Consider the following 288,358-nt stretch of genomic DNA (forward strand, 5'->3'; position numbering starts at 1 on the left):
TCAGCCTAGACTACATACACACTGTGTTTCAGTCCAGCACGACTTAGAGGGCAAGACTCTGTGTGTGATGTTGGAGGGTCTTCTGTTTTGTGTTGATTTCATTGGTTAATAAAGAAATTGCCTTGGCCATTTGATAGGCCAGCACTTAGGTGGATGGTGTAGACAGAACAGAATGCTGAGAGGAAGAGGGAAGGGAGGCAATCGCCATGCCTCTTCCCTCTGGGCCAGATGCCATGGAACCAGACATCAGGACAGACACGCTGATTCTTTCCCGGTAAGCCACAACCTCGTGGTGCTAAACAGATTATTAGAAATGGGTTAATCAAGATGTGAGAATTAGCCAATAAGAAGATAGAACTAGAGAGCAGTGAGTGCCTGACTAGAGGGCAGGCCTCAAGGTCCCCGCCAGTGAGGACGGGCCCCTGCTGCTGGGGCTGCAGTGTCTGCTGTGTTCTCCTGGATCCGCTCTGCCTGCCTCCTACTTGCATTGGTCCCTGGCTCATTGGGGCTACCAGGAGTCGCTGTGTAGGTGCTGAGAAGTTCCATCTGAATGGGTAAGTGTGTGCTATCCTGGGGCAGACTGTCCCGGTAGAGAGCACAAACACCCCTCCCCCAGGTCCTGCTGTAGGGCTTTCTTTCCTTCACACACGCCCCCACCCCCACCCCCAAGCCTGCCTTGTCTGCAAGGTCCTTTGCTGTGGAACAGCTTCCTGCCCTTTCTCTAAGGCTACCAACCCAGAGCAGTGAGTGCCTGACAAGAGAGCAGGCCTCAAGGTCTCCGACAGGGAACGCGGGCCCCTGCTGCTGGGGCTGCTGGGTCTGCTGTGCTCTCCTGGACCCGCTCCTCCTGCCTCCTACTTCCCTTGTTCCCTGGCTCATTGGGGCTACCAGGAGTCCCTGTGTAGGTGCTGAGAAATTCCATCTGGTCGGGTGAGTGTGTGCTATCCTGGAGTACACTGTCCCAGTAGAGAGCACAAACCCCCCTTCACTAAGGCTACCCAACCAGAGCAGTGAGTGCCTGCCTAGTGGGCAGGCCTCAACAACCCCCGAAAGGGAGCGCAGGCACCTCCAGCTTGTACTGCAGTGTTGCCTGTGTTCTACTTGACCCTGCCCTAACCATGCATTCGCCCTTTTTTTCCGTGGGTCATTGGAATACAAGGTGTCCCTGTTTCGGTGTTGAGGAGTTCATCTGGAAGGGAACAGTTCCTGCCCCTACACTGAGAAGATACACCCAGAGAGTTAGTCACAGCAAAGACTGGTCCAAGACACCAGGCCTCTCCTGGCTCCATTTGAAGGAAAAGATGGGCAGGCGCCAATGCAAGAATTCCCCCAACAACTTGAAAGGCAACGTGACATCATCAGAATCCAGGAATCCCAAAATAAGAAGTGTACACCCTAATCCAGAAGAATTAGAAGAATTCGACTCAAAAGTGAATTATATGAAAATAATAGAGGACCTTAAACAGGAGAGGAAAAACTGCCATGATCAATTAGAGATTACAAACAAAAAGGTAGAGGAAATGAATAAATCCCTCAAAGATACCCAAGAAAACCAAAGGAACCAAGAAAAAGTAATCAAACAGGTAAGGGAAGCAGTTCAAGACTTGAAGAATAAAGTAGAAGTAATAAAGAAAACACAAACCGAGGGAAGGATGGAGATGGAAAATTTGAATAAATGAACAGGACCTACAGAGACAAGTACTACCAACAGATTACAAGAGATAGAAGAAAGAATCTCAGACACTGAGGATACCACAGAGAAAATAAATACTATATTCAAAGAAAAAAGCATAACAAACAAATTCTCATAACAAAACATTCAGGAAATCTGGGACACAATAAAAAGACCAAACCTAAGAATTATAGGGATAGAAGAAAGAGAAGAAGTACAGCTCAATGGTCCAGAAAATATACTTAATAAAATTATAAAAGAAAACTTTCCCAACCTTAAGAAAGATATTCCTTTGAAGGTCCAAGAAGCATACAGAACAACAAATCGACTGGATCAAAAAAAAATCTCCTCGTCATATAATAATCAAAACACAAATATACAGAATAAAGAAAGAATATGAAGAGCTGCAAAGGAAAAAGGTCAAGTTACCTATAAAGGTAAACCTATCAGACTAACACCTGACTTCTATATGGAAACCATAAAAGCCAGAAGGTCCTGGATAGATGTACTGCAGAAACTAAGAGACCATGGATTCAAGCCCAGACTACTATACCCAGCCAAGCTTTCGTTCACTATAAATGGAGAAAAAAAAATTTCCACGATAAAAACAAATTTAAACAATACGTAGCTACAAATACAGCGTTACAGAAAATAATAGAAGGAAAATCTCAATCCAAGGAGTCCAACAATGCCCACAATAACTCAGACATCTAATGACCCTTCACCAGTACAACTTGAAGAAGGGAAACACACAAACTCAACTGCCAAAGAAAGAAGGAAAGAAAGAAAGAGAGAGAGAGAGAGAGAGAGAGAGAGAGAGAGAGAGAGAGAGAGAGAGAGAGAAAGAAAGAAAGAAAGAAAGAAAGAAAGAAAGAAAGAAAGAAAGAAAGAAAGGAAAATTAACCGGAGTTAACAACCACTGGTCATTAATATCACTTAATATCAATGGACTCAACTCACCTATAAAGAGGCATAGGCTTAGAGATTGAATACAAAAACAGGATCCAACATTCTGCTGCTTACAAGAAACTCACCTCAACCACAAAGACAGACATCTAGTCAGAGGAACGGGATGGAAAAAGGATTATTAAGCAAATGGACCTAAGAAACAAGTCGGTGTGGCCATACTAATTTCTAAGAAAGTTGACTTCAAACTAAAATCAATCAAAAGAGATGGAGAGGGACATTTTTTACTCATAACAGGAACAATTCTTCAGGATGAGGTCTCAATCCTGAATATATATGCCCCTAATATAAAAGCACCCACTTATGTAAAAGAAACGTTACTAAAACTCAAGGCAGTCATCAAACCACACACTCTAATAGTAGGAGATTTCAACACTCCTCTCTCACCAATGGACAGGTCAATCAGACAGAAACCTAATAGAGAAATAAGAGGATTAAGGGAGGTAATGAATCAAATGGACTTAACAGACATCTATAGAACATTCCACTCAAATAGGAAAGAATATACGTTCTTCTCTCCAACACATGGAACCTTCTCAAAAATAGACCACATACTCAGTAACAAAGCAAACTTACACAGTTAAAAAAAAATATCGGTAACCACCTCTGTCTTCTCAGACCACCATGGATTAAAGTTAGATTTCAACAACAATGCTCTCCCCAGAAAGCCTATGAACTCATGGAAACTAGATAGTCAACGACTGAACCACACCTGGATCAAGGAAGAAATAAAGAAAGAAATTAAAGTCTTTCTTGAATTCAATGAAAACAAAGACTCAACATACTCAAACCTATGGGACACTATGAAAGCAGTGCTAAGAGGAAAGTTCATAGCATTAAGTGCCCACATAAAGAACATGGAGAAAGCACACATTGGAGACTTAATATCCCACCTGAAAGCTTTAGAAAAAAAAGAAGCAGACTCACCTAGGAGAAGTAGAAGACTGGAAATAATCAAATTGAGGGCTGAAATCAACAAAATAGAAACACAGAAAACAATCCAAAGAATCAATGAAACAAAAAGCTGGTTCTTGGAGAAAATCAATAAAATTGATAAACCCCTATCCAAACTAATCAAACGGCGGAGAGAGAATATGCAAATTAACAAAATCAGAAACGAAAAGGGAGACATAACCACAGACACAGACGAAATTCAGAGAATCATTAGATTTTACTACAAAAACCTGTATGCCACAAAATTGGAAAATGTGATAGAAATGGACACTTTTTTAGATAAGTACCATATACCAAATTTAAACCAGGATCAGGTGAACAATCTAAATAGACCTGTTAGTCGCAAAGAATTAGAAGTTGTTATAAAAAGCCTCCCCACCAAAAAAAAAACCCAGGTCCAGACGGCTTCAATGCAGAATTCTACCAGAACTTCCAATAAGACCTAATACCTATACCCCTTAATGTATTTCACAATATAAAAACAGAGAACTCATTGCCAAATTCATTTTATGAAGCTGCAGTTACTCTGATACCAAAACCACACAAAGACATAACCAAGAAAGAGAATTACAGGCCAATCTCACTCATGAACATCGACGCCAAAATACTCAAAAAAATACTCGCAAACCTAATCCAAGAACACATTAGAAAAATTATCCATTATGATCAAGTAGGCTTCATCCCAGAGATGCAGGGCTGGTTTAACATATGAAAATCTATCAATGTAATCCATCATATAAATAAACTGAAAGAAAAAACCCATATGATCATTTCATTAGAAGCTGAAAAAGCATTTTACAAAATTCAACATCCCTTTATGATAAAGGTCTTAGAGAGATTAGGGATACAGGGGTTATACCTAAGTATAATAAAAGCTAGTTATAAAAGCCGACAGCTAACGTCAAATTAAATGGAGAGAAACTCAAAGCTATTCCACTAAAATCAGGAACACGACAAGGTTGTCCACGCTCTCCATACCTCTTTAATATAGTGCTTGAAAATCTAGCAATAGCAATAAGACAACATAAAGGGATCAAAGGGATTCAAATTGGAAAGGAAGAAGTTAAACTTCCATTATTTGCAGACAATATGATAGGGTACATAAGCGACCCCAAAAACTCCACCAAAAAATTCCTTCAGCTTATAAACACCTTTAGTAGCGTTTTAGGATACAAGATCAATTCCAAAAATCAGGTGCCCTCCTATTCACACCTAACACTTAATACACCTGTCAGGGAATGAGAGCCAATTCTCATCTTTGATTGCAGATAGAATGTGTTCCCTTAGTATATTTCTGTGGGTGTGTAATTTTTAGGGTGGGTCACTCAAGGTATTATGTCAGTTTATTTGTTTTAATTTTCTGTGTCTATTAAACCAATTGAAATTTTTATATTGTATTTGCATTATTATTGCTGTTTATGGCCATCTTTGGTGCTTGGTGATTCCCTGGGGGTTTAACATATGACAGAGCAGCTGACCTGCCTGAAAGTTGTTTATGTGCAAGAAAAACACACAAACACAGAGACAGAGGCAGAGAAAGACACAGAAAAGAGAGAGACTCACCAGTGGCTGTGTGTTCGAGTGGGTAGAGGGCAGGGGAACAAGGCAATTAGCTGGGACCTTTAGTCTGTATTTAAAAAGAATAAATGTGTTTTTCTAGGTGCTTTTGATATATGAACTGTTAGAGCAGTGGAACTTTAGAATAACACACAAATGCATTCACTCTGTGGCACAATTTCTCTCCAAGATATATAGGTAGCTTTCTTTTTTCCTTCTTTTTCTTTCTTTCTTTCCTTCCTTCCTTTCCTTCTTCCCTCCCTTTTCTTTCCCTCTAGCCTTCGTTTCCTTTCCTCCCTTTCATCTTTCTTTTCCTTTGTCTCTTCAGTAGGGTCTACTCTCCCACCCAATTTGGCACTCAGCACACACCCGTGTTAGCTTCCAGCTCACAATTAACCTCCTGTCTCACTTCCATACTGGTATTGAGATCTGCCTACCTCTGCCTCCTGAGGGCTGGAACTAATGAATGTGCCACCAAACCTGGTTCCTGAGGATGCTTCACAAGGCCACGTGGCATCATATTTTTCATTTACCCAAAATTACACATAATACAAATGTGTGTATACAAACAAAGAAATAGTTTAAATGAGATTAAGCCACTTGGACTGACCATCTTCCCCTCAAGAGCTATAAACTACCTAATAAGGAACCCCAGTAACGAATACAAAAAGCCCCCTTTTGAGTGTTAGTTCGGGTAGTCCAAGAGACTGCTGAAGGAGTACAGGCTATGGTCATTGCCTTGGTTATCAGAAGGTGGGGCTCAGTTTCTATTGCTGTATATACTATGCACTTTTGACATTAGACTCAGAGCTGTATCTGCCCTGAAATTCTCCTCCCTGAGGAATAACTTTCATGGAACTGGAAGGTATTTTTCAAAATATGAGAGAATGAAGCAACCAATAGTCCTACGAAGTACAGCAAGCACCAGCATAGAAGATCTCTGTTAAGGTGCATTCTTGACACTCTATGTTTTGGTGGTAACCAGAAGTTGTCTACTGGGATTTAAAGCCCACTTTGGGGTGGGGTTTTGGGGAAAGCATGCCTGGTACTGAAACTTAGTCACCTATTGGGCTAGTGAGGTTATGGGTCATAGAGGAGTGTGTACTACTGCTACTTTATTAAACCAGTATAATTCCAAATGCCTTCTAAATACTTTATAAGTCACTCCCAACCTCACCAAAGAACTTCTCTTTCCAACAGACAGTAACCATTACAGAACACAAGTACCCTAAATATAGAGAACAACTGATCATGGGTGCCCAACCCCGGTGGATTCATCTACAACACAACTCCTGTACCCAAGACTCAGGGAACATTTCAGAAGAGAGCCTCAGAAAGATTTCAAAAGTCAGAGATGAGGAATTCTGCTATGAGTTTGTGTCTCCTAGAAGCCACAGGGAAACTAAACCTGTGATAATGCAACTGTATGGCTGCTTAAACAAGACCTGATTGAGGAAAACAACAATAGGCAAGCTAATGCAGAAGCGGGAAACAGGTGGTGCCCCAGCCCTGGAGAAGAACTACAAGCAATTAAGGAATGCTGAGAAAGAGAGAGAGGGAGAAGGAGTCTTTCCCATGGGAGCCTCCAAGTCAGTTCTCCAATACCAAATGGCCAGTCTTTTCTTATTTTTCTCCCCCCCTCCTTCTCTCTCTCTCTCTCTCTCTCTCTCTCTCTCTCTCTCTCTCTCTCTCTCTTAGTTTTTCAAAACAGGGTTTCTCTGTAGCTTGGGAGCCTGTCCTGGAACTAGCTCTTGTAGACCAGGCTGGCCTCGAACTCACAGAGATATGTCTGTCTCTACCTGCTGAGTGCTGGGATTAAAGATGTGTGCCACCATGGCCTGGCAACCAAGTGGCAGTCTTGAAATCATGTACATCAACACTGATAGTATTGCATCTCTATATTTATCTGTGTATACACACACATACACACACACACAAACACACACACACATTAGCGCACAATTAGAGAGGAGGAGGCCAGGAATTTAAAAGGTGTTAGTTGGGGTAGTGCATAGATGGAGGGAGGAAGGAAAGGGAAATAATGTGATTTTATTTTAATTAAAACAAACAGGTGTGGTGGTACATCCTTAAACCCAGAATTTGGAGGGCAGAGGCAGGTTGGTCTTTGTGAGTTCAGGGCCAACCTAATCTACCTAGAATGTTTCAGGTCAGCTAGGCCTACCTAATGAGACCCTGTCTCCAAACAAAACCAAAACCAAACTAACTGTTTGTGGTGGTGCTTGCTGGTAGTGTTTGGTTAAGAGGTGGAAGAAGTGTTGTCATAAAAACAGACACGTGGACCAATGGAATCAAATTGAAGATGCAGATGTAAAGCCATATATCAGCCCATCCCTCCTGGGCTCCCTGCAGACACTCTACTCCCCACAGACTACCTCTCTGTTCCTATCCCACCCAGCTTGAATCAAGAACCCTTCTTCCTTCTGCCCCCTTCCTTCTTTGGGCATATAACACCACCTAGCTCAGCCTGTCGGGGCACTGGGGGAGAATCCTCAGGACAAACAGGCGAGTAGGAGTTCCTTTGTTTCACTGGCCTGCCTGCACCAAGCAAGGTAGGCACATTGTTTACGAAATACCCAACTAGCACGGAGATCTGAGCTCAGTACCAGGAGAGCCATCATTGGGGTAAGTTTGTGACCAGCGGCAGCAGCCCCAGACAGGGAACTCAGAAGTCCCTCACCCACCACCCCTCCTGGGCTCCCTGCAGAGACTCTACTCCCTGCAGACTGCCTCTCTGTTCCTATCCCACCCAGCTTGCTCCAGAACCCTTCTTCCTTCTGCCCCCTTCCTTCTTTGGGCACATAACACCACCTAGCTCAGCATGTCTGGGCGCTGGGTCGAATCCTCAGGGAAAACAGGCAGGCAGGAGTTCCTTTGTTTCACTGGCCTGCCTGCACAAAGCAAGGTAGGTGCTTTGTTTATGAATACCCAACCAGCATGGAGATCTGAGCTTGGTACCAGGAGAGCCATCATTGGGGTGAGTTTCTGAACCATGGCAGCAGCACAAAGGTAGGCGCTTTGTTTATAAAATACCCAACCAGCACGGAGAGCTGATCTTGGCACCAGGAGAGCCATCGTTGGGCAAGGAGATCTGATATTGTCACCAGGAGAGACATCATTGGAGCACCAGGAGAATGATCACTGGGGAGTACTATCATTGGGAAGGTACAACAGTAGGCAAGGAGACCTGATCCTGTAAAAGAAGATCCATAGGAGAGCATTCAGAGGAAGAGATGGCCAATCACCAATGCAAGAATTCATCCAACATTCTGAAAAATAATATTAAACCACCAGGACCCAGCGACCTCACAACAGGAGAAGATGAACACCTTAATCATGAAGAAGTAGAAAAAATTGACTTTATGAAAGTGTTTGACACCCTTAAACAGCATGTAAAAAATGCCCTTATAGAAATGGATGAGAAGTATAACAGAAAGTTTGAAGAATTGAGTAAATCAGTGAATGATACCCTAAGAAACCAAGGAAACACAATCAAACAGATAATGGATACAGTTCAAGTTTTGAAAACTGAAATTGAGGCAAAGAAGAAAACACAAACAGAAGGCTGGCTGGACATGGAAAATCTAGGTAAATGAATAGAGACTACAGAAACAAGCATAACCAACAGAATACAAGAGATAGAAGAAAGAATCTCAGATTCTGAAGATACCATAGAGAAAAGAAACACGCTGATCAAAGAAAACAGCAATGCCAACAAACTCTCATCACAAAACATTCAGAAAATATGGGACAAAAGAAAAAGACCAAACCTAAGAATAATAGGAGTAGAAGAAGGGGAAGAAGCGCAGCTCAACGGTCAAGAAAATATATTTAATAAAATTATAGAAGAAAACTTTCCCAACCTAAAGAAAGATATACCTACGAAGGTTCAAGTAACATACAGAACACCGAATAGGCTGGATCAAAAAAAAAAAATCCCCTCGCCATATAATAATCAAAACACAAAGCACACAGAACAAAGAAATAAAATAAAGAGCTGCAAAGGAAAAAGGCCAAGTTACTTATAAATGTAAACCTATCAGAATTACACCTGACTTCTCTATGGAATCAATGAAAGCCAGAAGGTCCTGGATAGATGTACTGCAGAAACTAAGAGACCATGGATGCAAGCCCAGACTACTATACCCATCCAAGCTTTCATAGAATATAAAGGGAGAAAACAAAATTTTCCAGGATAAAAGCAAATTTAAACAATACATAGCCAAAAATCCAGCCTTACAGAAAGTAATTGAAGGAAAATCACAACCCAAGGAGTCCAACAATGCCCACAATAACTCAGATATCTAATGACCCTTCACCAGCACAACTCGAAGAAGGGTAAAAAAAGAGATAAAGAAAAAATGGCCAGAGTTAACAACCACTGGTCATTAATATCACTTAATATTAATGGCCTCAACTCACCTATAAAGAGACACAGGCTAAGACATTGGATATGAAAACAGGGTCCAACATTCCTCTGCTTACAAGAAACACACCTCAACCACAAAGACAGACATCTACTCAGGGTAAAGGGCTGGGAAAATATTTATCAAGAAAATTTACCTAGGAAACAATGAGGTGTGACTATACTAATTCCTAACAAAGTTGAATTCAAACTAAAATCAATCAGAAGAGATGGAGAGGTTCATTTTTTACTCATAACAGGAACAATTTATCAGGACAAAGTCTCAATCCTGAATATCTATGCCCCTAATATAAAAGCACCCACTCATGTAAAAGAAACATAACTAAATCTCAAGGCAGTCATCAAACCATACACACTAATGTAGGAGATTTTAACACTCCTCTCTCACCAATGGACAGGTCAATCAGACAGAAACCTAACAGGGAAATAAGAGGATTAAAGTAGGTAATGAAGCAAATGGACTTAATGGACATCTATAGAACATTGCATCCAAATAGGAAAGAATATACCTACTTCTCTGCAGCTCATGGAACCAAAAATTGACCACATACTCAGTAATAAAGCAAACATCCACAGTTACAAAAAAATATTAGCAACCACCTGTATCTTATAGATTACCTTGGATTAAAGTTAGAATTCAACAACAATGCTACCTCCAGAAAGACGACGAACTCATGGAAACTGGACAGTCAACTACTGAACAACTCCTGGATCAAGGAAGAAATAAAGAAATTAAAGTCCTTCTTGAATTCAATGAAAATGAAAACTCAACATACTCAAACCTATGGGACAGTATGAAAGCAGTGGTAAGAGGAAAGTTCATAGCACTAAGTTGACAGATGAGTTTATCCTTCCTATTCCCAGAGTGACTTACTTCTAAAGAGCACACAGAGGCTTATATTAATTATGAACTATTTGGCCAATTAGCTCACACTTATTAAAGGCTAACTGTTACATTTTATATTAACCCTTAATTCTTATCTATGTTTAGAAATATGGCTTATTACCTTTTCTCAATAAGTCATTCTCATTATTTTTTTTCTGCCTCTAGCTGATAAGTCACTCTGCCATTCCCTTCCCATATTTCACTTAGTGTAGTAGCCTCAACTGTATTACCTGCCTAGTTACAGGAAAGTCTGTACCTTTCCAGTGACTAATCTTTATAGTCTACAAGAATGTTATCCCACAGTAGTTCCCCTTTTTTCTTTAAAACAAAGAGCTCTGTTTTACTTCATTTGTTTAGCTTTAGTATATATATTGAGGTAGAAGTTGCAGTCTATAGGTGTGAATGGCCTTAGCCAATGAGAAGGCATATCATGTTAGTCACAAGGAAGTTGAATATTCATATTTAATGTGTTCCTTTATCTGGAGTTTGGCAGAGATTGGAGAGTTTGAGAGCTTGGCCAAACTTTCTGACATTAAAAGAAAAGCATCCTTTTTGTCTCGAAGTATAGAAGACCAAATTATGAATAGATGGGTTTTGAAATTTCAGTCATATATATACACTCTATGCATCAGCCTTGAGCCCTCGTCATGCTAACAGCTGTCCTGCACATATTGGTCATCTAAAAATTTTCTAGCAGAATATTTAGAGTCATTTGCTTAGACCTAGAATGACTCTGTATCAAGTAATTTGTTTCTATGGCTTCTGCTGACTCATGTATATAGTGAGGGAACTCCCAAGTTAGTTTACCTCTGTGCCTCTTATAGTTTGAAGGATTGCCCTGACCTTGTGGAAAAGCGTCTTGATACAGTGTAACTTAGTAGACCAGAATTCCAGGGTAAGGCTCCATATTACAAAAGTGGCCAGGTTTGAACTCAGTTATCTTGAAGTGTTGGGACATTTTGTTTACTACTGTGGAATAAAGATCTTATATCCTGTATATATTTCTTATTTGTGTTGGTTCAATAAAATGTTCATTGGCCAGAATCCAGGCAGGTAGTATAGGCAAGGTAAACAGATTAGGAGGATCCTGGGAAGAGGAAAATATTCATTCTGCAATCGCCATCCAGATGTATTGGAAACAAGATGTGAATGCTGCACTGAGTAAGCTACCAAACCACAAGGCTAATCTTATATAAGACTTATGGGTTAATTTAAGTTATAAGAGCTAGCTAGGCATATGTGTGAGCTACTGGACAAACAAGGTTGTAATTAATGTAGTTTCTGTGTGAAAACTTGGGTCTCCGTGACCAAGTAATGAAAGGGCTATCTGTATCTACAATTTGCTCTTCTTTCTGTATGTATTTCACGATTTCTTTCCATATACCTTTCACCATCTCTCTATCATCTCTATACTCCATCATTTATTTTTCTATACTATCATCTTTTCCTGTATTATCTCTAGTTCATCTCATTGTCTATCATCTCTCTATAATCTCTTTGTCATCTCTTTATCATCTCTATCATCACTCTGTCATCTCATTATCATCTCATTTTCTATCATCTCTATATTGTCTCTATGTCTATCCTCCAGCATTTATTTTTTTTGTCTCTCTTCCATCCCTTTCTCTATCCCATGTATCATCTCTTCTATTTCTCTATCATGGCTCAATCATCACTTCCTCTATCATCACTTTATCCTCCATGTCTTTGTCTATCATCACTACCTCTTTCATCTCTTTCTCTATCATCTCTTCCTCTATCATTGCATTTACTATCGTATCTTACTATGATAACATTTTCTTTATCATCTCTTTCTGTATTGTCTATTATCTATCATCAGTTTCTCTAATACCTCTGTCATCACTTACTCTATCATCTTGTTCTCGATCATCTTTTATTCATTTCTCAATTACCTCTATCTGCCATCATTTCATTCCCCAGTCTATCATCTCCTATTCTACCATCTCTCTATCTTCTCTTACTCTATTATTTCTCTGTCATCTTTCTCTATCTTCTATTTCTCTACTATGTCTTTTTCTATCATCTCTTCCTCTATCATATTTCCTTTATCATGATTTCCTCTAACACTTCTCTATCATCTGATTCTCTCTCATCTTTTCTTCTATCATCTCTTCCACTACCATCCCGTACTCTACCATCACATTTTTTAGCATGTCTTCTCTAGCATCTCTTTCTCTATCATATCTTCTTCTATCATCTTTTGCTCTATCATATCTTGCTCTTTAATCTCTATGTCATCTCTTTCTCTATGACCTCTTCATTATCATCTGTCTTTATCACTTATGTATCATCTCATTCTCTAAGATCTCTATCACGTATTTCTTTAGCATCTTTTCCTATTTCTCTTGATCTTATTAATGGTAGGCAGAAAATACCACTGATAAAATTGTATCTCTTGGTATGGTATTATTTTACTTAATTTATTTATTGAAAATTTCCACTTCCCTTCTTCAAATTTCACTCACACTCTGCCATCCCCCTCTCTGTCCCTCTTGAGTCCTCAGAGATAACAGAGTGCCCTACCCAGTGGGAAGTCCGAGGCCCTCCCCACTCCATCCATGTCTAGGAAGGTCTGAATCCAAACAGACTAGGCACGCAAAAATCAGTACATGCAGTAGAATCAAAACCCAGTACCATTATCATTGGCTTCTCAGTCAGTTTTCAGTGTCAGGCACATTCAGAGAATCTTGTTTGATCACATACTCATTCAGTACCAGTCCAGCTGGACTTGCTGAGCTTCCTTTAGATATGTCCCATAGTCTCTGTGGGTGGAAGCAATTCTTGAGGTCCTAACTCCCTTACTCATGTTCTCTCTCCTTATGATCTTCATCTGAACATTGGGATCTAAGTCCAGTGATCCAATGTGTGTCAGTGTCTCTATCTCCATACATTGCTAGATGAAGGTTCTAAGGTGATATGCATGATATTTATCAGTAGGGCTATGGAATAAGGCCAGTTCAGGGACACCATCATCTGCTGCCAGATGAAAGAGCTAGGGACATCTTCCAGGGCACCTGGGACCCCCTCTAGAGCCAAGTCTTTTGCCAACCCTAAAATGGTTCCCTTCCTTGTGATATCTTCTTTTCTGCTCCGATATCCATCCTTCCTCAATCTCATTCATCCCTATTCCCAATCCTCCAATTCTCCCTTCTCCCTCCCCCCTGCCACCCCCATGATCCCAACTTTCACCTGGCAATCTTGTCTACATCCAGTATCTAGGAGGATAAATATATGTTTTTCTTTGGGTTCTCCTTCTTGTTTTCTTCTGTAGGATCATGAATTATAGGCCCAATGTCCATGGCTTATGGCTTGAATCCACTTCTGATGGAGTTCATAACTTATTCATCTTTTTGTATCTAGGTTATCTCAGTAAAATGTTTTCTATTTCCATTCTTTGAATGCAAAATTCAAGATGTCATTGTTTTATTGCACTGAGTGCATCTCTAAAGTGAATATATGCCACACCTTCTTTATCCATTCTTCTATTGAGGGGCACCTAGGTTGTTTCCAGGTTCTGGCTATAACAAATAGTGCTGGTATGAACATAGTTGAACAAATGCTTTTGTAGTATGATTGGGTATCTCTGGATATATTCCCCAAAATTGAAATTACTGGATTCCAAGGTTGGTTGACTCGTCTATTATAATGTATCATACATCTCTACTTCTGATCAAGGTATCTATAAGCTGCTTCCAATATGAGGCTGTTGTCATCATTTGTTGCACATTTGTTCCAAGATTGTTTAATATTGTAATATGAAGTAATAGTCTTTACATTATATATTAAAGTAGTAACTATTATAGGTTAATATTCACCCATGTTTTCCATACTTATATTTACACTAATCAGGTTCTCATGATACATAGAGACTGTATTCTGTACAGATAGGTAATCATCAAACACTTAAAGGAACTGCAGAAACTGGGATTTAAATAACTTAGGGTTTTTTTGATGTGAGACACAATGGCTCTTTGTAGCACTGATCTATTCCTGAAAGAATGTTGAGCATCAAAGACACTGTACTTGGAGTTTGTACTATTCTTTGTAAAACTGGGCTTTGATGAATGAATTGCACTTGTTTGACTGATAAAATGCATGGTGTCTGTACTTGACAAGCAAGATACAAGAAAAATGACTGTCAAACCTTGCCAAAATAGGGTAAGATTGTTTTTAAAATCTTCCTGCCTCTATAAAAGGGATGTCAGTTACTCTAGGCCTTAGCCAAAGTGGTTTGCTTCAACATTGCAAATGAGACACTGGGTGATTTCCCAGGTAGACATATGTCTCTGTAATCTACTGTACATTTTGGAAACAGCTTTAATCCATTTATTGGCTACTCAAGTAATATTCTATCTCAATTCTCAGGCCTTGATGGAGGTTGAAGACTTGATAGTTGTAGATAACTTCCTCTTATAGTCTAGCCAACCCATTTCTAATACAAGACTAAGACTCCTGGGAATAAAATAATCATTGAAACTTTGAGCATATATTTCTTGCTCAATATTGCCTATACTGGCTATCAATCTAACTTTTATACTTGATATCTGTTCTTATTATATGTAGTCCTGTATTGGTTTTGAACATTCTTATTAGGTAAAAGGGGAGGTGATGTGGAAACTCTTTTGGCCAATGGCCTTTGAGAGGCTGGACCTTGTGTGGTGTGACTTTGTGGTACCAGAAACACTTAGGAGAGCCCATTCTGCCTCTTGTGCAAAGCAACAGACTCTCGTTAACCTGGGGAGCAACTGGGAGAAAAAGATTCCAAGAGTGTGGTAAACTTCCATGATTTTTTTCTTACTGAAGAGTTGCTGACAGGAGGAGTTACTGTGGGTAACTCTCCAGGTTTTCTCCCTTACTTATGAGCTAATGGTAGTAAGACTGGCAATTCTGTCTTAGGAAAGTATCTTTTAGGTCATATTTTTACTTGGGACAGCTGGCAAATGAAGCTATCATGAATTTGATGCTCTTACAGCCCTCCTGTTTCTTTTTAAGTTGTTGGCAACATACGTGGCCTTATGCCTAAGCCAAGAACTTTTTCCCGTTGAAGTGGCCATTGAGGACAGGTCCTCTAGGCCTTAGCTCTTATTGGGGAGCTATTAGCAATTGAAACTGCCATCAGATATGTTTTCCTGGCCTCATCAAACACTGAGTTCTTATTGGAGGAGTAGATGGAGGATGGGGAAGGGAGACGTTGGCAGGAGTGGAAGGACAGCGGATTGATTTAACTCTGGTATGTAAAATGAGATTGTCCTAAAAAGAAAAAAAAAAGAAAGAAAAAAAAACCACTACCAGAAGAGGCCCAGACATTTATTGGGGAGATACTGGCAGCTGAATCTGAAATCAAGGAAGTGCATTATTCCCTATCACTTTACTTATAGGCTACTGACAGTTGAGGCTGCCATGGAGGATGTGCTTTCCAGGCAATATCTTATATTGCCTAGGCCACCTTGCTTCTGGATGCACTAAGGTAACACCCACAGTGGTATAACTGTCATGTATAAATTAGCAGTAATTGTTAGCCCCATAGGCATTCACTTATTCCATTCAGATAGCCACGGTTCCATCTTTCCATATGACTCAAGGTTAATAGCTAGTTTAAAGGTAAAGCAAACTGTGATGAGCAGCAAGTGACTGAAACCCACTGGAAACACTAGGAGCCAAAAGTGATGATTCTTTGCTGGGGCATTGTGCATCCTGGCATATGAGGAAGAGGAAGGTGTCATATGCAAGCAAGGACTGAGAAGCCCCCAATTCTCATCTCTGCCATTCCTTCTTTATTGCCTGCATGATGGCTTATATGCCTGATCACTCCCTCTTAGATCAGATTTCAATAAATAACAGATATCACTTGTCATTTTAACTGCTGCTTATCTAATATTTAAGAAATCATTATCTGTGTTTACTTGTATTCATCAGGCACTTCAACCTCAAGTCCTGATTGATTATTTCTCCTTGCTATGCTCTGTTGGTCTTTAGATTGCTTTCATGATTCTGAAAAATTCCTTTCTCAAATTTCTTCTCCAGAATTCCCACAATGGTTAGTGTTCTTTCTCAAGACAAACAAATGACATTATTATTATTATTACTATTATTACTATTGTTATTGATGTTACTTTTATTATTGTTGTTGTTTTTCTGCTGTGATTTTATCCTGAAAACTTATCCACAGGGATTCACTGGGGTTCTCAATTGTACAAAGAGACATTTCTACAAATGACTACTTCAACTCCATGCTTTCTAATCATTTTATTATTTGTCTGATTGTGTTCATTGCAGCCAAATTATTGTTTTCCAACTGAGGCCTTAGTCTAAGACACTGTATGTGACCTGTCCCTATTCCATAGCACATTCCCACACTTTGTGTTCAGACTGTGACATGCTTATACAATCCATTCTCTCTTTGTTGAACAAACTCTGGCTGGTATTATTTCATGTCCTTGTTCCAAGTTCTGTTTGTACTTCCAATGGGTCCTTTTAAATATCCACGCTGTTTCTTCACAAGTGATGGTATCTTTGATCATCAGGATGAGCTGCAGTTGCTTCATTTCAAAGTTGTTTCTTCTGCATCAAGATGCTGACACTTTGCAAATAGCCATTTTCTTTGACTTCCAGTCAGCGGCAGAATCCATTAACGATTCTTACCTGAGCCAATTAAGGCATATATGGTGGCTGCCAGGTGGTGGGGTTCTAATTTCATGATTCCTTTGCATTTATGAGTTGGAATTGCCACCCCAAGGTCCCAGTTCTCTCCTCCACTGTTTTTTTAGTCCAAGCAGTTGGGATTCAGAAACATTTTCTTCCAAAGATTTAAAATGGCAGCTATTATTGTTTTCTGCAATGTTAAATTATCCCTGGTCGGCAACCAACAAGCCTTCATGCCATCTCATGTTTTCCTTTTGACATTTGTGTTGTTTGAGAACTTAGTTACTCCCTGGATGCATGAGATATTTTAGGCTCCTACCTTCTGCTTCCCTCTGCCTATCAATCCACCATTTCTCCATGGAGTGCTGTTATCTTCTTCTTCGGGGAATGATATCAGAAGTTAAACCCCAGCACTTGGAATGATGAATACTGAATGAGTCTGATGTTTGCATCTGTGGCCTTTAAGAGAACTAACATCAGGAAAAGCCTTTTATATAAACACACGTACACTCACTACTGTATACACGTGAACACCTATAGCTCAGCACATGAGTTTTCTCACTTGTTCTCCCTGATCTACTTCGTGCTTAGAGTTCCCCTTGCATCTCCTTTCCATTTTAAGACTCAATTTTCTAGTGGAAAAGCTGTTGCTCTCATTCCTCAGTATCCTGATATGGTTTTATTGCTAAATCACCTGCTAGACTGTGAAAGACACAATCTAAACAGGGCTCAGTGTGTGTGTATAGAGTAAATTTGAATCTTTATTCTGAGAACTTATAATCAATGTGTCAGGAAGTTACTTACAGCTACTGTTAGTAGTATTGTGCATTGGAGGCACATTACTCATTCTGCATATCAAAACTAGGCAACTGGAGGAATCTTCTCTGTCTTTTCCTGGGTCCTAGAAGCCATGAGACTTTCAATAATGTATTAATTATATTTCTTTTAATCTATTAATATCATCTCTCTTATGATTCATCTATCCATCCATCCTACCATCTATCCATTTATTCCTCATTTGTTTATCGAATATCTAACACCTGTCTCTCTGTCTCTCTGTCTATCTATCTTTCTATTTATCTTGTCTTAGTTATTGTTTCTACTGCTGTGAAGAGATAACATGACCACCATCAGACTTATAAAGGAAAGCATTTAATTGGGTTCTGTCCATTAACATCATGGCAGAATTATACCAGACTTCAGGGAGCACTAATGAAGAATAAGACACTGGACCTACGTCAAGCTTCAGACATCAAAGAGTATCTCTGGTGACACTCTTTCTCCAACAAGGCCACACCTCACAATAATGTCTGTTAACCAAGCCTCTGACAACACTGGTATTAAATTATTGACCTTAATTCTGCTTGACAAACTACTCTTAGTAGAAGGATTTAACATTTGCTGAACCTAGACTCAGATCTCACACAGTATGCCAAGCAGGTCCAACTGTGACGAGGTATTGAAAAATCTCCAGCTGCACCCATTGGGTAGTGTCTACACTATAGGCATTCCTGTGAAGGTAAGATGACAATGTTTAAGAGCACTGTAGCTCTGGAGACAAGGAGAGATCTTAGGGTAAATGTCACTGAGTTCTCTGTTTCCTTCTGCTTAAAAAGCCCAGATTCTGCATTCTTGAAAAAAGGGTCCCATATGCATTTGGAATAATTGTTATCCATGGTATTTGTCAGCTTCTTTGTTGCTTTCAAAGGACATACAATCTTCTTTCTACTTATCTTACCCAGCCATCTTCTGTGGTATCATTCAGTTGAACACTCATGGAAATACACTTCTGAAAGGCTGTCTGCCCATGTTAGTGTGAAGTCTAACCCTTCCTAGATCAGGAGATGAGGAGTTATTTCCCCCGACAGATGATTTCCGTGCATCTTAGGCAGTGGATAATAGTGCTGTGATGTTGATCATGGCAATTTCTTTTTCAATTTGCTGAGAGAAGGGAGTGATAGATATACATGGATGATGGTAAGGAGCAGAAATCTAAGCAACTGCAGGAAGAGAGGAAACATGGAAACAGTGACACTGAGAAACATACAACAGGGTTGTGAGTCAGGGACAGCCTTGATTTGCTATAGGACAATTATCCTTGCACTTGAAACTCAAGCTGGTAGAAATGTCAGTGTCTCTTTAACAGCTCCCCTAGGACATATAGGGATAATTGAGCTGGCTTCATTCTCGAGAGCCCATCATATCTCCTAGTCTCGCAGGAGACTTTTCAGTTCCAAGTGATAAAACACAATTCAAACTGGCTTTAGGGAAAGGCAAAGTTTAGTTAAAGCCGAAATTCATCTAGGCATCAAAAGACAGTGAGTAACCTTCAGATGGGACTGGAATGGTGATTAAAATATCTTGACCAGGATGCAGGTCTTGCTTTCTATTTTTTTTTTTACTGACATTATAATGGACACAATGTTAGGATATTTTAGCTGGCTGTTTTAAGGTCATTTGAGTTTTTACAAAGCCTAAAGTGGTCAGTTGAGGTAACTCTAACAAAAACATTATTCCATAAAATGACTGGTCTAGCTAAATGAGGAAGATAGAACATACAGTGTCCAACAGTTTGCCATGGCAAGGCAGGAAAAGCCACCAATGCCTGGATTTGGAGGAGACTTTCAGGGAGAACTAAAGGGAAGGGGCAGGAAGGTCCATGTGGCAGATGGGGTATACAAGTGCTTACTTACAATCAGTACTCTGTTTAACTTTGTGATATTGTTTTCTTAATTTGAACAGCATTGGAATTCTGTAGTCACTGTGCTGTGAATTCAAAAATGAGCAATCACTTTCTATATGAGTCTCAATTTAAGACTAACATACTGAAAAGAGATTTTCTTTGTCAGTGATAAAGAAGCTGTGTGTATACAGGCCTGAGTTCAGACTCCAGAGACCTTATTCAAAGCTCTCCAAGGTGGAGTGTGTGCTTGTAATGTCACTGCATGGGAGGCAGACACAGTGGATTCTGGTACTGACTGGCCCAACTGCATCTTCTATTCAGAAAATCCTAGGTCCCTGTAAGTGATACTGTCTTAATTAGCATGGTAGTTGATTTCTGAGGAATGACCACTGAAGTTGTCCTTTGGTCAAATCACACACACACACACACACACACACACACACACACAGAGAGAGAGAGAGAGAGAGAGAGAGAGAGAGAGAGAGAGAGAGAGAGAGAGGAAAGCCACCAAATAACCTTCCAAACCACATAACTGCAGATGCACAAATATTAATTGTTTAATACACTTGCCATCATTTTTGTGTCAAGTGGCAGTCATGTGTGCAAGATTAGATGGTTGAACAGTGCCCCTTCCAAGGGGAATAATGAGATTTTAGCTATTGGGTGGCTTAATTATCTTCATTGTGAGGCAGAACCCCACCCAACTTTCTGGAATCTTCCAGCTACCAGGGTCCCATCCCATTTTAAGAACTCCATCTATTAACATCTCCATAAGGTCTCAAAGAGTGTCACTGCTACTGGCTGTTAAATATATTGTAGCTGCTTTGGAGTGGTTGGGAAAAGAAGCCAGCTCATCAGGTGTGTGGTACATTAGTTGAAAAATTCACATTATCGTTATCAGACCTGGAAGTAAGAGGGAGAGCAGAATGAACTATATGAGAAATACAGCAGGTGAACATGACAGGAGCTGTAATGGGAAGAATTTGTTTCCTTTAAAGCATGGAGAAAGACTTGTGAAGACAGACAGCATAAATGGGTGTCAACCTGTAGAAAAAGAAAAATAGATCCATATTGTTCAGCATGCACAAAATGCAACTACAAATGGATTAAAGACCTCAATATTAATCTGACCACACTGAACTTGATAGATGAGAAGTTTAAATGAGTCTGCAATACATGCACCCAGGAGACCACTTCCAGTGTAGAACCTGAGTAGCATAGACCATGAGACCAAAAAGGAATAAATGTGACACCTCCTGAAAGTGAGAAGCTTCTGTAATGCAAAAGACATTGTCACTAAGACAAAAAGGCATCCTTTTGAATGTGAAAAATCTTCACCAGTCTGTAATCAAAATTCTGATCTCCAAATATGTAAAGAAATCCAGAAACTAGACATTAACACTCAAGTTACTGCAATTAAAAAGGGGTACTTAATTGAACACAGATTTCTCAACAGAAGACTTTCAAATGGGCAAAAGACAATGCCATGCTTAGCCTTTTTAACATTCAGGGAAATGCACATCAGAACATCTCTGCTATACCATGTTACAACTGTCAGAATGGCTAAAATCAAAAACACCAATGATAGACTATGCTGAAAAGGATGTAGAGTAGAGGAACACCCATCCCTTGTTTTCGGGAATGCAGACTAGTGCAACTACTTGGAAAATCAATGTGGCAGTTTTTCATGAAACTGGGAGTCATGCTACCTCAGAACTGAATAATTCCACTCTGTAAGAGCATTGTGCTCTTGAATATAGTTCCCTGCTTGTTTGAAGTAAAAGAGTGACTACTATTTTTAATAGAAATGATTAAATTTATTTTTATGAGTGTGAGTTTATCTGCACATTAGTGTGTTCACCATGTGCATTCAGTGCTTGTGTTGGCCAGGGTCAGATGTTCTATAACTGGAGTTACAGATGTTTGTATGGGTGGGAGGAATTGAAACCCGGTCCTCTGGAAGACAAGCAAGTGACCTTAAATGCTGAGCCATCTCTCTCATGCAAGAATGATAGTTCCCTTTCAGGGGAAGGCCTAATTACTAACAGGCCTAACCACCAAAACCTGTGGAGGATATTTTGTAGTCCTAACAGGAGTCCAGGTGGTGGGTGACTCACTCAGTCGCCCTCCCTCCCCTTCTCACTCTTGTCACCTGCTTGCTATCTTGTGCCCTTTTCTCTCTTGCTTAGGACACAGAACTCTTGAACAACACCATCCTCACTGGAAACATCATAGGGTTCAAGAAGAAAATTCTCTGTTGGATGTCTTGGAGTATCTGGAATGCTGGTGGCCTGATAAGGATTTTGTGAAGGTACCAGAGAAACACTCATGCTCTGGTGTTTCATTCTCTCTGTCTTTAAATCTCCAGAATGCTTTCTTTCTTTTTCTCTCCCTTCACCTTCACCATGTTCACACTTCTCACTCATGCATGTTGTTTCTGAATATCTGTCATTTGAATCAATGGAGATGACCTTAAAGCAGAGGAGATTATTGTCAACAAAGAAGCTTTTGTTTCCTTTGCTGGTTTTTGGTCTCAACAAATGATCTCTTCCCTTTTCCCTCTTCATCCTTCCTCTCTGTCTTTCTCATAAGAGGGCTGCTTCCTTTACTTTGGCAATCGATATATCATTGCAGGTTTTACCAACTGGCAATGCCTAGTTGAATTATTTACTGAGTAGTCTTTCATTATGTACCCTACTTTCCTGCAGCAGCTGACTGCATTATCTGGATTAAGTCTCATACCCATAAAGCCTCCTTTACTTTGGCTCAAAAACTAATTTGGGGTCAATGTAAGATAATAAAACACACAAGCTTGATGTGTTCAAATTTTATTAATATACATTAAAGTAAAAGCTATTAAAATAACAAAATAAATGGAGAAAACAAAATTTTCCAGGATAAAAACAAATTTAAACAATACATAGCCACAAATCTAGACCTTCAGAAAGTAATTGAAGGAAAATCACAAACCAAGGAGTCCAACAATGCCCACATTAACTCAGACATCTAATGACCCTTCACCAGCACAACTTGAAGAAGGGAAACACACAAACTCTACTACCAAAAGAAAGAAAGAAAGAAAGGAAAAATGACCGGAGTTAATAACCACTGGCCATTACTATCACTTAATATCAATGGGCTCAACTCACCTATAAAGAGGCACAGGCTAAGAGATTGGATACAAAAACAGGATCCATCATTCTGCTCCTTACAAGAAACACACCTCAACCACAAAGACAGACATCTACTCAGAGTAAAGGACTGGGAAAAGGTTTATCAAGCAAACGGACCAAAGAAACAAGCAGGTGTGGCCATACTAATTTCTAACCAAGTTGAATTCAAACTAAAATCAATCAAAAGATATGGAGAATGACATTTTTTACTCATAACAGGAACAATTCACCTGGATGAAGTCTCAATCCTGAATATATATGCCCCTAATATAAAAGCACCCAATTATGTAAAAGAAACGTTACTAAAACTCAAGGCAGTCATCAAACCACACACTCTAATAGTAGGAGATTTCAACACTCTTCTCTCACCAATGGACAGGTCAATCAGACAGAAACCTAACAGAGAAATATGAGGATTAAGGGAGGTAATGAAACAAATGGAATTAACAGACATCTATAGAACATTGCACTCAAATATGAAAGAATATACCTTCTTCTCTACAGCTCATGGAACCTTCTCAAAAATAGACCACATACTCGGTAACAAAGCAAACTTACACAGTTACAAAAAAATATCAGTAACCACCTGTGTCTTATCAGATCACCATGGATTAAAGTTAGAATTCAACAACAATGCTATCCCCAGAAAGCCTATGAACTCATGGAAACTGGACAGTCAACTACTGAACAACACCTGAATCAAGGAAGAAATAAAGAAATTAAAGTCTTTCTTGAATTCAATGAAAAAAAGACTCAACATACTCAAACCTATGGGACACTATGAAAGCAGTGCTAAGAGGAAAGTTCATAGCATTAAGTGCCCACTTAAAGAACACGGAGAAAGCACACATAGGAGACTTAATATCCCACCTGAAAGCTTTAGAAAAAAAAGAAGCAGACTCACCTAGGAGAAGTAGAAGACTGGAAATAATCAAATTGAGGGCTGAAATCAACAAAATAGAAACACAGAAAACAATCCAAAGAATCAATGAAACAAAAGCTGGTTCATGGAGAAAATCAATAAGATTGATAAACCCCTATCCAAACTAATCAAACGGCGGAGAGAGAATACGCAAATTAACAAAATCAGAAACGAAAAGGGAGACATAACCGCAGACTCAGAGGAAATTCAGAGAATCATTAGATCTTACTACAAAAACCTGTATGCCACAAAATTGGAAAATGTGATAGAAATGGACACTTTTTTAGATAAGTACCATATACCAAATTTAAACCAGGATCAGGTGAACAATCTAAATAGACCCGTTAGTCGCGAAGAATTAGAAGTTGTTATAAAAAACCTCCCGAACAAAAAAAGCCCAGGTCCAGACGGCTTCACTGCAGAATTCTACCAGAACTTCCAATAAGACCTAATACCTATACTCCTTAATGTATTTCACAATATTGAAACAGAGAAGTCATTGCCAAATTCCTTTTATGAAGCTGAAGTTACTCTGATACCAAAACCACACAACGACAAAACCAAGAAAGATAACTACAGGCCAATCTCACTCATGAACATCGATGCAAAAATACTAAATAAAATACTGGCAAACCTAATCCAAGAACACATTAGAAAAATTATCCATTATGATCAAGTAGGCTTCATCCCAGAGATAGGGATGGTTCAACAAACGAAAATCTATCGATGTAATCCATCATATAAATAAACTAAAAGTAAAAAACCATATGATCATTTCATTAGATGCTGAAAAAGCATTTGACAAAATTCAACATCCCTTTATGATAAAGGTCTTAGAGAGATTAAGAATACAAGGGTCGTTCCTAAGTATAATAAAAGCTATTTATAGCAAGCCATCTGCTAACATCAAATTAAATGGAGAGAAACTCAAAGCTATTCCACTAAAATCAGGAACACGACAAGGTTGTCCACTCTCTCCATACCTCTTTAATATAGTGCTTGAAATCCTAGCAATAGCAATAAGACAACATAAGGGGATCAAAGGGATTCAAATTGGAAAGGAAGAAGTTAAACTTTCATTATTTGCAGACGATATGATAGTGTACATAAGCGACCCCAAAAACTCCAGCAAAGAACTCCTTCAGCTGATAAACACCTTTAGTAGCATTGCAGGATACAAGATCAATTCCAAAAAATCAGTTGCCTTCCTATACACAAAGGATAAGGAAGCAGAGATGGAAATCAGAGAAGCATCACACTTCACGATAGCCACAAATAGAATAAAATATCTTGGGGTAACTCTAACCAAGGAAGTAAAGAATCTATTTGACAAGAACTTTAAGTCAATGAAGAAAGAAATTGAGGAGGATACCAGAAAATGGAAGGATCTCCCTTGCTCTTGGATTGGGAGGATCATCATAGTAAAAATGGCAATTCTACCAAGGGCAATTTATAGATTCAATGCAATCCCCATTAAAATCCCATCAAAATTCTTCACAGATCTTGAGAGGACAATAATCATCTTTATATAGAGAAACAAAATACCCAGGATAGCCAAAACAATCTTATATAATAAAGGATCGTCTGGAGGCATTACTATCCCTGACCTCAAACTCTATTACAGAGCCTCAGTATTGAAAACAGCTTGGTATTGGCATAAAAACAGAGAAGTCGATCAATGGAACCGAGTAGAAGACCCTGAATATAACCCACAAACTTATGAACACCTAATTTTTGATAAAGAGCTAAAATTATTCAATGGAAAAAAAGAGAGCATCTTCAACAAATGGTGCTGGCAGAACTGGTTGTCAACGTGTAGAAGAATGAAAATAGATCCATATCTATCACCATGCACAAAACTCAAGTCCAAATGGATTAAAGATTTCAATATTAGTCTGTACACACTGAACCTGATAGAAGAAAAAGTGGGAAGTACTCTAGAACATATGGGTACAGGAGATCACATCCTACGTTTATTCCCTGCAGCACAGACATTAAGGACAACATTGAATAAATGGGACCTCCTGAAACTGAGTAGCTTCTGTAAAGCAAAGGACACTGTCACTAAGAAAAAAAGGCAACCCACTGACTGGGAGAAGTTCTTCACCAACCCTGAAACAGACAAAGGTCTGATCTCCAAAATATATAAAGAACTCAAGAAACTAGACTTTAAAATGCTAATGAACCCAATAAAAAAATGCGGCACTGATCTGAACAGAGAATTCTCAACAGAAGAAATTCAAATGGCCAAAAGACACTTAAGGTCATGCTCAACCTCCTTAGCGATAAGGGAAATGCAAATTAAAACAACTTTGAGATACCATCTTACACCTGTCAGAATGGCTAAAATCAAAAACACCAATGATAGCCTTTGCTGGCGAGGTTGTGGAGAAAGAGGCACACTCATTCATTGTTGGTGGGAATGCAAACTTGTACAACCACTTTGGAAATCAGTGTGGCGATTTCTCAGGAAATTTGGGATCAACCTACCCCAAGATCCAGTAATACCACTATTGGGAATATACCCAAGAAATGCCACATCAAATGACAAAAGTATCTGTTCAACTATGTTCATAGCAGCATTGTTTGTAATAGCCAAAACCTGGAAACAACCTAGATGCCCTTCAATGGAGGAATGGATGAAGAAAATGTGGAATATATACATATTAGAGTACTACTCAGCAGTAAAAACAATGACTTCTCGAATTTTGTGTGCAAATGGATGGAAGTAGAAAACACTATCCTGAGTGAGGTATCCGAGAACCAAAAAGAGGAACATGGGATGTACTCACTTATAATAGTTTTCTAGCCATAAATAAAAGACATTAAGCATATAATTTGTGATCTTGAGAAGTAATATAAGAAAGTGAACCCAAAGAAAATCATATAGTCATCTGCATGGAGAGGGGAAGTAGACAAGATTGCAGGGCAAAAACTGGGAACTTGAGGGTGAGGTGGCATGGGGCAAAGGGGAAATGGGATGAGAAACATGAGAAGGGGAGGATGGGAGGAATTCGGGGGATTGGGATGTTTGGGATATAGGAAGGGAGGATACGGGAGCAGCGAAGTATATATCCTATCTAAGGGAGCCATCTTAGGGTTGGCAAGAGACTTGACTCTTGTGTGGTTCACAGGTGTCCAGGAATATGTCCCCAGCTGGTACCTTGGGCAACTAAGGAGAGGGAACCTGAAATGACCCTATCCTATACTGATAAATATCTTGCATATCACCTTAGAACCCTCATCTGTCGATGGATCGAGGTAGAGACAGAGTCTCAATTTGGAGCAACGGTCTGAGCTCTTAAGGTCCGAATGAGGAGCAGAAGGAGGGAGAACATGAGCAAGGAAATCAGGACCACGATGGATGCACCCAGCCACTGTGACAGTGGAACTGATTTATTGGGAGCCCACCAAGGCCAGCTGGTCTGGGACTGAATATGCATGGGTTGATTCTGGACTCTCTTAGCATGGCAGACAATGAAGACAGATGAGAAGCCAAGGACAATGGCACTAGGTTTTGATCCTAATACATGAACTGGCTTTGTGGGAGCTTATGCTGATTAGACGCTCAACTTCCTGGAGGTAGATAGAAGACCTTTGTCTTCCCGCAGGGCAGAGAATTTGGACTGCTCTTCAGTATCAAGAGGGAGGGGGAATGGTGTGGGGGGAGGAGATTAGGATTAGGGATAGGGGGAGGAGAGTTGGGGAGGGGGCAATATTTGGGAGGAGGGGAGGAAAATGGGAAACGGGGAGAAGGTGGAAATTTTAATTAAAAAGAATAAAAAATAAAAAAACTTTAACAGATGAATTGCAAAAAAAGAAAAAAAGAAAATTAAGGCGATGTAAGACATTTTCAGCTAAATGACAGCGGAGAGAATTTGCTGATAATGTTGCAGCACTATAAGAGATGCTAAATGAAAGTTTCAAGCCAAAGGAAAAATGCCATCGCATGGAAATTTAGGTCTTAAAGGCAAAGAAATGATGTGAAATTGAAAATGTTGTTCTACATTCTATAAAGCTAATTAGCTTGTTAAAGTAAAGCTGGTGATAGTATATTGGGATTTAAGTATATTTAGAAGTGAAATAAAGAGCAGTGGTGCCGAGGATGGTAAAATAAATAAATAAATAAATAAATAAATAAATAAATAGATAAAAACTAATTTGGGGTCAATGTAAGATAATAAAACACACAAGCTTGATGTGTTGAAATTTTACTAATATACATTAAAGTAAAAGCTATTAAAATAACAATAAAAAGCCTCATCATGCACATCCTGGCTTAATTTGAATACCAGCAAAGGAACACCCTGCTTGTAGTTGAGATATCTGGAAATGGGATACTTCTCCCGAATTCTCTTTATTAGTGATCGATGAATATTTTGGCTCCAAATTTTTTCGGAACCTTCTGGATGTTTCATTGTCCTTACTTTTTCTCAGAAAGATTTAAGATTAGTATTTATGTTGTCCCCACTATTTTTTGCATATTGGTTGCTCATTGCTCTTCTAACAGAATCCACAGAGAAAAAGGATTCTAAATTTGAATCAATCAGAGAGCTCCCAGTTCCAATTGGCTCAGATAGTGTAGGAAAATGAAATTCACCCAAAGATCCTGCTCTTCACATCTCATCTGCTTCTTTTGAGAGGTGAAAGGAGACCTGGTCTTAGGCTTTTCCAACTTACATTATGCATCTGTTTATGTAGAGGTCAGAAGACAGCTTTTTCTCTCCCTTCACCACCACCATGTTCACACTTTTCTCTCTTGCATGTTCTGTCTGAATGTCTGTCATTTGAAGGAATGGAAATGCCCTTACAGAAGAGGAGATTATTGTCAACAAAGAAGCTTTTGTTTCCTTTGCTGGTTTTTTGTCTCAACGGATGATCTGTTCCCTTTTCCCTCTTCTTCCTTCCTCTCTGTCTTTCTCTTAAGTGGGCTGCTTCCTTTATTTTGGCAATCGATACATCATTGCAGGATTTACCCACTGGTGATGCCTAGTTGAATAATTTACTGAGTAGTCTTTCTTTATGTACCCTACTTTCCTGCAGCAGCTGTCTGCATTATCTGGATGAAGTCTCATACCATTAAAGCCTCCTTTACTTTGGCTTAAAAACTATTTTGGGGTCAATGTAAGATAATAAAACACACGAGCTTGATGAGTTAAAATTTTATTAATATACATTAAAGTAAAAGACTATTAAAATAAAAAGTCTCATCATGCACATCCTGGCTTAATTTGAATACCAGCAAAGTACACCCTTATTGCATTTGAGATATCTGGACATGAGATACTTCTACCCGATTCTCTTCATTTGTGATCAATATTTTGACTCCAATTTCTTTCAGAAACTTCTGGAAGTTTCATTGTCCTTACTTTCTGTCAAAATTCTTTAAAATTAGTATTTATGTTGCCCCCCCTTTTCTTTGCATATTGGTTGCTCATTGCTCTTCTTACAGAAACTGCAGAGAAAAAAGGTTCTAAATTTGAATCAATCAGAGAGCTCCCAGTTCCAATTGGCTCAGATAGTGTAGGAAAATTAAATTCACCCAAAGATCCTGCTCTTCACATCTCATCTGCTTGTTGAGAGGTGAAATGAGACCTGGTCTTAGGCTTTTCCAACTTACATTATTCATCTGTTAATGTGGAGGTTACAAGACAGCTGTCTAGACTCATGTTCTTCCTTCCACTCTCTGGGTCTTTGTTTCCTGGGTCTGGGCTGGTTTAATACTTATAATATGACCTTGCCTTAGAACTCCTGGCAATCCTTGTGCTCGTTAGGTAAAACAAATTAAACAAAGCAAGGGCTTCCATATTAGGAGTCGAGAAAAACCTGAGTTTAGGAGATAGGTACATATGAGACAGACTGACAATGCATATCTTCACACATGGAAACACACATACAAACACACACACACACACACAGCCATATATTTGAGAAAGGTTACCTCATTGAACCAGATGGTTATTGATTTTTCCAGGACAGGTGGTCTAATTGGTGTATAAGTATGGATATGGTTGACTCTAGATCAAAGAGAGGTAGCTTAGTGCCAGACTTGGCCGAGAAGGGCCTAAGGATGTGTATGTGTGCCTTCATACATATGGAAGCTGTTTCATTCTTTGTGTGTGTGTATATATGTGTGTATTCATGAATGTGAGTGTAAGTGGGCATTGCCACAGTAAGCATGTGGGCTTGAGGAGAGGGGAGGACAACCCAGCATATCAGTAGTTGCCTTCCATTTTGCTTCATATGGTGTCTTTATTGTTTTTGTTGCTTATTCAAGGCTAGTTGACTAGCTAGCTTCTGAAGAGTCTCCTGTCTCCACCTCCCAATATGTCTTAAGAGAACTGGACTTGCAGATACTTGTACACATCCTGATTTTAAGTAGCTTCTGAGAATTCAGTCACAGTGCCTTTCACTTTCATGGCAAGTGTTTTGCCTACTGTGCCAACTTCCTGGCCCATGAGTTAATTTTACTATTATTTAATTCAGTAACATTTCTATTAGCCATAGTTTTCTAGAGTAACAGAACTTATAGAAAAAGTTTTAACACAATGGTTTATAGGTTGTGGCCTTGTTAATCCCACTATGATAGGAATGTCCAAAAGCAAAGTAGGTATTCAGTCCGAGACTCTGAATGTGTCAGCTAGTCTTTTGTACACACCAGAATTATAAAGAATTCTGTGTTAATGCTGGTGAGGGAATAGCCTTGCCTTTGAGAGCAAGCAGGCCGACAAAGAGATTCCTCCTTTCATCTCCTTTATAAAAGCTGCAAGCAGATGGTGTGGCCCAGACAAAAATGCCTCTTCCTACCTCAAAAGAGTCCTATCTCAAAGATCCAGATTAGGAGTGTGTCTTACCTCTTCAAATTTGAAATTAAGAAGAAATACCCCTCCATAAATATGCCCAGTCATTAAAATACTTATTAACTCTAGATGTAGTCAAGTTGACAACTAAGAATAGCCATCCCATCATTATGAATATATTGTCTATTCATATAGAAATCTGTATTTCTACCTCATAAAATTCTCCAAGGTTGTATGGCCACAGATCTACTTTACTTCCTATGAGACTTTTCTTAAGTCGGGCAGAGATGCCCCTTCATTGGAATGTCAATCCTGTTCACTGCAATCTACACCACCAGTTTAACTCCTTGTACGGGTGCAGGGATGTCACATTTACATGCTGATTTTCTGGTTTAGATTTGGCAGGAATATAGAAAGGTTATTATTCAGGGCCCCTCTTTTATAAAATAATGGGACACATACTACAGTTCATCCCATCACTCTGGTGGCAAAGTCTGTCTATGTAAAATCTGAAAGCGGCATTGGGAAGTGTGTGACTTAGCAATGATATGAAGGGATGGAGGATTCTGGAAATCCAATCACAGAAGGAAATATTGAGTAAGGTAGGTGGCCAACTGGCCAGTCACTCCAGAGGAATAAAATGTCATTGTATCAGCGGCCAAAATAATGCTCTTCACATCTGTCAAGGACCAATGTGGGGTAGATGCAGTGTGAATTTGCCTTTCAGCTCCTCAGAGTGTGGGTTCATTCTCAGTGGAAAGAAAAGTATGGTCATGCACTGAGTTCCTTGGTTAAGATTTTAGACTTTGGCAATGAATTCAGATCTTGATTCCATCCTTCCTTTCTGTTGGAACTTTGTTAGATTGTGTAACATGTCTAAGCCTAGCTTCCTTATGTCTTAGGAAGAGAGGAGACAGGATTCAAAAGGCCAAATGAGAGAGTGGACAGGGTTCTCATAGAAATATTTCTTCTAATGTCATTGTGTGAGGCAGGCAAAGTGATGGAGGAGGGCTGTATGTCTATAGGTTTATAAAGAAACTGCCTTGGCCCTTTGGATAGGACAGCAGGTTAGATAGGCAGAGTAAACAGAACAGAATGCTGGGAGAAAGAAGCCGAGTAAGACAGACGCCATGCCACTCCTCTCTGAGACAGAAGCAGCTTAAGAATCTCCCTGGTAAGCCAGCAGCTCATGGTACTATACAGATTATTTGAAATGGCTTAATCACGATGTGAGAATTACCTAATAAGAGGCTAGAAATAATGGGTCAAGCAGTATTTAAAAGAATACAGTTTCTGTAAAATTATTTCTGGAAAAGCTAGCCAGAGCTAGAGACGGGTGGCAGGATGCAGCCTGCCATTCCTATAACACCAAAGAGCAGTCAAAGTTAAGCTCAAAGCTCTGCCACTGAAATGTGTATAATATAAATTGGAAACACTGTTGTTTAAAAAGATGAGAGTAACATTTTATGGAAATGTGTATGCATGCATGCAGAGGCCAGAATTAACTGTGGGTGTCTTCCTTAGTTACTCTCTGTCATGTTTAAGATACATCATTTCTTTGAACCTGGAGCTGACCAATTCCCCTTGAAAAAAGAGTGAGACTCAGAGACCCAGGTGTGGCTGTCTCCTCAGAACTGAGTGATGGGTTTATATCTTTAATTCTGAGATTCTTGCACAAGTTAAAGGGATCAAATTTATGTTCTTCATTTGTATGGGAAGCACCTTACTGACTGAGCCATGGCTGAAGAACAAGACAGTTGGTTAAAAAGTATTGAGCTCTGAGTTAATATTCTGAATCAGAAAAGGGAATGGTATGACTTTAAAAAAAATGTTGGGGAGATTGAGATGAGAGACATTCAAACATGAATGCCTTTGCTTCCTCCCCTCAAGACTCCTGGTGGATGTGTCCAGAGGGCTACTGAATTATCACAGCATGGGGAAATGGCGAACTGTGAAGTCTGTTTGGGCTCAGGTCTTGATATCAAATTTAGGGTGTAAATATATAAAAGTGTACATCCAGAGTAGCATGCTATGGTTGGTCTATCCCAGTAGTATATTGCATTTCAAAGCAGATGTTAATTTCTATAGATGCTCATTGTGGAGGGGCATGACAGCAGATGCTCAAGGCAGAGGTGCATTGTTATAGATGCTTAAGGCAAAGAAATATTGCTCCAGATGCTCAAGGTAGAGATACATCATTTTAGATGCTTAAGGCAGAGATTCATTACATGGGATTGAAATGGCATTCCATCTTCTGAGCTTTGACTGCCAGGATTTGTGGCTCATTAACCTTTAAAAATGCTTTCATTATCTTCCTGGAATTGGGACATGGGGTTCTTCATTTTCAGTTACCACCTTTGTCTCATCACTGCCTACATTTCACATAGTCTCAGTTTTTCTACTTTCTGATTAGGAAAGCCATCTTTTGCAGTCTCAGCTTCTTCCAGAATGTAACTGAATATATTCTCTGGAACTCTGCAACTCCCCATGGTGTTACATGTCTTAGCTTTGGTATTACGTCCTCAGCTTCCATTGATGCTCAGATTTCTTCATCTGTTTCTTGTTGCTGCCAATGTGATTGTGGCCATGTATGTCATATCTCAAGCTGGATGCTCTATCTGTTTTTATTATTCCTGCAAGTGGTTCAATGCACTGTACCTGAGATAGAGACTCCTCTGGGGGAGAAGACGAGCAAAGAGGACATTTTGATGCCCTGGTATTACAACGCCAGATGAGATGCTTCCTCAAGCAGCAAGCATCCTGTTTATATGATCAGAAGAAAGGCAGATGTGACAGTGTAGACTGACATCATAACATCCTGGAAGATGCATTTTTTCCCAACTATGTTAGTTTTGAATCTTCCCCAACGGTCCTTCATAAGCTGTTTGTTATATCACTGAGACTTTTTGTTGAGACTCTAGGGAGATATGCCTCCTTCTGCCAATGGTGAGGATAACTCCAGGGGAAAAGGTCATCTGTGCCACACTCTAGCTGGCCCTCTCAGAGTAGAAACTTCGAATGCTTGGGCGAGCTGCTTGGAGATTTTGTGGCCTAGACAGGAGTAGTGACTATAGAAAATGCTGTGGCTGTTTCCTACTTAGCTCAGGTCTCCTCCTCCATTTTGAAATCCTACAGGGTAGTGCTCTCATACTCCCTCTCCTTTTCTTTTATCTCTCCTGTGTGAACCCATAATTTTACTTTCTTATCTGACTCTGACCCTTCCATCTCCACATATAAAGTTCTTTAATGCCAATATGTAGTTTTGGTTGATCGACTCTATCCTGCAGGAAAGCTACTTAGATAGGAAGTAAACAACTCAAATTAGCTATAGAGAGTTTGATAACCTGAGCAGATTCACAAGGCACATCCTCCAAACAGTATATTGGCAGTAAATATATAACCGAGCAATCATGCAGACAAATAGAGATGTTTAGATGAGGCTCAGATCAACTGAGCCAAAGATTAAAAAAAAACACTCTTTAGATCACTGATCTGCCTCAAGGCTGCACAGTGAATTTCAGGTTCTCAAGCTTACTGAACTATTAACCATGCTGGGGTGGGCTTTGTTGAACCAACTGCTATTGAGTCATTTCTACTTTATAGGTGAGTTGATATTAAGTGATAGTAATGACCACTGAGACACTGTGTCTGAGCTAATGGGAGCTCAACAAAACAGCTGTGATGGGACGGACCGAGCCTGGGATCAAAGTGGAAGCATTGAATGTGGCTGATAATTGGGGCAGAAGTAGAACCCAATGATAATGGCATTGGGATTTTACTGTACTGCACATAAAGGCTTTAATCGATCATATTATATGTAGATGCATACCTTCCTCAATCTGGATGGAGGGGGGGCAAGGGCTTCCCACATGTCAAGGTACCCTGCCCTCTATTAGGACTGGATTTGGAGTGGAGAGGATTCGTGGTTGCGTGAGTAGTTAGGGGGAGGAAGAAAGGTAGTGGACATTTGAAATTTATTATTTATGAAGGAAGAAAAAATCAATAGAAGATAACCAATGGAGAGATGATATCTAAGAAAAAAAACTTTCATGTGAGTTGTTGACTCAGGAACCAAAGACTTTTTCAGAAAAATAAGATACAGGGATTGAGTTGCTTGGGCAAGTGTGTGAATTGAGTAATTGGGAAGATGAGTGGGGGCTCATTTTGGGTCCCCTGGTGGCTGTATACAGCTTTTGAGGAGCTGAATGCTGGATGTTTCTGTGGGTAAATAGGGAAGTAACAAGCTTGTGAGGGGATTTCTGACATAAGTAGAGCCTTGGTGATGTCACAAAGCCTTGGTTTGTGGTAGCAACTCTGTTCCACTAAAATCACTAGTCTTCCATGAAGGTGGGTTTATTATCCTCACAGTGCCTGAGAAGGACAGTTCATCTCCTGGTCTCCACAACTGTTCAACAGGCTTTTTGTACCTGAACATTTCCAGAAGATGGAATCTGGAGAGGTAGGACATTTTCTTTTGGTAAATATGTTTCCAAAGCAACTAAGACCTCTGTAGTGCAAAAAAGTTTTCCTTCAAATGTCCTGTGGGTCCACCATTTATGTTGTTACCAGCTCCTATATTTGATAGCTGTGGGGATAGTGAATGCCAGCTATTCTTCCCACTTTATCTTTGCTAACAATAACAAATTCATCAATCCACTAAAATGGCAGACCTCCTCTTTGTCCATAGGTGTTTTAAAAGATACTAATTATTTCTCAATGGCTGCTGTTGCCCAGAATAATGAGTCTTTCAGGTTGGATTGGGTCTCACAGTACTCAATTCCACAATGAAGACACAGAATGGCTTTATGTAATAGACTTGGGTCTGGATCAGGAGACCCAATACAGATAGCCAGTGGATTGGAGTGCCATGACCTTGGGCAGGCTGTCTTGGATTGAGCCCCCTACCTATTAGCTTGATGTCGAAGGAGACGTGTGGATATCCTTCGAATTCTTTGTTATCTGTTCAGATTTTTCTTACTCATTTCGGGGATAGTCATACCTTCTCCTCTCATTGACTTAGTCATTCAGAAAGTAGGTTTCTCAGCAGAGGTCATTTGCCTTTGGGGAGCAGGAATGTGTCTCTGAGATTGATATACTGAGCTCTAGAGAAAAATATGCAAATTGTCCTATTCATATCTTTAGAGAAAATTACAGTTGGGTATGCAAACCTGTTGATCAATATCTTTGTCTCCTGCCTCAAAGTTCTTCCAGAAAAGAGCCTTGACCTCATAGCCTCCCTTTGTTATCCTTGCAGGCAATCATGGTTGAGGCCACGACTTTGTTTCTGAATTAAACAGAAGGAAAGTTCTTTCAACCTAGAGAGTGGGCAGCTATGAAGCCCAAGCACAGAAAGATAGCCAAGAAACAGCGGACCAGGAGGTCAGTGGCCTATCTCAGTAAGTCTACAGCCATGATGAAGATGCTTCTTAGTATGAGATGAATGCCACCTGTCCACCTAATTTTTGATAAAGGAGCTAAAAGTACTCAATGGAAAAAAGAGAGCATCTTCAACAAATGGTGCTGGCAGAACTGGTTGTCAACGTGTAGAAGAATGAAAATAGATCCATATCTATCACCATGCACAAAACTCAAGTCCAAATGGATTAAAGACCTCAATATTAGTCTGAACACACTGAACCTGATAGAAGAAAAGGTGGGAAGTACTCTACAACATATGGGTACAGGAGATCACTTCCTATGTTTATCCCCAGCAGCACAGACATTAAGGGCAACATTGAATAAATGGGACCTCCTGAAACTGAGTAGCTTCTGTAAAGCAAAGGACACTGTCACTAAGACAAAAGGCAACCCACTGACTGGGAGAAGATCTTCACCAACACTGCAACAGATAAAGGTCTGATCACCAAAATATATAAAGAACTCAAGAAACTAAACTTTAAAATGCTAATGAACCCAATAAAAAATGCGGCACTGATCTGAACAGAGAATTCTCAACAGAAGAAATTCAAATGGCCAAAAGACACCTAAGGTCATGCTCAACCTCCTTAGCGATAAGGGAAATGCAAATTAAAACAACTTCGAGATACTTACACCTGTCAGAATGGCTAAAATCAAGAACACCAATGATAGCCTTTGCTGGAGAGGTTGTGGAGAAATAGGCACACTCATTCATTGCTGGTGGGAATGCAAACTTGTGCAACCACTTTGGAAATCAGTGTGGCGATTTCTCAGGAAATTTGGGATCAACCTACCCCAAGATCCAGTAATACCACTATTGGGAATATACCCAAGAGATGCCACATCAAATGACAAAAGTATCTGTTCAACTATGTTCATAGCAGCATTGTTTGTAATAGCCAAAACCTGGAAACAACCTAGATGCCCTTCAATGGAGGAATGGATGAAGAAAGTGTGGAATATATACATATTAGAGTACTACTCAGCAGTAAAAAACAATGACTTCTCGAATTTTGTGTGCAAATGGATGGAAATAGAAAACACTATCCTGAGTGAGGTATCCCAGACTCAAAAAGAGGAACATGGGATGTACTCACTCATAATCGGTTTCTAACCATAAAATAAAAGACATTAAGCATATAATGTGTGATCCTATAGAAGCTAAATAAGAAAGTGAACCCAAAGAAAATCATATAGTCATCCGCATGGAGAGGGGGAAGTAGACAAGATTCCAGGGCAAAAACTGGGAACTTGCGGGTGAGGTGGCATGGGGCAAAGGGGAAATGGGAAATGGGATGAGAAATATGAGAAGGGGAGGATGGGAGGAGCTCGGAGGATTGGGATGGTTGGGATATAGGAAGGATGGATACGGGAGCAGCGAAGTATATATCCTATCTAATGGAGCCATCTTAGGGTTGGCAAGAGACTTGACTCTTGAGGGGTTCGCAGGTGTCCAGGAATATGTCCCCAGCTGGTACCTTGGGCAACTAAGGAGAGGGAACCTGAAATGACCCTATCCTATACTGATGAATATCTTGCATATCACCTTAGAACCTTCATCTGGCGATGGATCGAGGTAGAGACAGAGTCTCAATTTGGAGCAACGGTCTGAGCTCTTAAGGTCCAAATGAGGAGCAGAAGGAGGGAGAACATGAGCAAAAAATCAGGACCACGAGGGATGCACCCACCCACTGTGACAGTGGAACTGATTTATTGGGAGCCCACCAAGGCCAGCTGGTCTGGGACTGAATAAGCATGGGTTGATTCCGGACTCTTTGAGCATGGCGGTCAATGAAGACTGATGAGAAGCCAAGGACAATGGCACTAGGTTTCGATCCTAATACATGAACTGGCTTTGTGGGAGCTTAGCCTGTTTGGACGCTCACCTTTCTGGACGTAGATAGAAGGACCTTGGTCTTCCTGCAGGGCAGGGAATTTGGACTGCTCTTCAGTATCGAGAGGGAGGGGGAATGGAGTGGGGGGAGGAGAAGAGGAGTGGGGATGGGGGAGGGAAGTGGGGGGAGGGCAATATTTGGGAGGAGGGGAGGGAAATGGGAAACGGGGAGCAGGTGGAAATTTTAATTAAAAAAGAATAAAAATAAATAAAAAAGTAAAAAAAAAAAAAAAAAAAAACTGAGTAGGCCTTTTGAGGCCCTAGAGAATATTGTCGGCCGCAGAATTTCTCATGGCTGGAAGGAAGCCAATGATCCAGTCACCCAGTGGAAAGCCATCATTCTAGATCAACTGCCAACAAATCCCTCTCTCTATTTGTTGAAGTATGATGGGATAGATTGTGTCTATGGATTGGAGCTTCACAGTGATGAAAGGATTTTAAACCTTAAGTTCCTGCCTAACAAGGTACCATTTCCTCAGGAGACAGACACTCATCTCTCAAACACCATAGTTGGCAGAGCAGTGAAACATACATATGAAGGCACAAATGGCTCTAAGGATGACTGGAAGGGGATGGTCCTAGAGGAGGTGCCAATTATGAAGACCTGGTTCTATATTACCTACAAGAAAGATCCGGTCATGTACATTAAACACCTCCTGGTTGACTACATTGAAGGCAACCTCCAAATCATGCCAGGCTCTATGGAGGAGTGGACTGGGGTGGTCCAAGATGAGGTGCAGACCATGAAGACCTGTTTCTACATTACCTACGAGAAAGATCCAGTTGTGTACCTTTACCACCATCTGGATGACTACATTGAAAGCAACCTCCACATTATGCCAGGGTGTCCTGCAATAGGGGTGAATTTGGAATTAGGCAGGGATTCCTTGGCAGGCAAAAGCGTGCAGCACAACGAAAAAGATGGAACCCAAAGATAGGTAAAATTATTTACCAAGTTCCCACCAAACCTTCCGTGCATTTCATCAGTTTGATAATGACTTCCATATCTATGTCTATGATTTGATGAAGATTTGTTAAAGTGAAATTCACAAATTTTAGGGGTCAGACTTAAAACTGTGTTTGGGAAACTCTTTTTCAGAAATACCTCAGGTCTTCTATTAATCCTGGTATCATTCCCAATGGAAATAATTTTTGCTCTAAAAATAAAAAATTGTGAAGGTGTTATGTTGATTGGTCAATGATGGAGTTTCTGGTGGATGGGACATCACAGAAAGACAGGCCTCAAAACAAAAGAGGACTTATGGTCTTTACCCCTTGGAGATGGAATGACGAAAGGAGATGCAGTGTGTGGAAGAGGACAAGATGGCTGTTTAGGAAACAGAGAAGAGTGGCCCAAAAGATGTAGGATCTCAGAGAGGGATAATGCGTAAGGGAAAAGCATGTCATATGGAAAGATGTGACATCGAGGTGTTGGGACTTAAGAGGATAGAGAGTGATCATGAAGGGTCACAAATGTGTACTCAGAAGCAAAGAAAATTGGGTTTCATTTGATTAATGATTTAATTCATACCATCTGGAAGTCCCTGGGTATATTATCTCCACTGGAGCATGTTGAGTGACTGCCTACAGAAAAGTGTCTCCTCTCAGTGGCTCTTCTGCAATGGGGTGGACCTCAGGCTACCTACTTACTTTTGCCAGGCTTCTGTTTGCCACCTATTTTGTCATGCCTGGATTCTTTCTGTCTTGCACTCTCACAGGTCTTATGCATGCCATTCAACCCCTGTGAGTTCATTTAAACAATTGGCCTGCCTTAACTGTAAAACACTGTTCCCTTGACATTGATTGTTCTGTGGGATTTGGGCTATAAAATTCATGAACAGATTCACCCACACCCAGGGTAAACTAGTACACATTGAATCACATTGGTGTGTGACATGCACAGATATGATGAATGCACCAAACTCCGTAAAATCAGTTACTTAGGGAATCAGTGATGGTAGGTGAAGTGTGGCAAAGACCCCACAAACCCATCAGACCCGAGGATACCAGTATGATATTGATGCCTGACTCCCATCATGCAAGGATCCTGACTTCTCTAACAGGGCAGTTTTGGTTCCTTCATCTTCAAAAACTTGTTTAGTAAGGTTGTAGGTGTCAAACTGCCATTCAGGGCCTAGCTTGTATGTCAACTGTGCCAGGTCAGGTGATTTGGCTACAATGTGGGTGAAAACTTGTACCAGGGCATGCTGGTACCCTCGCCCCTTCTTCTCCTCAACATCATCATCACTCTCCTGGGTGGGTCTAGAGCACAAAGAAGGCAAAATGGACTAAGCTTCCTCCTTAGTGGATAACCTTATCTACCCTCAATTTGGACTGACTTTCAGAGGGCATGCAGCACATTTTATCCTATTAGCCATCTCTTTCATTGGATCACTCACTTATCCAATGAATGATTGAATTTATCCATTCCTCCATGTCTCTATCTTCTTCAATCCCTTCTTCCATTTCCACATGTCTTGTGTCTACAAGTTGCCAAGATAAATCTACTATGTCTCTTCTGTTCTAGAAACTTTCATTTGTAAAGAACTTGCACTCTCAGGGGTGAATTTTTCTGAGTTCTCTGTAGATGGAGACCATATGAGGAGGAAAAGAGGAGCAACCATGACAACACTTGCGCAGTAGAGTTAGGCAGATTACAGGTTGATGCCTGGCAAGCCTGTACAATGAGTCAGATTCCCATGAGCTCTGTCACTGTGATCTCACATAGATATCTCATTCAGTGTTCACGTCCAGGACATTGAGTTTTAATTTTTGTCCTAATCTGGTAAAGAAACCAAGATGAGGAGAATAGAGGAGCCTGATGTAAGGCCACAAAATGGGTCATTTGAAACAGTAAGACTCCATGCCTCCATGTGTGCTGCCACCCTTCTTAGGAAATCCATCTTTCCATAGATTAGCTATAGGCAACCCAAGTGTCCAGCACACTGCTAACCACAGGTTTGAACTTAACTGCCTTTGATTTCTGAAACAATTGCTGTCCCGTTAAGGTCTCATAACAACACAGCAAGGTATGTAAGAATGCCCCACCATCAGCTTAGAGCAATTTCAGGACCCCAAAAAGGCAGCAAGTTATCTTTATTGGAAATACAAATGTTTCTGGAGGGACAAAAGGATGTACATTAGAAAAAAAAAAAAAACGATTGGTGTACTCACTACGATTTTATGTGATATGGCCCACACAGGCTTCTGGTTCTGAATACTTGGTCCTCAGGAGGTTTTGTAGGTTGTGGAGACCCAGAACCTAGCGGGAGGAATTGCGGTCTGAAAGCTCAAGCCTTGATGTTTCAGGGCATCCTTTCACTGGTCCCCAATGTTTACTGATTTCCTTACAGAGAACGAGAGGCCTCCTACTCCTGCTGCCATGGCTTCTGCAACATGAACAATGAGAACCCCCTCCACACCCTGGTTGATCTCATCATATAGGAAGGTGTAAGTCACAAACAATCTCCCACACCAGTTTAGAATTATGATTCATAAAATGGTTATTTCTTTTAAGGGGCAAACCTTACAGATTGCCATGCCAGACAACAGCCCTCTGCAGAAAGAGGAGAGGATCCTAGTAGCAGGATGTGGAGGTGGATGCAAGAGAGCAAGCTGAAGGCAGTTGCTCCATTTTGAAAGAGAGAGACACCACACCCCAATGGCCTTTATCTCTGTTGCTATAGCCTGAAGGAGCAGAAAGAGCTCCTGCAACACACATATTTGGACATAGCAGCAAAATTTACCAGTATGTGACAAAAACCTATTTTAGTTTATTTTGTACATGCTTTTGGTACATGGCAGAGACAGGATCTGCTTCATGCATTTGTGTGACCAATGATTTCCCTTTAAGAAAAAACCCACAAACGCTCCCAACAACATCATCAGCATTCAACAACATGTCCATGATTTCTTTGCTTTGCCTTTGATTGAACGGTAAATCATGCTGCTAGTTAATCTGTGCAAGCAATGTGAATTTCTCTGTAAATATATAGACAGAATTGACAGGTATCTTAAACATGTCAGGGGGTCACACTGCAATGGAGTGGGTTAATCATCACCATGTGACAGTGACATATTTAAGATCTCTCCTTTGTCATTAAATCTCAGAATTGTCAAGATGTTATGTTTTTGTGCAGACTTCTCAGGGTTTTCTCCCATTCATGGTTTCCATGGATGTTTGCTAGTTACGCTTACATGTCTTTTGACAGATTCTGTCAGATTTTGCCATGCACTCTCAGCTCCACAACTTCTCCTGCCCTAAGATTCTAGTTCCAGGCATTTTAGACATCTTGTGACTGTTGCACAAGTGTCTCATGTTCCGCCTAAATGATTTGGAATGTTATTTAGCCTGAGTTTTAACTTCCATCCCTGAGTTCATTGACTTTCCTTGACCATCTTTCTTGGGCCACTGAGCTGAACTACTAGGGGTTTGCTCCAGTTACTTCTCCATGCTGAGACAGCCTACACTCTCAGTACTACTGTGATAGTGTTTATGTAGCAAGTATTCTTCTCAAGTTAAGAAGAAATTTATGTGGTCCTATTATATGTGGATGCATACCTTCCTCAATCTGGATGGAGTGGGGCATGGGCTTCCCACAAGTCAAGGTACCCTGCCCTCTATTAGGACTGGATTAGGAGTGGAGAGGATTGGTGGTTCCCAGAGTAGTGAGGAGGAGGAGGAAAGGAAGTGGAAATTTGTAATTTATTATTTATGAAGGAAGAAAAAATCAATCATAGATAACCAACGGAGAGATGCAGGTTAAGAAAAAAAAAACTTTCATATGAGTTGTTGACTCAGACACCAAAGACTTTTTCAGAAAAATAAGAGACAGGGATTGAGTTGCTTGGGCAAGAGTGTGACTTGAGTAATTGGGAAGATGAGTGGGGGCTTATATTTGGTCTCCTGGTGGCTGTATACAGCTTTTTAGGAGCTGAATGCTGGAGGTTTCTGTGGGTAAATAGGGAAGTAGCAGGCTTGTGTGGGGATTTCTGACATAAGTAGAGCCTTGGTGATGTCACAAAGCCTTGGTTCATGGTAGCAACTCTGTTACACTCAAAGCACTAGTCTTCCATGAAGGTGGGTTTATTATCCTCACAGTGCCTGAGGAGGACAGTTCAGCTCCTGGTCTCCACAACCGTTCAACAGGCTTTTTGCACCTGAACATTTCCGGAAGATGGAATCTGGAGATGTAGGACATTTTCTTTTGGTAAATATGTTTACAAAGCAACTAAGACCTCTGTAATACATAAGAGTTTTCCTTCAAATGTCCTTTGGGTCCATCATTTATGTTGTTTCCAGCTCCTATATTTGATAGTTGTGGGTTGGTGAATGCCAGCTATTCTTCCCACTTTATCTTTGCTAACAATATCACATTCATCAATCCACTAAAATGGCAAAGGCGCACTTTCTCCATAGGTGTTTTAAAAGATACTAATTATTTCTCAATGGCTGCTGTTGCCCAGAATAATGAGTCTTTCAGGTTGAAGTGGGTCTCACAGTACTCACTTCCACAATGAAGACACAGAATGGCTTTATATAATATACCTGGGTCTGGATCAGGAGACACAAATCTGAGAGCCAGTGGACTGGAGTGCCATGACCTTGGGCAGGCTGTCTTGGATTGAGCCCCCTACCTATTAGCTTGATGTCGAAGGAGACGTGTGGATGTCCTTTGAATTCTTTGTTATCTGTTCAGATTTTTCTTACTCATTTCGGGTTTAGGAATACCTTCTCCTCTCATTGACTTAGTCAATCAGAAAGTAGGTTTCTCAGCAGAGGTCATTTGCCTTTGGGCAGCAGGAATTTGTCTCTGAGACTGATATAGTGAGCTGTAGAGAAAAATTTGCCAATTGTCCTATTCATTTCTTAAGAGAATATTACAGTTAGGTATGCAAAACTGTTCAGCACTGTCTTTGTCTCCTGCCCCAAAGTTCTTCCAGAAAAGAGCCATGACCTCACAGCCTCCCGTTCTTATCCTTGCAGGCACTCATTATTGATGCCACGACTTTGTTTCTGAATTAAACAGAGGGAAAGTTCTTTCAACCTAGAGAGTGGGCAGCTATCAAGCCCAAGCACAGAAAGATAGCCAAGAAACAGCAGATCAGGAGGTGAGTGGCCTATCTCAGCAAGTCTTCAGCCATGATGAAGATGCCTCTTAGTATGAGATGCATGCCACCTGTGCAGAAGAGGAATGGGTCATCTCTCCAGAAGCAAAAATTAGTAGGCCTTTTGAGGCCCTGGAGAATATTGTCTGTCACAGAATTTCTCACGGCGGGAAGGAAGCCAATGAACCAGTCACCCAGTGGGAAGCCAACATTCTAGATCAACTGCCAACGAATCTCTCTATTTGTTGAAGTATGATGGGATAGCTTTGTCTATGGATTGGAACCTCACAGAGATGAAAGAATTTTAAACCCTTTGTTCCTGCCTAACGACGTACCATTTCCTCAGGAGACAGACACTCATCTCTCAAACACCATAGTTGGCAGAGCAGTGAAACAAACATTTGAGGGCCCAAAGGCTCTAAGGATGACTGGAAGGGGATGGTCCTAGAGGACGTGCCAATCATGACGACCTGGTGCTATATTACCTACAAAAAAGGTCCAGTCTTGTACATTTGCCACCTCCTGGTTGACTACCATGAAGGTAACCTCCACATCATGCCAGGCTCTATGGAAGTGTGGAGTGGGGTGGTCCCAGATGAGGTGTAGACCATGAAGAACTGTTTCTACATTACCTATGAGAAAGATCTAGTTGTGTATCTTTACCACCGTCTAGATTAGTACATTGAAAGCAACCTCCATATTAAGCCAGGATGTCCTCCAATAGGGGTGAATTTGGAATTAGGCAGGGATTCCTTGGCAGGCAAGAATGTGCAGCACAACCAAAAAGATGGAACCCAAAATATAGGTAAAATTATTTACCAAATTCCCACCAAACCTTCCGTGTATTTCATCAAGTTTTATAATGACTTCCATATCTATGTCTATGATTTGATGAAGATCTGTTAAAGTCAAATTCACAAATTTTAGGGGTCAGACTTAAAACTGTGTTTGGGGAACTCTTTTTTTCAGAAATACCTCAGGTCTTCTATTAATCCTGGTATCTTTCCCAATGGAATTTTATTTTTGCTCTAAAAAATAAAAATTTGTGAAGATGTTATGTTGTTTGGTCAATGATGGAGTTTCTGGTGGATGCGACATCACAGAAAGATATGCCTCAAAACAAAACCGAACTTATGGTCTTTTCCCCTTTCGAGGAAAGGAAGAAAGGAGATGCAGTGTGTGGAAGAGGACAAGTTGACTGTTTTGCAAACAGAGGAGAGTGGCCAAAAAGACGTAGGATCTCAGAGAGGGATAATCCATGAGGGAAAAGCGTGTCATATGGAAAGATGTGACATCGAGGTGTTGGGACTTAAGAGGATACAGAGTGTTCGTGAAGCATCACCAATGTATACTCAGAAGCAAAGAAAATTAGGTTTCATTTGATTAATGGTTTAATTCATACCATCTGGAAGTCCCTGGGTATATTATCTCCACTGGAGCATGTTGAGTGACCAGGATCCTCCTGCCTAAAGAAAAGTGTCTACTCTCAGTGGCTCTTCTGCAATGGGTTGGACCTTAGGCTACCTACTTACTTTTGCCAGGCTTCTGTCTGCCACCTATTTTGTCATGCCTGGATTCTTTCTGTCTTGCACTCTCACAGGTCTTATGCATGCCATTCAACGCTTGTGAGTTCATTTAATCAATTGGCCTGCAATAACTGTAAAACACTGTACCCTTTTCATGGATCATGTTCTGTGGGACTTCGCTATAAAAGTCGTGAACAGACTCACCTGCACCCAGGCTAAACATGTACACATTGATGTACATTGGTGTGTGACATGCACACATATGATGAATGCACTGAGCTCCCTAGAATCAGTTACCTAGGAAATCTGTGATGTTAGGAGGAGTGTGAAAAAGACCCCACAAACCCATCAGACCCGAAAATACCAGTAAGATATTGATACCTGACTCCCATCAAGGGGTTTTGGGGAGTGTGTGAATTAGGATTGAAGTGAGGGGATGGAGGATTCTGGAAATCAAATCACTGAAGGGAAGATTGAATAAGGTATGTGGCCAGTTGGCCCATTAAATACAAAGGAATAAGATGTCAATGTATCAGTGGTGAGGGTACCATCATAATGCTCGGCATATCTGTTAAGGGGCAATGTGATGTTAATGCAGTATGAACTTGCCTTTCACCTCCTCAGAGTGTGAGTTCATTCTCAGTTGAAAAAAAAGTATGGTCGTGCAGTGAGTTCCTTGGTTAAGATTTTAGACTTTGGTAATGAATTCAAATCTTGATTCCATCCTTCCTTTTTTAGACTGTGTAACATGTCTGAGACTAGCTTCCTTTTGTCTTTGGTAGAGAGGAGGGAGGATTCAAGAGGCCAAATGAGATAGTGGAGAGGGTTCTTACAAAAAGATTTCTTCTAATGTCATTGTATGAGGAAGGCCAAAGCAATGGACGAGGGTTAAATGTCTATAGGTTAATAAAGAAACTGCCATTGCCCTTTTGATAGGACAGCAGGTTAGATATGCAGAGTAAACAACAGAATGTTGGGAGAAAGAAGCCTAGTCAACAGACGCCATGCCCCTCTCCCCCCTGAGAAAGAAGCAGCTTATGATTCTCATAAGCTCATGGTGCTTCACAGATTATTTAAATGGGTTAATCAAGATGTGAGAATTAGCAACTAACAGGCTAGACCTAATGGGCAAAGTATTATTTAAAATAATACAGTTTCTATGTAATTATTTTGGGTAAAGCTAGCCAGTGCGGGAACCCGGTGGCAGAAAACATTCAGCTGTTCCTAGAACTCAAAAGAGCAGTCAAAATTAAGCTCAAAACTTCACCACAGAAATGTGTATATTTAGAAATTCAAAAGACAGTTGTTTAATATATGAGTGTAACTTTTTATGGAGATGTGTATACATGCATGCAAAGACCAGAATTAACCCTGGGTGTCTTCCTTATTTACTCTCTGTCATGATTAAGATACATCATCTCTTTGAACCTGGAGCTGACCAATTCCCCTTGACCAAACAGCGAGTCTTAGAGACCCAGGGGTTGCTGTCTCCTCAGCACTGAGTGATGAGTTGATATCTTTAATGCTGAGATTTTTGCACAAGTTTGAAGGGATCAAATTTATGGTCTCCATCTGTATGGAATGCACCTTACTGACTGTGCCGTGGCTGAAGAACAAGACAGTTGGTTAAAAAATATTGAGCTGTGAGCAAATATTCTGGGTCACAAAAGGGAATGGTATAACTTTAAAGAAGTGCTGTCGAGAGTGAGATGAGAGACATTCAAACATGAATGCCTTTGCTTCCTCCCCTCAAGTCTTTGGTGGATGTGTCCAGAGGCCTACTGAATTATCACAGCATGGGGAAACTGCGAACTGTGAAATCTGTTTGTGCTCAGATCTTGATATCAAATTTAGGGTGTAGTTATATAAAAGTGTACATCCAAAGGAAACATGCAATGGTAGGTCTATCCCAGTAGTATATCGCTTTTTAAAGCAGATGTTAATTTCTGTAGATAATCATATTAGAGGGGTATGACAGCAGATGCTCAAGGCCGAGGTGCATTGCTATAGATGCTTAAGGAAAAGAAATATTGCTCCAGATGCTCAAGACAGAAATGCATCATTGTAGATGCTCAAGGCAGAGATTCATTACATGGGATTGAGATGTAATTTCAGCTCCTGAGCTCTGACTGCCAAGATTTGTGGCTCAATAACTTTTAAAAATGATATCAGTATCATGTTGGGATAGGGACTTGGGGTTCTTCATTGCTCAGTGACCACCCTTGACTCCCTCACTGCCTCCTTTTTGCAGTCCCAATTTTTCTACTTTCTGATTATGAAAGCCATCTTTTGCAGTCTTAGCTTTTTCCAGAATGTAACTGAATTTACTCTCTGAAACTCTGAAACTACCCATGGTGTTACATGACTTAGCTTTGGTATTAGGTCCTCAACTTCCATTGATGCTCAGAATTCTTCATCTGTTTCCTTGTTGCTGCATATGTAATTGTGGCCATGTATGTTATACCTCATTCTGGATGCTCTACCTATTTTTCTGTTATTCCTGCAACTGGTTCATCCCAATGTACCTGAGAGAGAGACCATTCTGGGGTAGAAGACCAGCAAAGAGGACATTTTAATGCCCTGGTATTACAATCCCAGATGAGATGCTTCCCAAACCAGCGGGCATTCTGTTCATATGATCAGAAGAGAAGCAGATGTGCCTGTGTAGATTGACATCATCACACTAGAAGATGTATTATCTCCCAACTCTGTTAGTTATAATGCTTCTCCAAGTGTCCTTAATAAGCCTTTTTATTTTCATCTGTGAGATTGTTGTTGAGATTCTAGGGAGACATGCCTCCTTCTGTCCATGATGAGGATAACTCCATGGAAAATGGTCATATGTGGCATATTAACCAATAAAAACAAACATATACAGAAGGACTTCCCAAACCAACCCTTTGTCCAATGTATAAATTCTAAGAACTGGTATAAAAATTTATTATTAAACGAAGTACTTGAAAGAGGTTGATGTTTATTCTCATGATCTGGAATAAATGTGTTGGTGGAGAACTTACTTCCTCAAGATGGGCTAGGAATTTGGCTTTTGATATTCGTCATTTTGTATCACTTCTCTTAATGTCTTCATTATTTTATGAGCACACCACTGTTTTCCTGTGTGACTCTTTTGATATAGGGGTTTGCCATTGAATTTAAAGACAATCCTAACCAGAAATGACCAATTTTTGAGAATCTTAAGCTTCTATTTACCAAGTTCTTTTTTTTAAATAAAATCCCTCAGATGGCTACCTTAATTAAGATAAATGCTTCACTGCTCCCATATCCATCCTTACTTTATCCCAATCATCCCAATTCCCCAAGTTCCTCCCATCCTCTCCTTCTTACTTTTCTCCTCCAATCCCCTCTTATCCTATCCCACCCCACCCCCCAGATCCCAAATTTTTGCTTGACAATCTGGTCTACCTTTCATATCCAGGAGAATAACTATATGTTTTCCTTTGGGTTCACCTTCTTATATAGCTTCTCTGGGATCACAAATTATAGATGCAATGTTCTTTGTTTATAGCTAGAAACCAATTATGACTGAGTACATCCCATTTTCATCTTTTAGGGTCTGGGACACCTCACTCAGAAAAGTGTTTTCTATTTCCATGCATTTGCATGCAAAATTCAAGAAGTCATTGTTTTTTACCACTGAGTAGTGCACTACTGTGTATATTTTCCACACTTTGTTCATCCATTCTTACATGGAAGGGCATCTAGGTCGTGTCCAGATTCTGGCTATTACAAATAATGCTGCTATGAACATAGTTGAACAACTGATTTTGTAATATGATAGGGAATCTCTTGGGTATATTCCCCAGTGTGGTATTGCTTGGTCCTTGGTTAGGTTGATCCCAAATTTCCTGAGAAACCGCCACACTGATTTCCAATGTGGTTGGGCAAGTTTGCATTCTGACCAGCATTTGATGAGGGTACCCCTTCCTCCACAACCTCTCCAGCAAAGGCTATCATTAGTGTTTTTGATTTTAGCCATTTTGACAGGTGTAAGATGATATCTCAAAATTGTTTTGATTTGCATTTCCCTGATCGCTAATGAGGTTGAGCATGACCTTAAGTGTCTTTTGGCCAATTAAAGTTCTTCTGTTGAGAATTCCCTGTTAGTTCAGTGCCCCATGTTTTAATTGAGTTAATTAGTATTTTAAAGTCTAGTTTTTTTATTTCTTTATATATTTTGGAGATCAGACCTTTGTCTGTTGCAGGGTTGGTGAAGATCTTCTCCCAGTCAGTGGGTTGCCATTTTGTCTTAGTGACAGTGTCCTTTGTTTACAGAAGCTTATCAGTTTAAGTAGGTCCCAATTATTCAATGTTGCCTTTATCATCTGTGTTGCTGGGGTTATACATAGGAAGCAATCTCCTGTGCCCATATGTTGTAGGGTACTTCCCACTTTCTCTTCTCAGGTTCTGTGTTTTCAGATTGATATTGAGGTCTTTGATCCATTTGGACTTGAGTTTTGTGCATGGTGATAGATATGGGTTTATTTTCATTCTCTACAGGTTGACATCGAGTTCTGCCAGCACCATTTGTTGAAGATGCTTTCTTTCTTCCATTGTATACTTTTAGCCACTTTATAGAAAATGAGGTGTTCAGATGTTTGTGGGTTAAAATCGGTATCTTCTATATGATTCAATTGGTCTAATTCTAAGATTTTATGCCAATACCATGCTGTTTTTATTACTGTAGCTCTGTAATAGAGTTTGAAGTCAGGAATGGTAATGCCTCCAGACATTTTTTTATTGTATAAGATTATTTTGGCTATCCAGGATTTTTTGTTTTTCCATATAAATTTGATTAATGTCCTCTCAATATCTGTCAAGAATTTTGATGGGCCGGGCGATGGTGACGCACGCCTTTAATCCCAGCACTTGGGAGGCAGAGGCAGGCAGATCTCTGTGAGTTCGAGACCAACCTGGTCTACAGAGCTAGTTCCAGGACAGGCTCCAAAGCCACAGAGAAACCCTGTCTCGAAAAACCAAAAAAAATAAAATAAAATAAAAGAATTTTGATGGGATTTTGATGGGGATTGCATTGAATCTATAAATTGCCTTTTGTAGAATTGCCATTTTTACTATGTTGATGCTCCCAATCAAAGACCAAGGGAGATCCTTCCATTTTTGGTATCCTCTTCAATTTCTTCCTTCAATTACTTAAAGTTCTTGTCAAAGAGACCTTTTACTTTCTTTTGTTAGAGTTACCCCAAGATATTTTATGCTGTTTGTGGCTACGTGAAAGGTGATGCTCTTAGTGGGAACTAGGACTTGGGTATATCTCTTTTATGTCCTGGTTCCCTACTCTACTGTGTATTCACATGTTCTCATTACAAAGACTATTTTACTTGGCAAGAGGCACTACATTTTAGGTAACCCTGTGTGATTTGTTTTTCCTTTGTTAAATAGTATCTTCAATGCATTTGAGAGAAAGGAAATGAAATGCTATTTCAATATCTTAAATATGCCTTAATCCTTGGTCATCTTTCCTTCTGGGGGTTGGTTTTGTGTTAATTTCATGTGTGTACTTGCAAAATGTCATGGTTTCATTCCGTTTGCTGTGACAAAGCATCGTGACAAACAAGCAAGCAAAAAGCATCATGAGAAAAACAACTTAAGGGAGAGAAAAGGTTTAATTTGGTTTACCATTTCAGAGGGATTGGTTCAATAGCTTTGGGAATGGCATAGTAACAGGAGTGTGAGGCTGACTGGCCACATTGCCTCAACAGTTAGGAGGCAGAGAGAGAAGAGGAAGTTGGGTGATTCTATAGATTCTTAGAGCCTATCTTCAGTGGCATGCTTCCTCCAGCAATTCTATAACTCCTAAAGGTTTTGCAACCTCTTTAAAGAGCAGCACATGTTGCCAATAAAATGTTCAAATATGGGAGCTTATGGGGGACATTTCTCACTCAAACAGCAATAAGTTCTATGACAGTAGCTTCCAGAAATAACCTGTGAAAACTATTATCACCCATGATTGGCAGCTTCTCATACTCAGGGAGAGATAAATATTAACTCATGCACAACTTGGAGATGGCTCCTGTAACTTTAAGCTGTCATAATTACATGCACAACATATAGGCATCAGGTAGATTCATAAAAATGCAACCTTGAAAGTCTAATCAATATTAATACTTTAAAGTCTTTTAACCCCATGTAAGGATCCTTCTTGGAAGAAGCTGGTCTGTGGGAGAAGAAGAGGCGACAAATTGAATTACAGGGAAAAGGATAAAATGTTCTCTAGCTTGATCAGCTGTTTGAGGAGCTGGTCAGTGAAGCTCCATGGGAAATGAGCACAAGCCCAACAGTAGCAGCTTTATTGGATCAGTGTGTGCCAGCACAGTAGGCTGTTTGATCGAAATCTCCCTAAGTATTTGGGCTTTCAGAGTAGATTAAATGGAAGTCAAGTGTGTTCTGAGAGGGCTCCTCCGAGAGACACATGAGTTAACATCATCCCTCAAGCAGTGGGAACAGGCCAGTTGTAACAGACAGGGAGAGGGGGATTTGACAGGACGAATGAATTCTGGAATGAGTAACTATTATTTTCATTGTATTTTGACATCACAGAAACCCAAATAAACCTGCCTCTTTCAATTTGACTTGAAAGAACATAGAGAGAATTCTAAAAAATCAAAAAGACAAAGCCATTTCTTTTCCTCTTTTAATGTACAATGCTTCACACAAAAAAATACTATATAATAAAGCCCCACTCTTTGTCTATTTCTGGGCAAAAATTTCCTTCTTTTCCATCATTGCCAGGAGCCACACAGCTAAGAACAAGTTGTCAGGCAGTTTGGCTCTTGGTCCTTTTTGCTGGTACTTTGGAAATTTTTTGTTTCATTTCGTTTTGGAGATGTGTGATATATTGTTCAGGCATATACACTGTGTATTCTCAATCTTTTTGTTCTGAAACGTCATTACTGAAGGCGCAAGTCATAAACAATCCCACACCAGTTTGGAATTGTGATTAATAGGGTGGTATTTATTTAAAGGGGAATAAACTTACAGATCACCATCCCAGACAACAGCCCTCTGAGCGCGCAATTAGGAAGAAGTCTAGTCGCCAGAACCAGAGCAGGAAGTAAAGAGAGAGAGGAGGGAAGTAGCCACTTGTTTTTTTAAAGGGAAAGAGACCACGCCCCAATGGGCTGGTATCTCGGTGGCTATTGGCTGGAGAAGCAGAAGGACCTCCCACAACACCTCCCCCTTTTGTTTAAGTAAGAGAGTTCCAAACCTACTATGAAATTATATACAATAAGTACAAATATCCTATTCTAACTAGCTTAGGTCTTATATAATAAATAGCTGGGCTAAGTCATGAGTCGAAAGTAACAACATTTATAGTCTTCAACCCCATCGAAGATCTGTGAAGGGAAATAATGTTTCCTGAGTAATTAGAAAGTGCAATCAAACACCTTCCAAAACATGCAACAAATCACAGAGACAACTAGCTACTTGGGCAATCACCCAAGTTCACGTTTGCAGTGTTGAAGCAACCAACTTTGGCTAAGGCCTAGCATAACTGACACACCATTTTCAAAGTCAAGAAACTTGTCAAAACTATCTTACCCTGTCTTGGCCGGATATGACAGTCCTGTTTTTTCCATTCACAGATACTCTGTATTTCTGTCAGTGGTTGAGGTATGAGCATTTCTTTACCCATAGGCCAGTTCAGCCAAGAAGAAAGGCTCCAGGTGGAGTGTCTTTGGTGCTCAACATTCTCTCGGGAATAGAGCGGTGTTGCCAGGAGCAATTGTGTCTCACTACCACAAAACTCTGAGTTAGATTAAAAGACATTTTCTACACCTCTTTGAAGAGGTTGCAGATTATCTATCTATACTGAGTATAATCTCTATGTATCTAAAGAACCTGATTAGTCTAATTAGAAATGACAAACTTAGAATACTATTAATCTATATAATTCTCAATACCTATCTAACTTAAAGACTAAGACAATAAACAACTGTGAAACAAATGAGGATAATGACCTCCAAATATAAGCAATGTACAAATATACATTGCAGTATGGTAAATATATATCAATACACAAGCAAAATGTAAGTATCTTAATCAGAGGTAGAAATGTACACTGCAATATGGTAAATATATACAATATATATCAATACAATATATGTCAATACATAAAAAATGTTTTTAAACAGAAGTAGAAACATGCATGCATACAATAGTCAATATAATTTCACTTTGTATCAATATATAAGAATCGATACCAATACATTTGTCTTAAAACAATAACTCACAAGTACCAACAAGTACCAATCTATTATCCCTCTTTTTTTTCCCAAATGATCCCCGAGCTTATAAAATTTTTTCCCCAACCCTCAACCATATACCAATTTATAATCAACCCATAAATGATGTCCCTAAACCCAAAAACTTTACTCGGAGAGGGGACGTTGTCCTCTAGAGTTACTTCCAGCTGTCATGGGGGCAACGTTCTTTCTGGGGGATCCTGTGAAAGTAAAATGATGGTTAAATTTCAAGATCGATGTCTTTTAAAATTGCAAATAGTCTCTGATATATTGTGCAAGTCTGGCCAGAATGTTGTATAAGAGGTGCACCATTTCAGCTAACCAAGTTGGGATCATCTTGTGCAGCTGGTACCCAAAACAGGTCTTGTAGTAGCTCTATCAGTATCATGACGTCATATCAACCAGGTGTAGTCGTTGTTATGGGGCCCCATCTTCTTCCTGGAAACTTTAAATGTCACTTCAGGAAAAACTCATTGTTCATTGTGAAAAACTTAAACATTAATCATATAGACATACACACACACACACACACACACACACACACATATATATATATATTCAATGAAAGGAATGATAGATATATTAAATGAAAAGTATGATAGATATGTGGAAAAGCAAAGATATTTTCTAAACTCATATTTCTTTCTGTCCCCTATCATGGCTCTTGACAATAGACAGAAACTCCAGAAACTCTGGGTTTTTCTCTTACCAACAGGCTTGGAATTGGAGAGGGACTGAGCCAGAGTCCACCTTCAAAACCAGCTCTATAAATTTAGAAATATGGTTTAGTATATTTTACTTACACAACTTATTCAGTTTTCTTGATAGTTCCTATTGGGCAGGTATTTTTGCATCTGTCAGTATCCAAACATCCAGGATCCCTTGAAATTTTCAAAGATGAGTGTTTTCCTGTGGAGATAAGAACAGAACCCTGCCCCCATTCTATATGTTGTTCTTACCACCTGTAGGAATATCATCATTGTGGATGAGTTGTCATTTCTCCTTTCCAAGAGGTTTCTCCTCTTCAAATCGAACCTTTATTAATTTTGATGGTACCCACAATTTTTCTTCTCCTGTGGAAACAAGAGCAAAACCCCTTCTCCAACGTAGCACATCTCCTGGCTTCCATTGAGAGGTCAGCACATCTTTGAAATAAATTGGTTGATTTAGTTCAACAGACTTTTCCATTATCCAATGTCTTTCTGCTGCTGTCGTTCCTTTCTCATTAGCGTTAAGAAAATTCAAGGTCAATAAAGCATTATGTAATCTATTTCTGGGGGTATTTTTGGTCCCTTTCTGTTTGTTCAGCATATCCTTTATAGTACAATTTGATCTTTCTATAACTGCCTGACCTGTGGGATTATGTAGTATACCTGTAATGTGTTTTATATTATAATAAGCAAAAAAGCATTTCATTTTCTTAGATACATATGCTGGACCATTGTCTGTCTTTATTTGTACAGGTATTCCCATGATGGCCATAACTTCCAATAGATGTGTTATTACTGAATCAGCCTTTTCTGAGCTCAGGGCAGTAGCCCATTGAAAACCTGAATACGTGTATGGTGTGGTGTACATATTTTAATTTACCAAATTCCATAAAGTGGAACACATCCATCTGCCAGATTTCATTTCTCTTAGTACCCTTTGGGTTACTCCCTGCAGGCAACGGTGTTTGATTATAGAAAGAACAAGTAGGACATCTCTTTATAATGTCCTTAGCTTGTTGCCATGTAATGGAAAATTCTTTATTTAGGCCTTTACTATTGACATGATGCTTCTTATGAAATTCTGAGGCCTGCAACACGCTTCCAATCAATAATTGATCAATCTCAGCATTGCCTTGTGTTAGAGGAGCAGGCATACCTGTATGGGACCGGATGTGTGTTATGTAAATTGGACAAAGCCTGTTCCTGATTATGTCTTGTACCTGGATAAACAATGAAGTCAACTCTGTGTCATCTGGTATAAATTCAGTGGTTTCAATATGCAAGATAACTCTTTCTGCATATTGTGAATCTGTAACTATATTAAGAGGTTCTTTAAAATCCCTTAGCACCATAAGAATGGCATATAATTCTGCCTTCTGGACAGAATTATAAGGGCTTTGTCCCACCTTACTCAATTCATCTGACTTATAACCTGCTTTCCCTGATTTATTTGCATCAGTATAGAACGTACAGACTCCAGTTATTAGAGCATCACGTACAATTCTAGGAAGAATCCAAGAAGTTCTCTTTATGAGGTTAAGTCTACCACTTTTGGGATAGTTGCTATTAATTTCTCCCAAAAAATTAGCACAAGCTCTTTGCCATGGTTCATTGTCTTCCCATAACTTTTTTATTTCTTCAGTAGTAAAAGGCACTATAATTTCTGCTGGGTCTATACCTGCTAGTTGACAAAGTCTCAGTTTACCTTTTATAGTTAATTCAGAGACTTTTTCCACATATGTTTTTAATTTTATATGGTTTATTAGGTATAAATATCCACTCTAAAATAATATCTTCCCTCTGCATTAGAATCCCTGTAGGAGAAATTCTGGAAGGTAATATGACTAGGATGCAGCTAAGATTTGGGTTCACCCTATCCACATGTGCCTCCTGTAATTTTTCCTCAATCATTGTCAGTTCCTTTTCTGTTTCAGCTGTCAGTTTTCTTGGACTATTCAAATCTTTATCACCATCTAAGGTTTTGTTTAAATGAACTATTAGATCAGGTGTTATGCCAACAGCTGGTCATAGACTGAAAATGTCTCCTAACAATCTTTGGAAGTCATTAAGAGCCTTTAACCGGTCTCGCCTAATTTGTGCCTTTTGCATTTTAATTTTCTCTAACCTTATTCTGTATCCTAGGTAATTAATAGAATTTCTTCTTTGAATCTTTTCAGGGGCAATTTGTAATCCCCACCTAGGCAAGACTTTCTTTACTTCTTCAAACATCCTTTCTAAAGTATCTTTATTTGAATCAGATAACAAGATGTCATCCATGTAATGGTAAATTACGGACTTGGGGAATTGTTTACGAATTATTTCCAATGGCTTACTTACAAAATATTGGCACAATGTAGGACTATTGAGCATACCCTGTGGGAGGACAGTCCATTGATATCTCCTATTAGGCTGAGAATTTTTATAAGTAGGCACTGTGAAGGCAAATTTTTCTCTATCATTTTCTTGTAACGGTATGGTGAAAAAACAATCTTTCAAATCAATAACTATAAGAGGCCATCCTTTTGGTAATAGAGAAGGCAAAGAAATTCCAGATTGTAGTGGGCCCATAGGTTGAATTACCTAGTTGACAGCTCTTAAATCTGTCACCATTCTCCATTTACCGGATTTCTTTTTTACAACAAACACAGGAGAATTCCAAGGGCTGGTGGATTCTTCAATATGGTGAGCATCTAGTTGCTCTTGCACCAGCTGTTCCAATGCCTGTAATTTATCTTCAGCTAGAGGCCACTGTTTGATCCATATTGGCTTCTCAGTTAGCCATTTTAAAGGTAGGGCTGTTGGTACCTCTAAAGGTTTGGTATTTGCTGTATGTTCTTGTACAGCCTGAATGGCTGGTGACGTTTTCCCATAATATCTCATCATGTCCTTCCCAGAATTATGAGTTCCTGGAAATACAGGAATGTTAATCTGGGTATTCCATTGCTGTAGCAGGTCGCGGCCCCAGAAATTTATTGCGATATTGGCAATATATGGCCTTAGTCTTCCTATTTGCCCTTCAGGCCCTATGAATTCAACCCATCTTGTGCTTTGTTTTACACGAGATAGGGTTCCAATTCCCAGGAACTGAACATCTACCTCTTGAAGAGGCCAATTCGGATGCCAAGATTCTGGAGTAATGATACTTACATCCACACCTGTGTCTAATAAGCCTTCAATAAAAGTGCCATTTATACAGACTCTTAGCTTTGGTCTTTGATCATTAATAGAAGTCTGCCAAAATATGCGTTTACTCTGTCCTACTGGGTTTTTTGACTCATCCTCCATGCGTAATTCATCATTTAGACCAGTAATATTTTTTTACAGCAGAAATTGGAGCTTTTAATTTTCTTGGTGAGGCACGTTCTCTACTGTGACTGGGAATGACTGGGCCACTGTTGGCTTGGGGGCCTGCGAGAGGCCCGTCAAAGAGTTTCCCGACGGTATCGGGTTGCCTTGTCTGTCTGTTGTTGACCTGCATTCGCTGGACCAATGTCGGCCTTTACCGCATCTCCTACATATACCTGAAGGCCGAGGTCTCCTATTTTTGTCATTCCCAGAAGGGATATAATTCCTAGAAATCCTTTGCCTGCAATCCCTTTTCAGATGTCCTAATTTACCACAATTAAAACACCAGGCAGTTTGATGTCTCCTCATTGCTTGGGAAATCGCTTCTCCTACCCAAGTTTCATCATTATAGCTAAACGTCTCAACATTCATTGTATGCTGAATCCATTCATCCATAGGTGCTGATCTAAATTTTAAAGGCCCAATTATCTTTTTGCATTCTATGTTTGCATTCTCAAAAACTAGAGATTCAAGAAGTAGTCGTCTAGCTTCTGGCTCTATTAGCCCTATGTCCAGAGCCTTAATTAATCTTTGCAAAAAGTCAATAAAGGGTTCTCTCTGTCCCTGCCTAATTCTGGTATATGATTCAACCCTTTTTGCTGGATCTTGTAGCCTATTCCAAGCATTTAAAGCTGCTTGGTGACATAAACACAGTACTTCATCATCATAAAGAGCTTGTACCTGTGGATCAGCATATTGTCCTACACCAAGAATTTGATCTTGGGAAACCTCCACACGTTTTGCTCTTCCTTGCTGTTCCACATGTTTGGATTCTTCTCTGAAATAGATTCCAAACATCAAGGAAGGTCCATTACCTAAAACTGCAGACACTAACTGATGGAAATCGTGGGGGGTAGCTCTAGCATTAGAAGCCCAAGTCCTTATCATTTCCTTAACATATGCAGAGTGCAATCCAAAGGTAACAATAACTTGCTTAATTTCTTTTAGATCATTTATTGCTATTGGCATCCATCTAGCTTCTCTGACTCCCTTTGAGCCTTTATAGTTGATGCTTTGTCAGAATGAATTACAGGGTATGTCGCTAAAACCCTGGGTAAGCCAGATCTAATAGCTGGTGGTGGCATTGTATCCTGTCCTTGTGCCTTCTCACTCTGTTCACCAGCTCCAATAATTTCTTCAATCATTTCAAGTCTTCTTATCATTGTCTCTCTTAAATCCTGAATCTCCTGAGCTACATGTGTTTCTAGTGATTTCACTGAGGTATCAATTTTTTTGTCCGCATTCTGCACCTGTGATTTCAAAGCTTTTGAATCCTGAATCTCCTGACCTGTATTAGTTTCTGTTAAAGATTGTATGGTTCTTAGGACCATATGTTTCCTAAGTAATAGAATATTCAAAAGAATACTGAAACCTAGTAACCAGTAAATTAAGTTATCTCCATAGTGATATAAACCTTGCATGAAAAAACCCATTGTTTTGGTAGTCAAAACAGTAAAATTCATGTTGGAAACAAAAACTTTCATATTACCTATTATCCAGCAGGTGGCGCTGTTCCCAAGTCGCGACGAAAACAGGATCCTGTTTCAGTGTCTGCCTAGTATTTGTTAAAAACTGGGAAATGCCAGTTGCTCAACAAAGTAAATGTAATTAAATCAATTCCGTACACGGAACCATAAACCCAGAATCCAGGGGTAGAGAAGAGTAACCCGGAAGCCGTGTATGCCTCCATGTGACAGAGTTGTCCCAAGGGGTTGCAGCTTTCCGCAACCGGTAACCGCGTGCTCTGGTTCGTTCCGCTTAAGAGCTGCGCTTGCATGGGAGATTTGAAAGTGATTCAAAAAAGAGCAAACCACGTGGGCAGAGACTATGCGGGCCTGTCGAATTTAAATCCACGTAGCGAGGTAAACGATAAGCTGCGTCGAGACTTGAAGTCAATCTGAGGTGTCTAAAGGGAAAATATAAAAAACTGCAGCAAGAAAAGCCACTGTATGATGATTTATGTTAAACTGCTGGCTCCACGCACAAGGCACAGGCCACAAGGAACAGGCCGTGGCCGAACTGGCGGCGGGCAGCCGAGCGGGGGGTAAGGAGGGGTCCTAAAACCAAACGTTGGGTGCCAGATGAAGGCGCAAGTCATAAACAATCCCACACCAGTTTGGAATTGTGATTATTAGGGTGGTATTTATTTAAAGGGGAATAAACTTACAGATCACCATCCCAGACAACAGCCCTCTGTGCACGCAATTAGGAAGAAGTCTAGTCGCCGGAACCGGAGCAGAAAGTAAAGAGAGAGAGGAGGGAAGTAGCCACTTTGTTTTTAAAGGGAAAGAGACCATGCCCCAATGGGCTGGTATCTCGGTGTCTATTGGCTGGAGGAGCAGAAGGACCTCATGCAACACATTACACTTTCAATATCAATTAGAGCACATTTTAATTTTTGTCTAATTAAGAATAAGCATCCTGGCACTACTTCTACCTTTATCTAGGCAATCTTGGAATGAGCCATCTTGAACCTACATACTTCCAGCATCTCTCAGGAGTTGTGCAACTTCACGTCCTTCCCACCCATTACATGATTTGAATACCTGTTGCTCTCCTTCTCTAGACAGAGACCTGGGCAGATATGGTTGCTGGTACCTATGACTTCCATGGATACAATTATTGTCTGCTGTACATGTGCTCCCTGGGAATTAAGTGATTCAAATACATTTTGTTATTTGATGTAAGTGTAATTAGATAGTGGGTGGAACTATCAGCTTTATTGGAATTAATTGAAACAAACTGCCAAGTTCAACTTAGTCACACACATTTAATATTCAGTCCCAAGTAGGGGTGTATCTAGGGACAGAATATATGTGACAAGGCTAGTGACCACTTCTGCCATATGTTTCCTAAAAACTTTTCAGAGCAGTAATGGATGTCCATGAAAGGTAAATCTTTAAATGAATACCAGATAGGCTTTCTTTTATGTTATAGGTGTTTTTCCAATGCATTGATGTTATCAAAATTACTCACCATCAATATCACAGTTGGCTTTTTTTCAGTTTTTTTTATTAATTTATTTCTTTATTAAAGATTTCTGTCTCTTCCCCGGCACTGCCTCCCATAACTCTCCCCCTCCCCCAATCAAGTCTCCCTCTCTCATCAGTCCTAAGAGCAATCAGGGTTTCCTGCCCTGTGGGAAGTCCAAGGACATCCCACCTTCTTCCAGGTCTATTAAGGTGAACATCCAAACAGCCTAGGCTCCCACAAAGCCAGTATGTGCAGTAGGATCAACACCCAGTGCCATTGTTCTTGATTTCTCAGCAGTCCTCATTGTCTGCTATGTTTATTGAGTCCAGTACTATCCCATGTTTTTTGAGACCCAGTCCACCTGGCCATGGTGAGTTTCCAAAAGAACATCCCCTTTGTCTCAGTATGTGGGTGCACCCCTCGTAGTCCTGAGTTCCTTGTTCATGCGCTCTCTCCTTCTGTTCCTGGTTTGGGGTTGTAGTCTGGTGCTCCAATGTGGGACTCTGTCTCTGTCACCTTTCATCGCTGATGAAGGTTAAAATCCAGGAGGATGTCTATATGTTTTCCTTTGTGTTCACCATCTTATTTAGCTTTTCTAGGGTCATGAATTATAGAGTCAATGTCCTTTATTTATGGCTAGAAACCAAATATGAGTGAGTACATCCCATGTTCCTCTTTTTTTTTGGGTCTTGCTAACCTTACTAAGGATAGTATTTCTATTTCTGTCCATTTGCATGCAAAATTCAAGAAGTCATTGTATTTACTGCTGAGTAGTATTCTAATATGGATATATTCCATACTTTCTTCATCCATTCTTCCATTGAAAGGCATTTCGATTGTTTCAAGGTTCTGGCTATTACACACAATGCTGCTATGAAAATAGTTGAGCATATACTTTTGTTGTATGATAAGGCATCTCTTGGGTATATTCCCAAGAGTATTTTTGCTGGGTCAGGAGTATGTTGATCCCAAATTTCCTGAGAAAGTGCCACACTGCATTCCAAAGTGGTTGCACAAGTTTGCATTTCCAACAGCAATGAATGAGAATACCCCCTTTTCTATGACTTTTCCAGCAAAGGCTATCATTGGTGTTTTTGATTTTAGCCATTCTGACAGGTGTTAGATGACATCATAAAGTTGTCTTGATTTGGATTCTCCTTATCTCTAAGGAAGTTGAGCATGACCTTAAGTGTCTTTTGGCCATATGAACTTCTTCTGTTGAGAATTCTCTGTTCAGTTCATTGCCCCATTTTATAATTGGGTTGATTAGCCTTTTACGGTCTAATTTATTGAGTTCTTTATATATATTGAAGATCAAATCTTTGCCAATTGTGGGGTTGTTGAAGATCTTCTCCCAGTATGTGGGTTGCCTTTCAGTCTTAGTGACAGTGTCCTCTGCTTTACAGAAGCTTCTCAGTCTCAGGAGGTCCCATATTTGCAAAGAGGCCCTTAATAACTGTGCTGTTGGTGTTATACGTAGGAAGTGGTCTCCTGTGCCCATCTTTTGTAGAGTACTTCCCATTTTCTCTTCTATCAGGTTCAGTGTGTTCTGACTCTTATTGAGGTCTTTAATCCACTTGGACTTAAGTTTAGTGCATGGTGATAGACATGGATCTAATTTCATTCTTCTAAAGATTGACATCCAGTTTTGCCAGCATAATTTGTTGAAGATGATCTTTTTTATCCATTGTATACTTTTAGCTCCTTTATCGAAAATCAGGTGTTCATAGGTTTGTGGGTTAAAGTCCGGGTCTTCTTTACATTCCGTTGGTTGACTTCTCTGTTTTTATGTCAATACCAAGCCGTTTTCAATACTGTAGCTCTGTAATAGAGTTTGAAGTCAGGGATGGTAATGCCTCCAGACAATCCTTTATTGTATAAGATTGTTTTGGCTATCCTGAGTTTTTTTATTTTTCCATATAAAGTTGATTATTGTCTTCTCAAGGGCTGAGAAGAATTTTAATGGGATTTTGATGGGGATTGCATTGAATCTATATATTGCTTTTGGTAAAATTGCCATTTTTACTATGTTGATCCTTCTAATCCAAGAACAAGGGAGATCCTTCCATTTTCTGGTGTCCTCTTCAATTTCTTTCTTAAAAGAATGAAAGTTCTTGTCAAAGAGTTCTTTCACTTTCTTGACCAGAGTTACCCCAAGATATCTTAAGCTATTTGTGGCTATTGTGACAGATTTGTGGCTATTGTTACAGGTGATGCTACTCTGATTTCCCTCTCTTCTTCCTTATCCTTAGGGTATAGGAAGGCACCTCTTTCTTGGAGTTGATCTTGAATCCTGCCACATTACTAAAGGTGTTTATCTGCTATAGGAGTTCTTTGGTAGTGTTTTTGTGGTCGCTTATGTATACTATCATATCATCTGCAAATAACAAATTTTCACTTCTTCCTTTCCAAAATGAATCCTCTTGATCCCCTTATGTTGTCTTATTGCTATTGCTAGAACTTCAAGCACTATATTGAAGAGGTATGGAGAGAAAGGACAGCCTTGTCGTGTTCCTGATTTTAGTGTGATGGCTTTGAGTTTTTCTCACTTTAATTTAATGTTTGCTGTTGGCTTGCTGTAAATAGCTTTTATTATATTTAGGTATGACCCTTGTATCCCTAATCTCTCCAGGACCTTTATCATAAAGGGGTGTTGGATTTTGTCGAATGCTTTTTCAGCATCTAATGAAATGATCATATGGTTTTCTTCTTTCAGTTTATTTATATGATGGATTACATTGATAGATTTCCCTATGTTGAACGAGCCCTTTATCTCTGGAATGAAGCCTACTTGATCATAATGGATAATTTTTTTCATGTATTCTTGGATTTGGTTTGCCAGTATTTTATTGAGAATTTTAGCATCACTGTTTAGGAGTGAGATTGACCTGTAATTATCTTTCTTGGTTAAATCTTTGTGAGGTTTTGGTATCAGGGTGACTGTAGCTTCATAAAAGGAATTTGGCAATGACTCTTCTGTTTCTATATTGTGAAATACCTTCAGAAGTATAGGTATTAGGTCTTCTTAGAAGTTCTTGTAGAATTCCACATTGAAACCATCTGGTCCTGGGCTTTTTTGGAAGGGAGGTTTTTGATAACAGCTTCTAATTTTTTGCGACTAACAGATCTATTGAGATTGTTCGCCTGGTCTTGGTTTAGCTTTGGTATATGGTACTTATCTAAAAAAATGTCCATTTCTTTTGCATTTCCAGTTTTTTGGCATATAGGCTTTTGTAGTTAGATCTAATGATTCTCTGAATTTCCTCTGTGTCTGTGGTTATGTCCCCTTTTTCATTTTTGATCTTATTTATTTGAGTGTTCTCTCTCTGTCGTTTAGTTAGTTTGGATAAGGGTTTGTCGATCTTGTTAATTTTCTCCAAGAACCAACTTTTTGCTTCATTGATTCTTTGGATTGTTTTCTGTCTTTCTATTTTGGTGATTTCAGCCCTGAGTTTGATTATTTCCAGTCTTCTACTCCTTCTAGGTGAGTCTGCTTCTTTTTTTCCTAGAGCTTTCAGGTGGGCTGTTAAGTCTCCAATGTGTGCTTTCTCTGTTTTCTTTAACTGGGCAGTTACTGCTTGATTCTTAGGCCCGTTTGCTTGAAAAACTTTTTCCCAACCCTTTAATCTGAGTAGATGCCTGTCTTTGTGGTTGAGATGTGTTTCTTGTAAAACAGCAGAATGTTGGATCCTGTTTTCGTATCCAATCTCTCAGCCTGTGCCTTTTTATATGTGAATTGAGTCCATTAATAGTAAGTGATATTAATTACCAGTAGCTGTTTACTCCAGTTATACTTATTGTTTTTGTTAGTAGAGTTTCTATGTCTCCCTTCTTTGAGTGGGCTGGTGAAGGCTTGCTAGATGCCTGAGTCCTTGTAGGCAGTGTTGGCAATGTTGGATTCCTTGGGTTGTGATTTTCCTTCTATTAAACACTGTAAGGCTGGATTTGTGGATACATATTGTTTGAATTTGTTCTTATGCTGAAATGTTTGTTTTTTCCATTGATAGTGAACGATAGCTTGTCTGGGTATTGTAGCTTGGGCTTGCATTCACGGTCTCTTAGTTTCTGTAGTACCTCTATCCAGGACCTTCTTGCTTTCATGGTTTCCATAGAGAAGTCAGGTGTAAGTCTGATTGGTTTACCTTTATAAGTTACTTGCCCTTTTTCCTTTGCAGCTCTTACTATTATTTCTTTAATCTGTATGTTTTGTGTTTTGATTTTTATATGGTGAGGGGATTTTTTTTTGATCCAGACTGTTTGGTGTTCTGTATGCTTCTTGAGTATTCAAAAAAATATCTTTCTTTATGTTGTGAAAATTTTCTTCCATAAATTTGTTAAAAAATATGTTCTGTGCCTTTGAGCTGTGACTCTTCTCCTTATATACCTATTATTCTTAGGTTTGGTGTTTTTTTTTAAGTTAAAGATCTTTTATTTAATTAATTAATTAATTAATTAAATTATTAAAGATTTCTGCCTCTTCCCCGCCACCACCTCCCATTTCCCCCCACTCTTCCAATCAAGTCTTCCTCCCTCCTCAGCCCAAAGAACAATCAGGTTTCCCTGCCCTGTGGGAGGTCCAAGGACCACCCACCTCCATCCAGGTCTATTAAGGTGAGCATCCAAACTACCTAGGCTCCCACAAAGCCATTATTTGCAATAGGATTAAAAACCCATTGCCATTGTTCTTCAGTTCTCAGTAGTCCTCATTGTCTGCTATGTTCAGCGAGTCCAGTTTTGTCCCATGCTTTTTCAGACCCCGCCCAGCTGGCCTTGGTGTGTTTCCAATAGAACATTCCCATTGCCCTCGCAGTCCTGAGTTCCTTGCCCGTGCTCTCTCTCCTTCTGCTCCTCCTTTGGATCGTGAGACTTCAGTCCAGTGCTCCAGTGTTGGTCTCTGTCTCTGTCGTCTTTCATTGCCTGATGAAGGTTAATATTCAGGAGGATGCTTATATGTTTTCCTTTGGGTTCACCTTCTTATTTAGCTTCTCTAGAATCACAAATTATAGTCTCAATGTCCTTTATTTATGGCTAGAAACCAAATATGAGTGAGTACATCCCATGTTCCTCTTTCTGAGTCTGGCTTAACTCACTCAGGATAGTGTTTTCAATTTCCGTCCATTTGTATGCAAATTCAAGAAGTCATTGTTTTTTACTGCTGAGTAGTACTCTAATATGTATATATTCCATACTTCTTAATCCATTCTTCCATTGAAGGGCATCTAGGTTGTTTCCAGGTTCTGGCTATTACAAACAATGCTGCTATGAACATAGTTGAGCATATACTTTTGTTGTATGTTTGGGCATCTCTTGGGTATATTCCCAATAGTGGTATTGCTGGGTCGAGAGGTAGGTTGAACCCGACTTTCCTGAGAAACCGCCACACTGCTTTCCAAAGTGGTTGCACAAGTTTGCATTCCCACCAGCAATGGATGAGAGTGCCCCTTTCTTCACAACCTCTCCAGCAGAGGCTATCATTGGTGTTTTTGATTTTAGCCATTCTGACAGGTGTAAGATGGTATCTTAATGTTGTCTTGATTTGCATTTCCCTGATTGCTAAGGAAGTTGAGCACGATCTTAAGTGTCTTTTGGCCATTTGAACTTCTTCTGTTGAAAAGTCTCTGTTCAGCTTAGGGCCCCATTTTATAATTGGATTGATTAACCTTTTACGGTCTAATTTCTCGAGTTCTTTGTATATTTTGGATATCAGACCTTTGTCAGTTGCGGGGTTGGTGAAGATCTTCTCCCAGTCAGTGGGTTGCCTTTCTGTCTTAGTGACAGTGTACTTTGCTTTACAGAAGCTTCTCAGTCTCAGGAGGTCCCATTTATTCAATGATGTCCTTAGTGTTTGTGCTGTTGGGGTTATACGTAGGAAGTGTTCTCCTGTGCCCATGTGTTGTAGAGTACTTCCCACTTTCTCTTCTATCAGGTTCAGTGTGTTTGGACTGATATTGAGGTCTTTAATCCATTTGGACTTGAGTTATGTGCATGGTGATAGATATGGATCTATTTTCATTCTTCTACAGATTGACTTCCAGTTTTACCAGCACAATTTGTTGAAGATGCTCTCTTTTTTCCATTGTATACTTTTAGCACCTTTATCGAAAATCAGGTGTTCATAGGTTTTTGGGCTAAAGTCAGGGTCTTCTATTCTATTCCATTGGTCGACTTCTCTGTTTTTATGCCAGTACCAAGCCGTTTTCAGTACTGTAGCTCTGTAATAGAGTTTGAAGTCAGGGATGGTAATGCCTCCAGACGATCCTTTATTGTATAAGATTCTTTTGGCTATCCTGGGTTTTTTGTTTTTCCATATAAAGTTGATTATTGTCTTCTCCAGATCTTTGAAGAATTTTGATGGGATTTTGATGGGGATTGCGTTGAATCTATAGATTGCTTTTGGTAGAATTGCCATTTTTACTATGTTGATCCTCCCAATCCAAGAGCAAGGGAGGTCCTTCCATTTTCTGGTGTCCTCTTCAATTTCTTTCTTCAAAGACTTAAAGTTCTTGCCAAATAGATCTTTCACTTCCTTGGTCAGAGTTACCCCAAGGTATTTTATGCTATTTGTGGCTATCGTGAAAGGTGATGCTTCTCTGATTTCCCTCTCTGCTTCCTTATCCTTAGTGTATAGGAAGGCAACTGATTTTTTGGAGTTGATTTTGTATCCTGCCACATTACCAAAGGTGTTTATCGGCTGTAGGAGTTCTTTGGTAGAGTTTTTGTGGTCGCTTATGTATACTATCATATCATCTGCAAATAATGAAAGCTTAGCTTCTTCCTTTCCAATATGGATCCCCTTAATCCCCTTATGTTGTCTTATTGCTATTGCTAGAACTTCAAGCACTATATTGAAGAGGTATGGAGAGAGTGGACATCCTTGTCGTGTTCCTGATTTTAGTGGGATGGCTTTGAGTTTTTCTCCATTTAATTTAATGTTAGCTGTCAGCTTGCTGTAATTAGCTTTTATTATAGTTAGGCATGACCCTTTTATCCCTAATCTCTCCAAGACCTTTATCATAAAGGAGTGTTGAATTTTGTCGAATGCTTTTTCAGCATCTAATGAAATGATCATATGGTTTTTTCTTTCAGTTTATTTATATGGTTGATTACATTGATAGATTTTCGTATGTTGAACCAGCCCTGCATCTCTGGAATGAAGCCTACTTGATCATAATGGATAACTTTTCTAATGTGTTCTTGGATTCGGTTTGCCAGTATTTTATTGAGAATTTTTGCGTCGATGTTCATGAGTGAGATAGGCCTATAATTCTCTTTCTTGGTTGGGTCTTTGTGTGGTTTTGGTATCAGGGTAACTGTAGCTTCATAAAAGGAATTTGGCAATGACTTTTCTGTTTCTATATTGTGAAATACATTAAGAAGTATAGGTATTAGCTCTTCTTGGAAGTTCTGGTAGAATTCTTCATTGAAACCATCTGGCCCTGGGCTTTTTTTGGAAGGGAGATTTTTGATAACTGTTTCTAATTCTTCGCGACTAACAGGTCTATTTAGATCGTTCATCTGGTCTTGGTTTAGGTTTGGTATATGGTACTTATCTAAAAAAGTGTCCATTTCTTTTGCATTTTCCAGTTTTGTGCATACAGGCCTAGACAGGAGATTTTGTGGCCTAGACAGGAGTAGTGACTATGGAAAATGCTGTGGCTGTTTACTACTTGGCTCAGGTCTCCTCCTCCATTTTGAAATCCTACAGGGTAGTGCTCTCATACTCCCTCTCCTTTTCTTTTATCTCTCCTGTGTGAACCCATAATTTTACTTTCTTATCTGACTCTGACCCTTCCATCTCCACATATAAAGTTCTTTAATGCCAATATGTAGTTTTGGTTGATAGACTCTATCCTGCAGGAAATCTACTTAGATAGGAAGCAAACAACTCAAATTAGCTATAGAGAGTTTGATAACCTGAGCATATTCACAAGGCAACGTCCTCCAAACAGTATATTGGCAGTAAATATATAACCGAGCAATCATCACAGACAAATAGAGATGCTTAGATGAGGCTCAGATCAACTGAGCCAAAGATTAAAAAAAAAAACACTCTTCAGATCACTGATCTGCCTCAAGGCTGCACAGTGAATTTCAGGTTCTCAGCCTTACTGAACTATTAACCATGCTGGGGTGGGCTTTGTTGAACCAACTGCTATTGAGTCATTTCTACTGTACGTTCTCGCTCACCAATTTTCCTGTAAGTAACCCGAAAATTATTCATTGGTTCACCTAGTTAGACTTTGTCTATTGTTAGTTCCATATCTCTGGTGTGTAGCCAATTTATTCATACAACATAGGTTTTACCCAGACAAGCCATCTCAGGATAGTCAATGAATCTGCAATACCCTTTGTTGGTGGAGGCCACTCATTAGTTAGTTTCCTGACCACCTTGACTTGAAATAATCACATAAAACCTATATTATTCACAACACTGTTTGGCCAATAGCTTAAACGTATTTCTAGATTCCTCCCTTATTCTGAACAAACCTATTTGCATTTATCTGTATCACCAGTAGTTCATGTCTTACCAACAAATTTTTGGCAACTCCAGAGAAGGTGTTCTTCCATGGTGGTGTCTATTTGGCTTCTCACCGACCCTACCCTGTTTCTCCTATCATTGTTTACTTTTACCACCTAGGTCTATTCTGCTAAGCTACTGTCTGAAACAACATTATTCATTAACCAATAAAAGCAAACATAGACAGCAGGACTTCCCAAACCAACCCTTTGTCCAATGTATTAATTCCAAGAACTGGTATAAAATTTTCTAATAAAACAAATACTTGAAAGGGGTTGATGTTTATTCTCAGGATCTGGAATAAATGTGTTGGTGGGGACCCTACTTCATCAAGATGTGCTAGGAAAGTTGACTTTTGATATTCCTCAGTATGTATCAGTTCTCTTACTGTCTCCACTGTTTTGTGAGAACACAACTGTTTTCCTGTGTCTCTTTTGATACAGAGGTTTGCCATTGAATTTAAAGACCATCTTATCCTAAGATGACACATTTTTGTGAATCTTAATCTTCTATTTGCAAAGTAATATTTTTAAATTATGATCCCTCTCAGTGGGGCCTAAAACTTGGATATATCACTTTTATGGTGTGGTTTCCTGCTGTACTGTGTATTTACAAATTCTCAGGATTAAGACTGTGTTACTTGGCAGGAGTCTCTACATTTTAGGTGACCCTGTGTGATTGGTTTTTCCTTTGTTAAATAGAATCTTTAATGATCTTGAGAGAAAGGAAATGAAATGCTATTTCAATATGTTAAATATTCTTTATTTTTGGGCATCTGTCCTTCTGAGGGTTGTTTTTGTTTTAATCTCATGTATATACTTACAAAATGTAATGGTTTCATTCCATCTGCTATGCAAAACATTGTTGCAAATAAACAAGCAAGCAAAAAGCATCAACACAAAAACAACTTAAGGGAGAGAAAGTTTTATTTTGCCCAGCATTTCAGAGGGATTGTTTCAATAGCTATTGAAATGGCAGAGCAACAGGAGTCTGAGGCTCGCTGGCCACATTGCATTAACAATTAAGAAGCAGAGAGAGATCAGGAAGTCGGGTGAGTCTATAGATTCTTAGAGCCTATCTTCAGTGTCCACTTCCTCCAGCAATTCTCTGCCTCCTAAAGGTCGGCAACCACTTCAAAGAGCACCACCTGTTTGGGAAAAAATGTTCAAATATGGGAGCTTATGGGGGACATTTCTGACTCAAACCACAACATGTTCTATGCCAATAGATTCCAGAACTAACCAGTAAAAACTAGTATCACCCATGATGGGCAGCTTGTTATACTCAGGGGGAGATAAATATAAATGCATGCACAACTTGAAAATGGCTCCTGTAACTTTAGGCTGTCATAATTACATGCATAACCAATAGGTATCAGGTCAGTTCATAATAATGCAACCTTGAAAGTCTAATCAATCTTAATATTTTAAAGTCTATTTAATATTTTATTAAAATATAATATTTTAAAGTCTAACCACAGTCAATGATCCTGCTTCGGAAGAAGCTGGTTTGTGGGAGAGAAGAGGCCACGATGTGAATAACACAGAAAAGGAGAAAGTGTTCTCTAGCTTGATGAGCTGTTTGAGGAGCTGGTCATTGAAGCTCCATGGGAAATGAGAGCAAGACCCACAGTAACAGCTTTATTGTGTCAGTGTGTGCAACCACAGTAGGCTGTGTGATCAAAGTCAGCCTAAGTGTTGGGCTTCCAGAGTAGATTAAATGGAAGGCTAGTGTGTTCTGAGAGGGCTCCTCAGGGAGACACATGAGTTGACATCAGCCCTCAAGCAATGAAAACAGGCCAGGTGTAAGAGACAGGGAGAGGGCTATTTGAAAGAAAACGGATGAATTCTGGAATGAGCAACTATTGTTCTCATTATTGTTTCACATCACAGAAACCCAAATCCACCACCTGCCTCTTTCAATTTGACTTGAAAGAACATGGAGAGAGTATTTAAAAAATCAGAGGTTTAAAGCCATTTCTTTTCCTCTTGCAATGTACAATGCTTCACACAAAAAATATTCTATATAAAAAAGCCCCACTCTTTGTCTATCTTTGGGCACAAATTTCCTTCCTGCCCCATATTGCCAGGAGCCATACAGGTAAGAACAATTTGTCAGGCAATTTGGCTGTTGCTGTTCCTGAATTCTGTCCTTCTTTTTGCTGGTAATTTGGATGTTTATTGTTTCATTTTGTGTTGGAGATCTGTGATATATTGGTCAGGCATACACACTGCTGTATTCTCAATCTTTTGTTCTGTAAACTTCATTACAATTCCAATATCAATCCGAGCATTTGTTCCTTTTCATCTTTGACATTTCTAATTAAGAAATAAGAATCCTGGAACTACTTCTGCATATATCTGGGCAATCTTGGAGTGAGCCAGCTCAAAACTACATTCCTCTGGATTCTCCCAGGAGCTGTGCACCTGCACTTCCTTCCCAACCATTTTATGATTTGAACACCTGTTGCTCTCCTTCTCTTTACAGAGACGTGGGCAGATCTGGTTGCTGGTACCCATGACTTCCACAGATACATTATTGTCTCCTAGACATGTGCTCCCTGGGCATTCCATGATATCAAATGTTTTTTTTTATTTGACCTAAGTGTAATTTGATTGTAGGTGGAGATATCAGCTATATTGGTAAGAATTGAAACAAGCTGCCAAGTTCAACTAAGTCACACACATGTAAGATTCAGTCCCAAGTAGGAGTGTTTCTAGGGAGAGGTTATATGTGACAAGGATATATATGACACAAGAGGGTCAACCTCTGCCAGACGTGTCCTAACAAATTTTCAGAGCAGTAATGGATGTCCATGAAAGGTAAATATTTTAATGAAAATCGGATAGGCTTTTTTATATTATAGGTGTCTTACCAATATATTGATTTATCAAAATTATGCATCATCCCTATCACATTAGGCTTTAACTGCCAACCTGACCCAACTTAGAAGCAGATAAGAGTCTCAGTTGAGGAATTGCCTCATCAGGTGGGTCTGTAAGCATGACTGTTAGTCACGTGTTAATCAAGCCCAGTCCACTGTGGGTAGCATCATTCCCTTGGAAGTGGTCATGTACTGTGTATGAAACCTAGCTGAGTTTGAGGCTGCAAGCAAGTTAGCAAGTGGCATCTACTACACTTGTGCTGCAGGGACTGCCGAAATTTTAAGTTATAAATTAAACAACACACACAGCTTGGGTCTATATTGGAGTCAACAGTAGAGGGAGAGTCAAGTGTAAATGTAGGCTCTTTGGTATAGAAGAGAGACAGGTATTTGACTCTTCACTTTAGACCTGTCTTGCTGAAACTTTAGAATGTATCAGGGACATTAAAATGGAAATAACTGAAGTGCTTTTCCTTGGTAGTGTCTCTCTGCTGATGTTAACAGACTATTCTTAAATACAGAGAGTTTTGTCTGGTCTTGGAGTAAGCATATCTCTTCCTTCATCTGTCCTACATAAGAGGGAAGGGTCAGAAGTTTGTGCCAGACCCAAAAAGCGCCTAGTTGACAACTGGTATCAGAGGCCCCTGGAGGAGGGTATAATTCACCCAGTGATGAATTTTCTCCCCCTGTGGCTGACTTGGTGGACAGTATGTTCTTTAAGATTTTGTTGAAGGCAAAAACTTCAATATCATCTAAGAGTAAAACCCAAAGAGACATAGGAATGTTGCTGCTCTCCCTTAATTCACTTGCTTCTCTTGCAGATAAAGAACACTCCAGAATGTAGGTGGTATCTATAACGGTGTGTCTGTGTTAGCTAGGCATAACTCATTGGAGTTTTACAACTCTTGAGGCACCAGCTTACAAAAAATGCCTGCAGGATACTGTGGGGTTAGCACAGGACTCAAGGAAATTCTTAGGGAACTGGGTTTCCGGCCATCTCCAATGTCTACTTTCTTCCAGCACCCTCAATTAGGCAGGGGCTTTCGTATCAGCTACAGCTGAAATTTCTTCTGACTCTAAAAATTTCACAGTATCTAGGACAAACTTTTCCATCTGACATCTCTTTGGAATATAAGATGAGTTCCCTGAGGGCCATAGATATGTCTCAATTTTCACCTCCCAGTCCCAGAAGTTTCAATGGTACCTTACAAATTCAGGGCTCTCAGTAAGTGTTAAAGGGATGAATAAGGTTTTGGCATATCCAAAGAGAGCAGAAAGGTCCTGAGGGAATGAGGCATGGCCAGGTGTTTCCTTAGATCTGCTGTTTTTCTCCATGCTTTGCTCCTGAAAGTTCATGGAAGGAAATATGACTGTAAGTCTGTGTTTGATGTCAGGAAGGTGTGAAAGAATGCTGGCTTATTGAGCTGGAGAGCACTTTTCCCTTAGATGAAGGCTGTGTGATGAGGTGGGGATCATACTAACTATCTTCTCAGTTTATCTGGGTCACCTATCAACATGAGTGTCCTGTGCAAGTGTTCTATGGACAGATCCCAGTGTGGTCTGATGAGGAATGTTAAGGTACTGAAACATAATGTCATGGCCTGGGAAGACAGACATTCTTTGAAGTCCTTTGTAAGAGGTTTATAAAAGACCCCAATTACCATTTCCTGGGGTACTGTGGGATCAAACAGAGACTTAGGCACTCTTTGCCTTTTATTCATTTTGTGTGTGGTTTACTTACAGCGTATATGTGTGTATGCATGTTTCTTCATGTGTGTGGGTTCATATGCATGTATGTGTGAACAAAATTAAGTAGCACAGTGATCAATGTTGGGAGTCAAGCTCAGTAATTCTCTAACCTCAGTCATTCAAGCAGAACTTGATAAACAAATATATCCATGGACAGTGAGGCCAGACTCTTTAGCCAGAACACCAAGTGGGTTTCTGGGGGATCAGACCTTTGATGCTTACACTATACTAAGCAGCCATCACCACAACATCCTAGGCACCAACTTTACATGAGATAAGGAGTAGCATTTATTGTGCACCCAGATGCTTCATGCATATCAATTCCTGCAGTATTTCAAACCTCTTGGGGCTTGCCTCATAAACTCCACATCCTTCTGATGTGAAAACCATGTAGACCAACAAAGAGGTAGGACTCAGGCTGGGACTTGAGCCTTAGAGCTCTGATCACTATATTCAAAAGAGTGCCCTAATTTCTCAGTTAATGTAGCCCCTGCAAAGGCTTGTGACAGTGACTCCACTCTCTCCTTACCTCTTCAGTATAGTGCATGAAGTTCTAGCAATAGCAATAAGACAACATAAGGAGATCAAGTGGATTCAAATTGGAAAGGAAGAAGTTAAACTTTCATTATTTGCTGATGATATGATAGTATACATAAGTGACCCCAAAACTTTACCAAAGAACTTCAACAACTGATAAAGACCTTTAGTGATGTGGCAGGATACAAGATTAACTCAAAAAAAAAATCACTTGCCCTCCTATACACTACGATAAGTATGCAGAGATGGAATTCACAGAAGCATCACCCTTCATGATAGCCACAAATAGCATAAAATATCTTTGGGTAACTCTGACCAAGGAAGTCAAAGTTGTTTTTGAAAACATCTCTAAGACTTTTAAGAAGGAAATTCAAGAGGATACCAGAAAATGGAAGGATCTCCCTTGCTCTTGGTTTGGGGGGATCAACATAGTAAAAATGGCAATTCTCCCAAAAGAAATCTATAGATTCAGTGCAATCCCCATTAAAATCACATCAAAATTCTTCATATAACTTGAGAGGAAAGTAATCAACTTTATATGGAAAAACGAAAAACCCAGGAGAGCCAAAGCAATTTTTAAAATTTATTTATTTATTAAAGATTTCTGCCTCCTCCCCTCACCGCCTCCCATTTCCCTCACCTACCCCCCAAAAAGTCCACATCTCTCCTCAGCACTAAGATCAATCAGGGTTCCCTGCCCTTTGGGAAGTCCAAGGTTCACCAACCTCAATCCAGGTCTAGTAAGGTGAGCATCCAAATGGCCTAGACTCCCACAAAGCCAGTACGTGAAGTACGATCAAAAACCCTTTGCCATTGTTCTTGAGTTCTCAGTCATCCTCATTGTCCACTATTTTCAGGGAGTCCTGTTTTATCCCATGCTTTTACAGAACCATGATAGCTGGAGTTGCTGAGATTCTGACAGACCATCCCCATTGCATCAGGGTGTGGGTACACCCCTCGCGGTCCTGAGTTCCTTGCTCGTGCTCTTTTCTCTTTTGCTCCTGATTTGGACCTTGAAATTTCAGTCCAGTGCTCCAATGTGGGTTCTGTCTCTGTCTTATTTCATCGCCTAATGAAGGCTAATATTCAGGATGATGCCTATATGATTTTCTTTAGGTTCACCTGCTTATTTAGCTTCTCTAGGATCATGAATTATAGGATAAATGTCCTTTAATTATGACTAGAAACCAAATATGAGTGAGTACATCCCATGTTCCTCTTTTTGGGTCTGGCTTAACTCACTCAGGATAGTGTTTTATATTTCCATCCATTTGCATGCAAAATTCAAAAAGTCATTGTTTTATTTTTACTCCTAAGTAGTGCTCTAACATGTATATATTCCATACTTTCTTCATTCATTCTTCCATTGGTAGGCCTCTAGGTTGTTTCCAGGTGCTGGCTATAACAAACAATGCTGCCATGAACATAGTTGAGCATATACTTTTGTTTTATGATAGGGCATCTCTTGGGTATATTCTCAAGAGTGGTATTGCTGGAGCAAAGGATATGATGATCCAAAATTTCCTCAGAAACTGAAGCACTACTTTTCAAAATGGTTGCACATGTTGAATTCCCAACAGAAATGGATGAGTATACCCCTTTCTCCACAATTTTCCAGCAAAGGCTATCATTGGTGTTTTTCATTTTTGCCATTCTGACAGGTGTAAGATGATATCTCAAAGTTGTCTTGATTTGCATTTCCCTTTATTGTTAAAGAAGTTGAGCCTGACTTTAAGTGTCTTTTGTAAAATTGAACTTCTTCTGTTGAGAATTCTCTGTTCAGTTCTGTAACCCAATTTTTAATTGGGTTAATTAGTATTTTAACATCTTCACAAATTTTTATTTTTAGAGCAAAAAAAAATTCCATTAGGAAAGATAGCAGGATTAATAGAAGACCTGAGGTATTTCTGAAAAAAAGAGTTCCCCAAACACAGTTTTAAGTCTGACCCCCAAAATTTGTGAATTTCACTTTAACACATCTTCATTAAATCATAGACATAGATATGGAAGTCATTATAAAACTTGATGAAATACACGGAAGGTTTGGTGGGAACTTGGTAAATAATTTTACCTATTTTTGGGTTCCATCTTTGTCGTTGTGCTGCATGCTTCTGCCTGCCAAGGAATCCCTGCCTAATTCCAAATTCACCCCTATGGGATGACATCCTGGCATAATGTGGAGGTTGCTTTCAATGTAGTAATCTAGATGGTGGTAAAGGTACACAACTGGATCTTTCTCGTAGGTAATGTAGAAACAGGTCTTCATGGTCTGCACCTCAGCTTGGACCACCCCAGTCCACTCCTCCATAGAGCCTGGCATGATGTGGAGGTTGACTTCAGTTAGTCAACCAGGAGGTGTTAAATGTACAAGACCAGAACTTTCTTGTAGGTAATATAGAACCAGGTCTTCATGATTGGCACCTCCTCTAGGACCATCCCCTTCCAGTCATCCTTAGAGCCATTTGTGCCCTCAAATGTATGTTTCACTGCTCTGCCAACTCTGGTGTTTGAGAGATGAGTGTCTGTCTCCTGAGGAAATGGTACGTTGTTAGGCAGGAACTTAAGGTTTAAAATCCTTTCATCACTGTGAAGCTCCAATCCATAGACACAATCTATCCCATCATACTTCAACAAATAGAGAGAGGGATTTGTTGGCAGTTGATCTAGAATGATGGCTTTCCACTGGGTGACTGGTTCATTGGCTTCCTTCCAGCCGTGAGAAATTCTGCGGCCGACAATATTCTCCAGGGCCTCAAAAGGCCTCCTCAGTTTTTGCTTCTGGAGAGATGACCCATTCCTCTTCTGGACAGGTGGCATGCATCTCATACTAAGAGGCATCTTCATCATGGCTGTAGACTTACTGAGATAGGCCACTGACCTCCTGGTCTGCTGTTTTTTGTCTATCTTTCTGTGCTTGGGCTTCATAGCTGCCCACTCTCTAGGTTGAAAGAATCTTCCTTCTGTTTAATTCAGAAACAAAGTCTTGGCCTCAACCATGAGTGCCTGCAAGGATAAGAAGGGGAGGCTTTCAGGTCAAGGCTATTTTCTGGAAGAACTTTGGTGCAGGAGACAAAGATATTGATCAACAGGTTTGCATACCTAACTGTAATTTTCTCTTAAGAAATAAATAGGAAAATTAGCAAATTTTCCTTTAGAGCTCAGTATATCAATCTCAGAGACACATTCCTGCTGCCCAATGGCAATTGACCTCTGCTGAGAAACCTACTTTCTGACTGACTAAGTCAATGAGAGGAGAAGGTATGCCTATCCCCGAAATGAGTAAGAAAAATCTGAACAGATAACAAAGACTTCGAAGGATATCCACACGTCTCCTTCGACATCAAGCTAATAGGTAGGGGGCTCATTCCAAGACAGCCTGCCCAAGGTCATGGCACTCCAGTCCACTGGCTCTCTGTATTGGGTCTCCTGATCCAGACCTAGGTATATTACATAAAGCCATTCTGTGTCTTCATTGTGGAAGTGAGTACTGTGAGACCCACTTCAACCTGAAAGACTCATTATTCTGGGCAACAGCAGCCATTGAGAAATAATTAGTATTATTAATACACCTATGGACAAAGAGGAGCTTTGCCATTTTAGTGGATTGATGAATTTGATATTGTTAGCAAGGATAAAGTGGGAAGAATAGCTGGCATTCACCATCCCCACAGCTATCAAATATAGGAGCTGGTAACAACGTAAATGGTGGACCCGCAGGACATTTGAAGGAAAACGTTTTTGTACTACAGAGGTCTAGTTGCGTTGGAAACATATCTACCAAAAGAAAATGTCCTTCCTCTCCAGCTTCCATCTTCCGTAAATGTTCAGGTGCAAAACACCTGTTGAACAGTTGTGGAGACCAGGAGCTCAACTGTCCTCCTCAGGCACTGTGAGGATAATAAACCCATCTTCATGGAAGACTAGTGCTTTGAGTGGAACAGAGTTGCTACCACAAACCAAGGCTTTGTGACATCACCAAGGCTCTACTTATGTCAGAAATCCCCTCACAAGCTTGTTACTTCCCTATTTACCCACAGAAACATCCAGCATTCAGCTCCTCAAAAGCTGTATACAGCCACCAGGGAACGCTAAATAAGCCCCCACTCATCTTCCCAATTACTCAAGTCACACTCTTGCCCAAGCAACTCAGTCCCTGTATCTTATTTTTCTGAAAAAGTTTTTGGTGTCTGAGTCAACACCTCACATGAAAGTTTTTTTTCTTAGATCCCATCTCTCAATTGGTTATCTTCTATTGATTTTTTTCTTCCTTCATAAATAATAAATTTCAAATTTCCACTTCCTTTCCTCCTCCCCCTAACTACTCATGCAACCACCCATCCTCTCCACTCAAATCCAGTCCTAATACAGGGCAGGGTACCTTGACATGTGGGAATCACATGCCCCCCCTCCATCCAGATTGAGGAAGGTATGCATCTATATATAATGCTTCCACTTTGATCCCATGCTATGTCAGTCCCAGCACAGCTAGTTTTGTTGACCTCCCATTAGCTCAGACACAGTGTCTCAGTGGGTGGACCAAGCCCATGTATTCCTAAGTTCTTTGCTCTTATTCTCTCCCCTTCAGCTCTTCAACTGGAGCTTGGAAGCTCAGTCTAGTTTTCTGATGTTGGTCCCTGTCTTTATCTCCATCCTTTTCTGTACAACAGTTCTATGGTGATATTCAAGATAGTCATCAGTCTGATTATGGGACAATACACCCGTAGTGCCTAGGGACATGTCACAGTGCAGGCACCCACAGCTCACCTGCCCAAGTCCTCATTGGGGTCACCCCAAGGCTTTCTGGGAACCACTCTAGAGATCAGATCCTGTCTCCGGAAAGACTGAAAACAATAAACTAAAATAGGTTTTTGTCACATACTGGTAAATTTTGCTGCTATATCCAAATAGGTGTGTTGCAGGAGCCCCTTAAAAGAAATAACCATTTTATGAATCATAATTCTAAACTGGTGTGTTAGATTGCTTCTGACTTATACCTTCTTATGTGATGAAAACAACCCGGGTGTGGTGGAAGTTCTCACTGTTCATGTTGCAGAAGCCATGGCAGCAGGAGTTGGAGGCTTCTCGTTCTCTGTAAGGAAATCAGTAAACATTGGGGACCAATGAAAGATGCCCTGATACTTCAAGGCTAATCCTTTCAGACACCAATTCCTCCAGCAAGGTTCTGGTTCTCCACAACCTCAAAAACCTCCTGAGGAGCAAGTATTCAGAACCAAAATCCTGTGTGCGTCATATCACATACAATCGTAAGTGAGTACACCAATCTGTTTTTTAATGTACATCATTTTGTCCCTGCAGAAACATTTGTATTTCCTATAAAGATAACTTGCTGCCTCTTTGGGGTCCTGAAATTCCTCTAAGGGGGTGTGTGGGGCATTCTTACATACCTTGCTGTGTTGTTATGAGACATTGATGGGACAGCAATTGTTCCAGAAATCAAAAGCAGTTAGGTTTAAACTGTGGTTTGTAGTGTGCTGGACACTTGGGTTGTGTATAGCTAATATATGGAAGGATGGATTTGCTAATAAAGGTTGGAAGCACACGTGGAGGCAGGCAGTCTTACTTTTCAAATGATCCATTTTGAGGCCTTACATCAGGCTCCTCTATTCTCCTCATCTTTTTTCTTTATCAGATTAGGACAAAAATTAAAACTCAATGTCCTGGACGTGAGCACTGAATAGGTTATCTATGTGAGATCACAGTGACAGAGCTCATGGGAATCTGACTCATTGCAGGATATGAGATTTAGCCAGTAACGGCTAGAGCTAATGGACCAAGCAGTGTTTAAAAGAATACAGTGTGTGTGTCATTATTTTGGGGCATGATCTAGCCAGGCAGCCATGAGCCCGGCTGTGGGAAGAGGCCCGCAGCTCACCACTACAAAACACAAGTCCTCCCCCTGTCACTCTGCATCAATGGGTATTTACAGTTTGGATGAAGAGTTCTCCTGGGCATCCCCCCTCAGCTCCTCTGACTCAGTCTTCAACCACACCAGTTTCACTCAGCCTCAAGAGATCACCCATGAACAAGAAGGAGACAATTACCAAGAGGGAAAAAGTATACCACAAAGTACACTTCCCAGTGGATCAAAGTTGATGTTGTTCAAATACATCTCAGGCTAGAGTATTGCTCAGCACTGGACACTGGTGGCAAATGCTTGTAATCCTAGCACTTGAGAGACTGAGGGGAAAGGCTCCTGAGTCCCATGCCAGCCTGGGCTGCATATTAAGTTCAAATATAGACCTCAGAAAAACTTTAAGTTAAACAAATAATAAACATATAAAGTACTTTTCCGGAGGGGAAGCCCAAAGAGCATTAAGTACCTGAAGAAACTCTTATGAAATGGCAATTAGAAACAAAATAGAATTGAAAAGAAACTTCTGCTGGAAAACACCATACTGGATCTCAATGGCTGAGTCCGGTAGGAAACTCAGACAACCCCCTCATTTTCTCTGGCTTATCACTCCCAATACTAAATAGGCAAACTTGGCATACACCTGGTCCCTCAACAAGGGCAGTTTTCTGAAGAGACAGAGACAGAGAAAATGTGTGCAAAACATCCTTCCATACTCCAACTGCAAACATTCTCATGCCCCACTAAAAGAAAAAGGCCTTTTCTGTGGTTCTTCAGAATAAGGGAGGAAGTCTATTCCCTTATTCCAGTGAAAATATAAGAGGGCTCAAAAGGCAAAGGTTTTTGCCACCAAGGCGTGGCAACCTGAGTTTGATCCCTGTAACTTGCATAAAGTAGAAGAAAACCAACACCATAAAAATGTCTCCTGAGTCCTTCAGGGTTCCTGCTTCATGAAATGTTCCAGACATTCTGCAGGACACAGAAGAAAGTGACTGACAAACTGCCAATAGAGGCAAAACAGCCTTTCAAATTCACTGCTTCATGGAAAAGTCTGCCAGATACTATGGGCCTGTAGGCTGAAGAAAAATTTCCCAATGTTACAGAAGAACTTTGGGTTACAGTCCAGGCAGCAAGATATCTCTGTCAAGTTTTAGAAGCTACTTATAATGCTTATAATATATATTTCTTTTCTCTAGTAGTCTCTGAATCTGCTTTGCTGTTTCTTAATCATATAATATTGAACAATTTGTGTCCTAAAATGGTATTTTGATTAATGTGTTGGTTTGAAAGAGAATGGTCCCATAAAAGCTCCTATAGTTAAATGATTGATCCCTAGTTGGTGGAACCATTTTGAGAAAGATTAGATGTGACCTCGTTTGACAGGTCTTTCACAGGATGTGGACTTTGAGATTTCAGAAGCCTAAGACAGGTCCAGCCCCTCCCTCTACCACCTCTGCTACCAACTTGTAAATCAGGTTAAAACTCCCAGATACTCTCCAGTGTCATGCCTGTGTGCTGCCATGCCCCATGACGTGATGGTCATGGACTCACTCTCTGACCATGAGCAAGCCCCCAATTAAATGTTTTCTTTTATAAGCTGCCTTCATCATGGTGTCTCTTTACAATAGAAAAGTAACTATGATAACGTTGTTACATGGTATTGCTGTGACAGGACTGGTCAAGCTGCTTGTTAGAGGAATGTTGAGTTGGGAACTTTGCATGAGGGAAGTGGTTGAATGTTTTAAGTGGGGCTTAAAAATGCTACAAGAGCTTTGAAGACAGTAGTACTGAGAGCAATGTGGATTATAGAGGCCCAGTTCAAGAAGTTTCAGGGTGAAACAGTATTAGAAACTGGAATAAAGTGAATCCAAAGAAAAACATATAGATCCTCCTGGAAATGGAAGCAGACAAGAGCACTGGGCAAAAGTTGGGCACGTGGGGATGGGGTGGGATGAAGGGGAGTGGGGAGAGAGAAGGGAGAAGGGAAGAATTAGGGAGAGCTTGGGAGAGGGGGATGGTTGCGATGGAGGAAGGGTGGATATGAGAGCAGAGAAGACGATATCTTAATTAAGGGAGCCATTTTAGGGTTGGCAAGAAACTTGGCTCTAGAAGGATTCTCAGGTGTCCACGGGGATACCTCCAGCTAGGTCCTTGGGCAGTAGATGAGAGGGTGCCTGAACTGGCCGGGTCCCATACTCACACTGATGATTATCTTGAATATCACCATAGAACCTTCATCCAGCGATGCATGGAGATAGAGACAGAGACCCACAGCAGAGCATTAGACTGAGCTCCAAAGATCCAGTTGAAGAGCAGAAGGAGGGAGAAAATGAGTAAGGACATCAGGACCAGGCAGGGTTGGTCCACCCACTGAGACAGTGTGCCTGAGCTAAATCCAGCTGGAGGCATGGGGGCTGACTGAGAAGCCAATGATAATGGCACTGAGATTTGTCTCTACTGCATATACTGGCTTTTGGGGATCCTAGTCTGTTTGAATGCACACCTCCTAGGCCTGAATGGACGGGGGAGGGCCTTCCCAAAGGGCAGGGTACCCTGCACTCTTAGGATTGGCGGATAAGGGGCAGAGTGAGTGGGAGAGTAGCAGGGAAATGGGATGAGGGGAGGAAGTGCAAATTTTGAATGGTAGTATTTATAAAAAAAATTTAGAAAAATAACTGGAATAAAAACAATTCCTGTAATGTTTTAGCCAACAATGTGGCTGCTTTTGGCCCTTGTCCTAAGAACCTGCTTAGGGCGATACATTTAAGGGTTTTGGAACAATATTATTGGCAGAGATTTCATTCAAGACTGTATTGACTCATGGTTATTAGTAATCATTCTTAATGCAGCTCTAAAATGAAAAACTGCTAAGCAAGTGTTCTACCACTGAGCTAAAACCCCAACTACTGGCTCCAAAGCTACAAAGAAACACTGTTCCCCCCAAAAAAAGGAAGGAAAGAAGGAAGAAAGAAAGAAAGAAAAGTGCAAACAGTGCAAAGAGAAATACAAATGCACAATCTGAGGAGAAAAAGGAAGAACAGGAAATAAAATGCCTACACATAGGTTTGTGCTGAAAGAGGTACAGAGAAATGGAATGAAGGTAAAGATCCCACCTGGATAACCATGAAACATGTAAAAAGAAAATCCCTAGAGAATCTACTCCAAAAACAAAGTAAAGCTTATTGAACGAAGGAAAACACCAAGAGTTCAAAGTTTATACAAATGGAATCCAATGAGAGAGCCATATTCCATCAAAAATGTACAACAATACTTGCCTGATTTAGACCCAAAATACTGGAGTTAAGAGGTTGTGAAATCTTCCTCATTAGATCAGAGAAAAATGTTACAGCCCTGATGGCATGTGGCTTGCAGGCTCATAGAGGCAATCATATAAAGCTGAGAACAAGAAGCTTGGATTTGTACTAAAGATCCAAGATGTTGGAGACTCCAGAGTCACAGTGATGCACTAACCCTCTGAAACTGTAAAATGCTTTCTTTTATAAATTAGCTTGGTATCGTGCTATCTCTCTCTCTCTCTCTCTCTCTCTCTCTCTCTCTCTCTCTCTTTCTCTCCCCCCACCCTGTGTGTGGAAATAAATGTAAAAAACTCCTAGTTCTTTAATTTATTACCAACATAGTAAAGATTACAGTTTAACTTTTTGTAAAACAATGTACTCAAGGTGGGGCTGAGAAGATAGCTTTGCACTGAGTACTTGCTGCTCTTCTTGGAGACCTATGTTTGGATCACAGCAGCCCCTGAGTAAGTTCATGGACATGTAACCCCAGTTCCAGGATATCTGAAATCTTCTCACCATGCCAAAAGACACCAGCACACACTTGGTACATACTCAAGACACACATACAAATAAAATAAATCTTTTTTAAAATAATCTTTTTAAAAAATAATAAAGGCTATACTCCTGCAACTTGGGTTGGACTTTAAAACACAGCTTGCTCCAATACTGAGGGGACTTAAGAGGTGAGTGAACAGTCACATGGCAGGACGCCACACTCTCTAGGACCTCCCCAGTGGGACAAACTCCAGGCCCCTCCCCAACTCCCTCGGCTTTTCTAGCCAGCCAGCAGGGAGTTTCCTGTGGCTAGGATCCCCTCAAACCCAATCCCACCCATGGGACAACCCCCAAGGTACTAGCCACACGCTGCCTAAGAGCTGAAAGCTTGCTATAATACTGAGGGGACCAAGAGCTTGCTACAACACTGAGGGGATTAAGAGAGCACCAAGAGAACACAACAGGAAAGAAGACTGAGAGAGCAGGCGTATAGAGACCTCAGAAGCTTCTGAGACAGACAGTGACAGTAAAGCATATCAAGAAAAACTCCCCAACACTCAGAGAGCCACTTCAAGGACTGGACCAAGACACAAAAACACTGCAGGCCTCATTTGAAGGACTAGATGGGTAGGTGCCAAAGTAAGAATCCCTCCAACAACCTAAAAAGCAACATGGTAACACCAGAACCCAGGGGTCACACAACAGGAAGACTTGATAATCCTAACCCAAAAGAAGTAGAAGAAAACAACTTTAAACTCTTCAACTGGACTTTGGGAGCTCAGTCCAGTGCTCCAATGTGGATCTCTGCCTCTGTTGCCATTAGTTGCTGGATGAAGGTTCTATGGTGATATTTATGATAATCATGAGTCTGGTTAGAGTGCAAGTCAAGATCTGGCCGCCTCACCTCTATTGCTTATTGTCTTAGGCATGCCACCACTCCTTAACTCACTTAACCAACTGACTTCCCTTTCAAGTGATGCTGTGTGGAATAAACTTACAGAAAACAGAAATAACAAGTTGTGGCTATAGCACAGGTATACTGAAATAGAAACTATTGGGTAAAATCAGAGAAGTAGCCCTACAAATGGAAAATAAGTAAAGCTAAAAAACCACTTTTTAAAACAAACACAAAACCTGATGACCTCCCCTTGCAAAGTGATTAGCTGTAAACAAAACACTTATGTCAGCACACAGCCTGGATCTACACTGCATCATGTAGGAAAAAAGGTCTATTAAACACTTCTTGGTACTATTAGTAGTACAAAAATGAAAGCCAAGTCCTAATAATGTAGTGTTTGCTGATAATAGTTAAAAGAGATAAATACTTAAAATATCATAAATAACAGTCCCACCTAGTGAGACTCAAAAAGAACAAATAATATTACCAATCTAATTATGGAAACATCTCCAAATAGTACAAGTCATGAAAAGTAAGCAGCCCTACCTAGTGTGACTCAAAAGAACAAATAAAATTCTTAACCTAATTATAGAAATATCCCAAAGATATATAACCCCAGCAGCACAGACATTTAGGGCACACTGAATAAATGGGACCTCCTGAAACTGAGAAGCTTCTGTAAAGCAAAGGACACTGTCATTAAGACAAAAAGGCAGCCTACTGACTGGGAGAAGAACTTCACAAACCCCGCAACAGACAAAGGTCTGATCTCCAAAATATATAAAGAACTCAAGAAACTAGAAGTTAAAATGATAATTAACCCAAATAAAAAATGGGGCACTGAACTGAACAGAGAATTCTCAACAGAAGAAGTTCAAATGGCCAAAAGATACTTAAGGTCATGCTCAACCTCCTTAGCGATCAGAGAAATGCAAATCAAAACAACTTTGAGATATCATCTTACACCTGTCAGAATGGCTAAAATCAAAAACACCAAGGATAGCCTTTGCTGGAGAGATTGTGGAGAAAGGGGTACCCTCATCCATTGCTGGTGGGACTGCAAACTTTTGCAACCACGTTGGAAATCAGTGTGGCGGTTTCTCAGAAAAATTGGGATTAACATACCCTTGGACCCAGCAATACCATTCTTGGCAATATACCCAAAAGGTGCCGTATCATATGACAAAAACATTTGTTCAAGACAAAAGCATTTGTTCAACTATGTTCATAGCAGCATTATTTGTTTTTTTTTTTTATTATATATTTTTTTTTATTCTTTTTTAATTAAAATTTCCAACTGCTCCCCGTTTCCCATTTCCCTCCCCTCCTCCCACACATTGCCCCCTCCCCCCTCTCCCCTCCCCTATCCCCACTCCTCTTCTCCTCCCCCCAGTCCATTCCCCCTCCCTCTCGCTACTGAAGAGCAGTCCAAATTCCCTGCCCTACAGGAAGACCAAGGTCCTCCCACTTCCATCCAGGCCCAGGAAGGTGAGCATCAAAACAGGCTAAGCTCCCACAAAGCCAGTTCATGTATTAGGATCGAAACCTAGTGCCATTGTCCTTGGCTTCTCATCAGCCTTCATTGTCCGCCCTGTTCAGAGAGTCCAGTTTCAACCCATGCTTATTCAGTCCCAGTCCAGCTGGCCTTGGAGAGCTCCCAATAGATCAGTTCCACTGTCACTGTGGGTGGGTGCACGCCTCGTGGTCCTGATTTCCTTGCTCATGTTCTCCCTCCTTCTGCTCTTCATTTGGACCTTAAGAGCTCAGACGGTTGATCCAAATTGGGTCTCTGTCTCTCTCTCGATCCATCACCAGATGAAAGTTCCTGTGCCATTCTCCTTGGCCTCTCGTCAGCTCTCATTGTCCGCCACATTCCGAGAGTCCGGTTTTATCCCATGTTTTTTTCAGTAGCAGTCCAGCTGACCTTGGTGAGCTCCCAATACATCGGCCCCACTGTCTCAGTGGTTGGGTGCACCCCTCATGGTCCTGACTTCCTTGTTCATGTTCTCTCTCCTTCTGCTCCTCATTATAACCTTGGGAGCTCAGTCCGGTGCTCCAGTGTGGGTCTCTGGCTCTATCTCCATCCATCGCTAGATGAAGGTTCTATGGCGATATGCAAGATATTGATCAGTAAGATTATAGGATAGGTTCATTTCAGGTTCCCTATCCTCAGGTGCCCCAATGAACTAACTGGGGACATTGCCCTGGGCATCTGGTAGCTATTCCAAGTTCAAGTCTCTTGTCACCCCTTAGGTGGCTCCCTTACCTAAGGTATGAGTTTCCCTGCTCCCCTATCCAACCTTTCTTTATCCCCATTCACCCCGATTCCCCCAGTGCCCCTCATCCTCTCCTTCACACTTTTCTCTCCCCATCACCCCTCATCCCCATCCCACCCCACCCCCAAGATTCCAATTTTTTGCCCATCAGTCATGACTATTTCCCATAGCTGGGAGGATATCTATATGTTTTCCCTTGGGTTTACCCTCTTGTTTAGCTTCTTTAGGATCACAAATTATAGACTCAGTGGCCCCTATCCATGGCTAGAAACCAATTATGAGTGAGTACATCCCATGTTCTTCTTTTTGGGTCTGGGTTACCTCACTAAGGATCGTATTTTCTATTTCCATCCATTTGCATGCAAAATTCGAGAAGTCATTGTTTTTTACCGCAGAGTAGTACTCTAATGTGTATATATTCCACACTTTCTTCATCCATTCTTCCATTGAAGGGCATCTAGGTTGCTTCCAGGTTCTGGCTATTACAAATAATGCTGCTATGAACATAGTTGGCCAAATGCTTTTGTCATATGATAGGGCATCTCTTGGGTATATTCCCAAGAGTGGTAATGCTGGGTCCAGGGGTAGGTTGATCCCAATTTTTCTGAGAAACCGCCACACTGATTTCCAAAGTGGTTGCACAAGTTTGCAGTCCCACCAGCAATGGATGAGGGTACCCCTTTCTCCACAACCTCTCCAGCAAAGGCTATCCTTGGTGTTTTTGATTTTAGCCATTCTGACAGGTGTAAGATGATATCTCAAAGTTGTTTTGATTTGCATTTCTCTGATCGCTAAGGAGGTTGAGCATGACCTTAAGTATCTTTTGGCCATTTTAACTTCTTCTGTTGAGAATTCTCTGTTCAGTTCAGTGCCCCATTTTTTAATTGGGTTAATTATCCTTTTAAAGTCTAGTTTCTTGAGTTCTTTAAATATTTTGGAGATCAGACCTTTGTCTGTTGCGGGGTTGGTGAAGATCTTCTCCCAGTCAGTAGGCTGCCTTTTTGTCTTAATGACAGTGTCCTTTGCTTTACAGAAGCTTCTCAGTTTCAGGAGGTCCCATTTATTCAATGTTGTCCTTAATGTCTGTGCTGCTGGGGTTATACATAGGAAGCGATCTCCAGTGCCCATATGTTGTAGGGTACTTCCCATTTTCTCTTCTATCAGGTTCAGTGTGTTCAGATTGATATTGAGGTCTTTGATCCATTTGGACTTGAGTTTTGTGCATGGTGATAGATATGGGTCTATTTTCATTCTTCTACAGGTTGACATCCAATTGTGCCAGCACCATTTGTTGAAGATGCTTTCTTTCTTCCATTGTATACTTTTAGCTCCTTTATCAAAAATCAGTTGTTCATAGGTTTGTGGGTTAAAATCCGGGTCTTCTATACGATTCCATTGGTCGACTTCTCTGTTTTTATGCCAGTACCACGCTGTTTTCTTTACTGTAGCACTGTAATAGGATATGAAGTCAGGGATGGTAATGCCTCCAGAAGTTCCTTTATTGTATAAGATTGTTTTGGCTATCCTGGGTTTTTTGTTTCTCCATATAAAGTTGATTATTGTCCTTTCAAGATCTGTGAAGAATTTTGATGGGATTTTAATGGGGATTGCATTGAATCTATAAATTGCCCTTGGTAGAATTGCCATTTTTACTAAGTTGATTCTCCCAATCCAAGAGCAAGGGAGATCCTTACATTTTCTGGTATCCTCTTCAATTTCTTTCTTCAATGCCTTAAAGTTTTTGTCAAATAGATCTTTCACTTCCTTGGTTAGAGTTACCCCAAGATATTTTATGCTGTTTGTGGCTATCGTGAAAGGTGATGATTCTCTTATTTCTCTCTCTGCTTCCAGATCCTTTGTGTATAAGAGGGCGACTGATTTTTTGGAGTTGATCTTGTATCCTGCCACATTACTAAAGGCGTTTATCAGCTGTAGGAGTTCTTTGGAGGAGTTTTTGGGGTCGCTCATGTACACTATCATATCATCTGCAAATAATGCAAGTTTAACTTCTTCCTTTCCAATTTGAATCCCCTTTATCCCCTTATGTTGTCTTATTGCTATTGCTAAAACTTCGAGAACTATATTGAAGAGGTATGGAGAGAGTGGATAGCCTTGGCGTGTTCCTGATTTTAGTGGGATGGCTTTAAGTTTCTCTCCATTTAATTTGATATTAGCTGTCGGCTTGCTGTATATAGCTTTAATTATATTTAGGTATGACCCTTGTATCCCTAATCTCTCCAAGACTTTTATCATAAAGGGATGTTGAATTTTGTCAAATGCATTTCAGCATCGAATGAAACGATCATATGGTTTTTTTCTTTCAGTTTATTTATATGATGGATTACATTGATAGATTTGCGTATGTTAAACCAGCCCTGCATCTCTGGTATGAAGCCTACTTGATCATAATGGATAATTTTTCTAATGTGTTCTTGGATTCAGTTTGCCAGAATTTTGTTGAGGATTTTTGCGTCGATGTTCATGAGTGAGATTGGCCTGTAATTCTCTTTCTTGGTTGTGTCTTTGTGTGGTTTTGGTATCAGAGTTACTGTAGCTTCATAAAAGGAATTTGGCAATGACTCTTCTGTTTCTATATTGTGAAATACATTAAGGAGAATAGGTATTAGGTCTTCTTGGAAGTTCTGGTAGAATTCTGCATTGAAACCATCTGGTCCTGGACTTTTTTTGGAAGGGAGGTTTTTGATAACAGCTTCTAATTCTTCACGACTAAAAGGTCTATTTAGGTTGTTCACCTGGTCCTGGTTTAACTTTGGTAAATGGTATTTATCTAAAAAAGCGTCCATTTCTTTTACATTTTCCAGTTTTGTGGCATACAGGCCTTTGTAGTAAGATCTAATGATTCTCTGAATTTCCTCTGTGTCTGTGGTTATGTCTCCCTTTTCATTTCTGATCTTATTAATTTGCAAATTCTCTCTCTGCCGTTTGATTAGTTTGGATAGGGGTTTATCAATCTTGTTGATTTTCTCCAGGAACCAGCTTTTTGATTCATTGATTCTTTCAATTGTTTTCTGTGTCTCTATTTTGTTGATTTCAGCCCTCAGTTTGATTATTTCCAGTCTTCTACCCCTTCTAGGTGAGTCTGCTTCTTTTTTTTCTAGAGCTTTCAGGTGGGCTGTTAAGTCTCCAATGTGTGCTTTCTCTGTTTTCTTTAAGTGGGCAGTTAGTGCTATGAACTTTCCTCTCAGAACTGCTTTCATAGTGTCCCATAGGTTTGAGTATGTTGTTTCTTTATTTTCATTGTCTTCAAGGAAGAGTTTAATTTCTTTCTTTATTTCTTCCTTAATCCAGGAATGGTTCAGTAGTTGACTATTCAGTTTCCATTAGTTTGTAGGCTTTCTGGGGGTAGCATTGTTGCAGAATTCTAGCTTTAATCCATGGTGATCTGATAAGATACAGGTGGTTATTAATATTTTTTTGTAACTGTGGATGTTTGCTTTGTTACCGAGTATGTGGTCGATTTTTGAGAAGGTTCCATGAGCTGCAGAGAAGAAGGTATATTCTTTCCTATTTGGGTGGAATATTCTATAGATGTCTGTTAAGTCCATTTGATTCATTACCTCCATTAATTCTCTTATTTCTCTGTTAGGTTTCTGTCTACTTGACCTGTCCATTGGTGAGAGAGGAGTATTAAAGTCTCCTACTATTAATGCGTGCGGTTTGATGGCTGCCTTGAGTTTTAACAATGTTTCTTTTACGTACGTGGGTGCTTTTATATTAGGGGCATAGATATTCAGGATTGAGACTTCATCCTGATGAATTGTTCCTGTTATGAGTAGAAAATGTCCCTCTCCATCTCTCCTGATTGATTTAAGTTTGAAGTCAACTTTGTTAGAAATTAGTATGGCCACCCCTGCTTGTTTCTTAGGTCCATTTACTTGATAAGCCTTATCCCAACCCTTTATTCTGAGTAGGTGCCTGTCTTTGTGGTTGAGGTGTGTTTCTTGTAAACAGCAGAATGTTGGATCCTGTTTTCGTATCCAATCTCTTAGTCTGTGCCTTTTTATAGGAGAGTTGAGTCCATTGACATTAAGTGATATTAATGACCAGTGGTTGTTAATTCCGGTCATTTTTTAAGTTGGAAATTTTGTGTGTTCCCCTTCTTTGTGTTGCGCTGGTGAAGGGTCTCTAGTTGTCTGAGATATTGTGGTCATTGTTGGACTCCTTGGTTAGTGATTTTCCTTCTATTACTTTCTGTAAGGCTGGATTTGTGGCTACGTATTGTTTAAATTTGTTTTTATCCTGGAAAATTTTGTTTTCTCCATTTATAGTGAACGAAAGCTTGGCTGGGTATAGTAGTCTGGGCTTGCATCCATGGTCTCTTAGTTTCTGCAGTACATCTATCCAGGACCTTCTGGCTTTCATGGTTTCCATAGAGAAGTCAGGTGTAAGTCTGATAGGTTTACCTTTATAAGTAACTTGGCCTTTTTCCTTTGCTGCTCTTAGTATTCTTTCTTTATTCTGTATGCTTTGTGTTTTGATTATTATATGGCGAGAGGATGTTTTTTTTTGATCCAGCCTATTCGGTGTTCTGTATGCTTCTTGAATCTTCATAGGTATATCTTTCTTTAGGTTGGGAAAGTTTTCTTCTATAATTTTATTAAATATATTTTCTGGACCGTTGAGCTGCGCTTCTTCTCCTTCTTCTATTCCAATTATTCTTAGGTTTGGTCTTTTTATTGTGTCCCATATTTCCTGAATGTTTTGTGATGAGAATTTGTTGGCCTTGCTGTTTTCTTTGATCAGCGTGTTTATTTTCTCTATGGTATCTTCAGAATCTGAGATTCTTTCTTCTATCTCTTGTATTCTGTTGGTTATGCTTGCTTCTGTAGTCTCTATTCGTTTACCTAGATTTTCCCTGTCCAGCTGACCTTCTGTTTGTGTTTTCTTCTTTGCCTCCATTTCCGTTTTTAAGTCTTGAACTGTTTCCATTATCTGTTTGATTGTTTTTCCTTGGTTTCCTAGGGTATCATTCACTGATTTACTCAATTCTTCAAACTTTCTGTTATACTTCTCATCCATTTCTATAAGGGCATTCTTTACATGTTGTTTAAGGGCGTCAATCACTTTCATAAAGTCAATTTTATCTACTTCTTCATGATTAAGGTGTTCATGTCCACCTGTTGGGAGGTCGCTGGGTTCTGGTGGTTTCATATAGTTTTTCAGATTGTTAGGTGAATTCTTGCATTGGCGCCTGCCCATCTCTTTCTCTGAATGCTCCCCTCTGGATCTTCTTTTACCGGATCAGGTCTCCTTGCCTACTGATGTACCTTCCCAGTGATGGCTCTCTGCAGTGCTAGTCTCCTGGTGTTATAGTGATGTCTCTCCTTGCTTGTTGCAGGCAGGAAAGTGAGACAAAGGAGGTCTCGCCTGCCTACTTGCCCTGAGGATTTGCCCCCAGCGCCAGACAGACTGAGCTGGATGGTGTTATGTGCCCAAAGAGGAAAGGGGACAGAAGGAAGAAGGGTTCTGGATGCAAGCTGGGTGGGACAAGAAGAGAGAGGCAGTATGGGGGGGTAGAGCCCCTGCAGGGAGCCCGGGGAGTATAGGGAGGGGGATGAGGGACTTCAGAGTTCCCTGTCCAGGGCTGCTTCCGCCGCCACTGGTCACAAACTCACCGCCCTGCTGTCTCTCTTGGTGCCGAGATCAGATCTCCGTGCAGGTTGGGTAGTTCGTAAACAAAGCGCCTACCTTGGTTGGTGCAGGTGGGCCAGTGAGACAAAGGAGGTCTTGCCTGCCTACTTGCCCTGAGGGTTTGCCCCCAGCGCCAGACAGACTGAGCTGGATGGTGTTATGTGTCCAAAGAGGAAAGGGGACAGAAGGAAGAAGGGTTCTGGATGCAAGCTGGGTGGGACAAGAAGAGAGAGGCAGTGTGGGGGGGTAGAGCCTCTGCAGGGAGCCCGGGGAGTATAGGGAGGGGGATGAGGAACTTCAGAGTTCCCTGTCCAGGGCTGCTTCCGCCGCCACTGGTCACAAACTCACCGCCCTGCTGTCTCTCCTGGTGCCGAGATCAGATCTCCGTGCAGGTTGGGTAGTTCGTAAACAAAGCGCCTACCTTGGTTGGTGCAGGCGGGCCAGTGAGACAAAGGAGGTCTCGCCTGCCTACTTGCCCTGAGGGTTTGCCCCCAGCGCCAGACAGACTGAGCTGGATGGTGTTATGTGTCCAAAGAGGAAAGGGGACAGAAGGAAGAAGGGTTCTGGATGCAAGCTGGGTGGGACAAGAAGAGAGAGGCAGTGTGGGGGGGTAGAGCCCCTGCAGGGAGCCCGGGGAGTATAGGGAGGGGATGAGGAACTTCAGAGTTCCCTGTCCAGGGCTGCTTCCGCCGCCACTCAGCAGCATTATTTGTAATAGCCAGAACCTTGAAGCATCCTAGATGTCCTTCAATGGAAGAATGGATGAAGAAAGTTTGGAATATATATACATTAAAGTATTACTCAGAGGTAAAAAACAATGACTTCTCAAATTTTGCATGCAAATGGATGGAAATAGAAAATACTATCAAGAGTGAGGTAGCCCAGACCCAAAAAGAAGATCATGGGATGTACTCACTCATCATTGGTTTCTAGCTATGGATAGGGGCCACTGAGTCTATAATTTGTGATCCTAAAGAAGCTAACAAGTGGGTAAACCCAAGGAAAATCATATAGTTATCCTCCTGGCTATGGGAATAAACAGGATTGCCGGGCAAAATTTAAAATCTTGGGGGTGGGGTTGGATGGGGGTGAGGGGAAATGGGGAGAGAAAAGTGTGAAGGAGAGGATGAGGGGATCTTGAGGAAACGGGATGATTGGAGATATAGGAAGTTTGGATAGGGGAACAGGGAACTCATATCTTAGTTAAGAGAACCACGTAAGGGTTGGCAAGAGACTTGAACTTGGAGTGGCAACCAGGTGCCCAGGGCAATGTCCCCAGTTAGTTCCTTGGGCACCTGACGATAGGGAACCTGATATGAACCTATCCTATAGCCATAGTGGTGAATATCTTGCATATCACCATAGAAACTTCATCTAGCGATGGATGGAGAGATAGACAGAGACACACACTGGAGCACCAGACTGAGCTCCCAAGGTCCTAATGAGGAGCAGAAGGACTGAGAACATGAACAAGGAAGTCAGGACCACGAGGGGTGCACCCACCCACTGAGACAGTGGGGCCAATCTTTTGGGAGCTCACCAAGGCCAGCTGGATTGTGACTGAAAAAGCATGGGATAAAACCGGACTCTCTGAACATGGCAGACAATGAGAGTTGATGCTAGTGGCCAAGGACAGTGGCACGGGATTTTGATCCTACTTCAGGTTTTGGCTTTGTAGGAGCCTAGTCAGTTTGGATGTTCACCTTCCTAGACCTGGATAGTGTGGGGAGGACCTTGGAATTTCCACAGGGCAGGGAACCCTGACTGCTCTTGGGACTGGAGAGGGAGGAGAAGAGAAGAGGTGGGAGGGGTAGGGGGGCGGGCAGAGGCGGAGGGAAATGGGAGGCAGGGAGGAAGAGAAAAAACCTAACCAAGGAGTCCAACAATGACCACAATATCTCTGACAATTAGAGACCCTTCACCAGAGCATATATTCCCAAGAGTGATATTGCTGGGTCAGGAGTATGTTGATCCCGAATTTCCTGAGAAAGTGCCACACTGCATTCCAAAGTGGTTGCACAAGTTTGCATTTCCAACAGCAATGGAGGAGTATACCCCTTTTTCCAGCAAAGGCTATCATTGGTGTTTTTGATTTTAGCCATTCTGACAGGTGTTAGATGACATCATAAAGTTGTCTTGATTTGGATTCTCCTTATCTCTAAGGAAGTTGAGCATGACCTTAAGTGTCTTTTGGCCATATGAACTTCTTCTGTTGAGAATTTTCTGTTCAGTTATTTGCCCCATTTTATAATTGGGTTGATTAGCCTTTTACGGTCTAATTTATTGAGTTCTTTATATATATTGAAGATCAAACCTTTGTCAATTGTGGGGTTGGTGAAGATCTTCTCCCAGTATGTGGGTTGCCTTTCTGTTTTATTGACAGTGTTCTCTGCTTTACAGAAGCTTCTCAGTCCCAGGAGGTCCCATATTTTCAAAGAGGCCCTTAATAACTGTGCTGTTGGGGTTATACGTAGGAAGTGGTCTCCTGTGCCCATCTGTTGTAGAGTACTTCCCACTTTCTCTTCTATCAGGTTCAGTGTGTTCTGACTCTTATTGAGGTCTTTAATCCATTTGGACTTAAGTTTTGTGCATGGTGATAGACATGGATCTATTTTCATTCTTCTACAGATTGACATCCAGTTTTGTCAGCATAATTTGTTGAAGATGATCTTGTTTATCCATTGTATACTTTTAGCTCCTTTAACAAAAATCAGGTGTTCATAGGTTTGTGGGTTAAAGTCCGGGTCTTCTTTCCATTCCGTTGGTTGACTTCTCTGTTTTTATGTCAAAACCAAGCTGTTTATTTATATGATGGATTACATTGATAGATTTCCCTATGTTGAACGAGCCCTGTATCTCTGGAATGAAGCCTACTTGATCATAATGGATATTTTTTTCTTGCATTCTTGGATTTGGTTTGCCAGTCTTTTATTGAGAATTTTAGCATCACTGTTTAGGAGTGAGATTGACCTGTAATTCTCTTTCTTGGTTAAGTCTTTGTGAGGTTTTGGTATCAGGGTGACTGTAGCTTCATAAAAGCAATTTGGCAGTGACTCTTCTGTTTCTATATTGTGAAATACCTTCAGGAGTATAGGTATTAGGTCTTCTTGGAAGTTCTTGTAGAATTCCACATTGAAACCATCTGGTCCTGGGCTTTTTATGGAAGGGAGATTTTTGATAACAGCTTCTAATTTTTTGCGACTAACAGATCTATTGAGATTGTTCACCTGGTCTTGGTTTAGCTTTGGTATATGGTACTTATCTAAAAAAGTGTCCATTTCTTTTGCATTTCCAGTTTTTTGGCATATAGGCTTTTGTAGTACGATCTAATGATTCTCTGAAATTCCTCTGTGTCTGTGGTTATGTCCCCTTTTTCATTTTTGATCTTATTTATTTGAGTGTTCTCTCTCTGTCCTTTAGTTAGTTTGGATAAGGGTTTGTCAATCTTGTTAATTTTCTCCAAGAACCAACTTTTTGCTTCATTGATTCTTTGGATTGTTTTCTGTCTTTCTATTTTGGTGATTTCAGCCCTGAATTTGATTATTTCCAGTCTTCTTCTCCTCCTGGATGCGTCTGCTTCTTTTTTTTTCCTAGGGCTTTCAGGTGTGCTGTTAAGTCCCCATTGTATGGTTTCTCTGTTTTCTTATGTGGGCACTTAGTGCTATGAACTTTCCTCTTAGCACTGCTTTCATACTTTCCCATAGGTTTGAGTATGTTGTCTCTTCATTTTTCATTAAATTCACGGAAGATTTTTATGTTTTTCTTAATTTCTTTCTTGACCCAGGTGTGGTTCAGTAGTTGACTATTCAGTTTCCATGAGTTTGTCGGCTTTCTGGGGGTAACATTGTTGTTGCCTTCTAATTTTAATCCATGCTGATCTGATAAGACACGGGTGGACACTGATATTTTTTTGTATCTGTGGAGGTTTTCTTAGTTACCAAGTATTTGTTTAATTTCAAGAAGGTTCCATGAGAAGAAGGTGTAGTCTTTCCTATGTGAGTGGAGTGATTTATAGATGTCTGTTAAGTCCATTTGCTTCATTACCTCCAATAATTCTCTTATTCTCTATTAGGTTTCTGTCTGATTGACCTGTCCATTGATGAGAGAGGTGTGTTGAAGTCTCCTACAACTAGTGTGTGTGTGGTTTGATGTCTGCCTTGAGTTTTAGTAATAATTCTTTTACATAAGTGGGTGCTTTTATATTATGGGCATAGATATTCAGGATTGAGACTTCATCCTGATGAACTTTCCTGTTATGAGTATAAAATGTCTCAACCTCTTCTGATTGATTTTAGTTTGAAGTCAGTTTTGTTAGAAATTAATATGGCCACTCCTGCTTGATTCTTAGGCCTGTTCGCTTGAAAAACTTTTTCCCAACCCTTTATTCTGAGTAGATGCCTGTCTTTGTGGTTGAGATGTGTTTCTTGTAAAACAGCAGAATGTTGGATCCTGTTTTCGTATCCAATCTCTCAACCTGTGCCTTTTTATATGTGAATTGAGTCCATTAATAGTAAGTGATATTAATTACCAGTAGCTGTTTACTCCAGTTATACTTATTGTTTTTGTTAGTAGAGTTTCTATGTCTCCCTTCTTTGAGTGGGCTGGTGAAGGCTTGCTAGATGCCTGAGTCCTTGTAGGCAGTGTTGGCAATGTTGGATTCCTTGGGTTGTGATTTTCCTTCTATTACACGCTGTAAGGCTGGATTTGTGGCTACGTATTGTTTGAATTTGTTCTTATGCTGAAATGTTTGTTTTTTCCATTGATAGTGAACGATAGCCTGTCTGGGTATTGTAGCTTGAGCTTGCATTCATGGTCTCTTAGTACCTCTATCCAGGACTTTCTTGCTTTCATGGTTTCCATAGAGAAGTCAGGTGTAAGTCTGATTGGTTTACCTTTATAAGTTACTTGCCCTTTTTCCTTTGCAGCTCTTACTATTATTTCTTTAATCTGTATGTTTTGTGTTTTGATTTTTATATGGTGAGGGGATTTTTTTTTGATCCAGACTGTTTGGTGTTCTGTATGCTTCTTGAATATTCAAATATTCAAATATTCAAAGAAATATCTTTCTTTATGTTAAGAAAATTTTCTTCCATAATTTTGTTAAAAATATGTTCTGGGCCTTGGAGCTGTGACTCTTTTCCTTATATCCCTATTATTCTTAGTTTTGGTCTTTTTTTTAATTAAAGATCTTTTTTTAATTATTTAATTAATTAATTAACTAATTTAATTATTAAAGATTTCTGCCTCTTCCAAGCCATCCCCTCCCAATTCCACCCACTCTTCCAATCAAGTCTTCCTCCCTCCTCAGCCCAAAGAACAATCAGGTTTCCCTGCCCTGTGGGAGGTCCAAGGACCACCCACCTCCATCCAGGTCTATTAAGGTGAGCATCCAAACTACCTGGGCTACCACAAAGCCATTATTTGCAATAGGATTAAAAACCCATTGCCATTGTTCTTCAGTTCTCAGTAGTCCTCATTGTCCGCTATGTTCAGTGAGTCCAGTTTTGTCCCATGCTTTTACAGACCCCGGCCAGCTGGCCTTGGTGTGTTTCCGATAGAACATTCCCATTGCCCTCGCAGTCCTGAGTTCCTTGTCCGTGCTCTCTCTCCTTCTGCTCCTCCTTTGGATCATGCGACTTCAGTCCAGTGCTCCAATGTTGGTCTCTGTCTCTGTCTTCTTTCATTGCCTGATGAAGGTTAATATTCAGGAGGATGCTTATATGTTTTCCTTTGGGTTCACCTTCTTATTTAGCTTCTCTAGAATCACAAATTATAGTCTCAATGTCCTTTATTTATGGCTAGAAACCAAATATGAGTGAGTACATCGCATGTTCCTCTTTTTGAGTCTGGCTTAACTCACTCAGGATAGTGTTTTCAATTTCCGTCCATTTGTATGCAAATTCAAGAAGTCATTGTTTTTTACTGCTGAGTAGTACTCTAATATGTATATATTCCATACTTCTTAATCCATTCTTCCATTGAAGGGCATCTAGGTTGTTTCCAGGTTCTGGCTATTGCAAACAATGCTGCTATGAACATAGTTGAGCATATACTTTTGTTGTATGTTAGGGCATCTCTTAGGTATATTCCCAAAAGTGGTATTGCTGGGTCGAGAGGTAGGTTGAACCCGACTTTCCCGAGAAACCGCCACACTGCTTTCCAAAGTGGTTGCACAAGTTTGCAGTCCCACCAGCAATGGATGAGTGTGCCCCTTTCTGCACAACCTCTCCAGCAGAGGCTATCATTGGTGTTTTTTATTTTAGCCATTCTGACAGGTGTAAGATGCTATCTTAAGGTTGTCTTGATTAGCATTTCCCTGATTGCTAAGGAACTTGGGCATGATCTTAAGTGTCTTTTGGCCATTTGAAATTCTTCTATTGAAAAGTCTTCGTTCAGCTCAGTGCCCCATTTTATAATTGGATTGAATAACCTTTTACGGTCTAATTTCTTGAGTTCTATATATATTTTGGAGATCAGACCTTTGTCAGTTGCGGATTGGTGAATATCTTCTCCCAATTAGTGGGTTGCCTTTCTGTCTTAGTGACAGTGTCCTTTGCTTTACAGAAGCTTCTCAGTGTCAGGAGGTCCCACTTATTCAATGATGTCCTTAGTGTTTGTGCTGCTGGGGTTATATGTAGGAAGTGTTCTCCTGTGCCCATGTGTTGTAGAGTACTTCGCACGTTTTCTTCTATCAGGTTCAGTGTGTTTGGACTGATATTGAGGTCTTTAATCCATTTGGACTTGAGTTTTGTGCATGGTGATAGATATGGATCTATTTTCATTCTTCTACAGGTTCACAACCAGTTCTGACAACACCATTTGTTGAATGTGCTTTCTTTATTCCATTGAATACTTTTAGCTACTTCATCAAAGATCAGCGTTCATAGGTTTGTGGGTTAATATCAGTGTCTTCTACTTGATTCCATTGGTCGACTTCTCTGTTTTGATGCCAATACCAAGCTGTTTTCAATACTGAAGCTCTGTAATAGAGTTTGAAGTCAGGGACAGTAATGCCTCCAGAAGTTCCTTTATTGAATACAATTGTTTTGGCTATCCTGGGTCTTTTGTTTTTCCATACAAAGTTGAATAATGTCCTCTCAATGTTTGTGAAGAATTTTGATGGGATTTTGATGGGGATTGCATTAAATCTAGGAATTGCCCTTTGTAGAATTTCCATTTTCACTATGTTGATCCTCCCAATCCAAGAGCAAGGGAGATCCTTCCATTTTCTGGTATCCTCCTCAATTTCTTTCTTCAAAGACTTAAAGTTCTTGTCAAATAGATCCTTCACTTCCTTGGTTAGATTTACCCCAAGGTATTTTATGCTACCTGTGGCTATCGTCAAAGGTGATGCTTCTCTGATTTTCCTCTCTGCTTCCTTATCCTTCGTGTATAGGAGGGCAACTGATTTATTGTATTTGATCTTGTATACTGCCACTCTACTTAAGGTGTTTATCAGCTGTAGGAGTTTTTTGGAGGTGTTTTCGGGGTCGCTTATGCACACTATCATATCATCTGAAAATAATGAAAGTTTAACTTCTTCCTTTCCAATTTGAATCCCTTTGATCCCCTTATGTTTTCTTATTGCTATTTCTAGAACTTCAAGCACTATATGTAAGAGGTATGGAGAGAGTGGGCAACCTTGTTTTGTTCCTGATTTTACTGGGATGACATTGAGTTTCTCTCCATTTAATTAGATGTTAGCTGTCGGCTTGCTATGAATAGCTTTTATTATACTTAGGTACGACCCTTGTATCTCTAATCTCTCTAAGACCTTTATCATAAAGGGATGTTGAATTTTGTCAAATGCTTTTTCATCATCCAGTGAAATGATCATGTGGTTTTTTTCTTTCAGTTTCTTTACATGATGGATTACATTGATAGATTTTCATATGTGGAATGAGCCCTGCATCTGTGGATGAAGCCTACTTGATCATAATGGATAATTTTTCTAATGTGTCCTTGGATTTGGTTTGCCAGTATTTTATTGAGGATTTTCGCATCGATGTTCATGAGTGAGATTGGCCTGTAGTTCTCTTTCTTGGTTGGGTGTTTGTGTGGTTTTGGTATCAGAGTAACTGCAGCTTCATAAAAGGAGTTTGGCAATGATTTCTCTGTTTCTATATTGTGAAATACATTACATTAAGGAGTATAGGTAATAGGTCTTCTTTGAAGTTCTGGTAGAATTCTGACTTGAAGCCATCTGGACCTGGGCTTTTTTGGTTGGGAGGATTTTTATATCATCTTCTAATTTTTCACGACTAACAGGTTTATTTAGATTGTTCACCTGGTAATATTTTAACTCTGGTATATGGTACTTATCTAAAAATTGTCCATTTCTTTTACCTTTTCCAAATTTGTGGCAAATAGGCTTTTCTAGTGATGGAGGTGGGTCATCTTTCTATCTGTTGTTTCATTGGTTAAGTAATAAAGAAACTGCCTTGGCCCCTTTAATAGGACAGAAAATTAGGTAGGCGGAGTAGACAGAACAGAATGCTGGGAGAAAGAAGCCGAGTGAGGAGTCACCATGATTCTCCCATTCCAGACAGACGCAGGTTAAGATCTTCCCTGGTAAGCCAGCTCATGGTGCTACACAGAATATTAGAAATGGGTTAGATCAATATGTAAGAGCTAGCCAATAAGAGGCTGGAAATAATGGGCCAGGCAGTGATCAAAAGAATACAGTTTCTGTGTAATTATTTTGGGGCATAAGCCATGCGGGCGGCCGGGTGCCGGGGACGCAGCCCTGCCGCTCATATTACAACATCCTAGGAAGATCTAATGATTCTCTTTATTTCCTCTGTGTCTGTGGTTATGTCTCCCTTTTCATTTCTGATGTTGTTAATTTTTGTATTCTCTCTCTGCCATTTGATTAGTTTGTCTAGGGGTTTTTCAATCTTGTTGACTTACTCCAAGAACAAGATTTTGTTTCATTGATTCTTTTGATTGTGTTATGTTTTTCTGTTTTGTTAATTTCAGCCCCCAGTTTGATTATTTCCAGACTTCTACTCCTCCTATTAAGTCTCCAATGTGTGCTTTCTCCATTTTCGTTAAGTGGGCAATTAGTGCTATGAACTTTCCTCTTAGCACTGCTTTCATACTGTCCCATAGGTTTGAGTATGTTGAGTTTTCATTTTCATTGAATTCAAGAAGGACTTTAATTTCTTTATTTCTTCCTTGATCCAGGAGTTGTTCAGTAGTTGACTGTCCAGTTTCCATGAGTTCGTAGTCTTTCTGGAGGTAGCATTGTTGTTGAATTCTAACTTTAATCCAAGGTTATCTATAAGATACAGGTGGTTGCTAATATTTTTTTGTAACTGTGGATGTTTGCTTTATTACTGAGTATGTGGTCAATTTTCAGTTCCATGAGCTGCAGAGAAGTAGGTATATTCTTTCCTATTTGGATGCAATGTTCTATAGATGTCCATTAAGTCCATTTGCTTCATTACCTACTTTAATCCTCTTATTTCCCTGTTAGGTTTCTGTCTGATTGACCTGTCCATTGGTGAGAGAGGAGTATTAAAATCTCCTACATTAGTGTCTATGGTTTAATGACTGCCTTGAGATTCAGTTATGTTTCTTTTACATGAGTGGGTGCTTTTATATTAGGGGCATAGATATTCAGGATTGAGACTTGTCCTGATAAATTGTTCCTGTTATGAGTAAAAAATGACCCTCTCTATCTCTTCTGATTGATTTTAGTTTGAAGTCAACTTTGTTAGGAATTAGTATAGCCACACCTGCTTGTTTCCTAGGTCCATTCTCTTGATAAACATTTTCCCAGCCCTTTACCCTGACTAGATGTCTGTCTTTGTGGTTGAGGTGTGTTTCTTGTAAGCAGAGGAATGTTGGACTCTGTTTTCATATCCAATGTCTTAGCCTGTGTCTCTTTTATAGGTGAGTTGAGGCCATTAATATTAAGTGATATTAATGACCAGTGGTTGTTAACTCTGGCCATTTTTTCTTTCTTTCTTTCTTTTTTTACCCTTCTTTGAGTTGTGCTGGTGAAGGGTCATTAGATATCTGAGTTATTGTGGGCATTGTTGGACTCCTTGGGTTGTGATTTTCCTTCAATTACTTTCTGTAAGGCTGGATTTGTGGCTATGTATTGTTTAATTTTTTTTTTATCCTGGAAAATTTTGTTTTCTCCCTTTATATTCTATGAAAGCTTGGATGGGTATAGTAGTCTGGGCTTGCATCCATGGTCTCTTAGTTTCTGCAGTGCATCTATCCAGGACCTTCTGGCTTTCATGGTTTCTATAGAGAAGTCAGGTGTAATTCTGATATGTTTACCTTTATAAGTAACTTGACCTTTTTGATTTGCAGCTCTTAATATTCACTCTTTATTCTGTATGTTTTGTGTTTTGATTATTATATGATGAGGAGACTTTTTTTATCCAGTCTATTTGGTGTTCTGTATGCTTCTTGGACCTTCAAAAGAATATCATTCTTAAGGAAGGGAAAGTTTTCTTTTTAATTTTATTAAATATATTTTGTCGAACATTGAGCTGTACTCTTCTCCTTCTTCTATCCTTATTACTCATAGGTTTGGTCTTTTTATTGTGTCCCAGATTTCCTGAATGTTTTGTGATGAGAATTTGTTGGTTTTGCTTGATCAGTGTGTTTATTTCCTCTATGGTGTCTTTAGTGTCTGAGATTCTTTCTTCAATCTCTTGTAATCTGTTGGTAGTACTTGTCTCTGTAGTTCCTGTTTGTTTACCCAGACTTTCCATCTCCATCCTTACCTTGTTTTTTGTTTCTTCTATACTTCCATTTCATTCTTCAAGTCTTGAACCTTTTCCCTTACCTCTTTGATTGCTTTTTCTTGTTTCTCTTGGTTTTCTTGGGTATTTTGAGAAATTTATTCATTTCCTCTACATTTTTGTTTGTAATCTCTAATTTTTTATGGCAGTTTTTCACCTCCTGTTTAAGGTCCTCTATTATTTTCTTATATTTCAATTTTGAGTCGAATTCTTCTAATTCTTCTGGAGTAGGGTATACAATTCTTCTTATTTCAGGATTCCTGGATTCTGGCAATGTCATGTTGCCTTTCAGGATGTTTTGAGGAATTCTTGCATTGGTTCCTCCCCATCTCTTCCTTCAGATGGAGCCTGGAGAGGCATGGTGTCTTGGTCCAGTCTTTGCTGTGACTGACTCCCTGGGTGTATCACCTCAGTGTAGGAGTAGGAGCCTTTCCTTTCCAGATGGATTCCTCAGCACCAAAACATGGACGCCTGATAGTCCAATGACCCGTGGACAAAATGGCGAATGTGGGGTGTAGTGTGGTATCGAGTAGAACACAGGAGACCCTGCAGCCAAAGCTGAAGGTTCATTTGCTCCCTTCGGGGGTCCTTGAGGCCTGTCTGGCAGACAGGCACTCACCACTCTGAGTGGGTATCCTTAGTGTAGGAGCATGAAACTGTTCCTCAGCAAAGGACCTTGTAGACAAGGCAGGCTTGGGGCTGATCGTGGGTAGGAAAGAAAGTCCTGCAGCATGAGCTGGGGGAAGGGGTTTGTGCTCTATTCCAGGACAGTCAGCCCCTGGATAGCACACACTCACCCATCCAGATGGAATTCCTCAGCACCTATACAGGGATGCCTGGTAGCCCAATGAGCCAGGGACTATAGGGAGAATGTGACAGAGAGGGCGGTGCTCAATAGAGCACAGGAGACCCTGCAGACCCAAGCTGAATGTTCCTATGGTCCCTCGTTTGGAACCTTCTGGCCTGCCTGGTAGGCAGGCACTCACTGCTCTGGGTGGGTAACCTTAGTGTAGGAACGGGAAAACTGTTCTTGAGGAGAGAACTTAAGAGACAGCAAGGCAGGCTTCTGCGGGGGAGATGGGGGCTGGTCATGTGTAAGAAAAGGGGCCCTGCAGCAGAAGCTGGGGGAGGGTGATTTGTGCTCTCTTCCAGGAGTGTCAGCACCTAAATTGCACACCCTAACCCATCCAGAAGTAACTCCTCAGCACCTAAACAGGGACGCCTGGTAGCCCATGAGCAGGCAAAAAAAGGAAACAAGCCTACTTGATTGTAAAGCATAATTTTTTAAATGTGTTCTTGGATTCTGTATGACAAAATTTTATTGAGAATTTTTGCATCAATGTTAATGAGTGATATTGGTCGGTAATTCTCTTTCCTGTTTTGGTCATTGTGTGGTTTTGGAATCAGAGTGACTGTCAATTCAAAAAAAAAAAGAGTTTGAGAATGACTCTCTGATTCTATTATGTGCAACACATTAAGGAGTATAGGTATCAGCTTTTCCCAGAAGTTCTGATAAAATTCAGCATTGAAATCATCTGCTCCTGAGCTTTATTAGCTTGGGAGCTTTTTTTATGACCGCTTCTATTTCCTCATGACTCATAGGTCTATTTAAATTGTTCACTTGTTCTTGATTTAACTTTGGTAAATGGTACTTATCGAAAAATATGTCAATTTCTTTTATTTTTCCAACTTTATGGCATACAAGCTTTTGTAAAATGACCTAATGATTCTCTACATTTCCTCAGTGTCTGATGTTAAGTCTCCCTTTTCATTCCTGATCTTGTTAATTTGGGTATTATATCTGTACCTTTTCTTTAGTTTGTAAAATTGTTTGTCAATCTTGTTGACTTTCTAAAAGAACCTGCTCATTGTTTCATTGATTCCTTGAATTGTTCACTGTGTTCCTATTTTATTGATTTCAGCCTTCTGGTTGATTATTTCTGGTCTTCTACTACTCCTGGGTGAGTGTGCTTCTTTTTTTCTAGAGTTTTCAGCTGTGTTGTTAAGGCTCTAATGTGAGCTTTCTCCATTTTTTAATGTGTGCAATAAAAGCTATTAACATTCTTCTTAGCACTGCTTTCATTGCTTCCCACAGGATTGTTTATGGTGTGTCTTAATTTTCATTGAATTTAAGGAAGACTTTAATTTCTTTCTTTATTTCTTCCCTGACCCTGTTGTGGTCAATAGTTGACTGTTCAGCTTCCATAAGTTTTAGGCTTTCTTGGGGTAGAACTATGTTTAAATTCTTACTTTAATCCATGGTGATCTGATAAGACACAGGAGGATACTAATTTTTTTTATATCTAAGGAAGTTTGCTTTGTTACACAGTATGTGGTCAGTTCTAAAGAAGATAACATGAGATGTTCAGAATTAGGTATATTCTTTCCCCTTTAGGTTGAATGTTCTATAAATGTCTGTTAAGGCCATTTTTTTCATTACCTCCTTTAATTCTATTTTTTCGCGATTTGTTTTCTGTCTGATTGATCTGTCCACTGGTAAGACAGGAGTGTTGAAATCCCTTCTATTAGATCTGGGTTTTGATGTCTGCCTTTAGATCTAGTAATTTTTCTTCTAAAGAAGTGGGTGCTTTTTTATTAGGGACATAGACATTCAGGATTGTGACTTCATCCTGATGAATTGTTCCTGTTACGAGTAAAAAGTCTCCATCACCATCTCATCTGATTGATTTTAGTTTTTCGTCAGTTTTGTTAGATATTAGTATAGCCACACCTGTTTGTTTCTTAGGTTCATTAGAATGAAAAACCTTTCCCAACCCTTTACTCTGAGTAGATGTCTGTCTTTGTGGTTAAGGTGTGCTTCTTGTGAACAGCAGATTGTTGGTTCCTGTCTTTGCATCCAATCTCTTTGCCTCTGTCTTTTTTATAGGTGAATTGAATACATTGATATAAGTGATATTAAAGACCAGTGGTTGTTAACTCTGGTTATTTTTTTTTCATTTTGGTGTTAGAGTATTTTGTTACCCCTTTTTGTGTTGTATTTGTAAAGATTTGCTAGATGTCTGAGTTATTTGGGCGTTGTTGGATTTCTTCGGTTGTGATATTCCCTCCATTTCTTTTAGTTATGCCGTCTTTATGGCTACATATTATTTAAATTTGTTTTTGTCCTGGAATGTTTGACTTTACATTGATGGTGAACTAAACCTTGGCTGGGTATAGTAGTCTGGCCTTGAATCTATGGTCTCTTACTTTCTGTAGCAATCTATCCAAAATCTCCTGGCTTTCATTGTTTCTATAGACATGTCAGATGAATTCTAAAAGGTTTATATTTATAATTTACTTGAGAGTTACCTTTGTAGCTCTTAATATTCTTTCTTTATATTCTATGTATTGTGTTTGATTATTATAATGTGAGGGATTTTTTGATTCATTCTATTCGGTATTCTGTATGCTTCTTGAACTATTATAAGAATATCCTTTTTTGAAGTTCATTGAATATATTTTTGGGACTTTGAGCTGCAATTTATCTTCTTCTTATACCCCTATTATTTTTATGTTGGGTCTCTTTATTGTGTCCCTGATTTCCTGGATGATTTGTGATGAGATATTTTTAGATATGCTGTTTTCGTTGAACAGTGTGTTTATTTTCTCTATATAGTCTTCAGCATCTGAGATAGTTTCTTCTATCTTTTGTATTCTGTTGGTTATGCTTGCTTTTCTCTGTAATCTCTGTTTGTTTACCTAGATTTTCCATATCCAGATGGCCCTTGTTTCTTGTTTTTTTCATTATCTTCATTTTAGTTTTCAAGTCTTGACCTGTTTCCATTATCTGTTTGATTGTTTTTTCTTGGTTTCCTAGGGTATCTTTTCGGAATCATTTCTTCAAACTTTTTGTTATTCTTCTCATCCATTTCTTTAACGGAGTTTTTCACATCCTGTTTAAGGGACTCTATCATTTTCATAATATCTATTTTTTCTATTTCTTCTGCATAAGTGTGTTCCCGTCTTCCTGTTGTACGTTTATTGGATTCTGGTGTAATCATGCTTTTCAGGTTGGTGGAGGAAATTGTCTTCTCATTTCTTCCTTCCATTGCCTTCTGATGGATCTTCTGGTACAGAATCAGAGCCACTTGCTGGCCAAGGACATCTCAGAAAAATGGACTAGCTTGCTGTTTCCAAACTGAGTGAAACAAAGAAAATCCTGCCCGGTTGCACTCACCACACCATCCCAGAGCCTCAGCCCTCAAACAGTCTGAGCAGGGGTATTTTATGGCCTCACAGAAGGGAATGTATTCCTGGGAGCAAGCTGGGATGGAATCGGATAAGAGAGGCAGTAACTGGGGAGAGAAGCTCCTGCAGAATGACCACAAAGTTTAGGGCGTTTGGGGGTGTCTGTGCTCCATTAATAGCATCGGCCAACCATTCAGGAACACACTCGACTTGCTGATGGAGCTACTCTTCAGAATCAGGACCACCTTCTGTTCAGGGAACTCACAGATAAGAGGACTAGCTTGCTGCTTGAAGATCAGTGAAACAAACAAAATTCCTTCCTGGCTGCCCTCACCTCCTGACTTTATTTCTTTTCCTATCTAAATAACAAGGCATATGAAAGAATATACAATAATGTGACTTGCTTGTTTTGGCAAGGGTCATTCATTACATGAATTCAGACTTGTTCTCTATTGTCATTTGATTGGAACATATCAGTACACTCTAGTGAGCCTTGAATTGACAACTAAAAGGCAGAGAAGCATTTCTATTTTGAAGCATACTCAATATAAAACATAAAATTATGGATATGGCAGAACGGGATGCAGAGAAATGTAACCTTAACTCTTGAGCACATAACTGTGAAAAAAGATTATAAGAAAATGCTTTACACTAAGTATCAAGATCACTAAAATTTGTACCCAAATTTTTCATTTGGTGTACATGCGCTACACAAAAAGAACACTGCATATGCCAGACCGAGATCTCATGTAAGGGAAAAACAAATTTTTAATTTATTTATTACTTTAAAACAATCTATTTTATATACTAGTCCTAGTTCTTACTTCCTCTGTTTCGTCCACTCCCCCCAACTTTACCCTCCCAAACTCCCATTCACTGCTCAGAGATGGAAAGTCTTCTCATGGAAAGTCAGCAAAGTCTGATACATCACTTTGATGCAGGATCAAGTCCCTCTCCCCTTATCTAGTGTGAGCATGATAGCTATCCCTCCAGAGTAAATGGGGTTGAAAAAACGAATTCAAGAAATAGGATTACATACCTGTCTTACTGCCAGTGGGACCCACAGTCTGCCCAAGCCATATACATGTCAGTCACATTCAGACAACCTAGTTTTGTTCAATGTGGTATTCTCAGATGTCATCCCTGAGTCAGTGAGCCCCCACTATCTCAGGTAAGCTTTCTCTGTGCATTACCCCACTGTGGTCTTGACTTCATTGCCTGTATACTCTCTCCTGCCTCTCTTCAACTGGACCTCAGTAGCTTCGCTCACTGTTTAGCTATGGATCTTAGCATCTTTTTCCATCAGTGGTTGAATAAAACTTCTATGATGATATTAGAGTGGTCAAGAATGTGATTACAGATGCAGGCCAGTTCAAAACCCTCTCCACTAGTACTAGAATTTTTATCTGGGACTGTTTTTATGGATTACTGAGAATTTTTCTGGCAGCAGTTTTCTCTCTAAGCCTAGTATTGCATTCTATATCAAGATATTTTCAGGGCAGACGCACGTGCTGGGGGAGACCAGTGGGCAGACGCACGCTGCGGGCGGAGACCAGCGGGCAGATGCGGCAGAGACAGGCATGCAGACGCGGCAGGAGACTGGCACGCACACGCGGTGGAGACCTGCGGGCAGAAGTGGCAGTGACAGGCGCGCAGATGTGGCAGAGACCGGCAGCGGTGGGATAGTCTAAGCATGAAACAGTGAAGCCCACACTGAGAGCAGATCGCCCCACTACTATTAAATCAAGTAGGTTTCTTGGGACCTAACCTGCAGATTGGGAGGCCTTGTATTGGCGAGATCCACTGGCCTGCCCTGAAGACACTTCTGGGTGGGGAGAGTGTTCTTGGCCCACGGCGGGTCACAGGAAATGTAGCAGGGGAATTCCCAGACCCCCTTGACCCCTCGGTTAGTGTGTGAGGGCTGGTACCCTCTGCTGGGGCTGCTCTTCCTCTGCTGCCACCTCTCTCCCCCTGGCCCAGCTTGCGCCCCGGGGATGCTGTCACTCTCCCTCCCTTACGCTGGGCCATGGGATCACCCAGTTTAGCCTATTTGGGCTCTGGGTCAGGAGCTCAGGACAAAGGGCAGTGGGAGATTCTCTGTTTTGTTGGCTGGCCCACAGAATAGTAGGCCTTTTGTTGGTGAGATCCCTGGCAAACGGAGAGCCTGGCCCTGTTCCTGAAGACCCTTCTGAGTGGTGAGAAGGATCTTTGCCCATGGTGGGAGACAGGACACGGAGCAAGGGAATTTTGTAAGCGAGACCACTGGCCCAGCAGGGAACCTGATCCTGCTTTAAAAGACCCATTAGATAGCATTGATAGGAGGAGATGGGCAGGCACCAAGGCAAGAATTCACCCAACAATCTGAAAAAAACATGAAAACACCAGAACCCAATGATCTTACATCAGAAGGACTTGAACACCCTAAAACAGAAGTAGTGGAAAAATTGACTTTATGAAAGCAATAGAGTCCCTTAAACTACATTTAAAAAAATGCCCTTATAGAAATGGATGAGAAATATAACAAAAGGTTTGAAGAAATGGGTAAATACGTGAATGATACCCTGGGAAACCAAGAAAAAAATGATCAAACAAGTAATGGAAACAGTTCAAGAATTGAAAACTGAAATGAAAGCAAGGAAGAAAACACAAACTGAGGACCAGCTCGGTATGGAAAATGTAGGTAAACCAGCAGAGAATAAAATATCAAGCATAATCAATAAAATACAAGAGATGAAGAAAGAATCTCAGATTCTGAGGACACCATAGAGAAAGTAAATGCACTGATCAAAGTAAATAGCAAAGTCAACAAATTCTCATCACAAAACATTCAGGAATTATGGGACACAATAAAAAGACCAAACCTAAGAATAATAGGTATAGAAGAAGGAGAATAGTCACAACTCAAAGGCACAGAACATATTTTTAACAAAATTCTGGAAGAAAACTTTCCCAACCTAAAGAAAGATATTCCTTTAAATATTCAAGAAGCATCCAAAACACCAAAGAGACTGGATCAAAGAAAAACATCCCCTCACCATATAATATTCAAAACACAAAATATAGTGATTAAATAAAGAATATTAAGAGCTGCAAAGGAAAAAGGGCAAGTAACTTATAAAGGTAATCCGATCAGACTTACACCTGACTTCTCTATGGAAACTATGAAAGCCAGAAGGTCCTGGATAGAGGAACTGCAGAAACTAAGAGACCACGGATGCAAACCCAAACTACTAGACCCAGCCAAGCTATCATTCACTATCAATGGAGAAAACAAGACATTCCTGGTAAGAACAAATTTAAACAATAGGTAGCCACAAATCCAGCCCTGCAGAAAGTAATAGAAGGAAAATCACAACCCAAGGAATCCAACATTGCTAACACTGCCTACAATAACTCAGGCATCTAGCAACCCTTCAACAGCACAACTCAAAGAAAGGAGACACACAAACTCTACTACCACAAACAATAAGAATAACTGGAGCAAACAACCACTGGTCATTAATATCACTTAATATGAATGGTCTCAATTCACCTATAAAAAGGCACAGACTTAGATGTTGGAGACAAAAACAGGATCCAACATTCTGCTGTTTGCAAGAAACACATCTCAACCACAAAGACAGGCACCTACTCAGAGTAAAGGGTTGGGAAAATCTTTTTCAAGCAAATGGTTCTAAAAAAAAGCAGGTGTGGCCATACTAATTTCTAACAAAACTGACTTCAAACTAAAATCAATCAGAAGAGATCGAGATGGACATGTTATAATCATAACAGGAACAATTCATCAGGGTGAAGTCTCAATTCTGAATATCTATGCTCCTAATTTAAAAGCACCCTTGTATCTAAAAGAAATATTACTAAAATTTAAGGCAGACATCAAACCACACACACTAGTAGTAGGAGACTTCAACAAACCTCTCTCACCAAGGGACAGGTCAATCAGACAGAAACCTAATAGAGAATTAAGGGAATTGTTGGAGGTAAAGGCTTAACAGACATCTATAGAACACTCCACCTAAATAGGAAAGAATATACCTTCTTCTCTGCAGCTCATGGAACCTTCTCGAAAATTGACCACATACTCGGAAACAAAGGAAACCTCCACAGATACAAAAAAAAATCAGTTTCCACCTGTGTCTTATCAGATCACCATTGATTAAAGTTAGAAGGCAACAACAATGATACCCCAAGAAAGACAACAAATTCATGGAAACTGAACAGACATCTACTGAACCACACATGGGTCAAGGAAGAAATTAAGAAAGAAATTAAAGTCTTCCTTGAATTTAATGAAAATAAAGAGACAACATATTCAAACCTATGGGACACGATGAAAGCAGTGCTAAGAGAAAAGTTCATAGAACTAAGTGCCCACTTAAAGAAAATGGAGAAAGCATACATTGGGGACTTAACAGCACACTGGAAAGCTCTAGAAAGAAAAGAAGCAGACTCGCTCAGGAGGAGTAGAAGACTGGAAATGATCAAACTGAGGGTAGAAATCAACAAAATAGAAACACAAAAAACAGTCCAAAGAATCAATGAAACAAAAAGTTGGTTCTTCGAGAAAATCAACAAGATTGACAAACCCCTATCCAAACTAATTAAACGACACAGAGAGAACACGCAAATAAATAAGATCAGAAATGAAAAGGGGGACATAACCACAGACACAGAGGAAATTCAGAGAATCATTAGATCTTACTACAAAAGCCTATATGCCACAAAACTGGAAAATGCAAAGAAATGGATATTTTTTTAGATAAGTACCACATACCAAAGCTAAACCAAGAACAGGTAAAAGATCTAGTAGACCTGTTAGTCGTGAAGAATTAGAAATTGTTATAAAAAATAGTCCTTCCTAAAAAAGTCCAGGAGCAGATGACTTCAATGCTGAATTCTACTTGAACTTCCAAGAAGAGCAAATACCTATACTCCTTAACGTATTTCACAATATAGAAACAGAAGAGTCATTGCCTGATTCCTTTTATGAATCTACAGTTACTCTGATACCAAAACCACAAAAGACCCAACCAAGAAAGAGAATTACAGGCCTATCTCATTCATGAACATTGACGCAAAAATTCTCAATAAAATACTGGCAAACCAAATCCAAGAACACATTGGAAAAATTATCCATTATTATCAAGTAGGCTTCATCCCAGAGATGCAGGGCTGGTTCAACATACGCAAATCTATCAATGTAATATAAATAAACTGAAAGAAAAAAACCATATGATCATTTCACTAGATGCTGAAAAAGCATTCAACAAAATTCAACACCCCTTTATGATAAAGGTCTTGGAGAGATTAGGGATATAAGGTTCATACCTAAATATAATAAAAGCTATTTAAATCAAGCCAACAGCTAACATTAAATTAAATGGAGAAAAACTCAAAGACATCCCACTAAGATCAGGAACAGGACAAGGATGTCCACTCTCTCCTTATATCTCTTCAATATCGTGCTAGAAGTTCTAGCAATAGCAATAAGACAACATAAGGGGATCAAGGTGATTTGTATTGGAAAGGAAGAAGTTAAGCATTCATTATTTGCTGATGATATGATAGTATACATAAGCGACCCCAAAAATTCTACCAAAGAACTCCTACAGCTGATAAATACCTTTAGTAATGTTGCAGGATACAATATCAACTCAAAAAAATCAGTTGCCTTCCTATACACTAAGGATAAAGAAGCAGAGAAGGAAATCAGTGAAGCATCACCCTTCACGATAGCCACAAATAGTATAAAATATCTTGGCGTAACTCTGACCAAGGAAGTGAAAGATCTATTTGACAAGAACTTTAAGTCTTTGAAGAAAAAAATTGAAGAGGACACCAGAAATTGGAAGGCTCTCCCTTGCTCTTGGATTGGGAGGATCAACATAGTAAAAATGACAATTTTACCCAAAGCAATCTTTAGATTCAATGCAATCCCCATCAAAATCCCATCAAAATTCTTCACAGATCTGGAGAAGACAATAATCAACTTTATATGGAAAAGCATAAAACCCAGGATAGCCAAAACAATCTTATACAATAAAGACTGTCTGAAGGCATTACCCTCTCTGACTTTAAACTCTATTATAGAGCTACAGTATTGAAAAAAGCTTGGTACTGGCATAAAAACAGAGAAGTTGACCAATGAAATCGAATAGAAGACCCTGACTTTAACCCATAAACCTATGAACACCTGATTTTGACAAAGGAGCTAAAAGTATTCAATGGAAAAAAGAGAGGATCTTCAACAAATTGTGCTGGCAAAACTGGATGTCAATCTGTAGAAGAATGAAAATAGATCCATGTCTATCAACATGCACCAAACTTAGTCCAAATGGATTAAAGACCTCACTAACAGTCGGAACACACTGAACCTGATAGAAGAGAAAGTGGAAGTACTCTACAACACATGGGCACAAGAGACCACTTCCTACGTACAACGACAGCAGCACAGACATTAAGGGCATCATTGATTAAATGAGACCTCCTGAGATTGAAAAGCTTCTGTAAAGCAAAGGACACTGTCACTAGACAAAAAGGGAACCCACTGACTGTGAGAAAATCTTCACCAACCCTGCAAATGACAAAGGTCTGATCTCCAAAATATATAAAGAACTCAAGAAACTAGACCGTAAAAGGCTAATCAACCCAATTATAAAATGGGGCACTGAGCTGAGCAGAGAATTCCCAACAGAAGAATTTCAAATGGCCAAAAAACACTTAAGGTCATGCTCAACTTCCTTAGTGATCAGGGAAATGAAAATCAAGAAAACTATAAGATACCATCTTACACCTGTCAGATTGGCTAAAATCAAAAGCACCAATTATATCCTTTGTTGGATGGTTGTGGAGAAAGGGGTACACTCATCCATTGGTGGTGGGAATGCAAACTTGTGCAACCACTTTGGAAAGCAGTGTGGTGGTTCCACAGGTAATTCGGGATCAACCTACCTCTGGACCCAGCAATACCACTCTTGGGAATATACCCAAGAGATGCCTTATCATACCACAAAATATATGCTCAACTATGTGCATAGCAGCATTGTTTATAATAACCAGAACCTGGAAACAACCTTGATGCCCTTCAATGGAAGAATGGATGAAGAAATATGGAATATATACATATTAGAGTACTACTCAGCAGTAAAAAACAATGACTTCTTGAATTTTGCATGCAAATGGACAGATATAGAAAACAGTATCCTGAGTGAGGAAAGCCAGCCCCAATAAAAGGAACATGGGATGTACTCACTCATATTTGAATTCTAACCATAAATAAAGGACATTGAGCCTAGAATTTGTGATCCTTGAGAAGCTAAATAAGAAGGTGAACACAGTGAAAAACATATAGGCATCCTCCTGAACAGTAACCTTCATCACACGATCAAAGGAGACAGATACAAAGACCCACAGTGGAGCACCAGACTGAAATCTCAAGGTCCAAATCAGGAGCAGAAGGAGAGAGAGCACGAGCAAGGAACTCAGGGCAGTGAGGGGTGCACTGAGATAATGGGGATGTTCTATTGGGAACTCACCTAGGCCAGCTGGCCTGGGTCAGAAAAAGCATGGTATAAAACCAGACTCACTGAACATAGAGTACAATGAGGACTACTGAGAACTCAAGAACAATGGCAATGGGTTTTTGATCCTACTGCACATACTGGCTTTGTGGGAGCCTAGGCAGTTTGGATACTCCTCCTACTAGATGGGATGGAGGTGGATGGTCTTTGGACTTCCCACAAGGCAGGGAACCCTGATTGCTATTAGGGCTGACGAGGGATGGGGCCTTGATTGGGGGAGGGAAATGGTAGGTGGTCTTGGGGTGGAGGCAGAAATCTTTAACAAACATATAAATAATTAAATAAATAAGAGATATTTTCTTCATTTTTCTCCATCTCTGTCCTTCTTGAATCTCAACCATCCCATTCTTAAATTTCTCCTTCCCTTCCCCTTCTTCCATCTCCATCCTCTTCCTCCCACCTTTCCTCCTCCACTGTTCCCAATTGTTTCGGGTGCTCTTTTCTGTTTCTACTTCCCAGGGCTATCCATGCATGCATCACTTAAGATCCTCCATATTACCTTCTTGTTGACAGATGAGTTTATCCTGCCTATTCCCAGAGTGACTTACTTCTAACGAGCACACAGAGGCTTATATTAATTATGAACTATTTGGCCGATTAGCTCACACTTATTATTGGCTAACTGTTACATTTTATATTAACCCTTAATTCTTTTCTATGTTTAGAAACATGGCTTATTACCTTTTCTCAATAAGTCATTCTCATTATTTTTTTTCTGCCTCTAGCTGATAAGTCACTCTGCCATCCCCTTCCCATATTTCACTTAGTGTAGTAGCCTCAACTGTATTACCTGCCTAGTTACAGGAAAGTCTGTACCTTTCCAGTGACTAATCTTTATAGTCTACAAGAATGTTATCCCACAGTAGTTCCCCTTTTTTTCTTTGAAAGAAAGAGCTCTGTTTTATTTCATTTGTTTAGCTTTAGTATATATATTGAAGGTAGAAGTTGCAGTCTATAGGTGTGAATGGCCTTAGCCAATGAGAAGGCATATCATGTTAGTCACAAGGAAGTTGAATTTTCATATTTAATGTGTTCCCTTATCTGGAGTTTGGCAGAGATTGGAGAGATTGAGAGCTTGGCCAAACTTTCTGAAATTAAAAGAAAAGCATCCTTTTTGTCTCGAAGTATAGAAGACCAAATTATGAATAGATGGGTTTTGAAATTTCAGTACTGTATATACACTCCATGCATCAGCCTTGAGCCCTCGTCATGCTAACAGCTGATAGTCCTGCACATATTGGTCATCTAAAAATTTTCTAGCAGAATGTTTAGAGTCATTTGCTTAGACCTAAAATGACTCTGTATCAAGTAATTTGTTTCTATTGCTTCTGCTGACTCATGTATATAGTGGGGGAACTCCCAAGTTAGTTTACCTGTGTGCCTCTTATAGTTTGAGGGATTGCCCTGACCTTGTGGAAAAGCGTCTTGATACAGTGTAACTTAGTAGACCATAATTCCAGGGTAAGGCTTCATATTGCAAAAGTTGCCAGGTTTGAACTCAGTTATCTTGAAGTGTTGGAACATTTTGTTTACTACTGTGGAATAATGCTCTTATATCCTGTATATATTTGTTATTTGTGTTGGTTCAATAAAATGTTCTTTGGCCAGAATCCAGGCAGGTAGTATAGGCAGGGTAAACAGACTAGGAGAATCCTGGGAAGAGGAAAATATTCATTCTGCAATCTCCATCCAGATGTATTGGAAACAAGATGTGAATGCTGCACTGAGTAAGCTACCAAACCACAAGGCTAATCTTAGATAAGACCTATGGGTTAATTTAAGTTATAAGAGCTAGCTAGGCATATGTGTGAGCTACTGGACAAACAAGGTTGTAATTAATGTAGTTTCTGTGTGAAAACTTGGGTCTCCGTGACCAAGTAATGAAAGGGCTATCTGTATCTACAATTTGCTCTTCTTTCTGTATGTATTTCACGATTTCTTTCCATATACCTTTCACCATCTCTCTATCATCTCTATACTCCATCATTTCATTTTCTATACTATCATCTTTTCCGGTATTATCTCTAGTTCATCTCATTGTCTATCATCTCTCTATAATCTCTTTGTCATCTCTTTATCATCTCTATCATCACTCTGTCATCTCATTATCATCTCATTTTCTATCATCTCTCTATTGTCTCTATGTCTATCCTCCAGCATTTATTTTTCTTGTCTCTCTTCCATCCCTTTCTCTATCCCATGTATCATCTCTTCTATTTCTCTATCATGGCTCAATCATCACTTCTTCTATCATCACTTTTTCCTCCATGTCTTTGTCTATCATCACTTCCTCTTTCATCTCTTTCTCATCATCTCTTCCTCTATCATTGCATTTACTATCGTATCTTACTATGATAACATTTTCTTTATCATCTCTTTCTGTATTGTCTATTTTCTATCATCAGTTTCTCTAATACCTCTGTAATCACTTACTCTATCATCTTGTTCTCAATCATCTATTATTCATTTCTCAATTACCTCTATCTGCCATCATTTCATTCTCCAGTCTATCTTCTCTTATTCTACCATCTCTCTATCTTCTCTTACTCTATTATTTCTCTGCCATCTCTTTCTCTGTCTTCTATTTCTCTGCTATGTCTTTCTCTATCATCTCTTCCTCTATTATATTTCCTCCATCATGATTTCCTCTAACACTTCTCTATCATCTGATTCTCTCTCATCTTTTCTTCTATCATCTCTTCCACTATCATCCCGTACTCTACCATCGCATTTTCTAGCATCTCTTCTCTAGCATCTCTTTCTCTATCATATCTTCTTCTATCATCTTTTGCTCTATCATCTCTTGCTCTTTAATCTCTATGTCATCTCTTTCTCTATGACCTCTTCATTATCATCTGTCTTTATCACTTATGTATCATCTCATTCTCTAAGATCTCTATCACATATATCTTTAGCATCTTTTCCTATTTCTCTTGATCTCATTAATGGTAGGCAGAAAATTGCATTGATAAAAATGTATCTCTTGGTATGGTATTATTTTATTTAATTTATTTATTGAAAATTTCCACTTCCCTTCTTCAAATTTCACTCACACTCTGTCATCCCCCTCTCTGTCCCTCTGGAGTCCTCAGAGATAACAGAGTGCCCTACCCAGTGGGAAGTCCGAGGCCCTCCCCACTCCATCCATGTCTAGGAAGGTCTGAATCCAAACAGACTAGGCACGCAAAAATCAGTACATGCAGTAGAATCAAAACCCAGTACCATTATCATTGGCTTCTCAGTCAGGCACATTCAGAGAATCTTGTTTGATCACATACTCATTCAGTATCAGTTCAGCTGGACTTGCTGAGCTTCTATTATATATGTCCCATAGTCTCTGTGGGTGGAAGCAATTCTTGAGGTCCTAACTTCCTTTCTCATGTTCTCTCTCCTTATGATCTTCATCTGAACATTGGGAACTAAGTCCAGTGCTCCAATGTGTGTCAGTGTCTCTATCTCCATACATTGCTAGATGAAGGTTCTAAGGTGATATGCAAGATATTTATCAGTAGGGCTATGGAATAAGGCCAGTTCAGGGACACCCTCATCTGCTGCAAGATGAAAGGGCTAGGGACATCTTCCAGGGCACCTGGGACCCCCTCTAGAGCCAAGTCTTTTGCCAACCCTAAAATGGTTCCCTTTCTTGTGATATCTTCTTTTCTGCTCCAATATCCATCCTTCCTCAATCTCATTCATCCCTATTCCCAAGCCTCCCATTTTCCCTTCTCTCTCCCCACTGCCACCCCCATGATCCCAAATTTCACCTGGCAATTTTGTCTACATTCAGTATCTAGGAGGATAAATATATGTTTTTCTTTGGGTTCTCCTTCTTGTTTTCTTCTTAGGATCATGAATTATAGGCCCAATGTCCGTTGCTTATGGCTTGAATCCACTTCTGATGGAGTTCATAACTTATTCGTCTTTTTGTATCTAGGTTATCTCAGTAAAATGTTTTCTATTTCCATTCTTTGAATACAAAATTCATGATGTCATTGTTTTATTGCACTGAGTGCATCTCTAAAGTGAATATATGCCACAACTTCTTTATCCATTCTTCTATTGAGGGGCACCTAGGTTATTTCCAGGTTCTGGCTATAACAAATAGTGCTGGTATGAACATAGTTGAACAAATGCTTTTGTAGTATGATTGGGTATCTCTGTATATATTCCCCAAAATTGAAATTACTGGATTCCAAGGTTGGTTGACTCCTCTATTATAATGTATCATACATCTCTACTTCTGATCAAGGTGTCTATAAGCTGCTTCCATTTTGAGGATGTTGTCATATTTGTTGCACATATGTTCAAAGATTGTTTAATATTGTAATATGAAGTATTAGTCTTTACGTTATATATTAAAGCAGTAATTATTATAAGTTAATATTCACCCATGTTTTCCAAACTTATATTTACACTAATCAGGTTCTTAAGATACATAGAGACTGTATTCTGTACAGATAGGTAATCATCAAACACATAAAGGAACTGCAGAAACTGGGATTTAAATAACTTAGGGTTATGTTGATGTGAGACACAATGGCTCTTTGCAGCACTGATCTATTCCTGAAAAAATGTTGAGCCTTAAAGACACTGTACTTGGAGTTTGTACTATTCTTTGCAAAACTGGGCTTTGGTGAAGGAAGGGCACTTGTTTGACTGATAAAATGCATGGTGTCCAGACTGGACAAGCAAGATACAAGAAAAATGACTGTCAAACCTTGCCAAAATAGGGTAAGATTGTTTTTAAAATCTTCCTGCCTCTATAAAAGGGCTGTCAGTTACTCTAGGCCTTAGCCAAAGTGGTTTGCTTCAACATTGCAAATGAGACACTGGGTGATTTCCCAGGTAGACATATGTCTTTGTAATCTACTGGATATTTTGGAAACAGCTTTAATGCATTTATTGGCTACTCAAGTAATATTCTATCTCAATTCTCAGGCCTTGATGGAGGTTGAAGACTTGATAGTTGTAGATAACTTCCTCTTATGGTTTAGCCAACCCATTTCTAATACAAGACTAAGACTCCTAGGAATAAAATAATCATTGAAACTTTGAGCATATATTTCTTGCTCAATATTGCCTATACTGGATACTCCCTGGGCTCCCTGCAGGGGCTCTACACCCCGCATACTTCCTCTCTCTTCTTGTCCCACCCAGCTTGCATCCAGAACCCTTCTCCCTTCTGCCCCCTTTCCTCTTTGGGCACATAACACCATCCAGCTCAGTCTGTCTGGACCAGGGGGCAAAGCCTCAGGGCAAGTAGGCAGGTGAGACTTCCTTTGTTTCACTGGCCTGCCTGCACCAAGCAAGGTAGGGGCTTTGTTTACGAACTACCCAACCTGCACGGAGATCTGATCTCGGCACCAGGAGAGACAGCAGTGGGGTGAGTTTGTGACTGGCGGCAGAAGAAGCCCTGGACAGGGAACTCTGAAATTCCTCATCCCCAACCCTATAATCCCTGGTGTCCCTGCAGGGGCTCTACACCCCGCATACTGCCTCTCTCTTCTTGTCCCACCCAAGTTGCAACCAGAACCCTTCTTCCTTCTGCCCCCTTTCCTCTTTGGGCACATAACACCATCCAGCTCAGTCTGTCTAGAACAGGGGGCAAATCCTCAGGGCAAGTAGGCAGGCGAGACTTCCTTTGTTTCACTGCCCTGCCTGCAACTAGCAAGGTAGGGGCTTTGTTTACGAACTACCCAACCTGCACGGATATCTGATCTTGGCACCAGGAGTGACAGCTGTGGGGTGAGTTTGTGACCGGGGGTGGAAGCAGCCCTGGACAGGGAGCTCTGAAGTTCCTCACCCCCCACCCTATAGTCCCTGGGCTCCCTTCATGGGCTCTACACCCCGCATACTGCCTCTCTCTTCTTGTCCCACCCAGCTTGCATCCAGAACCCTTTTTCCTTTTGCCCACTTTCCTCTTTGGGGACATAACACCATCCAGCTCAGTCTGTCTGGCACTGGCGGCAAATCCTCAGGGCAAGTAGGCAGACGAGACTTCCTTTGTTTCACTGGCCTGCCTGCAACTAGCAAGGTAGGGGCTTTGTTTACAAACTACCCAACCTGCACTGAGATTTGATCTTGGCACCAGGAGAGCGATCAGTGGAAGAGCTAATCTCGGTACCAGGAAAGCCGTCTTTGGGCACGGAGATCTGATATTGGTACCAGGAGAGACATCACTGGAGCACCAGGAGAGCTATCACTGCAGAGTGCCATCATTGGGAAGGTACATAAGTAGGCAAGGAGACCTGATCCAGTAAAAGAAGACCCATAGGGGAGCATTCGGAGAAAGAGATGGGCAGGCGCCAATGCAAGAATTCACCCAACAATCTGAAAAACTATATGAAACCACCAGAACCCAGCGACCTCACAACAGGAGGACATGAACACCTTAATCATGAAGAAGTAGATAAAATCGACTTTATGAAAGTGATTGACACCCTTAAACAGCATGTAAAAAATGCCCTTATAGAAATGGATGAGAAGTATAACAGAAAGTTTGAAGAATTGAGTAAATCAGTGAATGAAACCCTAGGAAACCAAGGAAAAACAATCAAACAGATAATGGAAACAGTTCAAGACTTAAAAACTGAAGTGGAGGCAAGGAAGAAAACACAAACAGAAGGCCAGCTGGACAGGGAAAATATAGGTAAACGAATAGAGACTACAGAAGTAAGCATAACCAATAGAATACAAGAGATAGAAGAAAGAATCTCAGATTCTGAAGATACCATAGAGAAAATAAACACGCTGATCAAAGAAAACAGCAAGGCCAACAAATTCTCATCACAAAACATTCAGGAAATAAGGGACACAATAAAAAGACCAAACCTAAGAATAATAGGAATAGAAGAAGGAGAAGAAGTGCAGCTCAACGGTCCAGAAAATATATTTAATAAAATTATAGAAGAAAACTTTCCCAACCTAAAGAAAGATATACTTATGAAGGTTCAAGAAGCATACAGAACACCGAATAGGCTGGATCAAAAAAAAAAAAAAAAAACATCCTCTCGCCATATAATAATCAAAACACAAAGCAAACAGAATAAAGAAAGAATACTAAGAGCAGCAAAGGAAAAAGACCAAGTTACTTATAAAGGTACACCTATCAGACTTACACCTGACTTCTCTATGGAAACCATGAAAGCCAAAAGGTCCTGGGTAGATGTACTGCAGAAACTGAGAGACCATGGATGCAAGCCCAGACTACTATACCCAGCCAAGCTTTTGTTCACTATAAATGGAGAAAACAAAATTTTCCAGGATAAAAACAAATTTAAACAATACGTATCCACAAATCCAGCCTTACAGAAAGTAATAGAAGGAAAATCACTAATCAAGGAGTCCAACAATGACCACAATAACTCAGACATCTAGAGACCCTTTACCAGTGCAACTCAAAGAAGGGAAAAACACAAAATCTACTACTAAAAATGTGACCAGAGTTAACAACCACTGGTCTTTAATATCACTTAATGTCAATGGACTCAACTCACCATAAAAAGGTACAGACTAAGAGATTGGATAGGAAAACAGGATCCAACATTCTTCTGTTTACAAGAAAAACACCTCACGCACAAATACAGGCACCTACTCAGAGTAAAGAGTTGGGATAAGGCTTATCAAGTAAATGGACCTGAGAAACAAGCAGGTGTGGCCATACTAATTTGTAACAAAGTTGACTTCAAACTTAAATCAATCAGAAGAGATGGAGAGGGACATTTTCTACTCATAACAGGAACAATTCATCAGGATGAAGTCTCAATCCTGAATATCTTGCCCCTAATATAAAAGCACGCATGTACGTAAAAGAAACATTGTTAAAACTCAAGGCAGCCATCAAACCGCACGCATTAATAGTAGGAGACTTTAATACTCCTCTCTCACCAATGGACAGGTCAAGTAGACAGAAACCTAACAGAGAAATAAGAGAATTAATGGAGGTAATGAATCAAATGGACTTAACAGACATCTATAGAATATTCCACCCAAATAGGAAAGAATATACCTTCTTCTCTGCAGCTCATGGAACCTTCTCAAAAATCGACCACATACTCGGTAACAAAGCAAACATCCACAGTTACAAAAAAATATTAATAACCACCTGTATCTTATCAGATCACCATGGATTAAAGCTATAATTCAGCAACAATACTACCCCCAGAAAGCCTACAAACTCATGGAAACTGAATAGTCAACTACTGAACCATACCTGGATTAAAGAAGAAATAAAGAAAGAAATAAAAGTCTTCTTTGAGACATTGAAAATAAAGAAACAATATACTCAAACCTATGGGACACTATGAAAGCAGTCCTGAGACAAAAGTTCATAGCACTAACTGCCCACTTAGAGAAAACAGAAAAGCACACATTGGAGACTTAACAGCCCTACTGAAAGCTCTAGAAAAAAAGAAGCAGATTCACCTAGAAGGTGTAGAAGACTGGAAATAATCAAACTGAGGGCTGAAATAAACAAAATAGAAACACAGAAAACAATTGAAAGAATCAATGAATCAAAAAGCTGGTTCCTGGAGAAAATCAACAAGATTGATAAACCCCTATCCAAACTAATCAAATGGCAGAGAGAGAATTTGCAAATTAATAAGTTCAGAAATGAAAAGGGGGACATAACCACAGACACAGAGGAAATTCAGAGAATCATTAGATCTTACTACAAAAGCCTGTATGCCACAAAACTGGAAAATGTAAAAGATATGGACACTTTTTTAGATAAATACCATATACCAAAGTTAAACCAGGAGCAGGTGTACAACCTAAATAGACCTGTTAGTCGTGAAGAATTAGAAGCTGTTATCAAAAACCTACCTTCCAAAAAAAGTCCAGGACCAGATGGTTTCAATGCAGAATTCTACAAGAACTTCCAAGAAGAGCTAATACCTATACTCCTTAATGTATTTCACAATATAGAAAGAGAAGAGTCCTTGCCATATTCCTTTTATGAAGCTCCAGTAACTCTGATAACAAAACCACACAAGGACCCAACAAAGAAAGAGAATTACAGGCCAATCTCATTCATGAACATCGACGCAAAAATCCTCAACAAAATACTGGCAAACCAAATCCAATAACACATTAGAAAATTATCCATTATGATCAAGTAGGCTTCATACCAGAGATGCAGGACTGGTTTAACATACACAAATCTATCAATGTAATCCATCATATAAATAAACTGAAAGAAAAAAACCATATGATCGTTTCATTCGATGCTGAAAAAGCATTTGACAAAATTCAACATTCCTTTATGATAAAAGTCTTGGAGAGATTAGGGAAACAAGGGTCATACCTAAATTTAATTAAAGCTATATACAGCAAGCCGACAGCTAATAGCAAATTAAATGGAGAGAAACTTAAAGCCATCCCACTAAAATCAGGAACACGCCAAGACTGTCCACTCTCTCCATACCTCTTCAATATAGTTCTCGAAGTTTTAGCAATAGCAATAAGACAACATAAGGTGATAAAGAAGATTCATATTGGAAAGGAAGAAGTTAAACTTGCATTATTTGCAGATGATATAATAGTGTACATGAGCGACCCCAAAAACTCCACCAAAGAACTCCTACAGCTGATAAACACCTTTAGTAATGTGGCAGGATACAAGATCAACTCCAAAATTCAGGCACCCTCTTATACACAAAGATATGGAAGCAGAGAGGGAAATAAGAAAATCATCACCTTTCACGATAGCCAAAAAAAGCATAAAATATCTTGGGGTAACTCTAACCAAGGAAGTGAAAGATCTATTTGACAAGAACTTTAAGGCATTGAAGAATGAAATTGAAGAGGATACTAGAAAATGGAAGGATCTCCCTTGCTCTTGGATTGGGAGGATCAACATAGTAAAAATGGCAATTCTACCAAGAGCAATTTATATATTTAATGCAATCCCCATTAAAATCCCATCAAAATTCTTCACAGATCTTGAAAGGACAATAATCAACTTTATATGGAGAAACAAAAAACCCAGGATAGCCAAAACAATCTTATACAATAAAGGAACTTCTGGAGGCATTACCATCCCTGACTTCATATCCTATTACAGTGCTACAGTAAAGAAAACAGCGTGGTACTGGCATAAAAACAGAGAAGTCAACCAATGGAATCTTATAGAAGACCTGGATTTTAACCCCCAAACCTATGAACAACTGATTTTTGATAAAGGAGCTAAAAGTATACAATGGAAGAAAGAAAGCATCTTCAACAAATGGTGCTGGCACAATTGGATGTCAACCTGTAGAAGAATGAAAATAGACCCATATCTATCACCATACACAAAACTCAAGTACAAGTACAAGACCTCATTATCAATCTGAACACACTGAACCTGATAGAAGAGAAAATGGGAAGTACCCTACAACATATGGGCACAGGAGATCGCTTCCTATGTATAACCCCAGCAGCACAGACATTAAGGGCATCATTGAATAAATGGGACCTCCTGAAACTGAGAAGCTTCTGTAAAGCAAAGAACACTGTCATTAAGACAAAAAGGCAGCCTACTGACTGTTAGAAGATCTTTACCAACCCTGCAACAGGCAAAGGTCTGATCTCCAAAATATATAAAGAACTCAAGAAACTAGACTTTAAAAGGATAATTAACCCAATTAAAAAATGGGGCACTGAACTGAACAGAGAATTCTCAACAGATGAAGTTCAAATGGCCAAAAGATACGTAAGGTCATGCTCAACCTCCTTAGCGATCAGAGAAATGCAAATCAAAACAACTTTGAGATATCATCTTACACCTTTCAGAATGGCTAAAATCAAAAACACCAAGGATAGCCTTTGATGGAGAGGTTGTGGAGAAAGGGGTACCCTCATCCATTGCTGGTGGGACTGCAAACTTTTGAAACCACTTTGGAAATAAGTGTGGCGGTTTCTCAGAAAAATTGGGATCAACCTACCCCTGGACCCAGCATTACCACTCTTGGGAATATACCCAAGAGATGCCCTATCATATGACAAAAGCATTTGTCCAACTATTTTCATAGAAGCATTATTTGTAATAGCCAGAACCTGGAAGCAACCTAGATGCCCTTCAATGGAATAATGGATGAAGAAAATGTGGAATATATACACATTAGAGTACTACTCTGCGGTAAAAAACAATGACTTCTCGAATTTTGCATGCAAATGGATGGAAATAGAAAATAAGATCCTGAGTGAGGTAACCCAGACCCAAAAAGAAGATCATGGGATGTCCTCACTCATAATTGGTTTTTAGCCATGGATAGTGGCCACTGAGTCTATAATTTCTGATCCTAAAGAGGCTAAACAAGATGGTAAACCCAAGGAAAAACATATAGATATCCTCCCAGCTATGGGAAATAGACAAGATTGATGGGAAAAAATTGGAATCTTGGGGGTGCTGTGGGATGGCGATGAGGGGTGATGGGGAGAGGAAAGTGTGAAGGAGAGGATGAGGGGAACTGGGGGAATCGGGGTGATTGGGGATATTGGAAGGTTGGATAGGGGAGCAGGGAAACTCATACCTTAGTTAAGGGAGCCACCTAAGGGTTGGCAAGAGACTTGAATTTGGAATGGCTACCAGATGCCCAGGGCAATGACCCCAGGTAGTTCATTGGGGCACCTGAGGATAGGGAACCTGAAATGAACCTATCCTATAATCATACTGATGAATATCTTGCATATTGCCATAGAACCTTCATCTAGCGATGGATGGAGATAGAGACAGAGACCCAAACTGCAGCACTGGATGGAGCTCCCAAGGTTATAATGAGGAGCAGAAGGAGAGAGAACACGAACAAGGAAGTCAGGACCATGAGGGGTGCACCCAACCACTGAGACAGTGGGGCCGATCTATTGGGAGCTCACCAAGGCCAGCTGGACTGCTACTGAAAAAACATGGGATGAAACCGGACTCTTTGAATGTGGCGGAAAATGAGAGCTGACGAGAGGCCAAGGAGTATGGCACGGGAACCTTCATCTGGCGATGGATCGAGAGAGAGACAGAGACCCAATTTGGAGCAACCATCTGAGCTCTTAAGGTCTAAATGAGGAGCAGAAAGAGGGAGAACATGAGCAAGGAAATCAGGACCACGAGGCGTGCACCCACCCACTGTGACAGTGGAACTGATCTATTGAGAGCTCTCCAAGGCCAGCTGGACTGGGACTGAATAAGCATGGGTTGAAACTGGACTCTCTGAACATGGCGGACAATGAAGGCTGATGACAAGCCAAGGACAATGGCACTAGGTTTTGATCTTAATACATGAACTGGCTTTGTGGGAACTTAGCCTGTTTGGATGCTCACCTTCCTGGACCTAGATAGAAGTGGGAGGACCTTGGTCTTCCTGTAGGGCAGGGAATTTGGACTGCTCTTCAGTATCGAGAGGGATGGGAAATTGACTGGGGGGAGGACAAGAGGAGTGGGGATAGAGTGAGGATAGCGGGGGTAGGGGGCAATATGTGGGAGGAGGGGGAGGGAAATGGGAAACGGGGGGCAGTTGGAAATTTTAATTAAAAAAGAATAAAAAAATGAGAAAAAAATATTGCCTATACTGGCTATCAATCTAACTTTTATACTTGATATCTGTTCTTATTATATGTAGTCCTGTATTGGTTTTGAACATTCTTATTAGGTAAAAGGGGAGGTGATGTGGAAACTCCTTTTGCCAATGACCTTTGAGAGGCTGGACCTTGTGTGGTGTGACTTTGTGGAACCAGAAACACTTAGGAGAGCCCATTCTGCCTCTTGGGGAAAGCAACAGACTCTCGTCAACATGGGGAGCTACTGGGAGAAAAAGATTCCAAGAGTGTGGTAAACTTCCATGATTTTTTTCTTAATGAAGAGTTGCTGACAGGAGGAGTTACTGTGGGTAACTCTCCAGGTTTTCTCCCTTACTTATGAGCTAATGGTAGTAAGACTGGCAATTCTGTCTTAGGAAAGTATCTTTTAGGTCATATGCTTACTTGGGACAGCTGGCAAATGAAGCTATCATGAGTTTGATGCTCTTCCAGCCCTTCTATTTCTTTTGAAGTTGTTGGCAACATATGTGGCTTTATGCCTAAGCCAAGAACTTTTTCCCGTTGAAGTGGCCATCGAGGACAGGTGCTCTAGGCCTTAGATCTTATTGGGGAGCTATTAGCAATTGAAACTGCCATCAGATATGTTTTCCTGGCCTCATCAAACACTGAGTTCTTATTGGAGGAGTGTATGGAGGATGGGGAAGGGAGAAGTTGGCAGGAGTGGAAGGACAGCGGATTGATTTAACTCGGGTATGTAAAATGAGATTGTCCTAAAAAGAAAAAAAAAAGAAAGAAAAAAACCACTGCCAGAAGAGGCCCAGACATTTATTGTGGAGGTACTGGCTGCTGAATCTGAAATCAAGGAAGTGCATTATTCCCTACCACTTTACTTATAGACTACTGACAGTTGAGGCTGCCATGGAGGATGAGCTTTCCTAGCAATATCTTATACTGCCTAAGCCCACTTGCTTCTGGATGGATTAAGGTAACACCCACAGTTGTATAACTGTTCTGTATCAATTAGCAGTAATAGCCCCATAGACATTCACTTATTCCATTCAGATAGCCACGGTTCCATCTTTCCATATGACTCAAGGTTAATAGCTAGTTTAAAGGTAAAGCAAACTGTGATGAGCAGCAAGTGACCGAAACCCACTGGAAACACTAGGAGCCAAAAGTGGTGATTCTTTGCTGGGGCATGGTGCATCCTGGCATATGAGGAGGAGGAAGGTGTCATATGCAAGCAAGGACTCAGAAGCCCCTAATTCTCATCTCTGCCCTTCCTTCTTTATTCCCTGCATGATGGCTTACATGCCTCATCACTTCCTCAAGATCAGATTTCAATAAATGACAGATATCACTTGTTATATTAACTGCTGCCTATCGAATATTTAAGAAATCATTATCTGTGTTTACTTGTATTCATCAGGCACTTCAACCTCAAGTCCTGATTGATTATTTCTCCTTGCTGTGCTCTGTTGGTCTTTTGATTGCTTTCATGATTCTGAAAATATTCCTTTCTCAAATTTGTCCTCCAGAATTCCCACAATGGTTAGTGTTCTTTCTCAAGACAAACAAATGACATTATTATTATTATTACTATTATTACTATTGTTATTGATGTTACTTTTATTATTGTTGTTGTTTTTCTGCTGTGATTTTATCCTGAAAACTTATCCACAGGGATTCACTGGGGTTCTCAATTGTACAAAGAGACATTTCTACAAATGATTACTTCAACTCCATGATTTCTAATCATTTTATTATTTGTCTGATTGTGTTCATTGCAGCCAAATTACTGTTTTCCAACTGAGGCCTTAGTCTAAGACACTGTATGTGACCTGTCCCTATTCCATAGCACATTCCCACACTTTGTGTTCAGACTGTGACATGCTTATACAATCCATTCTCTCTTTGTTGAACAACCTCTGGCTGGTATTATTTCATGTCCTTGTTCCAAGTTCTGTTTGTACTTCCAATGGGTCCTTTTAAATATCCAGGCTGTTTCTTCACAAGTGATGGTATCTTTGATCATCAGGATGAGCTGCAGTTGCTTCATTTCAAAGTTGTTTCTTCTGCATCAAGATGCTGACACTTTGCAAAAAGCCATTTTCTTAGACTTCCAGTCAGCGGCAGAATCCATTAATGATTCTTACCTGAGCCAATTAAGGCATATATGGTGGCTGCCAGGTGGTGGGGTTCTAATTTCATGATTCCTTTGTGTTTATGAGTTGTAATGCCACCCCAAGGACCCAGTTTTCTCCTCCACTGTTTTTTTTATCAAAGCAGTTGGGATTCAGAAACATTTTCTTCCAAAGATTTAAAATGGCAGCTATTATTGTTTTCTGCAATGTTAAATTGTCCCTGGTCGGCAACCAATAAGCCTTCATGCCATCTCATGTTTTCCATTTGACATTTGTGTTGTTTGAGAACTTAGTTACTCCCTGGATGCATGAGATATTTTAGGCTTCTGCCTTCATCTTCCCTCTGCCTATCAATCCACTATTTCTCCATGGAGTGCTGTTATCTTCTTCTTCGGAGAATGATATCAGAAGTTAAACCCCAGCACTTGGAATGATGAATACTGAATGAGTCTGATGTTTGCATATGTGGCCTTTCAGAGAACTAACATCAGGAAAAGCCTTTTATATAAACACATGTACACTCACTACTGTATACACGTGAACACCTATAGGTCAGCACATGAGTTTTCTCACTTGTTCTCCCTGATCTACTTTGTGCTTAGAGTTCCTATTGCATCTCCTTTCCATTTTAAGACTCACTTTTCTAGTGGAAAAGCTGTTGCTCTCATTCCTCACTATCCCGATATGGTTTTATTGCTAAATCACCTGCTAGACTGTGAAAGACACAATCTAAACAGGGCTCAGTGTGTGTGTATAGAGTAAGTTTGAATCTTTATTCTGAGAAGTTATAATCAATGTGTCAGGAAGTTACTTACAGCTACTGTTAGTAGTATTGTGCATTGGAGGCACATTACTCATTCTGCATATCAAGAACTAGGCAGCTGGAGGAATCTTCTCTGTCTTTTCCTTGGTCCTAGAAGCCATGAGACTTTCAATAATGTATTAATTATATTTCTTTTAATCTATTAATATCATCTCTCTTATTATTTGTCTATCCATCCATCCTTCCATCTATCCATTTATTCCTCATTTGTTTACCAAATATCTAACACCAGTCTCTCTGTCTATCTATCTTTCTATTTATCTTGTCTTAGTTATGGTTTCTACTGCTGTGAAGAGATAACATGACCACCATCAGTCTTATAAAGGAAAGCATTTAATTGGGTTCTGACCATTAACATCATGGCAGAATTATATCAGACTTCAGGGAGACATGGCGCAAGAGAAGAGAAGAGATTTACATCCAGACACTTGGGGAGCAGGAAGGAAGAATAAGACACTGGACCTATGTTGAGCTTCAGACATCAAAGAGTATCTCTGGAGACACTCTTTCTCCAACAAGGCCACACCTCCCAGTAATGTCACTCCCCATAGGCTGATAGACTATCATTTTTATTCAAACCACCACATATCTATTAACCATTTATATTTGGATGATCAATTATTATTTACCATCACTCTATAATTTATCTGTCACATATGGGTATATTTGTTACTCTATCAGTCATATATCTATCCATCTATCTACTTATCTATCTATGTTAACTCCTATTTACCACACTTTCAATCTATTAGGTGTATCTATGTATCTGTAAGTCTTTCTATGTATTTATCTCTGTATCTCTAAGATATGTATAATTATTCCTCTGTACATGTTTCCTCCATGTTTCTATATTATTCTATTGACGTATCAATCTATCTATCTGTGTATATCTGTATGTTGATAATTATATTAATCAATGTCCATTTATATAATTCTTTCTGTCCATTAATCTATCTATTCTCTATCTATTTTCCATCTATATAACTTTTTATCTATCTACAATCTCTCTATGTGCTTGTCAATTTTCATATCTGTTATTTCCCAGTATTAAGTCATAACCTTTTAAAGTTCCCACCATCCACTCTCTCCCTGTGTTTTGCCCATAAGATTTTGATCAAGAGCTGTCTGTTAACCAAAGCCTCTGACAACACTGGTATTAAATTATTGACCTTAATTCTGCTTGACAAACTACTCTTAGTAGAAGGATTTAACATTTGCTGAACCTAGACTCAGATCTCACACAGTATGCCAAGCATGTCCAACTGTGACGAGATATTGAAAAATCTCCAGCTGCACCCATTGGGTAGTGTCTACACTATAGGTATTCCTGTGAACGTAAGATGACAATGTTTAAGAGCACTGTAGCTCCGGAGACAAGGAGAGATCTTAGGGTAAATGTCACTGAGTTCTCTGTTTCCTTCTGCTTAGAAAGCCCAGATTCTGCATTCTTGAAAAAAGGGTCCCATATGCATTTGGAATAATTGTTATCCATGGTATTTGTCAGCTTCTTTGTTGCTTTAAAGGACATAAAATCTTCTTTCTACTTATCTTCCCCAGCCATCTATTGTGGTATCATTCAGTTGAACACTCATGGAAATACACTTCTGGAAGACTGTCCTCCCACGTTAGTGTGAAGTCTAACCCTTCCCAGATCAGGAGATGAGGAGTTATTTCCCCCGACATATGATTTCCTTGCATCTTCGGCAGTGGATGATAGTGCTGTGATGTTGATCATGGCAATTTCTTTTTCAATTTTCTGAGAGAAGGGAGTGATAGATATACATGGATGATGGTAAGGAGCAGAAATCTAAGCAACTGCAGGAAGAGAGGAAACACGGAAACAGCGACACTGAGAATCATACAACAGGGTTGTGAGTCAGGGACAGCCTTGATTTGCTATAGGATACTTATCCTTGCCCTTGAAACTCAAGCTGGTAGAAATGTCAGTGTCTCTTTAACAGCTCCCCTAGGACATATAGGGATGATTGAGCTAGCTTCATTCTCCAGAGCCCATCATATCCCCTAGTCTCGCAGGAGACTTTTCAGTTCCAAGTGATAAAACACAATTCAAACTGGCTTTAGGGAAAGCCAAAGTTTAGTTAAAGCAAAAATTCATCTAGGCATCAAAAGACAGTGAGTAACCTTCAGATGGAACTGGAATGGTGATTAAAAAATCTTGACCAGGATGCAGGTCTTGATTTCTAATTTTTTTTACTGACATTATAATGGACACAATGTTAAGATGTTTTCCCTGGCTGTTTTAAGGTCATTTGAGTTTTTACAAAGCCTAAAGTGGTCAGTTGAGGTAACTCTAACAAAAACATTATGCCATAAAATGACTGGTCTAGCTAAATGAGGAAGATAGAATATACAGTGTCCAACAGTTTGCCACGGCAAGGCAGGAAAAGCCACCCATGCCTGGATTTGGAGGAGAGTTTCAGGGAAAATTAAAGGGAAGGGGCAGGAAGGTCCATGTGGCAGATGGGGTATACAAGTGCTTACTTATAATCAGTACTCTGTTTAACTTTGTGATATTGTTTTCTTAATTTGAACACCATTGGAATTCTGTAGTCACTGTGCTGTGAATTCAAAAATGAGCAATCACTTTCTATATGAGTCTAAAGTTAAGACTAACATACTGAAAAGAGATTTTCTTTGTCAGTGATAAAGAAGCTGTGTGTATACAGGCCTGAGTTCAGACTCCAGAGACCTTATTCAAAGCTTTCCAACATGGTAGTGTGTGCTTGTAATGTCACTGCTTGGGAGGCAGACACTGTGGATTCTGGTACTGACTGGCCAAACTTCATCTTCTATTCAGAAAATCCTAGGTCCCTGTAAGTGATACTGTCTAAATAAGCATGGTAGATGATTTCTGAGGAATGACCACTGAAGTTGTCCTTTGGTCAAATCACACACACAGACACAGACACACACAAACACACACACAAGGAGGAAAAGCCACCAAATAACTTTCCAAACCACATAACTGCAGATGTACAAATGCTAATTGGTTAATACAATTGGCATTATTTTTGTGTCAATGTCAGTCATTTGTGCAAGATTAGATGATTGAACAGTGCTCCTTCCAATGGGAATAATGAGATTTTAGCTATTGGGTGGCTTAATTATCTTCATTGTGAGGCAGCACCCCACCCAACTTTCTGGAATCTTCCAGCTACCAGGGTCCCATCCCATTTTAAGAACTCCATCTATTAACATTTCCATAAGGTCTCAAAGAGTGTCACTGCTACTGGCTGTTAAATATATTGGAGCTGCTTTGAAGTGGTTGGGAAAAGAAGCCAGCTCATCAGGTGTGTGGTACATTAGTTGAAAAATTCACATTATCGTTATCAGACCTGGAAGTAAGAGGGAGAGCAGAATGAACTATATGAGAAATACAGCAGGTGAACATGACAGGAGCTGTAATGGGAAGAATTTGTTACCTTTAAAGCATGGAGAAAGACTTGTGAAGACAGACAGCATAAATGGGTGTCAACCTGTAGAAGAAGAAAAATAGATCCATATTGTTCAGCATGCACAAAATGCAAATACAAATGGATTTAATGACGTCAATATTAATCTGACAACACTGAACTTGATAGATGAGAAGTTGAAATGAATCTGCAATACATGGACCCAGGAGACCACTTCAGTGTAGAACCTGAGTAGCATAGACAATGAGACCAAAAAGGAATAAATGTGACACCTCCTGAAAGTGAGAAGCTTCTGTAATGCAAAAGAATTTGTCACTAAGACAAAAAGGCATCCTTTTGAATGTGAAAAATCTTCACCAGTCCGTAATCAAAATTATGATCTCCAAATATGTAAAGAAATCCAGAAACTAGACATTAACACTTAAATTACTGCAATTAAAAAGGGGTACTTAACTGAACACAGAATTCTCAACAGAAAACTTTCAAATGGGCAAAAGACAATGTTATGCTTAGCCTTTTTAGCAATCAGGGAAATGCAAATCAGAACATCTCTGCTATACCATGTTACAACTGTCAGAATGGCTAAAATCAAAAACACCAATGATAGACTATGCTGAAATGGACGTAGAGTAGAGGAATACCCATCCCTTGTTGTCGGGAATGCAGACTAGTGCAACTACTTGGGAAATCAATGTGGCAGTTTTTCATGAAACTGGGAGTCATGCTACCTCAGAACTGAATAATTCCATTCTGTAAGAGCATTGTGCTCTTGAATATAGTTCCCTGCTTGTTTGAAGTAAAAGAGTGACTACTATTTTTAATAGAAATGATTAATTTTTTTATGAGTGTGAGTTTATCTGCACATTAGTGTGTTCACCATGTGCATTCAGTGCTTGTGTTGGCCAGGGTCAGATGTTCTATAACTGGAGTTACAGATGTTTGTATGGGTGGGAGGAATTGAAACCCGGTCCTCTGGAAGACAAGCAAGTGACCTTAAATGCTGAGCCATCTCTCTCATGCAAGAATGATAGTTCCCTTTCAGGGGAAGGCCTAATTACTAACAGGCCTAACGACCAAAACCTGTGGAGGGTATTTTGTAGTCCTAACAGGCACCCAGGTGGTGGGTGACTCACTCAGTCGCCCTCCCTCCCCTTCTCACTCTTGTCACCTGCTTGCTATCTTGTGCCCTTTTCACTCTTGCTTAGGACACAGAACTCTTGAACAACACCAATCTCCCTGGAAACGTCATAGGGTTCAAGAAGAAAATTCTGTGTTGGATGTCTTGGAGTATCTGGAATGCTGCTGGCCTGATAAGGATTTTGTGAAGGTACCAGAGAAACACTCATGCTCTGGTGTTTCATTCTCTCTGTCTTTAAATCTCCAGAATGTTTTCTTTCTTTTCTCTCCCTTCACCTTCACCATGGTCACACTTTTCTCTCATGCATGTTCTGTCTGAATGTCTGTCATTTGAAGCAATGGAGATGACCTTACAGAAGAGGACATTATTGTCAAGAAAGAAGCTTTTGTTTCCTTTGCTCGTTTTTGGTCTCAACAAATGTTCTCTTCCCTTTTTCCTCTTCTTCCTTCATCTCTGTCTTTCTCATAAGAGGGCTGCTTCCTTTACTTTGCAATCGATACATCATTGCAGGTTTTACCAACTGGCAATGCCTAGTTGAATTATTTACTGAGTAGTCTTTCTTTATGTACCCTACTTTCCTGCAGCAGCTGTCTGCATTATCTGGATGAAGTCTCATACCAATAAAGCCTCCTTTACTTTGGCTTAAAAACTAATTTGGGGTCAATGTAAGATAATAAAACACACAAGCTTGATGTGTTAAAATTTTATTAATATACATTAAGTAAAAGCTATTAAAATAACAATAAAAAGCCTCATCATGCACATCCTGGCTTAATTTGAATACCAGCAAAGGAACACCCAGCTTGTAGTTGAGATATCTGTACATAGGATACTTCTCCCGAATTCTCTTTATTAGCGATCGATGAATATTTTGGCTCCAAATTTTTTCGGAACCTTCTGGATGTTTCACTGTCCTTACTTTTTGTCAGAAAGATTTAAGATTAGTATTTATGTTGTCCCCACTATTTTTTGCATATTGGTTGCTCATTGCTCTTCTAACAGAATCCACAGAGAAAAAGGATTCTAAATTTGAATCAATCAGAGAGTTCCCAGTTCCAATTGGCTCAGATAGTGTAGGAAAATGAACTTCACCCAAAGATCCTGCTCTTCAGATCTCATCTGCTTCTTTTGAGAGGTGAAAGGAGACCTGGTCTTAGGCTTTTCCAACTTACATTATGCATCTGTTTATGTGGAGGTCAGAAGACAGCTTTTTCTCTCCCTTCAACACCACCATGTTCACACTTTTCTCTCTTGCATGTTCTGTCTGAATGTCTGTCATTTGAAGGAATGGAAATGCCCTTACAGAAGAGGAGATTATTGTCAACAAAGAAGCTTTTGTTTCCTCTGCTGGTTTTTTGTCTCAATGGATGATCTGTTCCCTTTTCCCTCTTCTTTCTTCCTCTCTGTCTTTCTCTTAAGTGGGCTGCTTCCTTTATTTTGGCAACCGATACATCATTGCAGGTTTTATTCACTGGCGATGCCATTATTCATCTGTTAATGTGGAGGTTACAAGACAGATGTCTAGACTCATGTTCTTCCTTCCACTCTCTGGGTCTTTGTTTCCTGGGTCTTGGCTTGTTTAATACTTATAATATGGCCTTGCCTTAGAACTCCTGGAAATCCTTGTGCTCGTTAGGTATAACAAATTAAACAAAGTAAGGGCTTCCACATTAGGAGTCAAAAAAAACCTGAGTTTAGGAGATAGGCACATATGAGACAGACTGACAATGCATATCTTCACACATGGAAACACACATACAAACACACACACACACACAGCCATATATTTGTGACAGGTTATCTCATTGAACCAGATGGTTACTGATTTTTCCAGAACAGGTGGTCTAATTGGTATATAAGTATGGATATGGTTGACTCTAGATCAAAGAGAGGTAGCTTAGTGCCAGACTTGGCCGAGAAGGGCCTAAGGATGTGTATGTGTGACTTCATACATATGGAAGCTGTTTCATTCTTTGTGTGTGTGTATATATGTGTGTGTGTATTCATGAATGTGAGTGCAAGTGGGCATTGCCACAGTAAGCATGTGGGCTTGAGGAGAGGGGAGGACAACCCAGCATATCAGTAGTTGCCTTCCATTTTGTTTGATATGGTGTCTTTGTTGTTTTTGTTGCTTATTCAAGGCTACTTGACTAGCTAGCTTCTGAAGAGTCTGCTGTCTCCACCTCCCAATTCATCCTAAGAGAACTGGACTTGCAGATACTTGTACACATCCTGACTTTAAGTAGATTCTGAGCATTCAGTCACAGTGCCTTTCACTTTCATGGCAAGTGTTTTGCCTACTGTGCCAACTTCCTGGCCCAGGAGTTACTTATTGTTACTATTATTTAATTCAGTAACATTTCTATTAGCTATAGTTTTCTAGAGTAACAGAACTCATAGAAAAAGTTTTAACACAATGGTTTATAGGTTGTGGCCTTGTTAATCCCACTATGAAAGGAATGTCCAAAAGCAAAGTAGGTATTCATTCCGAGACTCTGAATGTGTCAGCTAGTCTTTGGTACACACCAGAACTATAAAGAATTCTGTGTTAATGCTGGTGAGGGAATAGCCTCGCCTTTGAGAGCAAGCAGGCAGAGAAAGTGATTCCTCCTTCCATTTCCTTTATATAAGCTGCCAGCAGATGGTGTGGCCCAGACAAAAATGCCTCTTCCCACCTCAAAAGAGTCCTATCTCAAAGATCCAGATTAGGAGTGTGTCTTACCACTTCAAAATTGAAATTAAGAAGAAATACCCCTCCATAAATATGCCCAGTCATTAAAATACTTATTAACTCTAGATGTAGTCAAGTTGACAACTAAGAATAGCCATCCCATCATTATGAATATATTATCTATTCATATAGAAATCTGTATTTCTACCTCATAAAATCCTCCAAGGTTGTATGGCCACAGATCTACTTCACTTCCTATGAGACTTTTCTTAAGTCGGGCAGAGATGCCCCTTCATTGGAATGTCAATCCTGTTCACTGCAATCTACACCACCAGTTTACCTCCTTGTGGGGGTGCAGGGATGTCACATTTACATGCTGATTTTCTGGTTTAGATTTTGCAGGAATATAGAAAGGTTATTATTCAGGGCCCCTCTTTTATAAAACAATGGGACACATACTACAGTTCATCCCATCACTCTGGTGGCAAAGTCTGTCTATGTAAAATCTGAAAACGGCATTGGGAAGTGTGTGACTTAGCAATGATGTGAAGGGATGGAGGATTCTGGAAATCCAATCACAGAAGGAAATATTGAGTAAGGTAGGTGGCCAACTGGCCAGTCAACTCCAGAGGAATAAAATGTCATTGTATCAGGGGCCATCATAATGCCCTTCACATCTGTCATGGACCAATGTGGGGTAGATGCAGTGTGAATTTGCCTTTCAGCTCCTCAGAGTGTGGGTTCATTCTCAGTGGAAAGAAAAGTATGGTCATGCACTGAGTTCCTTGGTTAAGATTTTAGACTTTGGCAATAAATTCAGATCTTGATTCCATCCTTCCTTTCTGTTGGAACTTTGTTAGACTGTGTCACATGTCTGAGCCTAGCTTCCTTATGTCTTAGGAAGAGAGGAGACAGGATTTAAAAGGCCAAATGAGATAGTGGACAGGGTTCTTATAGAAAGATTTCTTCTAATGTCATTGTGTGAGGCAGGCCAAAGTGATGGAGGAGGACTGTATGTCTATAGGTTTATAAAGAAACTGCCTTGGCTCTTTTGATAGGACAGCAGGTTAGATAGGCAGAGTAAACAGAACAGAATGCTGGGAGAAAGAAGCCGAGTATACAGACGCCATGCCACCCCTCTCTGAGACAGAAGCAGCTTAAGAATCTCACTGGTAAGCCAGCAGCTCATGGTGCTACACAGATTATTTGAAATGGCTTAATCAAGATGTGAGAATTAGCTAATAAGAGGCTAGAAATAATGGGTCAAGCAGTATTTAAAAGAATACAGTTTCTGTAAAATTATTTTGGAAAAGCTAGCCAGAGCTGGAGACAGGTGGCAGGATGCAGCCTGCCATTCCTATAACACCAAAGAGCAGTCAAAGTTAAGCTCAAAGCTATGCCACTGAAATGTGTATAATATAAATTGGAAACACAGTTGTTTAAAAATATGAGTGTAACATTTTATGGAAATGTGTATGCATGCATGCAGAGGCCAGAATTTACCATGGGTGTCTTTCTTAGTTACTCTCTGTCATGTTTAAGATACATCATTTCTTTGAACCTGGAGCTTACCAATTCCCCTTGACCAAAGAGTGAGACTCAGAGACCCAGGTGTGGCTGTCTCCTCAGAACTGAGTGATGGGTTTATATCTTTAATTCTGAGATTCTTGCACAAGTTGAAGGGATCAAATTTATGTTCTTCATTTGTATGGAAAGCACCTTACTGACTGAGCCATGGCTGAAGAACAAGACAGTTGGTTAAAAAGTATTGAGCTCTGAGTTAATATTCTGAATCAGAAAAGGGAATGGTGTGACCTTAAATAAATGTTGGGGAGATTGAGATGAGAGACATTCAAACATGAATGCCTTTGCTTCCTCCCCTCAAGACTCCTGGTGGATGTGTCCAGAGGGCTACTGAATTATCACAGCTTGGGGAAACGGCGAACTGTGACGTCTGTTTGGGCTCAGGTCTTGATATCAAATTTAGGGTGTAAATATATAAAAGTGTACATCCAGAGTAGCATGCTATGGTTGGTCTATCCCAGTAGTATATTTCATTTGAAAGCAGATGTTAATTTCTGTAGATGCTCATTGTAGAGGGGCATGACAGCAGATGCTCAAGGCAGAGGTGCATTGTTATAAATGCTTAAGGCAGAGATTCATTACATGGGATTGAAATGGCATTCCATCTCCTGAGCTTTGACTGCCAGGATTTGTGGCTCATTAACCTTTAAAAATGCTTTCATTATCTTCCTGGAATTGGGACATGGGGTTCTTCATTTTCAGTTACCACCTTTGTCTCATCACTGCCTATATGTCGCATAGTCTCAGTTTTTCTACTTTCTGATTAGGAAAGCCATCTTTTGCAGTCTTAGCTTCTTCCAGAATGTAACTGAATATATTCTCTGGAACTCTGCAACTCCCCATGGTGTTACATGTCTTAGCTTTGGTGTTACGTCCTCAGCTTCCATTGATGCTCAGAATTCTTCATCTGTTTCTTGTTGCTGCCAATGTGATTGTGGCCATGTATGTCATATCTCAAGCTGGATGTTCTATCTGTTTTTATTATTCCTGCAAGTGGTTCAATGCACTGTACCTGAGATAGAGACTCCTCTGGGGGAGAAGACGAGCAAAGAGGACATTTGGTGCCCTGGTATTACAACGCCAGATGAGATGCTTCCCCAAGAAGCAAGCATCCTGTTCATATGATCAGAAGAAAGGCAGATGTGACAGTGTAGACTGACATCATGACATCCTGGAATATGCATTTTTTCCCAATTATGTTAGTTTTGAATCTTCCCCATGGGTCCTTCATAAGCCGTTTGTTACATCAGTGAGACTTTTTGTTGAGACTCTAGGGAGATTTGCCTCCTTCTGCCAATGGTGAGGATAACTCCAGGGAAAACGGTCATCTGTGCCACACTCTAGCTGGCCCTCTCAGTGTAGAAACTTCCAATGCTTGGGCTAGCTGCTTGGAGATTTTGTGGCCTAGACAGGAGTAGTGACTATGGAATATGCTGTGGCTGTTTCCTACTTAGCTCAGGTCTCCTCTTCCATTTTGAAATCCTACAGGGTAGTGCTCTCATACTCCCTCTCCTTTTCTTTTATCTCTCCTGTGTGAACCCATAATTTTACTTTCTTATCTGACTCTGACCCTTCCATCTCCACATATAAAGTTCTTTAATGCCAATATGTAGTTTTGGTTGATAGACTCTATCCTGCAGGAAAGCTACTTAGATAGGAAGCAAACAACTCAAATTAGCTATAGAGAGTTTGATAACCTGAGCAGATTCACAAGGCAACGTCCTCCAAACAGTATATTGGCAGTAAATATATAACCGAGCAATCATCACAGACAAATAGAGATGCTTAGATGAGGCTCAGATCAACTGAGCCAAAGATTAAAAAAAAAAACACTCTTCAGATCACTGATTTGCCTCAAGGCTGCACAGTGAATTTCAGGTTCTCAGCCTTACTGAACTATTAACCATGCTGGGGTGGGCTTTGTTGAACCAACTGCTATTGTGTCATTTCTACTCTAAGTGCTCGCTCACCAATTTTCCTGCGAGTAACCCGAAAATTATTCATTGGTTCACCTAGTTAGACTTTGTCTATTGTTAGTTCCATATCTCTGGTGTGTAGCCAATTTATTCATACAACATAGGTTTTACCCAGACAAGCCATCTCAGGATAGTCAATGAATCTGCAATACCCTTTGTTGGTGGAGGCCACTCATTAGTTAGTTTCCCGACCACCTTGACTTGAAATAATCACATAAAACCTATATTATTCACAACACTGTTTGGCCAATAACTTAAACGTATTTCTAGATTCCTCCGTTATTCTAAACAAACCTATTTGCATTTATCTGTATCACCAGTAGTTCATGTCTTACCAACAAATTTTTGGCAACTCCAGAGAAGGTGTTCTTCCATGGTGGTGTCTATGTGGCTTCTCACTGACCCTACGCTGTTTCTCCTATCATTGTTTACTTTTACCACCTAGGTCTATTCTGCTAAGCTACTGTCTGAAACAACATTATTCATTAACCAATAAAAGCAAACATAGACAGAAGGACTTCCCAAACCAACCCTTTGTCCAATGTATTAATTCCAAGAACTGGTATAAAATTTTCTAATAAAACAAATACTTGAAAGGGGTTGATGTTTATTCTCAGGATCTGGAATAAATGTGTTGGTGGGGACCCTACTTCATCAAGATGTGCTAGGAAAGTTGACTTTTGATATTCCTCAGTATGTATCAGTTCTCTTACTGTCTCCATTGTTTTGTGAGCACACCACTGTTTTCCTGTGTCTCTTTTGATACAGAGGTTTGCCATTGAATTTAAAGACCATCTTATCCTGAGATGACACATTTTTGTGAATCTTAAGCTTCTATTTGCAAAGTAATATTTTTAAGTTATGATCCCTCTCAGTGTGGGCTAAAACTTGGATATATCACTTTTATGGTGTGGTTTCCTGCTGTACTGTGTATTTACAAATTCTCAGGATTAAGACTGTGTTACTTGGCAGGAGTCACTACATTTTAGGTGACCCTGTGTGATTGGTTTTTCCTTTGTTGAATAGAATCTTTAATGATCTTGAGAGAAAGGAAATGAAATGATATTTCAATATGTTAAATATTCTTTCATCCTTGGGCATCTGTCCTTCTGAGGGTTGTTTTTGTTTTAATCTCATGTATGTACTTACAAAATGTAATGGTTTCACTCCATCTGCTATGCAAAACATTGTGGCAAATAAACAAGCAAGCAAAAAGCATCAACACAAAAAGAACTTAAGGGAGAGAAAGTTTTATTTTGCCCAGCATTTCAGAGGGATTGTTTCAATAGCTATTGAAATGGCAGAGCAACAGGAGTCTGAGGCTCGCTGGCCACATTGCATTAACAATTAAGAAGCAGAGAGAGATCAGGAAGTCAGGTGATTATATAGATTCTTAGAGCCTATCTTCAGTGTCCACTTCCTCCAGCAATTCTCTGCCTCCTAAAGGTCCGGCAACCACTTCAAAGAGCACCACCTGTTTGGGAAAAATGTTCAAATATGGGAGCTTATGGGGGACATTTCTCACTCAAACCACAACATGTTCTATGCCAATAGATTCCAGAACTAACCAGTAAAAACTATATTCACCCATGATTGGCAGCTTGTTATACTCAGGGGGAGATAAATATAAACGCATGCACAACTTGAAAATGGCTCCTGTAACTTTAGGCTGTTATAATTACATGCATAATATATAGGTATCAGGTCGGTTTATAATAATGCAACCCTGAAAGTCTAATCAATCTTAATATTTTAAAGTCTATTTAATATTTTATTAAAATATAATATTTTAAAGTCTAACCACAATCAAGGATCCTGCTTCGGAAGAAGCTGGTTTGTGGGAGAGATGAGGCAACGACATGAATAATACAGAAAAAGATAAAGTGTTCTCTAGCTTGATGAGCTGATTGAGGAGCTGGTCATTGAAGCTCCATGGGAAATGAGAGCAAGACCCACAGTAACAGCTTTATTGTGTCAGTGTGTGCAACCACAGTAGGCTGTGTGATCAAAGTCACCCTAAGTGTTGGGCTTCCAGAGTAGATTAAATGGAAGGCTAGTGTGTTCTGAGAGGGCTCCTCAGGGTGACACATGAGTTGACATCAGCCCTCAAGCAATGGGAACAGGCCAGGTGTAAGAGATAGGGAGAGGGCTATTTGAAAGAAAACGGATGAATTCTGGAATGAGCAACTATTATTCTCATTATTGTTTCACAACACAGAAACCCAAATCCACCACCTGCCTCTTTCAATTTGACTTGAAAGAACATAAAGAGTGTTAAAAAAATTAGAGATTTAAAGCCATTTCTTTTCCTCTTGCAATGTACAATGCTTCACACAAAAAATATTCTATATAAAAAAGCCCCACTCTTTGTCTATCTTTGGGCACAAATTTCCTTCCTGCCCCACATTGCCAGGAGCCATACAGGTAAGAACAATTTGTCAGGCAGTTTGGCTGTTGCTGTTCCTGAATTCTGTCCTTCTTTTTGCTGGTAATTTGGATGTTTATTGTTTCATTTTGTGTTGGAGATCTGTGATATATTGGTCAGGCATACACACTGCTGTATTCTCAATCTTTTGTTCTGTAAACTTCATTACAATTCCAACATCAATCCGAGCATTTGTTCCTTTTCGTCTTTGACATTTCGAATTAAGAAAAAAGAATCGTGGAACTACTTCTGCATATATCTGGGCAATCTTGGAGTGAGCCAGCTCAAACCTACATTCCTCTGGATTCTCCCAGGAGCTGTGCACCTGCACTTCCTTCCCAACCATTTTATGATTTGAACACCTGTTGCTCTCCTTCTCTTTACAGACACCTGGGCAGATCTGGTTGCTGGTACCCATGACTTCCACAGATACATTATTGTCTCCTAGACATGTGCTCCCTGGGCATTCCATGATATCTTTTTTTTTTTATTTGACCTAAGTGTAATTTGATTGTAGGTGGAGATATCAGCTATATTGGCATGAATTGAAACAAGCTGCCAAGTTCAACTAAGTCACACACATGTAAGATTCAGTCCCAAGTAGGAGTGTATCTAGGGAGAGGTTATATGTGACAAGGATATATATGACACAAGAGGGTCAACCTCTGCCAGACGTGTCCTAACAAATTTTCAGAGCAGTAATGGATGTCCATGAAAGGTAAATATTTTAATGAAAATCGGATAGGCTTTTTTATATTATAGGTGTCTTACCAATATATTGATTTATCAAAATTATGCATCATCCCTATCACATTAGGCTTTAACTGACAACCTGCCCCAACTTAGAAGCAGATAAAAGTCTCAGTTGGGTCTGTAAGCATGACTGTTGTCAAGTGTTAATCAAGCCCAGTCCACTGTGGGTAGCATCCTTACCTTAGAAGTGGTCATGTGATGTGTATGAAACCTTGCTGAGTTTGAGGCTGCAAGCAAGTTAGCAAGTGGCATCCACTACACTTGTGCTGCAGGGACTGCCGAAATTTTAAGTTATAAATTAAACAACACACACAGCTTGGGTCTATATTGGAGTCAACAGTCGAGGGAGAGTCAAGTGTAAATGTAGGCTCTTTGGTATAGAAGAGAGACAGGTATTTGACTCTTCACTTTAGACCTGTCTTGCTGAAACTTTAGAATGTATCAGGGACATTAAAATGGAAATAACTGAAGTGCTTTTCCTTGGTAGTGTCTCTCTGCTGAGCTTAACTGACTATTCTTAAATACAGAGAGTTTTGTCTGGTCTTGGAGTAAGCATATCTCTTCCTTCATCTGTCCTACATAAGAGGGAAGGGTCAGAAGTTTGTGCCAGACCCAAAAAGCACCTAGTTGACAACTGGTATCAGAGGCCCCTGGAGGAGGGTATAATTCACTCAGTGATGAATTTTCTCCCCCTGTGGCTGACTTGGTGGACAGTATGTTCTTTAAGATTTTGTTGAAGGCAAAAACTTCAATATCATCTAAGAGTAAAACCCAAAGAGACATAGGAATGTTGCTGCTCTCCCTTAATTCACTTGCTTCTCTTGCAGATAAAGAACACTCCAGAATGTAGGTGGTATCTATAACGGTGTGTCTGTGTTAACTAAGCATACCTCATTGGAGTTTTACAACTATTGAGGCACCAGCTTACAAAAAATGCCTGCAGGATACTGTGGGGTTAGAACAGGACTCAAGGAAATTCTTAGGGAACTGGGTTTCTGGCCATCTCCAATGTCTACTTTCTTCCAGCACCCTCAAAGAGGCAGGGGCTTTCATATCAGCTACAGCTGAAATTTCTTCTGATTCTAGAAATTTCACAGTATCTAGGACAAACTTTTCCATCTGACATCTCTTTGGAATATAAGATGAGTTCCCTGAGGGCCATAGATATGTCTCAATTTTCACCTCCCAGTCCCAGAAGTTTCAATGGTACCTTACAAATTCAGGGCTCTCAGTAAGGTTAAAGGGATGAATAAGGTTTTGGCATATCCAAAGAGAGCAGAAAGGTCCTGAGGGAATGAAGCATGGCCAGGGGTTTCCTTAGATCTGCTGTTTTTCTCCATGCTTTGTTCCTGAAAGTTCATGGAAGGAAATATGACTGTAAGTCTGTGTTTGATATCAGGAAGGTGTGAAAGAATGCTGGCTTATTGAGCTTGTGAGCACTTTTCCCTTAGATGAAGGCTGTGTGCTGAGGTGGGGATCATGCTAACTATCTTCTCAGTTAATCTGGGTCACCTATCAACATGAGTGTCCTGTGCAAGTGTTCTATGGACAGATCCCAGTGTGGTCTGATGAGGATTGCTAAAGGTACTGAAACATAATGTCATGGCCTGGGAAGACAGACATTCTTTGAAGTCCTTTGTAAGAGGTTTATAAAAGACCCCAATTACCATTTCCTGGGGTACTGTGGGATCAAACAGAGACTTAGGCACTCTTTGCCTTTTATTCATTTTGTGTGTGGTTTACTTACAGCGTATATGTGTGTATGCATGTTTCTTCATGTGTGTGGGTTCACATGCATGTATGTGTGAACATGAATTAAGCAGCACAGTGATCAATGTTGGGAGTCAAGCTCAGTAATTCTCTAACCGCAGTCATTGAAGTAGAACTTGATAAACAAATATATCCATGGACAGTGAGGCCAGACTCTTTAGCCAGAACACCAAGTGCGTTTCTGGGGGATCAGACCTTTGATGCTTACACTATATCACGCAGCCATCCTGGTCACTCAACATGCTGCAGTGGAGATAATATACCCAGTGACTTCCTGATGGTAGGAAATAAACCATTAATCAAATGAAACCCAATTTTCTTTGCTTCTGAGTACACATTTGTGACCCTTCATGATCACTCTCTATCCTCTTAAGTCCCAACACCTCGATGTCACATCTTTCCATATGACATGTTTTTCCCTCACGCATTATTCCTCTCTGAGGTCCTACATCTTTTTGGCCACTCTCCTCTGTTTCCTAAACAGCCATCTTGTCCTCTTCCACACACTGCATCTCCTTTCGTCATTCCCTCTCCAAGGGGAAAAGACCATAAGTCCTGTTTTGTTTTGAGGCCTGTCTTTCTGTGATGTCCCATCCACCAGAAACTCCATCATTGACCAAACAACATAACAGCTTCACAAATTATTTTTAGAGCAAAAAAAAATTCCATTGGGAAAGATACCAGGATTAATAGAAGACCTGAGGTATTTCTGAAAAAAAGAGTTCCCCAAACAAGTTTTAAGTCTGACCCCCAAAATTTGTGAATTTCACTTTAACAGATCTTCATCAAATCATAGACATTGTTAGTTTCAAGCAAGTTTTCTCAGTGTCCTATCTCTTGGAAATAACTGTCCTTAGTCATCTGTACCTCGATCTCCTTTTCCTTTTTTTTTCTTTTCCGGTGCTAAAGTTTGAACTAGATAAAGCAACAATGCTTTACCACTGAGTTGAATCACCAGTGGCCTTTTAGCTCTCCGCCCCGCCCTTTTTTCTGCCAGTTCTTTCACACAATTGCTCCCCTGTCCTCTTTGTATCATAATCATGCTCCTCTCATTTCCTGTTTTCTTGTGTTGTGGAAGGCCAGTGATTTGCATTTCATAGTCCTTTATAAAAGTCCAGGGCCCCTCACTAATCCTCTCCTAAATGTGTGGCTATTACTGTTTGGCTTTCAGTAACTGGAAATGTTCTGTTCTTGTCTGTTAGGAAATCTGGCTGCTGAATTGAGTATTTAGGACCAAAGTTTAGGCAGGATTCCTTATCAGAGCAGCATCTGTGTTGTCTTGAGTTGCTTATGGTTTTCAGTTGCTGTTGTTTTATACAATAAATAACTTAGGTAGTACCATAAATTTAGTTTACTGTGATTAATATGTTAATCCTCGGTGTAAAACATTTTAATTTTTTACATGGGAGATGTAGTTTCCTGAATCCCAGGCTGTGATCATACTTGCCGGCTAGTTGAGAAAACCCTTGAACTTCTCATCCTCATCAAACCCACACTTCCTAAATGCCGGGTTTACCGTCTAGGACCCCTGTGCTTAGTCTTATGCCATGCTCGGGATTGAACCTACGGCTTGCTGCCTATTAGATGAACATCCCATTAATTGAGCCACGTGAGCACTAATAATATATTTGTAGCAACTGGATTTTGGTGTTTAATTTTCTGACCTCTTGGCTTTAGTAATGTATATGTTATAATTTAAACATGTTATGCATTCTCCCCAGATTTTCTCATTATTATTACTGAACTCTTTTTCTTCTGGTTCTGTGCTTGTGCATGAATTACGAAGCCTTTTACTTTATGGGAATTTTGTTAAGTAGCAACATAAAAGAAAGTTCAAAAACTATCACATGACCCTATATGTTTTAGTTGTTTTTCCTGACTATATTGTTAGTGGATTTGGATTAAATTTTTTACAATTTATTTTATTTTCATTGGTGTTTTGTCTGCATGTATGTTTGTGTGAGAGTGTCAAAGCCCTGGAACTGGAGTTACAGACAGGCTTGGGTGCTGGGAATTGAAACTGGGTTCTCTGAAAGAGCAGCCAGTACTCTTTTAAATACTTATTTATTTATTATGTGTAGTAGGAGCTGTGGGCTGTATTCCTGCCACCCTGGCTCCTGGTCGCCTGGCTAGCTTATGCCCCGAAATAACAACACGCAAACTGTATTCTTTTAAACACTGCTTGGCCCATTATATCTAGCCTCTTCTTGGCTAACTCTCGCACCTGGACTAGCCCATTTCTAATAATGTGTGTAGCACCCAAGGTGCGCTTACTGGCAAGATTCTAGCCTATGTCCATCCTGGGTCGGAGCTTCATCACATCTGCCCCAGAGAGCAGAGCTAAGGTGTATGAGCTCACTACCTCTTCCTCCCAGCATTCTGTTGTGTTTACTCCAGCCACCTATATACTAACCAATGAGGGCCAAGCAGTTTCTTTGTTTTTAACCAATGACCTTACTCCATCAATTATGTATATAGAATTCTGCCTGCATGTATTTTTGCATGCTAGAAGGTGGCATGAGATCTCACTAGAGATGGTTGTGAACCACCATGTGGATGGTGGGATTGAAATCAGGTCCTCTAGAAGAGCAGTCAGTGCTCTTAACTTCTGAGCAATTTCTCCACCCCTGCATGGCTACGTGGATCATGCTGTCTTTGAACTTACAGAAATCTGCCTGCCTTTGCTTCTCCAGATGGGATTAAGGCCTGTACCAATTATGCCCAGCTGAGAGCTTCTTTAGAGACTGTGACATGAAAGTACAGCTATACTTCAACCCTTGGCTGAAGAAAGTCAATTATCATAGAGGGCCATCCTCTTCAGTGCACCTTGAGAAGGTCACACTTAGAACAGTGAGGAAGGAAGGGAACACCTTCCTGGCTAGCCATATCAGCCTGTCAATCTTGTGATCAATGGGGTTATGATGTCACTGCCGAATTACCTTCTCATCTCAAGTACTAACATTCTTATTCCAAATAAGTTGTGAACAGTAGCTCTGTTTTTCATTTTTCATATCCCATGTCTGTATTTCTATTCTTATTTATCACATTATTTAACTAATATTCATTTCCGTATTTTGCTTGGTGGGTCAGAGCAATTGGCATTCACTCTAATTGTACTTAAAATTTTGTTTTTAAAATTTTTACCTTGAATAATAAAATACATTGCCATTTAAAAAATAGCTTTATAGCCAAGTGTTCATGCATGTATCCCAGCACTTGGTTGGTGACAGCAGGAAGACAGGGAGTTAAGAGAGTCATCTTTGTCTACATAGCAAGATCCAGACCAGCCTGGAGTATATGAAACAATATCTTAAAAAGTAGCTTTTCTGAGATATAATTCATATGATAGCATATGATCTACATAGTGTTTAAAATGTGTAACTGCGTAAGTGGTGGTGATGCACACCTTTACTCCCAGCACTCAGGAGGCAGATTCAGGCAGTTAGTCCCCTGTGGGTTCTTTTACAGCCAGGTCTCTTTCACAGACAAACCATGTCTTGAAAAACCAGAAACAAACAAACAAACAAATAAATGTGTAACTGAGTGGCTTGCAGTATATTGGTAAAGTTGTGCAGCAATCACCACACTCTAATTTAGGACTATTTTACCTTCCCCAAACAAACACATATTCTTTGAGAATCACTGTTCATTATTTGCTTCTCTTCCATGCCATTCTTCCTTTTCTGTTTTGTTTATTTTTTTCAAGGCAGTTCTTGAACTAACTTTGAGCTTTAGATCTTTTTACCCCACCTCCTAAATGCTGGAATTACAGTTGTGCACCACCACATTCAGCTTCCCACTTGCTTCTTTGGACATCTGGACATTTTGTGTAAATAGATTTATACAGGAATTATTGATGTGGGAGTGTCATATATCAATCTGTTGATTTCATTGGTTAAGTAATAAAGAAACTGCTTGGCCCTCATAGGTTAAAACATAGGTGGATGGAGTAAACAGAACAGAATGCTGGGAGGAAGAGGAAGTGAGCTCAGACTCGACAGCTCTGCTCTCTGGAGCAGACGCCATGCTCCCCTCTCCCCAGCAGACACGATGAAGCTCTGACCCAAGATGGACGTAGGCTAGAATCTTCCCGGTAAGCGCTCCTTGGGGTGCTACACACATGAATAGAAATGGGCCAAGCAGTGTTTAAAAGAATACAGTTTGTGTGTCATTATTTTGGGGCATAAGCTTGCCAGGCAGCCATGAGCCGAGCTGTGGGAAGAGGCCCGAAGCTCCCTACTACAGATGGCGCCCAGACATGGGGCACTGAAACTACAGAAAGCTTGAGAAAGCTTGGGAAAGAATAGAGTAAAGCATGTTTTCTTGGTAACAACAATTTCTTGGGTTTGCTCTGCTTGCTAGAGGCAAGGAAGCACTCTCATCTAAGAGAGGCTTCCTGACTCAGCTTTAGCTGCAAAATCCTACAGCTCATTAAGAGTTCCTGCCACAAAACACTTAAATGGTATTGATAAAAGCTGACTGCATGCTTGTTTGTTTTCAGCCGTAGCAGGAAAAAAGTTGTGCTGTTTTAAAATGCTGACATTCTGGTCCGTTCTGCCAAGGCAAACTCTGACTCTTTGAGGCAGAAGGTCAGCTACAGAGAGAGCATTTGAGTGTTGTACCTTGTTTACTGGCAAGGACCTTAAAATACCACAGAGTTGTGGTGATAAACATGGCTACAGCCGGTACCTCTGCCATGAGGCTGGAAAGCTAAGAAATGGGCTGAATCCAGCCCTCAAAGCCACGGCTTTCGTCCTACTGATATTGCTTGGTAAATTAAAGACTCAGGTGGTCAAAAAAGAGAGATATACAGTAAAAAGAGATTCAAAGACAAAAAAAAACTTTAAATGATTTACAGTGTGTTTAAAAATATATACAGGCTAAAAATTAAAGTTCTTAAAAGTAAAATAAAAAAAGAGAGTAGTTGGGTGTGGTAGTACACACCTTTAATCCCAACAGTTGGGAAACAGAGGGAGATTGACCTCTAAGACTTCAAGGTGTGGTAACACATGCCTTTAATCCCACTGCCTGGGAGGCAGAGACAGACAGATCTCTGTGAGTTCAAGGACAGCCTGGTCTAAAGAGTTATTCCAGGACAAAGATATACAAAAATATATTTGCATTGGTATGGATTTTAAGGTCAATTTTGTTATATGTATATGTATTTCTGCTCTTGATTAAGGTATTGTGATTGTGTAGTTCACTTAAAAATGTACTGTATAATTAGAAAATATAGGTTGCTAATGGATAATCATCAATAGTCAAGCTTGTAGTCATGTTAGTTAGATTTTCTAGATATATAGAGATATATTTCAGTTAGATAGACATTCTTCATATCTTTCAAAGACTGCAGACTATGGCATTTAAAATATTTTAATAACTTAGGGCATTTCATGACAATGAGACACGTCTGCTCCTGGCAGCACCAGCTACTTCAAGAGGAAGATGGGCATCAAAGAGGCTCCTTATGGAGTTTGATAGCCATTTGGGCAAGAAACTGCAATTACCTGGACTGTTAAACAAAAAACCCACAGAAAGAGGACTGCTGAACTTGCCTAAATGTGAGATGATCTTTCAGGGTTCCTGATTCATAAAAGAGTCTATGAGACATTCTACAGGACACAACAGAAAGTGACTAAACTGTCTTTAAAATTTCCTGCTTGATAAAAATGTCTACTGGATACTATGGGCCTAAAGACTAAAGATGGATGCCCCAACGGTACAGAGGAACTTTAAATGACTTGTCCAGGCAGTAAAATGTCTCTGTCATTTTTAGAGTTTTGGATTTCTTGTTTACTTAGGTAATATTATATCCTTCTGGAGTCTTTGATGGAGTTAAAAATGGATAGATAGTTATAGTTTTCCTTAGTTATGATAAAAGATATAATAGATATAAATATTATAACTGTAATTCTTACTTGATAACCATTTTGTTATATGTAATTTTACTATGTTAAAGTTAAAGTCTTTCTTTTTTGTTTAAACAAAAAAAGGGGAAATGATGGAGGAGTTACTTTCATTTAATAAAGAAACTGCCTTGGCCCATTTATAGGCCAGCCCTTAGGTGGGTAGAGTAAACAGACAGAATGCTGGGAGAAAGAAGCCGAGTCAAAAGTCGCCATGATTCTCCCACTCCAAACAGACGCAGGTTAAGATCTTTCCTGGTAAGCCAGCTCATGGTGCTACACAGAATATTAGAAATGGGTTAGATTAATATGTAAGAGCTATCCAATAAGAGGCTGGAACTAATGGGCCAGGCAGTGATTAAAAGAATACAGTTTCCGTGTAATTATTTGGGGGCATAAGCTAGCCATGTAGACAGCCGGGTGCTGGGGACGCAGCCCTGACATTCTTATTACAACAAATTATTTTTTTGCTACTTACAGAAATGTTTTCAAGGTTTATCCATATGGCTATGTATCTGACTTTATTTCTTTTTATTGCTGAATAAAACTCCATTGTATGAATGTACTTGTATCACATTTTATTTGTTCATGAAGGTGGTGCATATTTTGATCATTTCCATTTTGGGATTTTTAAGAACAATATCCTATGTCCTGTTTTTTTGTGTTTGTGTATGTATGTGGACTCATGTTTTCATTTCTGGAGATTAGAGCAAGCAGTTGTGATCATTGTGCAGCTTCCCTAAGGCAGTCCCAGAATGTTCCAAATTTCCAGTGGTGTAAGGGTGATTTGGTTGTCTGCTTGACTGACATCCCCTTTGCACTTAGAGCAAGGGAGTGTATAGCAGCTGCCAATTAGGAAATCAGATGGCTCCATTCTCCAAGATTTTTACTTATTAAAAAATAGACATCAGAAGAATGTTTCATTTTTATCTTTATTTTTTTTAATTAAGATTTTTTAAAGCATACACTCTCCTCCTTTTACATAACTATCCCCGTTCCCACCCCTTCCTCTCCTCCTGCTTTCCTCACCTTCCCCATCCAACTCCCCCATCCTGTCTTCATAAAGGGTAGGCATCCTGTGGGGAGTCAACAAAGTCTGACACTTCACCTTGAGGCAGGACCAAGACCCTCCCCTGAGCAATGTTATCCCTCCAAAAAGAATGTGCTCCTAGATGCCAGTTCAAGTACTAGAGATAAAACCTGGTCCTATAGCCTGTGGCCCCACAGACTGCCCAAGCCCATATTCAGTGGGCCTAATTTGGTCTTCTGCACATTCCCCGCTGTCAGTCCAGAGTCAGTGAGCTCTCATTAGCTCAGGTCAGCTGTTTCTGTGGGGTACCGGGCGCGACATTAACCCCAACCAACCGGACCCCTCATGCTACACCCGGGTTTAATTCCCAGCACCCACATGGCAGCTCGCAGCTGTCTGTAACTCCAGTTCAAGAGAATCTGACATTGTTATACCAATACACATGAAATAAAGTTAAATAAAGCTAAAAAAAAAGATAAGTAATGTAGAAACTATGCTGGCTGGAACATTTATTTCTGACCAAGGAAATAATTTAATTGAAATGTCTGTAACTTGTCCTGCTCCAGATGAAGTTTTTTTTTTAAGAGTTTAGATAATTCTCAATAAGTGAGTGATAAATTTAAGCATGTAAGAGATATTTGTACAACTAATTTAGGACTTTAAAATATAAGCTACATATTGAAACATCTAAGCAGTCTAGAACACAGTTGTTAGCGTCAGTGTTATTTGTTTTGTGTTTTGAGACAGGGTTTTGCTATGTAGTCCTTTCTGGCTACGAACTCAAAGGATCTGCCTGTCTCTGCCTCCAGACTATTGAAGGGATGGGATCAGACACCCAGCTTTAGTGGTTTTTGTAATGGTGCATATAGAGTTAGGACTCTGTATAGTGCTACTTACTGTTATGTCTTGAAGAGTTAACATGCATCTTGCATTGTACTATATTTGTTTCTTCATTTAGTTATGTGCTTTGAGAATAAATTGGTGATTATGCAAAAGCTAAACCAGTAATAATAGCCACAAATAGTTCTAAGTATTTGGGTATTTATGTATTTAGCTTAATTATTTATTTATTTATTTGTTTGTTTTTCTATAGTCTTACGTAGTCTTCTGTAGTCTAAGCTGGCTTGGAACTCATGCAGTTTAGGATGACTCATATTCCTGTTGCCAATTCCACCTTAATGCTGGGGTTATGGGTACACATCACCGAACCTGGGACATTTGAATATTTCCATTCTTTTGGAGTTTAAGACTCCATGTAATTGTTACATTGTATGTTAGATAAGTAATAATGTTCATTTGTCAAAAATGATGACTTTAATTAAAGTATTGCTTTATATAAAATTTCAAAAAGTTACTTTTTTGTGTGTATGTGTGTGCATACATTTGTGTGCTTTGTTGTGTGTGTAGAGTCAGAGTGCAAGTTTGCGGAGTATGTTCTCCGGTTACACCTTCATGTGGATTCTGGGGATTGTATGTAGTTCATTAGGCATGTGCAGCAAGTACTTTTACTTGCTAAGTCATTTTGCTGCCTCACTTTACATAGTTCTTTTTTGTTGTTGTTGTTGTTAAAATTGCAGAAGAATAGTCTTTATAGACCTGGTTTTGTAGGAGGTTTTATTTGCCTGATATGATCTCAAGCATGTTTGTTGTTCTGGTATAACAGAGTAGAATACCAGTTTCTTCATACATATTGCCTGTCTAGTTTCATTCTTTTTATTGGCAGCATCTGTATTATTGTTATTCTTTTGGGTTTGTTGATGCAGGGTTTCTATGTGTAGTCCTGGCTGTCCTGGAACTTGCTCTGTAGACTTGTCCTGAAATGCAGAGATCCACCTGCCTCTGACTCCCAAGTGCTGGGATTAGAGGCTTGTCTCACCACTCCGGGCAACATCTGTAGTTTTAAAATTTGTATTTTTTTCTATTTTGAAAGTTGTGTCTTTACTTGTTTCTTTACATTTGTGCTTGCCATTTTTAAAAATTCTTCCTCCTATTTCCTGTAATTTAGAACTTTGAAACACACATTGTTTGGTGAAATAGTCAAGTAAGTGAGCAAGCGTCATTGCTGTGAAAACAATGTGTTTCCTGGGGAAGCTCTGCTGCAAGTAAACAGTAAACTTCGAAAGGTTCTGTATGGAATGTGATCTTGTCAAGCAATATGGATGTATAAAAATAACAGACTCTGGACCTGATTGGTTTTCATATGGACTTTGATTTAAGAAGTGGCTTTTATGGAGCACATTTGGTAATAATAGAGCCGGCCAAATGTTTGGGTTTGTGTGAGGTGAAGGACTTTATGACATTGGTAAAGAAGGGTGGTCAGTGGAGACCATGAGCCTTGAAGAAACAAAGAAGAAGATGGGGTGAGAACAGCTCTTGAAGTCCAAAGGAAATATAATTGAAAGCATTCAGATATTCATTGTGGTGCAAGCCTGTCATCCCAGAACTTGGGAAGTGGAGGCAGGAGAAACTCAAATTTGTATGCAGCCTGGTCTGTGTATCAAGTTCTAAGGTAGTCTGGGGTACACAATGAGACCCGCTGGCAAGAAAAAACATTTAAAATAGATGTGGATCTGAGTGAATGTATCTTTTAGGTTTTGAATCATTTTTAGATGACTATAAATTTGCATGTAGTTGAATAAAATAATACAGGGATTCCTCTGTACTCTTTACTCAGTTTTCCCCATTGATAACATCTTATAAAAACTACAATGTCAGGTCCACAGTATTGATATTGTACTCTGATAGTCAAATTGACATACTTCATCCTCACAAGGAATGCTCAGGGTACCATTTTTATAGCTTGGCCCATTTCCCTTTGCCTGTATTTTCTCTTCCAACCTGACAACCATTCATGTGTTTTTGTATCAGGTTTTCAAAGAACCATAACTTATATACCCTATTTAACATTCTAGGATTGACTTTTTCCACTTAGCGCTGATGTTTATCCTTTTTCTATAATGTAGCAACAGTGTACTTTTTTTAATTGCCGAGTAGTTTGGCACAGTATAACAGTACCACAATTTATCATTTACTCATGAAGACATCTTTGTTGTCTCTGGGTCTTGGCTATTATAAATAAAGCTCTTATATAAACATATACATATAGATTTGTCTTTGAACATATGCTTTCTTTTCTTTTTTTTAAATTTAGTTTTTTTGTTCTTTTCGAGACATGGTTTCTCTGTAGCTTTTGGAAACTGTCCTGGAACTACCTCTTGTAGACCAAGCTGGCCTCTAACTCACAGAGATCTTCCTGCCTCTGCCTCTTGAGTGGTGGGACTAAAGCTTTTTACCACCACTGCCCGGCTGATCATCTGTTTTTGATTCTTTTAGCTTATCCATGAGTAGAATTGCTAGTGTTATAGTAACCAACTTGCTTGCCAAAAAGTTCTAATTCTTTCACATCATTACTAGCATTTGGCGTTGCCATCTTTAGAAATTTGGTTAGTCTTTTATGTATGTGACAGTTTTTCATTGTACGTATTTTGTGTTTTGATTTTTCCAACTGGTTCTTAGGTAACTGTGGCTGCTCTTGACCTCCTGATGTTCTCCTGCCTCTATTTGAGCTACTGCATCAGGCTTCATTGTAGTTTTCATTTTAGTTCTTGTTGGTAATGATGTTGAACATTTTTCATGTGCTCATTTTTTTATATATCACTCAGGGCTTTTTGCACTCAGTTACTTCACCACTGACCTCTACCTACTACTTTTTTTTCTTCCTTTCTTTTTTTATTAAGGATGAGCAGAATTGTTTTTTCCTGAAAGGTTGAGGTTTTTTTTAAATTTTTTTTTAGTTTTTGAGGAAATGGTTTAATATCAATAAGCACACGCATGTGTGTGTGTGTGTGTGTGTTAAGGAAAGGGGCAGTTGTACACACAGTAGTAAGGGTGGGTATAGACTTCTCAAGATAGAGTTGCCTGCAAGACACTGTTCTTTGCAATCATGTATCAGGATTAGCTTTTCAACTAGAAAAGACCATTTTTATGGAGCAGGGAATTGCCAAATGTTTCTTGCATAATTCTAGAGGAAGAACGTTTTTCTAAGTAAGGTCTTTATTTTGCTTGAAGTTTTTAAGTCAGTTTTAAACTATAAGTACTCATATGTGATACTAGTAATGAATCAGAAAGTGGCTTCTTTTTAATAGTTCTATGAAAAAATACTTGATATCACTAATCATTAGAGTAATGAAAGCAAAACCACAGTGAGATATCATATTATTACCTCTTCTCTGTTCAGATGGTCATTGTGGAAAAGACAAAAGAAGCAAAGCTTGTGGTGCATAACTTAATCCCAGCTCTTGGAAGGCTGAAGTGGGAGAACTAGGAGTTCAACCTAGGTAAGGGCACCCTTGGCTACATAGTGCATAGTGAACTCAAGATCACCTTGCAGTATTACCCCCCCCCCAAAAAGAATAATAGAAAAGAAAAAAAAAGAAAAAAAGACAAAGTCATTTTGGTAAAGACATAATAAAAATCTCTATAGGCTGTTGGTGGAATTATGGCTTGGTACAGTCATTATGGAAAATAGTATGGAGATCCCTCAGAAAGTTAAAAGTAGAAACAAGATGATCAGCAATAGAAAACGATAGCATGGTGTTTACAAGCATGCATGTATACACACAGTGGAAGACAACTCATACTTAATCATTTTTCTAATCTGGAAGACAGTATAATAAATGAAATAAGCCTAGAACTGAAAGACATGGAAATACTGATTGTTTTAACTTATAAATACAATATAAGAAGTTGAACTCAGAGACAGAGGCTAAAATGGTGGTTATCAGAGGCTGCCTGGGGAGAGGAGATAGGGAGATATTATTCCTAGGGTACAAAGTTTTAGTTAGGCTGAGTATGTTCTAGAGGTCTATTATACATCACAATTGCTATAAACAATAATGTAGCTCTTTAGAATGGCTCAGTGATTGATGTACCATCACAGTTTCTAGAAACTGCCTCAACAAAACTATGCTGTAATAGATTGGAATAGAAAACCCCTGTAATAGAATTGTTTACTTTCATACAAAGAAGATTGAGAAAACACCAAAATCTGCATGCGGTGTGTGCCCATTTCATCTTTAAGGGGTTTGTGTGGCGAGATTCATGACACCATCAGAATCAGAATGGTTCAGCAGGGCCTGTGTCGAATCTATGTATGCTAAATACTTTCATGACAAGATCCAGCATACTTTCCTTATTGAAGATCAGAAATCACTGTAAAAGTATTGTAGCCCAGAATTATAAAGCTAAATAAATGTAGTCTTTTTAAGGAATAAGAGAAACACATACTTGAAAATTGCAAAGAGTGTGGATCTTAAATGTCAGCAATGAAATGTGATAGGTAAGTGAGATGATAGTTGTTTACCTCAACTTAGACATTTTGTAATGTTTATCTGCATCAAGACATTTACCCTGTAAATTTATCTGTTGGTTATACTTTAATAAAGCTGAGTAAAATTGAAAAAATGAAAGTATGCACTATCATCATTAGAACAAAAAAAGACATTGGCCTCTTTCAATAAGTTAAATTCTGGCAGATTGCTAGGGTAGGAAAATTAAGCCTTTAGTGTTTTATCAGCTGTCAGCTGTCATGCTTTGGACATCATGGCCTAGAATCTGTTCTTGTTATAGGCTTATTAAAGTAAGGTACGGGTTTATTATTAAAGTGAATTCTGAAAAGAATCTCTTGGGCCATCTTTGTATTTTTTATTAAATATCCTACCCTCGGTTTGTTAAGGAATTTTATTTTTTTTGCACGACAGTAAACTGGGCCCTGGAAGATCAGTTTTCCTGCTGCTCAATTGTTTTTATTTTACAAATTTTTTTTCTTTTTTTTATTAATTAATTTATTTAATTATTAAAGATTTCTGCCTGTTCCCGCCACCACCTCCCATTCCCCCCCTCCCCCAATCAAGTCTTCCTTCCTCCTCAGCCCAAAGAGCAACAGGTTTCTCTGCCCTGTGGGAGGTCCAAGGACCACCCACCTCCATCCAGGTCTATTAAGGTGAGCATCCAAACTACCTGGGCTCCCACAAAGCCATTACATGCAATAGGATCAAGAACCCATTGCCATTGTTCTTCAGTTCTCAGTAGTCCTCATTGTCCATTATGTTCAACGAGACAGGTTTTGTCCCATGCTTTTTCAGTCCCCGGCCAGCTGGCCTTGGTGAGTTCCCGATGGAACATCCCCATTGCCTCAGTGTGTGGGTGCACCCCTCGCAGTCCTGAGTTCCTTGCTCGTGCTCACTCTCCTTCTGCTCCTCCTTTGGATCGTGAGACTTCAGTCCAGTGCTCCAATGTTGGTCTCTGTCTCTGTCTTCTTTCATCGCCTGATGAAGGTTAATGTTCAAGGGGATGCTTATATGTTTTTCTTTGGGTTCACCTTCTTATTTAGCTTCACTAGAATCACAAATTATTATTTGGGTTCACCTTCTTATTTAGCTTCTCTAGAATCACAAATTATTATTATTTATTATTTAGCTTCTCTAGAGTCACAGGCCCGGGCAGCGGAGGCACAGGTGCGCAGGCAAGTCCGGGTGGCGGAAGCACCGGCGCGCAGGCAGGCTCGGGTGGCGGAGGCACCGGCAGGCAGGCCCAGGTGGCGGAGGCACCGGCAGGCAGGCCTAGGCGGCGGAAGCACCGGCGCACAGACAGTTCTGGGCGGCCAAGGCACCGGCAGGCAGGCCCTGGTGGTGGAGGCACCAGCAGGCACGCCTAGGCGGCGGAAGTACCGGCATGCACGCAGGCCTAGGCAGCGGAGGCACCGGCAGGCAGGCCTAGGCGGCGGAAGCACCGGTGTGCAGGCAGGCCAGGGCGGCGGAGGCACCAGCACGCAGGCAAGTCCGAGTGGCAGAGGCACCGGCGTGCAGGCAGGCCCGGGTGGCAGAGGCACCGACAGTCAGGCCCGGCAGGCAGGCCTAGGCGGCAGAAGCACCTGCGCACAGGCAGGCCCAGGTGGCAGAGGCACAGGCAGGCAGGCCTAGGCGGCAGAAGCACTGGCGCACAGACAGTTCCGGGCAGCGGAGGCACCAGCAGGCCGGCCCGGGCGGTGGAGGCACTGGATGCAGGATAGTGCGGACATAAAACAGTGAAGCCCGCTCTGAGAGCAGATTGCCCCGCTACAATTAAATCAAACCCAATAGATAGCATCGGTAAGAGGAGATGGGCAGACGCCAAGGCAAGAATTCACCCAACAATCAGAAAACCAACATGAAAACACCAGAACCCAATGATCTTACAACACAAGGACTTGAACACCCTAACACAGGAGAAGAGGAAAAAACTGACTTTTTGAAAGCAATAGAGTCTCTTAAACAACATGTAAAAAACGCCCTCATAGAAATGGATGAGAAGTATAACAAAAAGTCTGAAGAAATGAGTAAATACATACATGATACCCTGGGAAGCCAAGAAAAAATGATCAAACAGGTAATGGAAAAAGTCCAAGAATTGAAAACTGAAATGGAAGCAAGGAAGAAAACAGAAACTGAGGACCAGCTGGATATGGTAAATATAGGTCAATGAGCAGAGACTACAGAAACAAGCATAATCAATAGAATACAAGAGATAGAAGAAAGAATCTCAGATTCTGAAGACAACATAGAGAAAATAAAGGGACTGATCAAAGAAAACACCAAAACCAACAAATTCTCATCACAAAACATTCAGGAAATATGGGACACAATAAAAAAGACCAAACCTAAGAATAATAGGGATAGAAGAAGGAGAAGAGGCACAGCTCACAGGTCCAGAAAACATTTTTAACAAAATTATGGAAGAAAACTTCCCCAACATAAAGAAAGATATTCCTTTGAATATTCAAGAAGCATACAGAACACCAAACAGACTGGATCAAAAAAAAAAAACGTCCCCTCGCCATATAATAATCAAAACACAAAATATACAGATTAAAGAAAGAATATTAAGAGCTGCAAAGGAAAAAGGCCAAGTAACTCATAAAGGTAAACCAATCAGACTTACACCTGACTTCAATATGGAAACCATGAAAGCCAGAAGGTCCTGGATAGATGTACTACAGAAAGTAAGAGACCATGGATGCAAACCCAAACTACTATACCCAGCCAAGCTATCGTTCACTATCAATGGAGAAAACAAGACATTCCAGGATAAGAACAAATTTAGACAATACGTTGCCACAAATCCAGCCCTACAGAAAGTAATAGAAGGAAAATCACAACCCAAGGAATCCAACATTGCCAACACTGCCTACAATAACCCAGGCATCTAGCGACCCTTCAACAGCACAACTCAAAGAAGGGAGACACACAAACTCTTCTACCAAAAGCAGTAAGAATAACCGGAGTTAACAACCACTGGTCATTAATATCACTTAATATTAATGGTCTCAATTCACCAATAAAAAGGCACAGGCTAAGAGATTGGATACGAAAATAGGATCCAACAGTCTGCTGTTTGCAAGAAACTCATCTCAACCACAAAGACAGGCATCTACTCAGAGTAAAGGGTTGGGAAAAGGTTTTTCAAGCAAATGGTCCTAAGAAAAAAGCAGGTGTGGCCATACTAATTTCTAACAAAACTGACTTCAAACTAAAATCAATCAGAAGAGATCGACAGGGACACTTTATACTCATATCAGGAATGATTCAGCAGGATGAAGTCTCAATCCTGAATATCTATGCCCCTAATATAAAAGCACCCACTTATGTAAAAGAAATATTGCTAAAACTCAAGGCAGACATCAAATCACACACACTAGTAGTAGGAGACTTCAACACACCTCTCTCACCAATGGACAGGTCAATCAGACAGAAAACTAATAGAGAATTAAGAGAATTGTTGGAGGTAATGAATCAAATGGATTTAACAGACATCTATAGAACACTCCACCAAATAGGAAAGAATACACCTTCTTCTCTGCAGCTCATGGAACCTTCTCAAAAATTGACCACATACTTGGAAACAAAGGAAACCTCCACAGATACAAAAAAAATCAGTGTCCACCTGTGTCTTATCAGATCACCACGGATTAAAGTTAGAAGCCAACAACAATGCTACCCCCAGAAAGCTGACAAACTCATGGAAACTGAACAGTCAACTACTGAACCACACCTGGGTCAAGGAAGAAATTAAGAAAGAAATTAAAGTCTTCCTTGAATTTAATGAAAACAAAGAGACAACATACTCAAACCTATGGGACACGATGAAAGCAGTGCTAAGAGGAAAGTTCATAGCACTAAGTGCCCACTAAAGAAAATGGTGAAAGTATACATTGGGGATTTAACAGCACACCTGAAAGCTCTAAAAAAAAAAGAAGCAGACACGCCCAGGAGGAGTAGAAGACTGGAAATGATCAAACTGAGGGTTGAAATCAACAAAATAGAAACACAAAAAACAGTCCAAAGAATCAATGAAACAAAAAGTTGGTTCTTGGAGAAAATCAACAAGATTGACAAACCCCTATCCAAACTAATTAAACGACAGAGAGAGAACACACAAATAAATAAGATCAGAAATGAAAAGGGGGACATAACCACAGACACAGAGGAAATTCAGAGAATCATTAGATCTTACTACAAAAGCCTGTATGCCACAAAACTGGAAAATACAAAAGAAATGGACACTTTTTTAGATAAGTACAATATACCAAACCTAAACCAAGACCAGGTGAACGATCTAAATAGACCTGTTAGTGGCGAAGTATTAGAAACAGTTATCAAAAATCTCCCTTCCAAAAAAAGCCCAGGGCCAGATGGTTTCAATGCAGAATTCTACCAGAACTTCCAAGAAGAGGTAATACCTATACTTCTTAATGTATTTCACAATATAGAAACAGAAGAGTCATTGCCAAATTCCTTTTATGAAGCTACAGTTACCCTGATACCAAATATTTTACAAATTTTTTAATTTACAATGTTTGTTCATAAGAGGGGAGAAATTGTCAGGGTATTTGAGACAGAGTCTCAGAGGGTTCTCATTTCCTTCTTTTTCTTCTGTTCACATTTTTATTGATTATTTGGGAATCTCACATTATGTGCCTCCATGGTGCTCACCTCCCAGTCTTCCCATGTCTACTTCCTGTCCACCATGATCTCCCCACTTCAAAAAAGAAAAGTCTATTTTGTATTGATTGTATATTCACTGAAATGGTAAAATTCTTAGTGGCCAAGTTCCCAACGGGAATGAGTCTTTCTCAGCCTATATCCATGCCAGAAACCATCCATCAGCTGAGCAAAGCTTTGCAGTGGCTGGGATGGGGCGGGAATAGATGTCCTGCACCCATGCTACTGCCTGTATTGCCTGCACTGAGGGGCAGAGCATGCTCTCCCATACTCACGGGCATTAACATGGCTTCAGATATCAACTCTGACCATGGGCTTCCTCATGGTCTTTGGTGGTAAACTTGGACCACAGACATCAACCTGGGTGTTGGCCATATCAGAACCCTAGGGACTGCATGGACCATGTCCCTCAAACATGGTCTCAGGTGGTTACACATGCCACTCACACAGGCTTGGTGCACCAAGACAGCAGAGCCTGAGGACATCACAAAGGCATTAGACAGTAGCACAGACTGTGTAGGTTCATGTGGATCTCAGGCTTCATCTCTGTCTGGAAAGCAGCATGAACCTCTAACACCAACACAGCCTCTTGTGCTATCGTGGACCACACTGGTCCTTCGAGGAGGTCCAATCCAGAAGATGAATGTTGCCTCTCGTCAGGCCTCCATTGTTGCCCAGAGCCAGGAGGAACTGCTGCCTGGCAACAGCTTGAAGGCTGTTGTATATCATGCTGTACTTGAACCTTTTGTGCATACCCTGCCTCCAAACTAAGCATCCCGTGCCTCAGCCTCTCAAATGTTAGGATTATAGATATGACCCACTATGTCCAACAAAGCAGACTGGCCATTTTTTTCTTCATTTTTAGGGTAGAACCTCGATCTTATACATACTAGACAAATTCTTAGCTTCATCCTCAGACCAGAGAACTTGGTTTATTTTATAGATTGATTATATTTTTATTTTATGTGTGACTGTTTTACCTGGATGTATATTCAGGGTGAAGTGCACAAAGTGCAGAAGAGGGTACTGGAGCCTTTGGAACTGGAGTGATGATTGCTAGCCTCCATTTGGGTGCTGGGAGCCAAACCAGGGTCCTCTGGAAATGCCATTATGTACTCTTAACCTCTGAGCCATCTCTCCGGCTTCGAAGAAAGGTTCTTATAATTGAATTTTCTGTGTTTAGTTCATTCACAGGTTAGCAACTCCAAAGTCTTAGAAATGAAAAACTTGCTTTCAGTAGATGACTGTACAGTTTCCATGAGTTTGTAGGCTTTATGGGGGTAGCATTGTTCTTGAATTCTAGCTTTAATCCATGGTGATCTGATAAGATACAGGTGGTTACAGATATTTTTTTGTAACTGTGGATGTTTGCTTTGTTGGAAGTAAAGTCATAACTGTTGATTTGCTGAATGGCATTTATTAACAATGTAAAGTCAAAATATCCCAATTACTTAATCTGGAAATGTTCAGTAATCAAAATATAAAATAAATATTTGCACCATTTCTTTAAAAAAAGATTTGTGTGTTTGCCTTCTTCGAGTTGCGCTGGTGAAGGGTCTCTAATTTTCAGAGATATTGTGGTCATTGTTGGACTCCTTGGTTAGGTTTTTTCGCTTCCACCCTGCCTCCCATTTCCCTCCGCCTCTGCCTGCCCCCCTCCCCCTCCCACCACTTCTCTTCTCCTCCCTCTCCAGTCCCAAGAGCAGTCAGGGTTCCCTGCCCTGTGGAAATTCCAAGGTCCTCCCCACACTATCCAGGTCTAGGAAGGTGAACATCCAAACTGACTAGGCTCCTATAAAGCCAAAACATGAAGTAGGATCAAAATCCCGTGCCACTGTCCTTGGCCACTAGCATCAACTCTCATTGTCTGCCATGTTCAGAGAGTCCGGTTTTATCCCATGCTTTTTCAGTCACAATCCAGCTGGCCTTGGTGAGCTCCCAAAAGATTGGCCCCACTGTCTCAGTGGGTGGGTGCACCCCTCGTGGTCCTGACTTCCTTGTTCATGTTCTCAGTCCTTCTGCTCCTCATTAGGACCTTGGGAGCTCAGTCTGGTGCTCCAGTGTGTGTCTCTGTCTATCTCTCCATCCATCGCTAGATGAAGATTCTATGGTGATATGCAAGATATTCACCACTATGGCTATAGGATAGGTTCATTTCAGGTTCCCTATCGTCAGGTGCCCAAGGAACTAACTGGGGACATTGCCCTGGGCACCTGGTTGCCACTCAAAGTTCAAGTCTCTTGCCAACCCTTATGTGGTTCTCTTAACTAAGATATGAGTTCCCTGTTCCCCTATACAAACTTCCTATATCCCCAATCATCCCGTTTCCTCAAGATCCCCTCATCCTCTCCTTCACACTTTTCTCTCCCCATCTCCCCTCACCCCCATCCCACCCCACCCCCAAGATTTTAAATTTTTCCCGGCAATCCTGTCTATTTCCCATAGCCAGGAGGATAACTATATGATTTTCATTGGGTTTACCCACTTGTTAGCTTCTTTAGGATCACAAATTATAGACTCAGTGGCCCCTATCCATGGCTAGAAACCAATGATGAGTGAGTACATCCCATGATCTTCTTTTTGGGTCTGGGTTACCTCAATCTTGATAGTATTTTCTATTTCCATCCATTTGCATGCAAAATTTGAGAAGTCATTGTTTTTTACCGCTCAGTAATACTTTAATGTATATATATTCCACACTTTCTTCATCTATTCTTCCATTGAAGGACATCTAGGATGCTTCAAGGTTCTGGCTATTACAAATAATGCTGCTATGAAGAGAGTTGAACACATGCTTTTGTCATATGATAGGGCATCTCTTGGGTATATTGCCAAGAGTGGTATTGCTGGGTCCAGGGGTAAGTTAATCCCAATTTTTCTGAGAAAACGCCACAATGATTTCCAAAGTGGTTGCACAAGTTTGCAGTCCCACCAGCAATGGATGAGGGTACCCTTTTCTCCACAACCTCTCCAGCAAAGGCTATCCTTGGTGTTTTTGATTTTAGCCATTCTGACAGTTGTAAGATGATATCTCAAAGTTGTTTTGATTTGCATTTCTCTGATCGCTAAGGAGGTTGAGCATGACATTAAGTATCTTTTGGCCATTTGACCTTCTTCTGTTGAGAATTCTCTGTTCAGTTCAGTGTCCCATTTTTTAATTGAGTTAATTATCGTTTTAACATCTAGTTTTTTGAGTTATTTATATATTTTGGAGATCAGACCTTTGTCTGTTGCGTGGTTGGTGAAGTTCTTCTCCCAGTCAGTAGGCTGCCTTTTTGTCTTAATGACAGTGTCCTTTGCTTTACAGAAGCTTCTCAGTTTCAGGAGGTCCCATTTATTCAGTGTGCCCTCAATGTCTGTGCTGCTGGGGTTATACATCTTGGGGATATTTCTATAATTAGGTTAAGAATTTTATTTGTTCTTTTGAGTCACACTAGGTACGGCTGCTTACATTTCATGACTTGTACTATTTGGAGATGTTTCCATAATTAGATTGGTAATATTATTTGTTCTTTTTGAGTCACACTAGGTGGGACTGTTATTTATGATATTTTAAGTATTTATCTCTTTTAACTATTATCAGCAAACACTACATTATTAGGACTTGGCTTTCATTTTTGTACTACTAATAGTACCAAGAGGTGTTTAATAGACCTTTTTTCCTACATGATGCAGTGTAGATCCAGGCTGTGTGCTGACATTAGTGTTTTGTTTACAGCTAATCACTTTTCAAGGGGAGGTCATCAGGTTTTGTGTTTATTTTAAAAAGTGGTTTTTTAGCTTTACTTATTTTCCATTTGTAGGGCTACATCTCTGATTTGACCCAATAGTTTCTACTCCAGTATACCTGTGCTATAGCCACAACTTGTTATTTCTGTTTTCTGTAAGTTTATACCACACAGCATCACTTGAAAGGGAAGTCAGTTGGTTAAGTGAGTTAAGGAGTGGTGGCATGCCTAAGACAATAAGCAATAGAGGTGAGGCGGCCAGATCTTGACTTGCCCTCTAACCAGACTCATGATTATTGTAAATATCACCATAGAACCTTCATCCAGCAACTAATGGCAACAGAGGCAGAGATCCACATTGGAGCACTGGACTGAGCTCCGAAAGTCCAGTTGAAGAGTTTAAAGTTGTTTTCTTCTACTTCTTTTGGGTTAGGATTATCAAGTCTTCCTGTTGTGTGACCACTGGGTTCTGGTGTTACCATGTTGCTTTTTAGGTTGTTGGAGGGATTCTTACTTTGGCACCTACTCATCTAGTCCTTCAAATGAGGCCTGCAGTGTTTTTGTGTCTTGGTCCAGTCCTTGAAGTGGCTGTCTGAGTGTTTGGGAGTTTTTCTTGATATGTTTTACTGTCACTGTCTGTCTCAGAAGTTTCTAGGTCTCTATATGCCTGCTCTCTCAGTCTTCTTTCCTGGTTTGCTATCTTGGTGCTCTCTTAATCCCCTCAGTGTTGTTGCAAGCTCTTGGTCCCCTCAGTATTATAGCAAGCTTTCAGCTCTTAGGCAGCGTGTGGCTAGTACCTTGGGGGGTGTCCCATGGGTGGGATTGGGTTTGAGGGGATCCTAGCCACAGCAAACTCCCTGATGGCTGGCTAGAAAAGCTGAGGGAGTTGGGGAGGGGCCTGGAGTTTTGTCCGACTGGGGAGGTCCTAGAGAGTGGGGCGTCCTGCCATGTTCACTCACCTCTTAAGTCCCCTCAGTATTGGAGCAAGCTGTGTTTTAAAGTCCAACCCAAGTTGCAGGAGGATAGCCTTTATTATTTTTTAAAAAGATTATTTTAAAAAAAGATTTATTTTATTTGTATGTGTGTCTTGAGTATGTACCAGGTGTGTGCTGGTGTCTTTTGGCATGGTGAGAAGAGTTCAGATATCCTGGAACTGGAGTTACATGTCCATGAACTTACTCATGGGGCTGCTGTGATCCAAACCCAGGTCTCCTAGAAGAGCAGCAAGTACTCAGTGCAAAGCTATCTTCTCAGCCCCACCTTGAGTACATTGTTTTACAAAAAGTTAAACTGTAATCTTTACTATGTTGGTAATAAATTAAAGAACTAGAAGATTTTTACATTTATTTCCACACATGGGGTGGGGGAGAGAAAAAGAGAGAGAGAGACAGAGAGAGAGATAGCACGATGCCAAGCTAATTTATAAAAGAAAGCATTTTACAGTTTCAGAGGGTTAGTGCATCACTGTGACTCTGGAGTCTCCAACATCTTGGATCTTTAGTACAAATCCAAGCTTCTTGTTCTCAGCTTTATATGATGGCCTCTATAGGCCTTCAAGCCACATGCCATCAGGGCTGTAACATTTTTCTCTGAACTAATGAGGAAGATTTCGCAACCTCTTAACTCCAGTATTTTGGATTCTAAATTCAGGCAAGTATTGTTGTACATTTTGGATGGAATATGGCTCTCTCATTGGATTCCATTTGTATAAACTTTGAACTCTTGGTGTTTTCCTTCGTTGAATAAGCTTAACTTTGTTTTTGTAGTAGATTCTCTAGGGATTTTCTTTTTACATGTTTCATGGTTATCTAGGTGGGATCTTTACCTTCATTCCATTTCTCTGTACCTCTTTCAGCACAAACCTAGGTGTAGGCATTTTATTTCCTGTTCTTCCTTTTTCTCCTCAGATTGTGCATTTGTATTTCTCTTTGCTCTGTTTGAACTTTTCTTTCATTCTTTCTTTCTTTCTTTCTTCCTCCCTTCCTTCCTTTTTTTTGGGGGGGACAGTGTTTCTTTGTAGCTTTGGAGCCAGTAGTTGGGGTTTTAGCTCAGTGGGAGAACACTTGCTTAGCACTTTTACATTTTAGAGCTGCATTAAGAATGATTACTAATAACCATGAGTCAATACTGTGTTGAATGAAATCTCTGCCAATAATATTGTTCCAAAACTCTTCAATTTAGCCTCAAGCAGGTTCTTAGGACAAGGGCCAAAAGCAGCCACATTGTTGGCTAAAACATTACAAGAATTGTCTTTATTCCAGTTTCTTTTCAATTTTTTTATATTTTTTATAAATAATACCATTCAAAATTTGCACTTCCTCCCCTCCTCTCATTTCCCTCCTACTCCCCCACTCACTCTTCCCCTTCTCTGCCAATCCTAAGAGTGCAGGGTACCCTGCCCTTTGGGAAGGCCCTCCCCCCTCCATCCAGGCCTAGGAAGGTGTGCATTCAAACCGACTAGGATCCCCAAAAGCCAGTATATGCAGTAGAGACAAATCTCAGTGCCATTATCATTGGCTTCTCAGTCAGCCCCCATGCCTCCACCTGGATTTAGCTCAGGCACACTGTCTCAGTGGGTGGACCAACCCTGCCTGGTCCTGATGTCCTTACTCATCTTCTCCCTCCTTCTGCTCTTCAACTGGATCTTAGGAGCTCAGTCTAATGCTCTGCTGTGGCTCTCTGTCTCTATCTCCATGAATCGCTGGATGAAGGTTCTATGGTGATATTCAAGATAATCATCAGTGTGAGTATGGGACAAGGCCAGTTCAGGCACCCTCTCATCTACTGCCCAAGGACCTAGCTGGAGATATCCCCGTGGACACCTGGGAATCCTTCTAGAGCCAAGTTTCTTGCCAACCCTAAAATGGCTCCCTTAATTAAGATATCGTCTTCTCTGCTCCCATATCCACCCTTCCTCCATCGCAACCATCCCACTCTCCCAAGCTCTCCCTAATTCTTCCCTTCTCCCTTCTCTCTCCCCCCTCCCCTTCATCCCACCCTATCCCCACGTTCCCAACTTTTGCCCAGTGCTCTTGTCTGCTTCTAGTTTCCAGGAGGATCTATATGTTTTTCTTTGGATTCACTTTATTCCAGTTTCTAATACTGTTTCACCCTGAAACTTCTTGAACTGGGCCTCTATAATCCACATTGCTCTCAGTACTACTGTCTTCAAAGCTCTTGTAGCATTTTTAAGCCCCACTTAAAACATTCAACCACTTCCCTCATGCAAAGTTCCCAACTCAACATTCCTCTAACAAGCAGCTTGACCAGTCCTGTCACAGTAATACCATGTAACAACGTTATCATAGTTACTTTTCAATTGTAAAGAGACACCATGATGAAGGCAGCTTATAAAAGAAAACATTTAATTGGGGGCTTGCTCATGGTCAGAGAGTGAGTCCATGACCATCACGTCATGGGGCATGCAGCACTCAGGCATGACACTGGAGAGTAGCTGGGAGTTTTAACCTGATTTACAAGTTGGTGGCAGAGTTGGTAGGGGGGGGGGTGGACCTGTCTTAGGCTTCTGAAATCTCAAACTCCACCTCCTGTGAAACACCTGTCCAACGAGGTAACATCTAATCTTTCTCAAAATGGTTCCACCAACTAGGGATCAAGCATTTAAATATAGGAGCTTTTATGGGACCATTCTCTTTCAAACCACCACATTAATCAAAATACTATTTTAGGACCCAAATTGCTCAATATTATATGATTAAGAAACAGCAAAGCAGATTCAGAGACTACTAGAGAAAAGAAATATATATTATAAGCATTATAAGCAACTTCTAAAACTTGACAGAGATATATTGCTGCCTGGACAGTAACCCAAAGTTCTTCTGTAACATCGGGAAATTTTTCTTCAGCCTACAGGCCCATAGTATCTGGCAGACTTTTCCATGAAGCAGTGAATTTGAAAGGCTGTTTTGCCTCTATTGGCAGTTTGTCAGTCACTTTCTTCTGTGTCCTGCAGAATGTCTGGAACATTTCATGAAGCAAGAACCCTGAGGACTCAGGAGACATTTTTATGGTGTTGGTTTTCTTCTACTTTATGCAAGTTACAGGGATCAAACTCAGGTTGCCACGCCTTGGTGGCAAAAACCTTTGCCTTTTGAGCCCTCTTATATTTTCACTGGAATAAGGGAATAGACTTACTCCCTCATTCTGAAGAACCACAGAAAATGCCTTTTTCTTTTAGTGGGGCATGAGAATGTTTGCAGTTGGAGTATGAAAGGATGTTTTGCACACATTTTCTCTGTCTCGGTTTCTTCAGAAAACTGCCCTTGTTGAGGGGCCAGGTGTATGCCAAGTTTGCCTATTTAGTATTGGGAGTGATAAGCCAGAGAAAATAAGGGGGTTGTCTGAGTTCCCTACCAGACTCAGGCATTGAGGTCTAGTATTGTGTTTTCCAGCAGAAATTTCTTTTCAATTCTATTTTGTTTCTTATTTCCATTTCCTATAAGTCTCTTCAGGTACTTAATGCTCTTTGGGCTTCCTCTCCTGAGAAGTACTTTATATGTTTATTATTTGTATATCTTAAAGTTTTTCTGAGGTCTATATTTGAACTTAATATGCAGCCCATGATGGCCTGGGACTCAGGATCCTTTCCCCTCAGTCTCTCAAGTGCTAGGATTACAAGCATTTGCCACCAGTGTCCCGTGCTGAGCAATACTCTAGCCTGAGATGTATTTGAACAACATCAACTTTGATCCACTGGGAAGTGTACTTTGTGGTATACTTTTTCCCTCTTGGTAATTGTCTCCTTCTTGTTCATGGGTGATCTCTTGAGGCTGAGTGAAACTGGTGTGGTTGAAGACTGTGTCAGAGGAGCTGAGGGGGGATGCCCAGGAGAACTCTTTATCCAAACTGTAAATACCCATTGATGCAGAGTGACAGGGGGAGGACTTGTGTATTGTAGTGGTGAGCTGCGGGCCTCTTAACACAGCCGGGCTCATGGCTGCCTGGCTAGCTCATGCCCCAAAATAACGACACACACACTGTATTCTTTTAAACACTGCTTGGTCCATTAGCTCTAGCCGTTACTGGCTAAATCTCATATCCTGCAATGAGTCAGATTCCCATGAGCTCTGTCACTGTGATCTCACATAGATAACCTATTCAGTGTTCACGTCCAGGACATTGAGTTTTAATTTTTGTCCTAATCTGATAAAGAAAAAAGATGAGGAGAATAGAGGAGCCTGATGTAAGGCCTCAAAATGGATCATTTGAAAAGTAAGACTGCCTGCCTCCACGTGTGCTTCCAACCTTTATTAGCAAATCCATCCTTCCATAGATTAGCTATACACAACCCAAGTGTCCAGCACACTACAAACCACAGTTTAAACCTAACTGCTTTTGATTTCTGGAACAATTGCTGTCCCATCAAGGTCTCATAACAACACAGCAAGGTATGTAAGAATGCCCCACACACCCCCTTAGAGGAATTTCAGGACCCCAAAGAGGCAGCAAGTTATCTCTATAGGAAATAAAAATGTTTCTGCAGGGACAAAATGATGTACATTAAAAAACATATTGGTGTACTCACTACGATTGTATGTGATATGACGCACACAGGATTTTGGTTCTGAATACTTGTTCCTCAGGAAGTTTTTGAGGTTGTGGAGAACCAGAACCTTGCTGGAGGAATTGGTGTCTGAAAGGATTAGCCTTGATGTATCAGGGCATCTTTCATTGGTCCCCAATGTTTACTGATTTCCTTACAGAGAACGAGAAGCCTCCAACTCCTGCTGCCATGGCTTCTGCAACATGAACAGTGAGAACTTCCTCCACACCCTGGTTGTTTTCATCAAATAAGAATGTGTAAGTCAAAAGCAATCTACCAAACCAGTTTAGAATTATGTTTCATAAAATGGTTATTTCTTTTAAGGGGCTCCTGCAACACACCTATTTGGAAATAGCAGCAAAATTTACCAGTATGTGACAAAAACCTATTTTAGTTTATTGTTTTCAGTCTTTCTGGAGACAGGATCTGATCTCTAGAGGGGTTCCAGAAAGCCATGGGGTGACACCAACGAGGACCTTGGGCAGGTGAGCTGTGGGTGCCTGCACTGTGCCATGTCCCTAGGCACTACGGGTGCTTTCTCCCATAATCAGACTGATGACTATCTTGAATATCACCATAGAACTGTTGTACGGAAAAGGATGGAGATAAAGACAGGGACCCACATCAGAAAACTAGACTGAGCTACCAAGCTCCAGTTGAAGAGCTGAAGGGGAGAGAATAAGAGCAAAGAACTAAGGAATACAAGGGCTTGGTCCACCCACTGAGACACTGTGTCTGAGCTAATGGGAGATCAACAAAACCAGCTATGCTTGGACTGACAGAGCATGGGATCAAAGTGGAAGCATTGAATGTGGCTGAAAATTGGGGCAGAAGGAGAACCCAATGATAATGGCACTGGGATTTGTCTGTACTGCACATACAGGCTTTAATCGATCATATTATATGTAGATGCATACCTTCTTCAATCTGGAAGGAGGGGGGGCAAGGGCTTCCCACAGGTCAAGGTACCCTGCCCTCTATTAGGACTGGATTGTGAGTGGAGAGGATTGGTGGTTGCGTGAGTAGTTAGGGGGAGGAGGAAAGGAAGTGGAAATTTGAAATTTATTATTTATGAAGGAAGAAAAAATCAATAGAAGATAACCAATTGAGAGATGGGATCTAAGAAAAAAAACTTTCATGTGATTTGTTGACTCAGACACCAAAGACTTTTTCATAAAAATAAGATAGAGTGATTGAGTTGCTTGGGCAAGAGTGTGACTTGAGTAATTGGGAAGATGAGTGGGGGCTTATTTTGGGTCCCCTGGTGGCTGTATACAGCTTTTGAGGAGCTGAATGCTGGATGTTTCTGTGGGTAAATAGGGAAGTTACAAGCTTGTGAGGGGATTTCTGACATAAGTAGAGCCTTGGTGATGTCACAAAGCCTTGGTTCGTTGGGTAGCAACTCTGTTCCACTCAAAGCACTAGTCTTCCATGAAGGTGGGTTTATTATCCTCACAGTGCCTGAGGAGGACAGTTCAGCTCCTGGTCTCCACAACTGTTCAACAGGCTTTTTGCACCTGAACATTTCCGGAAGATGGAATCTGGAGAGGTAGGACATTTTCTTTTGGTAAATATGATTCCAAAGCAACTAAGACCTCTGTCGTACAAAAAAGTTTTCCTTCAAATGTCCTGCGTGTCCACCATTTCTGTTGTTACCAGCTCCTATATTTGATAGCTGTGGGGATGGTGAATGCCAGCTATTCTTCCCACTTTATCTTTGCTAACAATATCAAATTCATCAATCCACTAAAATGGCAAAGCTCCTCTTTGTCCATAGGTGTTTTAAAAGATACTAATTATTTCTCAATGGCTGCTGTTGCCCAGAATAATGAGTCTTTCAGGTTGAAGTGGGTCTCACAGTACTCACTTCCACAATGAAGACACAGAATGGCTTTATGTAATAGACCTGGGTCTGGATCAGGAGACCCAATACAGAGAGCCAGTGGACTGGAGTGCCATGACCTTGGGCAGGCTGTCTTGGATTGAGCCCCCTACCTATTTCTTGATGTCGAAGGAGACGTGTGGATGTCCTTCGAATTCTTTGTTATCTGTTCAGAATTTTCTTACTCGTTTCGGGGATAGGCATACCTTCTCCTCTCATTGACTTAGTCAGTCAGAAAGTAGGTTTCTCAGCAGAGGTCATTTGCCTTTGGGCAGCAGGAATGTGTCTCTGAGATTGATATACTGAGCTCTAGAGGAAAATTTGCAAAGTGTCCTATTTATTTCTTAAGAGAAAATACAGTTAGGTATGCAAACCTGTTGATCAATATCTTTGTCTCCTGCACCACAGTTCTTCCAGAAAAGAGCCTTGACCTCATAGCCTCCCCTTGTTGTCCTTGCAGGCACTCATGGTTGAGGCCATGATTTGGTTTCTGAATTAAACAGAAGGAAAGTTCTTTCAACCTAGAGAGTGGGCAGCTATGAAGCCCAAGCACAGAAAGATATCCAAGAAACAGCGGACCAGGAGGTCAGTGGCCTATCTCAGTAAGTCTACAGCCATGATGAAGATGCCTCTTACTATAAGATGCATGCCACCTGTCCAGAAGAGGAATGGGTCATCTCTCCAGAAGCAAAAAGTGAGGAGGCCTTTTGAGGCCCTGGAGAATATTGTCGGCCGCAGAATTTCTCACGGCTGGAAGGAAGCCAATGAACCAGTCACCCAGTGGAAAGCCATCATTCTAGATCAACTGCCAACAAATCCCTCTCTCTATTTGTTGAAGTATGATGGGATAGATTGTGTCTATGGATTGGAGCTTCACAGTGATGAAAGGATTTTAAACCTTAAGTTCCTGCCTAACAACGTACCATTTCCTCAGGAGACAGACACTCATCTCTCAAACACCATAGTTGGCAGAGCAGTGAAACATACATTTGAGGGCACAAATGGCTCTAAGGATGACTGGAAGGGGATGGTCCTAGAGGAGGTGCCAATCATGAAGACCTGGTTCTATATTACCTACAAGAAAGATCCGGTCTTGTACGTTTACCACCTCCTGGTTGACTACCTTGAAGGCAACCTCCACATCATGCCAGGCTCTATGGAAGAGTGGACTGGGGTGGTCCAAGATGAGGTGCAGACCATGAAGACCTGTTTCTACATTACCTACAAGAAAGATCCAGTTGTGTACCTTTACCACCATCTAGATGACTACATTGAAAGCAACCTCCACATTATGCCAGGATGTCCTCCAATAGGGGTGAATTTGGAATTAGGCAGGGATTCCTTGGCAGGCAAAAGCGTGCAGCAAAACGAAAAAGATGGAACCCAAAGATAGGTAAAATTATTTACCAAGTTCCCACCAAACCTTCCGTGCATTTCATCAAGTTTGATAATGACTTCCATATCTATGTCTATTATTTGATGAAGATCTGTTAAAGTGAAATTCACAAATTTTGGGGTTCAGACTTAAAACTGTGTTTGGGGAACTCTTTTTTCAGAAATACCTCAGGTCTTCTATTAATCCTGGTATCTTTCCCAATGGAATTTTTTTTTTGCTCTAAAAACAAAAATTTGTGAAGATGTTATGTTGTTTGGTCAATGATGGAGTTTCTGGTGGATGGGACATCACAGAAAGACAGGCCTCAAAACAAAACAGGACTTATGGTCTTTTCCCCTTGGAGAGGGAATGACGAAAGGAGATGCAGTGTGTGGAAGAGGACAAGATGGCTGTTTAGGAAACAGAGGAGAGTGGCCAAAAAGATGTAGGATCTCAGAGAGGGATAATGCGTGAGGGAAAAGCATGTCATATGGAAAGATATGACATCGAGGTGTTGGGTCTTAAGAGGATAGACTTACTTTTGCCAGGCTTCAATCTACTACGTATTTTGTCATGCCTGGATTCTTTCTGTCTTGCACTCTCACAGGTCTTATGCATGCCATTCAACCCCTGTGAGTTCATTTAAACAATTGGCCTGCCTTAACTGTAAAACACTGTTCCCTTGTCATTGATCATGTTCTGTGGGATTTGGGCTATAAATCTCATAAACAGACTCACGCGCACCCAGGCTAAACTAGTAGTACATTGAATCACATTGGTGTGTGACATGCACAGATATGATGAATGCACCGAGCTCCATAAAATCAGTTACCTAGGGAATCAGTGATGTTAGGTGAAGTGTGGCAAAGACCCCACAAACCCATCAGACCTGAGGATACCAGTATGATATTGATGCCTGACTCCCATCATGCAAGGATCCTGACATCTTTAACAGGGCAGTTTTGGTTCCTTCATCTTAAAAAAACTTGGTTAGTAAGGTTGTAGGTGTCAAACTGCCATTCCGGGCCCAGCATGTAGGTCACCTGTGCCAGGTCAGGTGATTTGGCTACAATGTGGGTGAAAACTTGTACCAGGGCATGCTGGTACCCTCGCCCCTTCTTCTCCTCAGCATCATCATCACTCTCCTGGGTGGGTCTAGAGCACAAAGAAGGCAAAATGGACTAAGCTTCCTCCTTAGTGGATAACCTTATCTACCCTCAATTTGGACTGACTTTCAGAGGGCATGCAGCACATTTTATCCTATTAGCCATCTCTTTCATTGGATCACTCACTTATCCAATGAATGATTGAATTTATCCATTCCTCCGTGTCTCTATCTTCTTCAATCCCTTCTTCCATTTCCCCATGTCTTGTGTCTACAGGTTGCCAAGATAAATCTACTATGTCTCTTCTGTTCTAGAAACTTTCCTTTGTAAAGAACTTGCCCTCTCAGGGGTGGATTTTTCTGAGTTCTCTGTAGATGGAGACCATATGAGGAGGAACAGAGGAGCAATCATAACAACACTTGCGCAGTAGAATTAGGCAGATTACAGATTGATGCCTGGCAAGCCTGTACAATGAGTCAGATTCCCATGAGGTCTGTCACTGTGATCTCACATAGATAACTCATTCAGTGTTCACGTCCAGGACATTGAGTTTTAATTTTTGTCCTAATCTGGTAAAGAAACCAAGATGAGGAGAATAGAGGAGCCTGATGTAAGGCCACAAAATGGGTCATTTGAAAAGGTAAGACTACATGCCTCCATGTGTGCTGCCACCCTTCTTAGGAAATCCATCTTTCCATAGATTAGCTATAGGCAACCCAAGTGTCCAGCACACTGCTAACCACAGGTTTGAACATAACTGCCTTTGATTTCTGAAACAATTGCTGTCCCGTTAGGGTCTCACAACAACACAGCAAGGTATGTAAGAATGCCCCACCATCACCTTAGAGCATGTTCAGGACACCAAAGGGCCAGCAAGTTATCTTTATTGGAAATACAAATGTTTCTGGAGGGACAAAAGGATGTACATAAAAAAAAAAAAAAACGATTGGTGTACTCACTACGATTTTATGTGATATTGCCCACACAGGCCATCTGATTTCCTAATTGGCAGCTGCTATACACTCCCTTGCTCTAAGTGCCTTCATCAAAGGGGATGTCAGACAAGCAGACAACCAAATCACCCTTACACCACTGGAAATTTGGAACATTCTGGGACTGCCTTAGGGAAGCTGCACAATGATCACAACTGCTTGCTCTAATCTCCAGAAATGAAAACATGAGTCCACACACATACACAAACACAAAAAAAAACAGGACATAGGATATTGTTCTTAACAATCCCAAAATGGAAATGATCAAAATATGCACCACCTTCATGAACAAATAAAATGTGATAAAAGTACATTCATACAATGGAGTTTTATTCAGCAATAAACAGAAATAAAGTCAGATACATAGCCATATGGATAAACCTTGAAAACATTTCTGTAAGTAGCAAAAAAATAATTTGTTGTAATAAGAGCGGCAGGGCTGCGTCCCCGGCACCCGGCTGTCTACATGGCTAGCTTATGCCCCCAAATAATTACACGGAAACTCTATTCTTTTAATCACTGCCTGGCCCATTAGTTCCAGCCTCTTATTGGATAGCTCTTACATATTAATCTAACCCATTTCTAATATTCTGTGTAGCACCATGAGCTGCCTTACCAGGAAAGATCTTAACCTGCCTCTGTCTGGAGTGGGAGAATCATGGCGACTCCTGACTCGGCTTCTTTCTCACAGCATTCTGTCTGTTTACTCTACCCACCTAAGGGCTGGCCTATAAATGGGCCAAGGCAGTTTCTTTATTAAATGAAAGTAACTCCTCCATCATTTCCCCTTTTTTTTTTAAACAAAAAAGAAAGACTTTAACTTTAACATAGTAAAATTACATATAACAAAATGGTTATCAAGTAAGAATTACAGTTATAATATTTATATCTATTATATCTTTTATCATAACTAAGGAAAACTATAACTATCTATCCATTTTTTAACTCCATCAAAGACTCTAGAAGGATATAATATTACCTAAGTAAACAAGAAATCCAAAACTCTAAAAATGACAGAGACATTTTACTGCCTGGACAAGTCATTTAAAGTTCCTCTGTACCGTTGGGGCATCCATCTTTAGTCTTTAGGCCCATAGTATCCAGTAGACATTTTTATCAAGCAGGAAATTTTAAAGACAGTTTAGTCACTTTCTGTTGTGTCCTGTAGAATGTCTCATAGACTCTTTTATGAATCAGGAACCCTGAAAGGTCATCTCACATTTAGGCAAGTTCAGCAGTCCTCTTTCTGTGGGTTTTTTGTTTAACAGTCCAGGTAATTGCAGTTTCTTGCCCAAATGGCTATCAAACTCCATAAGGAGCCTCTTTGATGCCCATCTTCCTCTTGAAGTAGCTGGTGCTGCCAGGAGCAGACGTGTCTCATTGTCATGAAATGCCCTAAGTTATTGAAATATTTTAAATGCCATAGTCTGCAGTCTTTGAAAGATATGAAGAATGTCTATCTAACTGAAATATATCTCTATATATCTAGAAAATCTAACTAACATGACTACAAGCTTGACTCTTGATGATTATCCATTAGCAACCTATATTTTCTAATTATACAGTACATTTTTAAGTGAACTACACAATCACAATACCTTAATCAAGAGCAGAAATACATATACATATAACAAAATTGACCTTAAAATCCATACCAATGCAAATATATTTTTTGTATATCTTTGTCCTGGAATAACTCTGTAGACCAGGCTGTCCTTGAACTCACAGAGATCTGTCTGTCTCTGCCTCCCAGGCAGTGGGATTAAAGGCGTGTGTTACCACACCTTGAAGTCTTAGAGGTCAATCTCCCTCTGTTTCCCAACTGTTGGGATTAAAGGTGTGTGCTACCACACCCAACTACTCTCTTTTTTTATTTTACTTTTAAGAACTTTAATTTTTAGCCTGTATATATTTTTAAACACACTGTAAATCATTTAAAGTTTTTTTTTTGTCTTTGAATCTCTTTTTACTGTATATCTCTCTTTTTTGACCACCTGAGTCTTTAATTTACCAAGCAATATCAGTAGGATGAAAGCCGTGGCTTTGACGGCTGGATTCAGCCCATTTCTTAGCTTTCCAGCCTCATGGCGGAGGTACCGGCTGTAGCCATGTTTATCACCACAACTCTGTGGTGTTTTAAGGTCCTTGCCAGCAAACAAGGTACAACACTCAAATGCTCTCTCTGTAGCTGACCTTCTGCCTCAAAGAGTCAGAGTTTGCCTTGGCAGAATGGACCAGAATGTCAGCATTTTAAAACAGCACAACTTTTTTCCTGCTACGGCTGAAAACAAACAAGCATGCAGTCAGCTTTTATCAATACCATTTAAGTGTTTTGTGGCAGGAACTCTTAATGAGCTGTAGGATTTTGCAGCTAAAGCTGAGTCAGGAAGCCTCTCTTAGATGAGAGTGCTTCCTTGCCTCTAGCAAGCAGAGCAAACCCAAGAAATTGTTGTTACCAAGAAAACATGCTTTACTCTATTCTTTCCCAAGCTTTCTCAAGCTTTCTGTAGTTTCAGGGCCCCATGTCTGGGCGCCATCTGTAGTAGGGAGCTGCGGGCCTCTTCCCACAGCTCGGCTCATGGCTGCCTGTCTAGCTTATGCCCCAAAATAATGACACACAAACTGTATTCTTTTAAACACTGCTTGGCCCATTTCTATTCATGTGTGTAGCACACCAAGGAGCGCTTACCGGGAAGATTCTAGCCTACGTCCATCTTGGGTCAGAGCTTCATCGTGTCTGCTGGGGAGAGGGGAGCATGGCGTCTGCTCCAGAGAGCAGAGATGTCGAGTCTGAGCTCACTTCCTCTTCCTCCCAGCATTCTGTTCTGTTTACTCCACCCACCTATGTTTTAACCTATGAGGGCCAAGCAGTTTCTTTATTACTTAACCAATGAAATCAACAGATTGATATATGACACTCCCACATCAATAATTCCTGTATAAATCTATTTACACAAAATGTCCAGATGTCCAAAGAAGCAAGTGGGAAGCTGAATGTGGTGGTGCACAACTGTAATTCCAGCATTTAGGAGGTGGGGTAAAAAGATCTAAAGCTCAAAGTTAGTTCAAGAACTGCCTTGAAAAAAATAAACAAAACAGAAAAGGAAGAATGGCATGGAAGAGAAGCAAATAATGAACAGTGATTCTCAAAGAATATGTGTTTGTTTGGGGAAGGTAAAATAGTCCTAAATTAGAGTGTGGTGATTGCTGCACAACTTTACCAATATACTGCAAGCCACTCAGTTACACATTTATTTGTTTGTTTGTTTCTGGTTTTTCAAGACATGGTTTGTCTGTGAAAGAGACCTGGCTGTAAAAGAACCCACAGGGGACTAACTGCCTGCATCTGCCTCCTGAGTGCTGGGAGTAAAGGTGTGCATCACCACCACTTACGCAGTTACACATTTTAAACACTATGTAGATCATATGCTATCATATGAATTATATCTCTGAAAAGCTACTTTTTAAGATATTGTTTCATATACTCCAGGCTGGTCTGGATCTTGCTATGTAGACAAAGATGACTCTCTTAACTCCCTGTCTTCCTGCTGTCACCAACCAAGTGCTGGGATACATGCATGAACACTTGGCTATAAAGCTATTTTTTAAATGGCAATGTATTTTATTATTCAAGGTAAAAATTTTAAAAACAAAATTTTAAGTACAATTAGAGTGAATGCCAATTGCTCTGACCCACCAAGCAAAATACGGAAATGAATACTAGTTAAATAATGTGATAAATAAGAATAGAAATACAGACATGGGATTTGAAAAATGAAAAACAGAGCTACTGTTCACAACTTATTTGGGATAAGAATGTTAGTACTTGAGATGAGAAGGTAATTAGGCAGTGACATCATAACCGCATTGATCACCAGATTGACAGGCTGATATGGCTAGCCAGGAAGGTGTTCCCTTCCTTCCTCACTGTTCTAAGTGTGACCTTCTCAAGGTGCACTGAAGAGGATGGCCCTCTATGATAATTGACTTTCTTCAGCCAAGGGTTGAAGTATAGCTGTACTTTCATGTCACAGTCTCTAAAGAAGCTCTCAGCTGGGCATAATTGGTGCAGGCCTTAATCCCATCTGGAGAAGCAAAGGCAGGCAGATTTCTGTAAGTTCAAAGACAGCATGATCCACGTGGCCATGCAGGGGTGGAGAAATTGCTCAGAAGTTAAGAGCACTGACTGCTCTTCTAGAGGACCTGATTTCAATCCCAGCATCCACATGGTGGTTCACAACCATCTCTAGTGAGATCTCATGCCACCTTCTAGCATGCAAAAATACATGCAGGCAGAATTCTGTATACATAATTGATGGAGTAAGGTCATTGGTTAAAAACAAAGAAACTGCTTGGCCCTTATAGGTTAGTATATAGGTGGCTGGAGTAAACACAACAGAATGCTGGGAGGAATGGGTAGTGAGCTCATACACCTTAGCTCTGCTCTCTGGGGCAGATGCGATGAAGCTGACCCTGGATGGAAGTAGGCTAAAATCTTCCCGGTATCGCACCTTGGGGTGCTATACAAATTATTAGAAATGGTCTAGTCCAGGTGTGAGTTAGCTGAGAAGAGGCTAGATATAATAGGCCAAGCAGTGTTTAAAAGAATACAGTTTGTGTGTTGTTATTTCAGGGAATAAGCTAGCCAGGCGACCAGGAACTGGGGCGGCAGAAACACAGCCCGCAGCTCCTACTACAGAATGGTGCCCAACGTGGGGCTCGAACCCAGGACCCTGAGATTAAGAGTCTCATGCTCTACTAACTGAGCTAGCCGGGATGATGACACCCTGCGGATTGCTTATTCGACCCCAATATGGTATGATAGACCACGCCCTCCTGAAGGGTTGCTGTGAATACCCTCAAAAAATTGATTCGCTCAACTGCCAACTGAGATGAAACTAGCAGACAGGTTATTCCATAAAAGACCTGAATGACAGTGGCACCATTCAGCAGGAAGCAGTTTGGAGAGAAATACACCTTAGCTCTGCTCTCTGGGGCAGATGCGATGAAGCTCCACCCAAGGATGGACGTGGGCTAGAATCTTGCCGGTAAGCGCACCTTGGGGTGCTACACACATTATTAGAAATGGGCTAGTCCAGGTGCGAGAGTTAGCCAAGAAGAGGCTAGATATAAAGGGCCAAGCAGTGTTTAAAAGAATACAGTTTGTGTGTTGTTATTTCGGGGCATAAGCTAGCCAGGCGACCAGGAGCCAGGGTGGCAGGAATACAGCCCACAGCTCCTACTACACATAATAAATAAATAAGTATTTAAAAGAGTACTGGCTGCTCTTTCAGAGAACCCAGGTTCAATTCCCAGCACCCAAGCCTGTCTGTAACTCCAGTTCCAGGGCTTTGACACTCTCACACAAACATACATGCATACAAAACACCAATGAAAATGAAATAAATTGTAAAAAATTTAATCCAAATCCACTAACAATATAGTCAGGAAAAACAACTAAAACATATAGGGTCATGTGATAGTTTTTGAACTTTCTTTTATGTTGCTACTTAACAAAATTCCCATAAAGTAAAAGGCTTCGTAATTCATGCACAAGCACAGAACCAGAAGAAAAAGAGTTCAGTAATAATAATGAGAAAATCTGGGGAGAATGCATAACATGTCTAAATTATAACATATACATTACTAAAGCCAAGAGGCCAGAAAATTAAACACCAAAATCCAGTTGCTACAAATACATTACTAGTGCTCACGTGGCTCAATTAATGGGATGTTCATCTAATAGGCAGCAAGCCATAGGTTCAATCCCGAGCATGGCATAAGACTAAGCACAGTGGTCCTAGACGGTAAACCCGGCACTTAGGAAGTGTGGGTTTGATGAGGATGAGAAGTTCAAGGGTTTTCTCAACTAGCCGGCAAGTAAGATCACAGCCTGGGATACAGGAAACTACATCTACCATGTAAAAAATTAAAATGTTTTACACCGAGGATTAACATATTAATCACAGTAAACTAAATTTATGGTACTACCTAAGTTATTTATTGTATAAAACAACAGCAACTGAAAACCATAGCAACTCAAGACAACACAGATGCTGCTCTGATAAGGAATCATGCCTAAATTTTGGTCCTAAATACTCAATTCAGCAGCCAGATTTCCTAACAGACGAGAACAGAACATTTCCAGTCACTGAAAGCCAAACAGTAATAGCCACACATTTAGGAGAGGATTAGTGAGGGGCCCTGGACTTTTATAAAGGACTATGAAATGCAAATCACTGGCCTTCCACAACACAAGAAAACAGGGAATGAGAGGAGCATGATTATGATACAAAGAGGACAGGGGAGCAATTGTGTGAAAAAACTGGCAGAAAAAAGGGCAGGGCGGAGAGCTAAAAGGCCACTGGTGATTCAACTCAGTGGTAAAGCATTGTTGCTTTATCTAGTTCAAACTTTAGCACCGGAAAAGAAAAAAAAAAGGAAAAGGAGATCGAGGTACAGATGACTAAGGACAGTTATTTCCAGGAGATAGGACACTGAGAAAACTTGCTTGAAACTAACAATGTCTATGATTTGATGAAGATCTGTTAAAGTGAAATTCACAAATTTTGGGGGTCAGACTTAAAACTTGTTTGGGGAACTCTTTTTTTCAGAAATACCTCAGGTCTTCTATTAATCCTGGTATCTTACCCAATGGAATTTTTTTTGCTCTAAAAATAAAATTTGTGAAGCTGTTAGGTTGTTTGGTCAATGATGGAGTTTCTGGTGGATGGGACATCACAGAAAGACAGGCCTCAAAAAAAAACAGGACTTATGGTCTTTTCCCCTTGGAGAGGGAATGACGAAAGGAGATGCAGTGTGTGGAAGAGGACAAGATGGCTGTTTAGGAAACAGAGGAGAGTGGCCAAAAAGATGTAGGATCTCAGAGAGGGATAATGCGGGAGGGAAAAGCATGTCATATGGAAAGATGTGACATCGAGGTGTTGGGACTTAAGAGGATAGAGAGTGATCATGAAGGGTCACAAATGTGTACTCAGAAGCAAAGAAAATTGGGTTTCATTTGACTAATGGTTTAATTCATACCATCTGGAAGTCACTGGGTATATTAACTCCACTGGAGCATGTTGAGTGACCCGGATCCTCCTGCCTAAAGAAAAGTGTCTCCTCTCAGTGGCTCTTCTGCAATGGGGTGGACCTCAGGCTACCTACTTACTTTTGCCAGGCTTCTATCTGCTACCTATTTTGTCATGCCTGGATTCTTTCTGTCTTGCACTCTCACAGGTCTTATGCATGCCATTCAACACCCGTGAGTTCATTTAAACAATTGGCCTGCCTTAACTGTAAAACACTGTGCCCTTGTCATTGATCATGTTCTGTGGGATTTGGGCTATAAAACTCATGAAAAGACTCAACCGCACCCAGGCTAAACTAGTAGTACATTGAATCACATTGGTGTGTGACATGCACATATATGATGAATGCACCGAGCTCCATAAAATCAGTTACCTAGGGAATCAGTGATGTTAGGTGAAGTGTGGCAAAGACCCCACAAACCCATCAGACCCGAGGATACCAGTATGATATTGATGCCTGACTCCCATCATGCAAGGATCCTGACATCTTTAACAGGGCAGTTTTGGTTCCTTCATCTTCAAAACTTGGTTATTAAGGTTGTAGGTGTCAAACTGCCATTCAGCGTCCAGCATGTAGGTCACCTGTGCCAGGTCAGGTGATTTGGCTACAATGTGGGTGAAAACTTGTAACAGGGCATACTGGTACCTTCGCCCCTTCTTCTCCTCAACATCATCATCACTCTCCTGGGTGGGTCTAGAGCACAAAGAAGGCAAAATGGACTAAGCTTCCTCCTTAGTGGATAACCTTATCTACTCTCAATTTGGACTGATTTTCAGAGGGCATGCAGCACATTTTATCCTATTAGCCATCTCTTTCATTGGATCACTCACTTATCCAATGAATGATTGAATTTATCCATTCCTCCATGTCTCTATCTTCTTCAATCCCTTCTTCCATTTCCCCATGTCCTGTGTCTACAGGTTGCCAAGATAAATCTACTATGACACTTCTGTTCTAGAAACTTTCATTTGTAAAGAACTTGCCCTCTCAGGGGTGGATTTTTCTGAGTTCTCTGTAGATGGAGACCATATGAGGAGGAACAGAGGAGCAACCATGACAACCCTTGTGCAGTAGAGTTAGGCAGATTACAGATTGATGCCTGGCAAGCCTGTACAATGAGTCAGATTCCCATGAGCTCTGTCACTGTGATCTCACATAGATAACTCATTCAGTGTTCACGTCCAGGACATTGAGTTTTAATTTTTGTCCTAATCTGGTAAAGAAACCAAGATGAGGAGAATAGAGGAGCCTGATGTAAGGCCACAAAATGGGTCATTTGAAAAGGTAAGACTACATGCCTCCATGTGTGCTGCTACCCTTCTTAGGAAATCCATCTTTCCATAGATTAGCTATAGGCAACCCGTGTCCAGCACACTGCTAACCACAGGTTTGAACCTAACTGCCTTTGAATTCTGAAACAATTGCTGTCCCGTTAAGGTCTCATAACAACACAGCAAGGTATGTAAGAATGCCCCACCATCACCTTAGAGAAATTTCAGGATACCAAATAGGCCTCAAGTTACCTTTATTGGAAATACAAATGTTTCTGGAGGGACAAAAGGATGTACATTTAAAAAAAAAAACCATTGGTGTACTGACTACGATTTTATGTGATATGGCCCACACAGGCTTCTGGTTCTGAATACTTGGTCCTCAGGAGCTTTTGTAGGTTGTGGAGACCCAGAACCTAGCTGGAGGAATTGCGGTCTGAAAGCTCAAGCCTTGATGTTTCAGGGCATCATTTCACTGGTCCCCAATGTTTACTGATTTCCTCACAGAGAATGAGAGGCCTCCTACTCCTGCTGCCATGGCTTCTGCAACATGAACAGTGAGAACCCCCTTCACACCCTGGTTGCTCTCATCACATAGGAAGGTGTAAGTCAGAAAAAACCTCCCACACCAGTTTAGAATTATGATTCATAAAATGGTTATTTCTTTTAAGGGGCAAACCTTACAGATTGCCATGCCAGACAACAGCCCTCTGCAGGATGAGGAGAGGAGCCTAGTAGCTGGATGTGGAGGTGGATGCAAGAGAGCAAGCTGAAGGCAGTTGTTCCATTTTGAAAGAGAGAGACACCACACCCCAATGACCTTTATCTCAGTTGCTATAGCCTGAAGGAGCAGAAAGAGCTCCTGCAACACACATATTTGGACATAGCAGCAAAATTTACCAGTATGTGACAAAAACCTATTTTAGTTTATTTTTTTCATGCTTTCAGGTACATGGCAGAGACACGATCTGCTTCATGCATTTGTGTGACCAATGATTTCCCTTTAAGAAAAGACCCACAAACGCTCTAAACAACATCATCAGCATTCAACAACATGTCCATGATTTCTTTGCTTTGCCTTTGATTGAGCGGTAAATCATACTGCTAGTTAATCTGTGCAAGCAATGTGAATTTCTCTGTAAATATATAGACAGAATTGACAGGTATCTTAAACACGTCAGGGGGTCACACTGCAATGGAGTGGGTTAATCATCACCATGTAACAGTGACATATTTAAGATATCTCCTTTGTCTTTAAATCTCAGAATTGTCAAGATGTTATGTTTTTGTGCAGACTTCTCAGGGTTTTCTCCCATTCATGGTTTCCATGGATGTTTGCTAGTTACGCTTACATGTCTTTTGCCAGATTCTGTCAGTTTTTGCCATGCACTCTCAGCTACACAAATTCTCCTGCCCTAAGATTCTAGTTCCAGGCATTTTAGACATCTTGTGACTGTTGCACGAGTGTCACATGTTCCGCCTAAATGATTTGGAATGTTATTTAGCCTGAGTTTTAACTTCCATCCCTGAGTTCATTGACTTTCCTTGACCATCTTTCTTGGGCCACTGAGCTGAACTACTAGGGGTTTGCTCCAGTAACTTCTCCATGCTGAGACAGCCTACACTCTCAGTACTACTGTGATAGTGTTTCTGTAGCAAGTATTCTTCTCAAGATAAGAAGAAATTTCAATATTATAATCCATCTGCTGTTATTGTGTCTTAAACACACAAACACACCCCATAAGTTAATGCACACACACTGTTGATATCTCAAACTTAGGGTGCCGTTCTGGGGTTAGTAAGAGGCTTCTCTCTAAACGGGTTGCGAGAAAGCCATGGGGTGACACCAACAAGGACCTTGGGCAGGTGAGCTGTGGGTGCCTGCACTGTGCCATGTCCCTAGGCACTACGGTTGCTTTGTCCCATAATCAGAGTGATGACTATCTTGAATATCACCATAGAACTGGTGTACGGAAAAGGATGGAGATAAAGACAGGGACCCACATAAGAAAACTAGACTGAGCTACCAAGCTCCAGTTGAAGAGCTGAAGGGGAGAGAATAAGAGCAAAGAACTAAGGAATACAAGGGCTTGGTCCACCCACTGAGACACTGTGTCTGAGCTAATGGGAGATCAACAAAACCAGCTATGCTGGGAATGACAGAGCATGGGATCAAGTGGAAGCATTGAATGTGGCTGACAATTGAGGCAGAAAGAGAACCCAAATATAATAGCACTAGGATTTGTCTGTACTGCACATACAGGCTTTAATCGATCATATTATATGTAGATGCATACCTTCCTCAATCCGGATGGAGGGGGGCAAGGGCTTCCCATAGGTCAAGGTACCCTGCCCTCTATTAGGACTGGATTGTGAGTGGAGAGGATTGGTGGTTGGTGAGTAGTTAGGGGGAGGAGGAAAGGAAGTGGAAATTTGAAATTTATTATTTACGAAGGAAGAAAAAATCAATAGAAGATACCCAATGGAGAGATGTGATCTAAGAAAAAAAAACTTTCATGTGATTTGTTGACTCAGACACCAAAGACTTTTTCAGAAAAATAAGATACAGGGATTGAGTTGCTTGGGCAAGTGTGTGACTTGAGTAATTGGGAAGATGAGTGGGGGCTTATTTGGGGTCCCCTGGTGGCTGTATACAGCTTTTGAGGAGCTGAATGCTGGATGTTTCTGTGGGTAAATAGGGAAGTAACAAGCTTGTGAGGGGATTTCTGACATAAGTAGAGCCTTGGTGATGTCACAAAGCCTTGGTTCGTTGGGTAGCAACTCTGTTCCACTCAAAGCACTAGTCTTCCATGAAGGTGGGTTTATTATCCTCACAGTGCCTGAGGAGGACAGTTCAGCTCCTGGTCTCCACAACTGTTCAACAGGCTTTTTGCACCTGAACATTTCCGGAAGATGGAATCTGGAGAGGTAGGACATTTTCTTTTGGTAAATATGTTTCCAAAGCAACTAAGACCTCTGTCGTAAAAAAGTTTTCCTTCAACTGTCCTGCGGGTCCACCATTTCTGTTGTTACCAGCTCCTATATTTGATAGCTGTGGGGATGGTGAATGCCAGCTATTCTTCCCACTTTATCTTTGCTAACAATATCAAATTCATCAATCCACTAAAATGGCAAAGCTCCTCTTTGTCCATAGGTGTTTTAAAAGATACTAATTATTTCTCAATGGCTGCTGTTGCCCAGAATAATGAGTCTTTCAGGTTGAAGTGGGTCTCACAGTACTCACTTCCACAATGAAGACACAGAATGGCTTTATGTAATATAACTGGGTCTGGATCAGGAGACCCAACACAGAGAGTCAGTGGACTGGAGTGCCATGACCTTGGGCAGGCTGTCTTTTATTGAGCCCCCTACCTATTAGCTTGATGTCAAAGGAGACGTGTGGATGTCCTTCGAATTCTTTGTTATCTGTTCAGATTTTTCTTACTCGTTTCGGGGATAGGCATACCTTCTCCTCTCATTGACTTAGTCAGTCAGAAAGTAGGTTTCTCAGCAGAGGTCATTTGCCTTTGGGCAGAAGGAATGTGTCTCTGAGATTGCTATACTGAGCTGTAGAGAAAAATTTGCAAATTGTCCTATTTATTTCTTAAGGAAAATTACAGTTAGGTATGCAAACCTGTTGATCAATATCTTTGTCTCCTGCACCACAGTTCTTCCACAAAAGAGCCTTGAGCTCATAGCCTCCCCTTGTTATCCTTGCAGACACTCATGGTTGAGGCCACGACTTTGTTTCTGAATTAAACAGAAGGAAAGTTTTTTCAACCTAGAGAGTGGGCAGCTATGAATCCCAAGCACAGAAAGATAGCCAAGAAACAGCGGACCAGGAGGTCAGTGGCCTATCTCAGTAAGTCTACCGCCATGATGAAGATGCCTCTTAGTATGAGATGCATGCCACCTGTCCAGAAGAGGAATGGGTCATCTCTCCAGAAGCAAAAACTGAGGAGGCCTTTTGAGGCCCTGGAGAATATTGTCGGCCCCAGAATTTCTCACGGCTGGAAGGAAGCCAATGAACCAGTAACCCAGTGGAAAGCCATCATTCTAGATCAACTGCCAACAAATCCCTCTCTCTATTTGTTGAAGTATGATGGGATAGATTGTGTCTATGGATTGGAGCTTCACAGTGATGAAAGGATTTTAAACCTTAAATTCCTGCCTAACAACGTACCATTTCCTCAGGAGACAGACTCTCATCTCTCAAACACCATAGTTGGCGGAGCAGTGAAACATACATTTGAGGGCACAAATGGCTCTAAGGATGACTGGAAGGGGATGGTCTTAGAGGAGGTGCCAATCATGAAGACCTGGTTCTATATTACCTACAAGAAAGATCCGGTCTTGTCATTTACCACCTCCTGGTTGACTACCTTGAAGGCAACCTCCACATCATGCCAGGCTCTATGCCGGAGTGGCTGGGTGGTCCAAGATGAGGTGCAGACCATGAAGACCTGTTTCTACATTACCTACGAGAAAGATCCAGTTGTGTACCTATCCTCCATCTAGATGACTACATTGAAAGCAACCTGCACATTATGCCAGGATGTCCTCCAATGGGGATGAATTTGGAATTAGGCAGGGATTCCTTGGCAGGCAAAAGCGTGCAGCAAAACGAAAAAGATGGAACCCAAAAGATAGGTAAAATTATTTACCAAGTTCCCAGCAATCCTTCTGTGCATTTCATCAAGTTTGATAATGACTTCCATATCTATGTCTATGATTTGATGAAGATCAGTTAAAGTGAAATTCACAAATTTTGGGGGTCAGACTTAAAACTATGTTTGGGGAACTCTTTTTTTCAGAAATACCTCAGGTCTACTATTAATCCTGGTATCTTTCCCAATGGAATTTTTTTTTTTTGGTCTAAAAATAAAATTTGTGAAGGTGTTATGTTGTTTGGTCAATGATGGAGTTTCTGGTGGATGGGACATCACAGAAAGACAGGCCTCAAAACAAAACAGGACTTATGGTCTTTTCCCCTTGGAGAGGGAATGACGAAAGGAGATGCAGTGTGTGGAAGAGGACAAGATGGCTGTTTAGGAAACAGAGGAGAGTGGCCAAAAAGATGTAGGATCTCAGAGAGGGATAATGCGGGAGGGAAAAGCATGTCATATGGAAAGATGTGACATCAAGGTGTTGGGTCTTAAGAGGATAGAGAGTGATCATGAAGCGTCACAAATGTGTACTCAGAAGCAAAGAAAATTGGGTTTCATTTGATTAATGGTTTAATTCATACCATCTGGAAGTCACTGGGTATATTATCTCCACTGGAGCATGTTGAGTGACCCGGATCCTCCTGCCTAAAGAAAAGTGTCACCTCTCAGTGTCTCTTCTGCAATGGGGTGGACCTCAGGCTACCTACTTACTTTTGCCAGGCTTGATCTGCTACCTATTTTGTCATGCCTGGATTCTTTCTGTTTTGCACTCTCACAGGTCTTATGCCTGCCATTCAACCCCTGTGAGTTCATTTAAACAATTGGCCTGCCTTAACTGTAAAACACTGTGCCCTTGTCATTGATCATGTTCTGTGGGATTTGGGCTATAAAACTCATAAACAGACTCATGCGCACCCAGGCTAAACTAGTAGTACATTGAATCACATTGGTGTGTGACATGCACAGATATGATGAATGCACCGAGCTCCATAAAATCAGTTACCTAGGGAATCAGTGATGTTAGGTGAAGTGTGGCAAAGACCCCACAAACCCATCAGACCTGAGGATACCAGTATGATATTGATGCCTGACTCCCATCATGCAAGGATCCTGACATCTTTAACAGGGCAGTTTTGGTTCCTTCATCTTCAAAAACTTGGTTAGTAAGGTTGTAGGTGTCAAACTGCCATTCAGAACCCAGGATGTAGGTCACCTGTGCCAGGTGAGGTGATTTGGCTACAATGTGGGTGAAAACTTGTACCAGGGCATGCTGGTACCCTCGCCCCTTCTTCTCCTCAACATCATCATCACTCTCCTGGGTGGGTCTAGAGCACAAAGAAGGCAAAATGGACTAAGCTTCCTCCTTAGTGGATAACCTTATCTACCCTCAATTTGGACTGACTTTCAGAGGGCATGCAGCACATTTTATCCTATTAGCCATCTCTTTCATTGGATCACTCACTTATCCAATGAATGATTGAATTTATCCATTCCTCCATGTCTCTATCTTCTTCAATCCCTTCTTCCATTTCCACACGTCTTGTGTCTACAGGTTGCCAAGATAAATCTACTATGTATCTTCTGTCTAGAAACTTTCATTTGTAAAGAACTTGCCCTCTCAGGGGTGGATTTTTCTGAGTTCTCTGTAGATGGAGACCATATGAGGAGGAACAGAGGAGCAACCATGACAACACTTGTGCAGTAGAGTTAGGCAGATTACAGATTGATGCCTGGCAAGCCTGTACAATGAGTCAGATTCCCATGAGGTCTGTCACTGTGATCTCACATTGATAACTCATTCAGTGTTCACGTCCAGGACATTGAGTTTTAATTTTTGTCCTAATCTGGTAAAGAAACCAAGATGAGGAGAATAGAGGAGCCTGATGTAAGGCCACAAAATGGGTCATTTGAAAAGGTAAGACTACATGCCTCCATGTGTGCTGCTACCCTTCTTAGGAAATCCATATTTAGATAGATTAGCTATAGGCAACCCAAGTGTCCAGCACACTGCTAACCACAGGTTTGAACCTAACTGCCTTTGATTTCTGAAACAATTGCTGTCCCGTTTAGTTCTCATAACAACACAGCAAGGTATGGAAGAATGCCCCACCATCACCTTAGAGCAATTTGAGGACACCAAAGAGCCAGCAAGTTATCTTTATTGGAAATACAAATGTTTCTGGAGGTACAAAGGATGTACAAAAAAAAAAAGATTGGTGTACTCACTACGATTTTATGTGATATGGCCCACACAGGCTTCTGGTTCTGAATACTTGGACCTCAGGAGGTTTTGTAGGTTGTGGAGACCCAGAACCTAGCTGGAGGAATTGCGGTCTGAAAGCTCAAGCCTTGATGTTTCAGGGCATCCTTTCACTTGTCCCCAATGTTTACTGATTTCCTTACAGAGAATGAGAGGCCTCCTACTCCTGCTGCCATGGCTTCTGCAACATGAACAGTGAGAACCCCCTTCACAACCTGGTTGCTCTCATCACATAGGAAGGTGTAAGTCACAAACAATCTTTCACACCAGTTTAGAATTATGATTCATAAAATGGTTATTTCTTTTAAGGGGCAAACCTTACAGATTGCTATGCCAGACAACAGCCCTCTGCAGGATGAGGAGAGGAGCCTAGTAGCTGGATGTTGAGATGGATGCAAGAGACCAAGCTGAAGGCAATTGCGAGAGACACCACACCCCAATGGCCTTTATCTCAGTTGCTATAGCCTGAAGGAGCAGAAAGAGCTCCTGCAACACACATATTTGGACATAGCAGCAAAATTTACCAGTATGTGACAAAAATCTATTTTAGTTTATTTTTTTCATGCTTTCAGGTACATGGCAGAGACAGGCTCTGCTTCATGCATTTGTGTGACCAATGATTTCCCTTTAAGAAAAAACCCACAAACGCTCCCAACAACATCATCAGCATTCAACAACATGTCCATGATTTCTTTGCTTTGCCTTTGATTGAGCGGTAAAACATGCTGCTAGTTAATCTGTGCAAGCAATGTGAATTTCTCTGTAAATATATAGACAGAATTGACAGGTATCTTAAACATGTCAGGGGGTCACACTGCAATGGAGTGGGTTAATCATCACCATGTGACAGTGACATATTTAAGATCTCTCCTTTGTCTTTAAATCTCAGAATTGTCAAGATGTTATGTTTTTGTGCAGACTTCTCAGGGTTTTCTCCCATTCATGGTTTCCATGGATGTTTGCTAGTTACGCTTACATGTCTTTTGCCAGATTCTGTCAGTTTTTGCCATGCACTCTCAGCTCCACAACTTCTCCTGCCCTAAGATTCTAGTTCCCGGCATTTTAGACATCTTGTGACTGTTGCACGAGTGTCTCATGTTCCGCCTAAATGATTTGGAATGTTATTTAGCCTGAGTTTTAACCTCCATCACTGAGTTCATTGACTTTTTTTTTACCATCTTTCATGGGCTACTGAGCTGAACTACTAGGGGTTTGCTCCAGTTACTTCTCCATGCTGAGACAGCCTACACTCTCAGTACTACTGTGATAGTGTTTCTGTAGCAAGTATTCTTCTCAAGATAAGAAGAAATTTCAATATTATAATCCATCTGCTGTTATTGTGTCTTAAACACACAAACACACCCCCATAAGTTAATGCACACACACTGTTGATATCTCAACTTAGGGTGCCATTCTGGGGTTAGTAAGAGGCTTCTCTCTAAAGGGGTTCCCAGAAAGCCATGGGGTGACACCAACAAGGACCTTGGGCAGGTGAGCTGTGGGTGCCTGCACTGTGCCATGTCCCTAGGCACTACGGGTGTTTGTCCCATAATCAGACTGATGACTATCTTGAATATTACCATAGAATTGTTGTACGGAAAAGGATGGAGATAAAGACAGGGACCCACATCAGAAAACTAGACTGAGCTACCAAGCTCCAGTTGAAGAGCTGAAAGGGAGAGAATAAGAGCAAAGAACTAAGGAATACAAGGGCTTGGTCCACCCACTGAGACACTGTGTCTGAGCTAATGGGAGATCAACAAAACCAGCTATGCTTGGACTGTCAGAGCATGGGATCAAGTGGAAGTATTGAATGTGGCTGACAATTGGGGCAGAAAGAGAACCCAAATATAATAGCACTGGGATTTGTCTGTACTGCACATACAGGCTTTAACCGATCATATTATATGTAGATGCATACCTTCCTCAATGTGGATGGAGGGGGAACAAGGGCTTCCCACAGGTCAAGGTACCCTGCCCTCTATTAGGACTGGATTGGGAGTGGAGAGGATTGGTGGTTGCATGAGTAGTTAGGGGGAGGAGGAACGGAAGTGGAAATTTGAAATTTATTATATATGAAGGAAGAAAAAATCAATAGATGATACCCAATGGAGAGATGGGATCTAAGAAAAAAAAACTTTCATATGATTTGTTGACTCAGACACCAAAGACTTTTTCAGAAAAATAAGATACAGGGATTGAGTTGCTTGGGCAAGAGTGTGACTTGAGTAATTGGGAAGATGAGTGGGGGCTTATTTTGGGTCCCCTGGTGGCTGTATACAGCATTTTAGGAGATGATTGCTGGATGTTTCTGTGGGTAAATACGGAAATAACAAGCTTTTGAGGGGATTTCTGACATAAGTAGAGCCTTGGTGATGTCACAAAGCCTTGGTTCGTTGGGTATCAACTCTGTTCCACTCAAAGCACTAGTCTTCCATGAAGGTGGGTTTATTATCCTCACAGTGCCTGAGGAGGACAGTTCAGCTCCTGGTCTCCACAACTGTTCAACAGGCTTTTTGCACCTGAACATTTCCGGAAGATGGATTCTGGAGAGGTAGGACATTTTCTTTTGGTAAATATGTTTCCAAAGCAACTAAGACCTCTGTCGTACAAAAAAGTTTTCCTTCAAATGTCCTGCGGGTCCACCATTTCTGTTGTTACCAGCTCCTATATTTGATAGCTGTGGGGATGGTGAATGCCAGCTATTCTTCCCACTTTATCTTTGCTAACAATATAAAATTCATCAATCCACTAAAATGGCAAAGCTCCTCTTTGTCCATAGGTGTTTTAAAAGATACTAATTATTTATCAATGGCTGCTGTTGCCCAGAATAATGAGTCTTTCAGGTTGAAGTGGGTCTCACAGTACTCACTTCCACAATGAAGACACAGAATGGCTTTATGTAATAGACCTGGGTCTGGATCAGGAGACCCAATACAGAGAGCCAGTGGACTGGAGTGCCATGACCTTGGGCAGGCTGTCTTGGATTGAGCCCCCTACCTATTAGCTTGATGTCGAAGGAGACGTGTGGATGTCCTTCGAATTCTTTGTTATCTGTTCAGATTTTTCTTACTCGTTTCGGGGATAGGCATACCATCTCCTCTCATTGACTTAGTCAGTCAGAAAGTAGGTTTCTCAGCAGAGGTCATTTGCCTTTGGCAGAAGGAATGTGTCTCTGAGATTGCTATACTGAGCTGTAGAAAAAAATTTGCAAATTGTCCTATTTATTTCTTAAGAGAAAATTACTGTTAGGTATGCAAACCTGTTGATCAATATCTTTGTCTCCTGCACCACAATTCTTCCAGAAAAGAGCCTTGACCTCATAGCCTCCCCTTGTTATCCTTGCAGACACTCATGGTTGAGGCCACGACTTTGTTTCTGAATTAAACAGAAGGAAATTTCTTTCAACCTAGAGAGTGGGCAGCTATGAAGCCCAAGCACAGAAAGATAGCCAAGAAACAGCGGACCAGGAGGTCAGTGGCCTATCTCAGTAAGTCTACCGCCATGATGAAGATGCCTCTTAGTATGAGATGCATGCCACCTGTCCAGAAGAGGAATGGGTCATCTCTCCAGAAGCAAAAACTGAGGAGGCCTTTTGAAGCCCTGGAGAATATTGTCGGCCGCAGAATTTCTCACGGCTGGAAGGAAGCCAATGAACCAGTCACCCAGTGGAAAGCCATCATTCTAGATCAACTGTCAACAAATCCCTCTCTCTATTTGTTGAAGTATGATGGGACAGATTGTGTCTATGGATTGGAGCTTACAGTGATGAAAGGATTTTAAACCTTATGTTCCTGCCTAACAACGTACCATTTCCTCAGGAGACCGACTCTCATCTGTCAAACACCATAGTTGGCAGAGCAGTGAAACATACATTTGAGGGCACAAATGGCTCTAAGGATGACTGGAAGGGGATGGTCTTAGAGGAGGTGCCAATCATGAAGACCTGGTTCTATATTACCTACAAGAAAGATCCAGTCTTGTATGTTTACCACCTCCTGGTTGACTTCCTTGACGGCAACCTCCATACCATGCCAGGCTCTATGGAGGAGTGGCCTGGGGTGGTCCAAGATGAGGTGCATACCATGGAGACCTGTTTCTACATTACCTACAAGAAAGATCCAGTTGTGTACCTATCCACCATCTAGATGACTACATTGAAAGCAACCTCCACATTATGCCAGGATGTGCTCCAATAGGGGTGAATTTGGAATTAGGCAGGGATTCCTTGGCAGGCAAAAGCGTGCAGCAAAACGAAAAAGATGGAACCCAAAAGATAGGTAAAATTATTTACCAAGTTCCCACCAAACCTTCCGTGCATTTCATCAAGTTTGATAATGACTTCCATGTCTATGATTTGATGAAGATCTGTTAAAGTGAAATTCACAAATTTTGGGGGTCAGACTTAAAACTATGTTTGGGGAACTCTTTTTTTCAGAAATACCTCAGGTCTTCTATTAATCCTGGTATCTTTCCCAATGGAATTTTTTTTTGCTCTAAAAATAAAATTTGTGAAGATGTTATGTTTTTGGTCAATGATGGATTTTCTGGTGGATGGGACATCACAGAAAGACAGGCCTCAAAACAAAACAGGACTTATGGTCTTTTCCCCTTGGAGAGGGAATGACAAAAGGAGATGCAGTGTGGAAGAGGACAAGATGGCTGTTTAGGAAACAGAGGAGAGTGGCCAAAAAGATGTAGGATCTCAGAGAGGGATAATGCGGGAGGGAAAAGCATGTCATATGGAAAGATGAGACATCAAGGTGTTGGGTCTTAAGAGGATAGAGAGTGATCATGAAGGGTCACAAATGTGTACTCAGAAGCAAAGAAAATTGGGTTTCATTTGATTAATGGTTTAATTCATACCATCTGGAAGTCACTGGGTATATTAACTCCACTGGAGCATGTTGAGTGACCCGGATCCTCCTGCCTAAAGAAAAGTGTCTCCTCTCAGTGGCTCTTCTGCAATGGGGTGGACCTCAGGCTACCTACTTACTTTTGCCAGGCTTGATATGCTACCTATTTTGTCATGCCTGGATTCTTTCTGTTTTGCACTCTCACAGGTCTTATGCCTGCCATTCAAGCCCTGTGAGTTCATTTAAACAATTGGCCTGCCTTAACTGTAAAACACTGTGCCCTTGTCATTGATCATGTTCTGTGGGATTTGGGCTATAAAACTCACAAACAGACTCACGCGCACCCAGGCTAAACTAGTAGTACATTGAATCACATTGGTGTGTGACATGCACAGATATGATGAATGCACCGAGCTCCATAAAATCAGTTATCTAGGGAATCAGTGATGTTAGGTGAAGTGTGGCAAAGACCCCACAAACCCATCAGACCTGAGGATACCAGTATGATATTGATGCCTGACTCCCATCATGCAAGGATCCTGACATCTTTAACAGGGCAGTTTTGCTTCCTTCATCTTCAAAAACTTGGTTAGTAAGGTTGTAGGTGTCAAACTGCCATTCAGAACCCAGCATGTAGGTCACCTGTGCCAGGTGAGGTGATTTGGCTACAATGTGGGTGAAAACTTGTACCAGGGCATGCTGGTACCCTCGCCCCTTCTTCTCCTCAACATCATCATCACTCTCCTGGGTGGCTTTAGGCACAAAGAAGGCACCTCTCCAGAAGACGAATGGGTCATCTCTCCAATAGCAAAAACTGAGTAGGCCTTTTGAGGCCCTGGAGATTATAGTATGCCGCAGAATTTCTCACGGCTGGAAGGAAGCCAATGAACCAGTCACCCAGTGGAAAGCCATCATTCTAGATCAACTGCCAACAAATCTCTCTCTCTATTTGTTGATGTATGATGGGATAGCTTTGTCTATCGATTGAAACCTAACAGTGATGAAAGGATTTTAAACCCTTTGTTCCTGCCTAACAACGTACCATTTCCTCAGGAGACAGACACTCATCTCTCAAACACCATAGTTGGCAGAGCAGTGAAACAAATATTTCAAGGCACAAATGGCTCTAAGAATGACTGGAAGGGGATGGTCCTAGAGGATGTGCCAATCATGAAGATCTGGTTTTATATTACCTACAAAAAGGTCCAGTCTTGTACATTTGCCACCTCCTTGAAGGTAACATCCACATCATGCCAGGCTCTATGGAAGTGTGGAGTGGGGTGGTCCCAGATGAGGTTCCATCCGTGAAGACCTGTTTCTACATTACCTATGAGAAAGATCCAGTTGTGTATCTTTACCACCGTCTAGATTACTACATTGAAAGCAACCTTCATATTATGCCAGGGTGTCCTCCAATAGGGGTGAATTTGGAATGAGGCAGGGATTACTTGGCAGGCAAAAGCGTGCAGCACAACGAAAATATGGAACACAAAAGATAGGTAAAATTATTTACCAAGTTCCCACCAAACCTTCTGTGTATTTCATCAAGTTTTATAATGACGTCCATATATATGTCTATGATTTGATGAAGATGTGTTAAAGTGAAATTCACAAATTTTGGGGGTCAGACTTAAAACTGTGTTTGGGGAACTCTTTTTTTCAGAAATACCTCAGGTCTTCTATTAATCCTGGTATCTTTCCCAATGGAATTTTATTTTTTCTCTAAAAATAAAAATTTGTGAAGATGTTATGTTGTTTGGTCAATGATGGAGTGTCTGGTAGATGGGACATCACAGAAAGATATGACTCAATACAAAACAGCACTTATAGTCTTTTTCTCTTGGAGAGGAAAGGAAGAAAGGAGATGCAGTGTGTGGAAGAGGACAAGATGGCTGTTTAGGAAACAGAGGAGAGTGGCCAAGAAGACGTAGGATCTCAGAGAGGGATAATCCATGAGGGAAAAACGTGTCATATGGAAAGATGTGACATCGAGGTGTTGGGTCTTAAGAGGATAGAGAGTGATCGTGAAGGGTCACAAATGTATACTCAGAAGCAAAGAAAATTAGGTTTCATTTGATTAATTGTTTAATTTATACCATCTGGAAGTCCCTCGGTATATAATCTCCACTGGAGCATGTTGAGTGACCAGGATCCTCCTGCCTAAAGAAAAGTGTCTACTCTCAGTGGCTCTTCTGAAACAGTTGGATCTTAGGATACCTACTTACTTTTGCCATGCTTCTGTCTGCCACCTATTTTGTCATTCCTGGATTCTTTCTGTCTTGCACTCTCACAGGTCTTATGCATGCCATTCAACCCTTGTGAGTTCATTTAAACAATTGGCCTGCAATAACTGTAAAACACTGTACCCTTTAGATGGATCAAGTTCTGTGGGACTTGGCTATATAAGTCATGAACAGACTCACCTGCACCCAGGCTAAACATGTCCACATTGATGTACATTGTTGTGTGACATGCACACATATGATGAATGCACCTAGCTCCCTAGAATCTGTTACCTAGGGAATCTGTGATGTTAAGAGGAGTGTGGAAAAGATCCCACAAACCCACCAGACCCGAAAATACCAGTACGATATTGATACCTGACTCCCATCAAGGGGTTTTGGGGAGTGTGTGAATTAGGATTGAAGTGAGGGGGATGGAGGATTCTGGAAATCAAATCACTGAAGGAAAGATTGAGTAAGGTATGTGGCCAACTGGCCCATTAAATACAAAGGAATAAGATGTCAATATATCAGTGGTGAGGTGTCCATCATAATGCTGTGCATATCTGTCAAGGGCCAATGTGAAGTTAATGCAGTATGAACTTGCCTTTCAGCTCCTCAGAGTGTGAGTTCATTCTCAGTTGAAAAAAAAGTATGGTCGTGCAGTGAGTTCCTTGGTTAAGATTTTAGACTTTGGTAATGAATTCAAATCTTGATTCCATCCTTCCTTTTTTAGACTGTGTAACGTGTCTGAGACTAGCTTCCTTTTGTCTTTGGAAGAGAGGAGGGAGGATTCAAGAGGCCAAATGAGATAGTGGAGAGGGTTCTTACAGAAAGATTTCTTCTAATGTCATTGTATGAGGAAGGCCAAAGTGATGGATGAGGGTTAAATGTCTATAGGTTAATAAAGAAACTGCCTTGGCCCTTTTGATAGGACAGCAGGTTAGATATGCAGAGAAAACACAGAATGCTGGGAGAAAGAAGCCTAGTCAACAGACGCCATGCCCCCCTCCCACCCCCGCGGACAGAAGCAGCTTATGATTCTCATAAGCTCATGGTGCTTCACAGATTATTTGAAATGGGTTAATCAAGATGTGAGAATTAGCAACTAACAGGCTAGACCTAATGGGCAAAGTATTATTTAAAATAATACAGTTTCTATGTAATTATTTTGGGTAAAGCTAGCCAGTGTGGGAACCTGATGGCAGAAAACACTCAGCTGTTCCTACAACTCAAAAGAGCAGTCAAAATTAAGCTCAAAACTTCACCACAGAAATGTGTATATTTAGAAATTCAAAAGACAGTTGTTTAATATATGAGTGTAACTTTTTATGGAGATGTGTATACATTCATGCAAAGGCCAGAATTAACCCTGGGTGTCTTCCTTAATTACTCTCTGTCATGATTAAGATACGTCATCTCTTTGAACCTGGAGCTGACCAATTCCCCTTGACCAAACAGCGAGTCTTAGAGACCCAGGGGTTGCTGTCTCCTCAGCACTGAGTGATGAGTTGATATCTTTAATGCCGAGATATTTGCACAAGTTTGAAGGGATCAAATTTATGGTCTCCATCTGCATGAAATGCACCTTACTGACTGTGCCATGGCTGAAGAACAAGACAGTTGGTTAAAAAATATTGAGCTGTGAGCAAATATTCTGGATCACAAAAGGGAATCGTATAACTTTAAAAGAAGTGCTGTGGAGATTGAGATGAGAGATATTCAAACGTGAATGCCTTTGCTTCCTCCCCTCAAGTCTCCTGGTGGATGTGTCCAGAGGCCTACTGAATTATCACAGCATGGGGAAACTGAGAACTGTGAAATCTGTTTGTGCTCAGGTCTTGATATCAAATTTAGGGTGTAGTTATATAAAAGTGTACATCCAAAGGAAACATGCATGGTAGGTCTATCCCAGTAGTATATCGCTTTTTAAAGCAGATGTTAATTTCTGTAGATAATCATTTTAGAGAGGTATGACAGCAGATGCTCAAGGCCGAGGTGCATTGCTATAGATGCTTAAGGAAAAGAAATATTGCTCCAGATGCTCAAGACAGAAATGCATCGTTGTAGATGCTCAAGGCATTCATTATATGGGATTGAAATGTAATTTCAGCTCCTGAGCTCTGACTGCCAAGATTTGTGGCTCAATAACTTTTAAAAATGATATCAGTATCATGTTGGGATAGGGACTTGGGGTTCTTCATTGCTCAGTGACCACCCTTGACTCCCTCACTGCCTCCTTTTTGCAGACCCAATTTTTCTACTTTCTGATTATGAAAGCCATCTTTTGCAGTCTTAGCTTTTTCCAGAATGTAACTGAATTTACTCTCTGAAACTCTGAAACTACCCATGGTGTTACATGACTTAGCTTTGGTATTAGGTCCTCAATTTCCATTGATGCTCAGAATTCTTCATCTGTTTCCTTGTTGCTGCATATGTAATTGTGGCCATGTATGTTATACCTCATTCTGGATGCTCTACCTATTTTTCTGTTATTCCTGCAAATGGTTCATCCCAATGTACCTGAGAGAGAGACCACTCTGAGGTAGAAGACAAGCAAAGAGGACATTTTAATGCCCTGGTATTACAATCCCAGATGAGATGCTTCCCAAACCAGCAGGCATTCTGTTCATATGATCAGAAGACAGGCAGATGTGCCTGTGTAGATTGACATCATCACATCCTAGAAGATGTATTATCTCCCAACTCTGTTAGTTATAATGCTTCTCCAAGTGTCCTTAATAAGCCTTTTTATTTTCATCTGTGAGATTGTTGTTGAGATTCTAGGGAGACATGCCTCCTTCTGTCCATGATGAGGATAACTCCAGGGAAAATGGTCATATGTGGCACACTCTGGCTGCCCCTCTCAGAAGAGAAACTTCCAATGCTTGTGCTAGCTGCTTGGAGATATTGTGGCCTAGACAGGAATAGTGACTGTGGAAAGAGCTGTGGCTGTTTCCTTCTTAGCTCAGGTCCCTCCTCCATTTTGAAAAACTATAGGGTAGTGATCTCATACTCCCTTTCCTTCTCTTTTCTCTCTCCTCTCTGCGTCCACAATTGCAACTTCTTATCTGACTCTGACCCTCAACCTCCCCATTTATAGATCTTTAATGCCAACATGTAGTCTTGGTTGGTAAACACTATCCTGCAGGGAAACTACATAAGATAGAAAGTAACCAACTCAAATTAATTATAGAGAGTCCATTAAACTGAGCAGATTCAATAGACCCCTTCCTCCAAACAATATATTGGCAGTAAATATATAACCGAGCAATCATCACAGACAAATAGACATGCTTAGATGAAGCCCAGATCAAGTGAGCAAACAGATTTAAAAAAAAAAAAACACTCTTCAGTTCAACAAGCTGATTTGTTTGTGGAGGCCACTCATTAGTTAGTTTTCTGACCACGTTGATTTGAAATAATCACATAAAACCTATATTATTCACAATAGTCTTTGGCCAATAGCTTAATCATATTTCTAGATTTCTCCCTCATTCTAAACTATCCCATTTGCATTTATCTGATTCACCACTAGTTCATGTCTTAACAACAAATTTTTGTAGCTCCAGAGTAGGTGTTTTTCCCTGGTGGTGTCTAGGTGGCTTCTCACTGACCCCACCTCCTTTCTCCCAACATTGTTTACTTTTACCACCTAGGTCTATTCTGCTAAGCTACTGGCTGAAATAATGTTATTCATTAACCAATGAAAACAAAAATAGATAGAAGGACTTCCCAAACCTACCCTTTGTCCAATGTATAAATTCCAAGAACTGGTATAAAAATTTATTATTAAATGAAGTACTTGAAAGAGGTTGATGTTTATTCTCACGATCTGGAATAAATGTGTTGGTGGGGAACCTACTTCCTCAAGATGGGCTAGGAAATTTGGCTTTTGATATTCGTCATTTTGTATCACTTCTCTTAATGTCTTCATTATTTTATGAGGACACCACTGTTTTCCTGTGTGACTCTTTTGATATAGGGGTTTGCCATTGAATTTAAAGACCATCCTAACCTGAAATGACCAATTTTTGAGAATCTTAAGTTTCTATTTACCAAGTTCTTTTTTTAAATAAAATCCCTCAGATGGCTACCTTAATTAAGATATATGCTTCCCTGCTCCCATATCCATCCTTACTTTATCCCAATCATCCCAATTCCCCAAGTTCCCCCCATCCTCTCCTTCTTACTTTTCTCCTCCCATCCCCTCTTATCCTATCCCAGCCCACCCCCCAGATCCCAAATTTTTGCTTGACAATCTGGTCTACCTTTCATATCCAGGAGAATAACTATATGTTTTTCTTTGGGTTCACCTTCTTATATAGCTTCTTTGGTATCACAAATTATAGATGCAATGTTCTTTGTTTATAGCTAGAAACCAATTATGACTGAGTACATCCCATTTTCATCTTTTCGTGTCTGGGACACCTCACTCAGAAAAGTGTTTTCTATTTCCATGCATTTGCATGCAAAATTCAAGAAGTCATTGTTTTTTACCACTGAGTAGTGCACTACTGTGTATATTTTCCACACTTTGTTCATCCATTCTTACATGGAAGGGCATCTAGGTCATGTCCAGATTCTGGCTATTACAAATAATGCTGCTATGAACATAGTTGAACAAATGATTTTGTAATATGATAGGGAATCTCTTGGGTATATTCCCCAGTGTGGTATCGCTTGGTCCTTGGTTAGGTTGATCCCAAATTTCCTGAGAAACCGCCACACTGATTTCCAATGTGGTTGGACAAGTTTGCATTCTGACCAGCATTTGATGAGGGTACCCCTTCCTCCACAACCTCTCCAGCAAAGGCTATCATTAGTGTTTTTGATTTTAGCCATTTTGACAGGTGTAAGATGATATCTCAAAATTGTTTTGATTTGCATTTCCCTGATGGCTAATGAGGTTGAGCATGACCTTAAGTGTCTTTTGGCCAATTAAACTTCTTCTGTTGAGAATTCCCTGTTAGTTCAGTGCCCCATGTTTTAATTGAGTTAATTAGCATTTTAAAGTCTAGTTTTTTGATTTCTTTATATATTTTGGAGATCAGACCTTTGTCTGTTGCAGGGTGGTGAATTCTTCTCCCAGTCAGTGGGTTGCCATTTTGTCTTAGTGACAGTGTCCTTTGTTTACAGAAGCTTATCAGTTTAAGTAGGTCCCAATTATTCAATGTTGCCTTTATCATCTGTGTTGCTGGGGTTATACATATAAAGCAATCTCCTGTGCCCATATGTTGTAGGGTACTTCCCAATTTCTCTTCTCAGGTTTAGTGTGTTCAGATTGATATTGAGGTCTTTGATCCATTTGGACTTGAGTTTTGTGCATGGTGATAGATATGCATTTATTTTCATTCTTCTACAGGTTGACATCGAGTTCTGCCAGCACCATTTGTTGAACATGCTTTCTTTCTTCCATTCTATACTTTTAGCCACTTTATAGAAAATGAGGTGTTCAGATGTTTGTGGGTTAAAATCAGTATCTTCTATATGATTCAATTGGTCGAATTCTATGATTTTATGCCAATACCATGCTGTTTTTATTACTGTAGTTCTGTAATAGAGTTTGAAGTCAGGAATGGTAATGCCTCCAGAAATTTTTTTATTGTATAAAATTATTTTGGCTATCCAGGATTTTTTGTTTTTCCATATAAATTTGATTAATGTCCTCTCAATATCTGTCAAGAATTTTGATGGGCCGGGCGATGGTGGCGCATGCCTTTAATCCCAGCACTGGGGAGGCAGAGGCAGGTGGATCTCTGTAAGTTCGAGACCAACCTGGTCTACAGAGCTAGTTCCAGGACCGGCTCCAAAGCCACAGATAAACCCTGTCTTGAAAAACCAAAAAAAAAATAAAAAAAATAAAAAGAAATTGCCTTTGCTAGAATTGCCATTTTTACTATGTTGATGCTCCCAATCAAAGACCAAGGGAGGTCCTTCCATTTTGGTATCCTCTTCAATTTCTTCCTTCAATTTCTTAAAGTTCTTGTCAAAGAGACCTTTCACTTTCTTTTGTTAGAGTTACCCCATGATATTTTATGCTGTTTGTGGCTACGAGAAAGATGATGCTCTTAGTGGGAACTAGGACTTGGGTATATCTCTTTTATGTCCTGGTTCCCTACTCTACTGTGTATTCACATGTTCTCATTACAAAGACTATGTTACTTGGCAAAAGGAACTACATTTTAGTTAACCCTGTGTGATTTGTTTTTCCTTTGTTAAATAGTATCTTTAATGTATTTGAAAGAAAGGAAATGAAATGCTATTTCAATATCTTAAATATGCCTTAATCCTTGGTCATCTTTCTTTCTGAGGGTTGGTTTTGTGTTAATTTCAGGTGTGTACTTGCAAAATGTCATGGTTTCATTCCGTTTGCTGTGACAAAGCATCGTGACAAACAAGCAATCAAAAAGCATCATGAGAAAAACAACTTAAGGGAGAGAAAAGGTTTAATTTGGTTCACCATTTCAGAGGGATTGGTTCAATAGCTTTGGCAATAGCATAGCAACAGGAGTGTGAGGCTGACTGGCCACATTGCCTAAACAGTTAGGAGGCAGAGAGAGAAGAGGAAGTTGGGTGATTCTATAGATTTTTAGAGCCTATCTTCAGTGGCATACTTCCTCCAGCAATTCTATGCCTCCTAAAGGTTTTGCAACCTCTTTAAAGAGTAGCACATGTTGCCGATAAAATGTTCAAATATGGGAGCTTATGCGGGACATTTCTCACTCAAACCACAATAAGTTCTATGACAGTAGCTTCCAGAAATAACCAGTGAAAACTATTATCACCCATGATGGGCAGCTTCTCATACTCAGGGAGAGATAAATATTAACTCATGCACAACCTAAAGATGGCTCCTGTAACTTTAAGCTGTCATAATTACATGCACAATGTATAGGCATCAGGTAGATTCATAAAAATGCAACCTTGAAAGTCTAATCAATATTAATACTTTAAAGTCTTTTAACCCCATGTAAGGATCCTTCTTTGAAGAAGCTGGTCTGTGGGAGAAGAAGAGGCGACAAGTTGAATTACAGGGAAAAGGATAAAATGTTCTCTAGCTTGATCAGCTGTTTGAGGAGCTGGTCAGTGAAGCTCCATGGGAAATGAGCACAAGCCCCACAGTAGCAGCTTTATTGGATCAGTGTGTGCCAGCACAGTAGGCTGTTTGATCGAAGTCTCCCTAAGTATTTGGGCTTCCAGAGTAGATTAAATGGAAGTCAAGTGTGTTCTGAGAGGGCTCCTCAGAGAGACACATGAGTTGACATCATCCCTCAAGCAGTGGGAACAGGCCAGGTGTAACAGACAGGGAGAGGGGGATTTGACAGGACAAGGATGAATTCTGGAATGAGCAACTATTATTTCCAAGGTATTTTGACATCATAGAAACCCAAATAAACCTGCCTCTTTCAATTTGACTTGAAAGAACATAGAGAGAATTCTAAAAAATCAAAGAGACAAAGCCATTTCTTTTCCTCTTTTAATGTACAATGCTTCACACAAAAAAATACTATATAATAAAGCCCCACTCTTTGTCTATTTCTGGGCACAAATTTCCTTCTTTTCCATCATTGCCAGGAGCCACACAGCTAAGAAAAATTTGTCAGGCAGTTTGGCTCTTGGTCATTTTGCTGGTACTTTGGAAATTTTTTGTTTCATTTCGTGTTGGAGATGTGTGATATATTGTTCAGGCATATACACTGTGTATTCTCAATCTTTTTTTTCTGAAACTTCATTACTGAAGGCGCAAGTCATAAACAATCCCACACCAGTTTGGAATTGTTATTAATAGGGTGGTATTTATTTAAAGGGGAATAAACTTACAGATCACCATCCCAGACAACAGCCCTCTGCGCACGCAATTAGGAAGAAGTCTAGTCGCCGGAACCAGAGCAGGAAGTAAAGAGAGAGAGAAGGGAAGTAGCCACTTGTTTTGTTAAAGGGAAAGAGACCACGCCCCAATGGGCTGGTATCTCGGTGGCTATTGGCTGGAGGAGCAGAAGGACGCCCCACAACACCTCCCCCTTTTGTTTAAGTAAGAGAGTTCTAAACCTACTATGAAATTATATACAATAAGCACAAATATCCTATTCTAACTAGCTTAGGTCTTATATAATATATAGCTGGGCTAAGTCATGAGTCGAAAGTAACAACATTTATATAGTCTTCAACCCCATCGAAGATCTGTGAAGGGAAATAATGTTTCCTGAGTAATTAGAAAGTGCAATCAAACATCTTCCAAAACATGCAACAAATCACAGAGACAACTAGCTACCTGGGCAATCACCCAAGGTCACGTTTGCAGTGTTGAAGCAACCAACTTTGGCTAATGCCTAGCATAACTGACACACCATTTTCAAAGTCAAGAAACTTGTCAAAACTATCTTACCCTGTCTTGGCAGGATATGACAGTCATGTTTTTTCCATTCACAGATACTCTGTATTTCTGTCAGTGGTTGAGGTATGAGCATTTCTTTACCCAAAGGCCAGTTCAGCCAAGAAGAAAGGCTCCAGGTTGAGTGTCTTTGGTGCTCAACATTCTCTCGGGAATAGTGCAGTGTTGCCAGGAGCAATTGTGTCTTACTACCACAAAACTCTGATTTAGATTAAAGACATTTTCTACAGCTCTTTGAAGAGGTTGAAGATTATCTATCTATACTGAGTATAATCTCTATGTATCTAAAGAACCTGATTAGTCTAATTATAAATGACAAACTTAGAATACTATTGATCTATATAATTCTCATTATCTATCTAACTTAAAGATTAAGACAATACACAACTGTGAAACAAATGAGGATAATGACCTCCAAATATAAGCAATGTACAAATATACATTGCAGTATGGTAAATATATATCAAAACACAAACAAAATGTAAGTATCTTAATCAGAGGTAGAAATGTACACTGCAATATGGTAAATATATACAATATATATCAATACAATATATGTCAATACATAACAAATGTTTTTAAACAGATGTAGAAACATGCATGCATACAATAGTCAATATAATTTCACTTTGTATCAATATATAAGAATCGATACCAATACATTTGTCTCAAAACAATAACTCACAAGTACCAACAAGTACCAATCTATTATCCCTCTTTTTTTTCCCAAATGATCCCTGAGCTTATAAAATTTTTTCCCCTACCCTCAACCATATACCAATTTATAAACAATCCCTAAATGATGTCCCTAAACCCAAGGGCAAACTTTACTGGGAGAGGGGACGTCATCCTCTAGAGTTACTTCCAGCTGTCATGGGGGCGACGTTCTTTCTGGGAGATCCTGTGAAATTAAAATGATGGTTAAATTTCAAGATCGATGTCTTTTAAAATTGCAAATAGTCTCTGAGTATTTTGTGCATGTCTGGCCAGAATGTTGTATAAGAGGTGCACCATTTCAGCTAACCAATTTGAGATCGTCTTGTGCAGCTGGTACCCAAAACAGGTCTTGTAATAGCGCTATCAGTATCATGACGTCATATCAACCAGGTGGAGTCGTTGTTATGGGGCCCCATATTCTTCCTGGAAACTTTAAATGTCACTTCAGGAAGAACTCATTGTTCATTGTGAAAAACTTAAACATTAATCATATAGACATATATACACACACACACACACACACATATATATATTCAATGAAAGGAATGATAGATATATTCAATGAAAAGTATGATAGATATGAAGAAAAGCATAGATGTTTTCTAAACTCATATTTCTTTCTGTCCCCTATCATGGCTCTTGACATGAGACAGAAACTCCAGAAACTCTGGGTTTTTCTCCTACCAACAGGCTTATAATTGGAGAGGGACTGAGCCAGAGTCCACCTTCAAAACCAGCTCTATAAATTTAGAAATATGGTTTAGTATATTTTACTTACACAACTTATTCAGTTTTCTTGATAGTTCCTATTGGGCAGGTATTTTTCCATCTGTCAGTATCCAAACATCCAGGATCCCTTGAATTTTTCAAAGATGAGTGTTTTCCTGTGGAGATAAGAACAGAACCCTGCCCCCATTCTATATGTTGTTCTTACCACCTGTAGGAATATCATCATTGTGGATGAGTTGTCATTTCTCCTTTCCAAGAGGTTTCTCCTCTTCAAATCAAACCTTTATTAATTTTGATGGTACCCACAATTTTTCTTCTCCTGTGGAAACAAGAGCAAAACCCCTTCCCCAACGTAGCACATCTCCTGGCTTCCATTGAGAGGTCAGCACATCTTTGAAATAAATTGGTTGATTTAGTTCAGCGGACTTTTCCATTATCCAATGTCTTTCTGCTGCTGTCGTTCCTTACTCATTAGCGTTAAGAAATTTCAAGATCAATAAAGCATTATGTAATCTATTTCTGGGGGTATTTTTGGTCCCTTTCTGTTTGTTCAGCATATCCTTTATAGTACAATTTGATCTTTCTATAACTGCCTGACCTATGGGATTATGTGGTATACCTGTAATGTGTTTTATATTATAATAAGCAAAAAATCATTTCATTTTCTTAGATACATATGCTGGACCATTGTCTGTCTTTATTTGTGCAGGTATTCCCATGATGGCCATAACTTCCAATAGATGTGTGATTACTGAATCAGCCTTTTCTGAGCTCAGGGCAGTAGCCCATTGAAAACCTGAATACGTGTCTATGGTGTGGTGTACATATTTTAATTTACCAAATTCCATAAAGTGGAACACATCCATCTGCCATATTTCATTTCTCTTAGTACCCTTTGGGTTACTCCCTGCAGGCAACGGTGTTTGATTATAGAAAGAACAAATAGGACATCTCTTTATAATGTCCTTAGCTTGTTGCCATGTAATGGAAAATTCTTTCTTTAGGCCTTTACTATTGACATGATGCTTCTTATGAAATTCTGAGGCCTGCAACACGCTTCCAATCCATAATTGATCAATCTCAGCGTTGCCTTGTGTTAGAGGACCAGGCAGACCTTTATGGGACCGGATGTGTGTTATGTACATTGGACAAAGCCTGTTCCTGATTATGTCTTGTACCTGGATAAACAATGAAGTCAACTCTGTGTCATCTGGTATAAATTCAGTGGTTTCAATATGCAAGATAACTCTTTCTGCATATTGTGAATCTGTAACTATATTAAGAGGTTCTTTAAAATCCCTTAGCACCATAAGAATGGCATATAATTCTGCCTTCTGGACAGAATTATAAGGGCTTTGTTCCACCTTACTCAATTCATCTGACTTATAACCTGCTTTCCCTGATTTATTTGCATCAGTATAGAACGTACAGGCTCCAGTTATTGGAGCATCACGTACAATTCTAGGAAGAATCCAAGAAGTTCTCTTTATGAGGTTAAGTCTACCACTTTTGGGATAGTTGCAATTAGTTTCTCCCAAAAAATTAGCACAAGCTCTTTGCCATGGTTCATTGTCTTCCCATAACTTTTTTATTTCTTCAGTAGTAAAAGGCACTATAATTTCTGCTGGGTCTATACCTGCTAGTTGACGCAGTCTCAGTTTACCTTTTATAATTAATTCAGAGACTTTTTCCACATAAGTTTTTAATTCTTTACTTGGTTTATTAGGTATAAATATCCACTCTAAAATAATATCTTCCCTCTGCATTAGAATCCCTGTAGGAGAAATTCTGGAAGGTAATATGACTAGGATGCAGCTAAGATTTGGGTTTACCCTATCCACATGTGCCTCCTGTAATTTTTCCTCAATCATTGTCAGTTCCTTTTCTGCTTCAGCTGTCAGTTTTCTTGGACTATTCAAATCTTTATCACCATCTAAGGTTTTGTTTAAATGAACTATTAGATCAGGTGTTATCCCAACAGCTGGTCGTAGACTAGAAATGTCTTCTAACAATCTTTGGAAGTCATTAAGAGTCTTTAACCGGTCTCGCCTAATTTGTGCCTTTTGCATTTTAATGTTCTCTAACCCTATTCTGTAACCTAGGTAATTAATATAATTTCCTCTTTGAATCTTTTCAGGGGCAATATGTAATCCCCACCTAGGCAAGACTTTCTTTACTTCTTCAAACATCCTTTCTAAAGTATCTTTATTTGAATCAGATAACAAGATGTCATCCATGTAATGGTAAATTATGGACTTGGGGAATTGTTTACGAATTATTTCCAATGGCTTACTTACAAAATATTGGCACAATGTAGGACTAATGAGCATACCCTGTGGGAGGACAGTCCATTGATATCTCCTATTAGGCTGAGAATTATTATAAGTAGGCACTGTGAAGGCAATTTTTTCTCTATCCTTTTCTTGTAACGGTATGGTGAAAAAACAATCTTTCAAATCAATAACTATAAGAGGCCATCCTTTTGGTAATAGAGAAGGCAAAGAAATTCCAGATTGTAGTGGGCCCATAGGTTGAATTACCTAGTTGACAGCTCTTAAATCTGTCACCATTCTCCATTTACCGGATTTCTTTTTTTACAACAAACACAGGAGAATTCCAAGGGCTGGTGGATTCTTCAATATGGTGAGCATCTAGTTGCTCTTGCACCAGCTGTTCCAATGCCTGTAATTTATCTTCAGCTAGAGGCCACTGTTTGATCCATATTGGCTTCTCAGTTAGCCATTTTAAAGGTAGGGCTGTTGGTACCTCTAAAGGTTCGGTATTTGCTGTATGTTCTTGTACAGCCTGAATGGCTGGTGACGTTTTCCCATAATATCTCATCATGTCCTTCCCAGAATTATGAGTTCCTGGAACTACAGGAATGTTAATCTGGGTATTCCATTGCTGTAGCAGGTCGCGGTCCCAGAAATTTATTGCGATATTGGCAATATATGGCCTTAGTCTTCCTATTTGCCCTTCAGGCCCTATGCATTCAACCCATCTTGTGCTTTGTTTGACACGAGATAGGGTTCCAATTCCCAGGAACTGAACATCTACCTCTTGAAGAGGCCAATTCGGATGCCAAGATTCTGGAGTAATGATACTTACATACACACCTGTGTCTAATAAGACATCAATAAAAGTGCCATTTATATAGACTCTTAGCTTTGGTCTTTGATCATTAATAGAAGTCTGCCAAAATATGAGTTTACTCTGTCCTACTGGGTTTTTTGACTCATCCTCCATGCGTAATTCATCATTTAGACCAGTAATATTTTTTAGGGCAGAAATTGGAGCTTTTAATTTTCTTGGTGAGGCACGTTCTCTACTGTGACTGGGAATGACTGGGCCACTGTTGGCTTTGGGGCCTGCGAGAGGCCCCTCAAGGAGTTTCCCAATGGTATCGGGTTGCCTTGTCTGTCTGTTGTTGACCTGCATTCGTTGGACCAATGTCGGCCTTTACCGCATCTCCTACATATACCTGAAGGCCGAGGTCTCCTATTTTTGTCATTCCCAGAAGGGATATTATTCCTAGAAATCCTTTGCCTGCAATCCCTTTTCAGATGTCCTAATTTACCACAATTAAAACACCTGGCAGTTTGATGTCTCCTCATTGCTTGGGAAATCACTTCTCCTACCCAAGATTCATCATTATAGCTAAACGTCTCAACATTCATTGTATGCTGAATCCATTCATCCATAGGTGCTGATGTAAACTTTAAAGGCCCAATTATCTTTTTGTATTCTATGTTTGCATTCTCAAAAACTAGAGATTCAAGAAGTAGTCGTCTAGCTTCTGGGTCTGTTAGCCCTATGTACAGAGCCTTAATTAATCTTTGCAAAAGTCTTTGCTATTGGCATCCATCTAGCTTCTCTGACTCCCTTTGAGCCTTTAGAAGTTGACGCTTTGTCAGAATGAATTACACGGAATGTCGCTAAAACCCTGGGTAAGCCAGATCTAATAGCTGGTGGTGGCATTGTATCCTGTCCTTGTGCCTTCTCACTCTGTTCACCAGCTCCAATAATTTCTTCAATCATTTCAAGTCTTCTTATCATTGTCTCTCTTAAATCCTGAATCTCCTGAGCTACATGTGTTTCTAGTGATTTCAATGAGGTATCAATTTTTTTGTCCGCATTCTGCACCTGTGATTTCAAAGCTTTTGAATCCTGAATCTCCTGACCTGTATTAGTTTCTGTTAAAGATTGTATGGTTCTTAGGACCATATTTTTCCTAAATAATAGAATATTCAAAAGAATACTGAAATCTAGTAACCAGTAAATTAAGTTATCTCCATAGTGATATAAACCTTGCATGAAAAAACCCATTGTTTTGGTAGTCAAAACAGTAAAATTCATGTTGGAAATGAAAACTTTCATATTACCTATTATCCAGCAGGTGGCGCTGTTCCCAAGTCGCGACGAAAACAGGGTCCTGTTTCAGTGTCCGCCTAGTATTTGTTAAAAACTGGGAAATGTAAGTTGCTCAACAAAGTAAATGTAATTAACTCAATTCCGTACACGGAACCATAAACCCAGAATCCAGGGGTAGAGAAGAGTAACCCGGAAGCCGTGTATGCCTCCAGGTGACAGAGTTGTCCCAAGGGGTTGCAGCTTTCCGCAACCGGTAACCGCGTGCTCTGGTTCGTTCTGCTTAAGAGCTGCGCTTGCAAGGGAGATATGAAAATGATTCAGAAAAGAGCATACCACGTGGGCAAAGACTATGCGGGCCTGTGGAATTTAAATCCACATAGCGAGGCAAACGATAGGCTGCATCGGGACTCGAAGTCAATCTGAGGTGTCTAAAGGGAAAATATAAAAAACTGCAGCAAGAAAAGCCACTGCATGATGATTTATGTTAAACTGCTGGCTCCACGCACAAGGCACAGGCCGCAAGTAACAGGCCGTGGCCGAACTGGCGGCCGGCAGCCGAGCGGGGGGGTGGGAAGGAGGGGTCCTAAAACCAAACTTTGGGTGCCAGATGAAGGCGCAATTCATAAACAATCCCACACCAGTTTGGAATTGTGATTATTAGGGTGGTATTTATTTAAAGGGGAATAAACTTACAGATCACTGTCCCAGACAACAGCCCTCTGTGCACGCAATTAGGAAGAAGTCTAGTCGCCGGGACCGGAGCAGAAAGTAAAGAGAGAGAGGAGGGAAGTAGCCACTTTGTTTTTAAAGGGAAACAGACCACGCCCCAATGGGCTGGTATCTCGGTGGCTATTGGCTGGAAGAGCAGAAGGACCTCCCGCAACACATTACACTTTCAATATCAATTAGAGCATATTTTAATTTTTGCCTTTGGCATGTCTAATTAAGAATAAGCATCCTGGCACTACTTCTACCTTTATCTAGGCAATCTTGGAATGAGCCATCTTGAACCTAAATACTTCCAGCATCTCTCAGGAGTTGTGTAACTTCACTTCCTTCCCACCCATTACATGATTTGAATACCTGTTGCTCTCCTTCTCTAGACAGAGACCTGAGCAGATCTGGTTGCTGGTACCTATGACTTCCATGGATACAATTATTATCTGCTGTACATGTGCTCCCTGGGAATTAAGTGATTCAAATACATTTTGTTATTTGATGTAAGTGTAATTAGTTAGTGGGTGAAACTATCAGCTTTATTGGAATTAATTGAAACAAACTGCCAAGTTCAACTTAGTCACACACATGTAAGATTCAGTCCCAAGTAGGGGTGTATCTAGGGACAGGATATATGTGACAAGGCTAGTGACCAATTCTGCCATATGTTTCCTAACAACTTTTCAGAGCAGTAATGGATGTCCATGAAAGGTAAATCTTTAAATGAATACCGGATAGGCTTTCTTTTATGTTATAGCTGTTTTTCCAATGCATTGATGTTATCAAAATTACTCACCATCAATATCACAGTTGACTTTTTTTCAGTTTTTTTTTATTAATTTATTTCTTTATTAAAGATTTCTGTCTCTTCCCCGGCACTGCCTCCCATAACCTTCCCCCTCCCCCATCAGTCCTAAGAGCAATCGGGGTTTCCTGCCCTGTGGGAAGTTCAAGGACATCCCACCTTCTTCCAGGTCTATTAAGGTGTTCATCCAAACAGCCTAGGCTCCCACAAAGCCAGTATGTGCAGTAGGATCAACACCCAGTGCCATTGTTCTTGACTTCTCAGCAGTCCTCTTTGTCTGCTATGTTTATTGAGTCCAGTACTATCCCATGTTTTTTGAGACCTAGTCCACCTGGCCATGGTGAGTTTCCAAAAGAACATCCCCTTTGTCTCAGTATGTGGGTGCACCCCTCGTAGTCCTGAGTTCCTTGTTCATGCTCTCTCTCCTTCTTCTCCTGGTTTGGGGTTGTAGTCTGGTGCTCCAATGTGGGACTCTGTCTCTGTCACCTTTCATCGCCTGATGAAGGTTAAAATCCAGGAGGATGTCTATATGTTTTCCTTTGTGTTCACCATCTTATTTAGTTTTTCTAGGGTCATAAGTTATAGAGTCAATGTCCTTTATTTTTGGCTAGAAACCAAATATGAGTGAGTACATCCCATGTTCCTCTTTTTTTGGGGGTCTGTCTAACCTCACTCGGGATAGTATTTCTATTTCTGTCCATTTGAATGCAAAATTCAAGAAGTCATTGTTTTTACTGCTGAATAGTATTCTAATATGGATATATTCCATACTTTCTTCATCCATTCTTCCATTGAAAGGCATTTCGATTGTTTCCAGGTTCTGGCTATTACACACAATGCTGCTATGAAAATAGTTGAGCATATACTTTTGTTGTATGATAGGGCATCTCTTGGGTATATTCCCAAGAGTGATATTGCTGGGTCAGGAGTATGTTGATCCCGAATTTCCTGAGAAAGTGCCACACTGCATTCCAAAGTGGTTGCACAAGTTTGCATTCCCAACAGCAATGGATGAGTATACCCCTTTTTCTACAACTTTTCCAGCAAAGGCTATCATTGGTGTTTTTGATTTTAGCCATTCTGACAGGTGTTAGATGACATCATAAAGTTGTCTTGATTTGGATTCTCCTTATCTCTAAGGAAGTTGAGCATGACCTTAAGTGTCTTTTGGCCATATGAACTTCTTCTGTTGAGAATTCTCTGTTCAGTTCATTGCCCCATTTTATAATTGGGTTGATTAGCCTTTTACGGTCTAATTTATTGAGTTCTTTATATATATTGAAGATCAAACCTTTGTCAATTGTGGGGTTGGTGAAGATCTTCTCCCAGTATGTGGTTTGCCTTTCTGTCTTAGTGACAGTGTCCTCTGCTTTACAGAAGCTTCTCAGTCTCAGGAGGTCCCATATTTTCAAAGAGGCCCTTAATAACTGTGCTGTTGTGGTTATACGTAGGAAGTGGTCTCCTGTGCCCATCTGTTGTAGAGTACTTCCCACTTTCTCTTCTATCAGGTTCAGTGTGTTCTGACTCTTATTGAGGTCTTTAATCCATTTGGACTTAAGTTTTGTGCATGGTGATAGACATGGATCTATTTTCATTCTTCTACAGATTGACATCCAGTTTTGCCAGCATAATTTGTTGAAGATGATCTTTTTTATCCATTGTATGCTTTTAGCTCCTTTATCGAAAATCAGGTGTTCATAGATTTGTGGGTTAAAGTCCGGGTCTTCTTTACATTCCGTTGGTTGACTTCTCTGTTTTTATGTCAATACCAAGCTGTTTTCAATACTGTAGCTCTGTAATAGAGTTTGAAGTCAGGGATGGTAATGCCTCCAGACAATCCTTTATTATATAAGATTGTTTTGGCTATCCTGAGTTTTTTGTTTTTCCATATAAAGTTGATTATTTTCTTCTCAAGGGCTGTGAAGAATTTTGAAGGGATTTTGATGGGGATTGCATTGAATCTATATATTGCTTTTGGTAAAATTGTCATTTTTACTAGGTTGATCCTCCCAATCCAAGAACAAGGGAGATCCTTCCATTTTCTGGTGTCCTCTTCAATTTCTTTCTTAAAAGACTTAAAGTTCTTGTCAAAGAGATCTTTCACTTTCTTGATCACAGTTACCCCAAGATATCTTATGCTATTTGTGGCTATCGTGACAGATTTGTGGCTATCGTGACAGGTGATGCTTCTCTGATTTCCCTCTCTTCTTCCTTATCCTTATTGTATAGGAAGGCACCTCTTTCTTGGAGTTGATCTTGAATCCTGCCACATTATTAAAGGTGTTTATCTGCTATAGGAGTTCTTTGGTACCGTTTTTGTGGTCGCTTATGTATACTATCATATCATCTGCAAATAACAAATTTTCACTTCTTCCTTTCGAATATGAATCCTCTTGATCCCCTTATGTTGTCTTATTGCTATTGCTAGAACTTCAAGCACTATATTGAAGAGGTATGGAGAGAAAGGACAGCCTTGTCGTGTTCCTGATTTTAGTGTGATGGCTTTGAGTTTTTCTCACTTTAATTTAATGTTTGCTGTTGGCTTGCTGTAAATAGCTTTTATTATATTTAGGTATGACACTTGTATCCCTAATCTCTCCAGGACCTTTATCATAAAGGGGTGTTGGATTTTGTCGAATGCTTTTTCAGCATCTAATGAAATGATCATATGTTTTTTTTCTTTCAGTTTATTATATGATGGATTACATTGATAGATTTCCCTATGTTGAACGAGCTCTGTATCTCTGGAATGAAGCCTACTTGATCATAATGGATAATTTTTTTTTCATATATTCTTGGATTTGGTTTGCCAGTCTTTTATTGAGAATTTTAGCATCACTGTTTAGGAGTGAGATTGACCTGTAATTCTCTTTCTTGGTTAAGTCTTTTGAGGTTTTGGTATCAGGGTGACTGTAGCTTCATAAAAGCAATTTGGCAGTGACTCTTCTGTTTCTATATTGTGAAATACCTCCAGGAGTATAGGTATTAGGTCTTCTTGGAAGTTCTTGTAGAATTCCACATTGAAACCATCTGGTCCTGGGCTTTTTTTGGAAGGGAGGTTTTGGATAACAGCTTCTAATTTTTTGCGACTAACAGATCTATTGAGATTGTTCGCCTGGTCTTGGTTTAGCTTTGGTATATGGTACTTATCTAAAAAAATGTCCATTTCTTTTGCATTTCCAGTTTTTTGGCATATAGGCTTTTGTAGTAAGATCTAATGATTCTCTGAATTTCCTGTGTGTCTGTGGTTATGTCCCCTTTTTCATTTTTGATCTTATTTATTTGAGTGTTCTCTCTCTGTCGTTTAGTTAGTTTGGATAAGGGTTTGTCGATCTTGTTAATTTTCTCCAAGAACCAACTTTTTGCTTCATTGATTCTTTGGATTGTTTTCTGTCTTTCTATTTTTTGTTGATTTCAGCCCTGAGTTTGATTATTTCCAGTCTTCTACTCCTCCTGGGTGCGTCTTCTTCTTTTTTTTTTTTTCTAGAGCTTTAAGGTGTGCTGTTAAGTCCCCATTGTATGGTTTCTCTGTTTTCTTATGTGGGCACTTAGTGCTATGAACTTTCCTCTTAGCACTGCTTTCATACTTTCCCATAGATTTGAGTATGTTGTCTCTTCAATTTTATTAAATTCACGGAAGATTTTTATGTTTTTCTTAATTTCTTTCTTGACCCAGGTGCTGTTCAGTAGTTGACTATTCAGTTTCCATGAGTTGGTCGGCTTTCTGGGGGTAACCTTGTTGTTGCCTTCTAATTTTAATCCATGCTGATCTGATAAGACACGGGTGGACACTGATTTTTTTTGTATCTGTGGAGGTTTTCTTAGTTACCAAGTATTTGTTTAATTTCAAGAAGGTTCCATGAGAAGAAGGTGTAGTCTTTCCTATGTGAGTGGAGTGATCTATAGATGTCTGTTAAGTCCATTTGCTTCATTACCTCCAATAATTCTCTTATTCTCTATTAGGTTTCTGTCTGATTGACCTGTCCATTGATGAGAGAGGTGTGTTGATGTCTCCTACAACTAGTGTGTGTGTGGTTTGATGTCTGCCTTGAGTTTTAGTAATAATTCTTTTACATAAGTGGGTGCTTTTATATTATGGGCATAGATATTTAGGATTGAGACTTCATCCTGATGAATTTTCCTGTTATGAGTATAAAAAGTCTCAACCTCTTCTGATTGATTTTGTTTGAAGTCAGTTTTGTTAGAAATTAGTATGGCCACTCCTGCTTGATTCTTAGCCCGTTTGCTTGAAAAACTTTTTCCCAACCCTCTAGTCTGAGTAGATGCCTGTCTTTGTGGTTGAGATGTGTTTCTTGTAAAACAGCAGAATGTTGGATCCTATTTTCGTATCCAATATCTCAGCCTGTGCCTTTTTATATGTGAATTGAGTCCATTAATAGTAAGTGATATTAATTACCAGTAGCTGTTTACTCCAGTTATACTTATTGCTTTTGTTAGTAGAGTTTGTATGTCTCCCTTCATTGAGTTGTGCTGGTGAAGGCTTGCTAGATGCCTGAGTCCTTGTAGGCAGTGTTGGCAATGTTGGATTCCTTGGGTTGTGATTTTCCTTCTATTACACACTGTAAGGCTGGATTTGTGGCTACGTATTGTTTGAATTTGTTCTTATGCTGACATGTTTGTTTTTTCCATTGATAGTGAACAATAGCTTGTCTGGGTATTGTAGCTTGGGCTTGCATTCACCGTCTCTTACTTTCTGTAGTACCTCTATCCAGGACCTTCTTGCTTTCATGGTTTCCATAGAGAAGTCAGGTGTAAGTCTGATTGCTTTACCTTTATAAGTAACTTGCCCTTTTTCATTTGCAGCTCTTACTATTATTTCTTTAATCTGTATGTTTTGTGTTTTGATTTTTATATGGTGAGGGGATTTTTTTTTGATCCAGACTGTTTGGTGTTCTGTATGCTTCTTGAATATTCAAAGGAATATCTTTCTTTATGTTGGGAAAATTTTCTTCCATAATTTTGTTAAAATATGTTCTGGGCCTTTGAGCTGTGGCTCTTCTCCTTATATCCCTATTATTCTTAGGTTTGGTCTTTTTTTAATTTAAATATCTTTTATTTAATTAATTAATTAATTAATTAATTAATTAATTAAATTATTAAAGATTTCTGCCTATTCCCCGCCACCACCTCCCATTTCCCCCCACTCTTCCAATCAAGTCTTCCTCCCTCCTCAGCCCAAAGAGCAATCAGGTTTCCCTGCCCTGTGGGAGGTCCAAGGACCACCCACCTCCATCCAGGTCTATTAAGGTGAGCATCCAAACTACCTAGGCTCCCACAAAGCCATTATGTGCAATAGGATTAAAAACCCATTGCCATTGTTCTTCAGTTCTCAGTAGTCCTCATTGTCCGCTATGTTCAGCGAGTCCAGTTTTGTCCCATGCTTTTTCAGACCCCGCCCAGCTGGCCTTGGTGTGTTTCCGATAGAACATTCCCATTGCTCTCACAGTCCTGAGTTCCTTGCCTGTACTCTCTCTCCTTCTGCTCCTCCTTTGGATCGTGAGACTTCAGTCCAGTGCTCCAATGTTGGTCTCTGTCTCTGTCTTCTTTCATTGCCTGATGAAGGTTAATATTCAGGAGGATGCTTATATATTTTTCTTTGGGTTCACCTTCTTATTTAGCTTCTCTAGAATCACAAATTATAGTCTCAATGTCCTTTATTTATGGCTAGAAACCAAATATGAGTGAGTACATCCCATGTTCCTCTTTTTGAGTCTGGCTTAACTCACTCAGGATAGTGTTTTCAATTTCCGTCCATTTGTATGAAAATTCAAGAAGTCATTGTTTTTTACTGCTGAGTAGTACTCTAATATGTATATATTCCATACTTCTTAATCCATTCTTCCATTGAAGGGCATCTAGGTTGTTTCCAGGTTCTGGCTATTACAAACAATGCTGCTATGAACATAGTTGAGCATATACTTTTGTTGTATGTTAGGGCATCTCTTAGGTATATTCCCAAAAGTGGTATTGCTGGGTCGAGAGGTAGGTTGAACCCGACTTTCCTGAGAAACCGCCACACTGCTTTCCAAAGTGGTTGCACAAGTTTGCATTCCCACCAGCAATGGATGAGTGTGCCCCTTTTTGCACAACCTCTCCAGCAGAGGCTATCATTGGTGTTTTTTATTTTAGCCATTCTGACAGGTGTAAGATGCTATTTTAAGGTTGTCTTGATTTGCATTTCCCTGATTGCTAAGGAACTTGGGCATGATCTTAAGTGTGTTTTGGCCATTTGAAATTCTTCTATTGAAAAGTCTTCGTTCAGCTCAGTGCCCCATTTTATAATTGGATTTAATAACCTTTTACGGTCTAATTTCTAGAATTTCTATATATATTTTGGAGATCAGACCTTTGTCAGTTGCGGATTGGTGAATATCTTCTCCCAATTAGTGGGTTGCCTTTCTGTCTTAGTGACAGTGTCCTTTACAGAAGCTTCTCAGTGTCAGGAGGTCCCATTTATTCAATGATGTCCTTAGTGTTTGTGCTGCTGGGGTTATACGTAGGAAGTGTTCTCCTGTGCCCATGTGTTGTAGAGTACTTCCCACATTTTCTTCTATCAGGTTCAGTGTGTTCAGACTGATATTGAGGTCTTTAATCCATTTGGACTTGAGTTTTGTGCATGGTGATAGATATGGATCTATTTTCATTCTTCTACACGTTGACAACCAGTTCTGACAACACCATTTGTTGAAGGTGCTTTCTTTATTCCATTGAATACTTTTAGCTACTTCATCAAAGATCAGTTTTCATAGGTTTGTGGGTTAATATCAGTGTCTTCTACTTGATTCCATTGGTCGACTTCTCTGTTTTGATGCCAATACCAAGCTGTTTTCAATACTGAAGCTCTGTAATAGAGTTGGAAGTCAGGGACGGTAATGCCTCCAGAAGTTCCTTTATGAATACAATTGTTTTGGCTATCCTGGGTCTTTTGTTTTTCCATACAAAGTTGAATAATGTTCTCTCAATGTTTGTGACGAATTTTGATGGGATTTTGATGGGGATTGCTATAATCTAGGAATTGACCTTGGTAGAATTGCCATTTTCACTATGTTGATCCTCCCAATCCAAGAGCAAGGGAGATCCTTCCATTTTCTGGTATCCTCCCCAATTTCTTTCTTCAAAGACTTAAAGTTCTTGTCAAATAGATCCTTCACTTCCTTGGTTAGATTTACCCCAAGGTATTCTATGCTACCTGTGGCTATCGTCAAAGGTGATGCTTCTATGATTTTCCTCTCTTCTTGCTTATCCTTCGTGTATAGGAGGGCAACTGATTTATTGTATTTGATCTTGTATACTGCCACTCTACTTAAGGTGTTTATCAGCTGTAGGAGTTTTTTGGAGGTGTTTTGGGGGTTGCTTATGCACACTATCATATCATCTGAAAATAATGAAAGTTTAACTTCTTCCTTTCCAATTTGAATCCCTTTGATACCCTTATGTTTTCTTATTGCTATTTCTAGAACTTCAAGCACTATATGTAAGAGGAATGGAGAGAGTGGGCAACCTTGTTGTGTTCCTGATTTTACTGGGATGACATTGAGTTTCTCTCCATTTAATTAGATGTTAGCTGTCGGCTTGCTATGAATAGCTTTTATTATAGTTAGGTACGACCCTTGTATCTCTAATCTCTCTAAGACCTTTATCATAAAGGGATGTTGAATTTTTTTGAATGCTTTTTCATTATCCAGTGAAATGATCATGTGGTTTTTTTCTTTCAGTTTCTTTACATGATGGATTACATTGATAGATTTTCATATGTGGAATGAGCCCTGCATCCGTGCATGAAGCCTACTTGATCATAATGGATAATTTTTCTAATGTGTTCTTGGATTTGGTTTGCCAGTATTTTATTGAGGATTTTCGCATCGATGTTCATGAGTGAGATTGGCCTGTAGTTTTCTTTCTTGGTTTGGTGTTTGTGTGGTTTTGGTATCAGAGTAACTACAGCTTCATAAAAGGAGTTTGGCAATGATTTCTCTGTTTCTATATTGTGAAATACATTACATTAAGGAGTATAGGTAATAGGTCTTCTTTGAAGTTCTGGTAGAATTCTGACTTGAAGCCATCTGGACCTGGGCTTTTTTGGTTGGGAGGATTTTTATATCATCGTCTAATTTTTCACGACTAACAGGTCTATTTAGATTGTTCACCTGGTAATATTTTAACTCTGGTATATGGTACTTATCTAAAAATTGTCCATTTCTTTTACCTTTTCCAAATTTGTGGCAAATAGGCTTTTGTAGTAAGATTTAATGATTCTCTTTATTTCCTCTGTGTCTGTGGTTATGTCTTTCTTTTCATTTCTGATGTTGTTAATTTTCGTATTCTCTCTCTGCCATTTGATTAGTTTGGATAGGGGTTTGTCAATCTTGTTGATTTTCTCCAAGAACAAGATTTTGTTTCATTGATTCTTTTGATTGTGTTATGTTTTTCTATTTTGTTAATTTCAGCCCCCAGTTTGATTATTTCCAGACTTCTACTCCTCCTATTAAGTCTCCAATGTGTGCTTTCTCCATTTTCTTTAAGTGGCCTCTTAGTTCTATGAACTTTCCTCTTAGCACTGCTTTCATACTGTCCCATAGGTTTAAGTATGTTGAGTTTTCATTTTCCTTGAATTCAAGAAGGACTTTAATTTATTTATTTCTTCCTTGATCCAGGAGTTGTTCAGTAGTTGACTTTCCAGTTTCCATGAGTTCGTAGTCTTTCTGGAGGTAGCATTGTTGTTGAATTCTAACTTTAATCCAAGGTGATCTATAAGATACAGGTGGTTGCTAATATTTTTTTGTAACTGTGGATGTTTGCTTTATTACTGAGTATGTGGTCAATTTTCGGTTCCATGAGCTGCAGAGAAGTAGGTATATTCTTTCCTATTTGGATGCAATGTTCTATAGATATCCATTAAGTCCATTTGATTCATTACCTAGTTTAATCCTCTTATTTCTCTGTTAGGATTCTGTCTGATTGACCTGTCCATTGGTGAGAGAGGAGTGTTAAAATCTCCTACATTAGTGTCTATGGTTTAATGACTGCCTTGAGATTCAGTTATGTTTCTTTTACATGAGTGGGTGCTTTTATATTAGGGGCATAGATATTCAGGATTGAGACTTTGTCCTGATAAATTGTTCCTGTTATGAGTAAAAAATGACCATCTCTATCTCTTCTGATTGATTTTAGTTTGAAGTCAACTTTGTTAGGAATTAGTATAGCCACAACTGCTTGTTTCCTAGGTCCATTTTCTTGATAAATATTTTCCCAGCCCTTTACCCTGAGTAGATGTCTGTCTTTGAGGTTGGCGTGTGTTTCTTGTAAGCAGAGGAATGTTGGACCCTGTTTTCATATCCAATGTCTTAGCCTGTGTCTCTTTATAGGTGAGTTGAGGCCATTAATATTAAGTGATATTAATGACCAGTGGTTGTTAACTCTGGCCATTTTTTCTTTCTTTCTTTCTTTCTTTTTTTTACCCTTCTTTGAGTTGTGCTGGTGAAGGGTCATTAGATATCTGAGTTATTGTGGGCATTGTTGGACTCCTTGGGTTGTGATTTTCCTTCAATTACTTTCTGTAAGGCTGGATTTGTGGCTATGTATTGTTTAAATTTGTTTTTATCCTGGAAAATTTTGTTTTCTCCCTTTATATTCTATGAAAGTTTGGATGGGTATGGCAGTCTGGGCTTGCATCCATGGTCTCTTAGTTTCTGCAGTGCATCTATCCAGGACCTTATAGCTTTCATGGTTTCTATAGAGAAGTCAGGTGTAATTCTGATATGTTTACCTTTATAAGTAAATTGACCTTTTTCATTTGCAGCTCTTAATATTCACTCCTTATTCTCTATGTTTTGTGTTTTGATTGTTATATGATGAGGAGACTTTTTTTTTATCCAGTCTATTTGGTGTTCTGTATGCGTCTTGGACCTTCAAAGAATATCTTTCTTAAGGAAGGGAAAGTTTTCTTTTTAATTTTATTAAATATATTTTGTCGACCATTGAGCTGTACTCTTCTCCTTCTTCTATCCTTATTACTCTTAGGTTTGGTCTTTTTATTGTGTCCCATATTTCCTGAAATTTTTGTGATGAGAATTTGTTGGTTTTGCTTGATCAGTGTGTTTATTTCCTCTATGGTGTCTTTAGTGTCTGAGATTCTTTCTTCAATCTCTTGTAATCTGTTGGTAGTACTTGTCTCTGTAGTTCCTGTTTGTTTACCCAGACTTTCCATCTCCATCCTTACCTTGTTTTTTTTCTTCTATACTTCCATTTCATTCTTCAAGTCTTGAACCGTTTCCCTTACCTCTTTGATTGCTTTTTCTTGTTTCTCTTGGTTTTCTTGGGTATCTTTGAGAAACTTATTCATTTCCTCTACATTTTTGTTTGTAATCTCTAATTTTTTATGGCAGTTTTTCACCTCTTGTTTAAGGTCCTCTATTATTTTCATATAATTCAATTTTGAGTCGAATTCTTCTAATTCTTCTGGAGTGGGGTATACAATTCTTCTTATTTTAGGGTTCCTGGATTCTGGCAATGTCATGTTGCCTTTCAGGATGTTTTGAGGAATTCTTGCATTGGTGCCTGCCCATCTCTTCCTTCAGATGGAGCCTGGAGAGGCGTGGTGTCTTGGTCCAGTCTTTGCTGTGACTGACTCCCTGGGTGTATCACCTCAGTGTAGGAGCAGGAGCCGTTCCTTTCCAGATGGATTCCTCAGCACCAAAATATGGACACCTGATAGTCCAATGACCCGAGGACAAAATGGCGAATGTGGGGTGTAGTGTGGTATCGAGTAGAACACAGGAGACCCTGCAGCCAAAGCTGAAGGTTCATTTGCTCCCTTCGGGGGTCCTTGAGGCCTGTCTGGCAGACAGGCACTCACCACTCTGAGTGGGTAGCCTTAGTGTAGGAGCATGAAACTCTTCCTCAGCAAAGGACCTTGCAGACAAGGCAGGCTTGGGGCTGATCGTGGGTAGGAAAGAAAGTCCTGCAGCACGAGCTGGGGGCGGGGGTTTGTGCTCTATTCCAGGACAGTCAGCCCCTGGATAGCACACACTCACCCGTCCAGATGGAATTCCTCAGCACCTATACAGGGATGCCTGGTAGCCCAATGAGCCAGGGACAATAGGGAGAATGTGACAGAGAGGGTGGTGCTCAATAGAGCACAGGAGACCCTGCAGCCCCAAGCTGAATGTTCCTGTGTTCCCTTGTTTTGAACCTTCTGGCCTGCCTGGTAGGCAGGCACTCACTGCTCTGGGTGGGTAACCTTAGTGTAGAAATGGGAAAACTGTTCTTGAAGAGAGAACTTAAGAGACAGCAAGGCAGGCTTCAGGGGGTAGATGGGGGCTGGGTCATGTGTAAGGAAAGGGGCCCTGCAGCAGGAGCTGGGGGAGGGTGATTTGTGCTCTCTTCCAGGAGAGTCAGCACCTAAATTGCACACCCTAACCCATCCAGAAGGAACTCCTCAGTACCTAAACAGGGACGCCTGGTAACCCAGGAGCAGGCAAAAAAAGGAAACAAGCCTACTTGATTGTAAAGCATAATTTTTTAAATGTGTTCTTGGATTCTGTATGGCAAAATTTTATTGAGAATTTTTGCATCAATGTTAATGAGTGATATTGGTCGGTAATTCTCTTTCCTGTTTTGCTCATTGTGTGGTTTTGGAATCAGAGTGACTGTCAATTCAAAAGAAGAGTTTGGGAATGACTCTCAGATTCTATTATGTGCAACACATTAAGGAGTATAGGTATCAGCTTTTCCCAGAAGTTCTGATAAAATTCAGCATTGAAATCATCTGCTCCTGAGCTTTATTAGCTTGGGAGCTTTTTTATGACCGCTTCTATTTCCTCATGACTTATAGGTCTATTTAAATTGTTCACCCGTTCTTGATTTAACTTTGGTAAATGGTACTTATCAAAAAGTATGTCAATTTCTTTTATTTTTCCAACTTTATGGCATACAAGCTTTTGTAAAATGACCTAATGATTCTCTGAATTTCCTCAGTGTCTGTTGTTAAGTCTCCCTTTTCATTCCTGATCTTGTTAATTTGTGTATTATATCTGTACCTTTTGTTTAGTTTGAAAAATTGTTTGTCAATCTTGTTGACTTTCTAAAAGAACCTGCTCATTGTTTCATTGATTCCTTGAATTGTTCACTGTGTTCCTATTTTATTGATTTCAGCTTTCTGGTTGATTATTTCTGGTCTTCTACTACTCCTGTGATGGAGGTGGGTCATCTTTCTATCTGTTTCATTGGTTAAGTAATAAAGAAACTGCCTTGGCCCCTTTAATAGGACAGAAAATTAGGTAGGCAGAGTAGACAGAACAGAATGCTGGGAGAAAGAAGCCGAGTCAGGGAGTCGCCATGATTCTCCCACTCCAGACAGACGCAGGTTAAGAACTTTCCTGGTAAGCCAGCTCGTGGTACTACACAGAATATTAGAAATGGGTTAGATCAATATGTAAGAGCTAGCCAATAAGAGGCTGTAACTAATGGGCCAGGCAGTGATTAAAAGAATACAGTTTCCGTGTAATTATTTCGGGGCATAAGCTAGCCATGTGGGCGGCCGGGTGCCGGGGACACAGCCCAGCCGCAGATATTACAACAGAGTGGCGCGGCCCCGCGGGGGGCGCGGCGTTGGCTGCCCCGGCTCCCGGGCCGGGCAGTGGGAGCACGGGGCCTCGTGTCTACTTCCAGAGCCCCCCCGGGGCTGCCGGCGAAGGCCCGGGGGGCGCGGATGATGATGGCCCCGTGAGACGGCAAGGGAAGGTCACCGTCAAGTACGACCGCAAGGAGCTACGAAAGCGCCTCAACCTGGAGGAGTGGATCTTAGAACAGCTCACGCGTCTCTACGACTGCCAGGAGGAGGAGATCCCAGAGCTGGAGATAGATGTGGATGAACTCTTGGACATGGAAAGCGATGATACCCGGGCTGCTAGAGTGAAGGAGCTGTTAGTTGACTGTTACAAACCCACTGAGGCCTTCATCTCTGGCCTGCTGGACAAGATCCGGGGCATGCAGAAGCTGAGCACACCCCAGAAGAAGTAAGGGTCCTGACCCAGATGACCATGGCTCCCACAGGACAATCGCTGCCCCCAACCTCGTAGCAACAGCAATACCAGGGGACCCTGAGGCCAGGCCTGGTGCCATGAGCAGGGATCCCTGTGCCCCTGCCTAGGGGCCACTTCCCTTGCCCTCTGTTTTCCATTTTTGGGTTTTTTTATTGTTATTAAACTGATGGGACTTTTGAAAAAAAAAAAAAGAAGAAGAGGAAAAGAAGGGGGTAACTGGTTTTTTGGGATGATTGGTATTTGTGAATTACTGTTTATAGAAAATTGTACTGGTACTGTTTCTTGTATACTGATATGTTGAATATTGAATGTGAGTGTTCCTACCTCTATTTTTGTATGAGTATGCTTATAACTTTGTCTATATTGTATTGATACATCTACCATATTACATTGTACATTTCTACCTCTGATACTATGACATTGTTTACAGTTGAAGATCATTGTCTTCATATATTGCATAGTTGTTTATTCTTTTAGTCTTCAAAGTTAGATAGGTATTGAGAATTATATGTTTGTCATATTTATTTTTAAGTTTATCAGGTCTTTTAGTTACATAGAGATTATATTTAGTATAGATAGTATGATCTTCAGCCTCTTCGAAGAGCTGTAGAAAATGGCCTTTAATCTAACCTAAAATTTCTATACCAAAGAGACACAATTACTCCTGGCAACACCACTCTACTCCCGAGAGAACATTGAGCACCAAAGACACTCCACTGGGAGCTTGTCTTCTTGGCAGAACTGGCCTTTGGGTTAAGAAAAGCCCATACCTCAACTTCTGACAAAGATACAGAATATCCCTAAGTGGATGAAACAGGATTGTCTTATCTTGCCAAGACAGGGTAGGATAGTCCTAAGAAAGTTCCTTGCCTTTAATAATGGTATGCCAGTTATGTTAGGCCTTAGCCAAAGTTGGTTGACTCAACATTACAAAAGAACTTTGGGTGACTGTCCAGGCAGTGAGATGTCTCTTTCATTTCTAGAGTTTTGGATTTCTTGTTTACTTAGGTAATATTATATCCTCTGGAGTCTTTGATGGAGTTGAAGAATGGTTAGTTATAGTTATAGTTTTCCTTAATTATGATAAAAGATAAAATAGATATAAATATTGTAACTGTAATTCTTGCTTGATAACTATTTTGTTATATGTAATCTTACTATGTTAAAGTGAAAGCCATTTTTTGTTTAAACAGAAAAAGGGGAAATGATGGAGGTGGGTCATCTTTCTATCTGTTTCATTGGTTAAGTAATAAAGAAACTGCCTTGGCCCCTTTAATAGGACAGAAAATTAGGTAGGCGGAGTAGACAGAACAGAATGCTGGGAGAAAGAAGCCGAGTCAGGGAGTCGCCATGATTCTCCCACTCCAGACAGACGCAGGTTAAGAACTTTCCTGGTAAGCCAGCTCGTGGTACTACACAGAATATTAGAAATGGGTTAGATCAATATGTAAGAGCTAGCCAATAAGAGGCTGTAACTAATGGGCCAGGCAGTGATTAAAAGAATACAGTTTCCGTGTAATTATTTCGGGGCATAAGCTAGCCATGTGGGCGGCCGGGTGCCGGGGACACAGCCCAGCCGCAGATATTACAACACTCCTGGGTGAGTGTGCTTCTTTTTTTCTAGAGTTTTCAGCTGTGTTGTTAAGGCTCTAATGTGAGCTTTCTCCATTTTTTAATGTGTGCAATAAAAGCTATGAACATTCTTCTTAGCACTGCTTTCATTGCTTCCAATAGGATTGTTTATGGTGTGTCTTAATTTTCATTGAATTTAAGGAAGACTTTAATTTCTTTCTTTATTTCTTCCCTGACCCTGTTGTGGTCAATAGTTGACTGTTCAGCTTCCATAAGTTTTAGGCTTTCTTGGGGTAGAACCATGTTTAAATTCTTACTTTACTCCATGGTGATCTGATAAGACACAGGAGGATACTAATTTTTTTTATATCTAAGGAAGTTTGCTTTGTTACATAGTATGTGGTCAGTTCTAAAGAAGATAACATGAGATGTTCAGAATAGGGTATATTCTTTCCCCTTTAGGTTGAATGTTCTATAAATGTCTGTTAAGGCCATTTTTTTCATTACCTCCTTTAATTCTATTTTTTCGCGATTTGTTTTCTGTCTGATTGATCTGTCCACTGGTAAGACAGGAGTGTTGAAATCCCTTCTATTAGTTCTGGGTTTTGATGTCTGCCTTTAGATCTAGTATTTTTTTTTCTAAAGAAGTGGGTGCTTTTTTATTAGGGACATAGACATTTAGGATTGTGACTTCATCCTGATGAATTGTTCCTGTTATGAGTAAAAAGTCTCCATCACCATCTCATCTGATTGACTTTAGTTTTTCGTCAGTTTTGTTAGATATTAGTATAGCCACACCTGTTTGTTTCTTAGGTTCATTAGAATGAAAAACCTTTCCCAACCCTTTACTCTGAGTAGATGTCTGTCTTTGTGGTTAAGGTGTGCTTCTTGTAAACAGCAGATTGTTGGTTCCTGTCTTTGCATCCAATCACTTTGCCTCTGTCTTTTTTATAGGTGAATTGAATACATTGATATAAGTGATATTAAAGACCAGTGGTTGTTAACTCTGGTTATTTTTTTTCATTTTGGTGTTAGAGTATTTTGTTACCCCTTTTTGTGTTGTATTTGTAAAGATTTGCTAGATGTCTGAGTTATTTGGGCGTTGTTGGATTTCTTCTGTTGTGATATTCCCTCCATTTCTTTTAGTTATGCCATCTTTATTGCTACATATTATTTAAATTTGTTTTTGTCCTGGAATGTTTGACTTTACATTGATGGTGAACTAAACCTTGGCTGGGTATAGTAGTCTGGGCTTGAATCCATGGTCTCTTACTTTCTGTAGCAATCTATTCAAAAACTCCTGGCTTTCATTTTTTCTATAGACATGTCAGATGAATTCTAAAAGCTTTATATTTATAATTTACTTGAGAGTTACCTTTGTAGCTCTTAATATTCTTTCTTTATATTCTATGTATTGTGTTTGATTATTATAATGTGAGGGGTTTTTTTGACTCATTCTATTCGGTATTCTCTATGCTTCTTGAACTATTATAAGAATATCCTTTTTTGAAGTTCATTGAATATATTTTTGGGCCTTTGAGCTGCAATTTATCTTCTTCTTCTAACCCTATTATTTTTATGTTGGGTCTCTTTATTGTGTCCCTGATTTCCTGGATGATTTGTGATGAGATATTTTTAGATATGCTGTTTTCGTAGTACAGTGTGTTTATTTTCTCTATAGTGTCTTCAGCATCTGAGATAGTTTCTTCTATCTTTTGTATTCTGTTGGTTATGCTTGCTTTTCTCTGTAAACTCTGTTTGTTTACCTAGATTTTCCATATCCAGATGGCCCTTGTTTCTTGTTTTCTTCATTACCTTCATCTTAGTTTTCAAGTCTTGAACTGTTTCCATTATCTGTTTCATTGTTTTTTCTTGGTTTCCTAGGGTATCTTTTCGGAATCATTTCTTCAAACTTTTTGTTATTCTTCTCATCCATTTCTTTAACGGAGTTTTTCACATCCTGTTTAAGGGACTCTATCATTTTCATAATGTCTATTTTTTCTATTTCTTCTGCATAAGTGTGTTCCAGTCTTCCTGTTGTACGTTTATTGGATTCTGGTGTAATCATGCTTTTCAGGTTGGTGGAGGAAATTGTCTTCTCATTTCTTCCTTCCATTGCCTTCTGATGGATCTTCTGGTACAGAATCAGAGCCACTTGCTGGCCAGGGACATCTCAGAAAAATGGACTAGCTTGCTTTTTCCAAACTGAGTGAAACAAAGAAAATCCTGCCCGGTTTCACTCACCACACCATCCCAGAGCCTCAGCCCTCAAACAGTCTGAGCAGAGGTATTTTATGGCCTCACAGAAGGGAATGTGTTCCTGGGAGCAAGCTGGAATAGAATCGGATAAGAGAGGCAGTAACTGGGGAGAGAAGCTCCTGCAGAATGACCACAAAGTTTAGGGCGTTTGGGGGTGTCTGTGCTCCATTAATAGCATCGGCCAACCATTCAGGAACACACTCAACTTGCTGATGGATCTACTCTTCAGAATCAGGACCACCTTCTGTTCAGAGAACTCACAGATAAGAGGACTAGCTTGCTGCTTGAAGATCAGTGAAACAAACAAAATTCCTTCCTGGCTGCCCTCACCTCCTGACTTTATTTCTTTTCCTATCTAAATAACAAGGCATATGAAAGAATATACAATAATGTGACTTGCTTGTTTTGGCAAGGGTCATTCATTACATAAATTCAGACTTGTTCTCTATTGTCATTTGATTGGAACATATCAGTACACTCTAGTGATCCTTGAATTGACAACTAAAAGGCAGAGAAGCATTTCTATGTTGAAGCATACTCAATACAAAGCATAAAATTATGGATAGGGCAGAACGGGATGCAGAGAAATGTAACCTTAACTCTTGAGCACATAACTGTGAAAGAAGATTATAAGAAAATGCTTTACAGTAAGTATCAAGATCACTAAAATTTGTACCCAAATTTTTCATTTGGTGTACATGCACTACACAAAAAGAACACTGCATATGCCAGACCGAGATCTCATGTAAGGGAAAAACAATTTTTTAATTTATTTATTACTTTAAAACAATCTATTTTATATACTAGTCCCAGTTCTTACTTCCTCTGTTTCGTACACTCCCCCAACTTATAGCCTCCCAAACTCCCATCCACTGCTCAGAGATGGAAAGCCTTCTCATGGAAAGTTAGCAAAGTCTGATATATCACTTTGATGCAGGATCAAGTCCCTCTCCCCTTATCTAGTGTGAGCATGATAGCCATCCCTCCAAAGTAAATGGGGTTGAAAAAACGAATTCAAGAATTAGGATTACATACCAGTCTTACTGCCAGTGGACCCACAGTCTGCCCAAGCCATATACATGTCAGTCACATTCAGACAACCTAGTTTTGTTCAATGTGGTATTCTCAGATGTCATCCCTGAGTCAGTGAGCTCCCACTAGCTCAGGTAAGCTGTCTCTGTGGGTTACCCCACTGTGGTCTTGACTCCATTGCCTGTATACTCTCTTCTGCCTCTCTTCAACTGGACCTCAGTAGCTTCGCTCACTGTTTATCTATGGATCTTAGCATCTTTTTCCATCAGTGGTTGAATAAAACTTCTATGATGATATTACAGTGGTCAAGAATGTGATTACAGATGCAGACCAGTTCAAAACCCTCTCCACTAGTACTAGAATTTTTATCTGGGACTGTTTTTATGGATTACTGAGAATTTTTCTGGCAGCAGTTTTGTCTCTAAGCTTAGTATTGCTTTCTATATCAAGATATTTTCAGGGCAGATGCACGTGCCGGGGGAGACCAGTGGGCAGACGCACGCTGCGGGCGGAGACCAGCGGGCAGAATCGGCAGAGACAGGCATGCAGACGCGGCAGGAGACTGGCACACAGACGCGGTGGAGACCTGCCGGCAGAAGCGGCAGTGACAGGTGCGCAGATGCGGCGGAGACCGGCAGAGGTGGGATAGTCTAAGCATGAAACAGTGAAGCCCACACTGAGAGCAGATCGCCCCACTACTATTAAATCAAGTAGGTTTCTTGGTGCCTAACCTACAGATTGGGAGGCTTTGTATTGGCGAGATCCACTGGCCTGCCCTGAAGACACTCCTGGGTGGGGAGAGTGTTCTTGGCCCACGGTGGGCCACAGGAAATGTAGCAGGGGCATTCCCAGACCCCCTTGACCCCTCAGTTAGTGTGTGAGGGCTGGTACCCTCTGCTGGGGCTGCTCTTCCTCTGCTGCGACCTCTCTCCCCCTGGCCCAGCTTGCGCCCAGGGGATGCCATCACTCTCCCTCCCTTACACAGGGCCATGGGATCACCCAGTTTAGCCTATTTGGGCTCTGGGTCAGGCGCTCAGGACAAAGGGCAGTGGGAGATTCTCTGTTTTGGTGGCTGGCTCACAGAGTGTTAGGCCTTTTTTTGGTGAGATCCCTGGCAAATGGGGAGCCTGGCCCTGTTCCTGAAGACCCTTCTGAGTGGTGAGAAGGATCTTTGCCCGTGGTGGGAGACAGGAAACGAAGCAAGGGCATTTTGTAAGCGAGGCCACTGGCCCAGCAGGGAACCTGATCCTGCCTTAAAAGACACATTAGATCACATTGATAGGAGGAGATGGACAGGTACCAAGGAAAGAATTCACCCAACAATCTGAAAACAACATGAAAACACCAGAACCCAATGATCTTACATCAGAAGGACTTGAACACCCTAAAACAGAAGTAGTGGAAAAATTGACTTTATGAAACAATAGAGTCCCTTAAACTACATGAAAAATGCCCTTATAGAAATGGATGAGAAATATAACAAAAGGTTTAAAGAAATGGGTAAATACGTGAATGATACCCTGGGAAACCAAGAAAAAACGATCAAACAAGTAATGGAAACAGTTCAAGAATTGAAAACTGAAATGGAAGCAAGGAAGAAAACACAAACTGAAGACCAGCTCGGTATGGAAAATCTAGGTCAACCAGCAGAGACTAAAATATCAAGCATAATCAATAGAATACAAGAGATGAAGAAAGAATCTCAGATTCTGAGGACATCATAGAGAAAGTAAATGCTCTGATCAAAGTAAACAGCAAAGTCAACAAATTCTCATCACAAAACATTCAGGAATTATGGGACACAATAAAAAGACCAAACCTAAGAATAATAGGTATAGAAGAACGAGAAGAGTCACAACTCAAAGGCACAGAACATATTTTTAAAAAAATTCTGGAAGAAAACTTTCCAGAACCCAATGACTTACATCAGCAGGACTTGAACACCCTAAAACAGAAGTAGTGGAAAAATTGACTTTATGAAAGCAATAGAGTCCCTAAAGAAAGATATTCCTTTGAATATTCAAGAAGCATCCAAAACACCAAACAGACTGGATCAAAGAAAAACATCCCCTCACAATATAATATTCAAAACACTAAATATAGTGATTAAATAAAGAATATTAAGAGCTGCAAAGGAAAAAGGTCAAGTAACTTATAAAGGTAATCCAATCAGAATTACACCTGACTTCTCTATGGAAACCATGAAAGCCAGAAGGTCCTGGATAGAGGAACTGCAGAAACTAAGAGACCACGGATGCCAACCCAAACTACTAGACCCAGCCAAGCTATCATTCACTATCAATGGAGAATACAAGACATTCCAGGTAAGAACAAATTTAAACAATACGTAGCCACAAATCCAGCCCTGCAGAAAGTAATAGAAGGAAAATCACAACCCAAGGAATCCAACATTGCTAACACTGCCTACAATAACTCAGGCATCTAGCAACCCTTCAACAGCACAACTCAAAGAAAGGAGACACACAAACTCTACTACCAAAAACAATAAGAATAACTGGAGCAAACAACCACTGGTCATTAATATCACTTAATATGTATGGTCTCAATTCACCTATAAAAAGGCACAGGCTTAGATGTTGGAGACAAAAACAGGATCCAACATTCTGCTGTTTTGCAAGAAACACATCTCAACCACAAAGACAGGCACCTACTTAGAGTAAAGGGTTGGGAAAATCTTTTTCAAGCAAATGGTTCTAAAAAAAAATCAGGTGTGGCCATACTAATTTCTAACAAAACAGACTTCAAACTAAAATCAATCAGAAGAGATCGAGATGGACATGTTATAATCATAACAGGAACAATTCATCAGGGTGAAGTCTCAATTCTGAATATCTATGCTCCTAATTTAAAAGCACCCATGTATCTAAAAGAAATATTACTAAAATTTAAGGCAGACATCAAACCACACACACTAGTAGTAGGAGACTTCAACAAACCTCTCTCACCAAGGGACAGGTCAATCAGACAGAAACCTAATAGAGAAATAAGGGAATTGTTGGAGGTAAAGGCTTAACAGACATCTATAGAACACTCCACCCAAATAGGAAAGAATATACCTTCTTCTCTGCAGCTTATGGAACCTTCTCAAAAATTGACCACATACTCAGAAACAAAGGAAACCTCCACAGATACAAAAAAAAAAATCAGTGTCCACCTGTGTCTTATCAGATCACCATGGATTAAAGTTAGAAGGCAACAACAATGCTACCCCAAGAAAGACAACAAAGTCATGGAAACTGAACAGTCATCTACTGAACCACACCTGGGTCAAGGAAGAAATTAAGAAAGAAATTAAAGTCTTCCTTGAATTTAATGAAAATAAAGAGACAACATACTCAAACCTATGGGACACGATGAAAGCAGTGCTAAGAGGAAAGTTCATAGCACTAAGTGCCCACTTAAAGAAAACGGAGAAAGCATACATTGGGGACTTAACAGCACACTGGAAAGCTCTAGAAAGAAAAGAAGCAGACTCGCTCAGGAGGAGTAAAAGACTAGAAATGATCAAACTGAGGGTAGAAATCAACAAAATAGAAACACAAAAAACAGTCCAAAGAATCAATGAAACAAAAAGTTGGTTCTTGGAGAAAATCAACAAGATTGACAAACCCCTATCCAAACTAATTAAACGACAGAGAGAGAACACGCAAATAAATAAGATCAGAAATGAAAAGGGGGACATAACCACAGACACAGAGGAAATTCAGAGAATCATTAGATCTTACTACAAAAGCCTATATGCCACAAAACTGGAAAATGCAAAGAAATGGACATTTTTTTAGATAAGTACCACATACCAAAGCTAAACCAAGAACAGGTAAAAGATCTAGTAGACCTGTTAGTCGCAAAGAATTAGAAATTGTTATAAAAAATAGTCCTTCCTAAAAAAGTCCAGGAGCAGATGACTTCAATGTTGAATTCTACTTGAACTTCCAAGAAGAGCTAATACCTATACTCCTTAACGTATTTAACAATATAGAAACAAAAGAGTCACTGCCTAATTCTTTTTATGAATCTACAGTTACTCTGATAACAAAACCACAAAAGACATAACCAAGAAGGAGAATTATAGGCCTATCTTATTCATGAACATTGATGCAAAAATTCTCAATAAAATACTGGCAAACCAAATCCAAGAACACATTAGAAAAATTATCCATTATTATCAAGTAGGCTTCATCCCAGAGATGCAGGGCTGGTTCAACATATGCAAATCTATCAATGTAATCCACCATATAAATAAACTGAAAGAAAAAAACCATATGATCATTTCATTAGATACTGAAAAAGCATTCGACAAAATTCAACACCCCTTTATGATAAAGGTCTTGGAGAGATTAGGAATACAAGGTTCATACCTAAATATAATAAAAGCTATTTAAATCAAGCCAACAGCTAACATTAAATTAAATGGAGAAAAACTCAAAGCCATCCCACTAAGATCAGGAACAGGACAAGGATGTCCACTCTCTCCATATCTCTTCAATATAGTGCTAGAAGTTCTAGCAATAGCAATAAGACAACATAAGGGGATCAAGGTGATTTGTATTGGAAAGGAAGAAGTTAAACATTCATTATTTGCTGATGATATGATAGTATACATAAGCGACCCCAAAAATTCTACCAAAGAACTCCTACAGCTGATAAATACCTTTAGTAATGTTGCAGGATACAAAATCAACTCAAAAAAATCAGTTGCCTTCCTATACACTAAGGATAAAGAAGCAGAGAAGGAAATCAGTGAAGCATCACCCTTCACGATAGCCACAAATAGCATAAAATATCTTGGGGTAACTCTGACCAAGGAAGTGAAAGCTCTATTTGACAAGAACTTCAAGTCTTTGAAGAAAAAAGTTGAAGAGGACACCAGAAAATGGAAGGATCTCCCTTGCTCTTGGATTGGGAGGATCAACATAGTAAAAATGGCAATTTTACCCAAAGCAATCTTTAGATTCAATGCAATCCCCATCAAAATCCCATCAAAATTCTTCACAGATCTGGAGAAGACAATAATCAACTTTATATGGAAAAGCAAAAAACCCAGGATAGCCAAAACAATCTTATACAATAAAGGACTGTCTGAAGGCATTACCGTCTCTGACTTTAAACTCTATTATAGAGCTACAGTATTGAAAAAAGCTTGGTACTGGCATAAAAACAGAGAAGTTGACCAATGAAATCGGATAGAAGACCCTGACTTTAACCCATAAACCTATGAACACCTGATTTTGACAAAGGAGCTAAAAGTATACAATGGAAAAAAGAGAGGATCTTCAACAAATTGTGCTGGCAAAACTGGATGTCAATCTGTAGAAGAATGAAAATAGATCCATGTCTATCAACATACACCAAACTTAAGTCCAAATGGATTAAAGACCTCACTAACTGTCGCAACACACTGAACCTGATAGAAGAGAAAGTGGGAAGTACTCTACAACACATGGGCACAAGAGACCACTTCCTACATACAACGACAACAGCACAGACATTAAGGGCATCATTGATTAAATGGGAACTCCTGAGATTGAGAAGCTTCTGTAAAGCAAAGGACACTGTCACTAGACAAAAAGGGAACCCACTGACTGTGAGAAAATCTTCACCAACCCTGCAACTGACAAAGGTTTGATCTCCAAAATATATAAAAAACTCAAGAAACTAAGACCGTAAAAGGCTAATCAACCAAATTACCCAATTATAAAATCTGGCACTGAGCTGAGCAGAGAATTCCCAACAGAAGAATTTTAAATGGTCAAAAAACACTTAAGGTCATGCTCAACTTCCTTAGTGATCAGGGAAATGCAAATCAAGACAACTTTAAGATACCATCTTACACCCGTCAGATTGGCTAAAATCAAAGCACCAATTATATCCTTTGCTGGAGAGGTTGTGGAGAAAGGGGTACACTCATCCATTGGTGGTGGGAATGCAAACTTGTGCAACCACTTTGGAAAGCAGTGTGGTGGTTCGACAGGAAATTTGGGATCAACCTACCTCTGGACACAGCAATACCACTCTTGGGAATATACCCAAGAGATGCCTTATCATACAACAATATATGCTCAACTATGTGAATAGCAGCATTGTTTATAATAACCAGAACCTGGAAACAACCTTGATGCCCTTCAATTGAAGAATGGATGAAGAAATATGGAATATATACATATTAGAGTCCTACCCAGCAGTAAAAAACAATGACTTCTTGAATTTTACATGCAAATGGACAAATATAGAAAACAGTATCCTGAGTGAGGTAAGCCAGCCCCAAAAAGAGGAATATGGGATGTACTCACTCATATTTGGTATCTAACCATAAATAAAGGACATTGAGCCTAGAATTTGTGATTCTCGAGAAGCTAAATAAGAAGGTAAACACAATGAAAAACATATAGGCATCCTCCTGAACAGTAACCTTCATCACACGATCAAAGGAGACAGATACAATGACCCACAGTGGAGCACCAGACTGAAATCTCAAGGTCCAAATCAGGAGCAGAAGGAGAGAGAGCACGAGCAAGGAACTCAGGACCATGAGGGGTGCACTGAGATAATGGGGATGTTCTATTGGGAACTCACCTAGGCCAGCTGGCCTGGGTCAGAAAAAGCATGGGATAAAACCAGACGCACTGAACATAGCGGACAAAGAGGACTACTGAGAACTCAAGAACAATGGCAATGGGTTTTTTTTTTTTTTTTTTGGTTTTTTGAGACAGGGTTTCTCTGTGGTTTTGGAGCCTGTCCTGGTACTAGCTCTTGTAGACCAGGCTGGTCTCGAACTCACAAAGATCCGCCTGCCTCTGCCTCCCAAGTGCTGGGATTAAAGGCGTGCGCCACCACCGCCCGGCGGCAATGGGTTTTTGATCCTACTGCACATACTGGCTTTGTGGGAGCCTAGGCAGTTTGGATACTCCTCCTACTAGATGGGATGGAGGTGGATGGTCTTTGGACTTCCCACAGGGCAGGGAACCCTGATTGCTATTAGGGCTGATGAGGGATGGGGACTTGATTGGGGGAGGGAAATGGTAGGTGGTGGTGGGGTGGAGGCAGAAATCTTTAACAAACATAGAAATAAATAAATAAATAAATAAGAGATATTTTCTTCATTTTTCTCCGTCTCTGTCCTTCTTGAATCTCAACCATCCCATTCTTTCATTTCTCCTTGCCTTCCCCTTCTTCCATCTCCATCCTCTTCCTCCCACCTTTCCTCCTCCACTGTTCCCAATTTTTTCGGGTGCTCTTTTCTGTTTCTACTTCCCAGGGCTATCCATGCATGCATCATTTAAGATCCTCCATATTACCTTCTTGTTGACAGATGAGTTTATCCTGCCTATTCCCATAGTGACTTACTTCTAAAGAGCACACAGAGGCTTATATTAATTATGAACTATTTGGCCGATTAGCTCACACTTATTATTGGCTAGAGCTAGCTGTTACATTTTATATTAACCCTTAATTCTTATCTATGTTTAGAAACATGGCTTATTACCTTTTCTCAATAAGTCATTCTCATTATTTTTTTTCTGCCTATAGCTGATAAGTAACTCTGCCATCCCCTTCCCATATTTCACTTAGTGTAGTAGCCTCAACTATATTACCTGCCTAGTTACAGGAAAGTCTGTACCTTTCCAGTGACTAATCTTTATAGTCTACAAGAATGTTATCCCACAGTAGTTCCCCTTTTTTCTTTAAAACAAAGAGCTCTGTTTTATTTCATTTGTTTAGCTTTAGTATATATATTGAAGGTAGAAGTTGCAGTCTATATGTGTGAATGGCCTTAGCCAATGAGAAGGCATATCATGTTAGTCACAAGGAAGTTCAATTTTCATATTTAATGTGTTCCCTTATCTGGAGTTTCGCAGAGATTGGAGAGTTTGAGAGCTTGGCCAAACTTTCTGAAATTAAAAGAAAAGCATCCTTTTTGTCTCGAAGTATAGAAGACCAAATTATGAATAGATGGGTTTTGAAATTTCAGTCCTATATATACACTCTATGCATCAGCCTTGAGCCCTCGTCATGCTAACAGCTGATAGTCCTGCACATATTGGTCATCTAAAAATTTTCTAGCAGAATATTTAGAGTCATTTGCTTAGACCTAGAATGACTCTGTATCAAGTAATTTGTTTCTATGGCTGCTGCTGACTCATGTATATAGTGAGGGAACTCCCAAGTTAGTTTACCTCTGTGCCTCTTATAGTTTGAAGGATTGCCCTGACCTTGTGGAAAAGCGTCGTGATACAGTGTAACTTAGTAGACCAGAATTCCAGGGTAAGGCTCCATATTGTAAAAGTGGCCAGGTTTGAACTCAGTTATCTTGAAGTGTTGGGACATTTTGTTTACTACTGTGGAATAATGCTCTTATATCCTGTATATATTTGTTATTTGTGTTGGTTCAATAAAATGTTCATTGGCCAGAATCCAGGCAGGTAGTATAGGCAGGGTAAACAGACTAGGAGAATCCTGGGAAAAGGAAAATATTCACTCTGCAATTGCCATCCAGATGTATTGGAAACAAGATGTGAATGCTGCACTGAGTAAGCTACCAAACCACAAGGCTAATCTTAGATAAGACCTATGGGTTAATTTAAGTTATAAGAGCTAGCTAGGCATATGTGTGAGCTACTGGACAAACAAGGTTGTAAATAATGTAGTTTCTGTGTGAAAACTTGGGTCTCCGTGACCAAGCAATGAAAGGGCTATCTGTATCTACAATTTGCTCTTCTTTCTGTATGTATTTCACGATTTTTTTCCATATACCTTTCACCATCTCTCTATCATCTCTATACTCCATCATTTCTTTTTCTATACTATCATCTTTTCCTGTATTATCTCTAGTTCATCTCATTGTCTATCATCTCTCTATAATCTCTTTGTCATCTCTTTATCATCTCTATCATCACTCTGTCATCTCTTTATCATCTCCTTTTCTATCATCTCTCTATTGTCTCTATGTCTATCCTCCAGCATTTATTTTTCTTGTCTCTCTTCCATCCCTTTCTCTATCCCATGTATCATCTCTTCTATTTCTCTATCATGGCTCAATCATCACTTCCTCTATCATCACTTTTTCCTCCATGTCTTTGTCTATCATCACTTCCTCTTTCATCTCTTTCTCATCATCTCTTCCTCTATCATTGCATTTACTATCGTATCTTACTATGATAACATTTTCTTTATCATCTCTTTCTGTATTGTCTATTATATATCATCAGTTTCTCTAATACCTCTGTCATCACTTACTCTATCATCTTGTTCTCGATCATCTATTATTCATTTCTCAATTACCTCTTTCTGCCATCATTTCATTCTCCAGTCTATCTTCTCCTATTCTACCATCTCTCTATCTTCTCTTACTCTATTATTTCTCTGCCATCTCTTTCTCTGTCTTCTATTTCTCTACTATGTCTTTCTCTATCATCTCTTCCTCTATCATATTTCCTCCATCATGATTTCCTCTAACACTTCTCTATCATCTGATTCTCTCTCATCTTTTCTTCTATCATCTCTTCCACTATCATCCCGTACTCTACCATCGCATTTTTAGCATCTCTTCTCTAGCATCTCTTTCTCTATCATATCTTCTTCTATCATCTTTTGCTCTATCATATCTTGCTCTTTAATCTCTATGTCATCTCTTTATCTATGACCTCTTCATTATCATCTGTCTTTATCACTTATGTATCATCTCATTCTCTAAGATCTCTATCACATATTTCTTTAGCATCTTTTCCTATTTCTCTTGATCTCATTAATGGTAGGCAGAAAATTCCACTGATAAAAATGTATCTCTTGGTATGGTATTATTTTATTTAATTTATTTATTAAAAATTTCCACTTCCCTTCTTCAAATTTCACGCACACTCTGCCATCCCCCTCTCTGTCCCTCTGGAGTCCTCAGAGATAACAGAGTGCCCTACCCAGTGGGAAGTCCGAGGCCCTCCCCACTCCATCCATGTCTAGGAAGGTCTGAATCCAAACAGACTAGGGACGCAAAAATCAGTACACGCAGTAGAATCAAAACCCAGTACCATTATCATTGGCTTCTCAGTCAGTTTTCAGTGTCAGGCACATTCAGAGAATCTTGTTTGATCACATACTCATTCAGTATCAGTCCAGCTGGACTTGCTGAGCTTCTATTATATATGTCCCGTAGTCTCTGTTTGTGGAAGCAATTCTTGAGGTCCTAACTCCCCTACTCATGTTCTCTCTCCTTATGATCTTCATCTGAACATTGGGAACTAAGTCCAGTGCTCCAATGTGTGTCAGTGTCTCTATCTCCATACATTGCTAGATGAAGGTTCTAAGGTGATATGCAAGATATTTATCAGTAGGGCTATGGAATAAGGCCAGTTCAGGGACACCCTCATCTGCTGCAAGATGAAAGAGCTAGGGACATCTTCCAGGGCACCTGGGACCCCCTCTAGAGCCAAGTCTTTTGCCAACCCTAAAATGGTTCCCTTCCTTGTGATATCTTCTTTTCTTCTCCGATATCCATCCTTCCTCAATCTCATTCATCCCTATTCCCAATCCTCCCATTCTCCCTTCTCTCTCCCCACTGCCACCCCCATGATCCCAACTTTCACCTGGCAATCTTGTCTACATCCAGTATCTAGGAGGATAAATATATGTTTTTCTTTGGGTTCTCCTTCTTGTTTTCTTCTGTAGGATCATGAATTATAGGCCCAATGTCCGTTGCTTATGGCTTGAATCCACTTCTGATTGAGTTCATAACTTATTCATCTTTTTGTATCTAGGTTATCTCAGTAAAATGTTTTCTATTTCCATTCTTTGAATGCAAAATTCAAAATGTCATTGTTTTATTGCACTGAGTGCATCTCTAAAGTGAATATATGCCACACCTTCTTTATCCATTCTTCTATTGAGGGGCACCTAGGTTGTTTCCAGGTTCTGGCTATAACAAATAGTGCTGGTATGAACATAGTTGAACAAATGCTTTTGTAGTATGATTGGGTATCTCTGGATATATTCCGCAAAATTGAAATTACTGGATTCCAAGGTTGGTTGACTCCTCTATTATAATGTATCATACATCTCTACTTCTGATCAAGGTATCTATAAGCTGCTTCCATTTTGAGGCTGTTGTCATCATTTGTTGCACATATGTTCAAAGATTGTTTAATATTGTAATATGAAGTAATAGTCTTTATGTTATATATTAAAGCAGTAAGTATTATAGGTTAATATTCACCCATGTTTTCCAAACATATATTTACACTAATCACGTTCTTATGATACATAGAGACTGTATTATGTACAGATAGGTAATCATCAAACACTTAAAGGAACTGCAGAAACTGGTATTTAAATAACTTAGGGTTTTGTTGATGTGAGACACAATGGCTCTTTGCAGCACTGATCTATTCCTGAAAGAATGTTGAGCATCAAAGAAACTGTACTTGGAGTTTGTACTATTCTTTGCAAAACTGGGCTTTGGTGAAGGAATTGCACTTGTTTGACTGATAAAATGCATGGTGTCTGGACTGGACAAGCAAGATACAAGAAAAATGACTGTCAAACCTTGCCAAAATAGGGTAAGATTGTTTTCAAAATCTTCCTGCCTCTATAAAAGGGCTGTCAGTTACTCTAGGACTTAACCAAAGTGCTTTGCTGCAACATGGCAAATGAGACACTGGGTGATTTCCCAGGTAGACATATGTCTTTGTAATCTACTGGATATTTTGGAAACAGCTTTAATGCATTTATTGGCTATTCAAGTAATATTCTATCTCAATTCTCAGGCCTTGATGGAGGTTGAAGACTTGATAGTTGTAGATAACTTCCTCTTATGGTGTAGCCAACCCATTTCTAATACAAGACTAAGACTCCTAGGAATAAAATAATCATTGAAACTTTGAGCATATATTTCTTGTTCAATATTGCCTATACTGGATACTCCCTGGGCTCCCTGCAGGGGCTCTAGACCCCGCATACTGCCTCTCTCTTCTTGTCCCACCCAGCTTGCATCCATGACCCTTCTCCCTTCTGCCCCTTTTCTTATTTGGGCACATAACACCATCCAGCTCAGTCTGTCTGGCGCTGGGGGCAAATCCTCAGGGCAAGTAGGCTGGCAAGACTTCCTTTGTTTCACTGGCCTGCCTGCACCAAGCAAGGTAGGTGCTTTGTTTACGAACTACCCAACCTGCACGGAGATCTGATCTCGGCACCAGGATAGACAGCAGTGGGGTGAGTTTGTGAACGGCGGAGGAAGCAGTCGTGGACAGGGAACTCTGAAGTTCCTCATCCCCCACCCTATACTCCCTGGGGTCCCTGCAGGGGCTCTACACCCCGAATACTGCCTCTCTCTTCTTGTCCCACCCAACTTGCATCCAGAACCCTTCTTCCTTCTGCCCCCTTTCCTGTTTGGGCACATAACACCATCCAGCTCAGTCTGTAAGGCACAGGGGGCAAATCCTCAGGGCAAGTAGGCAGGCGAGACTTCCTTTGTTTCACTGGCCTGCCTGCACCAAGCAAGGTAGGGGCTTTGTTTACGAACTACCCAAACTGGACGGATATCTGATCTGGGCACCAGGAGAGACAACGGTGGGGTGAGTTTGTGAACGGGGACGGAAACAGCCCTGGAGAGGGAACTCTGAAGTTCCTCATCCCCCACCCTATACTCCCTGGGCTCCCTTCATGGGCTCTACACCCCGCATACTGCCTCTCTCTTCTTGTCACACCCAGCTTGCCTCCAGAACCCTTCTTCCTTCTGCCCCCTTTCCTCTTTGGGCACATAACACCATCCAGCTCAGTCTGTCTGGCACTGGGGGCAAATCCTCAGGGCAAGTAGGCAGACGAGACTTCCCTTGTTTCACTGGCGTGCCTGCAACTAGCAAGGTAGGGGCTTTGTTTACGAACTACCCAACCTGCACGGATTTGATCTTGGCACCAGGAGAGCCATCAGTGGGAGAGCTAATCTCGGTACCAGGAAAGCCGTCTTTGGGCACGGAGATCTGATATTGGTACCAGGAGAGACATCACTGGAGCACCAGGAGAGCTATCACTGCAGAGTGCCATCAATGGGAAGGTACATAAGTAGGCAAGGAGACTTGATCCGGTAAAAGAAGACCCATACAGTAGCATTCAGAGAAAGAGATGGGCAGGTGCCAATGCAAGAATTCACCCAACAATCTGAAAAACTATATGAAACCACCAGAACCCAGCGACCTCACAACAGGAGGACATGAACACCTTAATCATGATGAAGAAGTAGATAAAATTGACTTTATGCAAGTGATTGACACCCTTAAACAGCATGTAAAAAATGCCCTTATAGAAATGAATGAGAAGTATAACAGAAAGTTTGAAGAATTGAGTAAATCAGTGAATGACACCCTAGGAAACCAAGGAAAAACAATCAAACAAATAATGGAAACAGTTCAAGACTTAAAAACTGAAATGGAGGCAAAGAAGAAAACACAAATAGAAGGCCAGCTGGACAGGGAAAATCTAGGTAAACGAATAGAGACTACAGAAGTAAGCATAACCAATAGAATACAAGAGATAGAAGAAAGAATCTCAGATTCTGAAGATACCATAGAGGAAATGAACATGCTGATCAAACAAAACAGCAAGGCCAACAAATTCTCATCACAAAACATTCGGGAAATATGGGACACAATAAAAAGACCAAACCTAAGAATAATAGGAATAGAAGAAGGAGAAGAAGCGCAGCTCAACGGTCCAGAAAATATATTTAATAAAATTATAGAAGAAAACTTTCCCAACCTAAAGAAAGATATACCTATGAAGTTTTAAGAAGCATACAGAACACCGAATAGGCTGGATCAAAAAAAAAAAAAAAAAAAAAAAAAAAAACAAAACAAAAAAAAAAAACATCCTCTCGCCATATAATAATCAAAACACAAAGCATACAGAATAAAGAAAGAATACTAAGAGCAGCAAAGGAAAAAGGCCAAGTTACTTATAAAGGTAAACCTATCAGACTTACACCTGACTTCTCTATGGAAACCATGAAAGCCAGAAGGTCCTGGATAGATGTACTGCAGAAACTAAGAGACCATGGATGCAAGCCCAGACTACTATACCCAGCCAAGCTTTCGTTCACTATAAATGGAGAAAACAAAATTTTCCAGGATAAAAACAAATTTAAACAATAAATAGCCACAAATCCAGCCTTACAGAAAGTAATAGAGGGAAAATCACTAATCAAGGAGTCCAACAATGACCACAATAACTCAGATACTAGAGACCATTTACCAGCGCAATTCAAAGAAGGCAAACACACAAAATCTACTACTAAAAAAGTGACCGGAGTTAACAACCACTGGTCATTAATATCACTTAATGTCAATGGACTCAACTCACCTATAAAAAGGCACAGACTAAGAGATTGGATACGAAAACAGGATCCAACATTCTGCTGTTTACAAGAAACACACCTCAACCACAAAGACAGACACATACTCAGATTAAAGAGTTGGGATAAGGCTTATGAAGTAAATGGACCTTAGAAACAAGCAGGTGTGGCCATACTAATTTGTAACAAAGTTGACTTCAAACTTAAATCAATCAGAAGAGATGGAGAGGGACATTTTCTACTCATAACAGGAACAATTCAGCAGGATGAAGTCTCAATCCTGAATATCTCTGCCCCTAATATAAAAGCACCCACGTACGTAAAAGAAACATTGTTAAAACTCAAGGCAGCCATCAAACCGCACACATTAATAGTCGGAGACTTTAATACTCCACTCTCACCAATGGAGAGGTCAAATAGACAGAAACCTTACAGAGAAATAAGAGAATTAATGGAGGTAATGAATCAAATTGACTTAACAGACATCTATAGAATATTCCACCCAAATAGGAAAGAATATACCTTCTTCTCTGCAGCTCATGGAACCTTCTCAAAAATCGACCACATACTCAGGAACAAAGCAAACATCCACAGTTACAAAAAAATCTGTAACCACCTGTATCCTATCAGATCACCATGGATTAAAACTATAATTCAGCAACAATGCTACCCCCAGAACGCCTACAAACTCATGGAAACTGAATAGTCAACTACTGAACCATACCTGGATTAAAGAAGAAATAAAGAAAGAAATTAAAGTCTTCCTTGAATTCAATGAAAATAAAGAAGCAACATACTCAAACCTATGGGAAACTATAAAAGCAGTCCTTAGAGGAAAGTTCATAGTACTAACTGCCCACTTAGAGAAAACAGAGAAAGCACACATTGGAGACTTAACAGCCCACCTGAAAGCTCAAGAAAAAAAGAAGCAGATTCACCTAGAAGGGGTAGAAGACTGGAAATAATCAAACTGAGGGCTGAAATAAACAAAATAGAAACACAGAAAACAATTGAAAGAATCAATGAATCAAAAAGCTGGTTCCTGGAGAAAATCAAAAAGATTGATAAACCCCTATCCAAACTAATCAAACAGCAGAGAGAGAATTTGCAAATTAATAAGTTCAGAAATGAAAAGGAGTACATAACCACAGACACAGAGGAATATCAGAGAATCATTAGATCTTACTACAAAAGCCTGTATGCCACAAAACTGAAAAATGTAAAAGAAATGGACACTTTTTTAGATAAATACCACATACCAAAGTTAAACCAGGACCAGGTGAGCAACCTAAATAGACCTGTTAGTTGTGAAGAATTAGAAGCTGTTATCAAAAACTTACCTTCCAAAACAAGTCCAGGACCAGATGGTTTCAATGCGGAATTCTACCAGAACTTCCAAGCAGAGCTAATACCTATACTCCTTAATGTATTTCACAATATAGAAACAGAAGAGTCATTGCCAAATTCCTTTTATGAAGCTACAGTAACTCTGATACCAAAACCACACAAGGACCCAACAAAGAAAGATAATTACAGGCCAATCTCACTCATGAACATCGACGCAAAAATCCTCAACAAAATACTGGCAAACCGAATCCAAGAACACATTAGAAAAATTATCCATTATGATCAAGTAGGCTTCACACCAGAGATGCATGGCTGGTTTAACATACACAAATCTATCAATGTAATCCATCATATAAATAAACTGAAAGAAAAAAACCATATGATCATTTCATTCGATGCTGAAAAAGCATTTGACAAAATTCAACATCCCTTTATGATAAAAGTCTTGGAGAGATTAGGGATACAAGGGTCATACATAAATTTAATTAAAGCTATATACAGCAAGCCGACAGCTAATATCAAATTAAATGGAGAGAAACTTAAACCATCCCACTAAAATCAGGAACACGCCAAGGCTGTCCACTCTCTCCATACCTCTTCAATATAGTTCTCAAAGTTTTAGCAATAGCAATAAGATAACATAAGGGCATAAAGGGGATTCAAATTGGAAAGGAAGAAGATAAACTTGCATTATTTGCAGATGATATGATAGTGTACATGAGCAACCCCAAAAACTCCACCAAAGAACTCCTACAACTGATAAACGCCTTTAGTAATGTGGCAGGATACAAGATCAACTCCAAAATTCAGGCACCCTCTTATCACAAAGGATATGGAAGCAGAGAGGGAAATAAGAGAATCATCACCTTTCACGATAGGCACAAAAAGCATGAAATATCTTGGGGTAACTCTAACCAAGGAAGTGAAAGATCTGTTTGACAAGAAATTTAAGGCATTGAAGAAAGAAATTGAAGAGGATACAAGAAAATGGAAGGATCTCCCTTGCTCTTGGATTGGGAGGATCAACATAGTAAAAATGGCAATTCTACCAAAGGCAATTTATATATTCAAAGCAATCCCCATTAAAATCTCATCAAAATTCTTCACAGATCTTGAGAGGACAATAATCAACTTTATATGGAGAAACAAAAAACACAGGATAGCCAAAACAATCTTATACAATAAAGGATGTTCTGGAGGCATTACCATCCATGACTTCTAATCCTATTACAGAGCTACAGTAATGAAAACAGAGTGGTACTGGCATAAAAACAGAGAAGTCGACCAATGGAATCTTATAGAAGACCCGGATTTTAACCCACAAACCTATGAACAACTGATTTTTGATAAAGGAGCTAAAAGTATACAATGGAAGAAAGAAAGCATCTTCAACAAATGGTGCTGGCACAATTGGATGTCAACCTGTAGAATAAAAATAGACCCATATCTATCACCATGCACAAAACTCAAGTCCAAATGGATCAAAGACCTCAATATCAATCTGAACACACTGAACCTGATAGAAGAGAAAATGGGAAGTACCCTACAACATGTGGGCACAGGAGATCGCTTCCTATGTATAACCCCAGCATCACAGACATTAAGGGCAACATTGAATAAATGGGACCTCCTGAAACGGAGAAGCTTCTGTAAAGCAAAGGACACTGTCATTAAGACAAAAAGGCAGCCTACTGAATGTTAGAAGATCTTCACCAACCCTGCAACAGACAAAGGTCTGATCTCCAAAATATATAAAGAACTCAAGAAACTAGACTTTAAAAGGATAATTAAGCCAATTAAAAAATAGGGCACCGAACTGAACAGAGAATTCTCAACAGATGAAGTTCAAATGGCCAAAAGATACTTAAGATCATGCTCAACCTCCTTAGCGATCAGAGAAATGCAAATCAAAACAACTTGGAGATATCATCTTATACCTATCAGAATGGCTAAAATCAATAACACCAAGGATAGCCTTTGCTGGAGAGGTTGTGGAGAAAGGGGTACCCTCATCCATTGCTGGTGGGACTCAAACTTTTGCAACCACTTTGGAAATCAGTTTGCCGGTTTCTCAGAAAAATTGGGATCAACCTACCCCTGGACCCTGCATTACCACTCTTGGGAATATACCCAAGAGATGCCCTATCATATGACAAAAGCAATTGTTCAACTATGTTCATAGCAGCATTATTTGTAATAGCCAGAACCTGGAAGCAACCTAGATGCTCTTCAATGGAAGAATAGATGAAGAAAATGTGGAATATATACACATTAGTGTACTACTCTGCGGTAAAAAACAATGACTTCTCGAATTTTGCATGCAAATGGATGGAAATAAAAAATAAGATCCTGAGTGAGGTAACCCAGACCCGAAACGTAGATCATGGGATGTACTCACTCATAATTGATTTCTAGCCATGGATAGTGGCCACTGAGTCTATAATTTCTGATCCTAAAGAAGCTAAACTAGAGGGTAAACCCAAGGAAAAACATATAGATATCCTCCCAGCTATGGGAAATAGACAAGATTGATGGGCAAAAAATTGGAATCTTGGGGGTGGGGTGGGATGGGGATGAGGGGTGATGGGGAGAGTAAAGTGTGAAGGAGAGGATGAGGGGTACTGTGGAAATCGGAAGTTTGGATAGGGGAGCAGAGAAACTCATACCTTAGTTAAGGGAGCCACCTAAGGGTTGGCAAGAGACTTGAACTTGGAATGGCTACCAGATGCCCAGGGCAATGTCCCCAGGTAGTTCATTGGGGCACCTGAGGATAGGGAACCTGAAATGAACCTATCCTATAATCATACTGATGAATATCTTGCATATCGCCATAGAACCTTCATCTAGCGATGGATGGAGATAGAGACAGAGACCCACACTGCAGGACCGGACGGAGCTCCCTAGGTTATAATGAGGAGAAGAAGGAGAGAGAACATGAACAAGGAAGTCAGGACCATGAGGGGTGCACCCAACCACTAAGACAGTGGGGCCGATCTATTGGGAGCTCACCAAGGTCAGCTGAACTGCTACTGAAAAAACATGGGAAGAAACCGGACTCTTTGAATGTGGCAGACAATGAGAGCTGACAAGAGGCCAAGGAGAATGGCATGGGAACCTTCATCTGGCGATGGATCGAGAGAGAGACAGAGACCCAATTTGGAGCAACGGTCTGAGCTCTTAAGGTCTAAATGAGGAGCAGAAGGAGGGAGAACATGAGCAAGGAAATCAGGACCACGAGGCATGCACCCACCCACTGTGACAGTGGTACTGATCTATTGGGAGCTCTCCAAGGCCAGCTGGACTGGGACTGAATAAGCATGGGTTGAAACTGGACTCTCTGAACATGGCGGACAATGAAGGCTGATGAGAAGCCAAGGACAATGGCACTAGGTTTCAATCCTAATACATTAACTGGCTTTGTGGGAGCTTAGCCTGTTTGGATGCTCACCTTCCTGGACCTAGATAGAAGTGGGAGGACCTTGGTCTTCATGTAGGGCAGGGAATTTTGACTGCTCTTCAGTATCGAGAGGGAGGGTGAATTGACTGGGGGGAGGACAAGAGGAGTGGGCATAGGGGGAGGATAGCAGGGGAAGGGGGCAATATATTGGTGGAGAGGGAGGGATATGGGAAACGGGGGGCAGTTGGGAATTTTAATTAAAAAAGAATTAAAAAAATGAGAAAAAATATTGCCTATACTGGCTATAAATCTAACTTTTATACTTGATATCTGTTCTTATTATATGTAGTCCTGTATTGGTTTTGAACATTCTTATTAGGTAAAAGGGGAGGTGATGTGGAAACTCCTTTGTCCAATGGCCTTTGAGAGGCTGGACCATGTGTGGTGTGACTTTGTGGTACCAGAAACACTTAGGAGAGCCCATTCTGCCTTTTGTGCAAAGCAACAGACTCTCGTCAACCAGGGGAGCTACTGGGAGAAAAAGATTCAAAGAGTGTGGTACACTTCCATGATTTTTTTCTTACTGAAGGGTTGCTGACAGGAGGAATTACTGTGGGTAACTCTCCAGGTTTTCTCCCTTACTTATGAGCTAATGGTAGTAAGACTGGCAATTCTGTCTTAGGAAAGTATCTTTTAGGTCATATGCTTACTTGGGACAGCTGGCAAATGAAGCTATCATGAGTTTGATGCTCTTCCAGCCCTCCTGTTTCTTTTGAAGTTGTTGGCAACATATGTGGCCTTATGCCCAAGCGACGAACTTTTTCCCGTTGAAGTGGCCATCGAGGACAGGTGCTCTAGGCCTTAGCTCTTATTGGGGAGCTATTAGCAATTGAAACTGCCATCAATATGTTTTCCTGGCCTTATCAAACACTGAGTTCTTATTGGAGTAGTGGATGGAGAATGGGGAAGGGAGAAGTTGGCAGGAGTGGAAGGACAGCGGATTGATTTAACTCGGGTATGTAAAATGAGATCGTCCTAAAAAGAAAAAAAAAAAAGAAAAAAACCACTGCCATAAGAGGCCCAGACATTTATTGGGGAGGTACTGACAGCTGAATCTGAAATCAAGGAAGTGCATTATTCCCTATCACTTTACTTATAGACTACTGACAGTTGAAGCTGCCATGGAGGATGTGCTTTCCAGGCAATATCTTATACTGCCTAGGCCCACTTGCTTCTGGATGGATTAAGGTAACACCCACAGTGGTATAACTGTTCTGTATCAATTAGCAGTAATAGCCCCATAGACATTCACTTATTCCATTCAGATAGCCACGGTTCCATCTTTCCATATGACTCAAGGTTAATAGCTAGTTTAAAGGTAAAGCAAACTGTGATGAGCAGCAAGTGACAGAAACCCACTGGAAACACTAGGAGCCAAAAGTGGTGATTCTTTGCTGGGGCATGGTGCATCCTGGCATATGAGGAGGAGGAAGGTGTCATATGCAAGCAAGGACTCAGAAGCCCCCAATTCTCATCTCTGCCCTTCCTTCTTTATTGCCTGCATGATGGCTTACATGCCTCATCACTTCCTCTTAGATCAGATAGCAATAAATGACAGATGTCACTTGTCATATTAACTGCTGCTTATCTAATATTTAAGAAAGCATTATCTGTGTTTACTTATATTCATCAGGCACTTCAACCTCAAGTCCTGATTGATTATTTCTCCTTGCTGTGCTCTGTTGGTCTTTTGATTGCTTTCATGATTCTGAAAAAATTCCTTTCTCCAATTTCTCCTCCAGAATTCCCACAATGGTTAGTGTTCTTTCTCAAGACAAACAAATGTCATTATTATTATTATTACTATTATTACTATTGTTATTGATGTTACTTTTATTATTGTGTTGTTTTTCTGTTGTGATTTTATCCTGAAAACTTATCCACAGGGATTCACTGGGGTTCTCAATTGTACAAAGAGAGATTTCTTCAAATGATTACTTCAACTCCATGCTTCTAATCATTTTATTATTTGTCTGATTGTGTTCATTGCAGCCAAATTACTGTTTTCCAACTGAGGCCTTAGTCTAAGACACTGTATGTGACCTGTCCCTATTCCATAGCACATTCCCAGACTTTGTGTTCAGACTGTGACACGCTTAAACAATTCATTTTCTCTTTGTTGAACAACCTCTGGCTGGTATTATTTCATGTCCTTGTTCCAAGTTCTGTTTGTACTTCCAATGGGTCCTTTTAAATATCCAGGCTGTTTCTTCACAAGTGATGGTTTCTTTGATCATCAGGATGAGCTGCAGTTGCTTTATTTCAAAGTTGTTTCTTCTGCATCAAGATGCTGACACTTTGCAAATAGCCATTTTCTTAGACTTCCAGTCAGCGGCAGAATCCATTAACGATTCTTACCTGAGCCAATTAAGGCATATATGGTGGCTGTCAGGTGGTGGGGTTCCAATTTCATGATTCCTTTGCATTGATGAGTTGGAATGCCACCCCAAAGACCCAGCTTTCTTCTCCACTGTTTTTTTTTAGTCAAAGCAGTTGGGATTCAGAAACATTTTCTTCCAAAGATTTAAAATGGCAGCTATTATTGTTTTCTGCGATGTTAAATTGTCCCTGGTTGGCAACCAACAAGCCTTCATGCCATCTCATGTTTTCCTTTTGACATTTGTGTTGTTTGAGAACTTAGTTACTCCCTGGATGCATGAGATATTTTAGGCTTCTGCCTTCTGCTTCCCTCTGCCTATCAATCCACCATTTCTCCATGGAGTGCTGTTATCTTCTTCTTCTTGGAATGATATCAGAAGTTAAACCCCAGCACTTGGAATGATGAATACTGAATGAGTCTGATGTTTGCATCTGTGGCCTTTCAGAGAACTAACATCAGGAAAAGCCTTTTATATAAACACACGTACACTCACTACTGTATACACGTGAACACCTATAGGTCAGCACATGAGTTTTCTCACTTGTTTTCCCTGATCTACTTCGTGCTTAGAGTTCCTATTGCATCTCCTTTCCATTCTAAGACTCACTTTTCTAGTGGAAAAGCTGTTGCTCTCATTCCTCAGTATCCCGATATGGTTTTATTGCTAAATCACCTGCTAGACTATGAAAGACACAATCTAAACAGGGCTCAGTCTGTGTGTATAGAGTAAGTTTGAATCTTTATTCTGAGAAGTTATAATCAATGTCAGGAAGTTACTTACAGCTACTGTTAGTAGTATTGTGCATTGGAGGCACATTACTCATTCCACATATCAAGAACTAGGCAGCTGAAGGAAACTTCTCTGTCTTTTCCTGGGTCCTAGAAGCCATGAGACTTTCAATAATGTATTAATTATATTTCTTTTAATCTATTAATATCATCTCTCTCATTATTCATCTATCCATCCATCCTTCTATCTATCCATTTATTCCTCATTTGTTTACCAAATATCTAACACCAGTCTCTCTGTCTATCTATCTTTCTATTTATCTTTTCTTAGTTATGGTTTCTACTGCTGTGAAGAGATAACATGACCACCATCAGTCTTATAAAGGAAAGCATTTAATTGGGTTCTGACCATTAACATCATGGCAGAATTATACCAGACTTCAGGGAGACATGGCGCAGGAGAAGGGAAGAGATCTACATCCAGACCCTTGTGGAGCAGGAAGGAAGAATAAGACACTGGACATATGTTGAGCTTCAGACATCAAAGAGTATCTCTGGTGACACTCTTTCTCCAACAAGGCCACACCTCCCAATAATGTCACTCCCCATAGGCTGATAGAGTATCATTTTTATTCAAACCACCACATATCTATTAATCATTTATATTTGGATGATCAATTATTATTTACCATCGCGCTATAATTTATCTGTCACATATGTGTATATTTGTTACTCTATCAGTCATATATCTATCCATCTATCTACTTATCTACCTATGTTAACTCCTATTTAATCACACTTTCAATCTATTAGGTGCATCTATGTATCTATTAGTCTTTCTATGTATTTATCTCTGTATCTCTAAGATATGTATAATTATTCCTCTGTACATGTTTCCTCTATGTTTCTATATTATTCTATTGATGTATCAATCTATCTATCTGTATATATCTGTATGTTGATTATTATATTAATCAATGTCCATTTATATAATTCTTTCTGTCCATTAATCTATCTATTCTCTATCTATTTTCCATCTATATAACTTTTTATCTATCTACAATCTCTCTATGTGCTTGTCAATTTTCATATCTGTTATTTCCCAGTATTAAGTCATAACCTTTTAAAGTTCCCACCATCCACTCTCTCCCTGTGTTTTGTCCATAAGATTTTGATCAAGATCTTTCTGTTAACCAAAGCCTCTGACAACACTGGTATTAAATTATTGACCTTAATTCTGCTTGACAAACTACTCTTAGTAGAAGGATTTAACATTTGCTGAACCTAGACTCAGATCTCACACAGTATGTCAAGCAGATCCAACTGTGACGAGATATTGAAAAATCTCCAGCTGCACCCATTGGGTAGTGTCTACACTATAGGCATTCCTGTGAACGTAAGATGACAATGTTTAAGAGCACTGTAGCTCTGGAGACAAGGAGAGATCTTAGGGTAAATGTCACTGAGTTCTCTGTTTCCTTCTGCTTAAAAAGCCCAGATTCTGCATTCTTGAAAAAAGGGTCCCATATGCATTTGGAATAATTGTGATCGATGGTATTTGTCAGCTTCTTTGTTGCTTTCAAAGGACATACAATCTTCTTTCTACTTATCTTACCCAGCCATCTATTGTGGTATCATTCAGCTGAACACTCATAGAAATACACTTCTGAAAGACTGTCTGCCCACATTAGTGTGAAGTCTAGCCCTTCCCAGATCAGGAGATGAAGAGTTATGTCCCCCGACAGATGATTTCCGTGCATCTTCGGCAGTGGATGATAGTGCTGTGATGTTGATCATGGCAATTTCTTTTTCAATTTTCTGAGAGAAGTGAGTGATAGATATACATGGATGATGGTAAGGAGCAGAAATCTAAGCAACTGCAGGAAGAGAGGAAACACGGAAACAGCGACACTGAGAAACATACAACAGGGTTGTGAGTCAGGGACAGCCTTGATTTGCTATAGGATACTTATCCTTGCACTTGAAACTCAAGCTGGTAGAAATGTCAGTGTCTCTTTAACAGCTCCCCTAGGACATAAAGGGATGCATGAGCTGGCTTCATTCTCCAGAGCCGATCATATCCCCTAGTCTCGCAGGAGACTTTTCAGTTCCAAGTGATAAAACACATTTCAAACTGGCTTTAGGGAAAGCCAAAGTTTAGTTAAAGCAAAAATTCATCTAGGCATCAATAGACAGTGAGTAACCTCAGATGGAACTGGAATGGTGATTAAAAAGTCTTGACCAGGATGCAGGTCTTGATTTCTAATTTTTTTTACTGACATTATAATGGACACAATGTTAAGATGTTTTCCCTGGCTGTTTTAAGGTCATTTGAGTTTTTACAAAGCCTAAAGTGGTCAGTTGAGGTAACTCTAACAAAAACATTACGCCATAAAATGACTGGTATAGCTAAATGAGGAAGATAGAACATACAGTGTCCAACAGTTTGCCACGGCAAGGCAGGAAAAGCCACCCATGCCTGGATTTGGAGGAGAGTTTCAGGGAGAACTAAAGGGAAAGGGCAGGAAGGTCCATGTGGCAGATGGGGTATACAAGTGCTTATTTATAATCAGTACTCTGTTTAACTTTGTGATATTGTTTTCTTAATTTGAACACCATTGGAATTCTGTAGTCACTGTGCTGTGAATTCATAAATGAGCAATCACTTTCTATATGAGTCTAAAGTTAAGACTAACATACTGAAAATAGATTTTCTTTGTCAGTCATAAATCAGCTGTGTGTATACAGGCCTGAGTTCAGACTCCAGAGACCTTATTCAAAGCTTCCCAGCGTGGTAGTGTGTGCTTGTAATGTCACTGCTTGAGAGGCAGACACTGTGGATTCTGGTACTGACTGGCCAAACTGCATCTTCTATTCAGAATATCCTAGGTCCCTGTAAGTGATACTGTCTAAATAAGCATGGTAGATGATTTCTGAGGAATGACCACTGAAGTTGTCCTTTGGTCAAATCACACACACAGACACACAAGCACACACACACACACACACAGAGGAAAAGCCACCAAATAACCTTCCAAACCATATAACTGCAGATGTACAAATGCTAATTGGTTAATACAATTGGCATTATTTTTGTGTCAATGTCAGTCATTTGTGCAAGATTAGATGATTGAACAGTGCCCCTTCCAATGGGAATAATGAGATTTTTGCTATTGGGTGGCTTAATTATCTTTACCCCACCCAACTTTCTGGAATCTTCCAAATACCAGGGTCCCATCCCATTTTAAGAACTCCATCTATTAACATCTCCATAAGGTCTCAAAGAGTGTCACTGCTACTGGCTGTTAAATATATTGGAGCTGCTTTGGAGTGGTTGGGAAAAGAAGGCAGCTCATCAGGTGTGTGGTACATTAGTTGAAAAATTCACATTATCGTTATCAGACCTGGAAGTAAGAGGGAGAGCAGAATGAACTATATGAGAAATACAGCAGGTGAACATGACAGGAGCTGTAAAGGGAAGAATTTGTTTCCTTTAAAGCATGGAGAAAGACTTGTGAAGACAGACAGCATAAATGGGTGTCAACTTGTAGAAGAAGAAAAATAGATCCATATTGTTCAGCATGCACAAAATGCAACTACAAATGGATTAAAGACCTCAATATTAATCTGACCACATTTAACTTGATAGACAAGAAGTTGAAATGAATCTGCAATACATGGACCCAGGAGACTACTTCCAGTGTTGAACCTGAGTAGCATAGACAATGAGACCAAAAAGGAATAAATGTGACACCTCCTGAAAGTGAGAAGCTTCTGTAATGCAAAAGACATTGTCACTAAGACAAAAAGGCATTCCTTTGAATGTGAAAAATCTTCACCAGTCCGTAATCAAAATTCTGATCTCCAAATATGTAAAGAAATCCAGAAACTAGACATTAACACTTAAATTACTGCAATTAAAAAGGGGTACTTAACTGAACACAGAATTCTCAACAGAAGACTTTCAAATGGGCAAAAGACAATGTCATGCTTAGCCTTTTTAGCAATCAGGGAAATGCAAATCAGAACATCTCTGCTATACCATGTTACAACTGTCAGAATGGCTAAAACCAAAAACACCAATGATAGACTATGCTGAAAAGGATGTAGAGTAGAGGAACACCCATCCCTTGTTGTCGGGAATGCAGACTAGTGCAACTACTTGGGAAATCAATGTGGCAGTTTTTCATGAAACTGGGAGTCATGCTACCTCAGAACTGAATAATTCCATTCTGTAAGAGCATTGTGCTCTTGAATATAGTTCCCTGCTTGTTTGAAATAAAAGAGTGACTACTATTTTTAATAGAAATGATTAAATTTCTTTTTATGAGTGTGAGTTTATCTGCACATTAGTGTGTTCACCATGTGTATTCAGTGCTTGTGTTGGCCACGGTCAGATGTTTTATAACTGGAGTTACAGATGTTTGTATGAGTGGGAGGAATTGAAACCCTGTCCTCTGGAAAACAAGCAAGTGACCTTAAATGCTGAGCCATCTCTCTCATGCAAGAATGATAGTTCCCTTTCAGGGGAAGGCCTAATTACTAACAGGCCTAACCATCAAAACCTGTGGAGGATATTTTGTAGTCCTAACAGGAGTCCAGGTGGTGGGTGACTCACTCAGTCGCCCTCCCTCCCCTTCTCACTCTTGTCACCTGCTTGCTATCTTGTGCCCTTTTCTCTCTTGCTTAGGATACAGAACTCTTGAACAACACCATCCTCCCTGGAAACGTCATAGGGTTCAAGAAGAAAATTCTGTGTTGGATGTCTTGGAGTATCTGGAATGCTGGTGGCCTGATAAGGATTTTGTGAAGGTACCAGAGAAACACTCATGTCTGGTGTTTCATTCTATCTGTCTTTAAATCTCCAGAAGGTTTTCTTTCTTTTTCTCTCCCTTCACCTTCACCATGTTCACACTTCTCTCTCATGCATGTTCTGTCTGAATGTCTGTCATTTGAAGCAATGGAGATGACCTTACAGAAGAGGAGATTATTGTCAACAAAGAAACTTATGTTTCCTTTGCTGGTTTTTGGTCTCAACAAATGATCTCTTCCCTTTTTCCTCTTCTTCCTTCCTCTCTGTCTTTCTCATAAGAGGGCTGCTTCCTTTACTTTGGCAATCGACACATCATTGCAGGTTTTACAAACTGGCAATGCCTAGTTGAATTATTTACTGAGTAGTCTTTCTTTATGTACCCTACTTTCCTGCAGGAGCTGTCTGCATTATCTGGATGAAGTCTCATATCATTAAAGCCTCCTTTACTTTGGCTTAAAAACTAATTTGGGGTCAATGTAAGATAATAAAACACACAAGCTTGATGTGTTAAAATTTTATTAATATACGTTAAAGTAAAAGCTATTGAAATAACAATAAAAAGCAACATCATGCACATCCTGGCTTAATTTGAATACCAGCAAAGGAACACTCAGCTTGTAGTTGAGATATCTGGACATGGGATATTTCTCCCGAATTCTCTTTATTAGTGATCGATGAATATTTTGGCTCCAAATTTTTTTGGAACCTTCCGGATGTTTCATTGTCCTTACTTTTTGTCAGGAAGATTTAAGATTAGTATTTATGTTGTCCCCACTATTTTTTGCATATTGGTTGCTCATTGCTCTTCTAACAGAATCCACAGAGAAAAAGGATGCTAAATTTGAATCAATCAGAGAGCTCCCAGTTCCAATTGGCTCAGGTAGTGTAGGAAAATGAAATTCACTCAAAGACCCTGCTCTTCACATCTCATCTGCTTCTTTTGAGAGGTGAAAGGAGACCTGGTCTTAGGCTTTTCCAACTTACATTATGCATCTGTTTATGTAGAGATCAGAAGACAGCTTTTTCTCTCCCTTCACCACCATCATGTTCACACTTTTCTCTCTTGCATGTTCTGTCTGAATGTCTGTCATTTGAAGGAATGGAAATGCCCTTACAGAAGAGGAGATTATTGTCAACAAAGAAGCTTCTGTTTCCTTTGCTGGTTTTTTGTCTCAACGGATGATCTGTTCCCTTTTCCCTCTTCTTCCTTCCTCTCTGTCTTTCTCTTAAGTGGGCTGCTTCCTTTATTTTGGCAACCAATACATCATTGCAGGTTTTACCCACTGGCGATGCCTAGTTGAATTATTTACTGAGTCGGCTTTCTTTATGTACCCTACTTTCCTGCAGCAGCTGTCTGCATTATCTGGATGAAGTCTCATACCATTAAACCCTCTTTACTTTGGCTTAAAACTAATTTGGGGTCAATGTAAGATAATAAAACACACGAGCTTGATGAGTTAAAATTTTATTAATATACATTAAAATAAAAAACTATTAAAATAAAAAGTCTCATCATGCACATCCTGGCTTAATTTGAATACCAGCAAAGTAACACCCATATTGCATTTGAGATATCTGGACATGGGATACTTCTACCCAATTCTCTTCATTTGTGATCAATATTTTGACTCCAATTTCTTTCAGAAACTTCTGGGAATTTCATTGTCCTTACTTTCTGTCAAGAATCTTAAAAATTAGTATTTATGTTGCCCCCCTTTTCTTTGCATATTGGTTGCTCATTGCTCTTCTTACAGAAACTGCAGAGAAAACAGGTTCTAAATTTTAATCAATCAGAGAGCTCCCAGTTCCAATTGGCTCAGATAGTGTAGGATAATTAAATTCACCCAAAGATCCTGCTCTTCACATCTCATCTGCTTCTTTTGAGAGGTGAAATGAGACCTGGTCTTAGGCTTTTCCAACTTACATTATTCATCTGTTAATGTGGAGGTTACAAGACAGCTGTCTAGACTCATGTTCTTCCTTCCACTCTCTGGGTCTTTGTTTTCTGGGTCTGGGCTTGTTTAATACTTATAATATGGCCTTGCCTTAGAACTCCTGGCAATCCTTGTGCTCGTTAGGTATAACAAATTAAACAAAGTAAGGGCTTCCATATTAGGAGTCAAGAAAAACCTGAGTTTAGGAGATGGGTACATATGAGACAGACTGACAATGCATATCTTCACACATGGAAACACACACAGCCATATATTTGAGACAGGTTATCTCATTGAACAAGATGGTTACTGATTTTTTCAGAACAGGTGGTCTAATTGGTGTATAAGTATGGATATGGTTGACTCTAGATCAAAGAGAGGTAGCTTACTGCCAGACTTGGCCCAGAAGCGCCTAAGTATGTGTATGTGTGCCTTCATACATATGGAAGCTGTTTCATTCTTTGTGTGTGTGTATATATGTGTGTGTGTATTCATGAATGTGAGTGCAAGTGGGCATTGCCACAGTAAGCATGTGGGCTTGAGGAGAGGGGAGGACAACCCAGCATATCAGTGGTTGCCTTCCATTTTGTTTGATATGGTGTCTTTGTTGTTTTTGTTGCTTATTCAAGGCTAGTTCACTAGCAAGCTTCTGAAGAGTCTCCTGTCTCCACCTCCCAATTCTTCTTAAGAGAATGGACTTGCAGATACTTGTACACATCCTGATTTTAAGTAGATTCTGAGAATTCAGTCACAGTGCCTTTCACTTTCATGGCAAGTGTTTTGCCTACTGTGCCAACTTCCTGGCCCATGAGTTACTTATTGTTACTATTATTTAATTCAGTAACATTTCTATTAGCCATAGTTTTCTAGAGTAACAGAACTCATAGAAAAAGTTTTAACACAATGGTTTATAGGTTGTGGCCTTGTTAATCCCACTATGAAAGGAATGTCCAAAAGCAAAGTAGGTATTCAGTCCGAGACTCTGAATGTGTCAGCTAGTCTTTGGTACACACCAGAATTTTAAAGAATTCTGTGTTAATGCTGGTGAGGGAATAGCCTTGCCTTTGAGAGCAAGCAGGCAGAGAAAGAGATTCCTCCTTCCATCTCCTTTATATAAGCTGCCAGAAGATGGTGTGGCCCAGACAAAAATGCCTCTTCCCACCTCAAAAGAGTCCTATCTCAAAGATCCAGATTAGGAGTGTGTCTTACCACTTCAAAATTGAAATTAAGAAGAAATACCCCTCCATAAATATGCCCAGTCTTTAAAATACTTATTAACTCTAGATGTAGTCAAGTTGACAACTAAGAATAGCCATCCCATCATTATGAATATATTGTCTATTCATATAGAAATCTGTATTTCTACCTCATAAAATCCTCCAAGGTTGTATGGCCACAGATCTACTTCACTTCCTATGAGACTTTTCTTAAGTTGGGCAGAGATGCCCCTTCATTGGAATGTCAATCCTGTTCACTGCAATCTACACCACCAGTTTAACTCCTTGTGGGGGTGCAGGGATATCACATTTACATGCTGATTTTCTGGTTTAGATTTTGCAGGAATATAGAAAGGTTATTATTCAGGGCCCCTCTTTTATAAAATAATGGGACACATACTACAGTTCATCCCATCACTCTGGTGGCAAAGTCTTTCTATGTAAAATCTGAAAGCGGCATTGGGAAGTGTGTGACTTAGCAATGATGTGAAGGGATGGAGGATTCTGGAAATCCAATCACAGAAGGAAATATTGAGTAAGATAGGTGGCCAACTGGCCAGTCAACTCCAGAGGAATAAAATGTCATTGTATCAGGGGCCATCATAATGCTCTTCACATCTGTCAAGGACCAATGTGGGGTAGATGCAGTATGAATTTGCCTTTCAGCTCCTCAGAGTGTGGGTTCATTCTCAGTGGAAAGAAAAGTATGGTCATGCACTTAGTTCCTTGGTTAAGATTTTAGACTTTGGCAATAAATTCAGATCTTGATTCCATCCTTCCTTTCTGTTGGAACTTTGTTAGACTGTGTAACATGCCTGAGCCTAGCTTCCTTATGTCTTAGGAAGAGAGGAGACAGGATTCAAAAGGCCAAATGAGAGAGTGGACAGGGTTCTTATAGAAAGATTTCTTCTAATGTCATTGTGTGAGGCAGGCCAAAGTGATGGAGGAGGGCTGTATGTCTATAGGTTTATAAAGAAACTGCCTTGGCCCTTTTGATAGGAAAGCAGGTTAGATAGGCAGAGTAAAGAGAAGAGAATGCTGGCAGAAAGAAGCTGAGTAAAACAGACGCCATGCCACCCGTCTCTGAGACAGAAGCAGCTTAAGAATCTCCCTGGTAAGCCAGCAGCTCATCGTGCTACACAGATAATTTGAAATGGCTCTATCAAGATGTGAGAATTAGCTAATAAGAGGCTAGAAATAATGGGTCAAGCAGTATTTAAAAGAATACAGTTTCTGTAAAATTATTTCTGGAAAAGCTAGCCAGAGCTGGAAACAGGTGGCAGGATGCAGCCTGCCATTCCTATAACACCAAAGCAGTCAAAGTTAAGGTCAAAGCTCTGCCACTGAAATGTGTATAATATAAATTGGAAACACAGTTGTTTAAAAAGATGAGTGTAACATTTTATGGAAATGTGTATGCATGCATGCAGAGGCCAGAATTAACCATGGGTGCCTTTCTTAGTTACTCTCTGTCATGTTTAAGATACATCATTTCTTTGAACCTGGAACTGACCAATTCCCCTTGACCAAAGAGTGAGACTCAAAGACCCAGGTGGGGCTCTCTCCTCAGAACTGAGTGGTGCGTTTTTATCTTTAATTCTGAGATTCTTGCACAAGTTGAAGGGATCAAATTTTTTTTATTTTTTTATTAATTCATTTATTTAATTATTAAAGATTTCTGCCTCTTCCCCGCCACCACCTCCCATTCCCTCCCCCTCTCCCAATCAAGTCTTCCTTCCTCCTCAGCCCAAAGAGCAAGCAGGTTTCTCTGCACTGTGGGAGGTGCAAGGGCCACCCACCTCCATCCAGGTGTATTAAGGAGAGCATCCAAACTACCTGGGCTCCCACAAATCCATTACGTGCAATAGGATCAAGAACCCCTTGCCATTGTTCTTCAGTTCTCAGTAGTCCTCATTGTCCATTATGTTCAGCGAGACCGGTTTTGTCCCATGCTTTTTCAGTCCCCGGCCAGCTGGCCTTGGTGAGTTCCCGATAGAACATCCCCATTTCCTCAGTGTGTGGGTGCACCCCTCGCGGTCCTGAGTTCCTTGCTCGTGCTCACTCTCCTTCTGCTCCTCCTTTGGATCGTGAGTCTTCAGTCCAGTGCTCCAATGTTGTTCTCTGTCTCTGTCTTCTTTCATCGCCTGATGAAGGTTAATATTCAGGGGGATGCTTATATGTTTTTCTTTGGGTTCACCTTCTTATTTCGCTTCTCTAGAATCACAAATTATAGTCTCAATGTCCTTTATTTATGGCTAGAAACCAAATATGAGTGAGTACATCCCATGTTCCTCTTTTTGGGTCTGGCTTACCTCACTCAGGATAGTGTTTTCTATTTCCGTCCATTTGTATGCAAAATTCAAGAAGTCATTTTTTTTTACTGCTGAGTAGTACTCTAATATGTATATATTCCATACTTTCTTCATCCATTCTTCCATTGAAGGACATCTAGGTTGTTTCCATGTTCTGGCTATTACAAACAATGCTGCTATTAACATAGTTGAGCATATACTTTTGTTGTATGTTTGGGCATCTTTTGGGTATATTCCCATTAGTGGTATTGCTGGGTCGAGAGGTAGGTTGAACCCGACTTTCCTGAGAAACCGCCACACTGCTTTCCAAAGTGGTTGCACAAGTTTGCATTCCCACCAGCAATGGATGAGAGTGCCCCTTTCTCCACACCCTCTCCAGCAGAGACTATCAATGGTGTTTTTGATTTTAGCCATTCTGACAGGTGTAAGATGCTATCCTAAGGTTGTCTTGATTTGCATTTCTCTGATTGCTAAGGAAGTTGAGCACGATTTTAAGTGTCTTTTGGCCATTTGAACTTCTTTTGTTGAAAAGTCTCTGTTCAGCTCAGTGCCCCATTTTATAATTGGATTGATTAACCTTTTATGGTCTAATTTCTTGAGTTCTTTGTATATTTTGGATATCAGACCTTTGTCAGTTGTGGGGTTGGTGAAGATCTTCTCCCAGTCAGTGGGTTGCCTTTCTGTCTTAGTGACAGTGTCCTTTGCTTTACAGAAGCTTCTCAGTGTCAGGAGGTCCCATTTATTCAATGATGTCTTTAGTGTTTGTGCTGCTGGGGTTATACATAGGAAGTGTTCTCCTGTGCCCATGTGTTGTAGAGTACTTACCACTTTCTCTTCTATCAGGTTCAGTGTGTTTGGACTGATATTGAGGTCTTTAATCCATTTGGACTTGAGTTTTGTGCATGGTGATAGATATGGATCTATTTTCATTCTTCTACAGATTGACTTCCAGTTTTGCCAGCACAATTTGTTGAAGATGCTTATGTTCTTCATTTGTATGGAAAGCACCTTACTGACTGAGCCATGGCTGAAGAACAAGACAGTTGGTTAAAAAGTATTGAGCTCTGAGATAATATTCTGAATCAGAAAAGGGAATGGTATGACTTTAAAAGAAATGTTGGGGAGATTGAGATGAGAGACATTCAAACATGAATGCCTTTGCTTCCTCTCCTCAAGACTCCTGGTGGATGTGTCCAGAGGGCTACTGAATTATCACAGCATGGGGAAACGGCGAACTGTGAAGTCTGTTTGGGCTCAGGTCTTGATATCAAATTTAGGGTGTAAATATATAAAAGTGTACATCCAGAGTAGCATGCTATGGTTGGTCTATCCCAGTAGTATATTGCATTTCAAAGCAGATGTTAATTTCTGCTCATTTTAGAGGGGCATGACAGCAGATGCTCAAGGCAGAGATGCATTGTTATAGATGCTTAAGGCAAAGAAATATTGCTCCAGATGCTCAAGGCAGAGATACATCATTTTAGATGCTTAAGGCAGAGATTCATTACATGGGATTGAAATGGCATTCCATCTCCTGAGCTTTGACTGCCAGGATTTGTGGCTCATTAACCTCTAAAAATGCTTTCATTATCTTCCTGGAATTGGGACATGGGGTTCTTCATTTTCAGTTACCACCTTTGTCTCATCACTGCCTACATTTCGCATAGTCTCAGTTTTTCTACTTTCTGATTAGGAAAGCCATCTTTTGCAGTCTTAGCTTCTTCCAGAATGTAACTGAATATATTCTCTGGAACTCTGCAACTCCCCATGGTGTTACATGTCTTAGCTTTGGTATTACGTCTTCAGCTTCCATTGATGCTCAGAATTCTTCATCTGTTTCTTGTTGCTGCCAATGTGATTGTGGCCATGTATGTCATATCTCACGCTGGATGCTCTATCTGTTTTTATTATTCCTGCAAGTGGTTCAATGCACTGTACCTGAGATAGAGACTCCTCTGGGGGAGAAGACGAGCAAAGAGGACATTTTGATGCCCTGGTATTACAACGCCAGTTGAGATGCTTCCCCAAGCAGCAAGCATCCTGTTCATATGATCAGATGAAAGGCAGATGTGACAGTGTAGACTGACATCATAACATCCTGGAAGATGCATTTTTTCCCAATTATGTTAGTTTTGAATCTTCCCCAAGGGTCCTTCATAAGCCGTTTGTTACATCAGTGAGACTTTTTGTTGAGACTCTAGGGAGATATGCCTCCTTCTGCCAATGGTGAGGATAACTCCAGGGAAAAAGGTCATCTGTGCCACAATCTAGCTGGCCCTCTCAGAGTAGAAACTTCCAATGCTTGGGCGAGCTGCTTGGAGATTTTGTGGCCTAAACAGGAGTAGTGACTATGGAAAATGCTGTGGCTGTTTCCTACTTAGCTCAGGTCTCCTCTTCCATTTTGAAATCCTACAGGGTAGTGCTCTCATACTCCCTCTCCTTTTCTTTTATCTCTCCTGTGTGAACCCATAATTTTACTTTCTTATCTGACTCTGACCCTTCCATCTCCACATATAAAGTTCTTTAATGCCAATATGTAGTTTTGGTTGATAGACTCTATTCTGCAGGAAAGCTACTTAGATAGGAAGCAAACAACTCAAATTAGCTATAGAGAGTTTGATAACCTGAGTAGATTAACAAGGCAAGGTCCTCCAAACAGTATATTGGCAGTAAATATATAACCGAGCAATCATCACAGACAAATAGAGATGCTTAGATGAGGCTCAGATCAACTGAGCCAAAGATTAAAAAAAAACACTCTTCAGATCACTGATTTGCCTCAAGGCTGCACAGTGAATTTCAGGTTCTCAGCCTTAGTGAACTATTAACCATGCTGGGTTGGGCTTTGTTGAACCAACTGCTATTGAGTCATTTCTACTGTAAGTTCTCGCTCACCAATTTTCCTGTAAGTAACCCAAAAATTATTCATTGGTTCACCTAGTTAGACTTTGTCTATTGTTAGTTCCATATCTCTGGTGTGTAGCCAATTTATTCATACATCATAGGTTTTACCCAGACAAGCCATCTCAGGATAGTCAATGAATCTGCAATACCCTTTGTTGGTGGAGGCCACTCATTAGTTAGTTTCCTGACCACCTTGACTTGAAATAATCACATAAAACCTATATTATTCACAACACTGTTTGGCCAATAGCTTAAACGTATTTCTAGATTCCTCCCTTATTCTAAACAAACCTATTTGCATTTATCTGTATCACCAGTATTTCATGTCTTACCAACAAATTTTTGGCAACTCCAGAGAAGGTGTTCTTCCATGGTGGTTTCTATTTGGTTTCTCACTGACCCTACCCTGTTTCTCCTATCATTGTTTACTTTTACCACCTAGGTCTATTCTGCTAAGCTACTGTCTGAAACAACATTATTCATTAACCAATAAAAGCAAACATAGACAGAAGGACTTCCCAAACCAACCCTTTGTCCAATGTATTAATTCCAAGGACTGGTATAAAATTTTCTAATAAAACAAATACTTTAAAGGGGTTGATGTTTATTCTCAGGATCTGGAATAAATGTGTTGGTGGGGACCCTACTTCCTCAAGATGTGCTAGGAAAGTTGGCTTTTGATATTCCTCAGTATGTATCAGTTCTCTTACTGTTTCCATTGTTTTGTGAGCACACCACTGTTTTCCTGTGTCTCTTTTGATACAGAGGTTTGCCATTGAATTTAAAGACCATCTTATCCTGAGATGACACATTTTTGTGAATCTTAAGCTTCTATTTGCAAAGTAATATTTTTAAATTATGATCCCTCTCAGTGGAAGCTAAAACTTGGATATATCACTTTTATGGTGTGGTTTCCTGCTGTACTGTGTATTTACAAATTCTAAGGATTAAGACTGTGTTACTTGGCAGGAGTCACTACATTTTAGGTGACCCTGTGTGATTGGTTTTTCCTTTCTTAAACAGAATCTTTAATGATCTTGAGAGAAAGGAAATGAAATGCTATTTCAATATGTTAAATATTCTTTCATCCTTGGGCATCTGTCCTTCTGAGGGTTGTTTTTGTTTTAATCTCATGTATGGACTTACAAAATGTAATGGTTTCATTCCATCTGCTATGCAAAACATTGTGGCAAATAAACAAGCAAGCAAAAAACATCAACACAAAAAGAACTTAAGGGAGAGAAAGTTTTATTTTGCCCAGCATTTCAGAGGGATTGTTTCAATAGCTATTGAAATGGCAGAGCAACAGGAGTCTGAGGCTCGCTGGCCACATTGCATTAACAATTAAGAAGCAGAGAGAGATCAGGAAGTCGGGTGAGTCTATAGATTCTTAGAGCCTATCTTCAGTGTCCACTTCCTCCAGCAATTCTCTGCCTCCTAAAGGTCCGGCAACCACTTCAAACAGCACCACCTGTTTGGGAAAAAATGTTCAAATATGGGAGCTTATGGGGGACATTTCTCACTCAAACCACAACATGTTCTATGCCAATAGATTCCAGAACTAACCAGTAAAATCTATTATCACCCATGATGGGCAGCTTGTTATACTCAGGGGGAGATAAATATAAACGCATGCACAACTTGAAAATGGCTCCTGTAAATTTAGGCTGTCATAATTACATGCATAACATATAGGTATCAGGTCGGTTCCTAATAATGCAACCTTGAAAGTCTAATCAATCTTAATATTTTAAAGTCTATTTAATATTTTATTAAAATATAATATTTTAAAGTCTAACCACAATCAAGGATCCTGCTTCGGAAGAAGCTGGTTTGTGGGAGAGAAGAGGCAACGACGTGAATAACACACAAAAGGATAAAGTGTTCTCTAGCTTGATGAGCTGTTTGAGGAGCTGGTCATTGAAGCTCCATGGGAAATGAGAGCAAGACCCACAGTAACAGCTTTATTGTGTCAGTGTGTGCAACCACAGTAGGCTGTGTGATCAAAGTCACCCTAAGTATTGGGCTGCCAGAGTAGATTAAATGGAAGGCTAGTGTGTTCTGAGAGGGCTCCTCAGGGAGACACATGAGTTGACATCAGCCCTCAAGCAATGGGAACAGGCCAGGTGTAAGAGACAGGGAGAGGGCTATTTGAAAGAAAAAGGATGAATTCTGGAATGAGCAACTATTATTCTCATTATTGTGTCACAACACAGAAACCCAAATCCACCACCTGCCTCTTTCAATTTGACTTGAAAGAACATAGAGAGAGTGTTAAAAAAATCAGAGATTTAAAGACATTTTTTTTCCTCTTGCAATGTACAATGCTTTACACGAAAAATATTCTATATAAAAAAGCCCCACTCTTTGTCTATCTTTGGGCACAAATTTCCTTCCTGCCCCACATTGCCAGGAGCCATACAGGTAAGAACAATTTGTCAGGCAGTTTGGCTCTTGCTGTTCCTGAATTCTGTCCTTCTTTTTGCTGGTAATTTGGATGTTTATTGTTTCATTTTGTGTTGGAGATCTGTGATATATTGGTCAGGCATACACACTGCTGTATTCTCAATCTTTTGTTCTGTAAACTTCATTACAATTCCAACATCAATCCGAGCATTTCTTCCTTTTCATCTATGACATTTCTAATTAAGAAATAAGAATCCTGGAACTACTTCTGCATATATCTGGGCAATCTTGGAGTGAGCCAGCTCAAACCTACATTCTTCTGGATTCTCCCAGGAGCTGTGCACCTGCACTTCCTTCCCAACCATTTTATGATATGAACACCTGTTGCTCTCCTTCTTTTTACAAAGACCTGGGCAGATCTGGTTGCTTGTACCCATGACTTCCACAGATACATTATTGTCTCCTAGACATGTGCTCCCTGGGCATTCCGTGATATCAAATGTATTTTTTATTTGACATAAGTGTAATTTGATTGTAGGTGGAGATATCAGCTATATTGGCATGAAATGAAACAAGCTGCCAAGTTCAACTAAGTCACACACATGTAAGATTCAGTCCCAAGTAGGAGTGTATCTAGGGAGAGGTTATATGTGACAAGGATATATATGACACAAGAGGGTCAACCTCTGCCAGACGTGTCCTAACAAATTTTCAGAGCAGTAATGGATGTCCATGAAAGGTAAACATTTTAATGAAAATCAGATAGGCTTTTTTATATTATAGGTGTCTTACCAATATATTGATTTATCAAAATTACGCATCATCCCTATCACATTAGGCTTTAACTGCCAACCTGACCCAACTTAGAAGCAGATAAGAGTCTCAGTTGAGGAATTGCCTCATCAGGTGTGTCTGTAAACATGACTCTTAGTCAAGTGTTAATCAAACCCAGTCCACTGTGGGTAGCATCATTCCCTTGGAAGTGGTCATGTGCTGTGTATGAAACCTAGCTGAGTTTGAGGCTGCAAGCAAGTTAGCAAGTGGCATCCACTACACTTGTGCTGCAGGGACTGCCGAAATTTTAAAGTTATAAAGTAAACAACACACACAGCTTGGGTCTATATTGGAGTCAACAGTCGAGGGAGAGTCAAGTGTAAATGTAGGATCTTTGGTATAGAAGAGAGACATGTATTTGACTCTTCACTTTAGACCTATCTTGCTGAAACTTTAGAATGTATCAGGGACATTAAAATGGAAATAACTGAAGTGCTTTTCCTTGGTAGTATCTCTCTGCTGAGCTTAACTGACTATTCTTAAATACAGAGAGTTTTGTCTGGTCTTGGAGTAAGCATATCTCTTCCTTCATCTGTCCTACATAAGAGGGAAGGGTCAGAAGTTTGTGCCAGACCCAAAAAGCACCTAGTTGACAACTGGTATCAGAGACCCCTAGAGGAGGGTATAATTCACTCAGTGATGAATTTTCTCCCCCTGTGGCTGACTTGGTGTACAGTATGTTCTTTATGATTTTGTTGAAGGCAAAAACTTCAATATCATCTAAGAGTAAAACCCAAAGAGATATAGGAATGTTGCTGCTCTCCCTCAATTCACTTGCTTCTCTTGCAGATAAAGAACACTCCAGAATGTAGGTGGTATCTATAATGGTGTGTCTGTGTTAGCTAAGCATACCTCATTGGAGTTTTACAACTCTTGAGGCACCAGCTTACAAAAAATGCCTGCAGGATACTGTGGGGTTAGCACAGGATTCAAGAAAATTCTTAGGGAACTGGGTTTCCGGCCATCTCCAATGTCTACTTTCTTCCAGCACCCTCAATTAGGCAGGGGCTCTCGTATCAGCTACAGCTGAAATTTCTTCTGACTCTAAAAATTTCACAGTATCTAGGACAAACTTTTCCATCTGACATCTCTTTGGAATATAAGATGAGTTCCCTGAGGGCCATAGATATGTCTCAATTTTCACATCCCAGTCCCAGAAGTTTTAATGGTTACCTTACAAATTCAGGGCTCTCAGTAAGTGTTAAAGGGATGAATAAGGTTTTGGCATATCCAAAGAGAGCAGAAAGGTCCTGAGGGAATGAAGCATGGCCAGGTGTTTCCTTAGATCTGCTGTTTTTCTCCATGCTTTTCTCCTGAAAGGTCATGGAAGGAAATATGACTGTAAGTCTGTGTTTGATGTCAGGAAGGTGTGAAAGAATGCTGGCTTATTGAGCTGGAGAGCACTTTTCCCTTAGATGAAGGCTGTGTGATGAGGTGGGGATCATGCTAACTATCTTCTCAGTTTATCTGGGTAACCTATCAACATGAGTGTCCTGTGCAAGTGTTCTATGGACAGATCCCAGTGTGGTCTGATGAGGAATGCTAAAGGTACTGAAACATAATGTCATGGCCTGGGAAGACAGACATTCTTTGAAGTCCTTTGTAAGAGGTTTATAAAAGACCCCAATTACCATTTCCTGGGGTACTGTGGCATCAAGCAGAGACTTAGGCACTCTTTGCCTTTCATTCATTTTGTGTGTGGTTTACTTACAGAGTATATGTGTGTATGCTTGTTTCTTCATGTGTGTGGGTTCACATGCATGTATGTGTGAACATGAATTAAGCAGCACAGAGATCAATGTTGGGAGTAAAGCTCATTAATTCTCTAACTTCAGTCATTCATGCAGAACTTCTTAAACAAATATATCCATTGACAGTGAGGCCAGACTCTCTAGCCAGAACACCAAGTGGGTTTCTGGGGGATCAGACCTTTGATGCTTACACTATACCAAGCAGACATCACCACAACATGCTAGGCACCAACTTTACATGAGATAAAGACTAGCATTTATTGTGCACCCAAATGCTTCATGCATATCAATTCCTGCAGTATTTCAAACCTCTTGGGACTTGCCTCATAAACTCCACATGCTTCTGATGTGAAAACCATGTAGACCAACAAAGAGGTAGGACTCAGGCTGGGACTTGAGCCTTAGAGCTCTGATCACTATATTCAAAAGAGTGCCCTAATTTCTCAGTTAATGCAGTCCCTGCAAAGGCTTGTGACAGTGACTCCACTCTTTCCTTACCTCTTCAATATAGTGCTTGAAGTTCTAGCAATAGCAATAAGACAACATAAGGAGATCAAGTGGATTCAAATTGGAAAGGAAGAAGTTAAACTTTCATTATTTGCTGATGATATGATAGATAAGTGACTCCACTCTCTCCTTACCTCTTCAATAATGTGCTTGAAGTTCTATCAATAGCAATAAGACAACATAAGGAGATCAAGTGGATTCAAATTGGAAAGGAAGAAGTTAAACTTTCATTATTTGCTGATGATATGATACATAAGTGACACCAAAACTGTTCCAAAGAACTTCAAAAACTGATAAAGACCTTTAGTGATGTGGCAGGATACAAGATTAACTCTAAAAAAATCACTTGCCCTCCTATACACTGAGATAAGTATGCAGAGATGGAATTCACAGAAGCATCACCGTTCATGATAGCCACAAATAGCATAAAATATCTCGGGGTAACTCTGAACAAGGAAGACAAAGATGTATTTGAAAACATCTCTAAGACTTTTAAGAAGGAAATTCAAGAGGATACCAGAAAATGGAAGGATCTCCCTTGCTCTTGGTTTGGGAGGATCAACATAGTAAAAATGGCAATTCTCCCAAAAGAAATCTATAGATTCAGTGCAATCCCCATTAAAATCACATCAAAATTCTTCATATAACTTGAGAGGAAAGTAATCAACTTTATATGGAAAAACAAAAAACACAGGATAGACAAAGCAATTTTTAAAATTTATTTATTTATTAAAGATTTCTGCCTCCTCCGTCACCGCCTCCCATTTCCCTCGCCTACCACCAAAAAAGTCCACATATCTCCTCAGCACTAAGATCAATCAGGGTTCCCTGCCCTTTGGGAAGTCCGAGGTTCACCAACCTCCATCCAGGTCTAGTAAGGTGAGCATCCAAATGGCCTAGACTCCCACAAAGCCAGTACGTGAAGTACGATCAAAAACCCTTTGCCATTGTTCTTGCGTTCTCAGTAGTCCTCATTGTCCACTATTTTCAGGGAGTCCTGTTTTATCCCATGCTTTTACAGAACCATGCCAGCTGGAGTTGCTGAGATTCTGATAGACCATCCCCATTGCATCAGTGTGTGGGTACACCCCTTGCGGTCCTGAGTTCCTTGCTCGTGCTCTTTTCTCTTTTGCTCCTGATTTGGACCTTGAAATTTCAGTCCAGTGCTCCAATGTGGGTTCTGTCTCTGTCTTATTTCATCGCCTAATGGAGGCTAATATTCAGGATGATGCCTATATGTTTTTCTTTAGGTTCACCTGCTTATTTAGCTTCTCTAGGATCATGAATTATAGGGTCAATGTCCTTTAATTATGACTAGAAACCAAATATGAGTGAGTACATCCCATGTTCCTCTTTTTGGGTCTGGCTTAACTCACTCAGGATAGTGTTTTATATTTCCATCCATTTGCATGCAAAATTCAAAAAGTCATTGTTTTATTTTTATCTCCTAAGTAGTGCTCTAAAATGTATATATTCCATACTTTCTTCATTCATTCTTCCATTGGTAGGCATCTAGGTTGTTTCCAGGTGCTGGCTATAACAAACAATGCTGCCATGAACATAGTTTAGCATACACTTTTGTTTTATGATAGGGCATCTCTTGGGTATATTCTCAAGAGTGGTATTGCTGGAGCAAAGGATATGATGATCCAAAATTTCCTCAGAAACCGAAGCACTACTTTTCAAAATGGTTGCACATGTTGAATTCCCAACAGCAATGGATGAGTATACCCCTTTCTCCACAATTTTCCAGCAAAGGCTATCATTGGTGTCTTTTATTTTTGCCATTCTGACAGGTGTAAGATGATATCTCAAAGTTGTCTTGATTTGCATTTCCCTTTATTGTTAAGGAAGTTGAGCCTGACTTTAAGTGTCTTTTGTCCATTGAACTTCTTCTGTTGAAATTCTCTGTTCAGTTCAGTACTCCAATTTTAATTGGGTTAATTAGTATTTTAACATTGAGTTTCTTGAGTTCTTTATATATTTTGGAGATCAGACCTTTGTCTGTTGAGGGGTTGGTAAAAATCTTCTTCTAGTCAGTTGTTTGCCTTTTAGTCTTAGTGACAGTGTACTCTGCTTTACAGAAGCTTCTCAGTTCCATGAGGTCCCATTTATTCAATGTTGCCATTAATGTCTGTGCTGCTGGGTTTTTATTTAGGAAGTGTTCTCCTGTGCCCATATGTTGTAGAGTACTTCCTTCTATCCCTTCTATCAGGTTCACTAGTGGTCCGCTGTCTTTTGGCTATCTTTCTGTGCTTGAGCTTCTTACCTGCCCACTCTCTAGGTTGAAAAAACTCTTCTGTTTAAGTCAGAAACAAATTCGTTGTCTCCATTATGAGTTCAAGCAAGTATAAGAAGGGAAGGATGTATGTATTTTGTTCTCTGATGAGAAACCTACTTCCTGACTGACTGAGTCAATGAAAAGAGAAGGTATGCCTATCTCCAAAATGAGTAAGAAAAATCTGAACAGATAGAAAAGCATTTGCAGGACAGCTACGCCTTTCCTTCAACATTGAGCTAATAGTTAGGTGGTTGAATCCAAGAAAACCTGCCCAAGGTCATGGCACTCCAGTCCACTGACTGTCAGTATGTTGTCCTCTCATTGAGACTCAGGATATTACATATAGTCATTCTGTGTGTTTTTTAAAGAAGTGAGTTCTGTGAGACCCACTGCAAAATAAAAGATTCGTTAGTCGGGACAACCGTAGTCCCCCTCAATGCAGATTGATGAAGGTAGGCATTCAGACATAATAGGATCACATAAAGCCTGTATGTGAAGTAGAGACAAATCCCAGTGCCATTATCATTGGGTTTTCAATCTGCCCCAATTGTTAGCCACATTTAGCACTTCCACTTTGATCCCATGCTCTGTCAGTCGCAGCAGAGCAGGTTCTGTTGAGCTCCAAATAGCTCAGGCAGAGTGTCTCAGTGGAATGACTTAGCCTTATATTCCTGACTTCTTTGCTCATATTCTCCCGCCTTCTGCTCTTCAACAGGAGCTTGAAAGCTCAGTCTAGTTTTGTGATATGGATCACTGTCTTTATATGCATCATTTGCCAAACAAAACTTTTGTGATGATATTGAAGATAGTCATCAGTCGGACTATGGGACAAGGAGGTCTTAGTGGCTAGGGACATGGTACACTGAAGGCACCCTCTCCACACCAGCCCAAAGTCTTAGTTTGAGTAACCCCATGGCCTTATGGGAACACCGCTAAAGATAAGACTCTTACCAACCCCAGAATGGCCCCCTAAGTTGAGCTCTCATCAGTTGGTGAGCATTAATTTTTGTGTGTGTATATGTGTTTAAATAACAATAAAAATAGAGGGATTGTAATACTGAAATATCTTATCTATAGAAGAATATTTGCTACAGAAACAGAGTCATAATAGGACTGAGAGTGTAGCCTGACATATGACATGATTTTCTCTCATGCATTATCCCTCTCTGAGATCCTACATCTTTTTGGCCACTCTCCTCTGTTTCCTAAACAGCCATCTTCTCCTCTTCCACACACTGCATCTCCTTTTGTCATTTCCTCTCCAAGGAGAAAAGACCATAAGTCCTGTTTTGTTTTAAGGCCTGTCTTTCTGTGATTCCCATCCTCCAGACACTCCATCATTGACCAAACAACATAAAACCTTGACACATTTTTATTTTTAGAGCAAAAAAAAAGTTCCATTGAGAAAGATACTAGGATTAATAGAAGACCTGAGGTATTTCTGAAAAAAAAGAGTTCTCCAAACACAGTTTTAAGTCTGACCCCAAAATTTGTGAATTTCACTTTAACAGATCTTCATCAAATCATAGACATAGATATGGAAGTCATTATCAAACTTGATGAAATGCACGGAAGGTTTGGTGGGAACTTGGTAAATAATTTTACCTATATTTTGGGTTCCATCTTTTTCGTTGTGCTGCATGCTTTTGCCTGCCAAGGAATCCCTGCCTAATTCCAAATTCACCCCTACTGGAGGACATCCTGGCATAATGTGGAGGTTGCTTTCAATGTAGTCATCTAGATGTTGGTAAAGGTACACAATTGGATCTTTCTTGTAGGTAATGTAGAAACAGGTCTTCATGGTCTGCACCTCATCTTGGACCACCCCAGTCCACTCCTCCATAGAGCCTGGCATGATGTGGAGGTTGCTTTCAAGGCAGTCAACCAGGAGGTGGTAAATGTACAAGACCGGATGTTTCTTGTAGGTAATATAGAACCAGGTCTTCATGATTGGCACCTCCTCTAGGACCATCCCCTTCCAGTCATCCTTAGAGCCATTTGTGCCCTCAAATGTATGTTTCACTGCTCTGCCAACTATGGTGTTTGAGAGATGAGTGTCTGTCTCCTGAGGAAATGGTACGTTGTTGGGCAGGAACTTAAGGTTTAAAATCCTTTCATCACTGTGAAGCTCCAATCCATAGACACAATCTATCCCATCATACTTCAACAAATAGAGAGAGGGATTTGTTAGCAGTTGATCAAGAATGATGGCTTTCCACTGGGTGACTGGTTCATTGGCTTCCTTCCAGCCATGAGAAATTCTGCGGCTGACAATATTCTCCAGGGCCTCAAAAGGCCTCCTCACCTTTTGCTTCTGGAGAGATGACCCATTCCTCTTCTGGACAGGTGGCATGCATCTCATACTAAGAGGCATCTTCATCATGGCTGTAGACTTACTGAGATAGGCCACTGACCTCCTGGTCCGCTGTTTCTTGGATATCTTTCTGTGCTTGGGCTTCATAGCTGCCCACTCTCTAAGTTGAAAGAATTTTCCTTCTGTTTAATTCAGAAACAAAGTCGTGGCCTCAACCATGAGTGCCTGCAAGGATAAAAAGGGGAGGCTATGAGGTCAAGGCTCTTTTCTGGAAGAACTGTGGTGCAGGAGACAAAGATATTGATCAACAGGTTTGCATACCTAACTGTACTTTTCTCTTAAGAAATAAATAGGACAATTTGCAAATTTTTCTCTACAGCTCAGTATATCAATCTCAGAGACACATTCCTGCTGCCCAAAGGCAAATGACCTCTGCTGAGAAACCTACTTTCTGACTGACTAAGTCAATGAGAGGAGAAGGTATGCCTATCCCCGAAACGAGTAAGAAAAATCTGAACAGAAACAAAGAATTCGAAGGACATACACACGTCTCCTTCGACATCAATCTAATAGGTAGGGGGTTCAATCCAAGACAGCCTGCCCAAGGTCATGGCACTCCAGTCCACTGGCTCTCTGTATTGGGTCTCCTGATCCAGACCCAGGTCTATTACATAAAGCCATTCTGTGTCTTCATTGTGGAAGTGAGTACTGTGAGACCCACTTCAACCTGAAAGACTCATTATTCTGGGCAACAGCAGCCATTGAGAAATAATTAGTATCTTTTAAAACACCTATGGACAAAGAGGAGCTTTGCCATTTTAGTGTATTGATGAATTTGATATAGTTAGCAAAGATAAAGTGGGAAGAATAGCTGGCATTCACCATCCCCACAGCTATCGAATATAGGAGCTGGTAACAACAGAAATGGTGGACCCGCAGGACAGTTGAAGGAAAACTTTTTTGTACTACAGAGGTCTTAGTTGCTTTGGAAACATATTTACCAAAAGAAAATGTCCTACCTCTCCAGATTCCATCTTCCGGAAATGTTCAGGTGCAAAAAGCCTGTTGAACAGTTGTGGAGACCAGGAGCTGAACTGTCCTCCTCAGGCACTGTGAGGATAATAAACCTACCTTCATGGAAGACTAGTGCTTTGAGTGGAATAGAGTTGCTACCCAACGAATCAAGGCTTTGTGACATCACCAAGCCTCTACTTATGTCAGAAATCCCCTCACAAGCTTGTTACTTCCCTATTTACCCACAGAAACATCCAGCATTCAGCTCCTCAAAAGCTGTATACAGCCACCAGGGGACCCAAATAAGCCCCCACTCATCTTCCCAATTACTCAAGTCACACTCTTGCCCAAGCAACTCAATCCCTGTATCTTATTTTTCTGAAAAAGTCTTTGGTGTCTGAGTCAACAAATCACATGAAAGTTTTTTTTTCTTAGATCACATCTCTCCATTGGTTATCTTCTATTGATTTTTTCTTCCTTCATAAATAATAAATTTCAAATTTCCACTTCCTTTCCTCCTCCCCCTAACTACTCACGCAACCACCAATCCTCTCCACTCCCAATCCAGTCCTAATAGAGGGCAGGGTACCTTGACCTGTGGGAAGGCCTTGCCCCCCCTCCATCCAGATTGAGGAAGGTATGCATCTACATATAATATGATCGATTAAAGCCTGTATGTGCAGTACAGACAAATCCCATTGCCATTATCATTGGGTTCTCCTTCTGCCCCAATTGTCAGCCACATTAAATGCTTCCACTTTGATCCCATGCCCTTCAGTCCCAGCATAGCTGGTGTTGTTGATCTCCCATTAGCTCAGACACAGTGTCTCAGTGGGTGGACCAAGCCCTTGTATTCCTTAGTTCTTTGCTCTTATTCTCTCCCCTTCAGCTCTTCAACTGGAGCTTGGTAGCTCAGTCTAGTTTTCTGATGTGGGTCCCTGTCTTTATCTCCATCCTTTTCCGTACAACAGTTCTATGGTGATATTCAAGATAGTCATCAGTCTGATTATGGGACAAAGCACCCGTAGTGCCTAGGGACATGGCACAGTGCAGGCACCCACAGCTCACCTGCCCAAGGTCCTCGTTGGTGTCACCCCATGCCTTTCTAAGAACCCCTCTAGAGAGAAGCCTCTTACTAACCCCAGAAGGGCACCCTAAGTTGAGATATCAACAGTGTGTGTGCATTAACTTATGGGGGTGTGTTTGTGTGTTTAAGACACAATAACAGCAGATGGATTATAATATTGAAATTTCTTCTTATCTTGAGAAGAATACTTGCTACAGAAACACTATCACAGTAGTACTGAGAGTGTGGGCTGTCTCAGCATGGAGAAGTAACTGGAGCAAACCCCTAGTAGTTCAGCTCAGTGGCCCAAGAAAGATGGTCAAGGAAAGTCAATGAACTCAGGGATGGAAGTTAAAACTCAGGCTAAATAATATTCCAAATCATTTAGGAGGAACATGAGACACTCGTGCAACAGTCACAAGTGTCTAAAATGCCTGGAACTAGAATCTTAGGGCAGGAGAAATTGTGGAGCTGAGAGTGCATGGCAAAAACTGACAGAATCTGGCAAAAGACATGTAAGCATAACTAGCAAACATCCATGGAAACCATGAATGGGAGAAAACCCTGAGAAGTCTGCACAAAAACATAACATCTTGACAATTCTGAGATTTAAAGACAAAGGAGAGATCTTAAATATGTCACTGTCACATGGTGATGATTAACACAATCCATTGCAGTGTGACCCCCTGACATGTTTAAGATACCTGTCAATTCTTTCTATATATTTACAGAGAAATTCACATTGCTTGCACAGATTAACTAGCAGCATGATTTACCGCTCAATCAAAGGCAAAGCAAAGAAATCATGGACATGTTGTTGAATGCTGATGATGTTGTTGGGAGTGTTTGTGGGTTTTTTCTTAAAGGGAAATCATTGGTCACACAAATGCATGAAGCAGATCCTGTCTCTGCCATGTACCTGAAAGCATGAAAAAAATAAACTAAAATAGGTTTTTGTCACATACTGGTAAATTTCGCTGCTATGTCCAAATATGTGTGTTGCAGGAGCTCTTTCTGCTCCTTCAGGCTATCGCAACTGAGATAAAGGCCATTGGGGTGTGGTGTCTCTCTCTTTCAAAATGGAGCAACTGCCTTCAGCTTGCTCTCTTGCATCCATCTCCACATCCAGCTACTAGGCTCCTCTCCTCATCCTGCAGAGGGCTGTTGTCTGGCATGGCAATCTGTAAGGTTTGCCCCTTAAAAGAAATAACCATTTTATGAATCATAATTCTAAACTGGTGTGGTAGATTGTTTGTTATTTCACCTTCCAATGTGATGAGAGCAACCAGGGTGTGAAGGGGGTTCTCACTGTTCATGTTGCAGAAGCCATGGCAGCAGGAGTAGGAGGCCTCTCATTCTCTGTAAGGAAATCAGTAAACATTGGGGACCAGTGAAAGGATGCCCTGAAACATCAAGGCTTGAGCTTTCAGACCGCAATTCCTCCAGCTAGGTTCTGGGTCTCCACAACCTACAAAACCTCCTGAGGACCAAGTATTCAGAACCAGAAGCCTGTGTGGGCCATATCACATAAAATCGTAGTGAGTACACCAATCGTTTTTTTTTTTTTAAATGTACATCCTTTTGTCCCTCCAGTAACATTTGTATTTCCAATAAAGATAACTTGCTGCCTCTTTGGTGTCCTGAAATTGCTCTAATGTGATGGTGTGGCATTCTTACATACCTTGCTGTGTTGTTATGAGACCTTAATGGGACAGCATTTGTTTTAGAAATCAAAGGCAGTTAGGTTCAAACCTGTGGTTAGCATTGTGCTGGACATTTGGGTTGCCTATAGCTAATCTATGGAAAGATGGATTTCCTAAGAAGGGTGGCAGCACACATGGAGGCATGTAGTCTTACCTTTTCAAATGACCCATTTTGTGGCCTTACATCAGACTCCTCTATTCTCCTCATCTTGGTTTCTTTACCAGATCAGGACAAAAATTAAAACTCAATGTCCTGGACGTGAACACTGAATGAGTTATCTATGTGAGATCACAGTGACAGACCTCATGGGAATCTGACTCATTGTACAGGCTTGCCAGGCATCAATCTGTAATCTGCCTAACTCTACTGCGCAAGTGTTGTCATGGTTGCTCCTCTGTTCCTCCTCATATGGTCTCCATCTACAGAGAACTCAGAAAAATCCACCCCTGAGAGGGCAAGTTCTTTACAAATGAAAGTTTCTAGAACAGAAGAGACATAGTAGATTTATCTTGGCAACCTGTAGACACAAGACATGGGGAAATGGAAGAAGGGATTGAAGAAGATAGAGACATGGAGGAATGGATAAATTCAATCATTCATTGGATAAGTGAGTGATCCAATGATAGAGATGGCTAATAGGATAAGTCAGACCCCCAAAATTTGAGAATTTCACTTTAACACATCTTCATCAAATCATAGACATAGATATGGAAGTCACTATCTAACTTGATCAAATGCATGGAAGGTTTGGTGGGAACTTGGTAAATAATTTTACCTATCTTTTGGGTTCCATCTTTTTCGTTGTGCTGCATGCTTTTGCCTGCCGAGGAATCCCTGCCTAATTCCAAATTCACCCCTATTGGAGGACATCCTGGCATAATGTGGAGGTTGATTTCAATGTAGTCATCTAGATGGTGGTAAAGGTACACTACTGAGAAAATGTGTGCAAAACATCCTTCCATACTCCAACTGCAAATATTCTCATGCCCCACTAAAAGAAAAAGGCCTTTTCTGTGGTTCTTCAGAATAAGGGAGCAAGTCTATTCTCTTATTCCAGTGAAAATATAAGAGGGCTCAAAAGGCAAAGGTTTTTGCCATCAAGGCGTGGCAACCTGAGTTTGATCCCTGTAACTTGCATAAAGTAGAAGAAAACCAACACCATAAAAATGTCTCCTGAGTCCTTCAGGGTTCCTGCTTCAAGAAATGTTCCAGACATTCTGCAGGACACAGAAGAAAGTGACTGACAAACTGCCAATAGAGGCAAAACAACCTTTCAAATTCACTGCTTCATGGAAAAGTCTGCCAGATACTATGGGCCTGTAGGCTGAAGAAGGATTTCCCGATGTTACAGACGAACTTTGGTTTACTGTCCAGGCAGCAAGATATCTCTGTCAAGTTTTAGAAGTTGCTTATAAGGCTTATGATATATATTTCTTTTCTCTAGTAGTCTCTGAATCTGCTTTGCTGTTTCTTAATCATATAATATTGAGCAATTTGAGTCCTAAAATAGTATTTTGATTAATGTGGTGGTTTGAAAGAGAATGGTCCCATAAAAGCTCCTATATTTAAATGCTTGATCCCTAGTTGGTGGAACCATTTTGAGAAAGATTAGATGTGACCTCGTTGGACAGGTGTTTCACAGGAGGTGGACTTTGAGATTTCAGAACCTAAGACAGGTCCAGCCCCTCCCTCCACCACCTCTGCTACCAACTTGTAAATCTGGTTAAAACTCCCAGCTACTCTCCAGTGTCATGCCTGTGTGTTTCCATGCCCCATGACGTGATGGTCATGGACTCACTCTCTGACCATGAGCAAGCCCCCAATTAAATGTTTTCTTTTATAAGCTGCCTTCATTATGGTGTCTCTTTACAATAGATAAGTAACTATGATAAAGTTGTTACATGGTATTGCTGTGACAGGACTGGTCAAGCTGCTTGTTAGAGTAATGTTGACTTGGGAACTTTGCATGAGGAAAGTGGTTGAATGTTTTAAGTGGGGCTTAAAAATGCTACAAGAGCTTTGAAGACAGTAGTACTAAGAGCAATGTGGAATATAGAGGCCCAGTTCAAGAGGTTTCAGGGTGAAACAGTATTAGAAACTGGAATAAAGTGAACACAAAGAAAAACATATATAGCCTCCTGGAAACTGGAAGCAGACAAGAGCACTGGGCAAAAGTTGGGAAGGTGGGGATAGGGTGGGATGAAGGGGAGGGGGGATAGAGATGGGAGAAGGGAAGAATTAGGGAGAGCTTGGGAGAGTGGGATGGTTGCGATGGAGGAAGGGTGGATATGGGAGCAGAGAAGACGATATCTTAATTAAGGGAGCCATTTTAGGGTTGGCAAGAAACTTGGCTCTAGAAGGATTCTCAGGTGTCCACGGGGATATCTCCAGCTAGGTCCTTGGGCAGTAGATGAGAGGGTGCCTGAACTGGCCTTGTCCCATACTCACACTGATGATTATCTTGAATATCACCATAGAACCTTTGTCCAGCGATGCATGGAGATAGAGACAGAGACCCACAGCAGAGCATTAGACTGAGCTCCTAAGATCCAGTTGAAGAGCAGAAGGAGGGAGAAGATGAGTAAGGACATCAGGACCAGGCGGGGTTGGTCCACCCACTGAGACAGTGTGCCTGAGCTAAATCCAGCTGGAGGCATGGGGGCTGACTGAGAAGCCAATGATAATGGCACTGAGATTTGTCTCTACTGCATATACTGGCTTTTGGGGATCCTAGTCTGTTTGAATGCACACCTTCCTAGGCCTGGTTGGAGGGGGGAGGGCCTTCCCAAAGGGCAGGGTACCCTGCCCTCTTAGGATTGGTAGAGAAGGGGAAGAGTGAGTGGGGGAGTAACAGGGAAATGGGAGGAGGGGAAGAAGTGCAAATTTTGAATGGTATTATTTATAAAAAAATAAAAAAAATTAAAAAGAAACTGGAATAAAGACAATTCTTGTAATGTTTTAGCCAACAATGTGGCTGCTTTTGGCCCTTGTCCTAAGAACCTGCTTGAGGCTAAATTGAAGAGTTTTGAAACAATATTATTGGCAGAGATTTCATTCAAGACAGTATTGACTCATGGTTATTAGTAATCATTCTTAATGCAGCTCTAAAATGTAAAAGTGCTAAGCAAGTGTTCTATCACTGAGCTAAAACCCCAACTACTGGCTCAAAAGCTACAAAGAAACACTGTACCCCCCAAAAAAAGGAAGGAAGGAAGGTAGGAAGAAAGAAAGAAAGAAAGAAAGAAAGAAAGAAAGAAAGAAAAGTGCAAACAGGGAAAAGAGAAATACAAATGCACAATCTGAGGATAAAAAGGAAGACCAGGAAATAAAATGCCTACACCTAGGTTTGTGCTGAAAGAGGTACAGAGAATTGGAATGAAGGTAAAGATCCCACCTAGCTAACCATGAAACCTGTAAAAAGAAAATCCCTAGAGAATCTACTCCAAAAACAAAGTAAAGCTTATTCAACAAAGGAAAACACCAAGAGTTCAAAGATTATACAAATGGAATCCAATGAGAGAGCCATATTCCATCCAAAATGTACAACAATACTTGCCTGACTTTAGAATCCAAAATACTGGAGTTAAGAGCTTGTGAAATCTTCCTCATTAGTTCAGAAAAAAATGTTACAGCCCTGATGGCATGTGGCTTGCAGGCCCATAGAGGCCATAATATAAAGCTGAGAACAAGAAGCTTGGATTTGTACTAAAGATCCAAGATGTTGGAGACTCCAGAGTCACAGTGATGCACTAACCCTCTGAAACTGTAAAATGCTTTCTTTTATAAATTAGCTTGGTATCTCTCTCTCTCTCTCTCTCTCTCTCTCTCTCTCTCTCTCTCTCTCTCTCTTTCTCTTCCTCCACCCTGTGTGTGGAAATAAATGAAAAAACTTCTAGTTCTTTAATTTATAACCAACATAGTAAAGATTACAGTTTAACCTTTTGTAAAACAATGTACTCAAGGTGGAGCTGAGAAGATTGCTTTGCAATGAGTACTTGCTGCTCTTCTAGGAGACCTGGGTTTGGATCACAGCAGCCCCATGAGTAAGTTCATGGACATGTAACTCCAGTTCCAGGATATCTGAACTCTTCTCACCATGCCAAAAGACACCAGCACACACCTGGTACATACTCAAGACACACATACAAATAAAATAAATCTTTTTTAAAATAATCTTTTTAAAAAATAATAAAGGCTACCCTCCTGCAACTTGGGTTGGACTTTAAAACACAGCTTGCTCCAATACTGAGAGGACTTAAGAGGTGAGTGAACAGTCACATGGCAGGACGCCCCACTCTCTAGGACCTCCCCAGTCGGACAAAACTCCAGGTCCCTCCCCAACTCCCTCAGCTTTTCTAGCCAGCCAGCAGGGAGTTTCCTGTGGCTAGGATCCCCTCAAACCTAATCCCACCCATGGGACACCCCCCCAAGGTACTAGCCACACGCTGCCTAAGAGCTGAAAGCTTGCT

At 40.2% G+C, this 288,358-nt stretch overlaps 1 protein-coding gene across 1 annotated transcript; it reads left to right on the forward strand.

The window, feature by feature from the left end:
* The first annotated feature begins 110,771 nt into the window (after positions 1–110,771).
* Positions 110,772–229,879, forward strand: LOC130869068 (protein phosphatase 1 regulatory subunit 14B-like). Its single transcript, XM_057761161.1, has 2 exons — positions 110,772–110,784; positions 229,241–229,879. The coding sequence occupies exons 1-2, from the start codon at positions 110,772–110,774 to the stop codon at positions 229,678–229,680; spliced, it is 453 nt and encodes a 150-aa protein (XP_057617144.1). The 3' UTR covers positions 229,681–229,879.
* Positions 229,880–288,358: the final 58,479 nt, after the last annotated feature.

The sequence above is a fragment of the Chionomys nivalis genome, unplaced genomic scaffold (assembly GCF_950005125.1).
Source record: "Chionomys nivalis unplaced genomic scaffold, mChiNiv1.1 scaffold_29, whole genome shotgun sequence".
In the NCBI taxonomy this organism is placed as follows: domain Eukaryota; kingdom Metazoa; phylum Chordata; class Mammalia; order Rodentia; family Cricetidae; genus Chionomys; species Chionomys nivalis.